Raw genomic sequence first — 233107 nt, 5'->3', positions numbered from 1 at the left:
GGGCCCAAATTCTATCCTCCTTCTCCTCGGGTTCCCTGTCCTGTCACTGTGCTCCCTGCTTCCCCATCTGCAGAGTTACTGTGCAGTGGGTGGGTATAGACAGACAGGGATTACAGCTCACCTCATTCAGACTCCAGGTGCTAAAGATGCAGGTATTCTGTCTCCTCTGCAGAGCAGCTCATAGTACAGAGTACAATGTGATTGGCTGTGTAATGAATTCCCCCTACCACAATCCACACAGGGATCTCACTGCTTGCACCTTCTTCACCTGTAGCAGCAGTAGCAGTAGTGGCACCAGGCCACGCACATCTTGGTCAATGCAGGCTCAATCTTCTGGATACCTGGTGAGATCTAGTAGGACTAGCTCAAACAACAGAAGTGCATGGCCATAGCCATCGACAATAGTTAAAGCAGATGGTGCGCAATTATGCTGGTTCATTTCTGGCTGGTGGTAGTAGCAGTTATGAAGATGAGGCATGTCCTGATGGAGTGATTAGTTTAAGTCAAAATCCAAAAGTCTGTGCGCAATGACAAAATACAGTACAAACACTCTTTCTCCCATTCTAGATTGTTGCTCCACTTGCCAATCAAATAATCCAAAATCTACTGCAGTAGGATCAGTGCATAACATTCACCACCACCATCACATGGCTCGTAGATCCACTCACCAGCTCCTTAGATCATACAAAATGATCATATGTGTGCATTTAATGTTTCCAGCCCATCTGGTCTGCTCAGGGCTCTGCCTCTCCCCTGTCCGTTTTCCCGTTTGCATGCAAAATAGATAAACTCTACATAGCGTGATAGCTTCTTAAAAAGTTTCATTCCACCACTTAAAATATAAAGGAAAAACTCACACATTCCAGGTATGTTTTTTACAGGCATACAAGTAGAGCGCTGGTTTGGGGTTGACAACAAACTGCCTCCAGCTGCTCACTCCACGCAACACCACTGTCCGGCTGGTCTCCTCCGCTTCCCGGCTCGCTCAATAGCTCCTCCCCGACCGGTTTTGTCTATGTGTCTTTCTCAAGGGGATAAAGTGAGAAAATCACATGGACAAAACCAGTTGGGAAGGAGATATTGAGCGAGCAAGCCGAGAAGTGGAGGAGACGGCGGACACCAGCTGAACAGCGCCACTGCATGGAGTGGGCAACTGGAGGAAGTCAGTTGTCAACTCCAAATAAAACTTTTTAAGATGGTATCACACTATGCAGAGTTGATTTATTTTGCATGCAAACAGAAAAACAGAGAGAAGAGAGGCAGAGCCCAGAGCATATGCATATGATCATTTTATATGAACTAAGGAGCTGGTGAGTGGATCTACAAGCTGTGTGGTGGCAGTGAATGTTGTGCGCTAATCCTTCTGTTGTAGATTTTGGCCAATTCGTTTTAGGTCAAGAGGCTTCATAGCTGCCTTTAATTGCAGGGGTAGACCTACCATGAAGCCACTCTAATCACGAGTCAGGCGTCAAAATCTAGGGGGCGTTGCTCCTTTTACTAACTGGTGCCGATGGTCTAGCGGGTGGGACCATGGCGCCATCTTTGGGCCAATCACTGCACTCGATCAGTTGTAGTGACATCTGCTTGGCCACTGGTACGGTAGCAGTGATTGGCCGGGCTGTGCCAGAACCCCCGCCAAGGCTTCCCCTTTGACTGGCTATGGAAGTCTCTCGCCAGTGATGGGGTATATATGATGGGGAGATATATATTTATATATCAGCGTTTCCGGGGTGGGGGGGGGGCACATTCTCTAAAGTGTGCTTCAGAAAGTCTAGGACCAGCCCTGCATAATTAGCACAGTATTGATCAAGCTTCTTTCTTGACTGGCATTCAGTTTTTTTGTCAAACAGTACGTTCAGTGCTGCTGGCAGAGTGGTCATAGACAATTGACCACTACAGTCAACTGAAAATGTATCATTTTAGTTTTTTGCAAGTGAAAAAAAGGTGGGTTAGTATCACATAAAATCCTCCCATCATAAATGTCACTGATTAATTTAGAATTGATACCAACCAAATTGCCTCTATAAACCCACATTGCTCCTGTGTTGAGTTTGTGGCAACCACCATCATCATCACACTGTCTGCTTCCTCTGATTAATGTTTATGCTAGTTATCGCCACAGAGAGGAGTGGAATCAGTGGCGTATCTAGAGGGGTACAGGCATGGCTCATGACATGGGCACCATCACACCATGGGCACCATGCCTGCCCCCTGTGCCATCACGACACCGCTGTCTGTTGCCTCTGGGTCTCCACACTCATTAAGTACTCCATGTTTGTTTCTTACTCCGTACAGCACCACAGAATATGTAAATCCATAATAATAATATAAGACCAGTGTAAATCTCAGTATAAATTTCAAAGATGCTTTTGCCAAAGTTCCTTTAACCACCTTAGCGGTATGGACGAGCTCAGCTCGTCCATTACCGCCAGAGGGTGCCGCTCAGGCCCTGCTGGGCCGATTTTGATCAAATAAAGAGCAGCACACGCAGCCGGCACTTTGCCAGCCGCGTGTGCTGCCCGATCGCCGCCGCTCTGCGGCGATCCGCCGCGAGCAGCGGCGAAAGAGGGTCCCCCCAGCCACCTGAGCCCTGCGCAGCCGGAACAAATAGTTCCGGCGAGCGCTAAGGGCTGGATCGGAGGCGGCTGACGTCAGGACGTCGGCTGACATCCATGACGTCACTCCGCTCGTCGCCATGGCGACGAAGTAAGCAAAACACGGAAGGCTGCTCATTGCGGCCTTCCGTGTTACTTTTGGCCGCCGGAGGCGATCAGAAGAACGCCTCCGGAGCGCCATCTAGTGGGCTTTCATGCAGCCAACTTTCAGTTGGCTGCATGAAATAGTTTTTTTTTTATTTAAAAAAAACCCTCATGCAGCCGCCCTGGCGATCTTAATAGAACGCCAGGGTGGTTATTGTCTTGTATTGTGGAGCATTAAGAATAATAGAATAGACTGCACTCCAAAAAGCATCTTTAACCTCCTGGGCGATACAATAACATCGCCAGGGGGGGCAGGAAAGCACTTTTTTAAATGTTTTTTTTAATTTAATCATGTAGCTAGCTTAGCGATCAGAGCAAACAGAAAATCCCGTTCAGAACGGGATTTACTGTTTGGCTTCCCCGTCGCCATGGCAATGTCCACGATGACGTCATCGACGTCGTGCCGTCAAAGGGAGTCCCGATCCACCCCTCAGTGCTGCCTGGCACTGATTGGCCAGGCTGTGCACGGGGTCTCTATAACGCGGCGGGTAGCGGCGGATCGGCAGCGAGTGGCAGCGATCGGATGTTACATGCAGCTAGCAAAGTTCTAGCTGCGTGTAACAAAAAAAATATGCAAATCGGCCCAGCAGGGCCTGAGAAATCCTCCGCGGCGGTATAGCCCGAGCTGAGCTCGGGATTATCGCCCAGGAGGTTAAAGGTCCTGCTGAAGGTGGTCACTAACAGTCCAATTTTTAGTGAAAAATTGTTAGAGCAATCAGAAATTCTGATTGGATTGGTTTTAAATAATTTCCGTTGATGGGCACAATCGATTACAAACGATTATAAAAATAGTCATCCAATTGGATTTTCCTCAAACCAAAATTTGGATTCTGTTGTCGGTTGTGATAGATAGGAAGCATAGATTGGTTCGTTGGTGGTTCAGTGAACAATTTCACTTCCGATCAGAATTATCTGATCGCTCAAACGATTTTTCTCTAAAAATGTAATCGTTAGTGGCCACCTTCAGGCCTCATTTACACTTAAAGGGAAGGTTCAGGGACTGTATAAAAAAAAATAAAAATCCAAATCCACTTACCTGGGGCTTCCTTCAGGCCGTGGCAGGCAGGAGGTGCCCTCGGCGCCGCTCCGCAGGCTCCCGGTGGTCTCCGGTGACGAGCCTGACCTGACCGGGCTTCTTCTGCGCTCCAAAGTGCGTGTCACTCGTGCGCGCTGACGTCATCGGACGTCCTCCGGGCTGTACTGCGCAGGCTCAGAAGATAACTCAAGAGAAAAAGTTATGGCCATGGGCCCATATGCAATTATTTTTTTCTCCTTAGTTTTCTCCTAGGTGATATTTTACACATTGCCAATAAATGCATTTTAAACCACCAGCAAGCGAGAAAATACTCAAAATAATTTGATAATTCTTTTTTACTTACTTTTTGGTACTTTTCAATTGCAGAGTGCTGAAAAGTTATTTAAAAAAAAAAGTTAAAAAACTATCTTCTGGGAGAAAACTCGGGAGATAAAGTTAATTGCATATGGGCCATGTTTAATGGGGAGGTGCAAAGATGGTGGTGTTTGGGCCTCCATCAGGTACAGAAGCCACATCACAGAAACTGAAGTTGGCTACTTGGTCAGCAGTTAATGGACCTGTGCTTTAGTGCAGTTCTTCCCATCATCACTGTATGAATGTCCTTAAGAAACCGTTTGAGTAATAATTTCTGTGTTGTGGGCCTAACAATTTTCCTTCATACATTCAGATCAGAAATGGGGCCCTAGGACAGATAGCAATTTCTGCCCACTGCTGGTGGCCATCTAGCTTTTTATTTGTAAGATTTGGTGGGGGCTAGCATCCACCAGGCCCCTAGACTCTCTCCAGGCCCTAGGCAACTGCCTAGAATTGCCTTGTGGCTGACCTGGCTCTGATTCAGATTGATTCTTTGAGCAGCCTGATTGTGTAAAACAACATTGTAGTATATGAGTATTAACGATTTTAAGATATCGGAACATTACTCCCATATTTTACTGTATTAACCACTTGCCGACCGCCCACTACTTATGGGCAGCGGCAAGGCGGCTCCCCCAGGACCGCGTAACGCCAATGGGCGGTGGCACCTGGAGGACAGGATTGCGGGCGATCGAGCGCATCGCCGGCATTAGGCTCCACCCACCTGTGATGTCAACCTGCCGGCCAATTAGCAGCGCTGGCGGGTTGTAACTTTTTGATTTAGCCAATAGAAACTGTATAATTCACTTTGTTAGGTAAACAAAGTGTATTATACAAGGTGCCTCCTCCCTGATGGTCACAGTGATCGATCGACCACCAGAGAGGACGGCAGCACTGTAAGTTCAAACACACACACACACACATTTAGGCACACAGACCCACTGATCACCCACAGCACCCCTCAGACCCAGCCCCCCCCCCCCCCCCCCCCGATCACCCCTTCAGTGTACTGTTTGCACCTCACCCCCCTAAACTCCCATCAATCACTCCCTGCCACTATTTGTCAACGTCAACGCTATCCTTTAGATCAGGTCCTAAACTGTCCCTGGGGGCTCCTGATCACCCCCCCCCCACACCCTCAGATCCCAGACTTCCCCCCTGCATACTGTATACATCTATTCTCCCCTGTAATCACCCACTGATCACCTGTTAATCACCCATCAATCACCCCTTGTCACTGCCACCCATCAGATCAAACCCTAACCTGCCCCTTGCGAGCATCTGATCACCCACCCACACCTTCAGATCGCCCTCAGACCACTCCCCCCCCCCCCCCCCCGATCACCTCCCAAGTGAGTTGTTTACATCTGTTCTCCCCTCTAAACACCCACTGATCACCTATCAATCCCCCCCTGTCACCACCTGTCACTGCTACCCATCAGATTATACCCTAATCTGCCCCTTGCAGGCACCCAATCACTCGCCCACACCCTCAGATCGCCCACAGACCCCCTCGCCAGTGCATTGCTTGCATATATTCTCCCCTGTAATTACCTACTGATCACCTATCAATCACCCTGTCACCACCTGTCACTGCGGGCTCCTGATCACCCACCTGCCCTTAGATCTCCCTCTGATCACTCCCCCCTACATGGCCCAGTTTGATGAGGACGATTGGGACGACTCATCCAACGAATCTCCTGGGTCAGAGTTCGAACCTGTAGACAGCAGTGGCTCTCTGACCGATAGTGATGATGAGGTTGAGGTTCCGGCTAGAGCCAGGCTTACCACACCCCATGTCACTGGACCACAGGTGGCGCAAGATCAGCCTCAAGGACAGCAGAGTGGTGCTAATGCTGGTCTGAGGTTTCATGGTGAGGCATACAGCAGCAGCGCAGCAGCTCCTGGACCTAGCACCAGTACTTCTGTAGACCCTGGTGAAGTGGTGAGCACCAGAATGGAAGTTGAAACTGGTTCGTGGCAAGTGTATTAAGACCCGAGTCGCAGCCACCATGAAAACGGGCCCGTACTACCCATAGTCTTCCAGAGGTGCTGGCAAATCCCAATTGGCAATCCCCTGGTTCTGCCGCACCCGTACTGCCCCTTTTCCCCGCCCAGTCTGGAGTCCAGGTGGAGACAGATAATCTAGGATCGGCCCTAGACTTTTTTTCACCTGTTCTGCACCGATGATCTCTACGACTTAATTGTGGCTGAGACTAACCGTTATGCCACACAATACGTAACCGCCAATCCAAGAAGCTTTTATGCCCAGCCTTTTCGGTGGAAACCACTCTAAGTTTCTGAACTTAACATTATTTGGGGCCTTCTCCTTAACATGGGTCTAGTCAAAAAGAATGTATTGCGGTCTTATTGGTCTACGCACCCAATATATCACATGCCCATGTTCTCTGCTGCCATGTCCAGGACACAATTTGAGATGATTCTGCGCTTTCTGCACTTTAATGACAACACAAACTGTCATCAAAGTGACTGGCTCCACAAAATTCGGCCCCTCATAGACCACCTGTCATCAAAATTTGCAGATGCTTATACCCCTGAACAGAACATCTGCGTAGACGAGTCCCTCGTACATTTTACCGGGCGCCTTGGCATCAAACAGTACATCCCAAGTAAGCACGCCCGGCATGGGGTGAATCTGTATAAGCTCTGTGAAAAGGCCACAGGCTATACTTATGGTTTTGGGGTCTATGAGAGAAAAGACTCAAAATTGGAGCCGGACGGATGCCCTGACTACCTGTGGAGCAGTGGCAAGATTGTGTGGGACTTGGTGTCACCTTTGTTCCAGAAGGGGTACCATCTTTATGTGGACAACTTTTACACAAGTGTGGCCCTCTATCAGCATTTAAAGATAGAAGGAATCTGCTACTGTGGCACCGCACGGCCTAGTCGCCAGGGCTTCCCCCAATGGCTTGTTAGTACCCGGCTTGCACGAGGGGAGAGGGCTGCCTTGTGTACCGATTACCTGCTCGCGGTGAAATGGAAGGACAAGAGGGACGTTTACCTTCTGTCCACCATTCACACAGACACAACAGTGCAAATTCAGCGGGCAACTGAGGTAATTGAAAAACTCTTCGCCATCCACGACTATAATGCTAACATGGGAGGGGTGGACTTCGATGACCAGATGTTAGGGCCCTATTTAGTTTCCCAAAAAACCAGACGCTGGTATAAAAAGTGTTTGTTTATCTAATTCAATTGGCTATTTACAACAGCTTTGTTCTCTACAGTTAAGCGCATACACACGTCGGATTTCCGCAAACGATGGGTCGTTTGAACGTCCCGTCGTTCGCCCGCTAAATCGGGCGTGTGTACAGACTATCGTTCGCTTGATAAGAGTGAGTTTGAGCGATCCGCCCGGCGAAAAAACATTGTAGTGAAAACATTGTAGTGTCTGCAGCAGGGCTGGAATAAGGCATGACACCACTGTTTACTGTCCCACCTGTCCTATGCCTAGGGGAGTGTTTCCAGAGGTATCATGAGCAGATACACGTTTAGAAAGTAGGGAACTCCAGACAGCAGTAGGTAAACAAGGGTCTCTGTGCTATTCCACACTGGCGCAATGCGTTAGGGAAAATTGCCTAGCCAAAGTCACACTTTGCGGTCCCCCCCTACGCTGGAAGTGCTTGACTTAACGCTAGTGCATGCCTACGTTACTGTGTGGCTTCTGCGGCAATTTGGGTCGACCCGGAAGTCATGATAGTCTACGGTGATGCAGTTAATTACTAGGCCGAATGCGATTACTAAGTCGAATGCTACTCTTGCGGTATTCCCTGAAGGTCTGTTTTGGGCGATGCGGTGCTCGCGACCCACCGGATACGCCAATATGCAGTGTGAACCCAGACATCAGGTTTCCAGAGACCCTAATACACAGGGCTGCCAGAAACCTGTCTCTTTCACTTGGGACAAAGTGCATAATGTACTTCGCCACATCTCTGTGCGATTTGCACTTTGCACATTGTCCCATGGGGGAGGAGAGGTTTGTCCTCGGAAAGGTAAGAAACCCCCTCCCCCCCCCCCCCAAAAAAAAACAAAAAAACAGGTAAGCAAAAAAGTTAACGTTTGGTTCTCAATGTTAATGTTTGGTTTAAAAATGTTCAATAAAGTTTATAAAAGTTGATGTTAATGAAGTTATTGCTTTGCTGCTTGTTTTTTTTTTTTCTTCTCTCTTTTTTCCATCCGTTACCCTTCCAGATGGACCAACCAACCGAGCGACCGACCGACCAACCAGCTGCAGCACTGATGGTGCATCCTAACAGAAGCATTGCGCAGCTGTCAGGTTACAAAAAGTTGGTGCGGCAGTGCTGCAGGACAAGATTTCTCCTCCGCAGTGAAAAAAAATATACGTTTGCCGAGGCATATGAGCTGAGGGGCGGTGTTGTAGTTAGTTTAGCAAGCACTTTGTATCAATAAAGAACTCTGGCAATTGGCATCAAACAGTACATCCCAAGCAAGCACATCGATCGATGTGAAAGGAGAAATCAGGTTTGCCAGGGCATACGAGCTAAGTGGGTTTGGACGTTTTTGGGTGGCAGCTCCTATGTCCTGGTAGACGCCTTCCCCTCTTTTTTTTTTTTCTTCACTTTTTTGGCAGATATTTTTTCATCCACATTGATTGATTCTTTGCCGTTTATTTTTCCTTTCAGCCCAGAGTGCATTACCCGTATGCCCAATATAAGGAGTATAGCAGAAACTCCTAATACTAGCCATACATGTAATGATTGCAGAGACCCTAAAATGCCAGGACAGAACCCACGAATGACGCCATTTTGGAAAGAATACACCCCAAATTATTTCGTGAGGTGCATGGTGAGTTCATAGAAGATTTTATTTTTTGTCACAAGTTAGCAGAAATTGTTGTTTGTTGTTTTCACAAAGTCTCATTTTCTGCTAACTTATGACAAAAAATAAAATTTTCTATGAACTCACCATGCCCCTCATGGAATACCTTGGGGTGTATTCTTTCCAAAATGGGGTCATTTGTGGGGTTTGTTAACTGTCCTGGAATATGGGGGGGGGGGGGGGTTTGCTAAATTGTGAGCACCCCTGTAAGGCCTAAAGGTACTCATTGGACTTTGAGCCCCTTTGCGCAACTAGGCTGCCAAAAAAGTCACACATGTGGTATCGCCGTACTCAGGAGAAGTAGTATAATGTGTTTTGGGGTGTATTTTTACACATACCCATGCTGGGTGGGAGAAATATCTCTGTAAATGGACAATGATGTGTAAAAAAATAAATAAATAAATAAAAAATTCTCATTTACAGAGATATTTCTCCCACTCAGCATGGGTATGTGTAAAACTACACCACAAAACACATTATACTACTTCTCCTGAGTACGGCAATACCACATGTGACACTTTTTTGCAGCCTAGGTGCGCTAAGAGGCCCAACGTCCTATGAGTACCTTTAGGATTTTCGGGTCATTTTGAGGCATTTGGTTTCTAGACTACTCCTCACGGTTTAGGGCCCCTAAAATGCCAGGGCAGTATAGGAACCCCACAAGTGACCCCATTTTAGAAAGAAGACACCCCAAGGTATTCCGCTAGGAGTATGGTGAGTTCATAGAAGATTTCATTTTTTGTCACAAGTTAGTAGAAAATGACACTTTGTGAAAAAAAAACCCAATAAAAATCAATTTCCGCTAACTTGTGACAAAAAATAAAATATTCTATGAACTCACCATACTCCTAACGGAATACCTTGGGGTATACCGTATATACTCGCATATAAGCCGACCCGCATATAAGCCGACCCCCCAACTTTTCCCTGAAAAAACAGGGAAAAATGATTGACCCCCATATAAGCCGGGGGTAGGAAATGCTGGATTGGTGCAGCCCCCCAGTGTGTCCCAGTATAGCTAGTATAGTGCCCAGTATAGGTAGGTAGTGTCCAGTATAGCTAGTAAAGTGCCCAGTATTGCCAGTATAGTGCCCAGTATAGCCAGTATAGCGCCCAGTATGGGTAGGTAGTGCCTCAGTTTAGCTAGTATAGTGCCCAGTTTAGCTAGTATAGTGCCCCAGTATGGCTAGTAAAGTGCCCAGTTTAGTTAGTATAGTGCCAAGTTTAGCCAGTATAGTGCCCAGTTTAGCTAGTATAGTGCCCAGTTTAGCCAGTATAGTGCCCAGTTTAGCCAGTATAGTGCCCAGTTTAGCTAGTATAGTGCCCAGTTTAGCTAGTAAAGTGCCCAGTTTAGCCAGTATAGTGCCCAGTTTAGCTAGTAAAGTGCCCAGTTTAGCCAGTATAGTGCCCAGTTTAGCTAGTATAGTGCCCAGTTTAGCCAGTATAGTGCCCAGTTTAGCCAGTATAGTGCCCAGTTTAGCTAGTATAGTGCCCAGTTTAGCTAGTAAAGTGCCCAGTTTAGCCAGTATAGTGCCCAGTTTAGCTAGTAAAGTGCCCAGTTTAGCCAGTATAGTGCCCAGTTTAGCTAGTATAGTGCCCAGTTTAGCCAGTATAGTGCCCAGTTTAGCCAGTATAGTGCCCAGTTTAGCTAGTATAGTGCCCAGTTTAGCTAGTATAGTGCCCAGTTTAGCCAGTATAGTGCCCAGTTTAGTGCCCAGCATAGGTAGGTAGTGCTCCGCCCCCCCGCCCCCCGCTGCTGCTATTACCTGTTTAGGAAGCGGCCGCTTCCTAATCCGCGTTCCTCTTCTTAAGTTTCTTCTCAGAGTATCACAGCAGCGCGCCCGGCGCTGCTGCTGTGACGATGTAGAGTGCAGGAAAGAGCGCGGCTCCCTATAGCGGCGATCTGTATCGCCGTTGCCAAGGGAACCGCTCTTTCCTGCCCCCTGCATCGTCACAGCAGCAGCGCCGGGCGCGCTGCTGTGATACTCTGAGAAGACACTTAAGAAGAGGAACGCGGATTAGGAAGCGGCCGCTGCCTAAACAGGTATTAGCAGCGGCGGCCGGGGGGGGAGCGGGGAGGGGGGAGCGGGGCGCGGACCACCCACCCACCACTAGACCACCAGGGAAGACTCGCATACAAGCCGACCCCCCAACTTTTGACCCCCATTTTGGGGGTCAAAAATTCGGCTTGTATGCGAGTATATACGGTAGTCTTTCTAAAATGGGGTCACTTGTGGGGTTCCTATACTGCCCTGGCATTTTAGGGGCCCTAAACTGTGAGTAGTCTAGAAACCAAATGCCTCAAAATGACCCGTAAAATCCTAAAGGTACTCATAGGACTTTGGGCCCCTTAGCGCACCTAGGCTGCAAAAAAGTGTCACACATGTGGTATCGCCGTACTCAGGAGAAGTAGTATAATGTGTTTTGAGGTGTATTTTTACACATAGCCATGCTGGGTGGGAGAAATATCTCTGTAAATTGACAATTTTATGTAAAAAAAAAAAATAATCAAAAAATGGTCATTTACAGAGATATTTCTCCCACCCAGCATGGGTATGTGTAAAAATACACCCCAAAACACATTATACTACTTCTCCTGAGTACGGTAATACCAGGTGACACTTTTTTGCAGCCTAGGTGCGCTAAGGGGCCCAATGTCCTATGAGCACCTTCAGGCTTTACAGGGGTGCTTACAATTTAGCACCCCCCAAAATGCCAGGACAGTAAGCACACCCCACAAATGACCCCATTTTGGAAAGTAGACACCCCAAAGTATTCAGAGAGGGGCATGGTGAGTCCATGGTAGATTTCATTTTTTTTGTCACAAGTTAGCAGAAAAGGAAACTTTATTTTATTTTTTGTCACAAAGTGTAACTTGTGACAAAAAATAAAATCTGCTATGAACTCACCATGCCTCTTAGTAAATACTTTGGGATGTCTTCTTTCCAAAATGGGATCATTTGGGGGGTATACTATCCTGGAATTCTAGCACCTCGTGAAACATGACAGGTGCTCAGAAAAGTCAGAGATGCTTCAAACTGGGGAAATTCACTTTTTGCACCATAGTTTGTAAACGCTATAACGTTTACCCAAACAAAACCAAAAAAAAATCAATGAGGCCTAGTGCACACCAGAGCGTTTCCGCTGCGGTTTGCGATCCGCTTGCGGGTGCGGATCCGCTAGGGTAATGTATTTCAATGGGCTGGTGCACACCAGAGCGGGAGGCGTTTTGCAGAAACGCATACTCCCGGGCTGCAGCAGATTTTGGATTGCGGGTGCGTTTCTGCCTCAATGTTAAGTATAGGAAAAACGCAAACCGCTCTGAAAAACGCCTGTTCAGAGCGGTTTTGCCGGCGTTTTTGTTACAGAAGCTGTTCAGTAACAGCTTTACTGTAACAATATATGAAATGTACTATACTGAAATCTGCTGCAGCAATCCGCAAAACGCTAGCAAAACGCCATAGAAAAATAACAAAAAGCGTTTCAAAATCTGCTAGCATTTTGCGGATCTGCTAGCGGTTTTTGGTGTGCACTAGGCCTGAGTGTCTATTTATTGATCAAAGACATGTAGCACAATAAATGTAGACAAAAATGTATATAGAAATTTTACTTTATTTGAAAAATGTCAGCACAGAAAGTTAAAAAAAAAAAATCATTTTTTGGACAAAATGCATGTCTTTTTTAATGAATATAATAAAAACTAAAAATCACAACAGAAATCAAATAGCACCAAAAGAAAGCTGTATTAGTGACAAGAAAAGGGGGAAAATTAATTTAGATAGTAGGTTGTATGACCGAGCCATAAACTGTTAAAGCTGCAGTGGTCTGAATGGTAAAAAAAGTGTCTGGTCCTTAAAGTGAACCTCTGGACTAAAAATCGACTCTTCGCAGCACTGAAAAGGCTGTGTTTCTTTAACAGTTTCACAACATCAGAACTTTGTTTCTCTTATAGAAGTCTCATTTTTAGCTGCACAGAAGAAAACTGCCCGGGCTTTTTTCCCCTGATGCTGTGCAAAGCATGATGGGATTTCTGATGTTGTTGTACTCGTTCTGCTTTTTTTGTGCATTTTTTTTTTTTTTTACATTTTGAATTTGACATTTGAAGCCTAGCGTTTGCAGCTGGGAGGGGTGTTCAGGACGCAGGATAGTTGGAACTGTGTCTCCTGCTCCTTGTCATTTCCTTTCAAAGAAAAAGATGGCTGCCCCCATGACAAAGATGGCAGCCCCCATGAATCACAAACATTTGCCTGTTCTTTTAAAACAGGGTGGGTAAGAGATTTTATTACCTATCTATTCTAATTAACATAACTAATGTAACTTGATGACAGTATGTGTGTTTAGGCTGAAATTCCCCTTTAAGGGGTTTTAAGGCTGCAGTCCTTAAGTGGTTAAAAAAAAAAAAAAACTATGTTAGTCAGAACGTTGTCCTAAAGTATGCTGAAGTGCTGATCATATCGAAAGTATTCAAAACATAAACTTTGAAAACAGATCACTGCATTAGCACTAGGAAAGGGGATGTGACTTAATATCCACATTGATTATATATAATCAGAGAGGGCCCTATGTCAAGGTTAGCAGTTCATATTAGGAAAGTCCATTTGGGCCCTAGCACACACTCTCGCAATGCATGAGGTCTGAGCAGCTTTGACAGTGCACAATGTGAGAGCAAATAACCAGAGCCGGGACAAGGTCCTCCAGCACCCAAGGCTGAGACACCAACGTGCACCCCTCCACCCGAGCCGTCACACACTGATTGTTATTAGACTAAGAGGGGCCCCAGGGCCCCCAACACCTTAATCTCTAGTTATCCGTCATGCAGTCACTGCCATGTATCCCTTTTTCTTATTTCTCTCTGCTTCAAACACAATAGGGAAATGATAGCTGAGTGAGTTGTGTGGCGTCTCCTACACTGCGCTCTGAGGCTGGAGCCTCTCTTGCCTCTGCCCTGGAAAGAACTCTGAAGTACGGCTCCTGAGTTATGAAGATTAACCTAGTTGTGTGCACTGCTGTTACACACGGCTTAAAAAGATTTACTTTAGTGAAACTGATAGTGACCACTCTTTCAAAAAAATAAAAATAATTTTTGTCCAGTCCAGGTAAAGGGGCTGTTGCAACTGAAATCACTGTTGTTGCCATACTGTTATATTCAAATTACTGAGAGATGGTGACCCCTCTTTTTTTAGATTTTAGTTCATTCCAGTTACTGCTGTTGAAATAACTGAAACTTGTGACATGAACATGATTCTTGTTATATGGGGGGACACATTGGGAGCACTTGGCATATGAGATGATTGCCACATTAATTATATGACGGATAATATAGCCAACCGTGCTATTCTAGAGATATGATGAATGCACCTGACCTGTTATATTGAAGACCAGGGGCCATATGCAATTCACTTTTTCTCCTGACTTTTCTCCTAGGAGATAATTTTTCATCTTTAATTTAAAATAACTTTTTAGCACTTTGTAATTGGAAAAGTACTAAAAAGTTGGAGGAAAAGTACTATCAAAATTATTTTGAGTATTTTTTTGCTTGCTGGTGATTTAAAAGGCATTTTCTTTACAAGTTGTGAAAATATAACCTAGGAGAAAACTCAGGCGAAAAAGTGATATGCATATGGGCCCTGATGTGTGAACCTGCTATGATGAGAGGGGGGCACGTGTGATTGCTTTTAAATGCCCTTATCAGTGTACATACTAATAGGTTTATCAGCTTAAAGGAATACTTAAGTCTAAAAAAAAAAAAATGATATTTACTCACCCGGGGCATCCCTCAGCCCCCTGAAGCTGGATGGTGCCCTCGCAGCCCCGCTCCGATAGTCCTGTCCCCGCCGGCGGCTACTTCCGGGTTCGGCGACAGCCGCCGACAGGCTGGGAACGCGAGTGATTTTCCACGTTCCCAGCCGCTATATCACCCTCTATGCTGCTATAGAGTATAACATATACGCTATAGCAGCATAGAGGGTGATATAGCGGCTGGGAACGCGGAAAATCACTCGCGTTCCCAGCCTGTCGGCGGCTGTCGCCGAACCCGGAAGTAGCCGCCGGCGGGGACAGGATATTTTTTAACTGACTTTTAAATCCTGACTAAGGCCTGGAATCCACTATAAAACGCTATTGCTAATCGAAATCGCTAGCATTTTGTAATCAAATTCATGAGCATTTTTGGTATTTGCTTTAAAAGAGGGTTAACAAATATCCGGTTTAGGGGTGCTTTAAAAGAGGAGCGTTGTAGAATGTGGCAGCTACTGAGGGGCTGAGTTTAAAGTGCGGCTTAAAGTGGCCAAGTAGTTAAAGGGACATGAAAGCAGCCATGTTTATTTGCTTTTAAATAGGGCAATTGCCTACCTTCCTACGCCTCTAATACTTTAAAGCACACCTGACCTGATGCAAAGCAAAGCTGCCCAATGGACATTGCTAAAAAAAGAATAAACATATCGCCCTCACCACAAGGCTACTCTAAACCAGGATACAAAGTTGTATGTTTGACTCCATTTTAGTTACTGCACAACACACAAGATATGTCTGAAACTACATTAACAGGTGCGTGCATTTACTCATGAAAATGTCATTTTACAATCAATACATAGGGCCTGATTCACAAAGCGGTGCAAAGTGTTTGCACGCCTGTGAAAAGCCCTTTATCACGCCTAAACTCAGTTTAGGCGTGATAAAATGAAACTCGCGCGAAATTCCCGCGCGCAATCGCACGGTGCAGTGCGCGCGATGCACCCATTAAACCCTATGGGCGCTGCGTGCGGAATTGCGCGCGCGGGACTTTGCGCGCGATAAAGAGCACAAAACGGTACTAACTCAGCAGTGCAAAGGTTATCACGCCTAAAGTCTTTTAGGCGTGATAACTGAGTTATCACCACTTTGTGAATCAGGCCCATAGTATTTAAATGTAAAGGACCATATGTAGTTTAACCCAGGGCCCTATATTACCTAAAACCAGCCCTGCGAATGATGAAGGTGAACGAGGCACAGTTGTTATCACAGCAAGAATAAAAACTCCACACTGTATTTTTTGTAATAATTTTTCAATTTATTACCTATTATATTACAGATATTAGCATTCAATTTGTAGATCTGTCACAACAGTTGCTTCGAGGAGATCTTCAGCCACAGCAAAGGTTATCCGTGATCTTACATAAGATCAGGCTTCCACTTGCTATGCCTTCAAGTTCAGTGTGAGTTTAAAGCAAGAATGTAAAAAAGTACAACTATACAAAGCAACTCAGATACATCAACATCAGCACTACATGGTGCCAGCACATACAGCTGCGTATCTATGCGTAAGTCAAGAAGAGATGTCTGCAGCAGGTCATTATATGTCTCATTTCCTTTATACTGCATGGTACAAATAAGCAGATACCATTGTGATCTCTGGACGGTTCCCCATAGCAGCCAGCCTTCACACATAATACACAACAACAAAGTGTGTGTCTGTGTGTGTGCGTGTCAAGTGACAGGATACAGCACACACTCCTGTATTAGGAGCAAGCAGATGTAAAGCAACACTTTGGGCACTCCTTGTCCTTTCTCAGGCTTGACAAAGGGTCGGGATTGCCAGAACTGTGCCTTGTATTTTTGTGCTTGCTTCTGGCACCATTCACACTTATCCATGCAAACCCCACATGCAATTTTCTGAGTTTTCCCACACGTTCCATTCTGCATATTGCGATTTTTCGTGTATTGTCCCTTTCATATTTTTCCCTCTGCAATTTTGTGTTTTTGTGCGATCTTTCAGATTGCAATTTTTCTGTGCATACCAATGAAGTTAATTTACAAGAGAATACATTTCATTGACTTCAAAATCGGATGCCTTTTTTGCAAAAGAAATGCGATTTTTCTGCATTTCCATGGGTTTACATTACATGTGAATCGCACAGGGAAAAAAGCTTACTGCAGTGAGATTTAAAATTACAAAAACATTTAAGACAAAAGGGCAAAATAATACATTGCTACTGAAATACATTAGATGCGCCATGAATGTGAAATCACAATTCTGCACTACACACGCAAATTGTGAATGGCTCCCTCTAAGAGAGAGAGAGAGCTAGGTTTAATTTGTACATCTTAGGGGTATTTGGGAACCCCTCTGATTGCATTAACATCCCACTCTCATTTTAAACACTTCGTGCTGCTCTTCACTCAATGAAAATACATACATAGTTGTGTATTATGCATGCTATGACTAAAGACCGTCCAAAGCTCTGGAACATAGCGGCTTATTAATACCATTCTGTTGGTCTGGCCTGCTGGAGACATTTTCTGACTTTTGCTAGGATTGCAATTGCACGTGTGTGTGTGTGTGTGTTAAGCAGTAAGTGTTTATAATACTATGGAACTACATATCCATGCCATGACTTATTACACAGAAGGCCTCTTCATTTGAAGGGAGGGGGAAGAGTGCGCTCCGATAGTGCATTAACGTTTAGTTATAAAAATTGCATCCACCATTACGAAGGATGTATACCTGCCTTGCTTTTAGCCTCCAGCAGGTCTCCGCAAGCTGAAACAGCCTAGATGGCGCTAAAACAGCGTGGCGCTAGATGCCGTCTGACATCACTACCGGTTTCGGCGCTTAGCCACGTCTTCTTCTGGTCAGAAGACCAGAAGAAGGCACGGTTAAGCGCCGAAACCGGTAGTGCCGTCAGACGGCATCTAGCGCCACGCCCTCTGCCAGATGCTCTCCCTGTGATTCCAACTACACTGTCAGACCTGGCAAGACTGTTTGAGCTTGTGGAGACCTGCTGGAGGCTAAAAGCAAGGCGCATATACATCCTTTGGAATTGTGAGTGCAATTTTTATAGCGTTTATGAATGACTAAAAGTTAATGCACTATCGGAGTGCACTCTTTCCCCTCCCTTCTGTATTTTTCTATATAGTGTCTGGCACCACCCAGGTCTGGAGAGCTGCACCTTACACATAGTGCAAGATTTAAAAGGCGATTCTGTTGTATTGTTGAGTGCAAGTTGTTCTATTTCTTCTTAGCCTCTTCATTTGACCATACTACTTCCTGACTTTGTACAGACAGGCATCTCACACCACGTGACACACATTGCTTAAGGTGCATATACACACATCCAATTTTAATTGGTCAATCACTGTAAACGCTCATACTACATGGAAGTAGTAACATTGGTCTATTATTGCGCAATTAAAACTAAATGTGTGTACCAGGCTTTTGGTAATTACTCTTACAAGGCGTGAGTTTAAACCTTTCACAAATACAGACTTTTCAGACAGTATTTGCAGACGAGATGAAACGTCCTTCAGCAGAATCATAGATAAGCAGTTATACACGCTGCTACCTTACGGTGTGGTGTTTAATGCGATATGTGTGCAATACTTTGCATGGTTCATTCTATTACAGGTACGCTTTACAAACCATTTTGCAGTGCCACAAAACAGCTATTCTTCTAGCAGTTCCATGCCTGCTATCCTATAAGGATGAGGGGATCTTCCACACAAAAAAAACACACAAAACCTGCAACACACCTGGCAGGTTTGCCATCAGAGTCTATAAAGATTTTCTCTACTATGTATAAGGGCTACTTTTCAATGAGAAAAAGCAACATATATGCTGCTGTCATAAGGCATGAAGGAAGGCTGCTATCTGGACCTCCTGGTAAATAAATCATAGCTTCTTGGCTGTAATCATCCTTCGGATATACAACCTTCTAACTAACGCAACTGCAGGAGTATAGAGATGGGTGTTTTGACTGTGCCGGCTTGCTGCAGATGAGTGACCCACATGGGAAACTGCAGTGCTTACACATTTTTTTTCTGGAAGACTAACCTGATAAATGTTCCTAAGAAATGAGCATTGCTAGATGATTGGTATTACAGCCAGGAAAGTACCACTTTTCAGAGGGTGGTCAAGATGGCAAACTCCAAAACGTACTAAAAATGGGCACAATTCGCACTAGGAGTATTTCTTCCATCTGCACTGCAAGCTGGCGCCATACAAATGCTGGCTCACAGCCAATACTGACAACAACAAATCCTGCCTTTTCACACTTAAGGAACAACATTTAGATTTGTGAAACAAAACACTTTATTTTGGCTCGGCTGCAATACCCAAATATGTATCTGTTGTCTAGATACAGGGATACCATATCGAAAAAGAGGGATACTCAGGCTCAAATTGCTTACAATGCTTGCAGCGATTTTCCACTAATGCCTGGTGCAAATCATGCAATTTCCTGTCAGATAGATAGGTCAAATCGATTATTTCCATCTGATCTGATTTCCAATCATTTTTGTGTTCGATTTTCCGATCACTTCCATACAAAAATAAAAAGATTGAAAATCAGAGAGGTCCTGTCGGAAATTTGACCTATCTGACAGGAAATTTCATAGTGTGAACCAGGCATTATAGACATTCTCTCTGTTACGTTATCAGGTCTGAAAGGAAAGTGCTGGTTTAATGAACCATAGTTGGAAACTCCTTTTATTTAGGTCCATTATTAATAGTGGAGAGCTCTGTTAATCTTGCTCTATTTGAACTAAACAAAAGATCCTGGTGTACACTAATCTGAGATTAATGAATTGTGTGTGAAAGTCAAAGGACTTTTATATAAGTTTAAAAATTCATTTTTTGTTTACTGACTACTAAAAAGGAAGAATCACTCACCTGGAACCAGTGTGCAGACCATCTAATCTACATACTTGTTCCAGGTGAATGATTATATCCACAGGACCAGAATACAAACGATTATTTACAAGGTTAGCAGTGGCAGCATCTGTATTTAAGTCTACCAGCATTATGATAACCCCAATGCTGCAGCCCATCCAGGTCCCAACTCCTACAGTAATCAATATTTATTGTGACTATTTTGCATGCTACCACAAAATATACAGCATACCCCATTACACCAGGCAGCGGAGTAATCCTGAATATCCTCATGTCACGTCACAAGTAGGCTTTGTATTCAAGTTATCCAAAATCAGATGTGAACTGCTACAAAAGTAAAAGACTGACTGTTGCCTGGGAGGGATCAGGACGGAATCCCTTGGGCGGCAGTGCAGGGCCAAGGCTGTACATCTGCGTCACTAGCCCCTAGGCTAGCAATGTGTTCTGTTGCTACATTGGAGAGCTGATGGGGTAGAGCACAGAGTGGCTGGGCCGAGAACAATGCCCTGGGCCAGCTCTTGGCCAAATCAAACTGCTGGGTCGATCGACTGCCGATGCACCCAGGGGAATCTGGTATCACTGTACATATACTAGATTCTCAGCAGAGGCGGTCCTAAATGCCCACTGTGGCAAAGAACCATCTAGCATGTGTAAAAAGTATTCAGTTTGCCAAACTTTGTATCTTGAAACACAAGGTAAAGATAGCCTGCTTACATCTTATCTATGGCTATTCTTCTTGTTTCCCTTTAAAAAGAACCGGTGAAGATACATATAAGTACACTGCTGATTAGTAGTAAACACCTGAGCCAACATCTGCATTCAAGTGAGATATCCCAACACCTCCATAACTATGGGTCTAATCCATCTCACTGACTGAAGTGGTGAAGCAGGGAGAGCACTGACAGGCAGCCCTGGAGATTCAAACTGTAACTAATTGTATAATTATGGTACACCATCCTTTACCTGCCTCCTTTCCCACTGGAACAGTCCCAGAAGCAGCAGATGAGGCCCAAGGTCCTATCAGCCAAAGTACATTGTCTGTGAGAACTCCATTTGCCTTCTCCAGACACTAGAGGTAACAGATTCCCCACTGCAATTTGCTTGTTGTTCAAATGAACCTGAAGTGAGAGGGATATGGAGGCTTCCATATTTATTTCCTTTTAAGTTATACCAGTTGCCTGGCTATCCGGTTGATCTTCTGCCTCTTATACTTTTAGCAATAGACCGTGAACAAGCATGTAGCAGATCAAATGTTTCTGCCATAATTGTCAGATGTGACAAGATTAAAGTGACACTGAAGCGGAAAAAAAAGTATGATATAATGATGTGTATGTGTAGTACGGATAATTAGTAGCAAAGAAAAAAGAGTCTCATTTTTATTTCCAGTTATATAGCTTTTTTTATATAACATTGCTTAATTCTCTAATATTTGCAGTTTAGAAACTACACTCTGCTTTTTAAACTGAAACAGAGCAGAGCTAATGACCCTTTGAACTTCCTGCAGTAATATCTTATCCGAAGTTGTCTTTCACTGTTTCTCTGATGTATAAGTGCTTCAGAAAATAGCATTTCTCTCTGACTAAATTAGACGGAGAGCTCAGAGAAGCTTTTTTGCATAGCTAACAAGTGAAGTTTCTTAACTCTTCCTGTACTGGAAACAGGAGACTCACATCTGTGCTACTAATGTTCTATTTCTTAGCTGTACTACCCATACAAATCATGATATCATACGTTTATTTTTACTTCAGATTCCCTTTAACCACATGCTTGTTTTCAGGAGTGTGATTCAGGCACCATTGCAGCCAAATAGATCAGCAGGACCGCTAGGCAACTGGTATTGTTTAAAAGGAAATAAATATGGCAGCCTCCATATTCTTCTCACTTCAGGTGTCGTTTAAGTCTGTCATTCATGGTAATTGAGATGCAAGGAAGGCAGATGGAGTGCTTCTACACACAGTGTTCTCCCTTCTGCTCAATGCAGCAAGGATCATGGTTCCTGGGAACAACATGTACTGTCCTACAGCCACAGGGCATTACACGGGGGCAGAGGTGGCTGAGAGAAGGCAAGTATGCAACAGTGTGCGACAAGTATACATCTCCTTTAACAACAAATCTGCAGCAGCAAGAGCCATGTTGATTTTTTAACATTTTTCTTACAGGAAACCTGAAGAGAAAGAGATATGAATGCTATTAAAAATATCCTGCCTGTCTGTTGTGCCAATAACACCCCCCTCCCCCCAGCAGTATAGCAGGTGTTATCTGCTAAATAATGCGGTTTATTGTATAAAATGTGGTGGTGCAGAGCTAGTGGTAGCCTCTTATACTGCAATAGGAGCCCCTTCTAGGTGTATGGCCATTGTAAAAGAAGTATAAAGATGGCAGCTTCCATATCTCTCTCCTTACAAGTTCCAGGTCTATAGCTGAGACACTACTGAAGCCAAAAGAAAGAACAATGAACATGAAAGGCAGGCAAGCAGCACTTTATAGAAAAGAACAGAGATGGAAACCAGTATATTTCTCTCCTTACAGGTTTCCGGGTGTCAGTACATCACTACATTGAGCACAGGCCTACCAAGGTGCGGTTACCCTCCTCACAGGAAGGAGATTACAGCCAGCAGCACCATAACAAAGTCGTCATCCCCATAGGAAGCAAAGTCATAAAAAAAATAAAATAAAATAATACTTCTTTAGCACAATCATAGGAAATCCTGATTCCTTATTTTTTGCTTTTGTGTTTTTTCCATTTGTTTTTTTGTTTTTTTCATATATAGAACTTTCATAGTCTCTAATTTCTTTTCCATATATACATAAATGTTTGTACATCCCTGCCCGTCTTGGACAAAATACCTGATGGACAAAAAACACGGTGCAGGAGAAACACAAGAAGGGAGGAGAAGAAAAAAAAAAATCTGTTGAAAAAAAGGTTTCCTTTAAATGTTCATCTCCAGAATACAATATATTGTAGGCAGAATAAGGCGAGACTGGACTTGCGTCAATAGAAGCAGATAGTGTGGAGAAAGGTTCGACCACTTTTGTCTTCAAACTCTTGTAACAGTTCATCAATTTCATTCTCCATGTCGTCTGTGTGTTGTATCTGCAATGGAAGGACATAGGTTAGAGCAGTGGCAGTATGTGACAATAGTATTTTAATGGTTATGTATATTCTATATTTCTTAATAAGTCAGCTTAAAGCAGACACAAACTCTTGCACAGCACACAATGAAAAGTCTTTATTCCACATATAGATGCTGAAGAAATACACCGCACTGTGTTCATTTACTCAAATCGAAGTGTCTTACTAAATCTGAATAGACTGCAGGAGCACCCATGGCTCTCTACACACGCAATAAACATTGAGGACCTGATCCCACTAATGCAAATGTGGCTGCTTCTGTTTTCTTTTCAGTATCTGTAAAGGTGGCCACACACACATACATACATACACACACACACACACACACACACACACACGATACAACAAAATGATCTGATTTTACGGCAATTCGATAAAACCAATCGGATCTCCCCCAAAAAAATCGAAAGCTTTTTTTCCCATTCAACTGAAAAATCCGATCGGATTTCCCGTTTTCTTCGATTTTTATCCATCCAGAATGCCAGATATTTTTCTTCAATTTTTCTAAAGATTGTATGGTGTGTGCTAGATTGTCAATTTATTAATATACACACCCTAGCAATTTTGTCAGAGTTTCCAATCATTTTTATCATAATTGGGGAAACATTGAACATAGGTGTGTGGTACATTGGTCCTATTTTTGAAATGTTACAATCAGTCAGAAAAATTGATTGCAATTCTTAAATTGAACAGATATTTAAAAAATAGTATGGTGTATGGCCACCTTAACGTGGATGTGTAACTGAAAAGCGGACACAACTGCGTCAGTGGGCTCAGGCCTGAAAGCTTAATCTTTTCAGAGCTCTTTGCAGTTCTAAAAACTGTATTTATTTGGGGGGGCTGCAATGACTGTGGCTGTGGCTAATCTACATGTTGCCACTCGGTACACTTATCCAACGACATGGCCTGACGTACCACTGCTACGCCGATGACACACAGTTATACCTGTCCTTCAAACCTGGTGGAACAGACCCTACCCCAAAAATAAACTCTTGCTTAGCTGAGCTTCAGGCATGGATGAATGATAACTGGTTGAAACTGAATGCTGACAAAACTGAGGTCCTGTTTGTCCAAAGCCAGTGCTCGCCATCAAAACAGCTCTATCCTAAAGCAACACCAATCAGGATTGGGAATTCAGACATAAACAGCTCCAACCTTGTGCGCAGCCTTGGCGTACTAATCGATGGGGAATTGAGTTTCAGAAACCAAATTTCATCTGTAGTTAAATCTTCCTTCTTTCATCTGAAGAACATTGCAAAGATTAAACATCTGATTCCCCCAGAGGATCTTCAAACCCTAGTCCACGCCTTCATCACATCACGGCTGGACTACTGCAATGCCCTTTATGCTGGCCTCCCCAAAAAGGACTTGCGTCGCCTGCAATTAGTGCAGAATGCTGCTGCCAGATTGCTAACAAACCAGCCTCGCCACTGTCACATTACACCGATCCTTCGCTCACTGCACTGGCTACCAGTAGAATGGAGAATACTCTTCAAGATTGGACTGCTGACATTCAAATCCCTGCACAATCTGGGCCCTGGATACATGAAGGACTTGCTGAAGCTGCACCACACCTCTCACAACCTCAGATCAGCAAGTTCTATAAACTTGGTCACTCCCAGAGTGCACCTCAAAAAATCTGGAGACAGAGCCTTCTGTCATGCTGCCCCTACTCTTTGGAACTCCCTACCACACCCAGTAAAGACAGCACCATCCCTGGAGCTATTCAAATCCAGACTGAAAAGCCACCTGTTTAGCCTGGCATTTCCAGATTTATAAAATTCTTCCCCTGTACCACGATGGTCGGAGCCATGCTTATGCGCTTTGAGTCCCACGGGAGAAAAGCGCTTTACAAATGTTATTTGTTGTTGTTGTTTTAGAGCAGAGAGGAAATTCTGAGTTTAATTCCACTTAAATGCAGTGCTTTAAGCATCACAAACGGGGTGATCTATTAAAAAAAGAACTAAGAGCAAACCACTAGAACTTCTCATAGCACGTAAATATTACACAGGGCTTTAGCGTACATAGAGTTTTTAATGTCTGTTACTGTCCTTCAGAGGACTTTAAAATAGAATACCTCTTTCAGAGTTATATACAGGAGGACCTGTTTTGATCACATGATCACATGCCAATAATGTTTTAAGCCGTATGAAGAGAACAGACCAACCAGGAGAAATCCAATGAAAACAAAAAAGAATAGTTGATAGACAAAACACAAAACATTTATGGCCCGCTTTTCTCCTGGCAGACTCAAAGCACCAGAGCTCCAGCCACTAGGGCGCGCTCTATAGGCACTAGCAGTGTTAGGGAGTCTTGCCCAAGGTCTCCTCACTGAATAGGTGCTGGCTTACTGAACAGGAATAGCCAAGATTTTTTTTTACTATTTTAAAACAAAGAACGGACAAGATGGAGGGAGGGACAGATCAGGATCATGATATAAGTTATGCTAGGAGAAAAAGTTTTTGTTCCTACAAAAGCAAACTTTTCCTGATTTACCTGATTTTTAGGACAAAGCATTCTAGTTATGCTTTAAAAAGGAATTTGTGAGTCCCAAAGCAAAAAATACTGGAAAGTCAGGTTTCAATGATGAGCGTCACAGAGACGTGAAAGGAAAGCCTCTGGTCATGTGATCTACAAGATGGCGGCGGTGTGCAGAGGTAAGGATTCTACCAGTCTCTCTCTTGAGAGTATGGTAATATAATCAGGGCCAGTTCTGTACTTTTTGCTGCCTGAGACAAACTTGTGAGGATGCGCCCCCCCCCCCACTTGGAATGATCGCACACAGCACCCGACAATTTACTCGCTTCATTTAATGTTCTCACATGACATGCTGCAGCTCAACACAATTGCACACTGGCTGGCTGTGAATCTGACATGCAAACTGCTCACTCTCAGCCACTCCATTCCTCCTCAGTCAGGGCAGCAGTCCCTCCTCCTCCCATCTGATGTTCAAGTCAAATGAAACACTGCTGCTCTCCTGCCTCCCCCCTCCTCACTCACTGTCCGACTCCTCACACAGCACAACAAGCTGCTTTTCCCCAATGATGACCTCTTCACCTCGCTCACTCTCCTCTTGCTTCTCCTCCTACTCTGACGGCATGTGGTTAGTGTAAACCCAGCACAAACATGCTGCCCCTGCAATCTCTGCGTCTGATGCAAGAATTTCACCTTGCTTCATGAGAGAACCAGCCCTGAATATAATCCCTCCTCCGGATCTCATGCACAGAGGCTCCCATTCACAATAAAGTTTTAGTTTTTTGTTTGTTTAATTTCAACTATATGCCACCCACATCTCAACATCCCCAACTGGAAATTTGTTTCAAGAATACAGAATGTTCCATTCCATTAATATAGAAAAAATAAAAAGAATAATCCAAACCTTAACGTTTGTTTTTGGGTTTTTTGTTTGCTTACTAAAATACTATTGAGAATGAAGAATAAGTATCCGGGCACCAGCCAGCAGTAATGCTTAATTCACACCTTTAATTCCTCCACCTGGAATTCCAAACATACAATACATACAGTCGGCCGACTATGTATTGTATGTTTGGAATTCCAGGTGGAGGAATTAAAGGTGTGAATTAAGCATTACTGCTGGCTGGTGCCCGGATACTTATTTCTTCATTCTCACTGGTTGTATCAATATCTTCTATCCGGAGGCACAGATTGTCCACCTGCTACCCCCTGGATCTGCCTGTCTGCTCATCTAGTGCCAACCAAATTTTGTGCGCTTTTTTCTGTGGATCTTACTAAAAAACTAACAGAAAAACAAATCATGTATAATTTAGAAGACTTACACATTGGCAAAGTTCACAGATTAGAAAAGCTCCTAATGTGGCTTCTTCATGATTATCCTGAATATCAACATTTATGACATGAACAGGTTGGCACGTCTCTTGTTCTCTAGAGTTTAGGTCTGCAAAGGAGAAAAAAAAGATTACTGTAGATGTACGTCATCATGAGGTCATGCTACACGGTAGCATCATGACGAAATAGAAATATTAAGGCTAAGTTCACACTGAACTTGTTGCAATGCGATTGGGATCTCCACGTAATGCATAGTACCTCAAAGCCGGTCATATGGAACACAGCCGTAATACGTGCGTTATCCAGTAGCACACAGCTTGGCTCGCATTACTACGGCTGAACTGAACGCACAGCGTAGCCAGTGGGTCTGATGTGAAGAAGCCCATTGTGGGACTACTGCAGTGCACTGCTGTGCGGTTGCAACTTGCGTTTTAATGAACCACACTGCGTTTAATGTACCGCAATGTGCTTAATGTGCAATCACGCTAAGACTGATTCACACTATGTTGTCGTGGTACAGTATCCATTTTGCTAGGAGCATCGCATTCCCATCGCAATGCAAAAATAGATGCAAAATCGGCCTCAAGTGAATGTATTGTGGTTCTTTTTGCATGTTTTATTATGTCTATCATTAAAACAAAGTTTTATTTCCTATCATGGGATATTATAAGCAGAGGCGTATCTAGAGGGGTACAGGCATGGCTCATGTCATGGGCACCACAGCACCATGGGCGCCATGCTTGCCCCTGTGCTGCAGGGCCATGCCTACTCCGACGCCTATTCATCACTCAGACCTCATATCAAATGTATTCTGTTATCTGGAAAACATGGCTACTTAACCACTTGCCGAATGCGCACTCATACCGCGCGTCGGCAAAGTGGCAGCTGCAGGACCAGTGACGCAGTTCTGCGTCGCCGGCTGCAGGCTAATTAATCAGGAAGCAACCGCTCGCGTGAGCAGCTACTTCCTGTCAATTCACGGCGGGGGGCTCCGTGAATAGCCTGCGGGCCGCCGATCGCGGCTCGCAGGCTAAATGTAAACACAAGCGGAGATAATCTGCTTTGTTTACATTGTACGGCGCGCTGCTGCGCAGCAGCGCCGTAAGGCAGATCGGCGATCCCCGGCCAATCAGCGGCCGGGGATTGCCGCCATGTGACAGGGGACAGCCTGTCACTGGCTGCACAGGACAGATAGCGTCCTGTGCAGCCCAGATCACCAGGGGGGACAGGGAGGAGGGAATCAATCTCGCAGCGGAGGGGGGCTTTGAGGTGCCCCCCCCCGCAACACCCATCAGGCAGGAGCGATCAGACCCCCCCAGCACATCATCCCCCTAGTGGGGAAAAAGGGGGCGATCTGGTCGCTCTGCCTGCACCCTGATCTGTGCTGGGGGCTGCACAGCCCACCCAGCACAGATCAGCTAAACCAGCGCTGGTCCTTAAGGGGGGGTAAAGGGTGGGTCCTCAAGTGGTTAATTTATGTATGTAGGGCACAGTTGGCTTAGTGTTAGAAAAGAGGACAGAAAGGGAATAAGAAGAGATATTTTCAAAAAAGTAACTTCAACAATATCCTGAGACCAAAAACACAGGCAACCATAACACACGTACGCGAGAAGGGATGCCCTTCTTAGAAAGAAATGGGCTCTGACCAAGAAGGAGGGGGCACAATTTCAGTGTTTGCCATAGGCTCTATGTTACTCAGATATGCCCCCTGATTATAATTAAATATTTACATTCTTTAAGTACTCCACCTTAATGAGCTGTAATCAGAAGGAAGTGCTGGTTCACTGTTGAAGTAAACATGTCTCTGAGATTACAAATGTAAAGTCTTTAGAGTTGGTGCCTGATAACCAAGCCCCCTCATGTAGAGTGGAAATAGGCTAAACAAATGCAGCTGCCGTTAACCTCAGGAAATTACTTTTTCTTGACCAAGGGCTGGGGCCTTACTAGAGTGCTTTCGAGGAAAAAGTGTTCCAAAAGTGTGGGGGCAATAGAAGTCTAGGGCAGTGATTCCATTGTGGCCTTTGTGTTTTTCCAAAATCACAAATGTGAAGCATTTTCAGAACGATTCCATTGAAGGAATGCAGGGTCAATATCGCATTCCTCCAAATCGCTTCAGCAATTGCTTGGGGTTTTGTGTAACAAATCACTATCATAAAATGCTCCTTAGTGATTTCTGGTACATTCTAGTAACTGCAATATGTACATTCTAGTAACTGCAATATGTAGGAATGGATAACCAAGCTACTAAAGCAAAGCAGACTGGACTATACAGGTAACATCAAAAAACGTTCTTACCTTCAACTACTTGATCATAGACTCTTTCTTCACAGGTGATCACCAAGTCAAAATAGTCCTTACAGTTCTGGAACCTCTCTGGTCGAGGCTTGATTCTCTTGTTTCGGTCCAGCATGTGTAAAATACCATTCTGTGTATATCTGATTTGGCTTAAATTAAGGAAAGTTCACAGCAATTTATACTAACTGCATAAACTAAATTATTCACTATTTTGCAAACTGAAGCAACGTCAAACCATACCACCCATTATATGCAACCTTTGATGGAAATGTCACTGTGTACCATGTGCCTTAGTGTCTCCATGTTAGATAGTAAGGATTACCTGTGCCAGTGCCACCACCTGTCAGCAGAAAAGGTGCCTGGCTTACCCAAAAGCTGAGGAAACCTCCAAACAGGAGTCTATTCTCCCATCCAAACTGGAAAACTGATTAACTGATTGGAGAAGCACCATCAAATTATATAGTAGATCCAATCTCTGGAGAGAAAGGCCACGAAACCGCACCAGACTGTATAGAATAATGCAAGTAACTTCATTTATACCAATTCGATGATAAAAACACTTAAAAACAGCAACATAATAAAAAGGTAGGCAAATTGTAATAATCATATTAGTTCTATATTGCACATGACAGTGCATAATAAATTGCAATCACCTTATAATGTACGCAACCTAGTAGGATTACACAAATATATTACTTGGGGGGATGCAAAAAAAAAAAATCCTCAAAAAACAAAAAAGACTCACCAAACCAAGAAAAATCTAAAACTAAATGTAAAACAAAATGGAAGTTTTCCATTTTTCTTGGTTTGATGTTTATTTGATCTCATGTGTCTCCATTTTTGGAGTCTTTTTACATTTTTAGTACTTGGAACTTTACAGCAACAGATTTGTATTTATGTACCATTATACCGGTATGTGATTTCCCTCTGCAGGGTTTATTGCACGTGCACTTCACTGTTTTTGAGGGTTTTTTTCCGCAATATTGAACTAATATGATGATTACAATTTATCAACCTTTTATTACCATATGCTCCCGCTTTATAGTGTTTTTATCATGGAATTGGTATAAGTAAAATTACTTTCATTATTCTATATGGTCTAGTGCGGTTTCTTGGGCTTTCTGTTAAGAAATTGGATATCCAAATGGAAAAAGTCTACATCAGTAGGCCATTCCTATGAGCTAGATATAATCACATAACTGATCAAGTATAAACCTGGCACTTGGAAGAGGGCCTAATGACACCAACTGCACTTCCTGCATGAACTCCAGCTCCCAAAGAGAAGTGTGGATAGACAAGTGCTTGGCTTTCAAGCAGGATGAACACCTAAAGTTAAGCACCACTACACACGCTGGATTGAACTCTGCCATGGCGCCCGAAAAAGGCTGCCTCGTCAGAGAATCTAGTGTGAATCCAGCGTGTACAGCAGCCGCATGACATCCCTGTGCATGTGTCTCGACTCTTCCCCTCTCTCTACTGAATAGACACATCTCTCTGGTAACAGCTGAATCAGCTCAGCAGTAGAGGGGGAGGGGGCCGAGTGAAGACATAGGTACAGGGAGATTCTTGCCTTTGCCGATGACCAGAAATAAGCAAGCTTCTACTGCACTCTGCAGTGAAAATAAACTATTTTACAGAGAGGGAACACCTGAGAATAATTTCAAATGTTCTTTTATGTTGCTACGAGTAGTTTGTGACATTTTCAATTTAAAAAGTATAATACTACTTTAAACAGAAATGTAGGTAACCATGCTTGCCAATTGCTCCTTCTTTTGAGGCTACAAAAACCCAACTCTTCCTCTCCACATAGATTTGTGTTAAACATTGTTAAATCAGCCCTTTAAAGGTCATATTGGACAACACGAGATAAAATGATACATATTGTGTAAAATGTGTAAGGAAAAATGAGAAGTTTCAATGTTTGCAGAGCAGAACTTTAAGAAATTGGTACATGTAAAAAAGGTGGGTGGATGGGGTGGTTATAGCATATTTCATGGCTTCAACAAATGTAAAATCAATTTATAAATAGGTCTTTTCATTAGAGAGCTTTAACTCCTACCAGATAAGAAGAAGCAATCTAGTGAATTGCCCTTTTCAATCAATATGAACAGAGCTTCCAGCAAAGATTCAAGCATATTTGTTATAACTTCAAATGCACTGCTAGGCCTAGTTTGCCTTTTAATTTCTCTGCCTTGTGCTAATTTTCATAGCTGGAGAAATGTGTGTTATAATTATACCTGGACTCATTTTGCAGGGACTTTTTTTTTCTAAATCGAAAAAAATTGATTGCAATTTCTAAAGCCTTGCCGGATGATGTCATATGCTACACTGCAGTCTTTAAAGTGGACCTCAACTCTCCCACAGGACAGAAGGAAAACAGAAATGCACCCTGTATGTATTTAGAGAGTTTAGCCTGTCTAATTCCGTTATCTGTGACTAATCACCCCCGTAATTTGATCTATCCTGTGCCATGGCAGAGCAGCTAATTTGTAAACACAGGATTTTAACACTATGTCTGCTTCCATGAAAGCAAGACGTAGACACACTGCAGGTTGAAATCTGCTTCAAAAACCTCAAGCATTTCGCAGATCTGCTAGAGGTTTTTGGTGTGCACTGGGCCTAACAAAGATTTTTTTCTTTAAAAGTTACTGGTATTATTTTGTTGCCTATCTTTAAAAGCAGAGAGGAAGTTCTGAGTTCAGGTCCAGTTTAAACAGGTTTTATTCCCCCAAAATGTGGATTGTAACTCACTAGTTCTGATCTACTAAAGCCATGATAAGTAGATTGTCTGAACAAATGAGTTTCCCAACCAGTTGTCAGCCATCGCTTTGGCCTGATACAATGACTACAGTGGTTGTCAACAAACGACAGACAGATATGCTTTATTGCTACGTGGTTTGCTTAGAAGACATTTCCTTATAGAGCAATGTAACCTCAAGTAAAAATCAGATCAATTTAAAATCATTATTATGCTGTTAAAATGCCATTAAGAAGTCTTCTATCATTTTTAGCAGGCTTTTAAATTATAAAGGTAGTACAGAATCATTAACACAATTTTTAAATTATGTCTTGCTTATTAGTCTCATGCTCCTATTTTCAATTTAAGGGGTTAAATTGCTTGGAACCCTGAAGTCTGCAGAGCAGCCATTTCAGTGTGAACAATCTGGTTCATTTAGCTGCCAAGAAAAATGAATAATGAACATTAAGGGTCCTTACAGACTGAATCCATTTCGATCCGTTGCAATGGACAATATCATCCCAACGCAACGCAATGGTATTCCTATGGTACTTTCACATTGAGTGTGGTGGGATCCAACTGAGTAACACGGATCAACATTTTATTTCATTTTCTTGCTTTTAATTAGTACTGCTGTAATTTGTATTTATGGTCACTTTTCACTAAAGGGCAGTGTAAGACAATAACGGAGGACTTCTGTCTTCAGTTTCTATATTTTCTGCTAGAGAGAGTGATTAAAGCATTCCAAGAATTTACAGCACATGTTCTGCTGACTGAGGTCAAAAGCAGTGCACTTACCTCAAACTAAATAACTCTATTGAAGCTGCTAATGGGTTAAACCTTTCAGTTCTCGTTATTAGCAGGGTTTGCTCACCCAAATAAAACTAAATTTGCTTCTATTTACTCTTCAGGACAGCCGAGGCTGCATTCAATTTGCTGTTAGACCTCTTCACTTGCATGCAGAAAACCCTGGTCTATTGACTCTTTCAATGCATAATAAATAAAAAGTGGAAACAGGCAGATTCTAAGTAGGCTTAGTAATAATGGCAGTAATGGCAGTATTTGTATAGCGCTTTTCTCCTGTCGGACTCAAAGCGCTTGCGAGGCAGCCACTAGAGCGCACTCAGTAGGCAGTAGCAGTGTTAAGGAGACTTGCCCAAGAAACTCCTTACTGAAATAGGTGCTGGCTTACTGAACAGGCAGAGCCGAGATTTGAACCCAGGTCTCCTGTGTCAGAGGCAGAGCCCTTAACCATTACACTATCCAGCCACTATCAGTACTATAGTACTATATGTGCCTATGTTTATTTCAAATATCTCAAATGTCAGTTCAGTATGCGTTAATATTTAGTCTTTTTTTTTTAGGTATGTGCCATTTCAAAATAGAGTTCTTTAAAATGGTATTAAGTTATTCCTTACAGTGCACTCATGTGAATTTCAAGCAAACTAAAAAGCAGAATAAATAGAGCAAAAGATTAAATTATTTTAAATATTGCTCTGCTCATTTGTAATCGTAGCAGAACTAGGAGGAGATTTAAACCCCAGTTTTAAGCTACTTTGTACATTCATGCAGGTTTATAAAATTATTCACCAAGTAGGATTCTAGCTCACCATACCCCCCCCCCCCCCCTTTTCTTTTTTTGGCCGATAACTCACACAGTACAATCCCTGGCAATGCGCATGCTTAACTGTGCAATGGTATGCAAGTAAGTAAGATAGAGGCAGATCCATTGTTTCCCACAATGCAGCAAGGTTCACAGACAGGAAACTGCCAAGAGTACATACTTTTCTTGTGTCTTGTGGGAGGGGTTTCACCACAATATCATCCATATAGCGCCCCCTGATGGACTGTTTGTGAAAAGGAAAAGATTTCTCATGGGAAAGGGGGTATCAGCTACTGATTGGGATAAAGTTCAATTCTTGGTTGGAATTTCTCTTTGAGTTACACAATTATTTACTGCAGAGATTAAAGGCTATGTAGAATCACACAAAAGTATATATTTTTGTCCTACTTAAGGCATAGAAAAATATAAATGAGCAATCTGTTATTTAGGTCACCACTGGAAGAAGATGATGCCTGCATAGAGCTATGATTTGTGACCCGCGCATTTGGCAGCTCACAGCAGGTAAATGTGATCACCTGATGATGTATAGTGAAAACCTGCACTCTAACTATCTGACTCCACCAAATCACTGCCACAAGTGTTTTCATCTCTCCATGGATGCTGAAAACCGTGTTTGAAGCAGATCTTCACTACTCTAGGTTATTTCTCCTAAAAAGTGAGCAATTTTCTACATTTCACACTCTTCCCATTCATTCGCCAATAACTATCATTACTTATCACACCTAAATGATCTATAACTTGTTGTTTTTTTCAACAATTAGGCTTGCTTTGGGTGGTACTTTTTTCTAATAATTATTTTATGCTATACGTATTTTAATGTGAATAATAATAATAATAAGAAAAAAAAATCATTTCTCAGTTTTAAGCCATTATGGTTTTAAAATAAAACGTGCAACTGTGGATGATTTAAATTATAATCCTAAAATAACGTATGGAGACAATATATTATTTGGAAATATAGATTTTTTTCTGGTCTCTGGTTTTCATTGTAATGTATGTGCTTCTTGTACTCCTTTATTCCCCTGCATAGTAGTTAGCCAGATGTGAATATTTACCCCCCCCCCCCCCCCCCCATGCTGCCCAATCACAGCATGGGGAGAGGGGCCGATTACTGGGGTTTATGTGGGAGGATTGGACCACCCGAAGGGGATCCTTGCTGAGTGTAATTAGGGGGAGGGGGGATCAATGGGCCCAGGTGCATGCTAGCAAGCACTTGGGTGGTTAAAATCCATGCATGAGTGGTTACAACCCATAAATTGGAAAGGAAAATGTACACATCTCACCCTTTATGAGCTGTAAAAGAGCCCAGCTGATACCAATCACCCTTTTTCTCCATGCAACATCAACAGGTTACAGTGCTGGCGAGTGGCTCTGAAAGAGAATGCCTCTTGAAAAGGCTGATGGGTTGTTCCACTTCCTGTCCCCAGCATTATGGTAAAGATAATAGGATATTGGCACTGCCAATCAAAGCTACTCCTGTCAATGATGGATTAAGACGAAATGGGGCCCTAGGCAAGGTGGTAGCTTTGGATCATCCTGATGGTCCTTTAGCCAATCTGAGGTGAGAGACAGGACAGAGAAAGTGGCATGTGGGCGCCCTAACCCCTATTAGGCCCCAGGTACTGGCCTAGGGTAACTAATTGATGATCTTGTTCTGGCTCCTGTGACAGGAAGTGTAGTGATGGAGAAGATCTTTTGAACTAAAAATGCATACAACTGTACGATAATTGTCGCTCATAGGACTACCTTGGAGCCACAGTTCAGCATCCAAGTGCTGTACAGACGTGCCACTAGGCTATAGCTGAGCTACATTTAAAGAGGGAATTAATACCATCATGCATAGTTGCTGTTTAATGCTCCAGTATGCTAGATCTTTGAATGATGTGCCAAGCCAGTTGTTCACACACTAGATTCTTGGCAAAGATGGTCTCAACCGACCGCCTCTACTGAGATTAGTCTATCTTGTGTACAAGGCTTAAGCACACTGGTTTCACCTCAAACACAGCTATAGCTGTATGAACAATCTAATAAAAGGACAAACTAGCACTGTTGAGGACAAGGGGAGTGTTCTAGCTGCAAGAGTATTTTTTTTTTTTTTTTGCCTTTTTTGGGATTCACTTTAAAGGGAACCTAAACAGAGGGATATGGATGTTTCCTTTAAAACAATACCAGTTGCCCGGCAAACCTGCTGATCTCTATGGCTGCAGTAGTGGCTGAATCACACACCTGAAATAAACATGCAGCTAATCCAGTCTGACTTCAGTCAGCGCACCTGATCTGCATGCTTGTTCAGGGGCTGTGGCTAAAAGTATTAGAGACTCAGGATCAGCTGGAGAGTCAGGCAACTGGTATTATTTTAAAAGGAAAAATCCATATCCTTCTCAGTTTAGGTTCCCTTTAAAGTAGGAATTTGAAATACAGTGGGTTGCAAAAGTATTTGGCCCCTTTGAAGTTTTCCACATTTTGTCATATTACTGCCACAAACATGAATTAATTTTTATTGGAATTCCACATGAAAGACCAACACAAAGTGGTGTACACATGAGAAGTGGAACGAAAATCATACATAATTCCAAACATTTTTTACAAATAAATAACTGCAAAGTGGTGTGTGCATAATTATTTGGCCCCCTTTGATCTGAGTGCAGTCAGTTGCCTATAGACATTGCCTGATGAGTGCTAATGACTAAATAGAGTGCACCTGTGTGTAATCTAATGTCAGTACAAATACAGCTGCTCTGTGAGGGCCTCATAGGAGAATATTGGGAGCAACAACACCATGAAGTCCAAAGAACACACAAGACAGGTCAGGGATCAAGTTATTGAGAAATTTAAAGCAGGCGTAGGCTACAAAAAGATTTCCAAAGCATTGAACATCCCATGGAGCACTGTTCAAGCAATCATTCAGAAATGGAAGGAGTATGGCACAACTGTAAACCTACCAAGACAAGGCCATCCACCTAAACTCACAGGCCGAACAAGGAGAGCGCTGATCAGTAATGCAGTCAAGAGGCCCATGGTGACTCTGGACGAGCTGCAAAGATCTACAGCTCAGGTGGGAGACTCTGTCCATGGGACAACTATTAGTCATGCACAGTACAAAGTTGGCCTTTATGGAAGAGTGGCAAGAAGAAAGGCATTGTTAACAGAAAGCATAAGAAGATTCAAAGCAAGGAAAGTGGAGTTCCAGCACTCTTAAAGATAGCAGCAGGAGATATAGACTGGACCTGAATACGCTGTATTGGATGTAAGTGTTAATTCTATGGAAAGGCGTGCATAGGCTTAATAGCAAACAGCAAACTTGTATGAGGGAGGGAGGCAAGGTGAGGCCAGCACTGTGATTCAGAATATTTATTAGGATAATCAATAGTAAAGATCACTTACAGTCAGCATTTGGTCAGATGCAATGCGGATGTGGTGGGCGCCAGGTCTAGATCCCCCTGCGGACGTCCGTTTGGCGCGTCTAGCGCTTGTTCACCGCAATGGGAAAAGATGGGGGCGGACTGTTTCGGCGTGGATGACATACCCACGCTGCAGCGGCACTTCCGTCTACGTCAGCCAGTCAAGCCCCCTAATCTCCATGGCAACCAACGACGCCCGCTTGCCCCGTGTAGAGGACGTGAGGTGTCCTTGTAACTAGGTGAGGGGAAGCATGGGGAGGCGGGGCGCATCGCCGAGCCAATCAGCGTCCAGCTCCAGAGCGTAAACATATGCACACTGAATGTAGGTGCATGTAGAAAACTTACTGTATTAGAAGTTTTAAAAGCTTAGGAGCACGGGCGGTGACGGCACGGACTAACGTCCCAGCACCCAGGCAACCCGTCACCAGCATAAATTGCACATAGAAACCATTAAAAACAAACTGAAGCTAAAAGAGGCGGGAGAGAAAGAGGGAGGGAGGAGAAAGGGAAGGGCCAGGACGATGTAGAAGACGGCCCACGGTCAGGAAAGCATAAGAAGTCCCGTTTGCAGTTTGCCACAAGCCATGTGGGGGCCACAGCAACCATGTGGAAGAAGGTGCTCTGGTCAGATGAGACCAAAATGGAACTTTTTGGCCAAAATGCAAAACGCTATGTGTGGCAGAAAACTAAGACTGCACATCACTCTGAAAACACCATCCCCACTGTCAAATATGGTGGTGGCAGCATCATGCTCGGGGGGGGGGGGGGGGGGTGCATCTCTTCAGCAGGGACAGGGAAGCTGGTCAGAATTGATGGGAAGATGGATGGAGCCAAATACAGGGCAAACTTGGAAGAGAACCTCTTGGAGACTGCAAAAGACTTGAGACTGGGGCGGAGGTTCACCTTCCAGCAGGACAATGACCCTAAACCTAAAGTCAGGGCAACAATGGAATGTTTTAAAACAAAACACATCTATGTGTTAGAATGGCCCAGTCAAAGTCCAGATCTAAATCCAATCGAGAATCTGTGGTAAGATCTAAAAACTGCTGTTCACAAACGCTGTCCATCTAATCTGACTGAGCTGGAGCTGTTTTGCAAAGAAGAATGGGCAAGGATTTCAGTCTCTAGATGTGCAAAGCTGGTAGAGACATACCCTAAAACCTAGGTTCTCAACGCGTGGTACGCGTACCCCAGGGGGTACTTCTGATGGTTCCAGGGGGTACTCAGGCTTGCTATACTTAACCAAGAATAATGAATTTAGAGTTTTAGAAAATTATAAATCTTATTTGTACAACACCAAATTAGTATTTTAGCTAATTAAAAGCAATAGTAAATGCTTGGAAATTGTTTAGAACCAATGATCATGTACTATGACTAAATATATATTTGTCAAGGGGTACTTGTGATAATGTTTACTATGCTAGGGGGTACTTGGTGAGTTTAACGGTTTAAAAAGGGTACATACCAATAAAATGTTGAGAAACACTGCCCTAATAGACTGGCAGCTGTAATTGCAGCAAAAGGTGGTTCTACAAAGTATTGACTCAGGGGGCCGAATAATTACACACACCCCACTTTGCAGTTAATTTGTAAAAAATGTTTGGAATGATGTATGATTTTCGTCCCACTTCTCACATGTACACCACTTTGTATTGGTCTTTCACGTGGAATTCCAATAAAATTGATGCACGTTTGTGGCAGTAATTTGACAAAATGTGGAAAATATGGAAAACTTCAAGGGGGCCGAATACTTTTGCAAGCCACTGTAAGAGGAATATGGATGGGCCCATTGACTTCCTTTTAAAAATACTATTTAGTTTCATTTGTACGGTAATAGATCCTAGTTTATAGACTTAAAGGGATACTGTAGGGGGGGGGGGGTCGGGGGAAAATGAGCTGAACTTACCAGGGGCTTCTAATTGTCCCCCGCAGACATCCTGTGTTGGCGCAGCCACTCCCCAATGCTCCGGCCCCGCCTCCGGTTCACTTCTGGAATTTCTGACTTTAAAGTCAGAAAACCACTGCGCCTGCGTTGCCGTGTCCACGCTCCCGCTGATGTCACCAGGAGTGTATTGCGCACAGACCATACTGGGCCTGCGCTGTGCGCTCTTGATGACATCAGCGGGATCGAGGACACGGCAACGCAGGCGCAGTGGTTTTCTGACTTTAAAGTCAGAGATTCCAGAAGTGAACCGGAGGCGGGGCCGGAGCATCGGTGAGCGGCTGCGCGGGCACAGGATGTCTGCGAGGGACCGTTAGAAGCCCCGGGTAAGTTCAGCTCATTTTCCCCCGACCCCCCTACAGTATCCCTTTAAAGCGGATATGGAAATCAGATATCTGCAATCAGTGAATGAATGACATTCCTGGCCCAGGTTGTTAGTCAGATGCTATTGAATCTAAAAGGTCGCCATGGCAGTCATGTGACTAGCATTTCTGTTTACAGGGAATATAAATGGCAAGAAATGTTGGTGTTCAGGTAGATTTGCACCTGAATAATGGAGTTTTCATTGTAGATGCTGCTCTGCAATGTTGCCACAATGGATTGGGTCCCGGGCAACATTGAGTGTGTGTACAGTCTCAACCCTAAACCCCTCCCACCAAATTCTAAAGACAACCCTCCATACCTAACCTTATCCGCGGGGGAATATGGGCACCGCCATTCACCAAATGCGGCTTATTAAAGAGAAACCGTGACCAAGGATTTAATTTCATCCCAATCAGTAGATGATACCCCCTTTCCTATGAGGAATCTTTTCCTTTTCTCAAATGTATCTTCATGGGGCTCTGTATGGCTGATATTGGGCTGAAACCCCTCCCACAGTGTGATGTCAGGACCATGGTGCTGACATCACACTGTGGGAGCCTTGTTGCATTTTGGGAAATAACAGCTGTTTCCAACTGCCAAAAAAGCAAGCAGCAGCTACTTCCACTGACATCACCTGCCAGCATTAAAAATATCACCATATGATAAATTTCAGAATGTAAATCAGGGAGAGGACAGATTTTACAATGGGCAAACACCGACAAAAATTTACATCTATGAAGGAAAAAAAGACATCTATGAAGGGTAAAAGATCTGCAACTTTTTGAACCATCATGTCCTCTATTTACATATAATACATACAAAAGCTGCTGCCAGTCTGGCTAATCAGGATAATGGACAAAGCACAAACGGCTGCAGTCAGCAGTAGAGAGATGTGTCTCAGACAGAGGTCATTCTCCCAACCACCATCATCTCTGTGTTTAGTACAAGCTCCCACTGTCCTCAGAGTACTGTCCCCAGGTATCCCTCATATGGATTCTGCCACCAACAATGCTCCAAAAAAAAGGGTTCTATTGTGAGAAAAACATTTTTAATTAACTAATTAACTTAATTAATTAACATTTCTGTCTATTTGCAAGGCTATTGAGTTTACAAGCTTTAACTACATTTTAAGAAACAGTCAATTTTAACATTTCATGAAAATGTACAAACTGATATTTACATTGGCATGTGCTAATTTGTCTTTACAAATATTTAAACAGGGTAGTACTTCAGTGTCCCTCCATATCCCAAAAGGACAAATTTGGAGGGGGGTGTGGCAGATATTACACTATGACTGGTAGACTGTTTAAGTCCCTCAATCTGACAATTATTTTTTACCCCAAACTTTTAGGCCTGGAACCCACTGAAAACCGCAAACGCAAAACGCAACCGCTAGCGTTTTGTCTGAGCGGTTTGCAAGCGGATTCATGCGCGTTTTTGGTCGTGTTTTGCAACATTATTTTTTTTTTCCCCAGCGGGTGCCTAGCGTTTTGCGTTTTTATCCTGATTGGTCCTGTGAATTATTTTTCATTTTGTTACAGTGTGCTGAACCGCAAAACGCTAGCAAAACCGCTCAGTTTAGGTTTTGCTGAGCGTTTCCGCTAGCGGTTCAATACTTTACATTGAAGCGCCAACGCTCCCAAAATGCTGCATGTCCTGCGTTTGCGTTTCTGAGAAACGCAAACGCTCCTGTGGAAGTTGCCCCATCCATTAACATTAGCCCAGCGTTTTGGCAAACTGCTAGCGTATCGCAGTGCTGCCAAAAGCGCTCCTGTGGGTTCCAGCCCTAATGTGTAATACACATTCTAGATGAAACTCTGCCTAGGTGGCTGTTTGAGCAGTTTTGGATGAGAATCCACTGTGTGCACAGGTGTCCCATGAAGCCGCTTAAACTGGACCTAAACACTAGCACAGGAATCAAGAAAAACAGACTAATCCACCATTTATGTATTTAGAGAGTGTAGCCTGTCTAATTACCCCTCATCTGTGACAAATCACAACTGTAATTTGATCTCTGAGCTGTGTCAGCACAGGCATCTCCTCAATCCTCAGCAGAGCAGCTAATGTGTAAACACAGGATGTTACCCTATGTCTGCTTCCATGAAAGCAGGAAGTAGACACACTGCAGATTTATTGTAGGATTTCTATCAGCTGTAAAAATAAATGTATTTTTTGTAGTGGTTATTATGCGGTTACTTATCTTTCAGAGTAAAGGGGAAGTTATACGTTCAGGTCCGCTTTAAAGATATGACATGTTGAATCTTTATGCAGAAGACAAACACCTTGTTGCCCTGTCCACCCAGCCCATCAGAAACTGCTACATCTTAATCCAAGCAGTTTCTTTTCTCCCATCTACTTAGCGTGTGACAACTGACATGGTGTTTGTTCAGTGCCTATTCCCCACAGCATAGCCAGCAGGATCAAACATACCCTGACAGGCGACACTTTTAAGGGCTCTTTCACACTAGAGGCATTTTTTTGAATTTTTAAGCACAGGCGACTTGTACAAATCGCTCTAAAAGCACTTACACTATGCTTTCCAATGAGATAGTTCTCATTGGGGCGTTCCGTTTGCTTGATGACAAAAGCGCTGCATGTAGCATTTTCAGGGGGATTTGCCCCGAATGGAAAGTATAGTGAAATCGCAAAGCGCTTGAAAAAGCGCTTTGTATAGCGATTTCCCCAGCGGGGCAAAGTAATCAATTCCAGCAATTTCCAGGGGCAAAGTAATCAATTCCAGACTGATGTCAGGAAGTGATTTAGATAATTGCTCTGCTAAAGCGCTGACAAAAGTGCTTATAATACGCAGAGCAGTGTGATTAAATTAAATAATTGCTCAGCGCGGGCGAGAGCGCAACGCAATGTGAACAAGGCCTGATAGTGTGTGTGTGTATAATCCTTAAGGCTAGATCCACACTACTAAACAGTGCCGTGGACTGTGACAGCGCATACGTTGTCACTATCCATGGAACATGACTCGTTCACACATGTCTGTTTGGTTCATAGTATTAAACAAACCTAAGATTACTTTGAGCTCTTACCACTCTTTACGACTAAATATTTCTTCATTTTCATTGTTATAGACGATATTTTGCAATTTTGTTTTCACTCCGCGCCCTTTTTAATACCGTTATTTTAACATATTTATTATTTTAAGTCAGATAAAGAAACGATACAAACGTTGTAGCTGATATTTTAAAATTTCTGGCTTCACTCCATGCCCTTTTATCCTGGCGCCCTTATTGAATAAATGTGTTACTATTAGAATTACCATTAGCTGCCCCTGCTCTCTAACTGGCCTAGTTCTCACAATTACCTAAACCGCTTCAACACAAAGGACTCATTCACACTACAAAACGCATGCACAAACACAATTTCATGCATGCATTTGCATTGCACGGAATGCCCGTTGAGGTGCATTAAAGTGCAGACGTTGGCAGCTGTAACACAATATAACCTATCAGGAACCCATGTGCGTCGTGCAGTAAAATGTTCCTCGACGCATAACCCTGCAACGCATGGGAATGTGCAGTAGTACTGTGAATGGTAACAAGCCTATGGACTTTCATGTTACCATGTGGATCGCACACTATGTGCAATGCATCAAAACTACAGCAACACACAGTGTCAACAAGCCCAAATTTGCTTTTTAAAGACACAAACTTACGTTTCCACTGTAGCATGAAATTTTCACCTGCAAAAAAATCTTATAAGATTTTTCTGCTTGGTGAAAATATGCATGTTAATTTTTTACATGTTTTTATGCAAAATTTCGTACGTGAAAATTTGCATTAGCTAAATGTTACAATTTGCCTAGTAACAGCTTAGTCATGATTGCTGACAACTTCCTGTAACCATGGATCTAATGCAAATTTTCGCACAAATCACTTTGCTATGAATTGCCTATACAAAGCATTGTACGTGATGCCCAAAAAATGATGCAGGACTTCAGAATTTTTTCACACGTACGAAAATTCGCATTGTATGGAAACAGCCCCATTCACTACCATTAGTTGCCAAATCATTGCAAATTTTTTGAGAGAAAAATCTGAAAAAAAAGCACAGGTAGGAACCTAGCCTTATAGGATTTGCCTCTAAAACATTCAAAACCTAGTTCCAGAAAAACATGAGTTTTCTAGGCTAACTCTAGGTGACAATGACCTACTACTAACTTTGCGGTATTTCTGCCAATACCAAATCTGTGATTACAAGCTTTAAGCTTTATATCTGACCCTGCCAAAGTAACAACTCTGTGTGCCTATTTCAGGATTTACACCTCAGTGCTTCTACAGGTGTTTGGTTTTGAAACTTGATGTTTAACCACTTTACCCCCAGCGGTACGGATTTCTCCGTCCCTTTTTCCACCCAGTTACCACCAAGGGACAGAGAAATCTGTACCTGACGCCGCTCCCCACGCACCCCCGCGCTCGTGCATGCCGCCGCCCGCTCGCCCGGAGATCAATGAACGGGAAAAACCTTTCCCGTTCGTGGATTAAACACCCCCCCCCCCCCCGCAATGATCAGCTGCTTCTACGAGAAGCAGCGCGATCATTGTGAAAAAAAAAGTTGCCCAGCCTCCCTGAACTTCCTGCAAGCGTACTTCCTGTACGCTTGCAGGTCGCATAAACAAAAAGTTACTGTGGCCATCTTGTGGCCAAATAGTAAAACTACACCCTAAAGCATTTTTCATATACAAATACATTAGTTATACATTAAAAATGAACTCATTACCTCCCACACTCCCCAATTTATTTATTTTTGTAATTAAAAAAAAAATACAATAAAAAAAAATACATAGTTACCTTAGGGACTGAACTTTTTAAATATTTATGTCAAGAGGGTATAACACTGTTGCTTTATAAACTATGGGCTTGTAATTAGGGATGGAGTCAAAACTGAAAAAAATGCACCTTTATTTCCAAATAAAATATTGGCGCCAAACATTGTGATAGGGACATAATTTAAACGGTTTTATAACCGGGACAAATGCGAAAATACATTTCATGGGTTTTAATTACAGTAGCATGTATTATTTAAAGGGACTCCGAGCTCAGAAAAAAAAGGAAAGTTGTACTCACCAGTCGCTTTTTCCAGCCCAGTGCTGGTCGGGAGGTCCCACGCCGGCGTCCTGGCTCCTCTCCTTCTCCCCGCTCCGGAATGGCTGGCAGGCCGCAGCCCGGGCGACACTCTCCCGAGTGTCGGGCTGCTTCTTCCGCATATGACGCGGATTACGTCACACGCCGGCCGCCTCGCGTCATCACGGCGGCCGGCGTGAAAGTACTGCGCATGCGCGAACAAAGAAGAGGAGCGCGGGGTGAAGAAGAGGAGCCAGGACGCCGGTGTGGGACCTCTCGACCAGCACTGGGCTGGAAAAAGCCCCTGGTGAGTACAACTTTCCTTCTTTTTCTGAGCTCGGAGTCCCTTTAAAAACTATGAAGGCCAAAAACTGAAAAATAATAATTTTCCCACATTTTTTCCTATTTTTCCACTAAAACACATTTAGAATAAAATAATTCTTGGCATAATGTCCCACCTAAAGAAAGGCTAATTGGTGGCGAAAAAAACAAGATATAGTTCATTTCATTGTGATAAGTAATGATAAAGTTATAGACAAATGAATGGAAGGAGCGCTGAAAGGTGAGAATTGCTCTGGTGCTCAAGGGGTAAAACCCCTCAGTGGTGAAGTGGTTAAACCAGTCTATGTTCAAGTATTTTGGTTCATTTTATTATCTTTGCTGACATTTACTACCAACATAGTCCTTCCAACTCTCTCAACAGCTTCAACTTACAGACTATCAATGAAAGGTCTCCCCAGTTTTGTGTCCATCATAAAAATTTAACCACTTCACCCCAAGGCGGTTTTCACCTAAACGGATAAGAGCGATTTTCACCTTTCAGTGCTCATCCCTTTCATTTGCCAATAGCTTAATCGCTACTCATCACAATGAAATGATCTATACCTTATTTTTTTCACCACCAATTGGGCTTTTTGGGGTTGATATTTGTTTTCAGTAATTACTTCATTTTCTATGGATTTTAAAGGGAAATACAAGGAAAAAATACACTATTTCTCCAATTTCACCCCCTATGGTTTTAATATAAACACTGCTACTGTACATAAAACCCACACATTTTTTCTGCCCATTTGTCCTGGTTATCACAAGATTTTAATTATGTCCCTAGTACAAAGTATGGTGGTAAGATATCATTTGGAAATAAAGGTGTATTTTTTTTTTGGGTGGTTTTTTTTTCACTATTTTCACGTGCACGGGGATGCACGTGCAACCAGGGGAGCGTGCACGCGCATAGCGGCAACCAGCACTGTCTGACTTATAAAAACGTCCTGGAGTCATTAAGAGGCTCTTGCAGGACCTTTTTATAAGTCAGCATGTCATTAAGTGGTTAAAGTGCCCCACAATCTATGGATTATTTAAGCTTGGTTATAACTTTTACTACTTGACAACTGATCTGATCTACTTGCTCCTGTTCTAGGTCGTCTCGGCAGGAGAGTCAGGGCTGGATTTCCGGAAAGGCCACAAAGGCCAGGAACTTAGGTGGCTGCAAACTAAAAATGCACCTAAACATGAAAGAGGGATCGCTACATATGAAAGAGCAGGCTGAAAATGGGGAGCAACACATAAAAAGGAAAACTGATGCTGAAGTGAGCTTCATGAAACAAAGGGGCTGCTGTACATGGATGATACACATGGAAGAGGGGGCTGCCCATGGAATGGGAGGAGCGCTGCTGTACATGAAAGGGGAGCCACAACATACTTGGCCTAGTGGCACAAAAAGTGTAAGTCCACCCTTGAGGACAGTCACTGTTTTCCAGCTTTTAGCCATAACCAAGGCCGGAGTTTATAAAGGCAAAGTTGGCAATTGCTCCTGGGCCCCCAAGTCCATAGGGCCCCTACAGCATGTCACCCCTTTCAAAATTAAATTTGTGGTGCAGCGGGACGCTGGGTACTGTAGCTTGCGACATGGAGGCATATACTTTACCCGATTCCATGCTGTCCCGGTTGCCATGGTTTCCTCTGCCTCGTCTTCCTCTTCCTTCCTGCTGGTAAAAATGCATGCACTGTGGATGCCCGCAGCAGTGCTCTCCCCGTGGTAGCAGGCATTTGACATCACACCAGTACGTCCAGCAAGGAGGAAGGAGGTGCTCTGCTGTCGCCGCGGTGCGTGCATCTCACCACCAGGAAGAAAGGAGCAAGGCAGAGGAAATCATGGCAACTGGGCTGATGAGGAATCAGATATAGTACATGCCTCCAGGGCCGGGCCGAGGCGAGAGAGACTCCAGCCTCGGGGAGCAGTGTAGGAGGGGGCGCACAACTCACTCGGCTATCATTCTATAGCTATATCATTCTAGAGATAAATAAAAAAAAGGTGATACATGGCAGTGATTGCAAGCCAGATAACTAGAGATTAAGGGGTTGGGGTCCCTCTTAGTCTAATAGCAATCAGTGTGTGATGGCTGGGGTGGGAGGGATGAGGGGCGCACTTCGGTGTCTCAGCCTTGGGTGTTGGGGGGCTTTGTCCCGGGCTGTGCATGCCTCCGTGGGTTTCGGTGGTGTAAGGTGTCTTGAGACTAACCTTCAGGGAGGGGAGGGGGCTCCCCAGCTTATGTTTGCTCTGGTGCCCCAGGCAGATTTTGGGTTCTTTTAACTTCACTGTACAAACATTCTGATGGTCCTAGTTCACAACTTCAATGGGTAATATCCATTGCACGCTTACTTTTCAGGGTACATATTTTAACAAGGCACACAATTTAATGCGGTCCTTCCCATTAGTGATGCCAGATAAGAGCCTAGAGCTCTAAGGGCTCAAATCACTAGCAGCCTTTTCTAACTACTAGTGATTTGACAAAGCTCTTGCTAATGCAATGCTATGGGGGATTTTTATAAAATCACATCGCTCAAGTGCTATCACACCCATAGCATTACATTAGCAAGAGCTTTTCAAATCACAACTGCTTAGTAGAAGCTTATTAACGTACTGCTAGTGGGTTCCAGGCCTAACACCAGATAAGGAAAGTGACACCAATAAACTGAAAAAATGGAAGAGGGCATTTTATTGGCCCAAGACAACATACAGGCAACACGGTAACAATTTGCTTCTAGTAACGGATGCTGGTGTTTATAAGATTTAAGGACATCAACCACCATTTTATCAGACCTGGGTTCTCTGCAGATAGACAAGTTGATATACATATAGAATAACATATAATCTATTTTTTCTTAAAACGTTTTATTGAAAGTTACCATAGTCACATGATACTTTTTAAATATATTTGGAAAATTCCTACAGTTAAAGTGGACCTGAACTCTTGCACAGGACAGTAGAAAAACAGAGAAATGCACCCTGTATGTATTTAGAAAATTTTGCCTATCTGATCTTCCCTAATCTGTGACTAATCACAAGTTGTAATTTGATCTCCCACCAGAGAAGCTAAATGGTCAACACAGGATGTTAACAATATGCCTGCTTCCATGAAAGCAGGAAGTAGACAAACTGCAGATTTATTTCAGGGTTTGAATCAGCTGTAACAAAGAAATATTTTTCTTTAAAGGCTATTATGCTGTTGCATATCTTTTAGAGCAGAGAGGAAGTTCTGAGTTCAGGTCCGCTTCAACTATACAAGACCTGATACATTTCTGATAAACAGGTTTCATATTGCATGCAGCATTGTGGAAAAATACATGTCCCACTTAAGTGTGATATCTTCACTCATAGTACATGCTATACCAGGCATCCTAAACCTGCAAGCGGATTAGATGACAACAGCATTATTGTCAACAGTCCACCCAATGTGGGAGGAAGTCTACTGGATGAGTTACAAATTTGGCCAGCAAAAGTTTGGGTTTTTTTTTAGGCCTTCTTATGTACAATGTGGGGTGGCTGCAATTCAAGATGTTACATAGGCTATGTTGTCAACAGACAAGCAGTGTACAAGGTCTTTCACACAGACACAATACTGGACACTAAGAGCTAACTCTGACCACAGTTGGCATACTGTAGATTTACCGTACATACCTGCTACAGTAAAAGATAGCAAAATGGCTTTCAGGAGTGCTCGGATACCACTTTTCAAACTCCGGATTGACCCGGATCCGGATACCCAGATATCCGATCCGGGGTCGGATATCCGATTTCAAAAATGTCCAATCCGAATCGGATATCCGACCCTAGTATCTGGGATATCCAGGCAAATTCGGATATCTGGATAGAAAAACCGGAAGTGGCCTTTAAATTACTTTTAAAAAATTTTTTTAGGCTATATGAGGCATGTAGCATCATTATTTTGTAAAGGGGAACACTAATTGATGATGTGGGGACTAGAAATCCCCCCCCCCCCCCAAAAAAAAAAAAATTACTGTCAATTAACATTAGACCTAGGTTCCAGACAGCGGTCGTGCAGCCCACATTGTGTCCAAAGTCCAACCGCACAACTGGGACATGACAGTTTTCAGCCAAGACACCTCCAAAAAATTACGCAGCAATTGTGTTTTGGGTTAAATATAGGTGGTATCAGTGGCCTGTGGCACCCTGGCCTGGCGGTGGGAGCTGCACAGGCAGCAGGAGCAGGGCAATGCAGCACCAGCAGGTGTGATGTGTGCCAGTAGTAGAGATGGCCCGAACTGTTCGCCGGCGAACGGTTCCAGGCGAACTTCCGGTGATTCGCGTTCGCCATGTAACGCAAACTTTTCCGGAAGTTCGGTTCGCCCCCATAGTGCGCCATTATGGTCAACTTTGACCCTCTACATCACAGTCAGCTAACTATTGGGGAACCTACCTATGTCTATCTACCTATACTGGGACACCTACCTATGCCTAGCTAACTACTGGAGCACCTACCTATGCCTATCTACCTATACTGGGACTCCTACCTATGCCTATCTACCTATACTAGAACTCCTACCTATGCCTAGCTAACTACTGGGTCACCTACCTATGCCTATTTACCTATACTGGGACACCTATCTATGCCTACCTACCTATACCGGGACACCTACCTACCTATACTGGGACTCCTACCTATGGCTAGCTAACTACTGGGGCACCTACCTATGCCTATGTACCTATACTGGGACACCTACCTATCTATGGAAGTAGAGAGCAGATGAATCTTCAGCACTCTTAGGATAACAGCAAGGGTCTGGACTTGACCATAATCAGCATATGATTGTAACAATTAAATCCCCTTTCGAAGCGTGCACAGGCTGATAATTGTAGACATGTAGATGTAGAATGGAGAGATAGAGAGGAGCCAGCACTGCTAATGGGGTAATTTACTCTTCCCCATTGCGGTGAACAAGCGCTTGTAGCGCGAAACGGACGTCCGCAGGGGGACATAGACCTGGCGCCCACCCTCCCGCTCTGCATCCGACCACGCTGATTGTAAGTGTCACTGTTTTTATCTGCTGAAATAAATTACCCCATTAGCAGTGCTGGCTCCTCTCTATCTCTCCATTCTACACCTACCTATCTATGTCTAGCTAACTACTGGGGCACCTACCTATGCCTATCTACCTTTACTGGGACACCTACCTATGCCTACCTACCTATACTGGGACACCTACCTACCTATACTGGGACTCCTACCTATGCCTAGCTAACTACTAGGACACCTACCTATCTATACTGGGACTCCTACCTATGCCTAGCTAACTACTGGGGCACCTACCTATGCCTAGCTAACTACTTGGGGCACCTACCTATGCCTAGCTAACTACTTAGGGCACCTACCTACCTATACTGGGACTCCTACATATGCCTAGCTAACTACTGGGGCACCTACCTATGCCTAGCTAACTACTGGGGCACCTACCTATGCCTATCTACCTATACTGGGACACCTACCTATGCCTAGCTACCTATACTAGGACTCCTACCTATGCCTAGCTAACTAAGGGGGCACCTACCTATACCTATTTACCTATACTGGGACACCTACCTAAGCCTACCTACCTATACTGGGGCACATACCTATGCCTATCTACTTATACTGGGACACCTACCTATGCCTAGCTAACTACTGGGGCTCCTACCTATGCCTATCTACCTATACTGGGACACCTACCTATACTGGAACACCTACCTATGCCTACCTACCTATACTGGGACTCCTACCTATGCCTAGCTAACTACTGGGACTCCTACCTATGCCTAGCTAACTACTAGGACACCTACCTATGCCTACCTACCTATACTGGGACTCCTACCTATGCCTAGCTAACTACTGGGACACCTACCTATGCCTATCTACCTATACTGGTACACCTACCTACCTATACTTGGAATCCTACCTATGCCTAGCTAACTACTGGGACACCTACCTACTTATACTGGGACTTCTACCTATGCCTAGCTAACTACTAGGGCACCTACCTATGCCTATCTACCTATACTGGGACACCTACCTATGCTTACCTACCTATACTAGCACTCCTACCTATGCCTAGCTAACTAAGGGGGCACCTACCTAAGCCTACCTACCTATACTGGGGCACCTACCTATGCCTAGCTACCTATACTGGGACACCTACCTATGCCTAGCTAACTACTGGGGCACCTACCTATGCCTATATACCTATACGGGACACCTACCTACCTATACTGGAACACCTACCTATGCCTAGCTAACTAAGTGGGCACCTACCTATGCCTATTTACCTATACTGGGACACCTACCTATGCCTATTTACCTATACTGGGGCACGTACCTATGCCTATCTACCTATACTGGGACACCTACCTATGCCTAGCTAACTACTGGGGCACCTACCTATGCCTATCTACCTATACTGGGACACCTACCTATGTCTAGCTAACTACTGGGGCACCTACCTACCTATACTAGGACTCCTACCTATGCCTAGCTAACTAAGGGGGCACCTACCTATACCCATTTACCTATACTGGGACACCTACCTATACTGGGGCACATACCTATGCCTATCTACTTATACTGGGACACCTACTTATGCCTAGCTAACTACTGCGGCACCTACCTATGCCTATCTACCTATACTGGGACACCTACCCATGCCTAGCCTACTACTGAGACACCTACCTATGCCTATCTACCTATACTGGAACACCTACCTACCTATACTGGGGCACCTACCTATGCCTAGCTAACTACTGGGGCACCTACCTACCTATACTGTGACTCCTACCTATGCCTAGCTAACTACTGGGACTCCTACCTATGCCTAGCTAACTACTAGGACTCCTACCTATGCCTAGCTAACTTATGGGACACCTATGCCTACCTACCTATACTGGGGCACCTACCTATGCCTATCTACCTATACTGGTACACCTACCTACCTATACTGGGACTCCTACCTATGCCTAGCTAACTACTTGGGGCACCTACCTACCTATACGGGGACTCCTACCTATGCCTAGCTAACTACTGGGACACCTACCTATGCCTAGCTAATTACTGGGGCACCTACCTATGCCTGTCTACCTATACTGGGACACCTACCTACCTATACTAGGACTCCTACCTATGCCTAGCTAACTAAGGGGGCACCTACCTATGCCTATTTACCTATACTGGGACACCTACCTACCTATACTGGGGCACCTACCTATGCCTATCTACCTATACTGGGACACCTACCTATGCCTATCTACCTATACTGGGACACCTACCTACCTATACTGGGACACCTACCTATGCCTATCTACCTATACTGGAACACCTACCTATGCCTAGCTAACTAAGGGGGCACCTACCTATGCCCATTTACCTATACTGGGACACCTACCTAAGCCTACCTACCTATACTGGGGCACCTACCTATGCCCATCTACCTATACTGGGACACCTACCTATGCCTAGCTAACTACTGGGACACCTACCTATGCCTATCTTCCTATACTGGAACACCTACCTATGCCTACCTACCTATACTGGGGCACCTACCTATGCCTAGCTAACTACTGGGGCACCTACCTATGCCTAGCTAACTACTGGGGCACTTACCTATGCCTAGCTAACTACTGGGGCACCTACCTATGCCTATCTACCTATACTAGGACTCCTACCTATGCCTAGCAAACTACTGGGGCACCTACCTATGCCCATCTACCTATACTGGGACACCTACCTATGCCTACCTACACTAGGACTCCTACCTTTGCCTAGCTTACTACTGGGGCACCTACCTATGCCTACCTACCTATACTGGGGCACCTACCTATGTCTACCTACCTACACTGGGGCACCTACCTATGCCTACCTACCTATACTGGGGCACCTACCTATGCCTAGCTAACTACTGGGACACATACCTATGCCTACCTACCTATACTGGGACTCCTACCTATGCCTAGCTAACTACTGGGGCACCTACCTATGCCTAGCTACCTATACTGGGACTCCTACCTATGCCTAGCTAACTACTGGGGCACCTACCTAGGCCTTTTTACCTATACTGGGACACCTACCTATACTGGGACACCTCCCTATGCCTAGCTAACTACTGAGGCACCTACCTATGCCTATCTACCTATACTGGGACACCTACCTATACTGGGACTCCTACCTATGCCTAACTACTGGAGCACCTACCTACCTATACTGGGACTCCTACCTATGCCTAGCTAACTACTGGGGCACCTACCTATGCCTATTTACCTATACTAGGACACCTACCTAAGCCTACCTACCTATACTGGGGCACCTACCTACGCCTAGCTACCTATACTGGGACACCTACCTATGCCTAGCTAACTACTGGGGCACCTACCTATGCCTATATACCTATACTGGGACACCTACCTACCTATACTGGAACACCTACCTATGCCTAGCTAACTAAAAGGGCACCTACCTATGCCTATTTACCTATACTGGGACACCTACCTATGCCTATTTACCTATACTGGGGCACGTACCTATGCCCATCTACCTATACTGGGACACCTACCTATGCCTATCTACCTATACTGGGACACCTACCTATGTCTAGCTAACTATTGGGGCAACTATCTATGCCTAGCTAACTACTGAGGCACCTACCTATGCCTATCTACCTATACTGGGACACCTACCTACCTATACTAGGACTCCTACCTATGCCTAGCTAACTAAGGGGGCACCTACCTATACCCATTTACCTATACTGGGACACCTACCTATACTGGGGCACATACCTATGCCTATCTACTTATACTGGGACACCTACCTATGCCTAGCTAACTACTGCGGCACCTACCTATGCCTATCTACCTATACTGGGACACCTACCCATGCCTAGCCTACTACTGAGACACCTACCTATGCCCATCTACCTATACTGGAACACCTACCTACCTATACTGGGGCACCTACCTATGCCTAGCTAACTACTGGGGCACCTACCTACCTATACTGGGACTCCTACCTATGCCTAGCTAACTACTGGGACTCCTACCTATGCCTAGCTAACTACTAGGACTCCTACCTATGCCTAGCTAACTACTGGGACACCTATGCCTACCTACCTATACTGGGGCACCTACCTATGCCTATCTACCTATACTGGTACACCTACCTACCTATACTGGGACTCCTACCTATGCCTAGCTAACTACTTGGGGCACCTACCTACCTATACGGGGACTCCTACCTATGCCTAGCTAATTACTGGGGCACCTACCTATGCCTATCTACCTATACTGGGACACCTACCTACCTATACTAGGACTCCTACCTATGCCTAGCTAACTAAGGGGGCACCTACCTATGCCTATTTACCTATACTGGGACACCTACCTACCTATACTGGGGCACCTACCTATGCCTATCTACCTATACTGGGACACCTACCTATGCCTATCTACCTATACTGGGACACCTACCTACCTATACTGGGACACCTACCTATGCCTATCTACCTATACTGGAATTTTGAGTGTGGAGTCGCACTTGCTTGGCTTCCATCAATTCCAGATGGTCAGGTGTGCAGATCTAATAGTCCCGGACACCATGGGACTCAAACTGTGGCAAATGAAGAGAAAGATCCGCACCACCTTCAGAAAAGCTTAGTCTGTTTTATTGGAAAAAAACATACAAATTTAAAAAGAACTTTAAGGCAGGACAGTCCACTGTTTCGGGCTCCTGCCCATCTTCATGCTGCCTAGGAACTAGGCAGCATGAAGATGGGCAGGAGCCCGAAACAGTGGACTGTCCTGCCTTAAAGTTCTTTTTAAATTTGTATGTTTTTTTCCAATAAAACAGACTAAGCTTTTCTGAAGGTGGTGCGGATCTTTCTCTTCATTTATCTACCTATACTGGAACACCTACCTATGCCTAGCTAACTAAGGGGGCACCTACCTATGCCCATTTACCTATACTGGGACACCTACCTACCTATACTGGGGCACCTACCTATGCCTATCTACCTATACTGGGACACCTACCTATGCCTAGCTAACTACTGGGACACCTACCTATGCCTACCTACCTATACTGGGGCACCTACCTATGCCTACCTACCTATACTGGGGCACCTACCTATGCCTAACTACTGGGGCACCTACCTATGCCTAGCTAACTACTGGGGCACTTACCTATGCCTAGCTAACTATACTAGGACACCTACCTACCTATACTGGGACTCCTACCTATGCCTAGCTAACTACTGGGGCACCTACCTATGCCCATCTACCTATACTGGGACACCTACCTATGCCTACCTACACTAGGACTCCTACCTTTGCCTAGCTTACTACTGGGGCACCTACCTACCTATACTGGGGCACCTACCTATGTCTACCTACCTACACTGGGGCACCTACCTATGCCTACCTACCTATACTGGGGCACCTACCTATGCCTAGCTAACTACTGGGACACGTACCGATGCCTACCTACCTATACTGGGACTCCTACCTATGCCTAGCTAACTACTGGGGCACCTACCTATGCCTAGCTACCTATACTGGGACTCCTACCTATGCCTAGCTAACTACTGGGGCACCTACCTAGGCCTTTTTACCTATACTGGGACACCTACCTATACTGGGACACCTCCCTATGCCTAGCTAACTACTGAGGCACATACCTATGCCTATCTACCTATACTGGGACACCTACCTATACTGGGACTCCTACCTATGCCTAACTACTGGAGCACCTACCTACCTATACTGGGACTCCTACCTATGCCTAGCTAACTACTGGGGCACCTACCTATGCCTATTTACCTATACTGGGACACCTCCCTATGCCTAGCTAACTACTGAGGCACCTACCTATGCCTATATACCTATACTGGGACACCTACCTATGCCTACCTATACTGGGACTCCTACCTATGCCTAGCTAACTACTGGAGCACCTACCTACCTATACTGGGACTCCTACCTATGCCTAGCTAACTACTGGGGCACCTACCTATGCCTAGCTAACTGGGACACCTACCTATGCCTAGCTAACTACTAGGGCACCTACCTTTGCCTATCTACCTATACTGGGACACCTACCTACCTATACTGGGACTTCTACCTATGCCTAACTAATTACTGGGACACCTACCTATGCCTACCTACCTATACTGGGACTCCTATCTATGCCTAGCTAACTACTGGGACACCTACCTATGCCTAGCTAACTACTGGGACACCTACCTATGCCTATCTACCTATACGGGGACACCTACCTATGCCTATCTACCTATACTGGGGCACCTACCTACATACAAGAAGATAATAAGGTCGTTGCTTCATTGTGGACAGACCAAATTTGATCAGCTGCACAGTCACTGTTGTTCTATCATTGAGCTACCACAGCCCGGCGACCATATGGGCTTGAAAACCACCACGGCCTGCACTCTCACCATGGTGCGCCCCAGTCCAGCACGGCCATCTCTACGCAAACAGCTGTGCGTTACACGGTGCGTTTGGTGTGTCAGTGTGAAGCAGTACTCTAATTACACTCCCTGATTGATGTATACACATGCAAGATGTTTTAAAGCACTTTAGGTCTGCAATTTAGCATTCAATGTGATTTCTGCCCTTAAAACGCTGCTTTGCGTCAAATCCAGATTTTTCCCCAGGACTTCTGGCGTCTATCCCACTCCGCCATGCCCCCCTCCAGGTGTTAGACCCCTTGAAACATCTTTTCCATCACTTTTGTGGCCAGCATAAGTATTTCTAGTTTTCAAAGTCCGCCTCCCCATTGAAGTCTATTGCGGTTCGCGAAAGTTCGCGCGAACCGAAAATCAGAGGTTCGGGCCATCTCTAGCCAGTAGCATGCCGCACGTGGCAATTGGCACTTGCCACGTATCACGTGGCAAATGCCACGTGGCACATGGCAAGTGCCACGTGCCAGTCAGACAGCAGAGGAGAAGACACTGTCACTGCTCACAGCACACACAGTAGTACTACTAATCTAACAACTACTAGCACTGACTGCAGTACTACGGTACTAACTACAGAATAACACAGTAATCCTATCCCCTAACCTATACCTAAGGCTAATAGCTGGCAGCAGCTGGCCTGGTCTGTGCACAGCAGACACATAGCAGCTGCCTGCAGCACACACTCTGACTGTCACACAAATGACATCAAGCTAATTCATGATTTAACAATAGTGTCGTTATAGTAGTGAAGGGGTTAATCACTGAACAGCTTTAGGTTTATAACTGTGTACAGCCCTTGCTAGGCCACCAGCACTGGAGCATGTCTCTCAGTGAGCATTCAGCAAGCTCAGACGATATGTCTCATCATGGCAGCCCTCCTTATTATACAGGGGGGCTGGCCAGTGTTCCTTTCTGTGATTGGGTGCCAGGGTTTTTAGGCTGGGAGCCCTCTGATTGGCTCAATGAGGTCAGGTGGGGCTGGCCAGGGTTCCCCTCTGATTAGTTGCTAGGGCTTCTGCTGGGAGCCCTCTGATTGGCTCCAGGACGTCCTCTCCTTAGTTACAGTATTTCGGATCCGGATATCCGCAGATATCCGCGTTATGCGCCCAAATATCCGCAGGGAGCTATCCGGATTTTTTAAAAGATCCGGAATCCGAATCAGATAGCGGAAAAAAGTTTGGATATCCGGGTTACACGGATATCCGGATGAGCACCCCTGATGGCTATCCATTCCAGTAACTATTAGCTGCTAGCGGATGGGAAATTATAGAGGTGAGGTATGTAATACGCCGCTGTGGCTTCTGCAAATTCTATGGCCACAGTATTTGCAGGTGAGGCTGACAGGTGCACATAAAGAGGCATCAATACAAGAAACTAGTGGAGATGGTTTTTGACTTTTGAACATCTAATCAGAATTCTGCTTTACAAATACTCTGTTGTAACATGCCCTTCACTAGATCTGATGTGAAGATTATGATTACGCGACTGAAGAAAATGCCAACACTTCAGTAGATTACTAATGAATAAAACTATGTACTGTGGATAGTTTAGGCCAGTGATATTAAAACCTTAAAAACTATGACCATGTATTATAAGTAATAATAACCCCCCCCCCCCCCCCCCCAAAAAAAAAATCTCTGGAAATGAACTTATTTAAAAAATCCAGAAATCTGATTGTAAGATCACATCTAAAGACATAATTATACACTCAGGGACTCATTTACAAAAACAGTAGAGAAAACTAATTACAGGTTAAAGGTACCCCATGCATCTATCGATAATGGGCAGATTTGGCCAGAAGACAAATCTCTTTCTAATCAAATCTAATTAGAGAGATTTTCCCATACACTGCAAGGCCGATTCCCGATCAATTTCATGCTGAAATCAATCCGGATTTGGCCTTGTGACGCCGCCTTGCCACATTCCCCCAATGTTTAATGTGTCCAGTGAACTCTACATTACCTATCCACGGCCGACACTTACTCCGGGCTCCCTCCACCGTCCATATACACGCCCCAGGTGGTTGCCTAGTAACGTGGCCGCATATGTGACGTCACACACGCGCCCCATTACTCGTGGGGCATGCATGGTTGGATTGTGCCTGGACCCAATGACGGCCGCAGACAGCTCATGTATAGAGTGCACTGGGCACCGGGGTGCACATTAAACATTAGGGGGGAAAGCATTGGGGTTTACGTTGCTCGTTCAGATATCGCCGCGCACCCTATTGAAGAAGTGGGCCCTACATCTTGCAGCATGTCCAACTGATTAATGCGACACATTTCGGGACGATTCTGATTAGAACTTAACCTAACAGATCAGAAATAATCATCCAATTCCTGTTGACCAGACAGGAAGTTAAAGATGCATCATGTGTTCCCAGCATTAAACTACCTCCCCCCCCCTTTCCCAATCTACTACTGTATACTATAGATACCTTCTCTCATTAGCTCAAGCCTCCTGGACTGTACACATCGATAATGGGACTGCTGCAACACTAACAGTGTTTATCTACCAATACTTTTTTGTTGGATGAGAAGTAAGCCTCAAATAGGGTCTGGGGTAGAGAATAGACTGAATGCAAAACAAAATAGCTTTTGTGGGTTGCAAGACAGGTAGGGAAGTGCTGTACTCACCTTGCAGTCAAGATTAACATTTTTGCCATTAAATATGCTTTAAAACTGTCCTGAAGTAATTATAATAAAAAGTATAATATTTACTTTAAAGCTGGTCAACTACTACATTAACCTAGCCTGAAGACCACATTATGTCTGCGTGTTAATATATCCTAAATACTCACTCCATTAGTCCCAATTCTGCCTCCACAAAATACCATAAAAGCAGTGCCAACTCTGTGCCAAGATTAGAGTTTCTGGTGCAACTCTGGCACAGTGGTTTGAGTGACATACTGTAGACGGTCCAGCACTGTTCTACACCTGTGTGATTTTGCTGCTTCTGGCTTAGGCGCTCCACCTGTCCTGCCCTCTGGTGCCAGGAAAAATGTCCAACTGCCCAGCTTTACAATCTTAAAGAGGAACTGTAGTGAAAATGACGTAATAAAATAGTTTATTTTATACAATATTAATTTATAAATTAGTCATTGTCTACGCATTGTAAAATCTTTCCTCTCCCTGATTTACATTCTGAAACTTATCACTGGTGGTGACCTCAATAGTTCTGCCAGGTGATCTGTATGGAATGCTCGTTTACTGAGAGTTCTATCCACAGAGATTCTGCTTGCTTGGCAGTTGGAAAGAGCGTTACCTCCCACAATGCAACAACGTTCACACACAGCAAACTGTCAGGATCAGAGTGTGGGAGGGATTTCATCAAAATATCAGCTACACCAGTGATAGGCAAACTTGGTTCTCCAGCAGGATGAATTTCAATCCTTGGTTACAGTTCCTCTTTACCAGCTGTATCTTTTCATGAGCTCTGGTTGAGAATTGTGCTGGAAGGGCTGGCAAATTATGAATGTATGAAAGAAACTAGAAAGAAGCTGCTTCTATCTAGAGATGGTCAATGAGAGGCTACTAATTCTGCCTTGCATGCCAAAGGAAACTGGCCAAATTCCATGTTGCATAAAGTTTCAATCACATTTGGATTTTTCTGCCCATCTCTATTCATCAGTGGTGCTCATCCGGATTCCGGATATCCAAACTTTTTTCAGCTATCCGACCGGATTCAGATTCCGGATACCTGGGCCCAAATCCGGATAGCACTATGCGGATATTTGGTCGCATACCCGGATATCCACGGATATCTGAATCCAAATACTGTAACTAAGGAGATGACATCATTGAGCCAATTAGAGGGCTCCCAACAGAAGCCCTAGCAACCAATCACAGAAGGGAACCCTGGCCAGCCCCACCTGACCTCATTGAGCCAGAGGGCTCCTAGCCTAAACCCTGGCACCCAAATATCATCCTTGCTTGTGAATGCTCACTGAGAGACGTGCTGCTGGCCTAGCAAGTGCTGTATACAGTGATAAACCTCTTCACTATTAATATATTGTTATCTAGGTAGCAAGCTTGATTTCATTCAGTGACAGTCAGAGTGTGTGCTGCAGGGCTGCTGCAGGCAGCTGCTATGTGTCTGTGTGTGTGTGCTGTGCACAGACCAGGCCAGCTGCTGCCTTGCTATTAGCCTTAGCTACAGTATAGGTTAGGGAATAGGATTACTGTGTTATTGTGTAGTTAGTACTGCAGTCAGTGATAGTTAGTTGTGTTAGAGTAGTAGTACTACTGTGTGTGCTGTGAGCCGTGCCAGTGTAGTTAGCAGGGCTGTGGAGTCGGAGTCGAGGCAATTTTGGGCACCCGGAGTCATGGTTTCGTAAACTGAGGAGTCGGAGTCGGATGATTTTTGTACAAAATTCACAGCCCTGTTAAGTATTAGACTAAGGAGTCAGAGTCATTTTGGGTACCCGGAATCGGAGTTTGAGTCGTGATTTCATAAACCGAGGAGTCGGAAGATTTTTGTACCGACTTCACAGCCCTGGTAGTTAGTACTGTAGTACTGCAGTCAGTGCTAGTTAGTTGTGTTAGAGTAGTTGTACTACTGCTGTGAGCAGTGCCAGTGTGACAGTTAGTGTGCACTAGTGTCTTCTCCTCTGCTGTCTGACTGTCACTCGGCACATTGCACGTGCCAATTGCAAAGTGCCAATTGCGACCTCCGGCATGCTCCTGGCAGACGTTACACCCGCTGCTGCATTGCTCTGCTCCTGCTGCCTTTGCTGCTCCCACCGCCAGGGTTCCACAGGCCACTGCTGCTGTGCTGATACCACCTATATTTAACTCAAAACACAATTGCTGCGTAATTTTTTGGAGGTGTCTGGGCTGAAAACTGTGATGTCCTAGATGTGCGGTTGGACTTTGGACACAATGTGGGCTGCACGACCGCTGTCTGGAACCTACTCCTGATATCGACAGCCAATTATTTTTTTTGGGGGGGGGGGGGATTTTAGGCCCCCACATCATCAATTAGTGTTCCCCTTTAAAAAAAAAAAAAGCTATAATGCTACATGCCTCATTTACCCTAAAAAACGTTTTAAAAGCAATTTAAAGGCCACTTCCGGTTTTTCTATCTGGATATCTGAATCCGCCCGGATATCCTGTATACTGGAGTCGGATATCTAATTCTATTCGGGTACCGCAAAGTTCAGATTCGGATATTCGATCCGGATATCTGGGTATCCGGATTAATTCGGATTTTGAAAAGGGGTATCTGAGCACCCCTGCTATTCATATCAAGTAAAAGCTATGTCCCTCTACAGACCGTGCCTCCCTGTATGAAGTACATTATGATTCATGTGCCTTTCTTGCGCTATTCACCACAGAAAGAGCATGATCCAATACGTAGGCATCAGCTAGGCAGAGCTACTGAAGTCCATTTTAAGGCCTCATAGTTATGCAATGCCATTTAGAAAATTATGTGCTAGCCTATAGGTGGCCATTCACTGGTCGATGTGGCCAACACATAGATCCCTCTCAGACCATTGTATGATCAGAGAGGGATCTATCTGATTGAATCCCTGCACTTTTCATTATGAAATCTATTGAAAATCTGTGTGTACTGACTGAATGGGTCTCCCCATCTATGTGTCCCCCCCCAAGTTGTGCAAGGAGCACTCACCTAACCACTGGTGCCATCTCTCTTGAATTGTCTGCTCCGACACTTCTCCCAGTCTCCTCTCTCCCAGGGTGCCTGTGTCACATGACTAACTGCTAGAGGTCAAACACTAGAGCCACTGTGGCATGTACCTAACACGAGGGGGTGGAGAGCCCAACGTTGAAGAGAAGACACAGGAGAAAGCACTGGCAGACAGGTGAGAGTAAGCTCCCTTGCTGTGTTGGTCATCCCGAAATCAAACGCCCCTAGCATCGCGCTCCTTCCCTGCTGCCAATCAAGCAAAATCTTCCATCTGACGTGATTGACAGAATCAATCTGATTTAGGATGAAAATCAATTGATCGTGAATAGTTTGCAGCATTGATTTTTAGCAGATTCAATCAAATTGGCCAGATATCGATGGAAAATATCAATCAGTGCTTGGCCACCTTAAGGGAAGCTTATAGAGAAAAAGAAATACGGCTCGGGTTCAGAAACACATACTTGCCAAAGAAGAGGGAGGCTTCTCCTCCTTGCCATGGCTTATCAGGACCCTCCAGAACATTGTGGCCGTGCACATCTTCTGGCTTGAGCACAGCTGCGCCTGTGCCTACTGAGGAGCACAACCCCGATCTCAATTCCAGCAAGCCCTTATCGGAATTCTTTGGGGAGGTCGGCGCTTGGCAACGGGGGACCGGAGGACAGTGTGGGAAGCCTCAGTAAGTAGGGATGTCAAACGCTAGTCCTCAAGGGCCGAGGTCCTCACACATTTTTTGGTACAGCTCAAATTAATTGATGTGACTAATTCAGGTAAGGTGTAGTTCATCAAGTAGAACACATTTCTCAGTCCATCCTAAATATTGGCATGGATACGGCCCTTGAGGACTGGAGTTCGACATGTGCTCTATAGGATCCAGAGACTTTCCTCTTCTTAGGCAAGTATGTGTGTTCGTACTGAGGTTCCCCTCGGGTACACTTTAACCACTTGTATACCAGCAGTCTCTGGCCCCTTAAGGACCAGAGACTGCTGGAACCAAAAACCACCGCATACCAACAAATTGCCGCACAAACCCACTGCTCCCACCGGTCACACCACTCTCCGCAGAATCATATCTCTGCCGTCGATATGACGATAGAGCTGTGTGAGCAGGTCAGGAGCCGCTTTCAATGAGATTGGGTTACAGTGGTCACTCACTCAGGAGCCAATGAAATCGGCTCCTGACCTGCTCACACAATTGTGCCGTCATAAAGATGGCAGGGCGAGTGAACTATGTCGGGAGAAAGCAACACAATCGTCGTAGAGGCGGGTATGTGCGGTTTCCAAAGCAGTAAAACCAACGTCCTGGACTCTTTCATCCGTCGTTCTATAGTTTGGAGGTGGTAAACAGTCAGAGCTGGAATTCAATCTTGGGGAGGAAGGTGACTTTCCTTAGTAGAAAGAGCGCTATTCATATTCATATCCCTACTAGAGATTTCACAAGGTGAAACCACTGCAAGATCGACACGCATGGAATATTTACACAGAAGACTTCCTTAAAGGATTGACTTTAATCTCTTGCCGACCATCCCACGCTAATTGGCGTGAACGCGGTGGCAGCGAAATTCTGGAGACATGTTTTGCATTAGATCACGAGCACCAATGCGCACATCTCCACTTGAATGACGGAGTTCGCCGCTAAGGGAGACTGTTACTATGTACAGCGCTGCGATCTAAGGGAGCGCAGTACTGGGGACAGCCGTTTCACTCAGCTGTCCCCTGGGGCACAGGAGCGATCGGCTGTCACAGGCTGATGCCTATGACAGCCGATTGCAGGGATTGGCTGGCGGCGGGGGGAACAAAAAAAAAATATAGGGAAATTTAATTTAAAAAATCCCAACTAATACATAAACAAACATGCCGGCAGGGATCAGAGCCCACCAACAGACGGCTCTGTTGGTGGGCAGAAAAGGGGGGGGGGGAAATCACTTGTGTGCTGACTTGTATGGCTCTGCAGAGAGCACATAATGCTGCAGAGCCCTAATTAGTAAAAAAAAAAAAATAGCCTGGTGACTAGGGGGGTGTAAACCTGTGGTCCTGAAATGATTCAAGTAGTATTTGGTTAAACAGAGTAGACCTCCGTCCTCACAAAGGTCTCAAATATGTTACAAAGATCACAGGTATAATATATCAGGATACTCAAATAGCTGGGTGACCCAAAACCACTAGTAAATTATAGAGGACTAAAAAGCAATGCACAGTGCAAATTGCCCTCTTTAAACATGATTTGCGTTAATTCAGCTTTAAGGGCTTGTTCACACCTAGGGCGTTTGACTTTTTTTTAAAGCGCTGGCGATTTACAAAATCGACCTAAAAGCGCGTGTGCAGTGATTCCCTATGAGTGTGTTCACATCTGAGCAGTTCGTTTCCGATCCGCTCACCAAAAGCACTGCCTGTACCATTTTTGGGGCGATTTGCCTCAATGGAAGGTATAGGGAAATCGCAAAGCGCTTGAAAAAACTTTGTATAGCGACTTCCCCAGCGCTTTTATGAATAAATACATTGTATTTTTTCATCTTTGGGTGAAGGAGTTCACTTCGTCAGGAAGACTGATGCCAGGAAGTGAAAAATCAGAATTGCTCTGTAAAAACGCTTAGAAAAGTGCTTTATAAAAAAAAAAAAAAAAATAAAAAAAAAAAAATGCAGTGCCCGGGTAAGCGCTAACAACAACAACAAAAAAATTGTGCAAAATATCGAAAAACCACTGGAGTCAGCGATTTCGATTTTAGATGTGAACAAAGCCTAAGTGAGCAACTGTAGTTTCCCACAATGCATCACTACTGGATATGCAAATTATCCCTTTACGCCCCTGAAGCCAGGCTTATATTCAGAACCAGCGACGTATAGTAAGGCCTCGTTCACACTGCACGCGTTTCCAGCCGCGTTTTGGAAACGCGTGCAGGAGGCCGACACGCACGACAGAGTGTGCACTGTCTGATGTTCACACTGCATGCGTTCCGGACCAGTGCGGTCCGGGATCGCATGCTGCACGCATTTTTTCGAAAACCGTGCGCTGTCCCATTCACTTTCAGTGAATGGGATCAGCCACGTAACGCATACAAACGCGGATGGCGTGCGTTCATACGCGTTGCGTTCTGAACGCACGGCCACCTGGGTTTGTAATGTGAACGGTGCCTAAGCCTATAGCTCATTAATTTTACAGAGCCACATCAACCTAACACGCAGACAGCTTGTCCCAACTGTTTTTTTATAGGGCATTTTTTATTTCATTCCATGTGTTTGAAGCTAGTTATCATAAACTAGCATACAAGACCAGACTCTTGATCAAATTGTTTACCGTACATTAACCTTGATATTAATCAAGAACTTCGGTTTAAAAATTGATATGAATACATTTCTAAAAAAATTTGTTGTTTTTTTTTTAAATGAAAAATATAGCCATATTCCCCTAATAAAAAATATGTACGATATAGAACACTTTCAGATGAAACCGTGCCAACTCACATGCATGTGTAGTTTTCAGAGACAGGTTAAATGGAATATTTCTGCAGTTCACTTGTATTTCAAGAGGCTGGCATAAGTCTAAGTATACATTAAAAAGCAAAAGTAGAAGTATTTATTTCCATACATAAATTCCTTGTTTGTTATGATCAGACCGTGCAAATAATTCTACTCCTGTAAATATGTCTAATGCACATTTTGCACCACTTCTTCAGATTCTCCACAGGACTACATATGATAATGTATTGCTTCTGCTTAATTGTAACTCAAATGATCCTGTATGTAAGGGAACCCCTTGTATTAAAGTAATACATACATCTAGGGCAAAAAAAAAAAAAAAAAGGTAGTAGTGTTACAACAGCTGCTATTAGGCAGAATTTTGCACCCGAATGGCAGTTGTGGGACGCAGATAGGACACTGAAGTGCTCGACAAACTAGCAGTTCAGACATCCATGTGAAAGAGGCCTTAATGCAGATTGAGAGATAAAAAACAACCCTGCTTGGGTTAAAAGTTGCTCTCTATGGAATGGGTACCAGATGCAGCACTCTAGCCAGGGGAGTTCAAAATAATCTAAACCATTATACTGAGGCATAAAATACATTAAAAACTGTATACAGGAAACCTGAAGAAAAAAAAAAAAATCACTTACCTGGGGCTTCTGCCAAATCCATACAGCCAACCCTGTGCCAGCGATGTTACCAAACAATCCTCCGGTCCCCCGCCGCGGTTCACTTTAGGTTCTGGCTGTCGACGTCCTAGTAGAGCGTGTATGAGGACGCGCGCGGCCAGGGCCACACAGGCAAAGTGGACATCGACTTTTAAGTCGGCAAGAAATTAAGTGAGCCACAGCGGGGAACCGTAAGATCGTTTGGTAATGTTGCCGGCAAAGGGCAGCTGCAGGGGGCTGGCAGAAGCCCCAGGTAAGTGAAACTCTTGAACGTATTTGCGATTATTCAGATTGGAGTGAGCATATGTCTCCCACAATTCAGATTGGAGTGAGCATGTCTCCCACAATGCATCACTGCTGAATAAGCACATCATCCTTTTGTTGTCCTGTAATTCTTAAATAAAAGAATCTTGCAAATTTATGTAGGCAAGTCCACCACTGCCTGTTTTAAACCGCTTTTAATGCATTTGTTTGCCCTTTGCAGCCTCTGTATAACAGAGTTCAAACTTTACAGGGAGTTTCCCTACAGGATCATGCTAGTTTCAATTCAGAAGAAGCAATATGTACTTTATATACTTATTTTCATGCAGGTTTACAGTGCAATTCCTGTATTTTTGCATCTTCTGTGGAGTCTGAGAAGATGGTGTAAGCTGCAAACCATCGACCACAATTACATTTGCACAATTACATTTGCACAGTCTATGATCAACACAAACACAGAATTGAATGTGTGCAATGTGTAAACGACTGACATAATCCCCATGATACACAAGTGAGCTACAGGAATAAGCCAAAAATTTGGCCAAGCTCTGGTTATCAAAATATTTATACATACATCGACTAGTGCAGCCTCCAATAGGTTTTCACTTTTTTTTTCTTTATTTAACAAAAGTGAAGTTTAATCAGGAATTGAGGCTATAAAATTGAATCTAATAAAGTTGATATACAGTTTACAACTGTAGTTCTAATAATCTGGAATTCCAATTTCTAAGAACAAAGTTCAGAAACATTGAATAGTAATCTTGACTAGGTGGTCTTTGATAGGTCTGTGGAAGAAATCCTGTTGAGTCAGAAGTGGGACAACCTTTTAGGTCTCTTTGTGGTGCTAATTGCACAACCAAGAACTAAGGAATCTTAACATACTTTTTGCTATAGTCATAAATGGGAAAGCCAGGTTGTTCATTGCAGGAAGTCATGTGCTACACATTGTCTTGGAGACGCAGGCAAGTATGAGGTATGCTGTTCTATCAAAAGAGAGAAACAAGAAATAGTCAGGTTCATTTAGGTATAATGCAAATTGAGCTCTGGAGTCATTAGCATTCAGAAAAAAAGGGCATCATAAAACATTCCCATGAGCAAGAGGAGCTCAGATCTGTTTTTGGAATACATATCTGTATAGTATTTTATGCATGAGAATGTTATTGAGAGGTAGAAAAACTACTATGATCTTTAAAATAAAGCCATGCCTGAAGAAAGGAATGTGCATTTATTATTGCCTTAAAATATTAGCAATATAGGAAATTTAAATATAGGATTTATCAGTAAACAAAATCAGTGGACAGATTAAGAAGTCTACTGTATAGTTGCAACTATTGTGTACCAATGGACTTTTAATATGTTGTTGGGTTACATTTTTTTATGCCCCTCTGCAAAATGTAGGTTATGTTTTTATCCTGTGTTTAACAGATTTCAGACAGTAGCCTCTAGTCCCATTAAAGTGTACCCGAGGCAACATGTGACATAAGATAGACGTGTCTACCACTTGACCACTACAAGTGGTGTCCCCTTACAGACGAGAGCAATTTTCACATTTCAGTGCTCATTCATTTGCCAATAACTTTATCACTACTTATGACACAGACAAATCTTTATTTTGTTTTTTCCTACCACCAATTAGGCTTTCTTTAGGTGGTATTTTTTGCTACAATTTATTTTATTCCATATGCATTTTAAAGTAAATCTGAGACAAAAGAGTTGAAAAGTTTTATACATACCTGGGGCTTCCCCAGCCCACTCCACGCAGATCGATTCATTGTCGCCATCCTCCACCTGCTGGATGATGCCCCGTTATTTTCGTCCACTCAGGCATACTGCGCATCCTTGTCCCCGAGAGCAAGTGGACTGCGCGGATTGGCCAAAGGTAATGGGGCCTCTACCAGAGCATCTAGGAGACGGATGACAGCGAGGAAGTGATCTGCATGGAGGGGGTTGGACTAAGTCCCAGGTATGTATGTAAAACTTTTCAACCCTTTCGTCTCAGGTACACTTTAACCACTTCCACTCCCCCGGAACGAGTAACTACGTCCCTGCAAAATGCCACAACTCTGTGCAGGGACGTAGCTGCTACTACGTCCTTCTGTCCCTCTCCCTCCATCCATCCCCCCCACCACGCGTTCCCGCTCGCCCCCCCCCCCCCACGCTCGTTGCCATCGCCGATAGTTAGCTGCTAGATCAATGAACAGGAACAGAGTTACCATTCATTGATCTGAGTCCCCGTGTGAATGACTGCAGCCGTCTATCAGACGGCACCATCATTCACAAAACTCATCCACGCAGTGCTTCCTGTTTGTGTACGAATACTACGCTTACGGAAGTCAGCTACGAGGACATCTTGTGGTCAAATAGTAATATTACATCTATTTGTTTTTCTTCCAATAAAAGGACATATTTTTACATTTAACATTAATCCCTGACCTTCCACTCCCCCCATTAGTTACCAACATTTTTTTTTCTTATGAAAAACAAATGTAAACATTTTTTTTTACAAATATTAAAAAAGTTCAGTCCCTAAGGGTAACAATGTATTTTTTTTATGTATGTAAAGAGGGTTTATTACTGTAACTTTAGAATGTATGGGCTTGTAATTAGGGATGGACGCAAAACTGAAAAATTGCACCTTTATTTCCAAATAATATATTGGCGCCATACATTGTACTACGGAAAAATTTTAAACGTTGCAATAACCAGGACAAATAAAATGTGTGGGTTTTAATAATGGTAGCATGTATTATTTTAAAACTATAATGGCCAAAAACTGAGAAATACATTTTTCCCATTATTTTCTTATTATTCCCATAAAAACGCAGTTAGAATAAAATTCTTAGCAAAAAGTACCCCCCAAAGAAAGCCCCAATCGGTAGCCAAAAAAACCAAGATATAGATTGTTTCATTGTGATAAGTCATAATAAAGTTATAGGAGAATTAATGGAAGGAGCGCTGACAGGTGAAAATTGCTCCGGTTTTTTAAAGTGAACCTCCGGACTAAAAAATGACTCAGCAGCACTGAAACGGCTTTGTGTTTCACAGCATCAGAACTTTGTTTCTCTTATACAAGCCTCATTTTTAGCTGCACAGAAGAAAACTGCCCAGGCTTTTTTTTGTTTTTACCCTGATGCTGTGCAAAGCATGATGGGATTTCTGATTTTGTTCTCATTCTGCTGTTTTGGTGCAATTTTTCTTTTTTTACATTTTGAATTTGACATTTGAAGCCTAGCGTGTGCAGCTGGGAGGGGTAATCAGGACACAGGATAGTTGGAACTGTCTCCTGCTCCTTGTCACCTCCTTTCAACCAAAAAGATGGCTGCCCCATGACAAAGATGGCAGCTGCCATGAATCACAAACATTTGCCTGTTCTTTTAAAACAGGGTGGGTAAGAGATTATATTACCTATCTATTCTAATTAACATAACTAATGTAACTTGATAACAGTATGTTTGTTTAGGCTGAAGTTCCCCTTTAAGGGGAAAAACCCTTTGAGGTAAAGTGCTTAAACCGTAATAATAAAGAAATGGAAAAAATTCATTTGAGTTTTCAGCCATTATAGTTTTAAAGTAAAACATGCTACGGTGGATAAAACTAACATTTTATTTGCTTATTTGTCCTGGGTATTACAAGATGTAAATGAAATCTCTAGTACAATGTATGGGGACAATATTTTATTTGGAAATATAAGTGTATTTTTTAAGTTTTGTTGTTCGTTTACACCCAGTGTCCTCAAAGAAAGGCCAGCGGGCTGAATGTGGCCCCCTTAGGCTTTTTTACCTGCCCCCCCCCCCCCACACAAAATGTATTACTTATAGATGCGGTAAGCTACATCTTTAAATATTGGTAGTCCGCATATAGAATAGCAGTGCTGGCACATGGAAACCAGAAAGCAGTAATTCGCTGGCTTCCAATCAAATTCCACATCAGGTGACACTACTGTCCAATTAGACTGCAGGTTGTCACCTGGGTATGCTTCACTTTCTGGCCTGCAAAGACTTCTACATCATTTTATGTATACTCCGGCCCCCCAGCAGTCTGAAGTATGTTGACCCGGCCCTCGACCCAAACCATTTGGGGACCCCTGGTTTACACTGTATCATGAATTACATGCCCTTATTTGCAAAAATAACAGCAATATATCATGACATACGTATTAAAAAAGGCAAGAAGTCCCTAAGGTAACTATTTATGTATTTTTAAAATGTCACTTTTCTTTTTTTCAAAGTTTTTTATTTTGGTAACTATGGGAGAGGGGGAGGTAAGGGGTTAATTTTTTTTCTGGCAGCCAATGAAAACAGCTCCTGAGTGAGGTATAGGAGTCAAGAGTTCTGTGCAGGCGGGGGTGTACTATTGAACCCAGTGCACCGGATCGTTCGGCATTAAAAACTACGTCGCATCAGGCTCAGGCAACCACCAGTGTGGTGTAGTTTTAACTATGGCCAATCCTGAATAGGGTTTAATTGAATATGTTGTTTCGGTAGGGTGTTTAGTGAACATGCCTCACATCCTGGTCACCGCAATACGGTGATGCATGTTACAACTATCTTCAAGAACCACAAGGTAGTTATGGCTGAATTACTGCTTCCCCTCCCTGCACTAAGAGTCACTCCACCCGATGTAACTAGCCCCTCCCCATATAATAGCAAATACTCTTCCCCAAAATAACCTCCTTTCTAATTCAGAAAACTGTTCCCCCTCCAAATTTTAGCATCTAGTAGAGCTGATGTATAACTTGAATGCAGCTTGGAAAGGAGCCAATCAAAATAGGTAGCACTTGAAAGACTCATTTCCATGCCAAGCCGCATGCAACCTACAATAAACTCAGAAATTATCTGATGATCTCTTGTATGCCCAGAATGGAAAAAAGGCAATCATATTTTATCCATAAAAATACCACTTTTATTGTAAACACTGTTTACATTCACTTATGCAGCACTAATAAAAAAACGCCAACAGGTTGATAATACATTGATGCGTTAAACAAAGATATTAAACTACCTGCTACTAGAATCTGCCTTGCTCAGTTGGATTTAGTTGCAATGTACGGGTCATGAGATGCTAGAAACTTTGTAGGAGAAACTTGTAGCTGTCAAATCCATGCAGCTTGATTGAGGTGGTTGTTGCGGTTCAAGACAAGTAGCTGGTAATAAAAGTCTACACTATTAAAAACAAAGCCAAACAGACTAACAGCAAATGCTGTAAGCACCAGTGCAATGTACTTTTTTACAAGATCTGTTTCAACAGCTTGAAGGAGTCAATACCATTCAGTTTTTCATGTCTTTCAAAGGCAAAAGCAGCCTTTTGCCTCTTGCTGTGCCTTAAAAGGGGAGTGGCCTGGACTGTCAAGTTCAATTCTCCAATGGGATGTAGGAGTGGCTTGGGGTATCCAAGTTTCCAGAGTGCAATATCTGGCTAGGCAGTACACTGAAGAGAAAACCCAACGGTGGTCACTTAACGACTTCAGCATCCTTAAAGTGGATCCGAGATTGATTTTTACTCATTGCATAATTGTGTTCCTTTCCTAATGTTTATAGGAGCATTCCTCAAGCCAAATACTTTATTTTTGTTTTAATACTCTAATTCCCTATAAACTGAACCAGCCACACCCACAGGTTTTCAGAGAGCCAAGGCACTTTCAGACAGTAGCAAGGGCTCATGGGAGCTCAGTCTGGGCAGTAGGAGGGAGAGGAATTACTAGCAAGAGATTTCAGAGGCAGAGGGGAGGAAGGGGGGAATTAGGTTTTTTTGCTCAAGATGCAGATAAGCCTGCCTCTGTGTAATGTTTACAAACAACATGGCTGCTGTTGTATCACAGGAAGAAATAATGATAGTCTATTGAAGCTGTTTGCAGCTAGATGTGCAGTGTAAACTATCTAAACTTTAGATAAGATATAGACAAGTTACTTGTTATAGTTTTTCATTTTGGATCCGCTTTAAATGTAGGTAGTGATTTTTTTTTTTTTAGACTAAGTATGGCATGGGGTGTTCTCTGTAATTCATTTTGGTCCACATTTGCCGTGGCGTAGAATTAAAGGATCCGTAAGGAGTTGGCCACAAGAATAAAAAGCAGAAGTCGCAAAACACATCTAAGGTAACAAGTATCTGTAAATCAAAATGTAACAACTGATTCATTTGTTACATAAAACTTCCTTTTACAGTTTGAGTGGTCTTCGACAACCAGTAAACTGTACGGCTCTCTGAACTATTCTGTCCTACTCCTTCTGCTCTATGAACCTCTGACGAAAGCTTAAAGAAATATTACTAGTTCATAAAATGCTTTATCACATCTTACAAAGTGGACTCTTGGACTGGATTAATTTTCCTAATGGTCACATGGAAACCTTTTTAATACCACTCTGATCAGTAGCAGCACAGTGGCTACTTAAGGCCAGTTCACATGGCCAGCTGCTGAGCTGCTGGGGTCTTGTTTCTCAGCTGGCGGTGGTGATCTCACTTCCTGCCTGCTGCTCCCATTCACTGGCCAGGCGCTTGCTTGCGTTTGGCACAGGCGATGGATAGGCAACCCCCCCCCCCCCCCCCGTATGACACTGCATTTGAGCACGGAGATTGCGGTCCTCAGACAACTCTTTGGTCATCGAGAAATGCCACAAGTCAAATAAGACATGCATGGCGTTACCAAACGCTACCATTCGGCTGCATGTAATTGCAGCTGAATGGCACTAGTGGAGGCCAGCCAGGAAGGCTGAACTGTCTGATAAGTGAGCAGTTCAGTCTCCCATGGTAAAGAGTTCAAAGGCCCGATACACACTTTCAATTATGATTGGCCAATCACTGACCAATTTTACCACTTCCATGTAGTATGAGGGTAAACAGATATTGAATACTATGCACAGATTTTGCAGGTAAAACACTCATACTACAGTGGTTTGCAAAAGTATTCGGCCACCTTGAAGTTTTCCACATTTTGTTATATTACTGCCACAAACTTGAATCAATGTTATTGGATTCCATGTGAAAGACCAGTACAAAGTGGTGTACACGTGAGAAGTGGAACGAAAATCATACATGATTCCAAACATTTTTTACAAATAAATAACTGCAAAGTGAGGTGTGCGTAATTATTCAGCCCCCTTTGGTCTGAGTGCAGTCAGTTCATAGACAATGGCCTCAATTCACTAAGCTTATCTCCTGTCTTTAATAACTCTTCTAGAGTTGTTACCATGGTGATAAGGCATGTAGTATTCAGGAAACATTTTACCTCAGGCAAACCTAAAGTTAACTCTTCTGTCTTTAAGTTAACTCTTCAATCCTTAACCCCCTTGGCGGTATGAAAAATACCGCCAGGGGGCAGCGCAGCAGTTTTTTTTAATTTTTTTTTTTTTTAAATCATGTAGCGAGCCCAGGGCTCGCTACATGATAGCCGCTGCTCAGCGGCATCCCCCCAGCCCCGCCGATCGCCTCCGGCGATAGGAAATCCCGTTCAAAGAACGGGATTTCCTGAAGGGCTTCCCCCGTCGCCATGGCGATGGGGCGGGATGACGTCACCGACGTCAGGACGTCATTGGGAGACCCGATCCACCCCTTGGCGCTGCCTGGCACTGATTGGCCAGGCAGCGCAGGGGTCTGGGGGGGGGCGCGCCGCACCGGATAGCGGCGATCGGGCGCGCGGCGGCGGCGATCGGGGTGCTGGCGCAGCTAGCAAAGTGCTAGCTGCGTCCAGCAAAAAAAAAAAATATGAAAATCGGCCCAGCAGGGCCTGAGCGGCACCCTCCGGCGGCTTACCCCGTGTCCAGCACGGGGTTACCGCTAAGGAGGTTAAAATAACTCCAGAGTTAAAGACAGGCTGTTTATTAAAGAGACACTGAAGCGAAAAAAAAAAATATGATATAATGAATTGGTTGTGTACTATGAATAATTACTAGAAGATTAGCAGCAAAGAAAATATTCTCATACTTTTACTTTCAGGTATATAGTGTTTTTTCTAACATTGCATCATTCTATAATATGTGCAGATTACACAACACTCAGCATTCAAAATGAGTCTTTCAGAGCAGTCGGTGAAGTAATGAACTCTCCTCTGGCAGAGGAAAAGTAAACAGTTCAATTACAGTTGAGATAATAAAAGTCAGATAACAGCCCTCTCCACGACTAACTTAGTCGGAGAGCTTAATAGCTTTTTTGCGTACAGATAACAACTGGAGTTTCTCAACTCTTCCTGTACTGGAAACAATTAGACTGATGTATCTGATCTTAATGTTTTATTTCTTAGCTGTACTACACATACAAATCATAATATCATAATTTTTTTTTCGCTTCAGTGTCTCTTTAACTGCATGTGAAAATAACTACAGAGGAGGTAGCTTAACTACAGAGGAGGTAGCTTAACTATAGAGGAGGTAGCTTAACTACAGAGGAGGTAGCTTAACTACAGAGGAGGTAACTTAAGGAATGAAGAGATAAGATAACTCTTATGTGGAGGTAAGTTTTCTCTTGCCTTATCTCCAGCATGATCTTAGTGAATTGAGGCCATTGCCTGATAAGTGCTAATAACTAAATAGAGTGCACCTGTGTGTGATCTAATGTCAGATCAAATACAGCTGCTCTGTGATGGCCTCAGAGGTTGTCCAAGAGAATATTGGGAGCAACAACACCATGAAGTCCAAAGAACACATCAGACAGGTCAGGGATAAAGTCATTGAGAAATTTAAAGCAGGCTTAGGCTACAAAAAGATTTCCAAAGCCTTGGAACATCCCACGGAGCACTGTTCAAGCAATCATTCAGAAATGGAAGGAATATGGCACAACTGTGAAGCTACCAAGATAAGGCCGTCCACCTGAACTCACAGGCCGAACAAAGAGCGCTGATCAGAAATGCAGTCAAGAGGCCCATGCTGACTCTGGACGAGCTGCAGAGATCTACAGCTCAGGTGGGGGTCTGGGGAATCTGTCCATAGGACTATTAGTCATGCACTGCACAAAGTTGGCCTTTATGGTAGAGTGGCAAGAAGAAAGCAGTTATCAGAAAAGCATAAAAAGGCCCGTTTGCTGTGTCCCCCACATGGCTTGTGGCAAACATGTGGAAGAAGGTGCTCTGGTCAGATGAGACCAAAATGGAACTTTTTGGTCAAAATGCAAAACGCTATGTGTGGCGCAAAACTAACACTGCTCATCACTCTGAACACACCATCCCCACCGTCAAATATGGTGGTGGCAGCATCATGCTCTGGGGGTGCTTCTCTTCAGCAGGGACAGGGAAGCTGGCCAGAGTTTATGGGAAGATGGATGGAGCCAAATACAGGGCAATCTTGGAAGAAAACCTCTTGGAGTCTGCAAAAGACTTGACTGGGGCGGAGGTTCACCTTCCAGCAGGACGACGACTCTAAGGGCTCGTTCCCACTATCGCGAATCCGCATGCGTCCAACGCATGCGGATTCGCACATGTAATGTGAGTGGATGGGGCTGTTTCCACTCCTGCGGTGGCGTTGTGCGTTTTTTGTTGCGGAGAAAAAACGCACAAAAGAGGCAACGATTTCGCCTGCGTCGGGAATCCGTGCGAATCGCCGCTAATGTATTTAATAGTAAAAACGCATGCGTTTTTTACATGCGTTTTTACCCGCGATTCGCGTGCGATTTCGCACCTTTTCCAATGTTATTTTGCCCTGGCAGTGTCATGGTTAATTTCGCATGGCACCCTGCCATGCGAAATCGCACGCGAAATCGCGGGTAAAAACGCATGCAGAAACGCATCCGCATGCGTTTTTACAAGCGTCGGAATGCCGGCGAATCGCGTCGCAACAGTGGAAACAAGCCCTAAACATAAAGCCAGGGCAACAATGGAATGGTTTAAAACAAAACATATCCATGTGTTAGAATGGCCCAGTCAAAGTCCAGATCTAAATCCAATTAAGAATCTGTGGCAAGTTCTGAAAACTGCGGTTCACAAACGCTGTCCATCTAATCTGAGCTGGAGCGGTTTTTCAAAGAAGAATGGGCAAGGATTTCAGTCTCTAGATGTGCAAAGCTGGTAGAGACAACCCCTAAAAGATTGGCAGCTGTAAATACTACAAAGTATGGACTCAGGGGGCTGAATAATTACGCACACCCCACTTTGCAGTTATTTGTAAAAAATGTTTGGAATCACGTACGATTTTTGTTCCACTACTCACATGTACACCACTTTGTATTGGTCTTTCCGATAAAATGGATTCATGTTTGTGGCAGTAATATGACAAAATGTGGAAAACTTCAAGGGGGCCGAATACTTTTGCAAACCACTGTATATAGGAGGTGGAGAAATTAGTCAGGGATTGGTCAATCATAATTGAAAGTGTGTATCGGGCTTATGTCTCATAAGCAAACACCCAAATGGTAACAAATGATTGTAGTTTTTTTTAAAACAGCTTTATCAGTTAAAAGCAGGGACATAGTTCCCATGTCATTCACATTTTAGAAGTAAACAGGGATTGGTACTTGAAATAAATGTCTCACCTCTCGTTCCTTTCCTTTTAACCTCCTGGGCGTTACGGACAAGCTCAGCTCGTCCAGTAACGCCGCAGGGCACTGCTCGGGCCCTGGTGGGGCGACTTGAATAATTTTTTTTTGAAACACGCAGCTAGCACCTTGCTAGCTGCGTGTTTCTTCGATCGCCGTCACTTGCCACCGATCCGCCACTACCCGCCGCAAAAGAGGCCCCCCCACAGACCCCGTGCGCAGCCTGGCCAATTGTCGCCAGGCTGCGCTATTCGGTGGATCGGGACTCCCTGTGATGTCACGTCAATTAAGTCATTCCGTTGGTCGCCATGGCGACGGGGGAAGCCCTGAAGGAAATTTAGGTCAGAACGGGATTTCCGGATGGGCTTAATCGGCGGCGGCGATCGGAGGGGTGGGAGGGATGCCGCAGGGAGGGGGGAAATCATGTAGCTAGCTCTAGGCTAGCTACATGATTAAAAAAAAAAAAAAATAGGTTAAAAAAAAACCGCGGGAATCAAAACGCCAGGGAGGTTAAACAGCTTCAGTTGCCTGTCTGCCCTGCTAATCTCTTCGGCTGCAGTAGTGTCTAAATCACACACCTAAAACAAACATGCAGCTAATTTTGTCAGATTTTTGTCAGAAACATCTGATCTGGATGCTTGTTCAGGGTCTATGGCTAAAAGTATTAGAGTTAGATTATCAGCATTATAGCCAGGCAATGTGCATTGTTTCTATGTCAGCCTCCATAGGTGTCCCACCTCGAATTCCCTTTAAAGGACAACTCTAGTGAGAAGCCTATAGGGGAGGCCATCTTTATTTCCTTTAAACCAATACCAGTTGTCTGGCAGCCCTGCTGGTCTATTTAGCTGCAGTTTGACATCAGATCTGACAAAATTAGCTGCATGCTTTGTTTCTGGTGTGATTAATAAACACCTGATCTGCTGCATGTTTGTTCAGGGTCTATGCCTAAAAATATTAGTGGCAGAGGATAAGCAAGACTGTCTGACAACTGGTATTGCTTAAAAGGAAATAAATATGGCAGCCTCCACATCCCGCTCACTTCAGTTGTCCTTTAAACCTTGAGGCCTGGAACCCACTACAAATCGCTAGTACAATCGCTAGCGATTTGTAAGCGATTTCATGAGCGTTTTCTGGCGCTTTTGGGAGATATTTTAAAAAGTGTAAGCTTTTTGCCTGCGATTGTGGAGCAATTTGCGATTAGTAATTTTAATTCTGATTGGTCCTTTCAATGTATCATAATTTTATTTACAGTTTGCAATCGCACTCATATTGCTATGTGTAGCGATTCATGAGCGATTCGCCAGCGCTTCAGTACATTACATTGAAGCGCAAACGCTTTCAAAATGCTGCATGTCCTGCGATTGCGATTTTTCTAATCGCAATTGCTACTGTGGAATTTGTTACATTTATTTACATTGGCAGAGCATTTAGGGAAAGCGCTAGCAATTCAAAGCGCCCCCCCCCAAACGAGAGAGAGAAGAAAAAAAAAAAAAAAAAAAAAAAAAAAAAAAAAAAAAAAATCGCTCTAGTGGGTTCCAGCCCTCATAGCTGTTTTTGTTCTGAATTAGTTTAAAACTTTTTTTTTTAAAGCAAACCTGAATTGAAATGAGTGTCAGCACCAGGGCTATTGGTGTTTCATGGGGATTTGGGGGTCCTAGGTGGTGGCAGAGCTTGGGGCCCCTGCCATGTGCACTAGTTTGTGTTTTTATGTGCCTAGCCAACTCAGGAAGTTGAATAGGTTTCCTTGGCCTCATCAAAACTAGGCATGGGCAAGAAGGGACCATGTATGCCCAGTAGAATAAAGTTCAATATATGGAGGGGAAAAAAAAAAAAAAAAAAGACCTTATTCATGCATGCCCGGGTCCATGTGCGGGAGGGCGGCCAGAAGCTGAAAAGGGACCAGCACTGGAATAGGGAGCTCTACGAGGATTCCAGCACTAGAATAGGGGGCTCTACGATAAATGCAGAAGTCCCTGTCTCAGCTTTTCAGCTACTGAGGTATGCATTTATTATTTACTTTCTCTCCCCACTTCAGATTTGCTTTAAATCTGATCTCTGAAGTGTGCACAGCAGCTGTGCCAGTGTGGTGTAAAATCTGGTTTATTCAGCCCTAAAAGAGAAATACTGCAATTAGCTTTGAGCTTTTCAGCACTCTGGTGCAACCAGAATTGTTTGCTCAGCTAACTAAAAGTGCTTCGACTTCTATTTACTTTTCTTGTGAGCGAGTTAATAGAGTTTGCAAAGCATCATCAGACACTGGCCCTATACACTACTCGATGTTGCTGGATTGTTTTCCCGGCTCAATTCTGCAGGCGATTCGCTTATCTTCCTCTGGATTCTCTATCTTTTCCCATTGTCCTCCACGCATAATCGAGCGCAGAAACGATTGGGCTGGAGATCGGACCCGTCAGAAATGATCTATCGAGCCATCTAAACAGCTCAGAATTGAGCCGTGTATTTCCAGCATAAGCGGGGAAACTTTTGCTAGCGGTGTGCCAATGCAGTGGTAAATGGAGTTTCACCACTCACTGTCAAAAAGGTTACATGAAGCACACCAATCCTCTGCTGCAAAATATCCAACCTGGTGGATCTGGTTTTATCCAGAAACACTGCCTCATCATAAAGCATGAATTTCCATCCAGTTGATTATCACCCATTTTAACTTAGTAGGTTTATGGGTACCTTTAGGCTGCTTTCACAGTGGGACGTTACAGGCGCAGGTTAGAGCAGCCTGTAACGCAGCCCAACTCACAGTAATGAAAAATCAATGGGCTGTTCACAGTGCCCACGTTGCATTACATTGTAACGCTGCACGTTCTGGGAAACGTTCTGTGTTATACTGGGCTTTAGCTGCGTTAGACTGCTTGCACATGCTCAGGGACTAGCCACATGGCTAATTAATATTCACTGCACTGTGGTGAGGTAACCTGGACTCAGTGTTGTCCAGATCATGAATGAATTGTTTATTTGATCCGGATCTTTTTTGTGAGTCAAATCATCCGGATCACCACAATGAACGATTCGGTTCACAGTGGATGTCTGGAAGAAACAAGAACATACAGAATGTACAGTGCAGGGAAAGTAGTGTCCTGCTAGTCATTTCACCCCCAGTCTGCTTCCCTAGTAAAAAGATTCAAATGACTCGGTTCAAAGATCCGGATCTTTTCAATGATCCGATTCGAATCATCCAAATCCTTGAAAAGATCCAGACTTCCCATCACTATCCTGGAGCGGCTGTTCTATCAGTATAGATAGAACGAAAACAGCGCTCCAAGAGCTGCATAACGCGGATCAATCTGACGTCCAACTTCAACACCACCATGTGTTGCGTTAGGAACAGTTATGCGACCTTAACGTCCCCTAAAACGCAACATCTTGGTGTGAAAAAGACCTTACCAGGCATGAGGCAGCGGGAACTTGGGAATACAGAGATAGCGGGAACTGTGAGATATAAATCAGAAATGGGTGGTAAGAAAGTTTCCTTCCACATCACTGAAACTCTTTGGTAGGTTAACTAGGTATGTTGAGGAAGAGGGGGAAGTCGGGAGCTGAGGTATAGCAATGCACAAGGCAAGGTACAGGGCGAGAAGCAAGGCGTAATGAAGAGAAACAATGAGAGGTTATAGTATATGAAGAAATTTTGATGTACATTTCCATGAGGAAAAATGGTGTATGAGGCACTATGAAAATGATGTAAAAGGGTATTGAGGTATAGAAGAGTTGCAATAAAAGCTTGAACTATAAAAGATGGAGCTATGATGAAAAGGCCCAGAGGGCTGAGGTATAATTCTGTATGAAGCAGAGAAGAAATTGAGTCATTGGCTATAACTGAGAAGTCTGGAGCAGATCAAGGTGGAATAAAGAAATGGAGCAATGCTGTATGGGAACATACACCTAGCTGGAGAGACTATGAAGCTAGGTTTTAACAGGTGATTGATTACATGGTGTTTTAAGATACAGTGTCAAACTCCTTAACTAGGTAACTGGTATGTATGAATGTATGTATATATATCCTCGTTAAAACATACTTAAGTGAACATGGAAAAAAATCTTATGTATGGCCAGCCTTCAAGAAATATGGTATAATTTTGAAATGAGTAGGCAAGTAGTGGTTCGACAAATGGCACAGCCAACAAGAGAGCTTGAGTAAAGGTAACATTCTGTAATGCGGTTTAATTCCCAGGAAGCATTAACCCTATGCTAAACTCAGTTGAGGATGCCATTTGTGCGCAGAGTACTTGGTTTAAAGATCTGGTGTTCTGGATCTTTAAACCGACTCCCCACATTGTTCTGCTCCTTAGCCATCCAACCAGAAGCTGTTATGCGCCACATCATCATCCCTCTTCCCCATAGAAACATAAGTGTTGCTCTTCTATAACAGTGAAGCATCTGTACAAGGACTCAGCGCCAGGACTGTTGCCTGAGGGACTGAGCTCCCATCCATTTGGTCAACAATTGTGCATATACGCACACCTTTAGGACCCATATGGAGCATTAGGAGGAGGTAGTACAAGGAATAATGCTAGGTACACACCGTACAATTTTCTGGCAGATTTACTTGCGACGGGATGCCGACAATCGCTGCAGAAATCCCCCACACCAGACAAGAAGCTGAAAGCCGCCTATCTGAACCGGGCTACTAGAAGATGCAGTTTCTTTTTATGATAAAACCTCTCCTGAACAGTTTTCAAGAAGCTAGTGTTAAGGCCCATACCCCTACATGATTTTTCTGAATTTTCTGTCGACAAGCGATTTTTTGAGTGTCGCAATCGTTTTTGTGATAATGTGGCTACAGGCGCATAATTACCTGGACGTTTGGCAAAGCGCAGTAATAACGACCACCACGGCTGATCAGATCTTTAAGAATCCTGACTCCACACGGAGTATCGTGATCGCTTGACTTCCCCTTCGCGCCGCGTGCAGCTGTCTGCAGGAAGATGGGTCTAGGAACGCTCATCATCGAGGGACATTACTGAAATCCATCTTCAGCTGAGTATTCAGCTGTAGAGTGCATACTAACAGCTCTATTGTGGCAATTACAAAGTACTACCATTTCAAGCTCCCAGTGATTTTAACAGGCTAGTCCAAACATAACTACAGGGTTTTTCTGCGCAAGCATTTGTAAAATCCTCACAAAAGCATAGCTCCTAACTGAACCTCTTTCGAGGAACAGTCCCTCGTTGGGAACTAAATCCCTATGTCCCTCTTTCTTCCCCATATATCCCTCTTCAGGACTGATGTACACATCTGTGAAAATATGTATTTTTCTACTGAAAAATGTTTTAAATTGACTCTAAAAACTTTTATTCTAATCCTTTAAATTGAGATTTGTTTCCAAATGTTATTAATGAAACCTAATGATGATAAAATACCAGTGTGGTGCGAATTATAAAACTACATCTTTACTTGTGGATTTTTGTGGCATGCATGACTAGGGGTGGAGCAGAGGTGTGCCATGGCTTAAGGTGTCCCTCTTTCTGATCTCAGAGATTTGGGAATTATGCAAAAGATTATGGGTCAGACTGGCCTTTTATCTCCTGCAAGGTTGCAACGCTAAAGAACACCTTAGCAGAGGTATATGGATGCAGAAATATTTATATAAACACAATTGTTGATTAGCAGTCCTGCTGATCTCTTTTGCTGCAATCGAATCCCACACCTGAAACAAGCACATGACTAATGCAGTCAAACTTCATTCATCAACATCTTATTTGCATGCCTGATCTGGGTCTATGGCTAAAAGTATAAGGCCCCGTTCACATCTGAGCGTTCTGCCGACGATTTCGGCAACACGCGCTAGCGCCATAATACCCTATGGGCCCGTTCTCACCAACACACATCGCCAAACGCAAATTTGGATCCTGCACCATTTTCAGGGGATTTCCCGGCAATCACGTTTAGTGCTATAGAAGCGCTCGCAAAAAAAATAGCCAAGAGTGAATAGCGAGTTTTCGCGTTAATTGCCAAAGCAAAACGCTAGAAAAAGCACTAGCGTTTTGAATGGGCCCTACGGCCATGTTCACAGTGGCCGTTGTGTTCCCTGTGACAGCAGCAATGCAACAGGAGAGCAGTGCAGCACATTATTTGTGTATTGCGTTGAGTACAGTGAAGCATAGTCAAAACATATGCTTCACTTTACCGGTTATGCGTTACCATATCAGTTATTCCGCAAAAAAAAAAAAAAAAAAAAAAAAGTGCAAAAATGTGTACGCAAATACCAAAATGTCATTGCACTCAACGCAAAACAAAATCACACGCAAAAAATGTACACATGCAAATTTGCATTCACATAAAAATTCGCCCCTCCCCCCCCCCCAAAAAAAAACCTAGGATAAAATGTGAAGGCACACTTCTTGGCCATAGACCCTGAACCAGCATGCAGACAAGCTTGACTGGATTTGCTTCATGCTTGTTTCAGGTGTGTGATTCACACTACAGCGGCCAGAAGGATCAGCAGGACGCTATCAACTGGTGTTTAAATGAAAATACATATGGCATCCTCCATATCCCTCTCACTTCAGGTGTCCTTTAGGAAAGTGGAAGGGTGGTACTTGCTGAATAATAGATTGTTAATGTGATGCAAATAATTCAGAGTTGCAGGATTATGCCAATTTTCAATGAAAATGTATGTAGCTTGAAAATTGACAAATTTATATTAGATTGGTGCATTTTTGAAGGCGCATACATTTCCCTAATCCTACATCAACTCAGAAATATTTGATTCTTAATGACCATCTCTACTGTAAAACTAATATTTAGAAAGTGGGGGACAATGCCAATACATGCAATTGGGAAAAGGGTCAGGCACTGCCTTTTTGTAATACGTCGAGTACATCAACCTGATTATTATTTGTAGGATATACTTATATTTGGCCGTTGCTGGATAAAAACCCCAGAAGTGGTTGCTGTAGAAACCAGTACCTAGTCTGTTGATTAGAGTAGTCAGGGCAATTTTATCTGGCTTTCCTTGGAGGAAAAGGGTCTTCATCCAAAGTTTTTTTTTTAAAGTGGCTCCCAAACCCTGCTGACTGCTGCTTGTTAATGGTTGGCCAGGACAAAAAAACAACTTGGTTTTGGACTGCTAAATGGAAACGTCACTTGAAAATATCAAAGATTGCTTCTGGCAATCAATATTGCAGGTCTGTATCAGACCTCAAGCAAAGCCATCAGCAGGGGAGAACCCCCCCCCCCCCCCCCCAACTATACTTCCACCCCCCCACCCCCCCCAGCAGGTCCCTCAGTACCCCTATCCCAATGCCAGCTGCAATCTCCAGTGTACGCACTGTGCCGCAGCTTCTGGTACTCTGCACTGAAGCCATTGAAGGAGAGTCCCGAGATGGCAAGTGCCGCCACTATCTGTATACAACAGAATACAGAGGTTGTGAGAGAGCATTGAAAAGACCAGTTAGCGTGAAGTCTGCCTGGAAGAGGCAGTATACTGTTTTTACTATTTTTTATTTTGAAATGAACATATAGGGTCAGATTAATCTGTAAAGAAATAAATTAAGTTCTAAGGACTTGTTCACACCTACGGCTTTTTTGTTTTGTTTTTTTAAAGCGCGGGCAATTTTCAAAATTGCCCTAAAAGCGCTTGTGCAATGATTCTGCTCACCGAAGCGCTGCCAGTTTCATTTTTGGGGAGATTTGCCTCAATGGCAAGTAAAGGGAAATCGCAAAGCGCTTGAAAAAGCACTTTGTATAGCGATTTGCCCAGCACTTTCATGAATAAATACATTATATTTATTCATTTCCGGGTGAAAAAGTACACCTTCCTGACTAAAAACAATCGCTCTGCAAAAGCGCTTTATACAGAATTGAAGCACGCAGGTAAGCACCAGGAGGCGCAACAAAAATTGCACCAAAAAAAAAACCCGCTGGCGTCAGCGATTTTGGTTTAAGACGTGAACAAAGCCTAAAAGTACGCTTTGTGCTAAAAAGAACATATGTAGGATCTTTATATATTCCCTTGTGGTGTAGAAGAGTTCCTGGGAAGAAGGAAAAAAAAAAAAAAAACACTTCCCTGAACCAGAGCTCGTTATGAATATAAAGAGCACTTTTTTATTTGGCATTTTATTAGATCTGACACTGTAGACAGAATCCAAGCAGTGTACATGGTTTACAGAGCATGTGCTGAAGGAGATGGCCCTCAGCTTCTGAGAGGCTGCTTTCCAGTTCAGACAAGTACCAGGGGCAGAAACTGCCAAATGGAGAGTCAGCACATCTTTGCGGACCCGTTTCATAGTTTTGTTTAGAAAGCATTCAAGTCCCTACAGGTGCACTTTAAAGTATACCTGTCACGAAGGGCAACAAGATAATTTTTACTTACCTGGGGCCTCTTTGAGCCCCATGTAGTCAGTCAGCTCCCTAGGTATCCATCCAGTCCCCTCCATACTAGCGCTGTCAGCCCTGGTAAAGTCCTTCACTAACTGTGCAGGAGCAGAATGCTCACTGCTATGGGAGGGTAAATGAGGAGGTACAGTCAGAACTAGGCATGTGCAGTAGCCTCTGGGATTTGGCTGCAAAAGTTTATCGATTGGACCAGAACACCAAAAGAGAGCAGACTACAGTTGGCTGGAAGAAGCCCCAAGTTAAAAAAAAACAAACCCAACCCTGGTTCCTCTAATATTGGGTTTGCTTTAATTACATTTCAATTGATTTTTATGCATTAGAAATAATGGTCTCTATTGTGAACAATGCTTAGCATGCATGCATCCTTCCTCTGTGATGAAACTGCGAGCCATAATAAAAATTGGCTACAACCACAAATTCAGCTGTTCGCAGATATTACCAGCACACCAAGGATTATGAAACGCACTTTATTGTGCCAGTTTCCACAAGAAATAAAGGGGGACCCTGCGTGGCCCCGAAACAATTGTTGGATTCTTGTGGAAACTGGCACAATAAAGTGCGTTTCATAATCCTTGGTGTGCTGGTAATATCTGCGAACTGTATCTAACTGGTGGCACTGCCTATGCCACTTTACCAAGCACCCGGAAAAAATTGATGGTGTGCCAGCTTCATCTTGTACCATTGCAGTATGCTATTTGTATGCAGACTATTTGTCCAAAATGCTGCCTCAAAGACTTTTAGCCAAAGACCCTGAAGAAGCATATGCAGATCAGGGGTATCTGAATAACGCCAGGGAAAAAAAAAAAAAAAAAGCAAAAAAAAGCATGTAGCTAATCTCGTCAGACCCTACTGCAGATAAATAGATCTGTAGGGCTACCAGGTAACGGATATTGTTTAACCACTTCAGGATTCTGCGTACGCATAAGTACGCCCCTGAATCCTGAAGTGGTTTCCATGCCATGTCAGTTCACGGAGGGAGTCTCCGTGAACACCCTGCGAGCCTCTGATCGCGGCTCGCAGGGTAAATGTAAACACGTGGGGAAGATCTTCCCCGCTGTTTACATACATACGGCGCTGCTGCACATCAGCACCGTAGAGGAGATCGGCGGTCCCCGGCCTCTGATTGGCCGGTGATCGCCGGCTTCTGATAGGCTGAAGCCTATCTGAGGTGGCGCAGGACGGATTCTGTCCTGCGCCGCTCACAGGGGGAGAGGGAGGGAAGGAGGCCAGAAAGCGCTGGAAGGGCGCAACGCCTGGTGCTCTAATGCTAGGTACACACCATACAATTTTCTGTTAGATTCTTCTGTTAGATTTACCTACAACATGGAAAAAAGCTATCTGGCAGGTAAATCTAAGAGAAAATTGTATGGTGTGTACCTAGCATTAGATGTGGACGTCAGAGTGAGCTGCGTTGTGCAGCTCTCTGGCGTCCGTGATGCGTACTCTTGGACGCATGCGGCATCACGTGGTCCCGCCAGCCAATCGCCGCACAAAGCGGCGCTCCAGGAAGTAAACACTGCACGTCACACCATGCAGTGAATATTAATTAGCCATGTGGCTGGCCGAGGTGGAGGGAAGACCTCCTCCAACACTACTGAGCATGTGCGCAGTCTAACACGGCTTAGCCGCGCATAACGCCGTAGCATGCAGCACATTCAACTGACGTCCTGCGTTACAATGTAACGCAACGTGGGCACTGAACAGCCCATTGATTTTTCATTACTGTGCGGTGGGCTGCATTACAGGCTGCACTAACGTGCGCCTGTAACGTCTCACTGTGAAAGCAGCCTAATAGGAAATATAGCAGCCTCCATATACCTCTCTTACTTCATTTGTGAGTTATGATGCATCATTACTGATTATGTAAATCATTTCTATGCCCCTGAAAAAAAAAGGAGAGATAACAATGCATGCATTAGCAGCTCAATTGGAAGCAAGTATAGGGGGTGTCTGGTACAATTGGTTGAACTGCCCAACTATTTTTTCTCCTTTTTGAGAGCAAGCACTGTTACAGGGAGCTGGAATGCAAGAACAGGAAAGAAGAAGTGAAAGACGCACAGGATCCCCAGCAAGCATCTGTTTCAACCCGCAGCTCTTCATGTGCCCGCTATTGCGTTGCATACCCACCACTGCTTTGCCTGCCTGCCCCCCCCCCCCCCCCCGCAAACTGGTCTAACGAGATTGTTCATGGTATGATTACCATGAACAATCAAACCATGGTATACTGCCATAGTGGTATACCGTGGCAACCCTACTGCTGAGACACTAATTACCTCACCTGTGAAGGTTTGTGGTTTCCTGCAAAACACACACTGTTGGTGGGCCTGGAGGACAGGGTTGGGGAACTATGGATAAGTAGATGAAAACAATGGTGGTAGACCCAGAGCTAAAGCTATACATATATGTACCTACATGGACCTAAGCATTAAGTGGTTAAAACAATGATAGATATAAGGTCCTATTATCACTGGGGTGCCGCATCGGTTTCCAAATCAAGTCGCAGCGCACGTGGTTGTAAAGCAGCAGCTAAATCGCTATAACCATTCCATGCACAGCTATAGGGATTCAGATGTGTGCTGCAGCCAACTGTTAGGCCCAGTGCACACCAAAACCGCTAGCAGATCGTCAAAACGCTAGTGGTTTTGGGAGCAGAGCCGATATTTGCCAGGTGCACACCGAGCGGATTTTGTATGTGATCCGCCGGCCGCATCCGCGTGGCTAATGTATCTCTATGGGCTGGTGCACACCGGCGGTTTAAGGTTTTAAGCAAACCGCAAACGTGCAGCAAGAGGCACGTTTGCGGCTTGCTAAAAACCTCAAACCGCCGGTGTGTACCAGCCCATAGAGATACATTAGCCACGCGGATTTTCAAGCGGATGCAGCCGGCGGATCCGCCCAGTGTGCACTGGGCCTACGAAACATCTGCAAGCAATTCGGATGGCAAGTCTATTGACCTGAATAGGCAGCGTTTCCCCACTAAAACAGAATACTGGGAAATTCTGCAGATTCCATAGTAGTTAAAATGCATCCTTAACCACTTCACCACTGAGGGGTTTTACCCCTTGAGCACCAGAGCAATTTTCACCTTACAGCGCTCCTTCCATTTATTCATCTATAACTTTATCCTTACTTATCACAATGAAATGAACTAGATCTTGTTTTTTTCGCCACCAATAAGGCTTTCTTTAGGTGGGACATTATGCCAAGAATTATTTTATTCTAAATGTTTTAATGGAAAAACAGGAAAAAATTCATTATTTTTCAGTTTTCGGCCATTATAGTTTTTAAATAATGCATGCTACTGTAATTAAAACCCATGAAATTTGCCCATTTGTCCCGGTTATAAAACCGTTTAAATTATGTCCCTATCACAATGTTTGGCGCCAATATTTTATTTGGAAATAAAGGTGCATTTTTTTTCAGTTTTGCGTCCATCCCTAATTACAAGCCCATAGTTTATAAACAGTGTTACACAGTCTTGACAAATATTTTAAAAGTTCAGTCCCTAAGGTAACTTATGTATTTTTTTTTTTTAATTACAAAGAAATAATTGGGGAGTGTGGGAGGTAATGAGTAAATGTTTTGTGTAAAACTAATGTATTTGAATATGAAAAATGCTTTAGGGTGTAGTTTTACTATTTGGCCACAGTAACTTTTTGTTTATGCGACCTGCAAGCGTCCGAAAGGACGCTTGCAGGAAGTGCTATGATGCTGGGAACCTTTTTCTTTCTTCACAATGATCACGCTGCTTCACGTAGAAGCAGCAGATCATTGCGGGGCTTAGATCAACCAACGGGAATGGATTTTCCCGTTCATTGATCTCCGGGCGAGCGGGCGGCGGTGTGCACGAGCGCAGGGGCGCGCGCACGAGCGAGCGGGAAGTACGGATATCTCCATCCCTGGGGGTGAAAGGATGGAAAAAGGGACAGAGATATCCGTACAGCTGGGGGTAAAGTAGTTAAAATAAAAATAAAATAAAATGGGAAAGTGTGAAACAGATCATGAGTTACCTTCAGCGAAAGTCAGCAGTCAAAACAGTCAGGTGTTCTAAGAAATTGGGGCCGGAAGATTTGGACAGAGCAAGACATTCACCTACTTCAATGCAGGTGCGGGTATGTGTGTAGTTGTATGCTGTGTTCAGCAGCCATTGATCTATTTGCTTGAAGAGGCCATTTCCCAGCCACACTTTTGGTTTGCAGATTCTGGCTGGACCACTTCTACAGACGTCTATTGTCAGTTATACTTTGCCTGTCCACCGCAGTGTCCTCACTCCACTTTCAGACTCGTGGCCCATGTGCTTGCCAGCGCACTGCATTACAACATGTGGGGCGGGTTACATCACACATGCAACCCACGTTGTAACGCAATGCGTCGGCACCCATGTGGGGTTGAATCGAGAAGAGGAGCGAGGACTCAGCGCCGGACAAGTAAAGTATATCTGCACAGGGCACCAGGGGGGCACAGGTACACTAGGTTTGGAGTCTTCATGATTATTGCATGCCGTTAAAGCCACACTCCCGATCCAGCATGTCAGTCTGAGATTTTCCAGCATGTCCAGTCAATACATGGAACCAATTTCGTTCAGAAATTGGTCACATTGTCGATCAGGCATGCTTTTCACAGCACGGATATTCATCAAGATCTATAATGATCTAATCGGATAGTCGATCAGCCATCAACTCTTTAGATGCATGGCAATTTTAACTGCTGATTAAAAATATTCATCCTATGATCAGTTCATACTGAACAGGGTTATTTTGAGTGGTCCAAATGAAAAAAATAAAAAAAGGTAAGGAATCCGATCCACCAGCATTCAATGGTAGAGTACCGGAAAAGGGTTTCTCTGTAGAGAAGACATCCTTTCAGTGAATCTTTCACTGGCAGTAGGTCAATGCTAATAAATTAGAATTCAGTTAAAACAAGGATTCTGATTGGAGCAGTTCGTTCCACTTTTGTCTAGATAAAATCAGCCTCAGTGACTGGTGGATGTTGGGATATAAACACTGACCAAGGGAAGATAAAGGTTCTGCACTTTGTAAATTGAACATTTGGTTGATAACATCTGCACTGTCTGTCCACTGACTCTTAGCGGCTTTGGACGGTGTAATTCCTCCTTAAGGCAGGGTTTGCGTTATGCGGAATCCGTAAAGATTGTGCATGCAACTTTTTTGGACACTGTATGCGTGTCTACATCATTTCCTCAGTAGTTATAAGTCAATGAGAAAGTTGCAATATGTACATTTTTCACAAAGGTGAAATTGCAAATTTTTTTTCCATTGTATGCTTAATAATCGTGTTTTTTGCAAATTCACAATTTGCACTAAGTTTTTGAGTGTGAACAGAGGCCAATAGGAAGGCTAGGTTTTATAAGACTGAAACAAGCCTTTCCCCATTTAGCATTAATTCATTCAGGACCCCAAGTACCGTATTTCGCGCCGTATAAAACGCTCCGGAATATAGACGCACCCAGGTTTAGAGGACAAAAAACAGGGGAAAAAAAATAAATAAATAAACCTGGTACGTCCATATTTCAGGAGTGTTTTGTACACGCCCTCCCTCAAATGGTGTCCCTCCTGTGTATCTCATGTGTCCTTATCTCGCCCTGTCTACCCTAAGTGTCCTCTGGTCTCCTCCCTGTGCCCTCTGGTCCCCCCCCCCCCATGTCCTCTTGTCCCCCCCCCCCTGTACCCTGTGGTTGCCCCCGTGCCCTGTGGTCACCGTGTCTTTTCCCTCCTGTACCCTGTGGTCCCCCGTGTCCTCTGTCCCCCCCCCCCGGTCACCCTCCTGTGTCCTTGTCTCCCCCCCCCCCCAGCGTCCTCATGTGTCCCCGCTGGCCTGCCCCCCCCCCTTATGTCCCCGGGTCCCCGTGCAGTCAGCAGCAGCAGCTTACTTCCTCCATCTGGCCCACAGCGATTGAAGACATCCGGCTTCAGTGTGCAGCTTCCTATAGTGCCGGCTTCTAATAATGAGTCATTAGAAGCCGGCACTAGAGGAAGCCGCACACTGAAGCCGGATGTCGTCCCCCCCCCCCCCTCACTTATGTCTCCAGGTCCCCGTGCAGTCAGCAGCAGCTTACCTCCTCCATCTGGCCCGCGGCGTTTGAAGACATCCGGCTTCCCAGTGCGACTTCCTCTAGTGCCGGCTTCTAATGACACATCGGCGGTTCGTATCGGCGGACGTATGGAAGTCGGGGATTCCTTGCCTTTGCCGTATAAGACGCAGGGACTTTTTCTCCCCATTTTTTGGGGAGAAAATGAGTCTTATACGGCGAAAAATACAGTAGTTAAAACTATGCCATACTTTAAGGCTGCTTAAGGGCTATTTTACTCTACATGCAATTCCAAATTCTGACACAATTGAAGTCTTGTATGCAGCAATTTTCTGCTTGTGTTCCTAGCTTCCAGTAAAAAAAATAAAAAAAAATTGCAAATCAGAATGGCGTTTTGCAGTGTAAATGCCTAAGCCTGATGCAGCATAGTTTTAATGACAGATTCCCATGTACAGGACGCAATCGTGCATCCCAACCATCACAAAGGTCTGCTGTCTAAAGTCAACTGAGACTCCATACCTACCAGACAGTGATCAGCAAGTGCAATATGAAAAAAAAAAAAAAAAAAAAAGGTTCTGTTCCTTAAAGTGAACAAAAGAATTAAAAACAACAACAAAAAAAACCCTAAACAAACATTTTTTACATATACCTGGGGCTTTCTCCAATCCCCTTCACACTGACGAGTCCCTTGCTGCCTACAGCCTATGCAATCTGGCCAGGCAACTGCGGGAGTCAGTGGCCTACTGCACATGCATGGCCGAAGTTGCGCCATCTGGCCGAAGTTGCCGGGACCTATAAAAGAGGATCCAGGAGGTGGAAGGAGACCGTAGGGGAGTGATCAGGCTGAAGGGAGCTGGAGGAGGCCCCAAGTATGTAGGATTTTTTTGTTTTATTAATCTCATGTACACTTTAAGGGACCAGAGTCTGTCTGTTCTGAATGAGGTAAATACTAATTTGGAAGTCACTCATTCAATAACCTTTTAATCACTAATATAAGGTAATTAGTGGCTTGCCCCAGGCCAATTTATCTTAGAAAATGTTATTTTGATATTTGAGATATTTTACATTTAGGTTAGGAGCTCCATGCGTTTTGCCCACTGTGTGAAATGTCCACCCCAGCTCAACCGCTCAGGTTTGGGGATTTCTTGTCCATTTGTTTGCGTTTCCTCTGTGTAAATTACAAAAAAAACAAAAATGACTAATTGTGCCCTCTAAACATGAACAAAACCACGATCGCATTGCGCACAAAAAAACAAAAACAAAACAAAAAAAGCTATGTTTTTACTACTAGAGGGCAGTGTGGGAAAGCAGGACTTCTATCAACTCCCCCATAGCCCAAAATGACATGATTGCACGATCACATGACCGCACCGAATCCCAACTACTTGTTCGTGGCAATGCAGCTATTTTATACAGAACTTGTGTGCGGCGCCTCAAATGTTAATTCACGCAGGTAGCCAGATTGCAGTAGAAATTGGGTACAGCTTCTAAAGACTAAGCAGAATAAAAAGGATAAGGTGGCTTTTGTAGCAGTGGCTGGATAGTGTACTGGGTAAGGGCTGTGCCTTTGACACAGGTGACCCATTCAGAAAATACACCATAGGAAAGACTCCTTAACACTGCTAAGCCTACTGAGTGCATCCTAGTGGTTGCAGCTCTGGGGCTTCAATTCTGCCAGGATAAAGGCTCAATATACATGTTTAGTCATTGTCTGGGACCCACTGGCAGCACTTTGATTGCTGGCAATTGACAGAACCCTATAGTGGGGGTTCAACTTGCAGCATTGCAACCGCATGCATACATTTGTAACCTATTGCATCAGTGGCTGCAGAGCCAAAATCACGATTGTGTGGGGAATTGCAGCACCTGCAATTCAGGAAATTGTGGGGATTGCAATTTCCTACAAAGCACTCGTAGTGAATCCCTAGTCTTACTCTCCTGAAAGCCTAATACCATCAAATATACTTACATTATGTTACTAGCTTGTAGACCAGCATAAAAATCTGACGGTTCAAATTATTTGACTATCCGCACCAAATTTTCAATAGGTTCTTTGGAAACTGAAGTTTCCATAAACTAGGGGATGTCAAACTGATCCTTCGAGGGCCAAGGTCCTGGCATTTTAGATACAGCTTAGATTAATTGATGGGCTGGAATCAGGAAAGGTGTGGTCCATCAGGTATAACATTCCTTGCTTTCTCAGTCCATCCTAAACACTGGCATATATCTGGCTCTCCAGGCCTGGAGTTTTACACCTGTGTGTAGGTGTTCTGTTCTCAGTCACTATACCCTCATTATTCAGGCTTAAAGAGAGTGGTGGTGGGGGCAGTCAAGGAGAGGTGATAATAGACCATAGAGGGCATATAAGTGGCCTGGAAATAGAAGGCACTGGGACTTAAATGGTCTGTGCGATCCAGCCACCATCCTCATTGACAGCCTCCTCTGAGGTAATGGAACTTCAATCCCACCTTGCGCCAGGTGAATCAGCTTGTAGAAGAGCGGCAATATTAGGGATATTCTGATATTGCACCCTGGATAATGCCAATAGTAGAATATCAGTAATTTTACCCATATTCTACTATTGCTTTATCAGAATGTCCACTCATACAAACCCTCCCCTCTACCTACTCCTAAAACTAACCATTTAAACCTAGCAGAAACTTCTACACCACTCACACAGAGCTTACACTTCAGCACCATTGAGAGGCTTAGCTAAACAGCTGAACCCTATGTGCCTGGTCACATGCCTGCCAACATCTGTACCTTGTCCATTATCTATCCTCTTTATGTGCAGTTATTGTGCTTGCAGTTGGCTATATTAGATGCCTAAATGGTCTACAGGGTGTTGCTATAGCAGCTATTAAAATTGTGGTCTATGGCAGCAGCTAAATTTACTGCTTTAGTCATGGCCACGCAGCATAAGTGACAGATTTACAGGATGTTTCTAGATTATCCACAAAAATAATAAAATCAATGAAGTTACAGAATCAAAACATACTATTTTAGGCTAGAAATAGGTATTTTTTCTTAGTACGGGACTTCCTGTGGTGAGTCACCCACCACCAGATCACACGGATGCCTGTGGACGCCATTCCTATGTTTGGAGGTGGCTGCTGCAAGTGCATATTGTCCACTGGAGACTTGACAATGGAGCCCCCCTTGGAATAAAAACTCAGTCACTGGATTAGGACTCAAAATCCCATAAAGATCACTGGGGAGAATGTATTTGGTTACAATACCTTAAATGAACCCCAGTTAATTGTGGCAATCACTATTAACAAACATTAAGACTTTAATTTTTAGGGTTTTTTTTCCTTCTTGATGGGAATACTTACCCTTTCCAATATTTCCATATTCCTCACTTTTACCATTCTCCTCGTGACTAAATCCTGAGGGACAGGAAAACTAAAGTTTACATACACAAGTGCACAAACACTTCTAGGTTAAAGCCTGCCAAAGATAGGCATATTTCTCTGTAAGTGGAAGAGGTAGTCAAGGTCACTGTTCTGATGTGGGAAAAAAAGAGAAAGATCAGCTTACACATGCAGTACTTACAATTACCTGTACCCTGAACCATACCATAACACTGAGGTGTTAGACCTGCCTACAATCCCACATGGAGACGCTGCAAATGCAAAATTATGATTTACACCTTTTTACACCTTTTTGCATTGAAACCCATTTGGTTTCAACACAATGCAATCCCCGGGATACAGTTCCTTGTCTTTCTTAAGGAGGTCATTGTACATCTGTTCATATGTGGTTTTGAAATCGTAAACATTAGGCTTGTCCGGTGCTGGTCCGGGAAGTTTGACGTGTGTTCCTGTTCCAAAGGATCGGACATTGAAGGACCGTTTGCTGAAATAGAAAAGAAGAAAAGAAAACCGTAAGTACAGAGTAAAAATTAGGGCTTTATTTTACAGCATTGTCATCTCCACTCACCCAGCCGCCGCGTGATGTCACAGCCGTTTTACTCCACCCCCCTTTCCCCCAGAGGCTTCCACTTACTTTCTCCACCGTTCTGTTACAGGACTGTCCTCCCAAAGCATGAGCATCACACTGCAGAAAAAGTAGAGCCCGATTCTGTCAGTGCTTTTGCACTGTGACAAAGGTTGGTCAATGGTTTTCCAGAGGACACAGCACTGGAACGGGCTGGTGGAGGAAGACCTTAGTACTTACAAGGGGAGGTACAGAAGCAGTCAGCAGTACTACTACTAATTCACATATCTATTGAAACGCTAACAATTTGCACTATGCACTGTGAAGGCGACAAGGCACTACAGCCTTGCACAGCTTAATGTAGAAGAAAAAATGAAAGCACCCTGAATCAAGAGAAAGACTTAAGCCCAAATAGTCTTTAGGGGTCCCTTCTGTACACCGTTGCTCCTTTTTTCTCTAGCCTACCACTGGCGACAAACAACTCTGGATGATAGAAGGACCAGAAACAAGAGGGACCCTAAACACAAGCAGCACCAGGCTTTTCAGCCAAAGTAAATCCTTACCCCTATCCATGGGCATGGTTTCTTGCCCCTCCATTCAGGGGTACTTTGAATTTTTAACTAGAATAGGTCATAGAATCTTATATAAAGTCCTACTAAATCACCTTACTTTCAGGAACCGCACACTATTTTGCCAGGATCGGGTAAGCTATTAAAACACATCCAACTCCACTGAATGAAGTTTGGCTGTTCTTTGAATGTCAAGGGTTGGTCCTCCAAAACCCTAATGAGGCAGCTCGTGACCCACCTTCCCAGTCTCCATCAAAGGTAGATGGGTTGGGAGGCGTGTCATCGTGAGAATAGGAGGAGCAACATTTTGTTTTCAGGACACAACCAGACTCAAGGCAGTTATTTTGGGCACCACCATAGAATGCAATGTTAATTATGGCTACAGCAGCACCCAGTGTACAATTTTGGCAGGGCTGTGGAGTCGGAGTCGAGGAGTTGGAGCAATTTTGGGTACCTGGAGCCAGAGTTGGAGTCAGTAGTTTCATAAACTGAGAAGTTGGTGATTTTTTTTTTACCAACTTCACAGCCCCAGATTTTGGTGCAGGACATACAGCTGATGAAAGGTAATGCACAGGTGTGAAGGGTTAGGCGTAGGTAGGGTTAGTGGGAGAGGTCGGTTGGGTAAAGCAATAGTATAATATAGGCAGTATTGCAGATATTCCAATAGCGGATTCAACCAGTGCCATGATTTCCCAAACGTCCTCTGCACACTCAGGTAACCTTTCCATGTTCACAATGGCTTCAGCAAAACGGCAGCATTTTTCAGTGTACTGCTTAGAGCATTGCAGAAAAGCACTAGAGTTGCAAACATTAGAGACTGACAATTTTCAGCCTTATTTTTTCTATCCTATAAGTTCCTATACCTGTTCTAATGTGCTCTGGGCTTACTGCAGCTTTTCCTAGTTGCACAGTGGTTGTATTATCTTTGTTATATAATCTAATCTTTCCTCTGTCGGCTCAGGAACTTAGGCTGGAATGTGCAGGTCTGCTTGTGATAGGAGACGAGCACCAGTAGATGTTTAAAGGGCAAATGCCAATCCCTGCAGTTTCTAATAGCTATATGAGCTGACAAGTCCCCCCCCCCCCCCCCCCCCTTGTGCTGCCCATTATTTATCCAGGTGAAGGTGAGAAGATAGCATCTGTGACTTCTCTAAAGTCTTTAAAGGAGAACTGTAGTGAGAGGTAGATGGAGGCTGCCATATTGATTTCCTTTTAAAGAGAATCTGTATTGTTAAAATCGCACAAAAGTAAACATACCAGTGCGTTAGGGGACATCTATTACCCTCTGACACAATTTCGCCGCTCCTCGCCGCATTAAAAGTGGTTAAAAACAGTTTTAAAAAGTTTATAAACAAACAAAATGGCCACCAAAACAGGAAGTAGGTTGATGTACAGTATGTCCACACATAGAAAATACATCCATACACAAGCAGGCTGTATACAGCCTTCCTTTTGAATCTCAAGAGATCATTTGTGTGTTTCTTTCCCCCTGTTCTCATGCACTGAAGTTTCAGGCTGCATGTTTCTACCTGCAAACAGCTTAGCCTTTGACTGTAATTTTTCAGTATGTGAAAGCCCAGCCAGCTCAGAGGACGATTTATCTAGCTTGTAAAAGATGAGAGAAGAGAGAAGCTGCTCTAATCCTAAATAACACACAGGCAGTGTGCATGGAGGGGCCTGGAAGGGGGAGTTCCTTACAGAACCACAACACTGAAGAACTTGGCAGCCTTCCAGACACAGGCTGACAAGTCTGACAAGGGAAAGATACATTGATTTATTACAGAGACAGTGATAGTATAAAGTGCTGCAGTAAGCCAGAACACATTAGAATAGCTTTTTGAACTTGTAGGATAATAAAAAACAGGATGCAATTTTTGTTACGGAGTCTCTTTAAGCAATACCAGTTGCCTGGCTATCCTGCTGATCCCCTGCCTCTAAGGGCTCGTTTCCACTATCGCGAATCTGCATGCGTCCAACGCATGCAGATCCGCACATGTAATACAAGTGGATGGGCCTGTTTCCACTGTAGCGTTGTTGAGGTGCGTTTTTTTCAGCGTGAAAAAAACGCACAAAAGAGCCAACGATTTCGCCTGCGTCGGGAATCCGTGCGAATCGCCGCTAATGTATTTAATAGTAAAAACGGATGCGTTTGTTACATGCGTTTTTACCCGCGATTTCGCACCTTTTTCAATTTTATTTAGCCCTGGCAGTGTCATGGTTAATTTCGCATGGCACCCTGCCATGCGAAATCGCATGCGAAATCGCGGGTAAAAACGCATGTGGAAACGCATCCGCATGCGTTTTTACAAGCGTCGGAATGCGGCCGAAATCGCGTCGCAACAGTGGGAACGAGCCCTAATACTTTTTGCCCTAGACCCTGAACAAGCATGCAGCAGATCAGGTGCTTGACATTTTTGTCAGATCTGACAAGATTAGCTGCATGCTTGTTTCTGGTGCGATTCTGCAGGCAGATAGCTCAGCAGGGCTGCCAGGTAACTGGTATTGCTTAAAAGGAAATCAATATGACAGCCGCCATCTACCCCTCACTGCAGTTCTCCTTTAAAGCATGGTGGTTTATCTACCCAGTGCACATGCATCATGCTGGTAACAGAGAAAGAGCACGGCCCCAATCTGGAGGAGAGCCACACAGTAACTAGAGACATCAGAATACTGAGGTAAGTCTCAATAGGATCCTGAGGTTTCCCTCTTCAGTTATCTCCCATAAGGGGCCCATACACTGGTAGTCATCGATCGATTCTATAGAATCGATCAGAAATAGATTCTATCAAATTACCCATTCAATCGATTTGCAGCCAATTTTGATCGATTTGATCTGACAGGATGGAAGATCTAGGTCGATCTGCTGCTGGCAGCAGATTGATGGCCCAGAGTTGCATTGGATCTAATGGTGCAGTAATGCCTTTAGATCGATTTCATTCTGAAATTATTGAAAATTTGTTCCTAGTATGTGGCACACATCAGATGGATTCCTGTCAGATTCGACCTGACAGGCATCTGAAAGAAATCTGATGGTCGAATCTGCTGCTAATTATCAGTGTATGGCCACCTTAAAATTCCTCAGACCCCAAATTTGCATACAACAATCTTGTTGATTGAAAGTAACAAAAGGCATTTCATCACTGCCAAAGCTTAGGAATTTAAAAGCTAGATTTAAAATGGCATCTGCTTTTGGGAACAAAAAGCTCCTGGCCAGGCAACTGGCACTCTGCAATGACAGACTGGGATAGTAGGCAGAGTAAAGGTGAAAGCCCCAACATGTCATCTGTATAAGATTCACTGGAGCCCCATGACAGCTGGGTTTCAGCGTGTAGCCCAGCTACCTTGCAGAAAAAGGCCTCTACCTTTTCTGTTTTTAATATAGAACAGGCCAGGGTCATGTTCTGCAAGGGGACAGATCTATGCACTGGGTTCAGCAGATATGGGGTTCCAGAGTATATTATTAAACAGGCAATGTGTTTAGACCTTTAGGCATTAGCGTACTTTATGTATAACAGAGATGCTTTTTAACTAAACTTAGGATATAGTTGTAGAGTAGCTGTTAAATAGAAAGCAAAACTAGACCTTGGTAAGGAGTACTTGTAGAGGGTACAGATAGGAACAGAGATAAATTGGGCTCTAGGCAATCTTTAACGACAACTGTAGTGAAAGGTATATGAAAGTTGCCATATTTATTTCCTTTACAGCAATACCAGTTGCCTTCACATAGGGTGATACCGTTCTATACCATTAAACAAGTCTCTAAATTTGCATGCAAGCTCCACCAGGGTGACACTTCACATCCGTGTATAGTGCTCTCATTCAGTGCTCATTCCGTGAAAATCCCCAACTGGTATATGCCAAAACGCTCACCAGATGCAGCCCACCTCAGATTGCAGGTGGAAGTTTCACTTTTGGCCCACTGCCAGTCAATAACATCACCTCAATTCGTCATAAATCTTCAATTCCATAAAATCAGCTCCATAAAAAACATAAAACATAACATAGCGTAATCCTGTCACATAAACGTTCCGGGCGCATCTACAATTGCACTTACGCGTCCCGGTGTTTAAAATCGCATATCACAGTTTCCTTAGCCAATGCCCATTCGCCTGTAGTGTGTAGAGGATGTCCGCGTTGATGCCGCTCCTGATCCTCCCTCTCGCCGCAGGGTGTATGCCACTAAGCGTACTGCTCACTCCCGACCGGCCGGTCAGCTAACTTCCGCGTGTACGCCTTGACGCTCTTGCTCTGCTCCGCCCTACGCACGTTTCGTCCTCACGTCCGGACTCATCAGGGAGCCCCTGATGAGTCCGGACGTGAGGACGAAACGTGCGTAGGGCGGAGCAGAGCAAGAGCGTCAAGGCGTACACGCGGAAGTTAGCTGACCGGCCGGTCGGGAGTGAGCAGTACGCTTAGTGGCATACACCCTGCGGCGAGAGGGAGGATCAGGAGCGGCATCAACGCGGACATCCTCTACACACTACAGGCGAATGGGCATTGGCTAAGGAAACTGTGATATGCGATTTTAAACACCGGGACGCGTAAGTGCAATTGTAGATGCGCCCGGAACGTTTATGTGACAGGATTACGCTATGTTATGTTTTATGTTTTTTATGGAGCTGATTTTATGGAATTAAATGAAGATTTATGACGAATTGAGGTGATGTTATTGACTGGCAGTGGGCCAAAAGTGAAACTTCCACCTGCAATCTGAGGTGGGCTGCATCTGGTGAGCGTTTTGGCATATACCAGTTGGGGATTTTCACGGAATGAGCACTGAATGAGAGCACTATACACGGATGTGAAGTTTCACCCTGGTGGAGCTTGCATGCAAATTTAGAGACTTGTTTAATGGTATAGAACGGTATCACCCTATGTGAAGTTTTCATTGCAGGTTTGAAGGCACATATCTGCGGAGCGCAGCAGTGATTATACATGTAAATTTTCCTGAACTGGACTTTCTGCAGCGATCCCATATATTGGTGCAATTAGGTGTATTTGAACTGTGGCGCAGTATTTTAATTTTATTAATACCAGTTGCCTGGCAGCCCTGCTAGTCTATTTAGCTGCAGTCTATCACACCAGAAACAAAGCATGCAGCTAATTTTGTCAGATCTGACAAAAAATGTCAGAAACCCCTAATCTGCTGCATGCTTGGCCAGGATCTATGGCTAAAAGTAAAAGTCAGAGGATCAGAAAGATAGCCAGGTAGCTGGTACTTCTCAAAAGTAAATAAATATTGCAGACTCCATATACTCACTACAGTTGTCCTTTAACTGTGGGTACATGTAAGGGTAATGTGCAGCTACTCTGCAGGAGAATGAGGGAATTCTTCCTCTGTTACACATTTTTCATGCATGATCTGAACCAGGTTTACAGGCAATGTACACCTTGAAGGCAGAGGTGTTTAACTTTTTTTCAGTGGATTCTCAACAGCTCTGCAGGGAGTGCATGTTTTCCCCCGAAAAGAAGACCATCATTAATTTTGTTCCAAAATTTGTGCTAGGGCTTATTTTCAGGGGGTGTCCTATTACTGTGCTGTGTTTCCTCCTGCCTTCCCCACTGTGCCTCCTCTTCCTCTGCTGGACCCAAAGGTATTCTACTGTACTGATCAGGCACCTGTCCCTTTATCTATGCACACAGTTGATAACTTTGCCGTGTGCTAGGATGACAGGACCGATCGGCACTGCACCACTATCCCCGCTTGCTGGCACCTTCCTCCTCCGCACAGTAACTGCCACTAGAGCTTATTGTCGGGGAAACCCGGTATGTAGAGTACTGTATAGTACTACTCTGTAACTTAATTTGAAGTCACCAACCCAAAATGTAACATAAGATTGATAAAATTAATTGATGAGCAAAGGAGAACACACAAATTTGCATAGAAAATCTGAACGGCCATCAATGCAAATCTCTATTAGTGACAACTACACATCAGGCTCCTCAGAGGTGTTGTATTAAAAAGATTACTGTGTACACACATATACAGTCAAAATCAGATACGTACATCTTATTTTAACAATATGGTGACTGCTTTATTGCAGCTACACAATTTTTATTAATTTATTTCATTTTTGTGAACTAAATACTGCCATTACTGTACAATTTTTTTTTAAAACTACAATTTAAAATTTATTGGGAGTTTTCTGACTCCAACTCCAGGTACCCAAAAATTGCTCCGACTCCACAGCCCTGCATCCACTACATAATCACTACTTTTTTTAAATTAGCCATTTTCCATATAACAGGAATAGATTTTCATATCGTTACTGCACAAAATCAATCCAGTTATTGATCAGGAGCAGACTGGACATGTCAGAAATTATAGATTCAACCAGTCAATCTGATGGGAAGTTGCATCTGGAAAACAGCCTTGAAGGATACACGAGTCGAATAAAATCAGATTAACTTACCTTGGGCTTCTTCCAGCCCCTAGAACCCCCATGAGTCCCTCGCCGCTTGCTTTACAGAACAATTACATTTCTCAGTACTACTGGTACACTATGTACCCATGTTTCTATCATGTCAGATCATACAGTACCCTTTATTTCTGATGCTGTCTAAAGTTTACTACATGATTGAGTTTGCCTTCAGTCCAGGTTGGAGTGGAAATTCATGTGGTACAAAATGTGCACACCTAAAAGTCTTGGCCTGATTAAAGTAGAAAACCAGGTTTTACCCAGGGCTGTGGAGTGAGCAAATTTAGGTACCTGGAGTCGGAGGTTTCATAAACTGAGAAGTCGTGGAGTTGTACGATTTTTGGACCGACTTGACAGCCCTGGTTTTATCTGTGCACACTTCAGGCAGACCTGAACACCATATGATGTAAATAAGCATAAGACACCCAGTTTCAAGTACTTTTGCCACTACACATGCAATTATCACAAGTTTATGAAAAAATGATTCAGCAGCAACAGCATTGCTATGTGATGCATAAAACAAGGAGTCTCATTGGAAAAAGGCTATGCAAAGAACAACTGATCTCATGTGAACAAAGGCATTTATGTGGGGTAAATAATTGGGATAGTATGCCTTTAAATATTACATTTTACTAAGTTTCAAAACAACGAAATTTTGTAAAGTAGTAAATCTCATCACAAGTTGTGAGTTACAGCTGGCCACAGACATGACACTTTAGCCTATGGGCATTGGCCAGCAGACACCAGAGCGCAGCATCTACTGAAAATGGGCACAGCGTGTTGAAGTGTACCTAAACTCTTGCACAGGACAAAAGGAAAACAAATGCACCATGTATGCAATAAGAAATATAATGAGAAAACACAGCTCCACCTCTTCAAACAGACGGAGGTGCTGAAAGCCAGAGAGCATGAGCTGTACCATAGGTGGGATGAAATCCGCACACTCCAAAGCTTGGAAAGTGCATAAGGTAATTTATTTGGGAATCACAGATACAGCATGCGATTCCCAAATAAAAAAATACCTTTTGGACTTTCCAAGCTTTGGAGTGTGCAGATTTCATCCCATCTATGGTACTGTATGCATTAAGAGTTAAGCCTCTCTTACTCCCCCTCATCGGCGTTTAATCACAAATTGTAATTTGATGTCAGATAACTGCCACAGCAGAGCAGCTAATTGGTAAACACAGGATATTAACAATATGTCTGCTTCCATTGAAAGCAGGAAGTAGACATTGCAGATTTATTGCTAGATTTGTATCAGCTGTAACAAAGTAATATTTTTCTTTAACAAGGTTAGTTAGCATGTTGTGTGTATTTTAGAGCAGAGAGGAAGTTCTGGATTCAGGTCCGCTTTAGGGCACAAAATTTGCATCTGGATGTTACCAAAATAGAGGAAGGCCAAACAAAAAATCCTCAACAATATACAGGGAAGGAGTGTATCCGACAAAAAAAAGGGCTTCACAGCAGGAGTTGGAGCAATTTTGGATACTTGAAGTCAGAAGTAAACTGAGAAGTTGGAGTCGGATGATTTTTGAACCAAATCCATAGCCTTTGTAAAAATTAGACTAAGGAGTCAGAGTCTGAGGAGTCCGATGATTTTTATTTCGACTCCACAGCCCAGGTTCTCAGTAGGACGCTGCAGGCAGCTTACCACAATGCAATTAAAAAAGTGTATGCGACATTCACAGTGCGAGGTTAGCGTTGCACTGTAACTTATAGCATTATGGTGACGCCCTGCTCTAAATGCACACGTTACCAGATACAGGAAACTAGACTTTTCATTGACTGTATGCTTTACTGTCCCTACTGCGACGGTAACAGCTCGCTCGCAAGGGCAGGGTCCTCCTAATTTTTTTTTTTTTTTTTTTTAAAGAGAGTTTTTATTGAGTTTTCAACAAAAAACAAAAAATAAAAATAGCTCAACAAGTCAGCTTGATTATGACATCTAGTATTGTTATGACGTAACTCAGAGACAAAATACATTTGTATATATACATCATACAAATTGGTAGGAATGAGGTACATAAGTTGTACGAAGATCAAGGGTATACATATCAACGAGCAGTGTTTGATACAGTTTTGGCATCTATAATTATGATTATGAGAGGGGTCACACTTGCACAAGGTCCTGTACCGAGGCAGTAATATCAAGATTAGGTATGATAGTACTTATGGCTTTTACCCATCTATCCCATATTTTATCAAATTTTTGGTATTGGTTTCTTGATTGGTATGTAAGCTTATACAGGGGTAAGGTGTCAATCAGTTTTTTCCAGTTGGACAGAGTGGGGATAGTAGGAGGATTCCATTTGAGAATTATCAATTTTCTAGCGTAGAAAAGTAGGATACGGATTAGGGACAGTTGGTATTTGGAGCAGAGAATGTTTCCTGTGATGCCTAACAAGCATAGTTTTAAATCCATTGTGACTGGTAGATTCAAAGAGTCTCATAAAATGCATCACAGACTTCCAGTAGTGATTGACCATAGGACAGGACCATGTACAGTGTATCCTCCTAATGTTTACTGTTTTTGTCACAATATTTGTGCTGCTTGGAACTCTGCTTTACAATTTGTTAGTATATCTATGTTCCCCTTGTCGTCTTATTGTGCTTTGTAAAGCGCTGCGGAATATGTTGGCGCTATATAAATAATAAATAATAATAACAGCGTTAATCTGCGTTGCCACTTTGTTGTCTTGCGTTGTAATGTTGCGCTAAAAAGACTTTACAATGCAACGTCCTACTGTGAACCTAATGGAAATGAAAGGCTCTCTAAGAAGATAATTAGCCTAATGGCCTACCAATAACAAACTAGCTGAGTCTACTCAAAATTGAATAAAAAGTAGTCAGTCGGGTATAAGTTATTAAAAAGGCCACCACTTGAAACTTTGCTACTACAGGTGGTGTTCCCCTTATGGACCAGAGCAATTTTCAGCTTTCAGCACTCCTCATTAATTTGCCAATAACTATCACTAAAAAAATCATCTACAGCTTGTTTTTTTCGCAACCAATTACACTTTCTCTTTGGGTGGCACTTTTTGCTAAAAAATATTTTATTCTAAATACACTTTAACGGGAATAAGAAAAAAATTCTCGGTTTTCAGACCGTTTTAAAATAAAAACATGCCACTGTGGATAAAACCCACAAACTTGCCCATTTGTCCTGGTTAAATTATGTTCCTAGTACAATGTATGGTGAATGAATATATACACATACATACATACCATATATAACATACATATACATGTGGCGATGAGATCACGCACAGGAGCATGCAGTGGTGAGGTACGTATATCTACGCCCCTGGAGCCAAGATGAAGTCTCAAGGGGCGTAGATATACTGTACTCGTTCCGAGAACAGGTTAAAGAGTGCCCCAGATGAAGGGGTAAAAATATTACCTGGGGCTTCCTCCTGCCCCATGACCATCATTACCTCTCACTATCCTCCCGGGTGGCTAAGTTCACCTGCTACAGCCCTTGGCAATCCTTGTTTAGTCCAGGGCTGTGGAGTCTGTCTAAAAATCCGACTCAGACACCTCAGGTTAGATTTGCACCGACTCAGACTCCTAATTTGCATATTACAATTTTGTAGCTTGAAGTTTTGTAACATGAAATGCACCTCTTAACAACGCTTAGGAATTTTAAAAGACAACTGAAGTGAGAGGGATATGGAGGCTGCCATATTTATTCCCTTTTAAATAATACCAGTTACCTGGCTTGCCAGCTGATCTTCTGCCTCTAATACTTTTACCAAGGACTGGTTTTAATATTTGACTAATGCTGGGTATACACAGATTTTCTGGTCGATTTACTGTCAGATCAATTATTTCCAACATGTCCGATTTGCTTTTCGATCGATTTCCGAGCATTTTCCGATCGATTTCCGTGCACTTTAATAGGAAATAGATTGGAAAATGCTCGGAAAACAAATCGAACATGTTGGAAATAATCGATCTGACAGTAAATCGACCAGAAAATCTCATAGTGTGTACCCAGCATTAGAGTACAAAGAAAACAATGAACATCTATCAGGTCCTAGGCAATATAACGGTGGGTACATGTAAGAGTGATGTGCAGGTACTCTGCAGGAGAATGAGGCCATTCTTTCTCTATTACACATTCTTCATGTACAATCTGAACCAGGTTTATGGGTGATAGACAACACCTCTGTGTTCAATGTGCACAGCATTCTCAGTGATTTTCTGCAGCTCTGTGGGGAGTGCATATGTAGAGTATAGTGCTACTGTGTGACAAAGTAAATCTGAGACAGATGAAATTAAAGTTTTATACATACCTGGGGCTTCCTCCAGCCCTTTTCAGGCTAATCAGTCCCACGCTGTCATCCTCCGCCACCTGGATCTTCTGCTATGGGTCCATGTACTTGAGCCAGTCTGGCGTAGTGCACATGCGCACACACACTGCCCCTGGGAGCGTACTACACCGGCGCAGCACTATTCCATAGGTACAGAATGTTCCTGGATGTAGGAGCGGCACGTGGCCAGACTGCGCTGACTGGCTGAATTACCGGGACTCATAGCAGAATATTCATGTGGTGGAGGAGGACAGCAAGGGACTGATTAGCCTGAAGGGGGCTGGAGGAAACCCCAGGTATATATAAAACTTATTTTCATCCGTCTCAGGTACCCTTTAATGCGTAGTCTCCAAACCAAATTTTAACATATCAAATTATTTGATTTCATGAGCAAAGGGAGTGCATAAATTTGCATTAACCAGCAACAATGCAGAATTTCCATCTCATTGACCATCTCTATTAGTGAAAATGCACTCGGATCGGCACCACCAAAGTAGTATAAAGCTCTTTTATTCCATAAAAGCAGTGACAGACGCTGTTTCGGGCTATGCAGCCCTTTCTCAAACTGCTCTTCAGCAGTTTGAGAAAGGGCTGCATAGCCCGAAACAGCGTCTGTCACTGCTTTTATGGAATAAAAGAGCTTTATACTACTTTGGTGGTGCCGATCCGAGTGCATTTTGACTACAGAGGGCCCCAAGAGGCACTGGGGCAGGGATCAAGGCACACCCCTTGGTTCATTGGTGCTCCTACCACTTGCAATTTTGGACTCATCTCTATTAGTGACACAGCTACACATCAGGCTTCATTCTTACAGCATAGAGATAGACCTAGAATACACATACACAGCTGTCATCACGCGCACGCACCCGCCGGTCACGCGCACGCACCCCCATGCTCTCGCCCGCTCCGCCGACTGGCCGCTCGTCTACCCTGCGTTCTGTCAGTGCTTGACATGCGCAGTAGCGCAAAAGCACTGACAGACAGGAAGCAGGGACACGGGTTTTATTAGGTAGGGTAGATATATATCTGACTTTAAAAATACGGGGACTGGTTTACTGAAGCAGCACAAGTAACTATTTTGCTTTCATTTTTGTTGACTAAGCGCAGCTATTACAGTGTTTATAATTTATGATGACTTATCTGAGAAACAGAACATTTTATCATATTTTCTATTTTAATTACAGTTTAAATTCGTTAGGAGTCTGTGCATTTTTCTTGCGACTCCAGGTAGCCAAAAATTACTCCGACTCCACAGCCCTGGATTAGTCACGTCAGTCAGGCTCTTCTGCGCATACACAACCCGGTCGTGCGCACCAATCATGTTCACATTGTTCAGCACCAGCGAAAGTAAACGCAAGAATCAGACTGATATGACTAAACAAGGATCACTAGGACCGACAGCATGCGAACAGAGCCATATGGGAGGACAGCGAGAGAGGCTATAGTGGTCATGGAGCAGGAGAAAAACCCAAAGTATCAATATCAAAGGATCTCTAATTCTTCCAAATAAGTGGTTTAACAAGGAAATACATATGACAGCCTCTATCCATCTCTGCATACCTCGGGTGAGATTGCAGTTTGTCGTCATAATAATCTCACTGCAGGGTTACAGTGCCACCCAAAGGACAGAGAGAACTGCAGCGCTGGATCCCAGGGAGGTGAGTGCTGGGGCTGCTGCAGATCTCTGCGGTGTGATTTTTCCCCCCCCCAGGTTTTAGGCTCCGCCCCTTCTACAGTCTCCGAGCAGCCATTGCCGCTCAGGGGACTGTTAGACTGCTTGATCGCTGTCTATTTACACAGTGCAGCGCTGCGATCGGCAGCAGCGCTGTACTGGGGACAGCCGTGTGACACGGCTGTCCCCCGGTGGGACAAGAGAGCGATCGGCTCTCATAGGCAGAAGCCTATGGAGGGAGGGGATTGGAGCGAAACAAAGACAAAAATAGTAAAAATCATAAAGAAAAAATAAAATATGAACATAAATATTGATTTGTACATGGTAAGGAAATGAACAGCGCTACTTAAAAACAGATAAGTGCCTACCTGCAAGAGTGCAAGCCCCACTTGTGGGATAAAATATACACACCTAGCATACACATAACCTGTCTACCACTGGAGGATGTTGGTTTCCTGTACCAGCTTGCATGCAACTTGTTAAGTACTCGTCCCTCCCACTGCGGAGAAGTCATCCTTGATGGGAGGGGACCTAACACTAACTAAATCATAACCTATGTATATGCTTAGCCTGAGTGCGACCAATCAAGTAAAATCGAAAATTGCGCAAAAGGTGGATCAGCGCATCGCCAGGCCGCCTCCGAATGGCCTCCAATCAGAGGTGCGCTGAGCCCCCCCCCCCAGAAACTGCAACCGCACCTTGAACCCAAACAGAAGCTCTGCATATACACCAAAAGCAAAGCTGTTAAGTGGGAGCAGCTGACCAAAAATTAATTAAATTAGTACATGGCAAGGAAATTAACAGCGCTACTTAAAAACAGATAAGTGCCTACCTGCAAGAGAGTGCAAGCCCCACTTGTGGGATAAAATACTCAAATGAGTATGATGAATTTTTGGTCAGCTGCTCCCACTTAAAGAGACTCTAACAAAATTTTCAGCCTTAGTTCTTCTATCCTATAAGTTCCTTTGCCTGTTCTAATGTGCTCTGGCTTACTGCAGCCTTTCCTAATTGCACTGTCTCTGTAATAAATCTTATCTCCTTTCCTCTGTCTGTCGGGCTAAGGCTTGAATGTGTGGAATGTGCAGGGCTGCTTGTGATTGGATAGAAGCGATACACACCCTCTGCAGGCCCCCTGCAGGCTCTGTATGACTCACACACTGCTTATGCGAGCCTATCACAAGCTGGTTAGTTTGTAAACACTGCCTAAAGGTCCGTACACACGCCGGACTGCAGGCAACGACGGGTCCGTTGTCACCTCCCGCTGGGTGGGCGTTCCAGGGACAGTCCGGCATGTGTACAGTCTGCAGACTGATACGGCTGTTTGAGCGATCCGCCCGGCGCGTCCCCGAGCGCGGCCGGATTGCTTCCCGCTCGTACCCGCGAGCAGCTTCCTTACCTGCACTTTGTTTTTTCTTTAGTCCTGCCCGCCGGGATCGAGCGCGGAATCGATCCGGCGGGTCTCCGGACATGTCGGATATTATCAATCGAGCCATCAGCAGCTCGATTGATAATAAAAAAAAAAAAAAAAAAAAAAAAAAAAAAACTGTGTATGCCCAGCATTATGCTGGATACACATGTTGAGATTACCCGCTCGATTCCCGGGATCGAACCGATTATTTCCAACATGCTCGATTCGGATTTCAATCGTTTCTGCCGTCGATTTGGCATACTTAACATGAATCCGAATCGAGCACGTTGGAAATCATCAATTCGATGCGTTCGATCCTGGGAATCAAACGAGAAATCTCAACGTGTGTATCCAACACAAGATTATTCTGTTAGAATGCATAATTAGATTATTTTCTGTAGAGAATGGTCATTATCTCTGGTGCATTGTCTTCTGGTCATCTCCTGCTGAGTAGAACAATGCCTAATTGCTCGCCAGATAGATGGTAAGATAAATAAATTTCCAACATGTTGAACTTATGCCGGGCATACACAGCTCGACCGCAGGCTTATCAATCGAGCCGCTGATGGCTCGATTGATAATATCCGACAGGTCCAATGACCTGTCGGATAGATTCCCCACTCGATCACCGAGCGGGGATCGATCCACGCCGCCATCGAGCCTCTGGCTTGATACCGGCGCATAAACATGCCGTGTATGCCCGGCATTAGAGAATCTAATGCTGGGCATGCATGAGTAGACCCGGCGGCTCGATTAGCTGCCGGATCGACTCTCGCCGTGTCGCCGTTATCCGGATCGATTCCCGCTCGTCCCCGCGGGCGGACAATAGCTGAGGATCGAGCGGAAGATAAGGCACGCTCATCGGACCTGTCGGAAATCATCAATCAAGGCCATTAGCGGCTCGATTGATAAGGAATAATCCTACTGTGTATGCCCAGCATAATGCTGGGCATACACGGGTCGTTTTTTCCTATCAATCGAGCCGCTGATGGCTAAATTGATAATAGCCGACGTCTCCGATGACCCGCTGCATCGATTCCACGCTCGATACCCACGGGCGGACAATAGCAGAAAACGAGCAGAAGATAAGAGAAGTGCCCGCGGGAACGAGAGGGAATCGATTCAGATGAGCGGGAGTCAATCCGGCAGCTAATCGAGCCGCAGAAACGGACCGTGTGTGCCCACCATAATAGAAAAATCGAACAGAAAATTGTACTTTTCGGTATGAAGCTAGCACCCAGGAGAGAATTGATTGATGTGCCCTAGACTACCAATATCTCCACACTCCGATATTCCAGTCACCAGTCCACAGTGGAGTCGGCACCATCAATCTGTTACAGATTGCTCATCATGCTGCTTTAAATAAAGAGCTTTAACCTCCTTGCCGGTCTAAAAAATCCGGCAAGGAGGCAGCGCCGCACTTTTTTTAAATTTTTGTAAATCATGTAGCGAGCCCAGAGCTCGCTACTTGATAGCCGCTAATAAACGGCAAGGAGGTTAATACATTTGTTGGTGCCGACTCCACTGTGGACTGATGAACAGAAAATTGTATGGTGTAATCCCAGCATTAGATCGACTATTTCCAACATGATTGAACCCTTGGAACATAAATATAATGCATTAAAAGCAGTGCATACTAAAACCGGAGGAAAAAAAAAAATACATCAGTTGAAAGGTCACAGGAAATAGTGCTAGTATAATATTGGGAAATGTATTGATCGATTTAATGGATATAGCGAAATATCAGTACCTGATATTTTCTGATACTTCACTATGACCTAACATCTTCCTACTCTCACATAAAAGTCCCCCCCCCCCCCCTCAAGTGGTTCCTAATCGTAACAACCCCCAGCAACTAACCTTAACCAATCAGCAAAGCACTGCTGCACAAGTAAGCCTATGTTATTACTCTAACTGTGGCATTTGCAGCTTGTTGGCTATTGTCGCTAATGCACTGCATGTAGCCTTTTTCCAGCGATTCAATGAAAAAAGTAATGCAAATCACAATTGTGATTTGAGTTTATAAACATCAGGAATGCAAGTGACAGTTTGTCCAGTCAAGACCTGTGGACCTTTTTGGACTATAGCCAACCCTCATCAATAAGTAATTATAGCCAAAAAATAATAATTTTCCTGGCAGAAAATGGCTTCTGAGAGGAGGAGAGAATAAAAGTTCATACACAATGACGGTAAAGTACATTTAATTATTAAAAAAAGCAGTGGGATAAACTAAAAGGAAATTTGTAGGAAATGGATATTTATCGCATCATGTGCTTGGAAGAACTAAGAGAAATCGAGAGCCCAATATGGTGTAGTATTGTTAAGTTGGTTGTGGTTTAAAGCAAAATATTAAGATATACTAACAAACATGGGTTACCCATAGGCAACCACTTCAAATGCAGGTGGGGAGTATTAGAACCTGACCCCACTCAGGTTTTTAAGATGTCGCTCTCTGTAGATAGGAAACGGGGTAGCACCCCTCCACCGAGGGTGGAATCAAGATTTCAGCAAGGCTTGGTGTACAGAGGCGCCAGAGTAGAATAAAAATGTTTAAAAACCGTCTAAAAGAGGGGGATGTTCAGGTGGACTTACCTCCCTCAAAAATATAGAACTCAATTGAGTCACAATATATCAATACAAAAAAAACACGTTTTATTTAACTCCACTTAGTGCAACGCGTTTCGCAGGTGTGGTCCTGCTTCATCAGGCAAACAGGAGTATAACTCAATGGGTCTAGATGCAGAAGTGAGCGCCTCTGTGTCTCAGAGGCGCTCACTTCTGCATCTAGACCCATTGAGTTATACTCCTGTTTGCCTGATGAAGCAGGACCACACCTGCGAAACGCGTTGCACTAAGTGGAGTTAAATAAAACGTTTTTTGTATTGATATATTGTGACTCAATTGAGTTCTATATTTTTGAGGGAGGTAAGTCCACCTGAACATCCCCCTCTTTTAGACGGTTTTTAAACATTTTTATTCTACTCTGGCACCTCTGTACACCAAGCCTTGCTGAAATTTATCGCATCATGTTTTTTTGTTTTTTTTTAACCTCCATATTCCTTTTAACAAGCAATGCAAGTGTACTGTCAGGAGAGAGGAATATTAAAGAGTAACTGTTAGGGAATAAATACAAAATTAATTCTCTATTGCAGGCTGTTACAAGGGTAAAAAGGATGCTAACCAGGCAATTAAAAACTTTAAAAATCTATCTTATTTTCTAGCTAGGTTTTTTCTCCCCATGCCCTCAGGCTCTATATTGTTAAAGATGCAAAAGTAGTGACATGGCATGCAGAATCAGCCCAATTGGCTGAAGCCTGTCACTCACCTCTTTTCTGATTGGTCGCTTTGTCGCCCCTTCACTGCAGTGGTCGCAGCCGCTGCTAGGGCACAGGGAGGGGGGCCAGAGGCCATCTCCTGTCACTGTCCTCAGCAGGGCTGTGGAGTCGGAGTCGGGCAATTTTGGGTGCCTGGAGTCGGAAAAAAATGCACCGACTCCTTATGAATTTGTAACTGTAATTAAAATAGAAAATATGTTCTATTTCTCAGGTAATAGTCATTAAAAATAATGTATATATACAGTATACATACACAGTAATAGCTGTGCTTAGTCCACAAAAATGAAATAAACCAATCAAAATTAGTTACTTGTGCTGCTTCAATAAAGCAGTCCCCGTATTTTTAAAGTCAGATATACATATCTGATTGTGACTGTATATATGATGTGTACACAGGAATCTCTTATATATACTAAATAACATACTAAATACTAAATAACATCTATGCTGTAAGTATAAAGCCTTATGTGTAGCCATGTCACTAATAGAGATGGTCAATGAGCTGGAAATAATTCTGCATTGATGCTGATTTATGCAAATGTATGCACTCCCTTTGCTGATGAAATCAAATAATTTGATATGTTATTAAAATTTGGTTTGGTGACTACAAATTAAAGGGTAACTGAGACGGATGAAAAGTAAAGTTTTATACATACCTGGGGCTTCCTCCAGCCCCCTTCAGGCTAATCAGTCCCTCACTGTCCACCACCCGGATCTTCTGCTATGAGTCCTGGTAATTCAGCCAGTCAGCGCTGTCCGGCCGCATGCCGCTCCCACAGCCAGGAACATTCTGCACCTGCGCAATAGTGCTTCACAGGTGTAGTATGCTCCTGGCGGCGGAGTGTGTGCATGCGCACTACGCCTGACTGGCTCAAGTACCTGGACTCATAGCAGAAGATCCAGGTGGTGGAGGAGGACAACGAGGGACTGATTATCCTGAAGGGGGCTGGAGGAAGCACCAGGTATGTATAAAACTTTAATTTCATCTGTCTCAGGTTTACTTTGTTACACAGTAGTACTATACTCTACATATGCACTCCCCACAGAGCTGCAGGGAATCCACTGAGAATGCTGTGCACATTGAACACAGAGGTGTTGTCTGTTTACAATCTCCTCATTCCCCTGCAGAGTACCTGCACATCATTCTTACATGTACCCACACTTACATTGCCTAGGGCCTGATAGATGTTCTTTGTTCCGGTTTGTACCTTTTACAAGTACTCTTACCAAGGACTAGTTTTAGTCTAAAGGGAATAAATATAGTAGTCTACATATCCTTCTCACTTCAGTTGTCTTGTAAAATTCCTAAGCGTTGGCAGTTAAGAGACGAATTTCATGTTACATACTTTTAATCAACAAAATTGTAATATGCAAATTAGAGGAGTCAGAGTCGTGGAGTCAGAGGAATCCTAAACTGAGGAGTCGGAGTCGGTGGACTCCACAGCCCTGGTCACCAGGCAGCCAGGTAATTAACCTACAAAAACAAACATGGAGCAGAGTGTAAATCACTTCTCCACATTTCAAAGAGTTCGCTAAAGGAATGTGGGAAGTTAATGGGGAGAAGTGTATATCCAGGCAAAGAGTCAAGAATATAAAAAAGTGCATAGAAGGAGAGAAGGAAAGCGCCGGCACTGCTGTAAATCACATTTATTTGTTTTGCAATCAAAAACATGCACGTATATGCAGGCATGAAGACATTGTGGTGGAGACACGTACCCTGAGGTGGATGGCTGTGGCGTGCCGGTGGGTGCAGAGGGAGGAAGAGCCTGACGGCCGTTTCGCGCTATGCGCTGCTACGGAGGCTGCTCCGTAGAAGCGCATAGCGCGAAACGGCCGTCAGGCTCTTCCTCCCTCTGCACCCACCGGCACGCCACAGCCATCCACCTCAGGGTACGTGTCTCCACCACAATGTCTTCATGCCTGCATATACGTGCATGTTTTGGATTGCAAAACAAATAAATGTGATTTACAGCAGTGCCGGCGCTTTCCTTCTCTCCTTCTATGCATAACCTTACTGCTGCCTGAGCACGCTGGGATTCACCTGGCCACACCTGACTGTATGAGCTGAGCCATCCTCCCCCTCCTTCCATCCCTACAGAAGTCCACTATCTGCAGTGCCATCGTTTCCCACACCTCTACAGCATCGATATAAAAAAGTGCCAACCTAAGCATTGTTCTCTAAAACTGACAGTCTGAGGGGAGGGCTTCTTCTAGCAGTCTTATCTGGTCCCTTTCTGTGGTTACACATGCTGCTGCCGTTTCCTCCAAAAGATCTCCAACCACAGCTGGTTGCAGGCTACTGTGCATGCAAGGTCTTGTCTGTGCACCTCTCTCACTCATGCTCCTGTAGTCTGGAGCATTCTGCGTTTGTGTAGTTTATGCGTGAACTGCACAAGCACAGAATCATCCTGGCCTCTGGAGCACAATTGAGAGAGGTGCAGACGTGCCCGCAGCCAGAGTTGAGGATCTTTCGGAGAGGACAGCAACACACTGGAGTAGATTGGAACAGCAAGGGACCTAATAGATTGCTGGAAGAAGCCCCAGCTAAGTAAACCTTACCCCCCTCCCCCAATGAGCACCGCGATAACATGTACATTGCAGTGCTCATTTCCCACTAGCAAACGTTTTTCCACATTACAATCGTCGCACGACCGTGCTCAGTTCCTGGTGGCTATATGCCACAGTCATGGGTAGTTAAAGTTGTAGGTTGTGTGATCACATCGCAATTGCACTTTCTAGTGGGAAAAGGCCCATACTTCCCCACCCAGCTGCTTTTTAATGCCACCCGGCTAAAAAAAAATTTCTGGGGAGACCACTGAACTGTATTGTGCTGTCAGTCACCCGTTACTGTCTGTAATCCTATGCAACCAGAGTTGCTTTTGAGCCGCCAATTGACTACCTCTCCTGTCCTACACGGGTGCCTGTTCGACCAATATCTTCCATCCGGTTCGATCAATACTTTAAGCTCCGTCTACACGGAGAGATCCGGCGGCTCGATTAGCCGCTGGATCGCCTCTTCCACATCCCCGCCGCGTCGGATTCGATCTGCCCTCGTCCCCGCCGGTGCCGCTTATCTTCCGCTCGATTCCCTGCCATTGTCCCCTCGTGGGGAACGAGCAAGGAATCGTCGGTGGCGAGAACGGACCTGTCGGATCTTATCAATCGAGCCACTGAAGACACATCGGAGCATCATCTACGCGTGTAGACCCAGCTTTAGATCAAAATCAAGATATTATGAGGGCATCAATTCCCAGCAGATCCAATCAGTGATCAAATGTGGTCAGAACAAACAATGGGGTGGGGGGTTTCAACATACTGATTGCTGTGCAAGGCTGAACCTACTCTCTTTGGTTGTAGTGTCTAAATTATGCATCTGAAACAAGCACGCAGCTAATCCAGTCAGAAACATCTGATCTGCATGCTTGTTCAGGGTCTATGGCAGTGATGGCTAACCTTGGCACTCCAGCTGTGGTGGAACTACAAGTCCCAGCTCTAAGCGCAACTCGGGGAGGCAGAGGCATGATGGGATTTGTAGTTTTGTCACAGCTGGAGTGCCAAGGTTAGCCATCACTGGTCTATGGCTAACAGTATTAGAGGCAGAGGATCAGCAGGGAAGCTAGGCAACTGGGTTGCTTGAAGAACCACTCCGGCAAAAAAGTAAGCAGTTAAAATCTGACAGATCCGACAGGTTTTGGAGTAGTCCATCTCAAGGGGGATTCTCAGGGTTTTTTTGTTTTCTAAAGCACTACCTGAATGGCAGTTTAACTGGAAAAGTCGTAATGCATACCTCCCTACACACTTGCACCATTTTGTCAGACTTCACAACTTCCGTTCAGGAAATACCTTAAAAAAAGTGGGATCAGCGCATCACCAGGCCGCCACCGATTGGCCTCAACTCAGAGATGCGCTGAGCCCCCCCAGGGACTGCAAACGCACCTTGAACCAAACAGAGGCTCTGCATATACACCAAAAGCAAAACTGTTAAGTGGGAGCAGCTGGCCGGAAATAAATTAAAACATAGTAAAGAGCTGAGCAGCGCTACTTAAAAACAGATGAATGCTTACCTGCAAAAGTGTGCAAGCCCCACTAATGGGATATCCCATTAGTGGGGCTTGCACACTTTTGCAGGTAAGCATTCATCTGTTTTTAAGTAGCGCTGCTCAGCTCTTTACTATGTTTTAATTTATTTCCGGCCAGCTGCTCCCACTTAACAGTTTTGCTTTTGGTGTATATGCAGAGCCTCTGTTTGGTTCAAGGTGCGTTTGCAGTCCCTGGGGGGGCTCAGCGCATCTCTGAGTTGAGGCCAATCGGTGGCGGCCTGGTGATGCGCTGATCCCACTTTTTTTACGCAATTTTCAATTTTACTTGATAGCGCGCCCAGGCTATGCATATGCATAGGTATAATTTAGTTAGTGTTAGGTCCCCTCCCATGGAGGAAAGACTTCTACGACAGTGGGAGGGACGAGTACCTAACAAGTTGCATGCAAGCTGTTAGAGGAAACCAACATCCTCCAAGCGGTAGACAGGTCATGTGTGTGCTCAGTGTGTACTTTATCCCATTAGTGGGGCTTGCACACTTTTGCAGGTAAGCATTCATCTGTTTTTAAGTAGCGCTGCTCAGCTCTTTACTAGGAAATACCTTAAGCCCAATCTACACGATACGATTCTTTGTGCGATTCAATTACGATTCTATTTACGATCCGATTAAATCCAACATGTCCGAGGATGGCAAATCGAACCCCGATCGGACATGTTGGATTTAATCGGATCGTAAGTAGAATCGTAATCGAATCGCACAAAGAATCGTATCGTGTAGATGAGGCTTTAGGGCCTGTTTCCACTAGAGCAAATCTGCATGTGTTTCCTGCATGCAGATTCGCATAGATGGCTAAACGGTTGGAGGAGATTTTAAACTAGGATCTGAGGGGAGGCGGGAGGATAAAGTCTCAATATGTAGACAAGATAAGGTAAAAAGACAGTGGGAGTCTAACATGGGGGTGGAGAAGGGGGTGGGGCAGTGTAAAGATTAAGGAGGTTGGTAAAACTTCAAGTAGCCCATTTCATGTAAACAAAAATTGGTAAATGTGGTGGTAAAAATATAAAGTGCATGGTAACCAATGCTCGGAGCCTTGCAAATAAAATAGACGAACTAGAGTTCATTCTGAATGACAAAGGCTATGACATTGTGGGAATAACCGAGACTTGGATGGATGGATGAAAGCCATGACTGGATAGCTAATTTAAAAGGATACAATGTGTTTAGGAGGGATAGAACAGGGAAAAAAGGTGGAGGGGTTTGTATCTTTAAGAATTCTTTTACAGCTGTCCTCAACGATGAGATGGAAGAAGATTGCGAAGATGTGGAGTCTGTTTGGGTAAATATTCATGGTGGAAATGAAAGTTGCCAATTGCTTATTGGGGTATGCTACAGACCAACTTATATTAATGAAGCTGCAGAACTGCGATTACTACAGCAGATTGAAAAAGCTGCAAGTAAAAATGAGGTCATAGTTATGGGCGACTTCAACTTTCCAGACATTGACTGAGGCTACCCATTCTGGTAAAAAGCAGATTTCTGGCAGCACTACGGGACAATTACTTGACTCAAGTTTGGTGAACTGGGATAAAGTACTACAAGGGGAGGACACTGAAGGGAAATGGCAAGCTTTTAAACTTATTCTCAATCAATATTGTAGTATTATATCCCATATGGAAACAAAATGTCTAGGAATAAAAAAAGGCCTCTATGGATGAATAGAAAGGTTAGGGATAAAATGAAGAGGAAAAAGAATGCCTGTAAGGTCCTAAAACAGGAGGGGACCGAGGCTGCACTAAGCAATTATAAGGAGTGCAATAAAAATTGTAAAAAAGAAATTAGGCTGGCAAAGATCGAAGCTGAAAATCAAATCGCTAGGGATATCAAATCTAACCCAAAAAAGTTTTACAAGTACATCAACTCTAAAAAAAAAAAGAAAGGTTGACTGTATAGGACTAAGGATGAGGGTGGGAACTCAATGGTGGATGACGTAAGGCAGAATTATTAAATGCTTTCTTTGCTTCTGTCTTCACAAAGGAAAAAGCACTGTTGCAAATTACAGAGGCAGAAGAGTCTCAATCTTCTAACTGTAATATTAAATACTTAACGCAGGAAGAAGTGAAGGCAAGACTAAAATTAAAAATAGACAAGGCACCTGGCCCGGATGACATGCATCCTCGGGTCCTAAGGGAATTAAGTTCAGTTATAGATAAACCCCTTTATCTTATCTTTTGTGACTCTTTCAACTGGCAGAGTCCCAGTGGATTGGCGTACAGCCAAAAATCAGATCAAGAAAATTATAGACCTGTAAACTTAACATCAGTTGTATGCAAACTATTTGAGGGGTTACTAAGAGATACTATACATGACTTCATAGTAGAAAATCTTATTTCTCAGCATCAACATGGGTTTACTAAAGACAGGTCCTGTTTGACTAACATGCTCAGCTTTTATGAGGTAGTGAATGCTAATATGGATATTGGGAATGCTGTAGATGTAATATACTTGGACTTTGCAAAGGCCTTCGACACTGTTCCCCACAAAAGTCTGGTGCAAAAGTTGAGGATGCAAGGACTGGGGAAGAGTCTGTGTGCATGGATAGGGAACTGGCTAATGGACAGAAAACAGAGTTGTGGTCAATGGATCGTACTCAAAATGGGAGACTGTTAGCAGTGGGGTCCCACAGGGGTCTGTACTGGGTCCAGTGCTCTTCAATTTATTTATTAATGACCTAGTAGATGCAGTAGTGAGCAATGTTGCTATTTTTGCAGATGATACAAAATTGTGCAGAATCATCAACTCTCAGGAAGATAGTGTCATATTGCAACAGGATCTGGATAGGATGGCTATATGGGCACATAAATGGCAGATGAAATTCAATGTCGAAAAAAGGAAAGTCATGCATTTTGGTCGTACCAATGGTCTAGCACCATAAAAAATAAATGGGGTACAGTTGGGGACATCAAACTTGAAGGACTTAGGAGTACTCATCGACAACAAGTTAAATAATCATATTCAATGCCAAGCCGCTGCAGCTAAAGCTAACAAAATTTTGGGCTGCATTAAAAGGGAAATAAAAACTCGAGATGCTAGCATAATATTGCCCCTGTTTAACTCTCTAGTAAGGCCACATCTGGAATATGGAATTCAGTTCTGGGCACCAGATTACAAAAAAGATATTGCAGTTTTAGAGCAGGTGCAGAGACGAGCAACAAAATTGACACGTGGAATGGAAGGTCTCGCTTACCAAAGGTTAGGTAAACTGGGCTTATTTAGTCTAAAGAAGAAGCCTTAAGCAGCCCATACACTCAGCCGATTTTCTGGCCGATCGATCGATCGCGATCGATCGATCGATCGATCGCAAATCGGTTGGCCAATCGACCGATCGACGGCCGATTTCGATCGATTTCGATGGATTTCCATCGAACTAGCAGGGTGGAAAATTTAGGTCGATCTGATGAGATTGCTTATCAGTTTGCATTGGCCTTAATGGAAATCTGATGGCAAAAAAATGCCATCAGATCGAATTTCAACAGATTTCAAACTGAAATCTATTGGAATTCTATCCTGGTAAAAAAATGTTCTAAAAACGCATCAGATAGATCATCAGATGCATTTCTTATCTGTCTGCTGCCAATCTGACGAGTGTATGGGCACCTTTAGAGGAGATCTAATTAACATGTATAAATACATCAGAGGGCAATATAATAGCTTGGCAGATGAGCTTTTTGTCCCTAGGCCTTCTCAAAGGACTAGAGGACATGATCTGCGCATGGAGGAAACCGGTTTAGCCATTTAGGAAAGGGTTCTTTACAGTTAAGGTGCCCATACACTCGTCAGATTGGCAGCAGATAGATAAGAAATGCATCTGATGATCTATCTGATGCGTTTTTAGAACATTTTTTACCAGGATAGAATTCCAATAGATTTCAGTTTGAAATTCGATCTGATGGCATTTTTTTGCCATCAGATTTCCATTAAGGCCAATGCAAACTGATAAGCAATCTCATCAGATCGACCTAAATTTTCCACCCTGCAAGTTCGATGGAAATCGATCGAAATCGGCCGTCGATCGGTCGATTGGCCAACCGATTTGCAATCGATCGATCGGGATCGATCGGCCAGAAAATCGGCTGAGTGTATGGGCTGCTTAAGAGTGATTAAGATGTGGAATGCATTGCCACAGGAAGTCGTTATGGCAAACTCTATACCTGCATTTAAAGGGGGCTTAGATGCTTTCCTTGCGTTGAAAGACATCCATAACTACAATTACTAGGTAATGCCTAATGATGTTGATCCAAGGATTTTATCTGATTGCCATCTGGAGTCGGGAAGGAATTTTTCCCTTTTGGGGCTAAATGGACCATGCCTTGTAAGGGTTTTTTCGCCTTCCTCTGGATCAACAGGGATATGTGAGGGAGCAGGCTGGAGTTGTACTTTGTACTGGTTGAACTCGATGGACGTACGTCTTTTTTCAACCAAAATAACTATATATAACTATGTAACTATAGACAATACAAGTGGATGGGCCTGTTTCCACTTGTCAGGATTTCTGAGCGTTTTTCTGTGTAGAAAAAAAATCTGCATGTTAGACCCTGCAGAATTTGCATACCGCTATGCGATTCACATACAATGTATTTAATAGGAAATTCGCATGCGTTTTCCTACGCAAACTTTTCCGTGAATTTGCGAGCCTTTTCGCATAAAATCAATGTAAAAGCACACAGGCACTGACATGGTTAAATTCGCATACTTACTAACATATGCAAAAATGCCCGCAAATTCGCGGTAAAATTCGCATCCTCGTGCAAATTCATTTTGCACTGCAAAAGTGGAAACAGACCCTTAGAAGAGAAAGAAAACCCTGCGAATACCCCCCTTGAGTAGATGGACTTGTCCAAACACTGTCAGTTGTCAGATTTTAACTGCTAACCTTTTCGTTTGGAGTAGTCCTTTAACAGGAAATACATTTTGCAACCACCATATTCCTCTCACTTCAGGTGCTCTTTAAACAGAAATTTTGAATTATTAAAATTCCTTCTTGTTTAAGTAAAAAATGATTTCAAAATCACTGGGGAAGGAAAGCAAGGCTTCCCCGAACAAATTGCAGTGCCTGTAATGAATAGACATGACCCCGATCAGGAGGGCCATGTCCATTCATAATAGAGAGCGAAAAAAACTTCTTGGTAATGCAGGGAGTGTTTATCGCCATGGCGAAAAGTTAAATTACACCACAAATCTCTTTCAAAACCCCCACCCCAATTACCAAGCAAACAGATGTAAAAAAAACAGTAAAAAAAAAAAAAATCCATAAATATTTGCCTTAGGGACTTGGCTCTTTTGTATATGTACAGTATATCATGAGGGTATATTGCTGTTATTTTAGTACATGAGGGCTTACAATTAACAGGACAAACAAAAAGTTTGATTAGAGTCTAAAGCCTTACAAAATACCTGTTTTTATGCTGCAGGCTTCATCCTCAACCCAAGCTGATTTACCGCGGGGATGCGGCAGAATGAAGTCTTAATCCCCCCCAAATCCCCGGGGCAAGATTTTGGGCTACTTCCGGGTAGAGGCAGAGCTTTGGGCAGTAGCTCTGCCTCTACTCGCGTCAACCTCCGCTGGTTGCCGCCTCTCCCCACTCAGTCTTCTTTCACTGAGGGGGATGGGGAGAGGCACCGATCAGCGCAGATTGACTGTACTTGAAGCAGAGCTACAATGCAAAGCTCTGCCTCCCCGGGCAGCAAAATCCACGACCTGGAAAGTCGTAGAATTTTGCCTCTGGATTTTATGGGGATAAAGACCTTGTTTTGCTGCGTCCCTGTGGTGAATCAGCTTGGATTATGATGATGAAGCCTGCAGCATAAAAAGTTATTTTGAAAGGCTTCAGTCTCTAATACCTTCTGTTTTATGAAAGGCAACATTACACACTGTTCCTAAGAACACACAAATAAAATACATCTGTTAAGAAGAAAAATGAACAGCTGCAAAAACATGAATCATAAAACCACCCACATGCTCAAACCCTTTCAAGCCTAGCCAGACCAAAGATTCAGGAACCAGCAGTAGTTTAAGAATTTGCGTGACATATTTAGAACACCTAGCAAATTCTACAACTTCCAAGTGCCCCTTGTACTAAATGCACTTCACAAATTACTGGTCACCTAGACAACGAAAAACAGCTTGACATACAGTCAAGATGCAGCAGCAAATTAAAGAGGAACTCCAGTGAAAATAATGTAGTAAAAAAAGCGCTTCATTTTTTACCATAATTATGTATAAATGATTTAGTCAGTGATTGCTCATTGTAAAAGCTTTCCTCTCCCCGATTTACATTCTGACATTACATGGTGACATTTTTACTGTGGGCAGGTTATGTAGCTGCTCCTAGCTGTTTTGGCTGTTAGAGACAGCTGTAAACAGCTAATTCCTGTCTGTGAACATTGTTACATTGTAGCAGTTTGCCCAGAGTACCGCGGTCCCAGAGCTTCTTGTGGTAGAGGTTTCAGCACAAAATCAGTCATACAGCGCCCCCTGATGGTCTGTTTATGAAAAGCATTATATTTCTCATGTAAAAGGGGGTGTCAGCTACTGATTGGGATAAAGTTCAATTCTAGGTTGGAGTTTCTCTTTAAAGAGAACCCGAGGTGGGTTTGAAGAATATTATCTGCATACAGAGGCTGGATCTGCCTATACAGCCCAGCCTCTGTTGCTATCCCAAACCCCCCTAAGGTCCCCCATGCACTCTGCAATCCCTCATAAATCACAGCCACGCTGCTGACAAACAGCTTGTCAGAGCTGGCTGTGTTTATCTCTATAGTGTCAAGTCTGCTGCTCTTCCCGCCTCCTGCAAAACTCCAGTCCCCGCCTGCATCCCTTCCCTCTCTGCTGATTGGAGGGCAGGGACCGGAGCTATGCAGGAGGCGGGGAGCAGCTGAGACTGACACTACAGATGTAAACACAGCCTCACAGCATGGCTGTGATTTATGAGGGATTGCAGAGTGCAGGGGGACCTTAGGGGGGTTTGGAATAGCAACAGAGGCTGGGCTGTATAGGCAGATCCAGCCTCGGGGGGGGGGGGGCTTGTTTGAATCCTAAAGAGCCCCCCCCCCCCGAATCGCGGTGAAGTGAATATTTACCTACAGCAATCCTGCGCAAGTGCATTAGCTGCTCTTTATTCGGGTTAAGGTGGAAATAGCCGAACCGGATTGATCCGCTCTACTGCACTGGCATGAGTCCTTTGCGCCTGCGCAGTAGAGCAGATACGATCGGGCCTGGCTATTTCCTCCAAGCCCCAAGGAAGAGCCGCTAGTGTGCCTGCCCAGGATTGCAGAGTGGTAAATCTCTGCTGGTCAGGGGAAGTTTCAAGGGAGCCAGCGCTGGATTCCCCAAAACTACAGAGGAAGGGGGAAAAGCCCCATTGGGACCCTGAGGCTTCCCCCTACTGAAGTATCCCCCAGATATTGTAAAGCTAGCCATTTAAAAAAATTTTATTGAATAGGAAGTAATACGGTTTTAATACATTTAGCTATGCTTTGTACAAGTATAGGCAAGCATATATATAATTCAAAACTGTACACTTGTGTCACCAGGCGCTGATAGGTTCCTAACTAATTAAGCAGCGTTGTAAGACAAGGGGTCCCTTAAACCCCTGAAATTGTATTGTATTAGTAAACTCAGTCTAACACGCGCTAAAGATAAAAAAACAATTTTAATTCAATATTGTTTCCATTCACTCAATCCAAGATTCACACTCCACCCAATTTCATTAAGCTATTTACAACCTAATAGAAGAAAAGAGATTGTGAAGAAAACCCTCCTGAAGAAGGCCAACGCTGATTGGCAGAAACGCGTAGAGGTTGTAACACAGAATTGTAACAAGTGTACGGGTCCTGGACAAGAGACTAGCCGTAAGAGCGCTCAGCGGCCGTCTGTATACAAAGATCCAGGAGACCTGAGTGGTGACGTCACCCAAAGAAACAGTGCTGACTGCAGCTAACTAAGCGGAAGTGTGGCGAGCGGACCCTCGTGTCTAACAACGGGAAGTGACGCAGGCCGCACCCGGATGCTAGCAATCACACGGAGGAATTGTTACAAGGAGGCCGGACCCTCGTGCGGTAACCCCGCTTACAGGTACGGAGAGACTGGGAGCTGCCAGTAACGTGGAAGTACGCTGGACCCAGGGGTGCTAAATAAGACTACTAGTACCTCTGTGGAGGCTGATAACAGTATTTGATGTGAGAACACACTGTGAAGAGAGACTCTGCAGTACCGTGAGTTGGTCTTGTATATGTGTGAGGATTGCATTTTATGGATACAGCTGTATGCCACCTTATCCATATGAAATTCATCCAATTGAGAGTATTCATTTTTTGTGAACTTATACACAATTTTTATTGAGATTTTTATTGACATTTTTATCTTTTTTATGTGCACAATTAGAAAGGAGCATAAAGAGAAGGGCCCTTCTATTAGGTTGTAAATAGCTTAATGAAATTGGGTGGAGTGTGAATCTTGGATTGAGTGAATGGAAACAATATTGAATTAAAATTGTTTTTTTATCTTTAGCGCGTGTTAGACTGAGTTTACTAAAGCATATATATAACCCTGCATTTCAACTTTGCTCTAAAACATTATTTACAGCATATTATATGCAAAAAGCATTTTTTTTTTACTAGACCAGCATTGGAAGGGTTAAACAGAGGTTTTAAGTTCCGAGCAGAAGTTCAGATAGTTACATTCTATTTAGTTATATGTATATATTTAGAAATGTTACACACTCTTTGGCTGTCCTCCAACTGCTTCTCCGTGAGAGAGATGAGTCACAATAAACACTTTGATACATTTGTGTAAACAAAAAGTATCTAACTCAAGTTCGGATGCGTCTGCAAAAATCCCTGTGTAACCCTTCCAATCTAGTAAAAAAAAAAAAATGCTGGTTGCATATAATATACTGTAAATAATGTTTTAGAGCAAAGTTGAAATGCAGGGTTATATTCCGCTTTAAAGCCCTGTTCTCAGCAGTCAGTTGTGTTGCAGAATAATTCTACAGGTCAGCTCACTGCCCACACAATTCTAGGGGACTGTTCACATTCACATTCTATCTTGCTGCGTGCAGTCTTTGTATTAAAATCTATGTCCAGTCGCTATTGCAATTCAGTCATAGCAAATGGGAAGCTAAAAAAATAAAATAAAAACAGATACTTACCAAAGGAGAAGGGAGGCTCTGTCCTATAGAGCAGTGGTCCTCAAACTACAGCCCTCGGGCCGAATGCAGCCCGAGGCTTTTTCACTGGCCCCCAAACACAAAATGTATAACTTATAGATGTGGCCCATTGCGCTTTTAAATATCGGTGGCCTGAATATAGAATAGCAGTGCTGGCACCACCCATCCACATACTGTAGAAGCCAGCAAGCAGTAATTCGCTGGCTTTCAATCCTGCATCATGTGACATGTCCAACTGGACAGCAGCTTGTCACCTGGGTATGCTTCACTGTCTGGTACACAAAGATGTTCTTTGGGCACCACATGACTGCTGCTGGGAGGTCTCCTCTGGGCATGATTGGGGAGAATCAATACCTAGATTCATTGCATGTTCCTGCTCCCCCGCCCCCCCCCCCCTCCAGCATTCTGAAGCATGTTCACCCGGCCCTTCACTGAAGAAAAAAAAACATTTGGGAACCCCTGCTATAGAGCCTTCCTGCTGCTTCTACAGTCCCTGCGCGCTGCCCCCCTCCCCCCTAGTAGCAGTATTCGAATTTGGTCAAATACATCTGCCCCCGAAAGAGGCTGCAGGAGCACTTAGGCTCCTGACTTCCAAACCCTCCGGGGTTGGGAGATTCAGACAGGGGGCCACTAGTGAGGAACAGAAGGGCGCTATAGGACCCAGAGCATTCCTTCTTAGGCATCTGGGATTTTTGTTTAGCTTCCCATTAGCATTAACCACTTAAGGACTGCAGTCTAAAGGCTCATACACACATCAGACTAGTCTTTGGAAAATGAAAGATCACAGACCAATCTTACCACCCTTCATGTAGTATGAGAGCTATACCTTTACAGTCTCTTCTATGGAGCTGAACTCCCCATCAGAAAAAAATCTTTGCAAGATGCTGCACACAAAGATACTGTAGACATTAAAAAGATTAGTATCTGCAAAAGATCTGTTCCTGCCAAAGATCCGTTCCTGCAAATTGCATTCATTGTCTATGAGATCTGCAGATCATACTACACACCTTGTTTAACTGACATTCATCTGCAGATCAGACAATCTGCAGATCTGAAAAGCCATCCTGATGGATCTGATCTGCAGATGAATGTCTGTTAAACAAGGTGTGTATGAGGATCTGCAGATCTCAGACTATGAATGCATTTTGCAGGAACGGATCTTTTGCAGGAACAGATCTTTTGCAGATACGGATCTTTTTAATGTCTACATCATCTTTGTGTGCAGAATCTTGCAAAGATTTCTGTCTGATGGGGAGTTCAGCTCCACAGAATAGACTGTGTAGGTATGGCTCTCATACTACATGAGGGGGGTAAAATTGGTCTGTGATCTTTCGTTTTCCAAAGACTATGGTCTGATGTGTGTATGAGCCTTTAAAACCCCTTAAGGACCAGACACTTTTTCCATTCAGACCACTGCAGCTTTCACAGTTTATTGCTCGGTCATACAACCTACTACCTAATTGAATTTTACCTCCTTTTCTTGTCACAAATACAGCTTTCTTTTGGTGCCATTTGATTGCTGCTGTGATTTTTAGTTTTTATTCATCAAAAAAGACATGAATTTTGTCAAAAAAAAATGTTTTAACTTTCTGTGCTGACATTTTTCAAATAATGAGATAATTAAAGAAAACCGCGCCAAATGGATTGTCAGCAGCTGATTAGACTAGGTGATCCTCAAACGCCCAAAATATTGTATAAAAATTGTATGTCCACAGCGCTTAAAAAGTTAATGCTTTTTATTGATCCAAATAATTTTGAACAATACAATCCTGATTCTAGGCTAAAATGATTATAGCACCTTCCCCCTTAAAAACATCCACACGCAGACACTCACTCCATTCAAACTCACTGCAGTGAGATAATCCACAAAAATGTCTCTAAAAAGGGGATCCCAGTAAAGAATCAATAAAGATTATTGTGTTCCAATTGTAGCAAAAAGTATCCAGACAGTGTCCAGTATGTATATCCTTTTTAAAACCGTAAATCTGTTATCCAATCTGGCACTCTAACAGAGTCCTCGTTTAGCTTATCAATTGCTCACATATAATGGATAATCACAAGTCCATATAATGCAGTATATTATCCAGGCTGTAGGCTGTTGGCTTATCTAAACATCTGCGGACCCGCATACATTACCCTCCTGCAGGTTGGGTATTCACTGATCTCCGCGCTGCCTCAATCCACCTTCGTTCTGGCCAGATACACACGTGTAGGAGGAGAGGCGGCTGTTGCGCAATAGTGTCAGAACGGGAGAAGCTGGTTGGATCCCGTGCGTCTCAAATGGAGATCGGGCGCTCCACAGTGTTTGCAAATCTGACTCAGTGACGTCACTGGTACGTTGCAGGCGTGAGGACGCTAACGTAGATAAGCCAACAGCCTACAGCCTACAGCCTGGATAATATACTGCATTATATGGACTTGTGATTATCCATTATATGTGAGCAATTGATAAGCTAAACGAGGACTCTGTTACAGAGTGCCAGATTGGATAACAGATTTACGGTTTTAAAAAGGATATACATACTGGACACTGTCTGGATACTTTTTGCTACAATTGGAACACAATAATCTTTATTGATTCTTTACTGGGATCCCCTTTTTAGAGACATTTTTGTGGATTATCTCACTGCAGTGAGTTTGAATGGAGTGAGTGTCTGCGTGTGGATGTTTTTAAGGGGGAAGGTGCTATAATCATTTTAGCCTAGAATCAGGATTGTATTGTTCAAAATTATTTGGATCAATAAAAAGCATTAACTTTTTAAGCGCTGTGGACATACAATTTTTCAAATTAAGTAACATTTATACATTTTTGTCCAAATTTATTGTGCTACATGTCTTTGCTAAAAAAAAAAAAACAACCCAATAAGTGTATATTCATTGGTTTGGGTAAAAGTTATAGCGTTTACAAACTATGGTGCAAAAAGTGAATTTTCCCATTTTGAAGCATCTCGACTTTTCTGAGCACCTGTCATGTTTCATGAGGTGCTAGAATCCCAGGATTGTATAAATACCCCCCAAATGACCCCATTTTGGGAAAAAAGACATCCCAAAAAATTCACTAAGGCCTAGTGCACACCAGAGCGGTTCTGCTGCGGTTTGCGATCCGCTTGCGGATCCGCTAGGGTAATGTATTTCAATGGGTTGGTGCACACCAGAGTGGGAGGCGTTTTGCAGAAACGCATACTCCCGGGCTGCTGCAGATTTTGGATTGCGGATGCGTTTCTGCCTCAATGTTAAGTATAGGAAAAACGCAAACCGCTCTGAAAAACGGCACTTCAGAGCGGTTAGGCATTTTTTTGTTACAGTAGCTGTTCAGTAACAGCTTTACTGTAACAATACATGAAATCTACTACACCAAAAACGCTTCACAAAACCGCAAAATGCTAGCTGAAATGCTACAGAAAAAGAAAAAGCATTTCAAAATCTGCTAGCATTTTGCGGATCTGCTAGCGGTTTTCGGTGTGCACCAGGCCTAAGAGGCATGGCAAGTTCATAGAAGATTTTATTTTTTGTCACAAGTTAGCGGAAAACGACACTGACCCAAAAAAAAAAAAAAAAAAAAAAAAAAAAAGTTTCCATTTCTGCTAACTTGTGACGGAAAAAAAAAAATGAAATCTGCCACAGACTCACCATGCCCCTCTCTGAATACTTTGGGGTGGCTACTTTTCAAAATGGGGTGTTTACTGTCCTGGCATTTTGGGGATGCTAAACTGTAAGCACCCCTGTAAAGCCTAAAGCTGCTCATAGGACGTTGGGCCCCTTAGCGCACCTGGGCTGCAAAAAAAAGTGTCACATGTGGCATCGCCGTACTCATGAGAAATAGTATACAGTGTTCTCCCCAGGCTCTTTTAGCCGGGTGCTCCACCCGGCTAGATTTGGTGACCACCCGGCTGTCATCGGCTCACCTCCTCACCACCTCCTATACTGTAAGCACAGTTGCCCTGCATTTTCAACTCGCCCCACCCGGCTACTTTTTCATGCCACCCGGCTACTATTTTATGCCACCCGGCTGGAAAAAAATTCTGGGGAGAACACTGAGTATAAATGTGTTTTGGGGTGTATTTTTACACATACCCATGCTGGGTGGGAGAAATCTCTGTAAATGACCATTTATTTTTTTTTTTTTAAAACACACACACACCCACACCAATTTACAGAGATATTTCTCCCACCCAGCATGGGTATGTGTAAACATACACTACTTCTCCTGAGTACGGCGATACCACATGTGACGCTTTTTTGCAGCCTAGATGCGCTAAGGGGCCCAACGTCCTATGAGTACCTTTAGGATTTTACAGGTCATTTTGAGGCATTTGGTTTCTAGACTACTCACGGTTTAGGGCCCCTAAAAAGCCAGGGCAGTATAGGAACCCCACAAGTGACCCCATTTTAGAAAGAAGATACCCCAAGGTATTCCGTTAGGAGTATGGTGAGTTCATAGAAGATTTTACTTTTTGTCACAAGTTAGCGGAAATTGATTATTTTTTTCACATAGTGTCATTTTCCACTAACTTGTGACAAAAAATTCTATGAACTCGCCATACACCTAACGAATACCTTGGGGTGTCTTCTTTCTAAAATGGGGTCACATGTGGGGTTCCTATACTGCCCTGGCATTTTAGGGGCCCAAAACCATGAGGAGTAGTCTGGAAACCAAATGCCTCAAAATGACTGTTCAGGGGTATAAGCATCTGCAAATTTTGATGACAGGTGGTCTATGAGGGGCCGAATTTTGTGGAACCGGTCATAAGCAGGGTGACCTCTTAGAGGACAGGTTGTAGTGGCACTGAAGTGCAGGATGTTCTCAAATCGTGACCTGGACATGGCAGCAGAGAACATGGGCATGTGATGTATTGGGTGCATACACCAATAAGACCGCAATTCATTCTTTTTGACTAGACCCATGTTAAGGAGAAGGCCCCAAAAAACGTTACGTTCGGAAACTTGGAGTAATTTCTACCAAAAAGGCTGGGCATGGTAGCTTCTTGGATTGGCGGTTGCGTATTGTGTGGCCAAACGGTTGGTCTCAGCCACAATTAAGTCGTAGAGACCAGCAGAGATCAGGAAAAAAAAAATTCTGTCACTGCGGTGGAGCGGATGAAGGTTTGGCCAGGTGATCAGAAGCCCGCAGGGGGCAGATTAGGGCCTGATCTGATGGATAGGAGTGCTAGGGGGTGACAGGAGGTGATTGATTGGTGTCTCAGGGGGTGATTAGAGGGGAGAATAGATGCAATCAATGCACTGGGGAGATGATCGGAGGGGGGTTTGAGGGGGATCTGAGGGTTTGGCCGAGTGATCAGGAGCCCACACGGGGCAAATTAGTGCCTTATCTGATGGGTAGGTGTCGCTAGGGGTGACAGGAGGTGATTGATGGGTGTCTCAGGGTGCGATTCGAGGGGGGAATAGATGCAAGCAATGCACCGGGGAAGTGATCGGGGGGGGGGGGGTCTGAGGGCGATCGGAGGGTGTGGGCGGGTAATTGGGTACCCGCAAGGGGCAGATCAGGGTCTGATCTGATGGGTAGCAGTGATAGGGGGTGACTGGGTGATTGATTAAAGGGAAGAATCGATTCTAGCAATGCACTAGCGAGGTGATCGGGGTGGGGGGGGGGGGGGGTCTGAGGGCAATCCGAAGGTGTGGGCGGGTGATTGGGTGCCCGCAAGGGGCAGATGAGGGTCTGATCTGATGGGTATGATGGGTAGCAGTAACAGGTGGTGACAGGGGGTGATCGATGGGTGATTACAGGGGAGAATAGATGTATACAATACACAGGGAGGGGGGGTCTGGGGAGGATCTGAGGGTGTGGGGTGATCAGGAGCCCCCAGGGGCAGTTTAGGACCTAATCTAAAACATAGCGTTGACAGATAGTGACAGGAGGTGATTGATGGGTGATTGGGTGCAAACAGTGGTCTGAGGGGGTGTGAGGGGTGCTGTGGGTGATCGGGACAGGATCTGTGTATGCGCTCACTAGGAGGGCTGCCTCCTGCCCTGGTGGTCCCTTGATCACTGGGTCCACCAGGGCAGGAGGCAGCCTGTATAATACACTTTGTATATACGTTACAAAGTATATTATACACTTTGTGGCAGGTCCGGGGTTAACAACCCGTTGGCGCTTCTAAACAGCCGGCGGGTTGACATCACAGGCGGGTGGAGCCTAATGGCGTCGGATGCGCGCGCATCCTTGCGAGCGATCCCTGGCTAATTAGTCCCCCAGGTGCCGCCGATCTGCGTTATGCGGTCCTGGGAGTGCCACTTTGCCGCCGCCAATAGGTAGTGGCCGGTCGGCAAGTGGTTAAAAAACATGTGTATTATGCCAGGGCTATGGAGTCGGAGTTTGAGTCAGAGCAATTTTGGCTACCAGGAGTCGGAGTCTGATTTCATTAACTGAGGAGTTGGGTGATTTTTGTACAAAATCCACAGCCCTGATAAGTATTAGAATAAGGAGTCGGAGACGAGGAGTCAGTCGGAGCCTTTTTGGTTACCCTGAGTCGGAGGTTTCACAAACTGAGGAGTCGGAATATTTTTGAACCAACTCCACAGCCCTGCATTATGCAACGACCACTGTGAACCTAGCCTATAGCTCCCAGCATGAAAAAAAAAAAAAAAAAAAAAAAAAAAAAAAAAAAAACTCTCGAAATACAGTATGTTTAATTTTAATGCTTTAAACTTTAATCGCTTTTTCAGTTGCTAGGTGCTGAAGTTATTAAGTTTATAAGATACGGCCCATCATCCCCCTACTTGTGGAACTGATGAACTTGATCGAGGTCCTGCACACAAACATTTATATAGAGTCAGACTACATAATACAGGTGAAATGCGAAAAAAATTGAATATCGTGCAAATGTCCATTTATTTCAGTAATTCAACTTAAAGGGAACCAGAGACGCCGGAATCCTATAAAGAAAAAAAGATTTTATACATACCTGGGGCTTCTTCCAGCCCCATAAGCCTGCATCGTTCCCACGCCACCATCCTCCGCTTCCTGGATCGCTGGTACCGGGTCCCGTCACTTCCGGCGGACGCGGCCAAATGTCCGCATGAGCAGGGGCTCCCTCCATACCCTTACGCGTGCGGCTGCGCAGTATGCAGCTGCACGCGTACGGGTATGCCGGGAGCCCCTGTGATGCGGACAATTGTCCGTGTGCTGCCGCTGACTGGCCGAAACTACGGGACCCGGTACCGCCGGATACAGGAAGCGGAGGAGGGCGGCGTGGGAGCGATCCTTGCGTATGGGGCTGGAGGAAGCCCCAGGTATGTATAAAATCTTTCTGGGGCCTCTGGTTCCCTTTAAAGGTGAAACAAATATATAAGAAAAAGACTCATTACATGTAAAACAAGTTATTTCAAGCCCTTGTTAAAATTTTGATGATGATTATGGCTTACAGCTTATGCAATGTTTTTGAGTTTCACCTGCATATATTTTCAAGGTATTTTCTAAGTATGCATCAAGCAGATGGCAATACTAGCAGAACGAGCACTTGTGTGTAATGGCACTACTATCTAGCCCAGGCATGGGCAAACTTGGCCCTCCAACTACAAGTCCCACAATGCATTGCAGGAGTCTGACAGCCAGTCATGACTCAAAGGCAAATGCATTGTGGGACTTGTAGTTCCGTAACAGCTGGAGGGCCGAGTTTGCCCATGCCCGATCTAGCCTGTTATTCCCGACAGGTTCTGACAGGATTTTTGAATCTGTCACATTACATTTGGAATCAGTACTTCCACACAGCATGATGTGCTCAGCCGATCACTAATAAAACAGTTGGTCTGTAGAATAAATTTGCTTCCAATTAACAGACAATCCAATGTTTTTAATGGATGTCATTTGGAAGTGAATCCGGACTTGTCTGCTAAAAACCTTACTTTTTTAAAAAACTAGGCAATATTAGCATGTAGTGCCATATGGCAGCAGTTGATCTGGCCGAACGTTGCATGGAAGGTTATGGTAGTGTACCGTGCCACGTTCCCATCACAATGCTATCCTTGTCTGGGAAATACCACTAACTTGCCCCTATTAAACAGCCCACAGCAAGACCAATTGTTAGCCAATTGTATGTCCTGTTGAGACAAGGTGCGACATTTTAGTGCCCCCCCTTCACGTTTCAACAGAGCCACACTGTATAGGTAAGCGTGGCGACAGTGATGAAGAGGGGCCCATGAGTGAGACCTTGCTAAAACTCTTAAAGTGCCTATACATAGATTTTCCCATTCAATTCCCTGTAGATTCGATCAAATCGTAAGGGAATGTATTGCTTTTAATGTTTAATCTACCAGTATTTTACCAAAAATCAACTGGACATCCCCTCATACGCTGCATGAAAGCTATTGAAAATCTAGCAAACTGAAGTGTTGCCTCAAGCTACTGGCACTCGCTCAGCACAGACAGATTGAAATTTGCTGCCCAGTCTAATCGTAATTTCGATTAAGCATGTTGCATGATAGATAACCAGCAGATATGATTAGAGTGATCAAGATAAAAAAAAAAAAGTGTTGCACCACTTGTTTACAATGTACTAGATGGCGCTGCTAGACTAAGTTCCGTAATATTTATATATATACAGAGACAATCCTTCCACCTGCTGCTTCCTAAGTTGCAGTGAAGAGCCCCTTGTCTTCACTGCCAATTGGCCACACAATTAATTTCAAAAAGTAGGAGCGCAGGTATTAGACTTTGTTTGAATTTTATTTTCAATAAAAAAACCTGCAACATACAGATAAAAAAATCATCTACCAAGAACCATTAATTCCCACATACAATCCATCCACACATGGGAGTTTGCGGTGTCTATAAAAAAGATAAAAAATAATAAAAAATCTCTATAAAAATTCTCTGCAGGGAATCATATATAAGAATTGTCCACATATGTAAGAAGACATATATATATACATACATACATACATACATACATACATACATACATACATACATACATACATACATACATACATACATACATACATACATACATACATACATACATATATATATATATATATAGAGTTGATCCTGTATGTGATGACCATGTGTGACAGTCAGGCCATGTATTTTTGTAAATTCACCTAGAAGGATAAAATTGTATACATGCGTTTTGGAGACCTCTATAACCAGTATACCTTGGACAAGTAATGGTAGCTGTATAAATTCGTGGATGGAATCCCTCCAATACCACTCCACATTACCTGCCTCCTCCGTAATACTGGATTGGTCTCACACTGTCCCCGCTGTCCCTGCGGTGTTCTCCGCTAGTGTTCAAATTGTAACACTGTCAGTACGTACGCCCGTACTGGCGTTTCAGCTTACGGTCCAGCTGGCTGCACAACTCTTCCTGGTGTGACGTCACCTGTTCTCACTCTCGCGATAGTTCCTATTCACCCGCTGTGCAGTCCTTCTCACAATAGGAGGAAGTATATTGGTGTTGCGTTCCACCCTGGTTCCCGATTCTTTCCTGGTTCTCAAAATGCTGTATATATTTGTGTAACACAGGAAAATCAAGCGGTGGTTACAATTTTCGATCCAGGTACTTTGAGAAAGTCCTTGGGGCGCCCCTCCAGACCTCAGATTGACATGTTTCGACAGATTCAATTGTCTTCATCAGAATCAGTACCTGGATTGTCACTGAAAACCTCCATCTTTATATACTCTATAAACTCCTCCTCTTCCTGTTTTATCCATATATCATTATGCATAGAAATTCCTTTATATTCCACTCATTCATGTATATTCCTCCAAATTCCTCTTCCTATACAAATTAAAGGCTGTATACTCCTTCTAAATTTCTCTCCATAACTATTTTTTAGCATTATTATGTTAAACATAACACCGCAGCTCCCATTCAACACCGTATAACTCCCCAACCTTATCATACTTAGAAATTGATTGCTAAACACTGGCATTTGCTGAGAGAAGATAAAGTGTTAAATGAATTGTTGCCGGACAACCCAGAATTTATATATAGGAAACCAGGTAATGTCGGTTTGAAGAAGACAATTGAATCTGTCGAAACATGTCAATCTGAGGTCTGGAGGGGCGCCCCAAGGACTTTCTCAAAGTACCTGGATCGAAAATTGTAACCACCGCTTGATTTTCCTGTGTTACACAAATATATACAGCATTTTGAGAACCAGGAAAGAATCGAGAACCAGGGTGGAACGCAACACCAATATACTTCCTCCTATTGTGAGAAGGACTGCACAGCGGGTGAATAGGAACTATCGCAAGAGTGAGAACAGGTGACGTCACACCAGGAAGAGTTGTGCAGCCAGCTGGACCGTAAGCTGAAACGCCAGTACGGGCGTACGTACTGACAGTGTTACAATTTGAACACTAGCGGAGAACACCGCAGGGACAGCGGGGACAGTGTGAGACCAATCCAGTATTACGGAGGAGGCAGGTAATGTGGAGTGGTATTGGAGGGATTCCATCCACGAATTTATACAGCTACCATTACTTGTCCAAGGTATACTGGTTATAGAGGTCTCCAAAACGCATGTATACAATTTTATCCTTCTAGGTGAATTTACAAAAATACATGGCCTGACTGTCACACATGGTCATCACATACAGGATCAACTCTATATATATATATATACACGTCTTCTTACATATGTGGACAATTCTTATATATGATTCCCTGCAGAGAATTTTTATAGAGATTTTTCATTCATTTTTTATTATTTTTTATCTTTTTTATAGACACCGCAAACTCCCATGTGTGTATGTGTGGATGGATTGTATGTGGGAATTAATGGTTCTTGGTAGATGATTTTTTATCTGTATGTTGCAGGTTTTTTTATTGAAAATAAAATTCAAACAAACCCTAATACCTGCGCTCCTACTTTTTGAAATTAATTGTGTTGCACCACTTGTCTCGAACCAATGCATAGTACTAGCAACAGCCTGGTAGGGAAGGAGACTGCACCTCACTACAATACAGAAAACAGACAGCAGGGAGTGATTAGCATACCACAGCAGTACTAAACTAAATTTTAGTTTTGGATGTGATGCATTGGGGGATTCAATCCCTCTATAATCAAATTCAGATCAGGGTTAGGATTGATCTGCCACATTCGGTGGCCATCAATGAGTGTTCGTCCTCCTTGTGGCTCAACACCTGTAACTCCCTACAATTATCCAGTACTGGGCCCAGCCTTGCATAACCCTCCCAACGCCGCCATTTTACGCAGAGCTGATGTCACCGAGATCTTGCCAAACTCCTGCCCGCATCTGCCCATTCCGGTGGCGGGAGCGCCCGCTGCCAACTGGGAGATAAAGCTGGCGACAGCTGGGGAGAGCCCTTCCTCTCGGTTACCTGAGGATGCTGTGCGCCTCCATGCTGCGGTTCTGGTTGCTGGAGCACACTACGGCTACTCGGAGCGGGGTGGAGGGCATTATGCCGATTAACTGTCCGCCTAGAACAACAGCCGTTGGGGAAGCAGAATTACACAACACACCGATCCAGCTGATGGCGCCGCTTCCGCCCTCTCCTCTATTCCCAGGAACTAAAATGGCGTCGTGGAGGGCGGGAATTGGAAGTGACGACAGTGCGAGACGGAGCAAATCCAGCAAAAGGCTATGGGCGGGGCTGGGAATATCCGAGGAGAGGCTGTGTGTGTCTCAGGATAGTGGGTGGGGTTAGGGAAATCCGAGAGAGGGTGTTGTGATGCGTCTCAGGCTAGTGTAGGTGGGTCCGCATGAGGCGGAAGTGAGAAATGTGAGAAATGAAGTTAGAGGTGGGCGGGGCTGGGACGAGAGTAGAGGTGGGACTACAGAGAGGGCGGGGTGGATTGGGAAATGACGGTGAAGTAACAATTGCGAGAGGAGGGGCACCCGCGGATAATAACTAGAAGTGAGGTGGCGAAATTGCAGGGGGCGGGGCAAGGAGACAACGGGCATAGGCGGAGGAGAGGGATGTGAGTCATGAAATGAATGGGTGGGGAATGACGTGAGGGGTAAGGAATGTGGAGCTGGAGATGATGTCAGAGGAATACATGTATTCTGTTGCACGTAGATGGAAATTACAATATTGTATCCACCTGTAGAAAGTCCTTAATTATGCCTAAATATTGATAGACAAAATTAAATTAAAATACATCTGTGTGTTGGGATTGGCACTTAAATAGCGTATCCCCTGTAGTGTCTCATAGCTTCTAACTGCCCCTTTCTGGGGGAACCAGGGATCTCTGTCCAATATTTCTTCTTATTTGTTCCTCTTTCAGGACGGATGTACAGATCGTCTATAACTTCAGCGCTATAGGGAACTTCAGACTAATATATCCATCACCAAACACCCTTCAAAGTGCAGGCTTACCAAATTCTGAAGAGACCCAAGTTATAAGGTTTGGTATCCAATATTGATCACCAACACGATCACTTTCCTTAGAATTCCTCATTGAATCATATTCCAGCTTCACCTCCTTTAGACATCAGCTGCTCCCTGCATACAGTGGAGGAAATAATTATTTGACCCCTCACTGATTTTGTAAGTTTGTCCAATGACAAAGAAATGAAAAGTCTCAGAACAGTATCATTTCAATGGTAGGTTTATTTTAACAGTGGCAGATAGCACATCAAAAGGAAAATCGAAAAAATAACCTTAAATAAAAGATAGCAACTGATTTGCATTTCATTGAGTGAAATAAGTTTTTGAACCCCTACCAACCATTAAGAGTTCTGGCTCCCACAGAGTGGTTAGACACTTCTACTCAGTCACCCTCATTAAGGACACCTGTCTTAACTAGTCACCTGTATAAAAGACACCTGTCCACAGAATCAATCAATCAATCAAGCAGACTCCAAACTCTCCAACATGGGAAAGACCAAAGAGCTGTCCAAGGATGTCAGAGACAAAATTGTAGACCTGCACAAGGCTGGAATGGGCTACAAAACCATTAGCAAGAAGCTGGGAGAGAAGGTGACAACTGTTGGTGCGATTGTTCGAAAATGGAAGGAGCACAAAATTACCATCAATCGACCTCGCTCTGGGGCTCCACGCAAGATCTCACCTCGTGGGGTGTCAATGGTTCTAAGAAAGGTGAAAAAGCATCCTAGAACTACACGGGAGGCGTTAGTGAATGACCTCAAATTAGCAGGGACCACAGTCACCAAGAAAACCATTGGAAACACATTACACCGCAATGCATTAAAATCCTGCAGGGCTCGCAAGGTCCCCCTGCTCAAGAAGGCACATGTGCAGGCCCGTCTGAAGTTTGCCAATGGACACCTGAATGATTCTGTGAGTGACTGGGAGAAGGTGCTGTGGTCTGATGAGACCAAAATAGAGCTCTTTGGCATTAACTCAACTCTCTGTGTTTGGAGGAAGAAAAATGCTGCCTATGACCCCCAAAACACCGTCCCCACCGTCAAGCATGGGGGTGGAAACATTTTGCTTTGGGGGTGTTTTTCTGCTAAGGGCACAGACAACTTAATCGCATTAACGGGAAAATGGACGGAGCCATGTATCGTGAAATCCTGAACGACAACCTCCTTTTCTCTGCCAGGAAACTGAAAATGGGTCGTGGATGGGTGTTCCAGCACGACAATGACCCAATACATACAGCAAAGGCAACAAAGGAGTGGCTCAAGAAGAAGCACATTAAGGTCATGAAGTGGCCTAGTCAGTCTCCGGACCTTAATCCAATAGAAAACCTATGGAGGGAGCTCAAGCTCAGAGTTGCACAGAGACAGCCTCGAAACCTTAGGGATTTAGAGATGATCTGCAAAAAGGAGTGGACCAACATTCCTCCTAAAATGTGTGCAAACTTGGTCATCAATTACAAGAAACGTTTGACCTCTGTGTTTGCAAACAAGGGTTTTTCCACTAAGTATTAAGTCTTTTATTGTTAGAGGGTTCAAAAACTTATTTCACTCAATGAAATGCAAATCAGTTGCTATCTTTTATTTAAGGTTATTTTTTCGATTTTCCTTTTGATGTGCTATCTGCCACTGTTAACATAAACCTACCATTGAAATGATACTGTTCTGAGACTTTTCATTTCTTTGTCATTGGACAAACTTACAAAATCAGTGAGGGGTCAAATAATTATTTCCTCCACTGTATATAAAATAATAATAACTGGGACAAATCTAAGTGTACTCCGTTTAAAAACACCACATTTATTGCAGAACCACAGTTCAATACAGTTACAGTACTCACTTCCGGGCCCTTGCGACAGGGACCCTCAATGTAATCTCGCATATCACAATATAACCTGGAGTGCCGTCCTCATCTACCATCCGTAAGCCCGACCGGTTTCGCAGTTGCGTCATCAGGGGCATGCAAACGGAATGGTTTTAGTTCGGCGATTTAAATATCCACGCCATATTCAGAGACCCTCCTCTATGGCGTCCTTCCTCCCCGTCGGGTAGCGTAATGTCACTTCCGCCGCCGCGTCCGCATACTTCCGCCGTATGAAGTGAACGGAAGTAGAAGTCTATGCGTCCCATCTAATTGGTGCCACGCCACTGCGTCAATGCGCGTGCGCCGAATACGGCGCATAAGGAATAAAAAGCTGCGCACCATTACTTATCTTTAGATGGAATGCACGGAAGCCCATCAGTAAATAAACTAATCCGGCCCCCTATCTTGTAGAATGGTAGAAGTCGTTCCAGCACTCCCGATATCACATTAAAGGGAACCAGAGAGGAACCTTGTTAAAAAATAGAACAAGCTTTTATACATACCTGGGGCTTCTTCTAGCCCCATAAGCCTGGATCGCTCCCACGCCACTATCCTCCGCTTCCTGTATCGGCGGTACCGGGTCCCGTCACTTCCGGCGGATGCGGCCAATTGTCTGCATCACAGGGGCTCCCTCCATACCCGTACGCATGAGGCTGCGCAGTAGGCAGCCTCATGCGTACGTATATGGAGGGAGCCCTGTGTGATGCGGACAATTTGCCACGTCTGCCGGCCGACTTGCGCCAATGACAGGACCCGGTACCGGCGGATCCAGGCAGCAGAGGACGGCGGCGTGGGAGCGATCGGTGCGTATGGGGCTGGAGGAAGCCCCAGGTATGTATAAAAGCTTCCCCCCAACATCTCTGGCTCCCTTTAAATCTTGTATTTAAAGCGGAATATAACCCTGTATTTCAACTTTGCTCTAAAACATTATTTACAGCATATTATATGCAACCAGCATTTTTTTTTACTAGTTCCGTGGATAGAAATGCAGACGCATTCGAAGTTTAGATAGATACATTTAAGTAAACACAATGTAACAAGTGGTGAATGTTATACACTCTCTAGCTGTCCTCCAGCTCCTGCACAGTCAGAGAGTGTGTGTCACATTCCACACTTGTTACATTTTGTTTACTTAAATGTATCTATCTAAACTTCGGATGCGTCTGCATTTCTATCCACGGAACTTTAAAGCTCTGTGTGTAACCCTTCCAATGCTGGTCTTGTAAAAAAAAAATGCTGGTTGCATATAATATGCTGTAAATAATGTTTTAGAGCAAAGTTGAAATGCAGGGTTATATTCCGCTTTAATATCAATTCCTAATACAACCATAAAATTCATATATTTGTACAAATTTCATCTGAAATTAAATTTAAAATTAATAAATAAACAACATATCATCAAAGAACATGTATACACCCATTGCTGCCATCTACTGGTCATACAGTTAATAAACCAATCAATCAGAATACATACAGTATATTAGGCTTTCTCTGCCGCAGATCAATCAATTACATATTATTTTACAGTCTCATTAACTATTACTCATCTGTTAAAAAACAAGGTCCAGTTCTATATTTAGTCCATTAGGTTCCATACAGTTAAGTGCAAATATCCACTTGGTGTCAGCCTTAGATATCTCCCTAATCCTATGTGTTCCCCTCCAATTCCCCAAATTCCTTTCTATCCCACAGAATATTAAGCCAACAGGGTCTTGTGAGTGATACACCCTAAAGTGTTCTGATACAGAATGTTCCCTTACCCTATTTTTTATATTATTGATGTGTTCCCCTATCCTTTCTTTAAGGGGCCTTTTAGTCCTTCCCACGTAAAACTTCCCACTGGGACAGGTTAATAAGTACACTACAAATTTGGTTTCACATGTTATAAATTGCTTCATTTCATAGTTCTCATTTCCAAATGTCTGCTGTACTCTTGGAGTGGAAACACATGTCCTACATGGTAGGCATTTCCTACATTTAAAAAAGCCTGTTTCTCCAAAATAACTCACCCCTTGATATTGGGGAGTCTCTATTGCACACGATGTTACAATATTTTTCAGGTTTGGAGCCTTCCTGTAAATAACTTCTGGATATTTTGGCAAAATTGAACATAAAACTGGATCCTCCTTAAGGAGTGACCAGTGTTTGGTGATAATCTTCTTCACTATTTTATATTGCCTACTATATCCAGTCCGACGAAGGCTTTTTATAAGCTGAAAGCTCACTGTTTATCCATCTCTAAGTTAGCCAATAAATGGTATCACCCTGATTCAAAACTCCTTGCTATATCCTATAATAAAGGGACACACCATCTCATTCTGTACCTTTACTTTATCCTCCAAAATACTATATCTATTAATGATATCTCTCTTTGTAACGCCATCAAATTATTCCGTTCATAGCCCTTATTCTCAAACTTTTCCCTTAATTTATCTGTGTCTGAGTAATAATCAACAATATCTCCACAATTTCTCCTCATTCTTAAAAACTGTCCCTTAGGTATTGCACGTAACCATTTCGGATGGTGAAAGCTTCCCACCGTTATAAAAATGTTTCTATCCCTGGGTTTAGAGAAGCTACTGGTATTAATCCTTTCATTAGAGTTTTTTATGTTAAGATCTAGGAAATGTATTTCCACTTTACTATATTCACATGAGAACCTGAGATTAGCAGATTTCCCATTCAATCTATCAATATATTCCCCCAGGGTTGTTTGATCCCTACTCCACATGAACAAAATATCATCGATAAATCTTTTCCAGATAATTAATCTCCATCTTCTTCCCTATAAATTGACTCTTCCTCCCACAGGGCCATATATAAATTTGCCATACTTGGAGAAAACTTTGCCCCCATGGCTACACCCACTTTTTGGATATAATATTCTCCCTCAAACCAAAAATAATTGTGTTCCAGGGCAAATCTTGTACACATCACTATATACCGTATCTGTCTCTCATCCCTATTTCCTTCTTTCATCATAAAATATTGTATGACTTGTATGTATGGAGGAGATTTTAAACTAGGATCTGGGGGGAGGCGGGAGGATAAAGTCTCAATACATAGACAAGATGAGGTAAAAAGACAGTGGGAACCTATCATTATGGAGGGTGGAGAGGGGGGTGGGGACAGTGTAAAGATTAAGGAGGTTGGTAAAAATTCAAGTAGCCAATTTCATGTAAACAAAATTGGTAAATGTGGTGGTAAAAATATAAAGTGCATGGTAACCAATGCTCGGAGCCTTGCAAATAAAATAGACGAACTAGAGTTCATTCTGAATGACAAAGGCTATGACATTGTGGGAATAACCGAGACATGGATGGATGAAAGCCATGACTGGATAGCTAATTTAAAAGGATACAATGTGTTTAGGAGGGATAGAACAGGGAAAAAAGGTGGAGGGGTTTGTCTCTTTGTTAAGAATTCTCTTACAGCTGTCCTCAACGATGAGATGGAGAAAGATTGCGAAGATGTGGAGTCCGTTTGGGTAAATATTCATGGTGGAAATAAAAGTTGCCAATTGCTTATTGGGGTATGCTACAGGCCACCTCTTATTAATGAAGCTGCAGAACTGCGATTACTACAGCAGATTGAAAAAGCTGCAGGTAAAAATGAGGTCATAATTATGGGCGACTTCAACTTTCCAGACATTGACTGGAGTATTGAGGCTACCCATTCTGGTAAAAGCAGCAGATTTCTGGCAGCACTACAGGACAATTACTTGACTCAAATGGTAACTGAACCAACTAGGGGAAATGCGTTACTGGATCTGATAATTTCTAATAGACCAGATAATGTATCAAATGTGCAGGTTCAAGAACATTTGGGAAATAGTGATCACAACATGATAACGTTTGAGCTGGTGACTGATAGGCCACGGGGCAGCGGGACCACTAAAACTATGAACTTTAGAAAAGCAAAGTTCACTCAAATTAGGCAGGCACTAAGTTTGGTGAACTGGGATAATGTACTACAAGGGGAAGACACTGAAGGGAAATGGCAAGCTTTTAAACTTATACTCAATCAATACTGTAGTATGTATATCCCATATGAAAACAAAATGTCTAGGAATAAAAAAAGGCCTCTATGGATGAATAGAAAGGTTAAAGATAAAATGAAGAGGAAAAAGAATGCCTATAAGGTCTTAAAACAGGAGGGGACCGAGGCTGCACTAAGCAATTATAAGGAGTGCAATAAAAATTGTAAAAAAGAAATTAGGCAGGCAAAGATTGAAGCTGAAAAACAAATCGCTAAGGATATCAAATCTAACCCAAAAAAGTTTTACAAGTACATTAACTCTAAAAAAAGAAAGGTTGACTGTATAGGACTCCTAAAGGATGAGGATGGGAACTCAATGGTGGATGACCAAGGTAAGGCAGAGTTATTAAATGCTTTCTTTGCTTCTGTCTTCACAAAAGAAACAGCACTGTTGCAAACTACAGAGGCGGAAGAGTCTCAATCTTCTAACTGTAATATTAAATACTTAACGCAGGAAGAAGTGAAGGCAAGACTAAATAAATTAAAAATAGACAAGGCACCTGGCCCGGATGGCATGCATCCTCGGGTCCTAAGGGAATTAAGTTCAGTTATAGATAAACCCCTTTATCTTATCTTTTGTGACTCTCTTGCAACTGGCAGAGTCCCAGTGGATTGGCGTACAGCCCACGTTTTCCCATTATTTAAGAAGGGCAAAAAATCTGATCCAGGAAATTATAGACCTGTAAGTTTAACATCAGTTGTATGCAAACTATTTGAGGGGTTACTAAGAGATACTATACATGACTTCATAGTAGAAAATAATCTTATTTCTCAGCATCAACATGGGTTTACTAAAGACAGGTCCTGTTTGACTAACATGCTCAGCTTTTATGAGGTAGTGAATGCTAATATGGATATTGGGAATGCTGTAGATGTGATATACTTGGACTTTGCAAAGGCCTTCGACACTGTTCCCCACAAAAGTCTGGTGCAAAAGTTGAGGATGCAAGGACTGGGGAAGAGTCTGTGTTCATGGATAGGGAACTGGCTAATGGACAGAAAACAAAGAGTTGTGGTCAATGGATCATACTCAAAATGGGAGACTGTTAGCAGTGGGGTCCCACAGGGGTCTGTTCTGGGTCCAGTGCTCTTCAATTTATTTATTAATGACCTAGTAGATGCAGTAGTGAGCAATGTTGCTATTTTTGCAGATGATACAAAATTGTGCAGAATCATTAACTCTCAGGAAGATAGTGTCATATTGCAACAGGATCTGGATAGGATGGCTATATGGGCACATACATGGCAGATGAAATTCAATGTTGACAAATGTAAGGTCATGCATTTTGGACGTACTAATGGTCTAGCACCATACAAAATAAATGGGATACAGTTGGGGACATCAAACTTGGAGAAGGACTTAGGAGTACTCATTGACAACAAGTTAAATAATCGTACTCAATGCCAAGCAGCTGCAGCTAAAGCTAACAAAATTTTGGGATGCATTAAAAGGGAAATAAAAACTCGAGATGCTAGCATAATATTGCCCCTGTTTAACTCTCTAGTAAGGCCACATCTGGAATATGGAATTCAGTTCTGGGCACCACATTACAAAAAAGATATTGCAGTTTTAGAGCAGGTGCAGAGACGAGCAACAAAATTGATGCGTGGGATGGAAGGTCTCACTTATCGAGAAAGGTTAGATAAACTGGGTTTATTTACTCTAGAGAAAAGACGCCTTAGAGGGGATCTAATTAACATGTATAAATACATCAGAGGGCAATATAATACCTTGGCGGATGAGCTTTTTGTCCCTAGGCCTTCTCAAAGGACTAGAGGACATGATCTGCGCATGGAGGAAAAATGTTTTAGCCATTTATTTAGGAAAGGGTTCTTTACAGTAAGAGTGATTAAGATGTGGAATGCATTGCCACAGGAAGTCGTTATGGCAAACTCTATACCTGCATTTAAAGGGGGCTTAGATGCTTTCCTTGCGTTGAAAGACATCCATGGCTACAATTACTAGGTAATGCCTAATGATGTTGATCCAGGGATTTTATCTGATTGCCATCTGGAGTCGGGAAGGAATTTTTCCCTTTAGGGGCTAATTGGACCATGCCTTGTAAGGGTTTTTTCGCCTTCCTCTGGATCAACAGGGATATGTGAGGGAGCAGGCTGGTGTTGTACTTTATACTGGTTGAACTCGATGGACGTATGTCTTTTTTCAACCAAAATAACTATGTAACTATGTAACTATGACTTTCAACCCATCCCTATGGGGTATTACCGTATATAACGAGTTAACATCTGCAGTTGTTATAAATGGGGGTTCCTCAAAGCATAAATCTTTCAAAATGTTAATTACATTTATAGGTAGTCAGATGTGACCTCCCTCCCCCCAAGTATAGGTAGCAAGAAGGACACCCCTGGTATAAGTAATCAGAGGGCCCCAGATTAGGTAGGCAGAAGGACCCCCCAATACAGGTATGTAGAAGGATCACCCCTGTATAGATTGCTAGAAGGACCTATCTAGATGTACCCCTTCCCTCCCATGTAGACTATCGGAAGCGAAGCTTAGGAAAAGTGACTCACCTCTCTAGGCTCCACCAATGACCTATATTCTTCAGATGTCTCTGCTATTATTATAGCGCCTTCTCTTGTCAAGTTTCAGCAAAGTTGGAGTCAAAATGTTTGAACAGTGATCAGAAGAAAGAACAATTTTAAACATCCAAAGCTGTTTTAGCTGTTTTGAAGCTGCACGGGGCATTCTGGCGAGGTTAGTGGAATAGAAGAAGGGACTTCTTTAGCCGCGGGGACCCACTGTGGTGCCATTATTTTGACTGTTTCCTGGTTTCAAGATCATAGATGTGGAAGTTTTCAGGTTTTATCCTTACCCGCACTCAGAAATCTGCCAAAAAAGTAATGGCATGTGTTCTCTGGGACAAAGACAGTATTCTGTTGGTGGACTACCTACCGCAGGGCTCTAGTATCACTGTACAGCATTATGCTAACCTCCTGGACCAGCTGAAAAAGGCAATGAAGATGAAAACCTGTGGAAAGTTGATCAAAATGATCCCTTTTTTTTTACAGGACAAGACACCTGCACACACAGCCAATGCTGTGGCTAGTAAATTGTACACCCCCTGTTTCCAATTGGTCCACCATCCCCCCACTTACCTGACCTGGCCCCTTTAGACTATTATCTATTCCCAAAATTGAAGAAACACCTGAAGGGGTAACGTTTTGTGGACATTGCTGACATCAAACATGCCGCTGAGAACTGGTTTGAGGCACAACCAAAGGAATTTTATTTGTACGGTCTATAAAACCTGCAATTACGCTGTACCAGGTGTATCAGTTTCAGGGAAAATATGTTAAATAAATGTGTTATTTCATAACTTTGGCTCTCTTGTTTCTGGGCACAGGCAGCAACTTAAAGAGAAACTCCGACCAAGAATTGAACTTTATCCCAATCAGTAGCTGATACCCACTTTTACATGAAAAATATAATGATTTTCACAAACAGACCATCAGGGGGCGCTGTATGACTGATTTTGTGCTGAAACCCCTCCCACAAGAGGCTCTGGTACCGTACGTTCTCTGGGCAAACTGCCACAATGTAACAATGACACACACAGGAAATGGCTGTATAGCTGTCTGTTAAAGCCAGAACAGCTACATAACCTGCCCACAGTAACAATGTCACCATGTAATACATGTCAGAATGTGAATCTGGGAGAGGAAAGATTTTACAATGAGCAAACTCTGACTAAATCATGTATACATAATTATTGTAAAAATTAAGCACCTTTTTATATTAAATTATTTTCACTGGAGTTCCTCTTTAACAACTAATTGAAGACGCACTCATTTTTTCCAGCTGTATTTACATAGTGCCACTCAGGGCCGCCATCAGAAATTTTGGGGCCCCTCACAAATCATCAGTCCGGGCCCCCCCCCCCCCCCAAACTGAGAAATGTGCATAGCCATTACATGTTGGCAGAGCTAGTTGGAGGCTTGCTGTCCACAAATTAATCACGAATAACCACGGTGGATACTCGTGATTCAAGTTAGCTCTAATTGCCACAGCTGAGCGGCTAGATGCGGCGGGGTTAATTACCCAGAACGCCGCTCTCCGCCCAGCGTTTCAACGAGGTGCAAGTGTCCGAATGGACGCGTTGCAAGCCTCGATATCGAGCACTTCCTCCTTCAAGCCGGAAGGAGGAAGTGCTCCATCATTTTTTTAGAACCTCCTAGTTTTATTTTCTGTTAAAAAAGCTAAAAAAAAAGTAGGTTTAATGCTATTGTCTCATATGGTAATGATTCAGCTTTTACCATAGTCTCGCAGTTAGCAATCATGTGACCCCCAACAAGACAAATTCAGCAATCATGAGGCCCCCAACAAACCATGAGGCCCCCAACAAGACAAATTCAGCAATCATGAGGCCCCCAACAAGACAAATACAGCAATCGTGAGACCCCCAACAAGACAAATTCAGCAATCATGAGGCCCCCAACAAATCATGAGGCCCCCAACAAATCATGAGGCCCCAACAAGACAAATTCAGCAATCTTGAGGCTCCCAACAAATCATGAGGCCCCCAACAAGTAAAAATTCAATCATTAGGCCCCCAACAAGACAAATTCAGCAGTCATGAGGCACATAAATAGACAGCATTTCACATAAATAGGCAGAATGCCCCCTTATTATGGTAGACACCTCTCACCTGGATTCTGACAGGGACCCCCAGGTTAGGTAGTGAGTGACATGGAGCCCTTTAGGCAGTGAGTGACAGGGAGCCCTTTTAGGTAGTGAGTGAGTGACAGGTAGCCCCTTTAGCTAGTGAGTGAGTGACAGGGAGGCCCTTTAGGGAGTGAGTGAGTGACAGGGAGTCCCTTTAAGTAGTGAGTGAGTGACAGGGAGCCCCTTTAGCTAGTGAGCGAGTGACAGGGAGGCCCTTTAGGGAGTGAGTGAGTGACAGGGAGGCCCTTTAAGTAGTGAGTGAGTGACAGGGAGCCCCTTTAGCTAGTGAGCGAGTGACAGGGAGCCCCTTTAGCTAGTGAGTGAGTGACAGGGAGGCCCTTTAGGGAGTGAGTGAGTGACAGGGAGGCCCTTTAAGTAGTGAGTGAGTGACAGGGAGCCCCTTTAGCTAGTGAGCGAGTGACAGGGAGCCCCTTTAGCTAGTGAGCGAGTGACAGGGAGCCCCTTTAGCTAGTGAGCGAGTGACAGGGAGCCCCTTTAGCTAGTGAGTGAGTGACAGGGAGGCCCTTTAGGGAGTGAGTGAGTGACAGGGAGGCCCTTTGAGTAGTGAGTGAGTGCCAGGGAGCCCCTTTAGCTAGTGAGTGAGTGACAGGGAGCCCCTTTAGCTAGTGAGCGAGTGACAGGGAGCCCCTTTAGCTAGTGAGTAAGTGACAGGGAGGCCCTTTAGGTAGTGAGTGAGTGACAGGGAGCCCCTTTAGCTAGTGAGCGAGTGACAGGGAGCCCCTTTAGCTAGTGAGCGAGTGACAGGGAGGCCCTTTAGGTAGTGAGTGAGTGAAAGGGAGCCCCTTTAGCTAGTGAGTGAGTGACAGAGAGGCCCTTTAGGGAGTGAGTGAGTGACAGGGAGGCCCTTTAAGTAGTGAGTAAGTGCCAGGGAGCCCCTTTAGCTAGTGAGTGAGTGACAGGGAGCCCCTTTAGCTAGTGAGCGAGTGACAGGGAGCCCTTTTAGCTAGTGAGCGAGTGACAGGGAGGCCCTTTAGGTAGTGAGTGAGTGAAAGGGAGCCCCTTTAGCTAGTGAGTGAGTGACAGGGAGGCCCTTTAGGGAGTGAGTGAGTGAGTGACAGGGAGGCCCTTTAAGTAGTGAGTGAGTGACAGGGAGCCCCTTTAGCTAGTGAGCGAGTGACAGGGAGCCCCTTTAGCTAGTGAGTGAGTGACAGGGAGCCCCTTTAGCTAGTGAGCGAGTGATAGGGAGCCCCTTTAGCTAGTGAGTGAGTGACAGGGAGGCCCATTAGGGAGTGAGTGAGTGACAGGGAGGCCCTTTAAGTAGTGAGTGAGTGACAGGGAGCCCCTTTAGCTAGTGAGAGAGTGACAGGGAGGCCCTTTAGGGAGTGAGTGAGTGACAGGGAGGCCCTTTAAGTAGTGAGTGAGTGCCAGGGAGCCCCTTTAGCTAGTGAGTGAGTGACAGGGAGCCCCTTTAGCTAGTGAGTGAGTTACAGGGAGGCCCTTTAGGTAGTGAGTGACAGGGAGCCCCTTTAGCTAGTGAGCGAGTGACAGGGAGCCCCTTTAGCTAGTGAGCGAGTGACAGGGAGGCCCTTTAGGTAGTGAGTGAGTGAAAGGGAGCCCCTTTAGCTAGTGAGTGAGTGACAGAGAGGCCCTTTAGGGAGTGAGTGAGTGACAGGGAGGCCCTTTAAGTAGTGAGTGAGTGCCAGGGAGCCCCTTTAGCTAGTGAGTGAGTGACAGGGAGCCCCTTTAGCTAGTGAGCGAGTGACAGGGAGCCCCTTTAGCTAGTGAGTGAGTGACAGGGAGGCCCTTTAGGTAGTGAGTGAGTGACAGGGAGCCCCTTTAGCTAGTGAGTGAGTGAAAGGGAGCCCCTTTAGCTAGTGAGTGAGTGACAGAGAGGCCCTTTAGGGAGTGAGTGAGTGACAGGGAGGCCCTTTAAGTAGTGAGTGAGTGCCAGGGAGCCCCTTTAGCTAGTGAGTGAGTGACAGGGAGCCCCTTTAGCTAGTGAGCGAGTGACAGGGAGCCCCTTTAGCTAGTGAGTGAGTGACAGGGAGGCCCTTTAGGTAGTGAGTGAGTGACAGGGAGCCCCTTTAGCTAGTGAGCGAGTGACAGGGAGCCCCTTTAGCTAGTGAGTGAGTGACAGGGAGGCCCTTTAGGTAGTCAGTGAGTGACAGGGAGCCCCTTTAGCTAGTGAGCGAGTGACAGGGAGCCCCTTTAGCTAGTGAGTGAGTGACAGGGATCCCCTTTAGGGAGTGAGTGAGTGACAGGGAGGCCCTTTAAGTAGTGAGTGAGTGACAGGGAGCCCCCCCAGCCGCCGCCGCTGTTTCCCCTACCTTGCCAGCAGCGTCAGACCTCAAGATCAGCGGCGACCCGACCAGTAAGAGAGCGGGACGCACCCGCTCTATATGCGGAAGTGACGTCACTTCCGCATATCAGTGCGGGCGCTGGGTCCTAGCGCCCGCACGATTGTCGCCGCCTGATCGGGGTCTGACGCGGCGGAGGCGGCGGCGGCTAGAGGGATGGAGAGAGGGAGGGAGCAGCGGCCAGGGGGGGTTGAGCGGCGGCCGGGCGGCATCCGCCAGGGCCGCGGCGGGGATGGGGCCCCCCTGCAGGCCCGGGGCCCGTGACAGGAGTCACGGATGTCCCCCCCTGATGGCGGGCCTGGTGCCACTTATAACAAGCAACTGAAAAATATAATGGTGGTAAAAAAATAAAAAAAAATCAGTATGCCTAAAGGCTCGTACACATGTCCAACAAACCGATGTCATCTGATTTTGGTCTGTTGGATCACAATCAGGCATGTGTTTGCGTGGCAAACAACAAGACAAGCAACTGATAATAGGCGACTTGCTTGATCCATCTGGCGGATCACCTGACACGACTGTCGGTCTGATCTCATGCAGTTGGCGACGTGTTTGTAGTGAATGCAGCCATGTCGTGCAGTCCGTCATTTCGCTTGTGTGCACAGTATTTAAATGAATTGGTCATTTAGTTGATTGGTATGTGGAAAATACCAGTCATGTAAATGGTTTGTCATGGGGTTAGTCATGTTATTGAGTTGGTCTTGCACTTTATACGCCTGACTGGCCGAAGATAACAGGGCATCTACCGGACTATCCAGGAGGCAGAGGACGGTGGCAAGGGAGTGTGTTTCTGCATGGAGGGGGATGGAGGAAGCCCCAGGTATGTATAAAACTTTTCCATCCTTTTATCTCAGGTTTACTTTAAAGAGAATCTGTATTGTTAAAATCGCTCAAAAGTAAACATACCAGTGCGTTAGGGGACATCTCCTATTACCCTCTGTCACAATTTCGCCGCTCCCTGCCGCATTAAAAGTGGTTAAAAACAGTTTTAAAACGTTTGTTTGTAAACAAACAAAATGGCCACCAAAACAGGAAGTAGGTTGATGTACAGTATGTCCACACATAGAAAATACATCCATACACAAGCAGGCTGTATACAGCCTTCCTTTTGAATCTCAAGAGATCATTTGTGTGTTTCTTTCCCCCATGCACTGAAGTTTCAGGCTGCTCTTTTCTTCCTGCAAACAGCTTTGCCCTTGTTTGTAATTCCTCAGTATGTGAAAGCCCAGCCAGCTCAGAGGACGATTTATCCAGCTTGTAAAAGATAAGAGAGAGAAGAGAAAAGCTGCTCTAATCCTAAATAACACACAGGCAGTGTGCATAAAGGGGAGTTCATAGCAGAACCACAACACTGAAGAACTTGGCAGCCTTCCAGACACAGGCCGACAAGTCTGACAGGGGAAAGATACATTGATTTATTACAGAGACTGTGTTAGTAGAAAGTGCTGCAGTTAGCCAGAACACATTAGAATAGCTTTTGGAACTTGTAGGATGATAAAAAACAGGATGCAATTTTTGTTATGGAGTCTCTTTAAGAGCACAGTAAAGTCTATAATTCAGAAGTGAAAAGTGTTTTGTGGTACTAGGAGACTTTTTTTGATCACACTGTCCCTTCAAACCGGAAGGAAGAGCAAGAAGGAAACTGGTTAGAGAAGCTACCAAGCGGTCTTTAACAACTCTGAAGCAGTTATAGGAATGTATGCACATGACAATATCTCAAGTTCTTTACAGGTATGAGTGAGTTCCAAGAAAGGTCACATTAAGTCTTGATCAAACACTCCTTGAAGATTCTGAGGCCAAATTGTGAAAGTTGTTATGGTCAGGTGAGTCCAAGCCAAATTATTTAGCCTTAACACCAAACAGTTTATCTGGCAGAGAGTATTATCATCCTGATTTGGGGATGGTTCCCTGAAGTGGGCATTTGTCAGGACTGTGGGAAAATGGATGGGGAAAAATGCCATCAAATTCATGAGAAAAACCTGTATCCCTCTGTCAGGAAGATGTCAGTGGGAAGCAGGTTTACTTTTTCCAGCAGGACAGCGACCTGAGGCACCCAGTTGTGGCAGTAAAAAAGGTGAATGTTTTTCCTTAGCTTAATCAGAGTCCAGACTAAAACCCTAGTGAAAATCTCTGGAGTGACTTGAAGATTGCAGTTCAACTGTGACCACCCGACTTGACTGAGATTGAAAAGATCAAACATTTTGGGATCTCACAAATTCTTATTCTTAAAAATAACACAATAAGGCCTCGTTCACATTGCATTCCGTTTGCTTTTGCGTTTGTCGTTTTTGGGGGAGTTTTTTTTCTCCTGCCGGTCAGGTGTGTGCTGCGGTTTTTGTAAAGCGCTTCATTAAGCGCTTTTTCAGAGCGATCGCGTTTTTTCACTCCCTGACGCAAGTCAGAAAGTGAACTCTTTGACCCGGAAAATAATAAATACAATGTATTTATTCTTAAAAATGCGAACGCAATCGCTGCACAAAGCGATTTTGTGAACGTTTTGCGTTTCTCCTATACCTTCCATCGAGGCGGAATCGCCCCACGCACCGCTTTGCTGCACAGCGCACGACCCGAGCTGGTATGAACATTCTCATAGATATCCATTGCACAAGCGTTTGGCAGGCGATTTTTAAAATCGCCTGCGTGTAAAAAAGGCCAAAAACTCCTCTAGTGTGAACAAGCCCCTTTGACTGAGGATGCAGTGTACTCACCACCAAGGGATGTGTAGGGCCAAAAGCTGCTGTGCAAATGCATTTTGCGAGTACATCTGGCCTCATCCTCGGGCAATACTATTCTGCATTGCTCGAGAAAGGTATTCTGTTAGATCCCAACATTTTGGATGGATTGGAGAGCTTGCTGGATTATTGCTATTACATTTGTACTACTGTAGAAGTGGTGACATCCACTTTCCTGGTTGATAGCACCTGCTTGGGCTTATGGTATGCAGAATCCACCCATTTTCATATTGGATTTTAAATCTGGAGATGGGCTTTAAAGAGGAACTTAACCAAGGGTTGAACTTCATCCCAGTCAGTAGCAGATATCTCCTTTCCAGCAAGAAAATATTACCTTTTCTCAAATAGATCTTTTAGGGGGTATGTATGGCTGATATTGTGGTGAACCCCCTCCCACGGTGTGATGTCATGACCATGGCCCTGACAGTTTGCTGTCTATGAACCTTTTTGCATTGTGGAAAATACGTTTTTTTTTTCCAACTTCCAAGGAAGACATTTCTTGATCTGAGCATAGAACTCTCAGTAACAAACATTGCGTACAGATCACCAGCATACCTCCCAACTTTTTGAGATGAGAAAGAGGGAAACTTAAGCCATGCCACTGCCACACCCCTGATCACGCCCCCATCACACATGCCATAAAGATTTCATAAGAAAACTATTTTGCTTTATAATTCAAACCACACTGGTACTTTCTATCCTGGTTCATTTTCCTTCATATTGACATTTTAAAATTAGTAATATATCAATTTAAAGGATGATAGAGTCAATTTAACACATTTTTCAGCAAAATACACATATTTACATAAATCTTTACATGAGTCCTGAAAGAGGGACAAATGAGGTAGAAAGAAGGACAGGGCTCCCAAAGAGGGACTGTCCCTCCAAGAGAGGGACAATTGGGAGCTATGTCACCAGGCAGAACTAAAGATGTAGCCACCTGTGATACATTTCAGAATGTAAATCAGGGAGAGGAAACATTTTACAATGGGCGACCAATGACTAAATAACCTATGAATGAATATTGTAAAACTTAATCAATTTTATTCATTATGTTATTTTCATCACAGTTCCTCTTTAACATGAACCTGAAGAGTTTTTCTTTAGATAAACTGATGCTTACCTAAGAAGGGAGAAGGCTCTGGGTCCTATAGAGCCTTCCCGTTCCTCTCCTTGTTCCCTCATTCCAGTGCTGTCACCCCCGTTAGCAGGCTCTGACCAACTGGTCAGAGACTGCTCTCTTCCATCTCGGGAGTCTTCGGAAATCTTCAGGAGCCCGAGTGGTCCTGAAGTCTGGCAGCTCCGTAGTGCGCATGCGCAAGCGTGCTCTCTTGTGCACCTGCCCATGCGCAGTACAGCCCATCTCCTGCGGCGGGAGACTTGAATGGGAGAGACAGCGCTCGAACGAGGGGACCTGTGAGAGGAATGGGTAGGCTCTATAGGACCCAGAGCCTTCCCCCTCCTTAGGTAAGTATCTGTTTTTTATTTTAAAAACACTTCAGGATTGCTTAAAGGACAGAGGAGTCAATAATGGCACCCTCCACACTGGCGTATCCAGATGGGGGTTCTGGATGTATGGAACACCCCCCTGAGACTCCTGTACCTTTAAAAAAAAATCCCTGAAATCGCTGAAGCAGACAAGCTGGTAAATATACAGAGGCTTGCCTGCAGGGTCTGTGGGAAAAACTCAGCTCTTTCCCTATTGTAAAGACTGCATGTAGACAGCTACATAAGGTATGTCACAGGTTGAAAAGTTTTTGACAGTCCCTAAACTCCAGGAGGGCTGCCTGCAGCTTGTGTGAGAGGCTGACCATCCCTTACATCCTCCACACCCCTATGGACGGTATACCTATATCCTTCCCCTATTCCCACAATCCTCCCCACCATGTTGTTAATGTTTTGTTTTTGCTTTGGCAATGCTAAATGTATTTGGTCCTGCCAATAAAGCTTTTTTGGATTTGGCTGGCAGGGACAGGAGACACAGTACATGCAAGTAGCCTCTGTGTGATGTGGGACTGCACTACAGATATGCTATCTGCTCTATCTCAGTCTCTCCACTCCACCTGGGGGGCAATTTCCCCACAGGCCCCCTTTCATTCAGTGATTTAGGGCTGGTGTCTGGTGTATTCAGGTTTGTTGTTGTAAGGCAATGCAAAACACTAGGCAAGCTGATAAAACTGCAATTAAAGGGCAGGCAAGCTGGTATATATACACAGCATGATGCAGAGCTTGCCTGGAGGGTCCGTGGGCAAAAATCTGTCTCTCCCCTATGTTATAATGACTGCATCTTGTTAAACAAGGTGAACATTTTTTGACAGTCCCTAGACTCCAGGAGGGCTGCTTTCTGACTTGTGTGAGAGACCAGCAGGGACATGAGACCTATTATAGGCAAGTAGCCTCTGTGTGATGTGGGACTGCAATACAGATAATGCTCCATCTCAGGCTATTCTCAATTTCTCTCCACTCCTCTTCTCTCTGGGCTAGTGCACGCCAAAATCACATTAGCAATCGCTAGCAATTAGTGAGTGCGATTTTCAGAGCGATTTCTGAATGAATCACTCAAAAAAATGCTACATGCGGTATACCTGCGATTTTGAAAAAATCACAATGCTGCTGTGGGAACACCCACATAGGGTAACATTAGCCAAGCGCTTTTCAAATCAATGTTGATTTGAAAAATGCTCAGAAGCACTCTTGGTGTGCACCAGCCCTCCCTCATTCACCTTTGTTTCCCTCTTCCCCTAGTGCTGGCTGGCTGTGTCTTCTTGTCATACAGGAAAGCCTAAATAAAAGTGCAATCCTGGTGAGGCAAATTATTATTATTTAGTATTTATATAGCGCCGCCATCTTCCGCAGATGCATATATCCCTGCATCATATGGGTATCGCTTGCGCTATGTGACATGTGACATATTCCACTGAATTGTCCAAACTAAGTCTATCTCCCGTTCCTCTCTCGGGGAGTTGTTCCAGCGCTGTCCCCTGTTCAAATTTGCTGCTTCCAGAAGCCCTCAGAAACACTTATGTCCTTGAGTACTTCCAAAGATAGGCAGCTCCATAATACGCCAGCGCACTTTTGTGCATGGGCAGCAGGGGCAAATCCAGGATTTCCAAGGGGGGGGGTTCCTGAAAGTGGCGTGTGGGCGTGGCCAAAACATGGTGTGGGTGGAGCCAAATACTAGCAGTTTCTAGGCTAAATTGCACTCCCCCCAGTATAGATTAGATAGGTATATGCCCCAGTATAGATTAGATAGGTATATGTCCCCCAGTATAGCTTAGATAGGTATATGCCCCAGTATAGATTAGATAGGTATGTGTCCCCCAGTATAGCTTAGATAGGTATGTGTCCCCCAGTATAGCTTAGATAGGTATATGTCCCCCAGTATAGCTTAGATAGGTATATGTCCCCCAGTATAGCTTTGATAGGAATATGGCCCCAGTATAGCTTAGATAGGAATATGGCCCCAGTATAGGTTAGATAGGTATATGCCCTCAGTATAGGTTAGATAGGAATATGCCCCCAGTATAGGTTAGATAGGTATATGCCCCAGTATAGATTAGATAGGTATATGTCCCCAGTATAGGTTAGATAGGAATATGGCCCCAGTATAGCTTAGATAGGAATATGGCCCCAGTATAGGTTAGATAGGTATATGCCCTCAGTATAGGTTAGATAGGTATATGTCCCCAGTATATGTAGCCAGGGGGTATATGCCCCCAGTATATGTAGCCAGGGGGTATATTGTCCCCAGTATATGTAGCCAGGGGGGGCAGTATATGTAGCCAGGGGGATATGTGCCCAGACTGTATATGTAGCCAGAATGGCTGGCTTCCAAACATTCCACCCGGCGGGCTGCTGCACTTGCCTGAGGGGACTGAGACCGCACGCTCGCATCACTACTCCAAACGAGCCTCACTGTTCTCCAGGCAGCCTCTCCACGGTCTGGACTTGAAGTGTCCAATCATGGCCAGGGGAGGAGCGCGGGCCGGCCGCTGCATGGCGTGGTGACGTCACGTCATCCGGAAGGTAGCCATGGAGACCAGTGGGACGCCATCACCGGCCGCCGCCGCCGCTGCCGATAAGTTAATGCATCTGCTCTGGGCCCCCCGCTCTAGTCAGAGTCCTCCTCGCCCCGCACACAGATATGAGCAGGCGGCAGCTGCGCATCTGTGGCTGCCGCTGCTCAGATTTAGAGGAGACATTTGCGAATAGTCTCTGACTTCCGGTTTTGGTGCAGGGGGGTGTTCTGTACACCCGGAACAACCCCTTCCGTGCGCTTCTGGGCAGTATGGAGCCACCTGTATTCGGAAGCACTCGGGGACATAAGTGCTTCTGGACCTTTCAGGAATCCCCCCCTTAAAAATCCTGCGTTTGCCTCTGCTCCATTCTAATTCTAGAGTTTATGGCACTGAAATACAGACCATTCATTTTCTGTTAGCTGCAATGTTACTTAAGTACAGTAGATGGCAGTAACCATTTGCAAAGTGTTACCTGCTATCAGACTCGGAGCAAATGCCAGCTTACTGCATTTTCCAGCTGACCCTATTATTCCTTTGGGAAAGAACCAGATTTCAAGGCTTTCTCAAGTGAAAAGCGTGCATTTAGAGCTTTGTCTATCATTGGTTTTGTGACAAAAAATTGAACACTTTTTATTTAGTTGCATGTAGTAAGTTTGGAGTATTGACAAATGTCTTTACGCTCAATCACAAGAAAATGTATGCGTGCTCTACGCCAAGCTTAACCCTTTCAAGTCTAGCTGTGCAAATCTGGCTAAAATGGCTTATCATGAGACATGCTCATGCAGAAATGCATCTGCTTTCGCATGCCAAACTTTGCAGGGTCAAAAACCAATACCGCGAAGCGGTTGCCCTGCGGGAATTAGTTCATGCTATACAGCACTATCCAGGAGCGCCTCGGGGAGGCTTCCCATTGCCCCCATACAACCGGGGGGGCTGTGGGGCCCCAGGCTCTCTCACTGCCTAGGGACCACAGCAATACCCCGGAGGTGGAGGCTGGGTAGTGCAGACGACCCCCCCATGCGTGGCCGGCGCCGGGGGGGGGCCATCCGCACCCATCTCCCAAAAATTTAAAAACAGGCACTTACCTGAACGTCCATTGCGTTCTGCTGCTGCGCATCGACTCGGGGCACTGCATGGGAAAGGAGTGACGCATGGGTCACCCCGAGCTGTGGGGCTCAGGGCTGGCTCACACACATCGCTCCAGAAGGGGGGGGGGGAGGACAGGCACAGACAGCCCACTTATAGAGCAAACCATCCACCACCTGCCTCCAAAGGACAGAATGCAAATATGCTCAATCACAAGAAAATGTATGCGTGCTCTACGCCAAGCTTAACCCTTTCAAGTCTAGCTGTGCAAATCTGGCTAAAATGGCTTATCATGAGACATGCTCATGCAGAAATGCATCTGCTTTCGCATGCCAAACTTTGCAGGGTCAAAAACCAATACCGCGAAGCGGTTGCCCTGCGGGAATTAGTTCATGCTATACAGCACTATCCAGGAGCGCCTCGGGGAGGCTTCCCATTGCCGCTGTGTGGGTTCCAGGCGGTGAGAGTGCCTGGGACCCCCGCGGCCCCCCGGTTGTATGGGGGCAATGGGAAGCCTCCTCGTGGCGCCCCTGGATAGTGCTGTATAGCATGAACTAATTCCCGCAGGGCGATTGTTTTGCGGTTTTTGGTTTTGACCCTGCATATTTAGGCATGCGAAAGCAAATGCTTATTTGCATGAGCAATGTCTCATGATTAGCCAATAGGCCAAATTTGCAAAGCCAGATTTGTCAGGTTCACTTGGTTGATGCACACATGTTCTTTCTCTGATTGTAGTTAACAAATGTCTTTACAGTGTTCCTTTTAAAGGGAAACTAGTCAGAGTAAAAAAGCTAGTTTTACTTACCGGGGGCTTCTACTGGCCCCCTGCAGTCGTCCTGTGCCCACGCTGGTACTCTAGGATTTCTGGGATCCTCTGGTCCCCCGCCGCGGCTCAGTTTTGATCTCACCTTTTGCCAGCCACTACACCTGTGCACGTCCTCCTTCGCCCTCCTGTTGCCGGGAGCGTTCTGTGCAGGTGCAGTATGAGAGCCTGTGCGGGACGCAAATGAGGAAGTGCGCGGCCAGGGTCGCGCAGGTGCAGTGGCCGGCTACAGGCTCAGTCAGCAAAATCGAAACTGAGCCGCTGTGGGGGCCCGGAGGATCCTAGAGTACCGGCGTGGGCACAGGGTGACTGCAGGGAGCCGCTAGACGCCCCAGGTAAGTAAAACTGGCTTTTTTACTCTGACTTAAGTTTCCCTTTAAGTAATGCTAAGAGGAAAATCGTTATAAATATATATCAGTGATACATAATCATTTTGTAAAGTGTTATGAAAAATGATCTGTCCATTTCAGGTTGGTGTCCTCGAGAAATTTATTGAATTCCCAAGTGTTTGCCCATACAACAGAATGACTTATGAGTTTCATATTTACATTCCCCAATAAAGCAACATTACACATTACCTCAGGACAGTGGGTGGAACATGCAAACTGTCCCTTCATGCCCTTGTAAGCCAGGCAGGCTTTATATTCCTACCAGATGTGTAGCTATTACTTTAAAGAGAATCTGTATTGTTAAAATCGCACACAAGTAAACATACCAGTGCGTTAGGGGACATCTCCTATTCCCCTCTGTCACAATTTTGCCGCTCCCCGCCGCATTAAAAGTAGTCAAAAACAGTTTTAAAAAGTTAGTTTATAAACAAACAAAATGGCTACCAAAACAGGAAGTAGGTTGATGTACAGTATGTCCACACACAGAAAATACATCCATAGCAGTTGTTTACAGCTTTCCTTTTGAATCTCAAGAGATCATTTGTGTGTTTCTTTCTCCCTGCAGCTCTCACCCACTGAAGAGTTACAGGCTGATTGTTTCTTCCTGCAGATATCTCTGCTCCTGCCTGTAATTCCTCAGCATGTGACTCCTTTCACAACAGAGGATTTATCCAGCTTGTAAAAGATAAGAGAGCAGAGAAAAGCTGGCTAATGTAAATAACACACACACACACGCACGCACGCACGCACGCACGCACACACACACACACACACACACACACACACACATCCCTGGTGGTTCTGGCTCTCCATAACTCAAGTGGCTGCCATGTAGCTGCACTGTCTCAAGGCTTGCTTGCAGAGTCAAATCTTATCTATACCCGACACTGATGAAGGCTGAATAGCCTGAATCAGCTGTCTACATGTTAGATGATGTTTTAAAGTGTAACTGTCGGGCATAAAATAAAAAATCAATTCTTTATTTTTATCTGGTAAACAAGTAATATGGATGTTTACCAGGCAATCCAAAAGTAAAAAATCAATATTACTTTTCTTGTTGATAAATGATCATTTATATTGCGCTTTTCTCCTGGCGGACTCAAAGTGCCAGAGCTGCAGCCACTAGTACTTCCCCAAGGCCTCCTACTGAATAGGTGCTGGCTTACTGAACAGGCAGAGCCGAGATTCGAATCCTAGTCTGCTGTGTCAGAGGCAGAGCCCTTAACCATTACACTCTCCAGCCACTACAGTACTACAGTACCAAATAAGAGTTAGTTTACCTAACTCTTATTTGGTATATTGCCGCACAAAGGAAGTTGCAGGGCATGCTGGGTTGTCTTTTTTTGCTTCTTTACTTTCCCATCAGAATTAACTAATGCAGCCTGATTGGCTGAAGCCTCTTTCCCTCCTGTTCTCCCCTCCCACACCTCTGTTACTCTCCTACTGGCCAATATTTCTTATGCTGAGACAATGCACTTTGTCTTGCAAAGCTGGGTGGGAGTGCCTGAAAACTGGGAGGAAGGTGGGCAATGCATACACAATCAGGCAGAGGAGAGTAAGGGAGGAAATTACATCAGGATTGGCTTCAAGATAGACAGTTAAAATGGAGAATCCTAAGAAGGACCTTCTCTTAGGTTTTGCAGGTCATAAATTACACTAGATTCTGCACTGGAGTCATGTACGTTCAGCTGGAGACAGCATTTTATAATAAATCTGAGACAGTCCAGATTAAATAAGAACAATTTGTGCTTTATAGGCATGTATGCAACTGCAATCACACAACTACTAATATTCTCCAAGGTTACAGCAACCATCATTTTGGTCTGATATTACTCAATAGAAAGTGTTTATTAAACAAAGGACAGTTTTGCAGGATCATTTATGATCTCCAGTGTTCTCCAGTTTTGCCATGCCTAATCAATTTTGACATAATGGAGCAAAAGGGAAAAATGGTAAGTCTGCACCCTTTGATCACACACAGTCCAATAGAGGCACAGTCAGAGAGAAAAGGGGACTGCACACAAGACCCCCTGGTGGCTACCCAGTGGTAACTTAGGTTGTGCTCTCCTGTTGTAGGTATGATGAACTGCGATTGCAAGAGGAGAAGAGGGGACACCAATCTGAAAGGTATAAATGTTTTTTATTGATTTGTGCATTGTAGAAAAACACCAGATTTACAAGTAGAAGCAGAGTTCCACTAGCGTCACAAGGGGGGCGGGGGGCGAGCTGCACCTGTATTACACTGCAGAAGGGGTAAAACCCAACAGAAGCATTTTCACCTCGGCGGTTGAAGGGGGAGGAGCTATGGGTGGAGCCACGGGAGAAGAGGCCGAGTCACAGGCGAGGGGGAGGGGCCAATGGTGTGAATGAGGTGCAGGTGCAAGCAAAGGTCACTTCTCCAGGATCCACTTCCTCTATATGATACAGATGACAGAGGTGAGCCTAGGAGGAGGAAGATGGATCCTGGAGCGGTCAATTCTCCCTCTACTGCAAAATCTGGGGTTGGGGGCACCCTCTGTACTTGGTGGGGGTCACCTGGCTAGCTATACTGGGGGAAGGGGTCGTCTGATTACCTATACTGGGACTGGAGGAGGGGTCATCTGGCTAACTATAATGGGGAGGTCATCAGGCTACCTGTACTGACACTCAATGTCACCCTACCCACCCAGTGTCACCCTTCTCCCACACCCAGTGTCACCCTCCCCACCCAGTGTCACCCTCCCCACTCAGTATCACCTTCCTCCCACCTGCTGTCACCCTTCCCACCCACCCAGTGCAACACTCCTCCCACTCAGAGTCACTCACCTCCCACCCAGTGCCACCCTCCCCAGTCAGTGTCACCCTCCTCCCACCCAGCTTCACCTTCCACACTCAATGCCACCTTCCACCCACCCAGTGTCACCCACCTCCTAGCTAGTGTCACCCTGCCCACCCAATGTCACCCTCCTCTCACCAAGGGTCAACCACTTCCCACCCAGTGTCACCCTTCCCACTCAATGTCCCCTTCCTTCCACCCAGTTGCACCCTCCCCACCCAATGTCATCCTCCCAGCAGCACCCAATGTCCCCCTCCCACCCCACTCAGCAACTCCATCCCACTCCACCAGCTCCTAGTGGGTGGAACATTTTTGGATTTTTTTTGTCTGAGGTAAAATTTGCTGCATTTCATATAAGTGGGGTAAAGTATGTGTATTTCACATGTCCGAGGTGCTGTTTGCCGCATTTCACATGTTTCCTGCATTTCCTGTGTGGGAGGTAATATTTACTGCATTGTAACATGTAGGGAAGGTAATGTCTGCTGCATTTCATGTGTGGGAGGTAATGTTGGCCTCATTGCATGTGTGGGGGTAAAATTTGCAGCATTTCATGTGTTGAAGGTAACATTTGCCTCATTGCATATGTGGGAGGTGAAGTTTGCTGCATTTCATGTAATAGAGGTAACATTTGTCTCATTGCATGTATCGGAGGTATCTTGTGCTGAATTTCATGTTTCAGAGGTAACTTTTGCCTCATTGCATGTGTTGGAGGGAAAGTTTGCTGGATTTCATGTGTCGGAGGTAACGTTTGCCTCATTGCATGTGATGGAAGTAATGTTTAGTTCATTGCATGTGTGATAGGTAATGTTTGCCTCATTGCATGTGTCGGAGGGAACATTTGCTGCATTTATTATTTAATGGTCATAGTGACTACATTTGCTACTTTGGGGTTATTGTTACAGCATTTGGCATTTTGGGGCTCACCACTTTATTAGATACATCTGCTAGTGCGGCGTTTGACACCTTTTTTTGCCTTTCGAATTGCCTTATTCTTCATTGCATTCCTCAGAGAGGTCCACATTGACATGATAGCATGACACAGTTTCTGCAGATTTATTGTCTGCACATCCATGATGAGAATCTCCAGTTTCACCACATCATGGCGGAAAAGCTTCTTTCTTATGTGTTTGGGTAACATTGTCCAATTACATGTATTGTCACTTTGCCCAACTGTGTTTGCTCCGCCCTATTATGTCATGACCACACCCATTTTTCACTGTGGTGTGCTGTATGCATTGCACTCACTCCTCGGGTGTCAAATACCCTAGATATGCCACTGCAGATTGCCCATGTTTTGCCTTTAGGGCACATTTGGTCGCACCACTGTAGTCACTACATTCTTTAGTAACTTTGTTGACTTCTACCAGAATGTTAAAAAAACAAAAGCATATGTAAGTCATATTATATTGTTCTAGCCTGAGTTGACTGCAACTTGACTGATATACACTAGATGGCAGTAAGCATTTTGTCGAGTTGTAGCCAGCATCATTTATAAGCATTGCTGATTGGCAATAGCAGTTGTCAGCAGTCTTTAATCTTTACTCCTTGACTTTCCTTGCTTCAGGAGAAACTCTGCTCAGTACTATGAAGAAAGCCATTGCTTACATTGAGAGATGAAAGAAGCGCCTAATGACACTGAATGATTACAGAAGGTCGTGTTACATATCTGCCCGTTATGTTAGTTTTTCTGTATACAGTCGCCACAGAGGTATGGAAGAGTGATGTGTGGAGCCCCTCCTACTCTCAGTAAATGAAGCATGAGCCCCTTGTTTGTTTGGATTTGTGATGCCTTTTTAGTAAACGTTTTATTGATTTTACCATTAGAACTAACATAACAGCAACTGTATCACTGTTCATCAATTGCCAATTATACTTATTAGCTTGCACTAGTCTTGGGAGCATCTAAAGTGCTTTCATAGACCTAAAGTCTACATTATGGAAATTCATTCTAAAGGCATTAAAGTAGCAGAATTCTAATTCTCCCCCAGACCCACCATCTCCTCTTCTAAAACATTCTTGCAGCACTGATTTTGGGTCACAAGGAGGGTGACAGAGGAAAATGGGGGTAGCAGTGGGCATGCGGACTGCATCTAATACATGCCTGTTCCCCCAGGAGGGGGGGGGCTTGTTAAGTAAAAAAAATTTTGTTTTGTTTTAAAAGATACAACATCCGTCAGTTAACTGATGCAACAATAAAAACGTGACAAAGCATACAACTTTTATATAGTTACAGATGCAGGCTTTTATCTGTTGTAATTTGTACCGTGGTTGAATAAAGAAACTCTGCTTTGCAGTGCCAGAATCCATCCTCATTTCTTCACAATTATATACAGTTAGAGTTGTCGCAGAGTGGGGCCCAAGCCCGCTCCCCCCGTTTTTAATAACAGCTCTGGTATCCTGTAAACAAGAAGAGGTGATACTGTCAAATAAAAGCAATTACAAGCACAGTTGCAGGTGAAAGTATTTGTGCACAAACCATTGTGCTTCCCTGTAATTAGGAGGTAATAGAGCAGACCAGACAGCAACAGGCAGGGCTGACCAGACTCTCTCAAGGTGTGTGCCTTGTTATCCCAAGTACCACAGGGATCTCCAGTGGGTTGATTGTGGGGATTTTAGAATGACACTTTAGAGATTCTCTCACAAAAAGGAATCCAAATCCCCTCACTCTTAAAGTAAACCAGAGACCTCCTAAAGTAGAGTGACCAGACGTCCCGGGTTGCCCGGGACGCGTCCCGGATTCAAGGTCCGCTGTCCCAGGCTGCATGAGGTCCCGGGAAACGTCCCGCTTTCAGCAGCGGGACGTCCCGGCCTCGGGACTCTGGCCACTCTATCCTCATGAACTGGCAGCGGCGTCTATAGACGCCGTGCCAGTTCATTGCCCGCAGCCCCGCTCCAGCCTCCTTAGTCTTCCGGTGTCTGTTCCGACACCGGCAGGCGAGCAGGGCTACGGCAAGTTGGCTGCCGAAGCGCTGTACTGGAGACTATTTGTGTCTCCAGTACAGGGCTTCGGGGGCCATCTTGCCGTAGCCCTGTCAGCGCGTGAGACAAGCAGGAGGAAGGTGGTCCCGGAAGCAGCGCGCCAGAGGCCGGAGACTTCTGCCAGGTGAGTAAATGCTTTCTTTTCCAGGTGAAATTTGCTCCCATTACGTTTCTTTTCTGGTGAAATGTTTGCCCGCATTGCGTTTCTTTTCTGGTGAAATGTTTACTCACTTTACATTGAAGCGCAAACGCTAACAAAATGCTGCATATCCTGCGTTTGCGATTTTGCTAACCGCAATCGCTTCTGTGGAATTTGCACCATCCATTTACATTGGCTGAGTGTTTAGGGAAATCGCTAGCGATTTATCACGCTCCCTAAACGCTCAAAAAATCGCTCTAGTGGGTTTCAGCCCTCAGTCAGAATTAACTCACCATCTGACTATCTCTGCACACTAACTCTGACCAACCACCAGTCCCATTAGGCCTCTTCTCTGGAATGCCCTCCCTATTAGACTAGCCCCCACCTTCAATTCAAGCAGGCCTTAAAGGGAACCTTAACTGCAGCCCCGCTCCAGCCTCCTTAGTCTTCCGGTGTCTGTTCCGACACCGGCAGGCGAGCAGGGCTACGGCAAGTTGGCTGCCGAAGCGCTGTACTGGAGACTATTTGTGTCTCCAGTACAGGGCTTCGGGGGCCATCTTGCCGTAGCCCTGTCAGCGCGTGAGACAAGCAGGAGGAAGGTGGTCCCGGAAGCAGCGCGCCAGAGGCCGGAGACTTCTGCCAGGTGAGTAAATGCTTTCTTTTCCAGGTGAAATTTGCTCCCATTACGTTTCTTTTCTGGTGAAATGTTTGCCCGCATTGCGTTTCTTTTCTGGTGAAATGTTTGCCCGCATTGCGTTTCTTTTCTGGTGAAATGTTTGCCCGCATTGCGTTAATTTTCTGGTGAAATGTTTGCCCGCATTGCGTTAATTTTCTGGTGAAATGTTTGCCCGCATTACGTTAATTTTCTGGTGAAATGTTTGCACGCATTGCGTTAATTTTCTGGTGAAATGTCTGCACGCATTGCGTTAATTTTCTGGTGAAATGTTTGCCCGCATTGCGTTAATTTTCTGGTGAAATGTTTGCCCGCATTGCGTTAATTTTCTGGTGAAATGTTTGCCCGCATTGCGTTAATTTTCTGGTGAAATGTTTGCCCGCATTGCGTTTATTTTGTACTGACATGTTGCCTGCATTGCGTTTATTTTGTACTGACATGTTTGCCCGCATTGCGTTTATTTTGTACTGGCATGTTTGCCCGCATTGAGTTTATTTTGTACTGACATGTTTGCCCGCATTGCATTTATTTTGTACTGACATGTTGCCCGCATTGCATTTATTTTATACTGCCATGTTGCCCGCATTGCGTTTATTTTGTGCTGCCATGTTGCCCATTGCGTTTATTTTCTGGTGTCCGGGGTAACTGTTACTGCATTTATTATTTAATGGTCATAGATGGATACGTTTGCTGTTTTGTGGTTACGGTATACTATTAGCATCACACAGTTTCTGCACACTCATGATGCAAAGTCTCATTTGTCCACATCATGGCGTAAGCACTGCTTTCTCATGCCTCGCTGTTACATCATTACATTAGCTCCGCCCATACAATGTCATGGCCACGCCCAAGCCCCCCCCCCGGTCTTCATCGATGCGCGCTCCTCAGTCCTCCCCACTTTTCACAGCGGCGCCCTCCCCGCGCCCCCCCTCCCTGTCCCAGGTTGGACCCACAAAAATCTGGTCACTCTACCTAAAGGAAAGATTTGATACTTACCCGGGGCTTTCTCCCACCCCATAAACACGTCCCACATCATCCTCCTGCGGTCTGCCGTTCACCTGTGATCAGCCCTGGTAACAGGCTCAGTCGGGTCCAGTCTGCGTCTTCTGCGCATGCGCAGTAGACCCGGACTGACGTGACTGAGCCAGTTACCGGGGCTGATCACAGGTGAGCGGCAGACCGCGGGATGACAGCATGGGACTCGGACGCGTTTATGGGGCGGGAGAAAGCCCCAGGAAAGTATCAAATCTTTCCTTTATGAGGTGTCTGGTTTACTTTAAAGGAGTCATCAGGCAAAATGTTACAAAATGAGTGCTACTTACTGGGGGCTTCCTCCAGCTCCAAGCTCCCAGGACGTCCCTCGCCGCAGCTCTGCAGCCAGCCGTTCGCCGGAGCTCCGACCCGGTCCCCTGGCGATGACGTCAGAGCGACCTCGGGGTCGCTCTGTACTGCACCTGCGCGAGCGGCACTGTCAATCACCGCCACGTGGACCAAAGCGGACTGCGCAGGCGCAGTAGTTCTGCCCACGTGTCGGTGATTGACAGCGCCGCTCGCTCAGGCGCAGTACAGAGTAGTGATGGGCGAACACTGTTCGGGTTCGCCCGGATTTTGGCCTGTTCGGGTTCGGTTCGGCACCCCCCGAACACCTCATGGTGTTCGGGAGGGTGCTCGGGCACGCTGCCCGAACCCGATCAGGCCTTCTGTGTTGGGCCGAACACAGCCGTGTCCGGCCGAACAAAGCCCCCTATAGAGTCCCAGCATAAAGGGAGAGCATGCCACGAGCGCGGGGGGGTCGGAAATGCCCCCCACCCCTCCCCGCTAAGCTCTCCCTTCTGCTGGACCCCATAAAATTAAATAGAAGTCCCCCAAAGTACCTGTAGCAGGCTGGCAGGAAGAGGACAGGAAGCGGGCAGCCGGCGATCACAGGCGCTAGTACCATCTGGTACTTCCGCTCTCTCTCTGACGCACTTCCTGTTTACATTTGTAAGTCGCGTCAAGAGAGAACAGAAGTACCGCGATGACGCGTACGAGGGTACGTGTCATCATGCAGATGACGCGTACCCTCGTACACGTCATCGCGGTACTTCTGCTCTCTCTTGACGCGACTTACAAATGTAAACAGGAAGTGCATCAGAGAGAGGGCGGAAGTACCAGATGGTACTAGCGCCTATGCTCTCCGGCTGCCCGCTTGCTGTCCTCTTCCTGCCAGCCTGCTACAGGTACTTTGGGGGACTTCTATTTAATTTTATAGGGTCCAGCAGAAGGGAGAGCTTAGCAGGGAGAGGTGGGGGGCATTTCCGACCCCCCCCCCACACTCGGGGCATGCTCTTCCTTTATGCTGGGACCCTATAGAGGCCCAAAAGGGACATGTTCGGGTTGGGTTCGGCCCGAACATGCCAAATATCGGGGGCATGTTCGGCCGAACCCCCCCCGAACCCGAACATCTGGATGTTCGCCCATCACTAGTACAGAGCGACCTATACTGCCGGGGACTGGGTCGGAACTCCGGCGAACGTCTGGCTGCAGAGCTGCGGCGAGGGACATCCTGGGAGCTTGAAGCTGGAGGAAGCCCCCGGTAAGTAGCACTCATTTTGTAACATGTTGCCTGATGACTCCTTTAAGGCCATACACTAGTTGATTGTTTGTGTCCATATCCCGGCGATTCTGTCATTTACTCTAATATGCTAGAAATCGATGCAGCAAACAATTCTCAATTGATTTTCATCTGCAATCAATCGATTTGTTCAATCTCTCCAGATGGAAGATTTTGCTCAATTGTCAGCGAGTCAGTAGAGCGTCGCTAGCGGAGTTCCATTTCGTTATAACCATCGCAACGGTGGTGTTTACTCTTACCTGACGCCGGCACGCTCTCCTTCTTGTCTGTTCTCTCCCGGGCGCCTGTGTAACTTCACAAATGATAGAGGCCATACACTAGAAACTACACCTTCACCTTCTTTTCAATACTTTTTTTTTGATTATGGAGTGTTGAAATGTTATTTTGAACAGAAGATGAAAAATGATCTCCTAGGAGAAAAGTTGAATTGAATAAGTACCCTTGTATCTTTCTGCAGATATTGCGGGTTGGTGCACGGAGCAGAGGTAACATTCCTGTGCACAGACAGCGCACGCCAATATTACTGTTACTCCTGCCAGCAGTGTACCACGAGTTATGCTATTGGCACAACGTGCGGTACTTGAGTACTGTGAACGCTGCTATGATAACGCATGGTAGTAACGTGTGTTACTTGAGTACAGAGGGTCATGCTAATAGTGTAACTCGTGGTACACTGCTGGCAGTAGTAACCGCAATATAACCGTACGCTTTGTGCATAAACTCCATTGATGCCTTAGTAACTGATCTTCTATGATTGCCATTTTTTATTTCTGATTGCTTTGTATCTCTGGTATATTATACTCCTTACACCCAATACTGAGGTTTTTTTTTTTTTTTATTGATTTTGTAATTAGAGCAGGTCGAAGCACAGCACTGTCACTGTCAAAATTAGGTAATCTAGTGTAGTCTAGAGGCCCATACACACGTCAGACTTTTGCGAACGATGGGTCGTTTGAACGTCCCATTGTTCAGTCGTCCGCACGCGAAATCAGGCGTGTGTACAGACTGTCGTTCGGGTGATAAAGGTCCGTACACACGCCGGACTGCAGGAAACGACGGGTCCGTCGTCACCTCCTGCTGGGTGGGCGTTCCAGCGACAGTCCGGCGTTTGTACAGTCTGTCTGCAGACTGATACGGCTGTTTCTGAGCGATCCGCCCGGCGGATCACTCAGAAACAGCCGTATCAGTTTGCCGACAGACTGTACACATGCCGGACTGTCTGCTGAAAACACACCCAGCAGGAGTTGACGACGGACCCGTCATTTCCTGCAGTCCGGCGTGTGTACGGACCTTAAGACTGAGTTTGAGCGATCCGCTGGGCGGATCGCTCAAACTCAGTCTTATCCCCCAAACGACAGTCTGTACACACGCCCGATTTCACGTGCGGACGACTGAACGACGGGACGTTCAAACGACCCGTCATTGGCAAAAGTCCGACGTGTGTATGGGCCTTAATGCTTTTCACTTTGGTTTGTCTTTAGTCCACTTATCTTATCATCTGTTTGAATTGCTTGAATTAGGATCTCTATAGCCAAGTTGAACAATATTGGTGGTAAGAGGCAGCCTTGCCTGATTCCATTCGTAATATTGAAGTTTTCAGACAATGCTCCATTAACTTTAATCGTGTAGTAAATCCCTATAGTCTTATTTAACACCTCATATTAAATGTGCCCTTTTTTTTTTTGTCTATTTCATTTTTCAAGAGGTACAACCAAGTAAATAGTGTATATGAAATGATAGTGCTGGTGTTTGTAGTGAGGTGGTCAGTGAGTGACCTTTTGACCTTCCCTACACCGATACTAAATGGCCTACCCCACAAAGAAAAACTGACTGACCTACCTTTCCAATCCAACCAACACTAACCACCAGACATTTCCAATGTACCAACCCTAAGGCCTGGAACCCACTGCAAAACGCAATCGCTAATTGCAATCGCTAGCGAAACGCTAGCGATTGCGATTAGCAGTTTGTAAGCGATTCCTTGCGCGTTTTAGGGAGCGATTTTAAAAAGTGTAATCAATTTGCCAGCGGTTGTGTAACGATTAGCGTTTTAAAGTCTGATTGGTCCTTTCTATTCATTTTAATTTTGTTACAGTGTACATTAACTTCAAAACGCTAGCAAAATCGCTCTGTGCACGTTTTGATGAGCGATTACTCCAGCGATTATATACTTTACATTGAAGCGCAAACGCTAACAAAATGCTGCATATCCTGCGTTTGCGATTTTGCTAACCGCAATCGCTTCTGTGGAATTTGCACCATCCATTTACATTGGCTGAGTGTTTAGGGAAATCGCTAGCGATTTATCACGCTCCCTAAACGCTCAAAAAATCGCTCTAGTGGGTTTCAGCCCTCAGTCAGAATTAACTCACCATCTGACTATCTCTGCACACTAACTCTGACCAACCACCAGTCCCATTAGGCCTCTTCTCTGGAATGCCCTCCCTATTAGACTAGCCCCCACCTTCAATTCAAGCAGGCCTTAAAGGGAACCTTAACTGCTGCGGAAAAATAAATTCACTTACCTGGGGGCTTTCCCAAGCCTCCTGCAGCCGTCCTGTGCCCGCGCCGATCCTTCGGTGCCCTCCGGTCTCCCTCCGCCACTAAGTTTCGATTTCGGACGACTGCCAGTCGTCCTGGGGCCTCTTCCGCATTCCTGGTCGTAAACTGCAGTAAAGCGCGTCCGCATGACGCGTTTGGCGTCATGCGATGACGCGTTTGGCGTCATGCGGACGCGCTTTACTGCAGTTTACGACAAGGAATGCGGAAGAGGCCCCAGGACGACTGGCAGTCGTCCGAAATCGAAACTCAGCGGCGGAGGGAGACCGGAGGGCACTGAAGGACCGGCGCGGGCACAGGACGGCTGCAGGAGGCTTGGGAAAGCCCCCAGGTAAGTGAATTTATTTTTCCGCAGCAGTTAAGGTTCCCTTTAATGTTCACCTTCTCTTTACCTGCCATTTTCATAACTTTATCCTTCTCCCTTGGACTTACACCTCATCCCCCCTTATGTGTCCATCTCTCCCACCCCTTATATTGCAAGCCTATTTGACAGGGCCCTCCTCCCCATGTGCTCTTCTCCCCCACCATATGGACTCAATGACTCATCTGCTATATTTATCCCTACCTTGTTACATCACACTTTTGTGTACTATTGCACACTACAATGTCCCTGTCTAAAAAAATTTAATGTTGTAATGTCTCCCCATGTATTGTATGGTACTGCGCAATATGTTAGCACTTTATAAATAAAGTTTCATAATAGTAATAATAATACTATAAAAGGGTTAATGGTAGTGTGTATACAGGATAAAGTTGTCCATTAGTGTTGGCAGAACTGTGCAATTTTTCTGTCGGTTTTCCAACTGCCTTGGAAAAAGTTAAAAGAGCATATTTAGGCTGCTTACACACAGGGACGTTACAGGTGCACGTTAGTACGCCTGTAACGCTCCCCCAACGCACAGCAATGTAACACAAGTGGGCTGTTCACACAGCCCACGTTGCGTTACATGTAACGCTGCACGTTGTCCGGAAAGTGCAGCAAGCTACGGCGTTAGAGCGGCTATAGCCGCGTTAGACTGTTTGCACATGCTCAGTGGGGGGCAGAGAGGAGGCGGGGAGAGCCAGCTACAGTAGCCGCGCACATGGCTACTTAATATTCACTGGCGGCAGCTGATTGGCCGGCGGGACCACGTGATGCGGAGTGTCTCGCTCCGCATCACGTGGTCCCGCCGGCCAATCAGCGCCACTCTGGGAGACCTTATAGGGATAGAGCCGCCTAACGTGGCTCACTCTACCGTCCTCTCTTGCAGCACCATACGTTGTGTTAGGTGCACGTTATGCGACCTTAACGTGGCACCTAACGCAACGTCTTGGTGTGCAAGTAGCCTTAAGATAGAAAAAACAAAAAACATTTAAATTCTTTGAAATGATTATTTCATATAATTTCATGAACTCACCATAACTTAGCACAGCTGTGAAACGGAACATGGGAGTTTCTTAACCCATTCTTCAGTGGCTGTTTACAAATCCCTGCTCAAAATGTATTTATACCGAGGACAAAGGTGATAATTAATAAACCGATTTGTTTAGACAAGACATAAATGTGAGAGTTGAATCTAGAATTGGATTCCTATGACATGCTGTAAATAGGCTACGAGCTCATTATACACCAGCTGTTCTGATGTGCAACCTTGCTTCCAGGAACATAGAGATGATTTGCATATTCAGGAGTGGTGCATTATTATGGGACACCACAGTTGCTCACTTAGTGCCCTTCTACACTTAATGCCTTGGTACGCATTAGTGTGCAGTATGCGTTGGTACACGTTTTTTCCATAGCAGTGCATTGTGAAAAAGATTTCAATTAAAATGTGTATAGTGAGAACTGTGCCATAGGAAAACATGGGCATTACTTTGAAAATCAGTTTTCTTTCAGTTTTAACTGAGAGCAACTGATTAAGTGTAAACAAGGCCTTAAAGTTAAAGATAATCCGTAACCAAGGATTGAACTTCATCCCAATCAGTAGCTGATAACTCCTTTCCCATGAGAAAACGTTTTCTTTTCTCAAACTGATCAGGGGGCTCTGTATGGCTGATATTGTGGTGAAACCCCTCCCACAGTGTGATGTCAGGACCATGGTGCTGACTTAAAGCCAATGGGTACCGGATTAAAAAAGAAAAAGTCAGATACTCACCTAAGGAGAGGGAAGGCTCGGTCCTAATGAGCCTTCCCTCTCCTCTCCCGGTGCCCTCGGTGCTGCGCTGGCTCCCCTGTTCGCGTCCGCCGCCGCAGGGACTTCGGAGGTCTTCGGGAGCACTCGGGCTTCCGAAGACGGGCCGCTCCATACTACGTACGCGCGAGTGCTTCATAGAGGGCGTTCGCGCGTGCGTAGTATGGAGCGGCCGCGTCATCGGGAGCCCGAGTGCTCCTGAAGGCTTCCAAAAGCTCCCGAAGGCATGCGGAAAGGGCAGTATTTGACCGAACTGGTCGAATACTGCCACGGGGGATCCTGCGCGGGACCGGGCACCGGGAGAGGAGGGGGAAGGCTCATTAGGACCGAGCCTTCCCTCTCCTTAGGTGAGTATCTGACTTTTTCGTTTTTAATTCGGTAAACATTCACTTTAACACTGTGGGAGCCTTGTTGCATTGTGGGAAATAACTGCTGTTTCCAACTGCCAAAAATGCATCCTTTCTTTCCACAGACATCACCTGCCAGCAGTAAAGATGTCACCATGTGATAATTGTCAGAATGTAAATCAGGTAAAGGAGAGACTTTACAATAGGCAAACATTGACTTAATTATTTATAAATAATTATTGTAAAACTTAAGCACTTTTTTTTCATTACGTTATTTTCACTGCAGTTCCTCTTATTATCGCAAATGCCTTCTGTTCCAACAAGCCAAAATTACATCACTCATAAAGGAAACTGTGAATTGAATTTCAGGATATAATAGAGAACATTCCTTATGAATAATAAAAGTCAATTGGATATTTTAGCCTGGCCATATAGAAGGCTACGTTGCCTAATTCCTGACAGACACTGGAGAGACACCACAATGATCCAGCATGTGTACCGCTGACAATGTCAGAATTACATAAATCCATTTGATTGTGCTGTTTAGGAATAATGAGTTTTTTGACCCGTTAAGAGCAACTCCTCAAGGAAATCACTTCAAGTCAATAGAGGTCATCTAGTAGCCATTGACATTTAGTTAGGGTGCTAATAAATCATTTGGTAACATGTTTTCCTTTGTGCTGGTCTGAAGTTCATTAATCACAGCTTACGGCACTTCTAAGCATCGCACATTATTTGACTGCGCCTTTTAAAAACCCATTGATTTTTTACTGGTTAGGTAAATAATTTACAATATGTTACTCATATGATCCACTCACAGACGTCTGCACTACTAGGCTATGTTATACATACTGTGTCCACAAAACATAGCTGCTTTTTCATCTGAAATAATATATGGTTCTTTCTCCCAGGTGACACTTGAGCCAAACACATTTTCCAACCATGTAAACAGAACATCCACATAGCACACAACCCCTTCACTTCCTACACAGAGATGCAGCACTTAGCCCTGTGTCTGTCTCTGCACAGCCACAGCATATAGGGGTCAGTTCAGCAAACATTTATGGTGCCCACTAACACCTACTTTAACAACTGCTTCAAGATTTTTGTCTCCCATTTATCTTAAAATGTAAAAAGATTTAAAAACCCAGAACAATGTTTAAGTTAATGTACCACCTACTGTAGTTATGCATATAAATTAACCCATTTAAGTAATTAGCACACAGATCAACTGTAGGGATGATCAATGAGATGCAAAGTATTCCAAAGTTGTGCAATTGTTTATGCAACTGTATGCAGTTTGAAAATGGACCAATCAATTTAAACCCAGGCTTAAATTGATTGGTCCATTTTCAAACTGCATATATTTGCATCAACTCGGACGAATTTGCATATCTTTGATCATCCCTAATCAACTGTCTCTGAAATACTAGAAGGTTCATGGATATGGCTGGATAGTGTACTGGTTAAGGGCTCTGCCTCTGACACAGGAGACCAGGGTTCGAATCTTGGCTCTGCCTGTTCAATAAGCCAGCACCTATTTAGCAGGAGACCTTAGGCAAGTCTCCCTAACACTGCCACTGCCTATAGAGCGTGCCCTAGTGGCTGCAGCTCTGGTGCTTTGAGTCCGCCAGGAGAAAAGCACGATATTAGTGTTTGTCTTTTTCATCAGTTCTTTACAGCCACCACTAAAGTCGGGCTTAGGAAAAAAAAAATTAACTTTTAGCTAGTTATACATTTGGTCAGTATGTAAGGGAGGAGACAATAAAAAGCACTTTTTTTTCTAGGACTCCAATATTCACAAGCAGCCTTGATTGCAGTCTGGCTTCTTTCTTGTTGATTGCAGCTTTCTCAGCACATAGATTGCAGCTTGGCTCCTGTCCTGTCGATTGCTGTCTTCTTATTTTCTTGCAGAGCATATGGAGGGAGGCCTCTTGTGCTCCACTATCAGCTTGCCAGTGGCTCCTTCTATGCCAGTAGCCCCTTTTGTAAATATAAGAGTAACTGGCAGCAAGTGGTTCCTTGGGCAGAGAAGCATGAAAAATATGTACTTCCTCTTATATGACAGTCAGTACATATAGAAGTCTGCAATCAACAAGAAAGAAGCCATACTACAACTGAGGCTTCTGATTAAGACATGAGTCCTGAAAAAGAATCCAAAGCTTTCCATCAAGAAACTGACAATAAAAATGTTCCCAAAGCTTTTGGGTCTTTATTAACTGCAATATCTATTAGGATCAGAACACCCTTGTTATCAGGCACCCCACTGAGCACCAGGATTTGTTGGAAGAGCTCTTGTTCCCACCAATGGTAGGGATGGAGCACTAACAATAGACAAGGAGTCTGTGTCGTCCTCTGCTGACCGGCATGGGATTCATTTTTTCTAATTTCCATGGAGCTCTAGCTTCAGTTATGGTTGATCGCTAAGCAAACTAGCTCAGCCATCCACAGCACATAGTAAGCAGTAGTTAGTGATAATGCACCAGCTCACCTGTGAAGTAAAATTCACAATGGCCTTAATTCTGGTAGGGTTTTCCAACAAACTACCTCATGTGCGGTAATTTACCTCATGAGGTAATGACATTTAGCAATTCTGGTAGGTTTTAGTCATGCTTACCTCATGCGGTAAATTGCGCGGTAATTTGCATTAATTTTACCGAAAATCGCTATTCTCATGGAAATTAGGGGGCCTGTTAGCACATCATTTATTTGATTCTGATCGCAAAACACAAGGTACATTAAATTAATGGAAACTGCAGCAGCAATTTCCATTTGTGCGATCCGATTTTGGGCCAAACGCAATCATCGTCCTGCCACATTTTGGATGCGATTGGAGCTCTACTGTACTGAGTATAGTAGTTTAATGACTTGATGGAAATTGAAACGCGATTGCGATAGCGATCGCAATCGCATTCATAGTGGAAAAGAGCCCTAAGGGGCTTTTTCCACTACTCTGCGATTTGCGATTTTATTCTCATTGCAAATCACATGGTGCATTAAACTAATGGAAACAGCAGCAGCAATTTCCATTAGTGCGATCCGATTGCGATGCGATTTTGGTCCAAGCACAATTGTCGCCCTGCCGCGTTTTGGATGCGATTGAGCTTTACTATGCTGAGTATAGTAGCTCAATCACGATCGCAATCACATGGTGGAAATAGAAACGCGATCGCATTTCGTAGTGGAAAAGAGCCCTAAGACCTGACGATTGAAGTCAATTTGTGTACATTTTGCAGGTTTTAGTAGAGTTCCTATTGTTTTTTATGTCTGAAACACAGACAAGTGTGCTCCCAGTTTAGAGTTCTGTATGGGATGTTTACAATTGGTTCTTGTCATTGCTGAGCTAATTTGGCTTTGTTTTATCACCCGAGTTATACCCTGAGCGTGGCCACAGCCACGCTCAGACGTGAATCGTGTTAGTTTGATACGTTGCGGCATTACCCGGCAGCAAAAAAAGATGCAATTCAGCAGAGTGTGAGCAGAGAGGAGTAAAGTGTCTATTACCTCTCCAGGTTCCTGTGCCGCATCTCGGTGCAGGTTCTTCTCAGTGCTTCTTAGTGTCTGTTCTCCATGGCGACAGCTAGGGTTTCTTATCATGTGACCCACCTGTGAGACACTTGCTGGGAGAAATTTGGATCGGGTTACCTCCACTGGGGGGATCCCCTGGCTTTCCATACCGAGGGGGTATCAGGCTACCTATACTGTGGAAATAATGGGCTGCCTGGGTAGGGGGACATCTGGCTACCTATACTGAGCGGTGACAGCTGGCTATATATACTGATGCTATATATACCTAAATTTATTGCTCTGCTTGTGGCCCTGTGTGGTCTTAATCCGGCTCTGCGGGGGCCTCATGTCCCTCGTGCACAACTGGACAGAACCACAAACAGCCAATCATATTTCACCCATTCATGTAAAAGGAAAAAATGTAAAAGGCTGCCATTCTAACAGTAAAAAGTCAAAGTCCTCAAACTTGGCACAGTTGGTGACCGAGGTGAAAAATTCAGGGAATGTGGGCAGAGCACAAAGTAGCCAATCAATTTTCAGCCATTGATTTTAACCATTTCAGCTCTCAGACATTTTTCCCCTCCCATTCATTTGCCAATAACTTTATTACTAATTATCACAATGAATTGATCTATATCTTGTTTTTTTCTGCCACTAATTAGGCTTTATTTGGGTGGTACATTTTGCTAAGAATTATTTTTTTCTAAATCCATTTAAACAGGAATATTAAGAAAAAAATGGGAAAAAATGCATTATTTCTAAATTTTTGGCCATTATAACTTTAAAATAATACATGCTACCATAATTAAAACTTATGTATTTTATTTGCCCATTTGTCCCAGTTATTACACCATTTGAATTATGTCCCTGTCACGAGTGCTCGGATAACCCTTTTCAAAATCTGGGTAGGATCTGGATCCGGATACCCAGATATCCGATCCGGGTCGGATATCCGAGTTCAAAATTTTCCAAACCGAATCCAAATCGGATATCCAGACCCAGTATCCGGGATATACGTCTGGATTCGGATATCTGGATAGAAAAACTGGAAGTGGCCTTCAAATTGCTTTAAACATGTTTTTTAGGGTATATGAGGCATGTAGCATCATTATTTTTTAAAGGGGAACGCTAATTGATGATGTGGGGACTTAAAATCCCCCCCCAAAAAAACAATAAAGGCTGTCAATTAACATTAGACCTAGGTACCAGACAGCGGTCGTGCAGCCCACATTGTGTCCAAAGTCCAACTGCACAACTGGGACATGACAGTTTTCAGCCAAGACATCTCCAAAAGATTACGAAGCAATTGTGTTTTGGGTTAAATATAGGTGGTATCAGCACAGCAGCAGTGGCCTGTGGCACCCTGGTGGTGTGAGCAGAACAGGCAGCAGGAGCAGGGCAATGCAGCAGCTGCAGGTGTAACGTGTGCCAGGAGCATGCCGAGACATGTCACGTGGCACTTGTCACGTGGCACGTGTCACTTGGCACTTGTCACATGGCACTTGCCACGTGTCACTTGTCACGTGTCACTTGGCACGTGGCACGTGACAAGTGACACTTGCCCCAGTGCCACGTGACACATGACAAGTGCCACGTGACAAGTGCCACATGACACATGGCAAGTGACACGTGCCATGTGACACGTGGCAAGTGCCACAAGACACGTGCCAAGTGCCAGTCAGACAGCAGAGAAGATGACACTAGTGCACACTAACTGTCACACTGCCACTGCTCACAGCACAGCAGTTCTGTAGTAAGCTAACACAGTAGTACTACTACTCTAACAACTACCAGCACTGACTATAGTACTACAGTACTAACTACATAATTACACAGTAATGCTATTCCCTAATCCCTAACCTAACCTAAACTGTAGCTAGCTAAGGCTAATAGCTGGCGAGCAGGCAGCAGCTGGCCTGGTCTGTGCGCAGAACACAAACAGACACATAGCAGCTGCAGCAGTCCTGAGCGCACACTCTGACTGTCTGTCACACAATGACATCAAGCTAATTAACGATTTAACAATAGTGTAGTGATAGTGAAGGGGCTAATCACTGAACAGCTTATCACTGTGTATGTGTACAGCCCTTGCTACTAGGCCAGCACTGCAGCACTGGAGCACACACTCTGACTGGCACACTATGACATCAATCAAGCTAATTAACGATTTCACAATAGTGTAGTGATAGTGAAGGGGTTAATCACTGAACACCTTTAGGTTTATAATTGTGTACAGGCAGCCCTTGCTAGGCCACCAGCACTGGAGCATGTCTCAGTGAGCATTCAGCAAGCTAGGACGATCTGTCTCATCATAGCAGCCCTCCTTATTATACAGGGGGGCTGGCCAGTGTTCCTTTCTGTGATTGGGTGCCAGGGTTTAGGCTGGGAGCCCTCTGATTGGCTCAATGAGTCAGGTGGGGCTGGCCAGGGAAATTTGGAAATAGGTGCATTTTTTCAGTTTTGCGTCCATCACTATTTACAAGCTTATAATTTAAAAAATATTAGTAATACATCCTCTTCACATGCATATTAAAAAAGTTCAGACCCGACCCTTATGCTGGGAATACGCGGTTCATTTTTTAGGTGATTAGATGGTTCGATAGATAATTTCCGACATGTCCGATCTCCCTTTTGCTTCTTTCATGCTCGATTTCTGATAGAAGTGAACGGAAAAAGATAAGAAAAACGAGCGGAAGATAAGAGAATCGACTGCAGAATCGAGCTGCAAAAACGATCGAGAGGAGAAACACTCAAAATGAACCATGTATTCTCAGCATTAGGTAACTATTTATGTTTTTTTTAATTGTAATTTAGTTTTTTCCTTAAAAATTTTATTTGGGTAATTTTTGGTGTGGGAGGTAAACAGTTAATTTTAAATGTAATAATATGTGTTTATTTCATTAAAAAAATGTATGTGGATGTAGTTTTACTATTTGGCTACAAGATGGCCACAGTCAAATTTTTTTTTTTGTAGTCCTGGAAGCGAACGCTTTTGCTTCCAGGAAATATAGGGAGGACAGGAAACTTTTTTTTTCTTCAGAACGATCGCGGCTTCTCAAAGAAGCCGTCAGTCTTTCTGCCAGGGACTTAGATCAATGAATGGGAATATAGATCAATGAATGGGAACTATATTCCCATTCATTGATCTCCGATGTAGGTTGATTTAAGTAAGCAAGTGAGGGCAAGTGTTAAGTAAGCAAGTGAGTGCTGAGTACAATGGAAGAAGAACAAAAGATCCCTTGCATCCCCAGCACCTATGGACGGTGTTCCCCTACATTATCAAGCAAGACATTTGTAATTATTAGGAAGAAATATATCTTATCTAGTGGTTCAAAATGTGTTCACATTTGGCATGCGTGTTACTGAAGGGATAGTGGCACTATCATAAAAATACATGCTGGTCAGTCAGAGGAAATCATTACATTTCTTACATCTCATTGTGAGCATTTTTATTTGTTAAAATATTGCAGGTTATAGCCACGGAGTATTTATTACCTTTATTATTAGAATGGATTGGCAAGGAGTATGACAACAATTTACTAGTAGAGGGAGCACATTAACCCTTTCCTCTGATTGCTGAGCATCCTCATCAAACTTGTAGGATGTCCAAAGAGCTCACATGGCCACATACACTGGGCACAAATTTTAGTGAAGGAAATAATATCCTTCTTGCAAGGCTTTCATCCACCACTGATAGGCACACTCTAGTTCTCTTCTGTCTAGGCCACGGGGCAGCGGGACCACTAAAACTATGAATTTTAGAAAAGCAAAGTTCAATCAAATTAGGCAGGCACTAAGTTTGGTGAACTGGGATAGTGTACTACAAGGGAAGGACACTGAAGGGAAATGGCAAGCTTTTAAACTTATTCTCAATCAATATTGTAGTATGTATATCCCATATGGAAACAAAATGTCTAGGAATAAAAAAAGGCCTCTATGGATGAATAGAAAGGTTAGGGATAAAATGAAGAGGAAAAAGAATGCCTATAAGGTCCTAAAACAGGAGGGGACTGAGGCTGCACTAAGCAATTATAAGGAGTGCAATAAAAATTGTAAAAAAGAAATTAGGCTGGCAAAGATCGAAGCTGAAAATCAAATCACTAGGGATATCAAATCTAACCCAAAAAAGTTTTACAAGTACATCAACTCTAAAAAAAGAAAGGTTGACTGTATAGGAATCCTAAAGGATGAGGGTGGGAACTCAATGGTGGATGACCAAGGTAAGGCAGAGTTATTAAATGCTTTCTTTGCTTCTGTCTTCACAAAGGAAACAGCACTGTTGCAAATTACAGAGGCAGAAGAGTCTCAATCTTCTAACTGTAATATTAAATACTTAACGCAGGAAGAAGTAAAGGCAAGACTAAATAAATTAAAAATAGACAAGGCACCTGGCCCGGATGGCATGCATCCTCGGGTCCTAAGAGAATTAAGTTCAGTTATAGCTAAGCCCCTTTATCTTATCTTTTGTGACTCTCTTGCAACTAGCAGAGTCCCAGTGGATTGGCGTACAGCCCACGTTTTCCCATTATTTAAGAAGGGCAAAAAATCTGATCCAGGAAATTATAGACCTGTAAGCTTAACATCAGTTGTATGCAAACTATTTGAGGGGTTACTAAGAGACATGACTTCATAGTAGAAAATAATCTTATTTCTCAGCATCAACATGGGTTTACTAAAGACAGGTCCTGTTTGACTAACATGCTCAGCTTTTATGAGGTAGTGAATGCTAATATGGATATTAGGAATGCTGTAGATGTGATATACTTGGACTTTGCAAAGGTCTTCGACACTGTTCCCCACAGAAGTCTGGTGCAAAAGTTGAGGATGCAAGGACTGGGGAAGAGTTTGTGTGCATGGATAGGGAACTGGCTAATGGACAGAAAACAAAGAGTTGTGGTCAATGGATCGTACTCAAAATGGGAGACTGTTAGCAGTGGGGTCCCACAGGGGTCTGTACTGGGTCCAGTGCTCTTCAATTTATTTATTAATGACCTAGTAGATGCAGTAGTGAGCAATGTTGCTATTTTTGAAGATGATACAAAATTGTGCAGAATCATCAACTCTCAGGAAGATAGTGTCATATTGCAACAGGATCTGGATAGGATGGCTATATGGGCACATACATGGCAGATGAAATTCAATGTTGACAAATGTAAAGTCATGCATTTTGGTCGTACCAATGGTCTAGCACCATACAAAATAAATGGGATACAGTTGGGAACATCAAACTTGGAGAAGGACTTAGGAGTACTCATCGACAACAAGTTAAATAATCGTACTCAATGCCAAGCCGCTGCAGCTAAAGCGAACAAAATTTTGGGATGCATTAAAAGAGAAATAAAAACTCGAGATGCTAGCATAATATTGCCCCTGTTTAACTCTCTAGTAAGGCCACATCTGGAATATGGAATTCAGTTCTGGGCACCACATTACAAAAAAGATATTGCAGTTTTAGAGCAGGTGCAGAGACGAGCTACAAAATTGATACGTGGGATGGAAGGTCTCGCTTACCAAGAAAGGTTAGATAAACTGGGTTTATTTAGTCTAGAGAAAAAGACGCCTTAGAGGAGATCTAATTAACATGTATAAATACATCAGAGGGCAATATAATAGCTTGGCGGATGAGCTTTTTGTCCCTAGGCCTTCTCAAAGGACTAGAGGACATGAGCTGCGCATGGAGGAAAAACGTTTTAGCCATTTATTTAGGAAAGGGTTCTTTACAGTAAGAGTGATTAAGATGTGGAATGCATTGCCACAGGAAGTCGTTATGGCAAACTCTATACCTGCATTTAAAGGGGGCTTAGATGCTTTCCTTGCATTGAAAGACATCCATGGCTACAATTACTAGGTTATGCCTAATGATGTTGATCCAGGGATTTTATCTGAATGCTAACTGGAGTCAGGAAGGAATTTTTCCCTTTTGGGGCTAATTGGACCATGCCTTGTGGGGGTTTTTTCGCCTTCCTCTGGATCAACAGGGGTATGTGGGGGACGGGCTGGAGTTGTACTTTGTGCTGGTTGAACTCGATGGACGTATGTCTTTTTTCAACCAAAATAACTATGTAACTATGTAACTAGCTCCTATGCCTGGGTATAACAACTGTGGGTATTAATATGCAATAAGAACCCATGCTGTTTTATTATTAACTGTACAGGGAGCTCAGAATTATTAGGCAAGTTGTATTTTTGAGAAATAATTTTATTATTGAACAACAACCATGTTCTCAATGAACCCAAAAAACTCATTAATATCAAAGCTGAATATTTTTGAAAGTAGTTTTTAGTTTGTTTTTAGTTTTAGCTATTTTAGGGGGATATCTGTGTGTGCATGTGACTATTACCGTGCATAATTATTAGGCAACTTAACAAAAAACAAATATATACCCATTTCAATTATTTATTTTTACCAGTGAAACCAATATAACATCTCAACATTCACAAATATACATTTCTGACATTCAAAAACAAAACAAAAACAAATCAGTGACCAATATAGCCACCTTTCTTTGCAAGGACACTCAAAAGCCTGCCATCCATGGATTCTGTCAGTGTTTTGATCTGTTCACCATCAACATTGCATGCAGCAGCAACCACAGCCTTCCACACTCTGTTCAGAGCGGTGTACTGTTTTCCCTCCTTGTAAATCTCACATTTTATGATGGACCACAGGTTCTCAATGGGGTTGTAACGGTTGTGGAACTTTCTCCGTGATCAGCGCACAACGCGTGCGCTGATACGGCGGAAATCCTCCACAAGCGTGTAATTGCAGGCACCCAGCAAAAGGTGCTACGCACCTGTAGAGGGAAATTCCTGTCGGCAGATGGCGCTGAGGAGTGCAGAGGAACTAATCCTCTGTACCTCCATAAATGCCAGACAGGAATTGTACGAAGCGCAGAACGCAATCGCAAGAGAGGCGATTGCGAATGAGATTGAGCAAAGGGACAGGTTGTATGTGTGTGCGCCAATCCAGTCGCCACCCTGCGACCGCGCACACACAACAGCAGATATGAAATAGGAACGCGATCGCGAGAGGTGCGATCGCCAGACGTGACACAAGGCAGATCAGAATAGAATACGAGGGTAGCAAAGGCACAGCAAATAATACAATAAGGAGATATGGAAAATAATAAACGCTAGCTAACCGCGAACACCGCACTCATTCGCAACAGTGCACGCGGTTATGCGCGATCTCCACGTGATAAGCACAATAGAGACAAGCACGCCTAACTAACCATTAACAGACAAACATGAAACAGAGGACGCGAGCGCTTGCTTAACGGTTACCTCACCGAGCCTCCAGCAAGCGTAGCAGACAAGACAGACACACGAAAACAGGGACAAGCGAGAGATAGGATCCACAGCACTAGCGAAAAGTGGCTAGCGCAATCCAGGTACAGAGTAGCAGAACAGAAGGATCCCCAGCGCTAGCGAAAAGTAGCTAGCGCGATCCCAGAAGACAGAACAGAAGGATCCCCAGCGCTAGCGAAAAGTAGCTAGCGCGATCCCAGGAGACAGAACAGAAGGATCCCCAGCGCTAGCGAAAAGTAGCTAGCGCGATCCCAGGAAACAGAACAGAAGAGATAGCTGGTAGCAACCGCTGCACCAGCTATACTCCAAGAACAGAGATCAGAACCATTTCCTGTCGACCACCATAGGGGCAGGACAATGGCAACAAGCAAGACAAGACAGAACAGGCAATACAGATAATACAACCTGACTGGGCTAGAAGGGGAGCCTAAAGCAACCCCCAGGAATTAACTATACTAGATAGCAATGGCTGACACTCCAGCAGTGTCCATCAGGAACAGACCATGGAAGGGAAATGTCCAGCAAAGCATTCTGGGAAACATAAAGCTCTTATAGTGCCAGTCATCAAAGAAGGCAGGTAGGGGATTTGCATAACGAATGTATGCAAATTCCCCAGCAAGAGAACAGACCAGAAACTTGCAATGGAAAGACAGGTCTCTGTTCCAGAGACCTGCAGCCCACAGACTAGAGGAATGGACAAACAGCTGTCTGCCTGTGCAGCCAGCTGAGCGGATCATCACAGGGGTTCAGATCAGGTAAACAAAAAGGCCATGTCATTAGTTTTTCTTCTTTTTTACCCTTTCTTGCCAGCCACGCTGTGGAGTACTTGGACGCGTGTGATGGAGCATTGTCCTGCCTGATAATCATGTTTTTCTTGAAGGATGCAGACTTCTTCCTGTACCACTGCTTGAAGAAGGTGTCTTCCAGAAACTGGCAGTAGGACTGGGAGTTGAGCTTGACTCCATTCTCAACCCGAAAAGGCCCCACAAGCTCATCTTTGATGATACGAGCCCAAACCAGTACTCCACCTCCACCTTGCTGGCGTCTGAGTCGGACTGGAGCTCTCTACCCTTTACCAATCCAGCCACGGGCCCATCCATCTGGCCCATCAAGACTCACTCTCATTTCACCAGTCCATAAAACCTTAGAAAAATCAGTCTTGAGATATTTCTTGGCCCAGTCTTGACGTTTCAGCTTGTGCGTCTTGTTCAGTGGTGGTCGTCTTTCAGCCTTTCTTACCTTGGCCATGTCTCTGAGTATTGCACACCTTGTGCTTTTGGGCACTCCAGTGATGTTGCAGCTCTGAAATATGGCCAAACTGGTGGCAAGTGGCATCTTGGCAGCTGCACGCTAGACTTTTCTCAGTTCATGGGCAGTTATTTTGCTCCTTGGCTTTTCCACAGGCTTCTTGCGACCCTATTGACTATTTTGAATGAAACGCTTGATTGTTCGATGATCACGCTTCAGAAGCAATTTTAAGAGTGCTGCATCCCTTTGCAAGATATCTCACTATTTTTGACTTTTCTGAGCCTGTCAAGTCCTTCTTTTGACTCATTTTGCCAAAGGAAAGGAAGTTGCCTAATAATTATGCACACCTGATATAGGGTGTTGATGTCATTAGACCACACCCCTTCTCATTACAGAGATACACATCACCTAATATGCTTAATTGGTAGTAGGCTTTCGAGCCTATACAAACAAACAAACAAACACAGAACATTTATATCGCGCTTTTTCTCCTGGCGGACTCAAAGCGCCAGAGCTGCAGCCACTAGGACGCGCTCTATAGGCAGTAGCAGTGTTAGGGAGTCTTGCCCAAGGTCTCCTACTGAATAGGTGCTGGCTTACTTAACAGGCAGAGCCGAGATTCGAACTCAGGTCTCCTGTGTCAGAGGCAGAGCCCTTAACCATTACACTTTCCAGCCACCACAGCTTGGAGTAAGACAACATGCATAAAGAGGATGATGTGGTCAAAATACTCATTTGCCTAATAATTCTGCACTCCCTGTATTAACCAAGAAGTGAAAATTGCTGTTAACATGCATTGTTTCCCTCTGCAAATGTAATATTTACAAGAAGATGTTACGTTAATGAATCTAAGGCAAAGTATCTGTTCTGTGTGTTGTATTAACAATGATATTGCTGCCATCAATGTGCTTTTAGTCATATTCCTGCCCATTCCAGAAGTGTGTGGCAAATAGGGATGGTCAAAAATGCCCATTTCCAATCCTGCGGAAATTCCGATTTCCGCCAATGTCAATTTCCGATTTCATTTTTAAGTTTTCTGTGCATTTGCCTTTTGTGGTTTTGTTCTGCACATGCATTTTTCTTGCGTTTTGAGTGCGTTTTAATGCGTTTGCGGTTCGCATATATAAATCGCATATGCGTTTTGTTTGTGTTTTGCAGGCATTTTTGTTATGCAAAGCACTAGGAAGTCAACAGGAAGAGGAAATACATCATCAAACTTGTTTTTTTTTTTTTAACGTATAAGAAAATGCACTAAAACACGTCACTATTGAATTTCATTATGTGCTTTTTAGATGCATTTTGGAAAAATATGCAGCAAGACCAGCGTTATTTAAAACGCACATTGCAGAACGCAAACATATGCGTTTCTTCATGCGGCCCATTGACTTGCATTATGTGCATTTTCACTGCGTTTTCTGCAACGCTAGCGTTTTGGCCTAGTGTGTTCCTACCCTAAAAAAAAAATCACTGTTTCTCCAAGTAGGACTGTCTCCATATCTAATTGTAAGAGGTCATGCAATCATTTAAATTGATGCAGCACGTTCTGAGGAAGTCCCAAGTTGGTAGGGGCAAAATGCATTAACAATACCTCTGTGACTATGCGACCTGTGATCTCCTGAACAATTGGGTGCGACTCCACGTGGCGGTGACGTAGCTGCTGCGGCTTGTGGCCGTTTCCAGGGTCCAGCTATGCTTGAATATGGCAGCTTGGAGTTTGCTGGATGGAAAGTGATATCAGAGTGTTGAGGATTGATCCAGAGGAACTCTGTCAAATGAAGCATTGTTACCGCCGCAACCAGCATTGGTGAATTTCAGGAATAATTGAAGTTGGACTGTATGTCTTATTAGACCTGCTAAGTGGCTGAGTTCCACGTGGAAACTGCCACCCGGGAGAGATACTACTGGACAGGTTGTTTTTATCTTACATGCTAAGGCCTTAGCCAACGATTAAGGGCTCGTTTCCACTATTGCGGTGCAGAATCGCCTGGATTCCACCGCTGTTGAAATTCCATGAATTAGCATGCGGATGCGAATTTTTGCGCGTTTTTTGCCGCGAATTCGCATGCGAATTCGCATAGGTGAGGGTATATGCGAAATTAACCATGTCACTGCCTGTTTGAAATACATTGGTACCTATGCGAATTCGCATGCGAATTCGCATGAAAATTCGCATACCATAGCCGCATGCGAATTTCCTATTAAATACATTAGCGGCGATTCGCATGCATTCCACTCGCAGGCAAATTCGTTGGCTCTTTTGTGCGTTTTTTTACCGCTGAAAAAAACGCACCTCAACAACGCTACAGTGGAAACAGGCCCATCCACTTGCATTACATGTGCGAATCTGCATGCGTTGGACGCATGCAGATTCGCGATAGTGGAAACGAGCCCTTACTGTTGCAACAGACTGTCATTCCTATGATTGCATGCCCACGCACTTTAAATTCCTCCTATGAAGTGGCCTCTCTCATTCTGTTGTATGAACTGCAAACATTTGATTGCTGTGCAACTATTTCTTTTACACTATTAGGATACAATATATTGTTCATATTTAAAAAAAAAAGTCTTAAAAATATATATATAAAAAAATATATTGCTTGGTAAGTTGTCAACTACACATGTTACACAATGCAGATAACACAATGGTCATCAGTAGTTAATTCTAAGGAAAGTTAAATGGTGACTCTTTGTTTTTGTTTTCTTTATTTTGGGTGTAGTGGGGCAGCACTTAATTTTGTTATTGTCTGAGGCGGTAGAAGGAAGGTGTGGGGTGAATCTTCCTGTGCTCACTTAACCTCAGTCAGGGCCAATGCACACCAAAAAGCGCTAGCGTAAAAGCAAATGCTTTTTTAAGGCGATTCTAGGCATGTGCCTAGCGATTTTCTATGCATGCTTAGTGATTTTTAGAGCATTTTGGTGTATCGTTTTTATATTTTGTTACAGTAGAGCTGTAACTGAACAGCTTCTGTAACAAAAATGCTTGGAAAACTGCTCTGATCTAGAGCTTTTCAGAGCAATTTTCCACTTTCCTTTACTTAACATTCAGGATGAATCGCCTCAGAAATCATCAAAAATGCTGCAGGACCCGAGATTGTGTTTAAGGGAAAAGCACATCGCTCTGGTGTGCCCCAGCCAATTCAAATACATTACTTTTCAAAGCACTATCGTTTTAAAAAATGCTCAGAAAAGCTCTTGGTGTGCGCCAGCCCTCACTTGGGTCTCTTTCACAAGGAAGGTTGAACTGGGCACTTATCAGGCAGTTGCACCACCTGGCTGCCCGCCTCGAGTCCCTTTGGGTGCAGTTAAAATGCAGCTGAATGGCAGCGTTGTAACCTCACCACTCTAGATGTGCTAGAAAGTGCCAGACCAGTGTGCTGGAGCAGCTGACAGCCTCACTTGTGAAATTAGCCTAATTCCAGCCTTAGTTTTCTCTCTGCATATCGTTAGAAGGCGTTTTGAAACTGGGGTCCATGGATCCTACAGTTATCAGGAGTTCTATGAATTTAGAAGGACTCACTGCTCTTTAGCTTAAAGGGACTCCGAGCAGTGCAGAAACTATGGAAAGATGCACATCATTTTAAAGCTCTCTTTCTCCTCTTTCCAATGATATATAAACCGCCACCCTAGGCCTTTTAGTTTTCGCTATTTTCGCGATTGAAATTGCCGCGGCCGCGATTTCGATCGCGAAAATAGAGAAAACTAAAAGGCGTAGGGCAACGATTTAGGTGCCGTCAGAAAGAAGAGAAAGACAGCTTTAAAATGATATCCATCTTTCCATAGTTATATTGTATTACACAGGGCAACTTTTTGTCAAAGTCAGCAGCTGCATTCAGCAGAATGGAGCTGCTGACACTGGGGAATGTGTCGTCCTGTGTAATACAATATAACTATGGCTTGATGGATATCATTTTAAAGCTCTCTTTCTCCTCTTTCTGACGACACCTAAATCGTTGCCCTACGCCTTTTAGTTTTCTCTATTTTCGCGATCGAAATCGCGGCTGCGGCAATTTCAATCGCGAAAATAGCGAAAACTAAAAGACGTAGAGTGGTGGTTTATATATCATTGGAAAGAGGAGAAAGAGAGCTTTAAAATGATATGCATCTTTCCATAGTTTTTGCACTGCTCGGAGTCCCTTTAAATACAGAATTTGCTTCAATTAGGAATGTAGACAACAAACCACAGTCAATCTCATGCAGTATTTGAAAGTGACAGACTTTCCCTAGGAGAGGCTACTGCAGGTAATGCAGGAGCCAAGGCAAGTCTTCAGCTAGCCTCTTCACAGCAAAAAAAAAAACAACCAAAAAACGTTTACCAATAAAATAATAGATTTCTACTTTGAAAGTTCCTCTTTAATGTCCTAGAGTGCTACTCCTACTTCACCCTCCCCCCCCCCCCACCCCCATAATATTCCTCCCATCTTGTCCCCTTACATGACCATGAGATTACCCTGATGCAGAGGTTGGGATGGAAGAGCCTGATCTCTTGGCAATCCTAAACACCCCTCTGTGTGACATCAGCAGAGCCTGACATCTTGACAATCCCAAGCACCCCTGTGTGAGGTGAATGAGGTCAATGTACCAGATCACAAACAGGGCCCAGAAGCCTGGTGGCAGTAGTGTAGAGTGACCAGATTTTTGTGGGTCCAACCTGGAACGGGGGGGGGGGGGGGGAGGATGCGCGCTGCGGCGAAAGGTGGGGGGACTGAGGAGCGCGCGGCGATGAAGACTGGGGACGGAGGGGCTGCAGCGCGTGCAGCGCACCGCGGCAAAAAGGGGCGTGGCCATGACATTGTATGGGCGGAGCTAACGTAATGATATAACATCGAGGCATAAGAAAGCAGTGTTTACGCCATGATGTGGTCAAACGAGACTTTGCGTCATGGGTGTGCAGAAACTGTGTGATGCTAATAGTATACCGTAACCACAAAGCAGCAAACATAGCCATCTGTGACCATTAAATAATAAATGCAGTAACAGTTACCCCAGACACCAGAAAATAAATGCAATGGGCAACATGTCAGCATAGAATAAACGCAATGTGGGCAACGTGTCAGTACAAAATAAACGCAATGCGGGCAATATGTCAGTACAAAATAAACACAATGCGGGCAAACATGTCAATACAAAATACATGCACTGCGGGAAAACATGTCGTACAAAATAAACGCAATGCGGCCAAACATGTCAGTACAAAATAAACGCAATGCGGCCAAACATGTCAGTACAAAATAAATGTAATGCGGCCAAGCATGTCAGTACAAAATACACGCAATGCGGGCAAACATGTCAGTACAAAATACACGCAATGCGGGCAAACATGTCAGTACAAAATACACGCACTGCGGGCAAACATGTCAGTACAAAATAAACGCAATGCGGCCAAACATGTCAGTATAAAATAAACGCAATGCGGCCAAACATGTCAGTATAAAATAAACGCAATGCGGCCAAACATGTCAGTATAAAATAAACGCAATGCGGCCAAACTTGTCAGTACAAAATAAACGCAATGCGGGCAAACATGTCAGTACAAAATAAACGCAATGCGGCCAAACATGTCAGTACAAAATACACGCAATGCGGGCAAACATGTCAGTACAAAATACACGCAATGCGGGCAAACATGTCAGTACAAAATACACGCACTGCGGGCAAACATGTCAGTACAAAATAAACGCAATGCGGCCAAACATGTCAGTATAAAATAAACGCAATGTGGCCAAACATGTCAGTACAAAATAAACGCAATGTGGGCAAACATGTCAGTACAAAATACACGCACTGCGGGAAAACATGTCGTACAAAATAAACGCAATGCGGCCAAACATGTCAGTACAAAATAAACGTAATGCGGCCAAATATGTCAGTACAAAATACACGCAATGCGGGCAAACATGTCAGTACAAAATACACGCAATGCGGGCAAACATGTCAGTACAAAATACACGCACTGCGGGCAAACATGTCAGTACAAAATAAACGCAATGCGGCCAAACATGTCAGTATAAAATAAACGCAATGTGGCCAAACATGTCAGTACAAAATAAACGCAATGTGGGCAAACATGTCAGTACAAAATGCACGCACTGCGGGAAAACATGTCGTACAAAATAAACGCAATGCGGCCAAATATGTCAGTACAAAATAAACGTAATGCAGCCAAATATGTCAGTACAAAATAAACGCAATGCGGCCAAATATGTCAGTACAAAATAAACGTAATGCAGCCAAATATGTCAGTACAAAATACACGCAATGCGGGCAAACATGTCAGTACAAAATACACGCAATGCGGGCAAACATGTCAGTACAAAATACACGCACTGCGGGCAAACATGTCAGTACAAAATAAACGCAATGCGGCCAAACATGTCAGTATAAAATAAACGCAATGCAGCCAAACATGTCAGTATAAAATAAACGCAATGCGGCCAAACATGTCAGTACAAAATAAAAGCAATGCGGGCAAACATGTCAGTAAAAAAACACGCACTGCGGGAAAACATGTCGTACAAAATAAACGCAATGCGGCCAAACATGTCAGTACAAAATAAACGCAATGCGGCCAAACATGTCAGTACAAAATACACGCATTGCACCAGAAAATAAACGCAATGGAAGCACATTACACCTGGAAAAGAAAGCATTTACTCACCTGGCAAAAGTCTCCGGCCTCTGGCGCGCTGCTCCCGGGACCATCCTCATCTTGCTCCTGTCTCCCGCGCTGACAGGGCTACGGCAAGATGGCGCCCGAAGCCCTGTACTGGAGACACAAATAGTCTCCAGTACAGGGCTTCGGCAGCCATCTTGCCGTAGCCCTGCTCGCCTGCCGGTGTCGGAACACCGGAAGACTTCTAAGGAGGCTGGAGCGGGGCTGCAGGCAATGAACTGGCACGGCGTCTATAGACGCCGCTGCCAGTTCATGCAGAAACAGTGGCCAGAGTCCCGAAGCCGGGACGTCCCACTGCTAAAAGCGGGACGTTTCCCGGGACCTCATGCAGCCTGGGACAGCGGACCCCGAATCCGGGACGCGTCCTGGGCAATCCGGGACGTCTGGTCACTCTACAGTAGTGGCAAGTTGCACAGTACAGATAGTAAGATGCAACCTTATGCTGGGAATACACGGCTCGTTTCTGACACTCAATTCTCCTCTCGATCATTTTTGCTCTCAATTCTGCAGTCGATTCTCTTATCTTCCACTCGTTTTACTTATCTGTTTCCATTCACTTCTATCAGAAATCAAGCGGCGAAAGAATCGAAAGGGAGATCAGACATGTCAGAAATTATCTATCGAACCATCTAATCAGGCCCGGCCCTAGACTTTTTGCCGCCTGAGGCAAACTTTTTTTTTTTTTAAAGTTTCTTTTTATTTGTTTTTAGAGAAGAGAACATACATTTAGATACAACAGTCCCCAAAAACAGTTGGGGATTCCAACGTACAGACATTAAGAAGAAGTCAATAAATGGTGTTGGGTATTAACAGTAAGCTGTATCTATAATAGAGTCAACATTCAGATAATTAATTCTGTATCATATTGCATGCAATACAGTGTGTAGTATTCCTACATTACCTCACATATCACATTTGGCATGTATTCTTAAGGATGCATTTTAAAGTTGAAGGTATCCTCCCCCTCCTCTTATGTCGTGTCCCAGCGAACATTTTATTTATTTTTTTTATTATTATAGGTTGACCTAACGAGGAGTGATGTAAGTTGCAGGTATGAGCCCCAGGAAAGAAAGACATCTTTGATCCTTAGTTTCTTTTAGACTAATATTTTATTCTGAAGAGAGCGTTTCCCTGTTTCTTGTCCATATGCCCCAAACTTTTTGGAATTTAGCAGCACATCCCCTAGCAATGTATGCGGCCTTATATAGGTGTAAGGATGAATTTACTAGGTTTTTCCAGTAAGAGATTGATGGAGGGTCGGGTTGTTTCCACTGTAATAATATACTTTTCCTGTAGTAAAACAGTAATAGACCCAAAAGTGTTCTTTGAGCTCTGGTAGGGGCTAGGGCCGTCACTTCACCCAGAAGACAGTGTAGTGGTTCAGGAGTGACCCTTATTTTGGTTATTTTAGTGATATATTTACAAATTTTCTCCCAGAGTGAGGCTATCCTGGGGCAGAGCCAGAAAATGTGGTCAAAGTCTGCTAGCTCTTCCCCACATCTCCAGCAGGAAGCAGAACTCGAAGATTGGAATCTTGCAAGTCTACTAGGAGTCATATAGGCCCTGTGTAATATTTTAAATTGAATTAGTTTATCTTTTGAGGCAATTAGGTATTCGAATGGTTTTATAAGGGCATTCTCCCAGTCCTCATCATCAATAGTAGGAAACAAATTGGACCATGGCTGTTTGTATACCGTAGAGTGAGGCTCAGTGAGTAAGATTATATGTTGATAAAGCGTAGAGAGTGTTTTCTGGAGATTTTCATTTCTAAGGATATCCTCTAATTCCGAGGTTTGTACACTTACTGATCTCTTAAATTGCGCATGAAATGCGTGTTTTAATTGTAAATACCGAAAGAAATAGTTGTTTGGAAGAGAGAAATTTTCTTTGAGGTTATCAAAGTCCATTATGGTCCCATTTGATATGATGTGTGATAATTGGGAGACACCCTTCTTTATCCAGATGATTGGGTCGGGTATAGTATAGAATTGGGCAAGGGTTGGGTTGTTCCATATGGGGGTATTTGGGGATAGTCTATGTGGTGGGGCATTATACCAGGAGTGTACCACATTCCAAGCCCTAACAATAACTCTCATATTAGCTGTCAGTGGGTATGGCGCCTTCAGTCCCCTATATAGAATTTGGGTGAGAGCCTCATAAGAGCCCAGATATGCTGCATCTAAAACCATGGAAGAATTGGACTGGTCTTGAGCGAGCCACCAATGAGCAGTCACCAACTGACTAGCTATAAAGTATTTGTAAAAATTGGGGAAAGCAAGTCCTCCCTCCTTCCAAGGTCTTTGTAGTTTCCTAAGGCTGATGCGGGGGGTTTTATTGTTCCATATAAAGGTGCTAATCAACGAATTTAATTGTGCAAAGAAGTTTTTATTTATCCATATAGGAGAGTTCCTAAATAGATAAGTATATTTGGGCAAGAGTTTCATCTTGACCAAATTAATTCTGCCAATAAGGGACAAAGGAAGGCATTTCCAGCCAGTAAGTTTACGTTTAGTTTCTTGTAATAAAGGGAGGAGATTATCTTGGTAAAAATCCAAAGTGTTATTAGATACCCAAACACCCAGATATTTAACCACTTCACCACTGAGGGGTTTTACCCCCTGAGCACCAGAGCAATTTTCACCTTTCAGCGCTCCTTCCATTCATTCGTCTATAACTTTATTATTACTTATCGCAATGAAATGAACTATATCTTGTTTTTTTCGCCACCAATTAGGCTTTCTTTAGGTGGGACATTATGCCAAGAATTATTTTTTTCTAAATGTGTTTTAATGGGAAAATAGGAAAAATGTGGGGAAAAAAATAATTATTTTTCAGTTTTCGGCCATTATAGTTTTTAAATAATGCATGCTACTGTAATTAAAACCCATGAAACGTATTTGCCCTTTTGTCCCGGTTATAAAACCATTTAAATTATGTCCCTATCACAATGTTTGGCGCCAATATTTTATTTGGAAATAAAGGTGCATTTTTTTCAGTTTTGCGTCCATCCCTAATTACAAGCCCATAGTTTATAAAGTAACAGTGTTATACCCTCTTGACATAAATATTTAAAAAGTTCAGTCCCTAAGGTAACTATTTATGTATTTTTTTTAATTGTAAATTTTTTAATTTTTTTTTAATTACAAAAAAAAAAAAAAAAAATGGGGAGTGTGGGAGGTAATGAGTTAATTTTATGTGTAAAAGTCATTTATTTGTATGTGAAAAATGTGTAGGGTGTAGTTTACTATTTGGCCACAAGATGGCCACAGTAACTTTTTGTTTTAATGCGACCTCCAAGCTTCCTTCCGGAAGCTTGGAGGAAGAATAAGGAGGCTGGACACGTGAGTTTTTTCTCACAATGATCGCGCTGCCCATAGGAGAGCAGCTGATCATTGCGGGGCTTAGATCAACGAACGGGAATGGATTTTCCTGTTCATTGATCTCTGGGCGAGCGGGCGGCGGCGTGTTTACTAGCGGCGGGCGGCGTGTTTACGAGCGGGAGCGCGGGCAGCGTCGGGAACGCGGAAAGTACGTGTTTCTCCGTCCCTGGTTTTTAAAGGATGGAAAAAGGGGCGGAGAAATACGTACGCGCGGGGGTAAAGTGGTTAAGTCTACTGACTGAGTCAAGTGGAGTGTTAGTTAAGGTACAATGGGTGAGAGGGAGTAATTTGGACTTACTCCAATTAACCTGTAGTCCTGATATCAAGGAGAAGGAGTTGAATATGTCAAGTACACCTTTTATGGAATTGTTGGGGTCTTCCAGGTATAACACCATGTCATCCGCGTATAGGGATACCCTCTCCTCCAGCCCCCCCCACGCGAAAACCTTTTAGCGTATTATGTTGGCGAATTGCAGCCGCAATGGGTTCAATAGCTGTCGCGAAGAGGGCCGGAGAGAGAGGGCACCCCTGTCTAGTTCCCCTTTGTAGGAGGATATCGTTTGAAATCAGTTGACCTATGCGGATACTTGATTTGGGATTTCCATGTATTAGTTTGAGCCAGGATATAAACCCGGGACCAAAACCAAATTTAGCAAGGGCCTGCCATAGGTATTTCCATTCGACTGAGTCGAATGCTTTTTGTATGTCTAAAAAAGCAAGTGCTCTTGAAGTGTCCAGCTCTGAAGATGCTTGAATATGAGTGTGTATGCGACGTAAATTGATATCAGTTGTCTTAAGAGGCATTAAACCTGTTTGGTCAGGATCTATTATATCAGTAATATATTTATTCACTCTAGTGGACAATAATTTAGTGAGAATTTTCTGATCATTGTTTAGCAGGGATATGGGGCGGTAAGAACTACATGCCAGGGGGTCTTTGTCTGGTTTGGGTATCAGAATAACATGGGCTTGGTAGAAAGTTTCCGGTAGGCCATTGCCCAACAGGCCATGGTTGTATAATTTAGTTAAATATGGGGCTAGAAGTTTGGCATACTTTTGTAGAATTCGATGGGGATCCCATCTGGCCCAGGGGATTTTTGTGATGGAAAAGACATAATTGCATCAAAAACCTCCTCCTCAGTAATGTCTTGGTCAAGTTCTTGGGATATCTCTTCCCCTAAAGTTGGTACTGTTATTTGAGAGAGTAGATTGGCAATCTGCTCCTCAGTTCCTGTAAATTTGGAAGTATATAGCTCTGTGTAGTATGCTTGGAATTGAGATATAATTACAGAAGGATTTGCCACAATTTCTCCAGAATCCAGTCTAATTTCAGGAATATTTGATTGTTCAGAAGGATTGCGTGCTATATTTGCAAGCAGCTTGCCATTTTTATCACCACGCTCAAAAACAACATGCTGCCACTCAGTGAGAGAGGTCTTGGTCAAATCAGTCATATGTAAATTCAGGTTCCGCTTACATTGCATCATATCACTGTAAGTGTTGTCGTCAGGGGTGGCTGCATATGCATTGGTGGCCCGCTCCTCACTGTCAACTAAGTAAGTTAGGGTTAACTCATATTCTTTTCTACGGGCTGAAATTTGGCTAATATAGTCTCCCCGAATAGTGGCTTTGAAGGCATCCCACGTGACCTGTGGTGAAGCCGTCGCCTCATTAGTGTCCCAATAGTTTTGGATGGCATTAGAAATATTTCCTCCAATATCTTTATCTTGAATCCATTTAGGGTGGAGCTTCCAGAGAGCTTTGTTGTTATAAGCTCCCATCGAGAGAGTGATCTCAAGGGGGGCATGATCGGAGAGCCCACTAGGTAAATACTGTGCTGATTGTACATGCGATAATATATTAGTGCTGCCAAATGCCAAATCTATTCTCGCAGCAGACCTGTGTGTGGACGAGAAATAAGAGAAAGCAGTTCTCCCAGAGTTCTTCCACCTCCAGATCTCCGCGAGTGACATAGCCTCTGCCCATTGAATTAGTTCAGAGTTAGCCAATCTGGATTGGTTAGTAGAATCTTTTTGGGCTTCTAATATATCATTGAAGTCACCAATGAGGAGAAGCTTAGCAGGGAGAAATTTCTGCAACTTATGGGTTATTTGTTGTAATAGCGAGACCTGCAGCGGAGGGGGGGCATAAATCCCCACCATACAGAAGGGAGCACCGTAAATTGACATATGAACAATAATGTATCTGCCATCAGAGTCAGAGTAGGAGTTTAGAATTTTGCAGTTCAGAGTTTTGCTAATGAGAACTGAGATCCCTCTAGAGAAGGAGGAATAAGTAGAATGATAAGCCTTGTTTACCCATGGCTTTAGTAGCGTTTTTACAGAGGAGCTATCAAGATGCGTTTCTTGAAGGACAAGGATATGAGGTTTATACCTATGTATATATTGGAACATTAACGATCTCGTGAATGAGGAGCGAAGGCCCCGAACATTCCAAGAGATAATTTTAATTAATGATTCCATGTTCTATTTTATGTTTAAATGTCAGTATAGCATATGGGGCGCATGGGGGGGGGGGGGGGGGAGGGATAGAAAAGAGAGGCATACAACATACATGCATTCTGAATTTTAGAAATGACAAGCATGTATTGCGTAGCAACATGAGAGCTGTAATCAAGTAAAGACTTCTTCTTGAACATTTAAACAAAAGCGTAACACCCTGCTGCAGTAACAACCTAACTAAAAGGAAAACAAACATCACCACAGCTTTATTCCCGAACAAATTAAACACCCAGATACCTAGATCCAACTAGACCTTGGGTATCTATCCAACAGGACAGAGCCTGTAAGTGGGGGGAGTAAGTGAGGGACAGAACCTGCTTCGCTGCCCAACATCACCTGGTAAATGAGGAAGACCAGGAGGCTAGCTTCTTTTAACAAAAAACAAAAAAATATTTAGCTTGGATAGGGAGACTAATATCTAGTTAGGGGGGCATTATAAATTGTGAAAGATGTTAGCTTTGTACTGTTATATTAAAAGAGTGCCAATGCTATAGTCATAGGGCATTATGTACACATAGGGTAGTTGCCTATAAATGTATGGATAAAGAGCATGAAAGCATTTATTGGGGCATTATCTGCTATTTGTGGCTGTATCGAGGTACACAAAGTATATGCATAATGATACTAGAAGAAAGCAGCCATTAATCTCAGTGATGGGAGGATGGAAAAGTATTGAATTAAATTTGGGTCTCTGCGTGTGGCGCCCCAGAGACGGGGCCGAGGCCCGGACGGGGTATAGACCGGAGAAAGTTCAACTCCGGACCAGTGACGGGACCCAGTCCCCAGCCGGGGTGTAGGGCACCCCACACAGCCACCCTTATATTGCCAGGATCAATGAATCCTATATACACAGTATATGTAAACAAAAAAATCAAAAACAAAAACAAAGAGAAAAAAAAAAAAAAACGACCCTTTCCAATGTGGAAGATAATGTATGTGTACCTAATGCCTGTTTGGAGGGCTAGTAACTAAAGTGTAGCCATAGGTATTGGGATTAGAGAGATACATAGGTAATGTAGGAGTTGAGCACAGTAAGCCCAAACCTATGAAATACCGGCAATAGTTCACATTAAGGAGTTGTATATTTGTAATCTAGCAGCAGTAATCAGGGCTGTATTTAGGGTTTGGGCTCCCCTAGGCACCCCAAACCTACGACGCCTCCCCCCCCCCCCGCGCCCAGGAGGGTGTTGGCGCCGCGGCGAAGAATGGGCGTGGCCACAGAATGCAGTGGGCGTGTCCATAACTCAGTGGGTGTGGTCAATTAAAATTTCCTAGTAAGAGTGCAGCCCAAAGTCGGTGGGGCCATGTTTTCTCCCCAGGTATGAGTAAAGTGACCCTAAAAAAGCAAGTAGGAAAAGTCCCCCCCCCCCCCCCCAAAAAAAAAAGGTATTAGATTGTGAGCTCCCCTGAGAAAAGTCAGGAACATGGCTGTTCTCTGCAAAGTGCTGCAGAAGATGCCAGTGCTATATAAATACAAATAATATGGTAGGACATTAGACTATGGCAGAATTAGATTGTAAGCTCCTCAGAGGATAGTCAGTGACATGACTACATACTCTGTGAAGTACTGCTGAAGATGGCAGTACAATACAGTATAGTAGTATGGCAGCATGGTGGCGTAGTGGTTAGCGCTCTCGCCTTGCAGCGCTGGGTTCCAGGTTCAAATCCCATCCAGGTCAACATCTGCAAGGAGTTTGTATGTTCTCCCTGTGTCTGTGTGGGTTTCCTTAAGACACTCTGGTTTCCTCCCACATCCCAACAACATACAATACAGATAAGTTAATTGGCTTCCCCTAAAAATTGGCCCTAGACTACGATACTTACATGCACATGACTATGGTAGGGATTAGATTGTGAGCCCCACTGTGGGACAGTTAGTGACAAGACAATACATACTCTGTACAGCACTGCGTAATATGTTGGCGCTATATAAATAATTAGTATAAGTACAGTCAGTGGTGGCTCCAGGGTTTTTTGGGGGGGGGTGCTATGCAGGTGCTGGACCAATTTTTGTGGCTATAACCGCACTGCGGCAAAAATGGGCGTGGCCATGCCCGGATGAGGGTAAAGCTAACTAATTTAAAGTGAACTCGAGGTGAGAGTGATATGGAGGCTGCCATATTTATTTCCTTTTAAAGGGACACTTAAGCCAAATAAAAAATAGTTTTACTCACCTGGGGCCTCTACCAGCCCCCTGAAGCTGTCCGGTGCCCACGTAGACTCGCTCCGATGCTCCTGGCCCTGCTTCCGGTTCTGGTGACAGGAGCCGACAGGCCGGGAACGCGAGTGATTCTTCGCGTTCCTGGCCGTAATAGCGCCCTCTATGCTGATATAGCATATATCATATAACAGCATAGAAGGCGCTATTACGGCCAGGAATGCGAAGAATCACTCGCGTTTCCGGTCTGTCTGCTCCTGTCGCCGAAACCTTAAGTGGCTGCCGGCAGGGCCAGGAGCATCAGAGCGAGTCTACGTGGGCACCGGACAGCTTCAGGGGGCTGGTAGAAGCTCCAGGTGAGTAAAACTCATTTTTTTATTTGGTTTAAGTGACCCTTTAAACAATACTAGTTGCCTGGCAGCCCTGCTGATCTATTTGGCTGCAGTAGTGAACTGAATTACGCCAGAAACAAGCATGGAGCTAATCTTGTCAGTTCGGACAATATTGTCAGAAACCCCTGACCTGCTGCATGCTTGTTCAGGGTCTGTGGTTGAAAGAATTAGAGGCAGAGGATCAGCACGGCAGCCAGGCAACTGGTATTGCTTAAAATATTATTCTCACCTTGGGTTCCCTTTAAAAGTGCAACGCAAAGACAGTGGGCCCAAGTGTTGGTGACCCTTTCCCCAGAAAATTCACATAATTGTGCAGGTTTTCTCAAGAAAATACACGTAATGTGAGCAGATTTGCCCAGAAAATATATTCAATCGTGGCAGATTTGACCAGAAAATACATGTAATCATGTCGGCATATCTGCCCAATCATGTCAGCAGATTTGATCAGAAATACGTGCAATAATGTCAGCAGATTTGATCAGAAATACGAGCAATAACGTCAGCAGATTTGATCAGAAATACGAGCAATAACGTCAGCAGATTTGATCAGAAATACGAGCAATAACGTCAGCAGATTTGATCAGAAATACAAGCAATAACGTCAGCAGATTTGATCAGAAATACGTGCAATAACGTCAGCAGATTTGATCAGAAATACGTGCAATAACGTCAGCAGATTTGATCAGAAATACGTGCAATAACGTCAGCAGATTTGATCAGAAATACGTGCAATAACGTCAGCAGATTTGATCAGAAATACGTGCAATAACGTCAGCAGATTTGATCAGAAATACGAGCAATAACGTCAGCAGATTTGATCAGAAATACGAGCAATAACGTCAGCAGATTTGATCAGAAATACGAGCAATAACGTCAGCAGATTTGATCAGAAATACGAGCAACAACGTCAGCAGATTTGATCAGAAATACGTGCAACAACGTCAGCAGATTTGATCAGAAATACGAGCAACAACGTCAGCAGATTTGATCAGAAATACGTGCAATAACGTCAGCAGATTTGATCAGAAATACGTGCAATAACGTCAGCAGATTTGATGAGAAATACGAGCAATAACGTCAGCAGATTTGATGAGAAATACGAGCAATAACGACAGCAGATTTGATGAGAAATACGAGCAATAATGACAGCAGATTTGATGAGAAATACGAGCAATAATGACAGCAGATTTGATGAGAAATACGAGCAATAATGTCAGCAGATTTGAGCAATAATGTCAGCAGATTTGATCAGAAATACAAGCAATAATGTCAGCAAATTCAGAAATACGTGCAATAATGTCAGCAGATTTGTCCAGGAACTTGACTACAACAAATATCTTACCTAGTCCGGTGCGCGAGGGAAACTCTGCATGCCACCGCCTGGTCTGGTGGTGACCTGCTGTGCTGCCTGGGCAGCTGGGGCCTGCGAGTGACCCTGGGCTGGGGTAGCTGGTGGTGGCCTGCTGTGCTGCCTGGGCGGCTGGGCTGGGCGAGGGTGACCTGTCTGCCTAGCTGGCTGGGCTGGGTAGCTGGGGGCTGGGCTGCAGCAGCTGCTTCACATGGCTCCCGATCGAGTGACTCCCGACCCGACCATCTCATGTGTTGCTGTCCTCCTCCTGCGTGATGTAAAATGGAGCTGAGGAGGAGTCACTTTACCCGGGCTCGGCTAGTCGGCTGGGGGGGCGGAGCATCGGAAGCCAATGTATTTCATAGCCTGCCCTGCTGTCTCAGACTCAATGTCAAGCCACGCCCCCTCCCTGTACGTGCAAGTGGCTCCACCTGCTCTGGCTGGCTCATCACTGTGCGATGAGAGTCAGTCAGAGCGCACAGAGAACGTGACCAGAGGAAACCATTGTGGATGGTGGCGGCAGGGGGGGAGCGCTTGCAAACAGTAAGAACTGTAACTGCTGGCTGCTGCAGCGGCGCTCCCCCCCCCCCCCCAAAAAAAAAATGTAAATGATAGAAAAAAAAATGTCATAAGGGGAAAAAAAAATAAAAAAAAGTATTATTATTTGAACTAGTGGCCACCCGCCTCCCCCCGAGGACCCGCCCATGGCACCGGCCCACGGGTGCCTCTTAATAGATACGGCCCTGGCAGTAATAGGATACCATCTCCACCACATTCTAAACAGAACTAGTTAGGCAATAGCTCCCTCTAGCAGGCTGCATAAGAATCGTGGAGTCCGACAGACTCAACAATGTAACCAGTAACTCACGGAGGGAAAAGAAAAAACCCTTCAGAGTCCCAACTGCACCGCCGAGGAGCCGCAGCCCTCTGGCAGAGTATATATGGATTCTCCATCCCCCGCAGAAAGCAAATCCAAAGTATAAAAATATTATACAAAAACCCTGAACTTTTCATTATGAAAAATACCGTGGGAGAATGAGGAGAGGGTTTAGCATCTATGAGTCTGACCGTCTTGGGCTCTGCACCCCGGCATCTATGCCAGCCTGCAGCTAATAGTAGGTACACAGTGAGTTAAATTATGTTGAATATTTAGAAAGCGGCAGTGCTGTTTACAATAATTTGGAATTGTAAAAGGAGTCAGCAGAATTGTCGGAAGATAGAACCCAGCAGGCCATTCCAGAAATGTTATTTACTGTTGCAAATTAGTAAAACCCCAAGCATGTTTTGGTACACTTAACTACCACTTAAGTACTTATTGACTACAGTTCAGCACTCATGGTTGTAAGATTATGTTCTGAAGAATGCAGAACATATTAATGCCAAGCCCTTTTTTTCTCCCATATCGTTAAGAGTCATTAATAATACGTCAGTAATAAACATATAAACCAGAGGAACGGAAATAATAACTTGGACTACTCAGGACCATTTAACTAGGTTAGGTATCAGTGCAGAAAGAAGGGTGAACATTAAACATAACATTCTGTGCTTCTTCTCCAGAGTACTGTTCAGAGTCTAACGATCTCATAGCCAATTGTCCGGCATCACTAGTGTCAAGCCATGTATATATTTATAGCATTTTCAGCTCAGGCCAAAGGGTGATAATGGAAACGGAAGATTATATCCCCGTTGTAGTAATGTCTCTGTAGATTGCACAGTCTAGTAGTATGCGAAAATAAGGGCACCAGATACATACACAGTAATATGAGAAAGAAGCGGAGGGCCAGTGTGATATTGTGAAACATGGCCGAAGTTTATGGGAGTGATCATGTTTTCCTGGGCAAAGGGGAGTTAACGAAGGTGGGGTATGAATAATGACAGCGGGAAAACACACCAGTAACGTAAGAAAATACAAATGAAGTGTAACCTGTTCAATAAAAGTGAAAACAAAGTCAGCACCGAAGGCACATACTACTCACGAGTAGATCCAAGCAATTAAACAACTGTAATAGCACATCTTAGGTGGTTTTCTTTTGCTTTGTGTGAGCTTCCACCCATTTAGTGGCTTCTTCAGGCGTTTCAAAAAAATGAGTTTTCTCTCCTTCTTGTACACGTAGTCTTGCCGGGAAGAGCATGGAATATGGTAATTGTAACTCTCTTAGCTTGGTCTTAACCGATTGAAATGAGCGCCGCTGTTTCTGTGTTTCATTGGTGTAATCTGGGAAGATCATCAAGCGTGAACTTTGGAAGTATATATCTCCTTCCTTCATTGCAGCCTTTAAGATTTCATCCCGATCCTTGAAGTTCAAAAGTTTGAGAATGATCGGTCTTGGGTAGTTGCCTGGGATCTCCTTCTTAGTGGTAAGGCGGTGTGCCCGTTCTACAGCAAAGAAGGGGGAGAAAGTGGATGCCGGGAGCTTATCTTTGAGAAGCATTTCTATGAAGGATGGAACATCAGATCCCTCTGCTTTCTCCGGGACACCCAAGATGCGGAGACTACTTCTTCTGTTCCTATTCTCTGCATCCACAGCCCGATTCTCAAGTTGTGTAAGCCTCTGTTGGATGCTGGGGACGGCGATGCGGTGTACCTGAACTGAGTCCTCTACATCTGAGGTACGTTGCTCCAATTCAGTGATTCTTGTTTTTATCTTGCTGAAGTCTTCTCTCAGTAACCCGAAGTTTATTTCGATTCTGTCGATTTTATGAGTGAGGGTAGTTTGACAGAGACGTATTGCCTCTAGTATCTCTGTGGTGCTAGGCGGCGGGGGCCCCTCCGCTACATGGTCTGCCATGTTGTCCCCTTCCTTGTGTTGCTTTGTCCTGGAGCTAGATTTGTTTTGTGCCGGAGTATTAGCAGGGGCAGCTGGCAGTTCAGGACCTTCCTCCTTCTCTTTGCTTTTGGAGCCTTTTGGAGGCATCAGAGTGTAGGGCTGGTGTCTGTGTGAAGATCGTTGCGGTCTGCTGGGTCCACTGTCACTCTCCCAGTCTGGAGTCTCAGTAGGCAGGTGGTTGAGAGCGCCTTCCACAGTCTCCCCAGGCGGCGAGTACCACGACTCCAGGGTGATACAGTATGCTAGCTGCTACTCCGAAGATTGTGCTGTTCCTCTGGGCTGATTCTATGACAGGAATAGCCACATTCATAAGAGTTGGGCAGCGGAGCTCCAGAGAACACGTCCTGCTAGTTAGCCATCTTGGCCACGCCCCCCGCCTGAGGCAAACTTTGAAGAAATCACCGTCACTTCCTGTAGCGCTTTGAAGAATCGTCACTTCCTGTAGCGCCGTCCACTTACAATACAGTGGGCGGCGTAGCAGGAAGTGACGTCAGTGGAGCGCACGCTGGAACGTGGAAAAGGTGAGTGATCCCCGCCCGTGCCTCTTACAATAGCGGCGGCAACTTAACTCTTTAAAGCTGGAGGGGAGCAGAGGACGGGGGTCCCAGGTGAGGGAGGGGCGTCCGACCCCCCTCCCCGCCGCTAGGCCCAATACCCCCTTCCTGCCCGCTATCCCCTCCAGCTCGGGCGGCCCCCCACACCCACGGGCTTGCGAATGCCGCCCCCCCAGAAGTGCCGCCTGAGGCAAAAGTTTCACCCCGCCTCATGGGCGGGCCGGGCCTGCATCTAATCACCTCAAAAACGAACAGTGTATTCCCAGTATTACAGTCTGATCATCTTTCTGCTGGGGTACAGGTACCCTTTAATAATGCCTAAGCTACTGCTGCAATGCTCATTGCTAGCTCCTACAAAATACTTGCAGGAAGTTTATCAAGCTTTGTTATCAACAGTAATGACTACTTTTTTATGTTCTATAGAGTTATTAGCAATACTGGTGACAAACAGAAATGACAAGTATTTTTATCTTACAGTACAGATATCTCAAAATTGTTTACATTTAACAATACTTTGAAATAACAATAGCTATTAGATTTGCCTCTAAATTACACTATAGTCCATATGCAGATTACACTATAGTGTGTACGCAGAAAGGCTCCAGGAACTTTACCATGCTGATTGTGCAAGTGACTAGCAAATGTTTCATATGTAGTAGGAAAGTTGGTGACCCGCATTCCATGGCTGCACCAGGATCTTAGCAGGGAAGGGGGATCAGACCCTGACTACAGAGAAATACATTGTGGGCTTGTATTAGTTTTACAAGACAGTAATGTAATGTGTGGACCTTCACAAGTACAACATAGAGAAAAACTGAAATTGCTTGTGCAATGCACCAAGTATAGAAAAATGTCATCCCTGCTTAGGAAGGTATCACTTCTTAAAGTGAACCTGAACGCAGTAAAATTATTTCAAATTAAGTTATAATGTACCTGAAAATGAATATTACATACTTACCTCACCGTCAGTTCCTCTCAGAAGCTCACCATTTTCTTCTTACAACGGTTCCTTCCATTTCTGACAAGATTTTGCCCTTTGCAAGGGTAAACCGTAGTCAGCTGACTTCGGTCAGCTGATAGCGCAGTGTCAGCTGATGTTACAGCGGACACTTAGGCAGGATGTGATGCTTTCTTATTGGATGTGCGGAGTGTGGCCGGCCACTGATTGGATGAGAGTTGTATTTAAACGTACTGAGTGCTCCCAGTCCTCGCCCGTGATAGCATAGCTGTGGCTAGTTGCTGGGTGCGCACTTATTATATTGTTTATCTGGAATTTGACCCTTGGCTTGTTTCTTGAGCATTCTTGTCTTCTGCCTGAACTGACCTCTGCTTGTTACCTGGATACTCTTGCCTGCTGCCTGGACCGACCTCTGCTTGTTACCTGGATACTCTTGCCTGCTGCCTGGACCGACCTCTGCTTGTTACCTGGATACTCTTGCCTGCTGCCTGGACCGACCTCTGCTTGTTACCTGGATACTCTTGCCTGCTGCCTGGACCGACCTCTGCTTGTTACCTGGATACTCTTGCCTGCTGCCTGGACCGACCTCTGCTGATTACCTGGACATTCTTGCTTATTGCTTGGATCAACTATTACCTGTCACTGGATCTGCTTCTGCCTATCGCCATTGTGGGCCTCATCCTCATCATCAAGGTACTATTACAGTTTGACACTTGTGAACTCTTGAACTCTGTTGATACTTGCCTCATTGGGGCTCTGGGGGTGTTATTGTCCACTCTACTTCAGTCTGTATGCCTTGCACGTTAAGAACTGGTGGTAACTGTAGTCAGGAGACAAATAAAGTGTCCTGTTCATGCGGGGGCTTGTCTGTAGGTGAAGACCGTGGGCCAGACTCAGAGTCACGGCACTAGATTGGGGTATAGAGTCTGATTGTGTACATAACCTGTCAAGCCTTACATGCTGTCAGTTATATATCAGTTGCTGTCTGAGCAATGTAATGTCCATGTTTCCCTATGGCTCAAGTAGGCGATTTTACATAACAGTGTGCTGACCCGGAAGCTGTTATGGGGTAATGGCCATTTTTAAAATGGATGACAGAGAATTCCATTGATCTCAGTGGACAAACAGGATGCAGGAGAGGAGAGATTAATTCTACATGGAAGGTAATTATGACATGTGTATGTTAATTTGATTTTTAATTTTCATTTCAGGTTTACTTTAAAGAGAATATGTCTTACCTAAAAATAAGATTATATTAAAAAAAGCATGAAATATGCATTGAAAAGTTAGAATTCAATATATTGGAGCGTGCCAAATGTTGTTCAATATATAGTATATATACAAAGCAATTTATGATACCAATTTACTTCCCTTAGCTGGAAATGTACTGTTTACCTGCAGAAGTTGAGCTACAGGAATATAATGTATGTGTAATGTAATGTGAAGGGCTGGTGCTTCCATGGGGTTAATGGGGCAATTGCCCAGGACTCCAAACTCTTTAGCAGCCCCACAAGGCTGGGACGACTATATAGGTCACACGTGTACTGCCAGTTCAGCAAAACAGTCCCTAGTAATGTGTATGAGACAATAGCAGACAGAAAAATGAGACTAGGAGTACTAAAAGCCCTAATTCATCATTTTAATGCAAATGATAGTACATTTGCAGTAAATTTAATGTATAAAAAGTACCAGTCTTGAATTAGGCAGGCTGCATTCCATGGCTCCTTATTGTCAGAAGGGTGAGGAGTTCCCCAGTACAGAACTTATTGCCTGGCCCAGCCCACTTCCTCCCACTGCTGAAAGAGTTTAACATCTTGTAGCCAGCAGCACAACTATAAAGACATTGAGGATGGCACGGGAAAGGTAAATGCATGTCCACAGATAATGCACTAATGAACTAAAACAATTTGGTGATCAGACTCTGCAGAGCTGTAGTGCTGGTAACAGAGAGTAATCAGCATAGGTAGGAAGTGCACAGAGTCAGGTTTTTAACTCTGTGTTCACAGTGAAAGACTGGCTGGTGCAGCAGAACAGCTTTTCCAGACTGCCTCATGTGGGTGATGATGGGTTGGAGGAAGGAATTTGCACAGCTCACAGCATCTGACATGGAACAGGAAAATAGTGAGTTTTACAAACCTAGCAAGCCTGGTAATAAAATAAATAATACAGCAAAATGGTATACGTGCAATGCGTGTGTACTTTGTACATTGAAAATGATGTCAATAACGCATTATATGCATTAAAAACATGTGCTTTATCACTTTGTGAATGACTTTTCAGCATGTACTGTGCACTATTGCATATGTGAGGAAATGATGCAACATACCATAAGTGCACAGCACTGTGAGGAAATGATGCAGCATACCATAAGTGCACAGCACTGTGAGGAAATGATTCAACATACCATAAGTGCACAGCACTGTGAGGAAATGATGCAGCATACCATAAGTGCACAGCACTGTGAGGAAATGATGCAGCATACCATAAGTGCACAGCACTGTGAGGAAATGATGCAGCATACCATAAGTGCACAGCACTGTGAGGAAATGATGCAGCATACCATAAGTGCACAGCACTGTGAGGAAATGATGCAGCATACCATAAGTGCACAGCACTGTGAGGAAATGATGCAGCATACCATAAGTGCACAGCACTGTGAGGAAATGATGCAGCATACCATAAGTGCACAGCACTGTGAGGAAATGATGCAGCATACCATAAGTGCACAGCACTGTGAGGAAATGATGCAGCATACCATAAGTGCACAGCACTGTGAGGAAATGATGCAGCATACCATAAGTGCACAGCACTGTGAGGAAATGATGCAGCATACCATAAGTGCACAGCACTGTGAGGAAATGATGCAGCATACCATAAGTGCACAGCACTGTGAGGAAATGATGCAGCATACCATAAGTGCACAGCACTGTGAGGAAATGATGCAGCATACCATAAGTGCACAGCACTGTGAGGAAATGATGCAGCATACCATAAGTGCACAGCACTGTGAGGAAATGATGCAGCATACCATAAGTGCACAGCACTGTGAGGAAATGATGCAGCATACCATAAGTGCACAGCACTGTGAGGAAATGATGCAGCATACCATAAGTGCACAGCACTGTGAGGAAATGATGCAGCATACCATAAGTGCACAGCACTGTGAGGAAATGATGCAGCATACCATAAGTGCACAGCACTGTGAGGAAATGATGCAGCATACCATAAGTGCACAGCACTGTGAGGAAATGATGCAGCATACCATAAGTGCACAGCACTGTGAGGAAATGATGCAGCATACCATAAGTGCACAGAACTGTGAGGAAATGATGCAGCATACCATAAGTGCACAGCACTGTGAGGAAATGATGCAGCATACCATAAGTGCACAGCACTGTGAGGAAATGATGCAGCATACCATAAGTGCACAGAACTGTGAGGAAATGATGCAGCATACCATAAGTGCACAGCACTGTGAGGAAATGATGCAGCATACCATAAGTGCACAGCACTGTGAGGAAATGATGCAGCATACCATAAGTGCACAGCACTGTGAGGAAATGATGCAGCATACCATAAGTGCACAGCATTGTGAGGAAATGATGCAGCACACCATAAGTGCACAGCACTGTGAGGAAATGATGCAGCACACCATAAGTGCACAGCACTGTGAGGAAATGATGCAGCATACCATAAGTGCACAGCACTGTGAGGAAATGATGCAGCATACCATAAGTGCACAGCACTGTGAGGAAATGATGCAGCATACCATAAGTGCACAGCACTGTGAGGAAATGATGCAGCATACCATAAGTGCACAGCACTGTGAGGAAATGATGCAGCATACCATAAGTGCACAGCACTGTGAGGAAATGATGCAGCATACCATAAGTGCACAGCACTGTGAGGAAATGATGCAGCATACCATAAGTGCACAGCACTGTGAGGAAATGATGCAGCATACCATAAGTGCACAGCACTGTGAGGAAATGATGCAGCATACCATAAGTGCACAGCACTGTGAGGAAATGATGCAGCATACCATAAGTGCACAGAACTGTGAGGAAATGATGCAGCATACCATAAGTGCACAGCACTGTGAGGAAATGATGCAGCATACCATAAGTGCACAGCACTGTGAGGAAATGATGCAGCATACCATAAGTGCACAGCACTGTGAGGAAATGATGCAGCATACCATAAGTGCACAGCACTGTGAGGAAATGATGCAGCATACCATAAGTGCACAGCACTGTGAGGAAATGATGCAGCATACCATAAGTGCACAGCACTGTGAGGAAATGATGCAGCATACCATAAGTGCACAGCATTGTGAGGAAATGATGCAGCATACCATAAGTGCACAGCACTGTGAGGAAATGATGCAGCATACCATAAGTGCACAGCATTGTGAGGAAATGATGCAGCACACCATAAGTGCACAGCACTGTGAGGAAATGATGCAGCATACCATAAGTGCACAGCACTGTGAGGAAATGATGCAGCATACCATAAGTGCACAGCACTGTGAGGAAATGATGCAGCATACCATAAGTGCACAGCACTGTGAGGAAATTATGCAGCATACCATAAGTGCACAGCACTGTGAGGAAATGATGCAGCACACCATAAGTGCACAGCACTGTGAGGAAATGATGCAGCATACCATAAGTGCACAGCACTGTGAGGAAATGATGCAGCATACCATAAGTGCACAGCACTGTGAGGAAATGATGCAGTATACCATAAGTGCACAGCACTGTGAGGAAATGATGCAGTATACCATAAGTGCACAGCACTGTGAAGTGGAAAGTTAATAAGCTCATTAGAATACAATCAATATATGTGCTTAAAATAGATCTCATGGGCTGTAGGCCTGTAGGGAAATCTCCTCTTCTCCTGCAAATATGTTCAACCTGCCTTCCTTGTCAATTGTGTTCATAGTATACTGCTTTATTATTGATTCTTCTTCTAAAACTGGTTAAGACATTTCAGCACCTTCCAAAGTTTACATGCAGAAGGTTGCAGATTGTTGCTTTGCTGTTTTCCTGAAAATCAGACCTACCTCGAGAATAAGCCCTAGCATGATTTTTAGGATGCTTGAGGATGTTCAAAATATAAGCCCTACTCAAAGTAAATAGTGTCCAGGCAGCTATGGTATACATGTAAAAAAGTAAAATCAACTGGCAATAGAATGCAGCAGGACCAGGGCTGGTTCTAGTTTTTTTGCTGCCCGAGGCAAATTTGTGAGGAAGAGCAACCCCCCATTTTGGACCTGACAATTATCACTGCACGCTATAGCTGCGGTGTGCCCCCCTCCCCAAAAAAAAAGTCCTCAGTATAGTTAGGTATATATAGTATAGGTAGGTAGATATAGGTGCCCCCTGTATAGGAAGCTAGATATAGGTGCCCTAAGTATAGGTTAGCCAAGTGTAGTTGCCCCCAGTATAGGTAGTCAGTATAGTTGCCCCCAGTATAAGTACATAGTATAGTTGCCCCCAGTATATAGGTTAGACAGGTAGGTGCCCCCAGTATAGGAAGACAGTACAGTTCCCCAGTATATAGGTTAGCCAGGTAGGTGCACCCAGTAGGTATCCAGCCTGCTCCTCCCTCCCCACGGCTGCCACTCATTATCTTGTAAATGAGTCAGCGGTTGACACTTCTCTAAGAGCCCTCGGTCCTCCCCTGGCTAATAGACCTCAGATCAGCGCGACCCTCAGTGCTGTTTTGAAGAGGAAGCAGGAGAGCGGCTCCCGTAGCGTATCGGCGCAAATACAGGATGTACTTACTTCCTGTATATCGCTGTTACCAGGGGAGCCGCTCTTATGCTTCCTCTTCACAGCAGCGCTGCGGGTCGCGCTAATCTGAGGTCTATTAGCCAGGGGAGGACCGGGGACTCTCATAGAGGAAGCAGCAGCCGCTTCATTCAGAAGATAATGAGCGGGGAAGGAGGGGGAGGGAACAACAGGCGGGATGCTGCTCTCCCGCCTCTGCCGCCTGATGCAATCCATTCGGACCGCCCCTGAGCAGGGCAGAGAGACTCTTCACCAAGGAAAGCAAACACCCCCAAAAGAATCACACTCAAAATACCCCGCTACTAGATCCAAAACAAATTTGTCTCTGATGAAGCAGGGCTAGTCTCTGCAAAATAGCTGTCAGACTACCCCCCACTGCTGGAACCATTGTGTCTACTGTCTACCCAGCCACAATAAAGGGTATTTTATGCAGCTGTACCCATCTCTCCTTCTCTTTGTTTGGAATTTGTGGACTTCTACTGGAGCACGCTGCAGGTAAGCCCAGTGTGGTTGTTATCCATCCCTGCTGCATTTAGTGCTAGTGCTTTGCATCTCTCCTAAATTTGAATAGATTTAAAACAAGAGTTGACAAGTGGCAGGCTCTCAATAAATGTACTGTAGAATGAAAAAGGAGTTATAATGATGTTCCGGAATGTGATGACATGACTATATTTGGATAAATGTGTATATATATATTTTGCTCAAAAACAAATGTAGATTGTTGTTCATGGAAAAATAAAACATCCCCTGAAAATAAGTCTAATGCATCTTTTAGTGCAACAATTAACATGAGATCCTGTGTTATTTTCAGGGAAACCGTACATATCTGCTCTGCTACTGCTCAGTGGTGTACTTACCATAAGGCTGCAGGTGCTCACAGCACCGGGTGTAGCCATGGCTAGGGGTGCCAATGTGGTGCTCAGTCACTGTGTTCTTCCACCTGGGACTTTTTTTTTCATAGTTTGGGCAACATTCCAGAAAAAAGCAGCAGGCAGTGCAGAGGACTGCACTACATCTTGCACTAGATGTAGCACCCCTCCCCCTTCCTGTCCTGTGGGCAATGTGTCTCATCACTTTCTACACACAGCCTGCAGTGAGTAAATGAGCAGAGCAGCAGAGTGAGTAGAAAGAATGTTTGCTGTGCTGCAGCTAGGACATTAGCAGGGAGAGGTGGTAGGATGTGTTTAGTGCTTCAGAAGTTGCCTGTCATTAGTAGCCATGTGCACTGGCTGCTGTAATAGCAGAGTGCCCTGGACTAATGATTATTTATCCTGATCAGAGTAATTAATCAATAATGCAGGGCAGTCTGCTGTTGCAGAAGCCAGTGATACAGGCGCAGACAGCCAACTTCCATAGCAAGCAGAGAAGCAAGCTCCAGGCAATTTAGATTAGCTTGTTTGCAGGTAATATTCTCTTTTCCCAGCTCGCCCTCCCACCCTGTTGTCTTCCCCTTGACCCTTTCCTCTTTTCAGATTTTAGTGGCTTCTTTTAACAGCATGTCCCTGCCAAACGGCACTGGGGATGTCTACAGTCCTGGTGAGAGGTCTTCTTGCGATTTCTCCTCTCCCACCAGGCTCTCTGTCTTCTACCTCTACCTCTTTATCCCCCACCCCACTTATGCATCCCCTTCTTTCGTATCTCACCATTTTCTGACTTTCCTCAGAGGAGCTTACAATCTAATCGTATCATAGTCATAGTCTAATGTACCACCATATTATTATTGTGTTTTTACAGTGGGTTGCAAAAGTATTCGGCCAAAGACCAACACAAAGTGGTGTACACGTGAGAAGTGGAACGAAAATCATACATGATTCCAAATATTTTTTACAAATAAATAACTGCAAAGTGGTGTGTGCATAATTATTTGGCTCCCTTTGATCTGAGTGCAGTCAGTTGCCTATAGACATTGCCTGATGAGTGCTAATGACTAAATAGAGTGCACCTGTGTGTAATCTAATGTCAGTACAAATACAGCTGCTCTGTGGCGGTCTCAGAGGTTGTCTAAGAGAATATTGGGAGCAACAACACCGTGAAGTCCAAAGAACACACAAGACAGGTCAGGGATCAAGTTATTGAGAAATTTAAAGCAGGCTTAGGCTACAAAAAGATTTCCAAAGCCTTGAACATCCCACGGAGCACTGTTCAAGCGATCATTCAGAAATGGAAGGAGTATGGCACAACTGTAAACCTACCAAGACAAGGCCATCCACCTAAACTCACAGGCCAAACAAGGAGAGCGCTGATCAGAAATGCAGTCAAGAGAGGCCCATGGTGACTCTGGACGAGCTGCAGAGATCTACAGCTCAGGTGGGAGACTCTGTCCATAGGACAACTATTAGTCATGCACTGTACAAAGTTGGCCTTTATGGAAGAGTGGCAAGAAGAAAGGCATTGTTAACAGAAAGCATAAGAATTCCCATTTGCAGTTTGCCACAAGCCATGTGGGGACACAGGAACCATGTGGAAGAAGGTGCTCTGGTCAGACCAAAATGGAACTTTTTGGCCAAAATGCAAAACGCTATGTGTGGTGGAAAACTAACACTGCACATCACTCTGAACACACCATCCCCACTGTCAAATATGGTGGTGGCAGCATCATGCTCGGGGGTGCATCTCTTCAGCAGGGACACGGAAGCTGGTCAGAGTTGATGGGAAGATGGATGGAGCCAAATACAGGGCAAACTTGAAAGAAAACCTCTTGGAGACTGCAAAAGACTTGAGACTGGGGCGGAGGTTCACCTTCCAGCAGGACAATGACCCTAAACATAAAGCCAGGGCAACAATGGAATCGTTTAAAACAAAACATATCTATGTGTTAGAATGGCTCAGTCAAAGTCCAGATCTAAATCCAATCGAGAATCTGTGGCAAGATCTGAAAACTGTTGTTCACAAACGCTGTCCATCTAATCTGTCTGAGCTGGAGTTGTTTTGCAAAGAAGAATGGGCAAGGATTTCAGTCTCTAGATGTGCAAAGCTGGTAGAGACATACCCTAATAGACTGGCAGCTGTAATTGCAGCAAAAGGTGGTTCTACAAAGTATTGACTCAGGGGGCCGAATAATTACGCACACCCCACTTTGCAGTTATTTATTTGTAAAAAAATGTTTGGAATAATGTATGATTTTTGATCCACTTCTCACATGTACACCACTTTGTATTGGTCTTTCACGTGGAATTTCAATAAAATTGATGCATGTTTGTGGCAGTAACGTGACAAAATGTGGAAAACTTCAAGGGGGCCGAACACTTTTGCAACCCACTGTATATAGCACTGACATTTTCTGCAGCACTGTATAGAGTACAGAGTTTCATAACGGTTAGCTCCGTCCACATCCTGATATCTCCTTTTTCCCAAAAATCCCCCAAAATTTGCAGTGGCATGCTTTATGCCCCAACCCGTCAACCCTCCCATCCAAAAAATTGTATATGGTGGGGGTGTCTGTAAATAATCAGCACCGGGTGTCAAATTCCCTAGATACATCACTGCTACTGCTATACTGTTAAACATTCACTTGGATTGTTTAGATTAGTCACTGAGCAACCAGACATCCGTATGCTTGAAGTTCCGCTAGTACAGTCTGCTATTCCTCCCTGCTTTTCATCCTACTGCCTAAAACCTGTTTATTGGCTTGATAGGTTTTATGACCAGCAGTAGGCACTTTTTTACATTTATATAAATTAGACTAATGAATTGTTTTGTTGTCATTTTTTGCTTATTGCCTAATGATGATCTGAGGAGGGAGTGGATGAAACAGCAGACTGTATTAAGAGAACTCTGAGCAGATAGATGCCTGGCTACCTACGCAGCAATACAAGCATTATAAGTGAAGTTTTCAGCAGAAAGAAAAAATCTGTAGCATTGCAGCCAAGAACAGACACAAAGCTTCAGTGAATTGTTCTGGAGCATCATATCTTGTTTCAGAAGCAAAATCAATAAGGCTTAGTTTATACATCCTGCATTTTTGAAGGAACAGGCAAAGGACAAAAAACTGATAGGACATAGCTAAAAAAGATTTTCTATGTGCCAGTTCACATCAGTCTGTTTTTGATGTGTCATTTGTTGCATTCTGCAATGGACAATTCCCAGAGGTATGATTGTATTTTTGGACAGTGTATGCATTGCCATTCGTCCAATCAATAGCTTGCATTCATCCCGATTTGTGCTGCAGTAGACCCACCAAGGGACCCCAAAGTAGTACACTATATCCATGTAATGTGGATACAGAATTACCCATTGTAGTGTGAATCAAGCCCAATATAAAATGCATTTTTGAAAATTATCTTTTTTTTTTCCTCATTGAAGTTCCAACCTAAAGGCTGACTACTGTGAAAAATTGAAAATACATATATATATATATATATATATATATATATATATATATATATATATATATATATATATATATATATATATATATATATATATATATATATATATCCATACATATAAGATGATTTGTTCCACAGTAAAATGAACTATAAATTACGTTTATCCTATGTTACTGTAACTTACAGTAGGCAATCAAATTCTGTCAGCTCTGACAAGTTTTTGAACTAATCCATCTCATCAAGGGGGATTAACAGGATTTCCTTTATTTACAAAAGTACTCATTGACCAGCAGTGGCACAGTCCAACTGCCAGAATTGTGGCAGGTAAGGAAACAGGTCAGTCAGCATCTTTGTGTAGATCGTTTCCAGGGAGTGCATTTGAAAACTATAAAGGAAATACTGAGAATTCCCTGTGAGGAGACAGACTAGCCAAAACCTGTCAGATATTTACTGCTTATTTTAAGTGACAAGAACATCACTTATAGTGCATTTTATTCTGGGACAAATGTACATTTTATATATATGTATGCATAGGCAATAATATTTTTCACCATAGTGGTCCTTTAAGTTTTGGGATGAGTGTGATAGGTTGTGTCATGTTCCCCTTTTATTTGACCTTTTAGGCATTTTGTCGTGTTCTCAACACTAGAGTCCCTCCCCTCCTTCTATACTGTTCTTACTTCTAACTATCCCTCCTTTTCCATTCTTCACAATAAAACATAAATGAAAAATCCAACAAGGACCATGTGACCGTCTTTTAATTTCTGCTAAAAAAAGAAAAAACAATACGAAGTCAGCCAAGTACAGAAGTGGGTGTAAGCCTGGAGCTTTTTGTTTTCTGCCGGACTTGAACAATAGAATGACAGGGAATTGGTGGCAGTGCACAGTGTGAATGGATCATGTGATGTATGCCCTACACTGCTGTCACTCAATCTGCTCCTAGTCAGCAGTTCACAGCACTTTCTAACATTTTACATTATTTATATTACATATAACAAATGTATGTAATATAGCAAACACCGTACCCATTTACATTTGATAGAAAAGGAATCTATAGTGAAGCTACCGTGAATATACCTTTTTCAGTTACTCGTATAACAATCACCTAAATTGATTATGATTATTCAGTTTATATTTTTTATGAGGTTTTCAACTGTATTTTTAAGACTGTTTCATATTGAACTTGCGAGGGCTGCGCCTTGTGCTTATTTGTATCTCATACATGGCAGCTTGGCAGATGCGCTTTTACCAAAATAGAATTAATTGTATGACAATTCACTTAGAGAACGTATTGAGTCTGGACAATCAATGAAAGATGTATGATTCAAAACTTTGCAGCCAAACATGGAAGGAGTGATCACAGTGATGTTAGTATGTTACAATGGCCTTGATTCATAAAACCACATGAGGTAATGCAGAAAACAGCAGACTTTACCGAGTACTTAGGAAAATGTCAATTCATAAAAGCTGTTACCTCATGAAAAGCTGAAATTACCGAGCAGTGAGGAAAATTACAGACTTGTGAGGTGAATACCTCAACACGTCAGTAAATGTCAGTTCATAAAGATTACAACATGCAGTAAAGCCCAGAAATATTACTGGCACCTCTGGTGTGGTGTAAACAGTGTAAGGACTGTGCGAGACGGTGTGCAGCCAGCTGTGACTCGCAAAAGCAGAGAGAGCTGTGACTGACAGGAGCAGAGCCAATAGAAACAGCCCGTCTCCTGCAAGTCCTGATGATCGGATGCTGATAGGTTGCGAAGGCTTCTCTGGTGGAACAAGCTTTTCTACCCCCCAGTCAGGGAGCAGATAGAACGGAACAAAAGAAGGTTTCCCCGGAGCACTTGGGCCATTTAACCATTTAGGTTGCGAAGATGCGGAGGAACTAGTAGGGAAATCACCTAAGCATGGCATGTGTAACGCCTCTTGGAAGTTCTTCTAAGCTGTGGCAATTAAATAAAAGGTTAAGAAAGACTAAGGGACAGATTCAGAGTATACAGTATAACTAACATGTATATTCTAAAAGGCTGTCGGGATGCCTATTGTAATGCCTTTACTGCACGGAACAGCTTGTAACAAAACAGAGGCAGCGCCACACTCTTCTGCTGTTATCGAACAGGTTTTTGTCAATGGGCTTTTGGTAAATTACCAAACTCAGTCTAATTGGCACACAAAATTCTAATATACTGATTGCAGTATTTTAACGTCCAGATTTTTTTTATCGCACAGCCTTTTATGAATCGAGGCCAATGTGTTGTAAAGTCTTTCTGCTAAATTTCAGTACCTAACTTTGAGGTTCCTTTGACACTATGGGCTTGATTCACAAAACGGTACTAACTGTTAGCACAACTGTTAGCACGGCTTTTCGCTCTTTTTAGCGCGTTTTCGCATGAAAAAAACGGGTTTTGTGAAAAAAAGGTATCACGCGCAAAAGTTCACGCGTTAACATTCGCAATCACGCGCACATTTATCACGCGAACGTGACCGTTAACGCGCAAAAAAATTGCGTTGACGTGCGAACATGAAGCATTGAAGAACAATCGCAATGTAATCTTCATAGTGTGAAAGCAGCAGTAAGTGTATAATACAAGTGCACTTATATGGAAATGTACAGTAAATAAGTAAAAAACTGTCAAAATATTAGTAGTGCTCAAAAGTCCACTGTCCAAAGTCTATGAACAAAGAAAGCTGGTGCTCAGAGGTAAATCACAATGACAGCAATAAAGTCTCTTCACTTCCTCAACACGAAACGATCCAGTGTCCTGACCACACCGTCACCACACCCCACGCTGGTGCTTATTCACCGGATAATCTGACTGCCCACGGTCACAACCGTTAGAATCCAAGCCTCCATGGTCTACGTGGCTGATGGTATATAGGATTCCTGGAACACTTCCTGGAACAATGTTAGCCTCTATTACATGTTTTAACCTGGGGACCATTGCTACCAGGAATCCTGTAAACCATCAGCTACATAGACCAGGGAGGCTTGGATTCCAGTGCATGCATCAGCATAGGGTGTGGTGACAGTGTACTCAGGACAATTGATCAGTTCATGTTGAGGAAGTGGAGGGACTTTATTGCTGTCATTGTGATTTAAACCTGAGCACCAGCTTTCTTTGTACCTAACTTTACGTTGAGTACGGTAATAATAGCCACATTTCATAATCATGAGTCTTTTTTCCCTGTGAGAGGCAGTGGATGTTGTAAGGCTTGGTTTACACTGGATTGCAGACACAACATGGATAATCCTCTGTGTCCCACTTCTGTTCTTGTCTCTGTTCGTGTTCAGAGCCATTGTGCTACACAGGACTGTATGGTAAAGTATATGGTACAGAGAGTCCATTATACTTTCCTTCATTTGTAATATATTTTACAAAAATGAAATGATGTAAAGTATATTGGACAGTGTCCAATATCTGCTTGACTTCCATACCACAATGATAAGTAATGCCATGATATCAGTGTGCAGTGAGGAATGGGAGAGATCTCAGTGCCGCAATTTCCTCTCCCCTTGGCTTTGGCACTCCCTTTCCTACCATGCCTGTCCATTTTTCAGACTAGTGAGAAAGGATCAAGTCCATCTCTACATACACATGGAGTATGCGGTGTCCGTAAAGTGCATGCAAATCAGGACTTCGTATTCGACTATGGCAAAGGAGACAACGGATGCATTGAAAATGGACACGTTTGAACAGGTCCTATAGATAACACTGGATTTGTCAATGTGTCTGTTTATTTGTTGATATCCATTGCAGAAAGTGATAAAATTTTGTGTCTACCGTGAACTCAGCCTCTTTACATGAGTCCAGTAATCACAGATGTGAATTTGCATGGATGCACTAAAGCTCTGTCATGATGCTGTATTATTAAGCAGGCAGTACATGGATATGTAAAAATCAAATATGGCTGCTGCCCCAATGTACTTATTTCTTACATAAATGTATGAAGTGATTATAAAAATAGTAACATTGGTAAGCTATACATGAAGATGATCATCGCATGCCAGCAAAATAGGTATTGTTTTAAACAGAAGCTGTCATTAATCAGCTTACATATTTCCCATGGAATAAACATTTTATTGATATAAATAATAATTACCCCAAGCCCCTCCCCTGAAATAAGCCAGCTCCCTGCTGTTCTTTCTATCAAGCTAATTTCCCAGCTTTCAGTGAAATGAATTTTCCTTTAGGGTTTATGCATATACAGTATGGACATATAGGGCTTGAGAATATCTTAATTTTTTTGTGCTGCTCAGAAGAAGCCCGCTCATACATCTCTCACAACCAGGACCTCTCAGTGAACAATGCAATACATGGTCATGCTGACAAGTGCCTAGGCCTCATATGAGAAGGGCAGGAGGGCAACAATGACCCTGAGGCCCAGCCACAGAAAGAGCCCACACTAGGTTTTAGACAGTGACAGGCAATGTGAGAGTAAAATATATCAGTCTGTGCAATAAAATGGCTATTTAGATTTTAGTAGAATTTAATCTATAGTTTTAAAGTGTACCAGAGCTGTAAAATTAAAAAGATTTTATACATACCCGGGGCTTCCTCCAGCCTCATCCGCTCAGATCGCTCCCACGCCCCCGTCCTCCGCTGCCCGCAGCTTCAGGAAACCGGGTCCTGTCACTGACGTCAGTCGGAGCCAGTCTGGCATAAGAGAAGTGCGCTGTTTGCGTATCTCTCCAGCAGCTGCTGGAGAGATACGTAGAGGGTTCACTTTTCCTGCGTAGCTGGCCGCGGCTGTCGTCAGTGATGGGACCCTGTTCCCGAAGCTGTGGACAGTGGAGGACGGCGGCGTGGAAGCGATCGGAGCGGATGGGGCTGGAGGAAGCCCAGGGTATGTATAAAATCTTCTTAATTTTACAGCTCTGAGTCCCTTTAAAGCAACAGTTGCTGCAGACACCCAGGAGTGCACATCAAGCTTTCTTTCCAGGAGGGCACATTTGCTTTGGTATTATTGTCCTTGAGTCAAATCATTGTTTTGAAATGTTGGAATATTTTAATATGCCGTCCATTTACTCTACTGATCTAGTGTTTATCTAGCTACCATTGCTCTGAACACCCAGAACTATATGGGCCACGCTCTATGGCGTGCATCTCTTCCCCTACCTTTACTTGGTCCATGGCACTGTACTTACACATATCTATCTCATCATGTTACCTTGGTGCACCTTAAGCCTGGTCATTTTGAAAGCCATGGTTACTGATAAAATAACAAACAGTCATTCTTGGAATGACTATGAAGTAATAAGGAACCATTTAACCACTTAAGGACCGGGCTGTTGTTAGCTGATCTGTGCTGCGTGGGCTCTCCAGCCCACAGCACAGATCAGCAGTGTGGCAGGGCGATCAGACTTCCCCCCCTTTTTTCCCCACTAGGGGGATGACCTGCTGGGAGGGGGGGGGGGTCTGATCGCCGCCGCTCCGTGTGACAGCGTGATTCCTCCCTCCCTCTCCTTCCCTCCCTTCCCTTCGCTCCATGGGCGGCACAGGACGGCGATCAATCCTGTACCGGCTTTAGCCTATCACACAGCGGCGATCCCCGGTCAATCAGAGGCCGGGGATCGCCGATCTCCTTTACGGCGCTGCTGCGCAGCAGCGCCGTATTAATGTAAACAGCGGGGATTTCTTCCCCGCGTGTTTACAATTAGCCTGCGAGCCATGATCGGAGGCTTGCAGGCTGTTCACGAAGACACCCTCCGTGAACTGACATGGCCATGTTTCCATGTAAAACCACAAACGACCAGCCTCCGCCTGTCGTGTTAGGTGGTCGTTATAGCACTGTTTAAATGCAATGCACTTAACAGTAGGCATAGAAGGATTTGTGCCACTTTTACATTCTTCATAATCTTTATGCACCAACTCATCAGTGATTCTGAAAGGAGGAAGGGTCATGTGTGTGGTATGTGTCAGGGTGTATATGTTTTACATCTGGTCCTTTTATAAACACAAGCGGCATTGTAATACATTTATATTGCACACAAAGCATGTAAACAAACAAATGCAGGCCAAGAAACAAATATATATTGCACATAGAACAAAGCCAAGTGATAGCTGTTTTAAAGTGCCATCCCTAGTGATAGTTGTTTTAAAGTGCCATCCCTGATCAAGGTAAAAAAAAACAAAAACACAGTAAAGTTACTTGTCCTCTTATCTGAAGAATGGAAGTGACTGCATGACTGACCAAATTTATGTTTGTATGACTGAATGCTAATTCTTGTCACAATCACAAAATCTTATACACATATAGGCAACTAATAAGAGCTTCTTTCATAAGGTAAGGCAGAGGTATACATGAAATAAAAGGGCCTGGAAGAAAAGGTGCAGGGGATTGCCACTAGCAAAATATAGTGGATATTCTGGTACTGGATTTTGATAGTAAAATATCTGTAATATTTACCAATATTTTACTATGGCTAAACCTAACCCTACTTTCACACAGAACCCCTCCCTCCCTAACCCTAAGACCCACCCCCCTGGTGGTGCCTAACCCTAAACCCCCAGTGGTGCCTAACCTTAAGACCCCCCCCCCCCCCGGTGGTGTCTAACACTAAGACCCCACTTGGTGGTGCCTAATGCTAAAACCCCCCTCCTGGTGGTGCCTAAACCTAATCCCCTGGTGGCGCCTAACCCTTAATCCCCCTTCTAAAGCTAACCCCCCCTCCACAAAACTGCGATATGCATGCTGTAATTTTGTTATCCGCAAGCCAATTTTGTTTTCTGCAAGCCTGTTTGCTAAAATTGCCTTGTCTTGCTGCTAATAGGGTGCCTCCGGGGGCCGAAATTTACCTTCAAAGCTGCATATCGCGGTTTTTCTAAAATCTGCGAAGAAGCTACAATTTGGCACCTCAGCCGTCGTCTTGCATCCAAATTTCCGTGTCATGCTGCAAAATGTGGCTTTTATTATAGGCACCCATGGCGGTGCCATTTTTTCCTTCAGGGGTCCTGCGCCCTTTTTTCCTGCTTCGATCTGAACAGAGATGGTGAGTAACATATACTAAACTATGGGGATCAGTCAGCTTTCCATTTTCTCTGACTGCGAGAATTTACTTTACATTGGTTGCCATGAGTAACAGCGTATCACATGCCATTATTGATCACTGTGTAACGCTTTACTGAATCCATGGTATTATAGCTGCTGTAAAGGACAGGTCTCAGCTTTCCTAGCTAAACAGACATGAAGGACATGCTGAGTCTTGCAAATCATCAGCAGACACAAAATCAAAGGCCAGAGAATTGAGTTTTCAGCTCACAAAGATTTTTCTTTAACAAACAAAAGATCTTTCTGGCAGCAGTTATCTGACATGGGTGATTTTGGCTATTTCAGACAACCAAAATACTGACAAATCTCCGGATTATAAATCTTGCAAGCAGAAATCGCAAGCATGTGACCAGTCCCTGGTCTTGCAAACAGGGACTGATTTGCAATAGGTAGTTCACAATAATCTGGGAGTGGATACTCACTGTTGATCACCTATCTGCCAGGAAACTGAATTATGAAGCAGGTAAAAAGGGCACTTAAAGCTCCCTGTTAAAAACGGCGCAGTCATAGGTGGCAAAGTTGAAATGATTAGAGGCTATAAACGGTAATTTGGGTATCTATAGACGCTATTTAGCCATTTACAACCACTAATTGTGACTTTTAACGGTGGCGCCTATGCCAGCTAAAATATCGGTAGTTAGTGTTAGGGGGTCAAAGTCTTTAGTGTTAGCAGTGTGTGTTGAGGGGTTAGGTGGGGGTTAAGGTTAGGCTCTACCGGGGGAGGTTAAAGTTAGGTGCCACCAAGGGGGTCTTAGGGTTGGGCACCACTGGGGGGGGGGGTCTTAGGGTTAGGCACCACCGTAGAGGGGGGTGGGGTCTTAGGGTTAGGCATTGGTAGAGGGAGGATTCTGTGTGAGAGTAGGGTTAGGTCATAGTAAAATATTGGTAAGTATTACCAAGATTTTCCTACCATAATTAAGTTGTAGAATATCGGTAATTTTACCGATGTACTACTAGCAGCTATCTCTAGCATCCTTTGTATCGGGCACCTTTTTTACATGTACGCTCTGAACCAATCCACTCTATGAACATGTAAATGGACCCACACAGCACTGGCACACTAAGGCACCCACCAGCTTGGGCAAATCATTGATGGAGCCATTCCTAGTGATCCACTTCATGTTACAGCTACATAAAAACACCCTATTATTGTCAGAGGAGTGAAATGAGGAAAGCTGGGTGGCAGCCTACTGTGGAAACTTCAACAGAAAAATAGCAAACAGAAGTCAGTCAAGATCAGCATAGCTGATCACCAACATTGTGAGACACCTGTGTGATGCTAGATTTTCACCTGACATGATCATGAATAACTGTCATAAACTATTCATAAAAATAAAAATCTAGCATGCATACAAAGCTCAGGCCGCACGTGGAATAAGGTTCTCAGTTGAAATTTGTCATATTCAATCATTTTAATATTGCAAATATTTATGCTCTATTGAGGTAAGTAAATATTTTTATTGGATTTTTAGGTAATGGAATTCAAGAGGAGCTGCCTCCACAGCAGGACCATTCAGTCACATCAGGAGGAACTGGCCATTCTGTGCTTCACTGAGCAGCTCAGAACCACTGATCATCATCAGCCAGTTTCAATCAGTTTTAAACAATGAGTAATCAAAATGGAAAATCTTACTTTGAGTTATTATTGAACATTACTACAAAAACTGTAAGGTGTGTGGCTGCCTTAATGCTAAATCACTACTACTGAAAAGCAAATGAGCCTCTAGGCATAGGCATTTAGGCTTCTAGGCATAGACACAATTACTAATATACTAACCTTTCAGCAACCACCACTATGTTTCATTTGAGGGCTGTGTTCTTTGACTACATAATAACACAGAATCTTTTATTCCAGATTTGTTAGATCTTAGTTAATATCCCCCACCTAGAGATGCCTCAAGAAATCAGCCCCTTACAGTCCCCCAAATTGCTAACGCAAATCTGCAGGCCAGGGGGAGGTGCTAATACATGGGGCTTCTACATTACTAACAGATGACCAAGCCATACAAACACAAAAGATAATTAGGCAACTATTTGGTCAAATAGGAGATAAGTAGAAGCTGTAAAATCCATCTAATCACAGAGCTTCTGCAGAGGTATAGGCCTCCTTTACATGAGCAGCTGGAGTAAGCAGCTTCCATGAACCTACTGGGCACTTGCTAGCACTTGGCACAGGCAGTGAAGAGGTGTCCGTCTCGTGGAGGCACGTAAAAGCACAGCCACACTAAGATGTTACATGAGGAAGTTTCTTGCTGCCAGGTAACCACCTGATAAACACTGACACGGGCAGGGCTACAAATGGGGCCATTTATCTGCCTTTGACATATACCTGACCCAAGACAAAGCTAAATAAAGTAAGCTTAGAGGTATGTTCATACTGGATCTACATACCTCTGTACACTGTTCATTCCTCTCCACAATCCTCATTATTTTTCCTTAAAAATTTGACTTTGGGCTAAAGTTAGATTTTCAGACAGGATGAGGCAGGCTTGCCTATCACCCTCTATTTTCCCTCCTTTGCCCCTTAAGGGAAGTTAATGAGGTTGGAAAGAGAGGGGAATTGGATGGTGATAGGAGGGAACAACGTGGCTATCCTGCCACTTCCTGTCTGAAGATTTGCCTTTTGCTAAAAGTCAATTGTTTTCAGAGAATGATAATGGGAAACTGGGGGAACTAGGAGAGGAGAGGACAATGCACAGAAGCATGTGGATCCAGCATGAACATACCTCTGTGCTTATCTTAGGTAGTTTTTGCCTTGGATCAGTTTTTGTATGAAGCAAACAGGACTTACCTCCTCCAAGCAGATACAGGGAACTGTTGGTTTTGACAATCAAGAAATTTTTTTATTTACACACTCCAGAGTTTTTGTGTAACGCGTTTCACAGGCATGACCCTGCTTCATCAGGCAATACGGCAGGAGCTTATAACATCTGCAGGTCAGAAATACACTGAGCACCTCATAAGGCAGGAGCATATAACATCTGTATGTCAGAAATACACCCAGCGACTTACAAAGGTATTGGATGTATTTATGACCTGCAGATGTTATATGCTCCTGCCTTATTGCCTGATGAAGCAGGGTCATGCCTGTGAAACGTGTTGCACAAAACTCTGGAGTGTGTAAATAAAACATTTCTTGACTGTCAAAACCAACAGTTCCCTGTATCTGCTTGGAGGAGGTAAGTCCACCACTACCTCCTCTATATATTAATTTTAAGCATTTTAGTCTTTTTTATTCGTTTGACACCTCTGTTTGTTTCATACAATCAATAACGGAGTCCACCCTTAGTGGAGGGGTGTTACCCCTTTTTCCTTACCTATGGAGAGCAACCTCTTAATCTTCAGTGGGGACAGGTCTAATCTGCCCATCGGAATTGACAGTGGTTACCTTTGAGGTGACCCTGGTTTGTGAGTATTACTTACTTTACATATTTCAATATTTCCAGTACTTTCTACACTACATTGGGCTCTAGGTGTGCCATTTTTTGTATTGCCTTGGATCAGGTATAAACTCGACTGCAGGTGGAAGGCACTCTGTGGCCAGCAGATAGGAGTCTGAGGTACCTGCCGATCAGGTATTTCAAACATCCACGTGAAAGATGCTGTAATGTAGCTCCTTCACTGAGTGCCTTCACAGCAATAGGAAGCACTTGGGCCTGGAGATGGGCTTTAGCTTGCCAGTATAGGAAGTATTCATTATGCTGTGCACATCCCAAAATGCTGATTTTTTTTTTCTATGATAACCTCATTACCTTCTCTACGCACAAAATGAACACACCCAGGCATGTTCCATTTCTGTTCATTAGCCAGTTCTGAGATATGACTGAGGGCTCATTAATACTATGGCACATTACACTGCAAAGAGTCCAACACTTGAGAACATTGGATATTGAACAGAAAGCAACATCTGAAGCTCTCATTCATGTACTGCAATATAGTACATTGTAATGAATTGCATCAATGTAAAAGTACACAGCACCAGGTTGACACTCGCTTCCCTTATGTGAATAAGCCCCAAGAGTTGCTATTTCTCTGATAACAGACAGAGCTTTTACCTTCCATGCTGTCTATTTCCCTTTCTAACTGTCATTAATCAAAGGACAATGCTGCTGACCTATGAAATATTACAGAGCTCAGAAGACAATGGACTTGATTTACTAAGAGACGATTGGAGAACACTGAAGAAAGTAAGCAATTCATCTGGTTCAGATTAAGAAACCCTTGGCTCCTAGGTGGCAACAGTCTATAACCCTACCTGGCTGGGTCATGCCACACAATAGCAAGAGTTGATGAATGGTTAATTTGGTCATTCGTGGTAGCACATTTACTATCATGTGCACACTCCTGCAGTGGGAATGTATTTTCATTAAATAAATGCAGGCTGTTCATGCATGCATAAGACTGTAATAATACAAACACCAATACATGGATCCTTACAGCAACCTTACCATTGTGTGATATGACCAAGGTGATGGTTGTACACCTTTGCCACCTAACAGTAGACCAAACCATGCCAGGTGTGCAGAATGCACAAACCATGCCATGTGTTATTCAATGCTCTCCAGTTCAGGAGAACCTTTTCATACTAACCCTAATATGATGGACTGGTGAGTCACGGCCCCCTCTTAGAGGAGGAGTGCATGAAAGTGGGGTTCATGAGGTTCTCTGTAATATAAGCCACTAAAAGGCAAATAATAACCAGCATCACGCATATAGAACCCCCCACTGCTGTCATTGCAATCACAATATCCTGCATCCCCAGCGGCTCCACCACAAAGTCTACACACTCCTCCCGAGACGTCCTGTTAGTGAAGAGGGTCTGCAGGCAGATCCTGTATTTGACATTATCATGCACATTGGTGAGGAGGTAGTCCCTGCAGTTGACGCCAAGCTGCACACTGTCACACTGGAAGCGAGTGAAGGTGCCATTCCAGGAACAGTTGATGAAAAACCCTTTAAGGTTAGCCATGGAAAGAGCTGGTGGCTGCCATTGTAAGAGGACGCTGCTGTTCCTCAGCACGTTGGCCATCAAAGACCTCCCTGATTTATAGAGATGGCAGTTTCTTTGGTCGCAGTGAAAGTCGCTAGCCATGGTCCTGAAACACAGGCTTCTGTAGTTCTCCCGACCCTCACTGAATACTTTATAGGGGCACACAGACTCATTTGGCAATAAGCTAAGATGGCTTGGTTGCCTAGTTATGTTCACAGTGTTAGTTCCTCTTCTGTAGCGTTGCAAGTACCGCTGAACTAAAGCAGATCCTGCATTTGAAGGCTCCAAACTAGAGGATGGTTCCCTTGCACCTGGTATCCTCTCCCAGTCCCCCATGACAGGCACGGGGCTCCAATAAAAGAGGCAGATAAGCAGCAGAGACTGTAAAGTCCCAGAATAGAAGCGAATCATTGTGGCTGACAGCAAACCACAGAAGGCAAGGCATATGTCTGTGAACTGGCCTTATGCTCTTCAGATGACAGAGGAGGACATCATTGGGTAAATTGGTCTTCAGATGTAGACAGAGGAGGGCATCAGTGACCCAGGAGGTCTTCAGATGGAGACTGAGAACATCACTGTCACAGGTGGTCTTCAGATGTAGGCAGAGAACATGTATTCATTTAAATGTAGGTCACTCTGTGTAGTTGAGCTTAGGAACATGTTGGTGTATAAGATCAGTAGTGCTTGCTAAATAGCTGCAGCAGCCAGTCCTATGTTCGCAAGCTGTGAGGTCCGTCTGCATCCCCAGCAGCCATTGCCTGGGCAGAGTCCAGCAGAAGCAGGGTTTCTGAGCTTTCCTGGTGCCAGGCACAGCACGTAGCTCCAAGGTGCCTGACTGTATACCCCGTAGCTGCCACGTTGTGGACATATTAACTTGAAATAGGACTGCATCTCCCCTTGATGCTCGTTCCATGCAGCGTATTCAGTGCAGCCTCCGTTCAGCAGCCAATAGAAACAGAGTTGGTTTTAACCCATGCATTACCTTTCTTCAACATGCCCCTTGCAAGATCAGCCCTGAGACACATGGCATACAGGCTATAAAATAACCTACAACTAGCCATTTATTAACCCTAATTACCTTGTATAACACAGAGGATGATAAAAGTGAACGTCTCTGTATTTATGTGTGTAAGTACAATATGATTGCAAAAGGAGCTACAGTGAGAAAGCATTGGAGCAGACACAGCATCATTTAAACTGTGCAGATTGTGGTGCTGTTATTAAAACTGTAAATCACATAGTATATAAAATGTCATGTGGGAAATATATCTAATTAGTCTTATGTAGTGCAGTGATAGGCCCATTTAAACAGAATAAAAATGAAAAAGTAGCGCAGGCAGAATTATATATGTGAACAGAAAACACTTTTGCCTCCTAGCACTGAAGTGACGTCCCAGGTTCAGTTCCCAGCCTGGACACAATCTGTGTGGATTGTATATACTTTCTGTGTGTTTGTAGTGGCTTAGCAATAGGGGAAGCAGAGGTGTGAGCTGCATCGGGGCCCCAGGACCAGGGGGGCCCATTATCAGTGGCGTAGCAATAGGGGTTGCAGAGGTAGCAACCGCATCGGGGCCCTTGGGTCAGAGGGGCTCCATGGGGCTCTTCCTCAACCAAAGTATTAGCTGTTTGTTGGCCCTGTGCTGATAATAATCACTTCTAAGTTCTATAGATGCTTTGAATAGTAGTGATCATTAACAAACTGTTCCCCATCCCCTTCTTGCACCTCTAATAGTGTGGATCGCCTTGGCAGGTTTTGTTGCACCATATCAAGTGTTACATATAGAGTGCTTAGGGGGAGCCCATGTAAAACTTGCACCGGGGTCCATAGCTCCATGGTTACGCCGCTGCCCATTATGGACCCTCCTTCATCCATCTTACTAGCTCTGCATTGGTGCTATGCTGGTAATGAACACTAGTGATGTTGCGAGCCGTGAAGCTATAGGCAGCCTGGCCCCTGTATTACTTCCGGGTCGCAATGACCCGCAGTAGTATGCATGCCCTGGGCCGGATGCGTTCATTAGTACTCATGCCCGGGCCCGGGTGTTTGTGTCCTAGTTTGTGTGCCTGTGGCCAGGCATGCTCTGTGCATGAGCGCGACATCACAAAGCATGCCCGGCCATAGGCACGCAATCAAGGACGCACATCACCGAGCCAGGGCATGCATACTGATGAATGCCTCTGTCCCAGGGCATGCGTACTACTGCAGGTCATTGTGACCCGGAAATAGTACAGGGGCCAGGCTACCGATAGCTATTCGCTGGCGAAGTGTTCGCCAGCATCACTAATGAACTATATGTGCATTGAATAGTGGTAATCCTTAACTGTTTCCTTACTCTTACTACACCTCTCTGACACTGAAACTGTCCTTGGTAGGTTTTGGGGCTCCATATCAATAGATTGCTTAAGGCTCAGTGCAAGTGCAAGGCCTCAGTTACGTCACTGTGTGTTTGCATGGATTTTTTTTGCACTTCACTATATTTCTAGTAGATTAGATGTTAGATTGTAATGATCATCAAATCTAATGAATCTCTATTAAAGCGAATCTGTAGTGAAAAAAAAGTTAGATACCACTGTAGAGAGAAGCCTCTGGATGCTCCAGAGGTTACCCCGATCCTCATCCCCTCCGCCACTCATCAGGACCCTCTTGTTCTTCCTCTTAATTTTTGCAGCCGTGCTCCCCTCCGTGCATGAGCATGGCTATACTGTGCATGCGCCTGTAGGGTTCGCGCCTGTGCATTAGCACAATGCTGCTCGTGTAAAGAGGAAAATGCTGCGCAAGATCGCCTGCGTGTTATTGTGCAGATACGGCCTGTACTTTTTCCTGCACAGTGTGGCCATCCTTGTAAACGCAGGGGTGGCGGGGTTGGGGTTTATGTGAACAATATTCAACATTAATGTTTAATATTTTCAGATGGTCCCAGAGCATAAGCGTAAGCCCCTGGAAACCCCAGACTATTCCTCTACTTTTTTTCCTCTCGCTTCAGGTTCCTTTCACAACTATGCCATTTACAACAGAAATAACAGATGAAGATTGATTGGACAAGTCCATCTTTTGCCCGAATGACAGAAGGAGAGCGCAAGCAGTATACAACGAGTGTTCGCTCACGTTTGTATTACATCAGGCAGTATAAATGTAGCAGAACAGCTGCAGCAGACATAGAAGACAAAAAATGATCAGAAATCTTTTTTAATATCAACTGTTGCAAGGTGTAAGATCAGATACGCAATACGTTTTAAACAACTTAAATTTGTGCAGAAAGGTCTAATTTCACATGGATGGCTGGGAAGAATCCTCGATGTGTGGTTCAGTTGCTGATCTGCTAGAAGGATAGGAGCGCGATCATTGTAATCCAACTGAATGACAGCATTTGTAACTGCATGAGTGTCAGTTGTGCTAGAAACATGCCTGTCCTTCACTTTCTAAAATTTCCCACTAGTAATTTAAAGTCCAGCCTCAAATGTAGTCAACTAAAAATTTGTTATAATTATTCAGTCATTTTGGGTCTGATGCAGCCCAAGAAGGTGTTGATATTGGACTTTTCAGGGAAGAGCTGCTTGTGATTTGCTTTTTGTGATCACGTGACTGAGGTTGCAGGGGTGAAGGAGGCCATACATGCCTTGATAATTCACTTTGATCTAATCAGCACATGATCTGTTGACACAAACAGTTCTGATCAATGAACTTTTGATGTATTTTATCAGTGGTGGTTAATTTTCCTCAAGCAATCAGCGGTAGGAGTGGGGAGAGATTGGTGGCTGCATAGCTTTGTACATGCAGCATAACTCTAGCTGCAGATTTTCGTGGTAATTTCTGCCTGAATAACATCGATTTCCTCAAAAACTACAAAGTCTTTTTGAATTTTTTTTTCCTCTTGTTTCCATTTG

The 233107-nt window shown here is 44.1% G+C and overlaps 2 protein-coding genes across 2 annotated transcripts; both read right to left on the bottom strand.

Moving 5' to 3' along the window:
* Positions 1–22119: 22119 nt before the first annotated feature.
* Positions 22120–137348, bottom strand: SSU72 (SSU72 homolog, RNA polymerase II CTD phosphatase). Its single transcript, XM_068240581.1, has 5 exons — positions 136933–137348; positions 94420–94563; positions 28890–29029; positions 26585–26703; positions 22120–22748 (listed from the first exon to the last, which is right to left on the bottom strand). Exons 1-5 carry the CDS (start codon positions 137010–137012, stop codon positions 22647–22649), a joined length of 585 nt encoding a protein of 194 aa, XP_068096682.1. The 5' UTR covers positions 137013–137348; the 3' UTR covers positions 22120–22646.
* Positions 137349–227375: 90027 nt separating this feature from the next.
* FNDC10 (fibronectin type III domain containing 10) lies at positions 227376–230124 on the bottom strand. Its single transcript, XM_068242758.1, has one exon. It carries the CDS (start codon positions 229631–229633, stop codon positions 228845–228847), a length of 789 nt encoding a protein of 262 aa, XP_068098859.1. The 5' UTR covers positions 229634–230124; the 3' UTR covers positions 227376–228844.
* Positions 230125–233107: the final 2983 nt, after the last annotated feature.

Source organism: Hyperolius riggenbachi, chromosome 6, assembly GCF_040937935.1.
Source record: "Hyperolius riggenbachi isolate aHypRig1 chromosome 6, aHypRig1.pri, whole genome shotgun sequence".
Lineage (NCBI taxonomy): Eukaryota > Metazoa > Chordata > Amphibia > Anura > Hyperoliidae > Hyperolius > Hyperolius riggenbachi.
Note: the sequence above shows the minus strand (reverse complement) of the source record. Positions and strands in the feature narration are given on the sequence as shown.

Excerpts from the sequence above, each read along its gene's own strand:
- FNDC10 (XM_068242758.1), bottom strand. The coding sequence starts at position 229,633 with ATGATTCGCTTCTATTCTGGGACTTTACAGTCTCTGCTGCTTATCTGC.
- SSU72 (XM_068240581.1), bottom strand. The coding sequence starts at position 137,012 with ATGCCCTCCACCCCGCTCCGAGTAGCCGTAGTGTGCTCCAGCAACCAG. Across the intron at positions 29,030-94,419 it reads CTTAAGAAAGACAAGGAACT|ATATACACAGAATGGTATTT; the intron begins GTATCCCGGGGA and ends AAGCCAAATCAG. Across the intron at positions 26,704-28,889 it reads CTATGATCAAGTAGTTGAAG|ACCTAAACTCTAGAGAACAA; the intron begins GTAAGAACGTTT and ends TCTCCTTTGCAG.